The 212,132-nt window shown below is 32.5% G+C and overlaps 22 protein-coding genes and 1 pseudogene across 36 annotated transcripts in view; 9 read left to right on the plus strand and 14 right to left on the minus strand.

Annotated features, from left to right (window-relative positions):
• The window catches only part of LOC114190061, a 5,805-nt gene extending 2,192 nt beyond the window's left edge, over nt 1–3,613 (plus strand). Inside the window, exons 5-7 of the mRNA XM_028078826.1 lie at nt 2,421–2,508; nt 2,591–2,650; nt 2,850–3,613. Of these exons, the coding sequence (XP_027934627.1) occupies nt 2,421–2,508; nt 2,591–2,650; nt 2,850–3,425 (724 nt within the window). The 3' untranslated portion in view covers nt 3,426–3,613. The remainder of the gene's footprint in view (nt 1–2,420; nt 2,509–2,590; nt 2,651–2,849) is intronic.
• Nucleotides 3,614–21,757: 18,144 nt separating this feature from the next.
• Nucleotides 21,758–28,125, minus strand: LOC114190888 (methylenetetrahydrofolate reductase 2-like). Its single transcript, XM_028079959.1, has 12 exons — nt 27,947–28,125; nt 27,228–27,650; nt 26,537–26,597; nt 26,345–26,427; nt 25,858–26,031; nt 25,269–25,442; nt 25,079–25,179; nt 24,881–24,992; nt 24,133–24,213; nt 23,865–24,042; nt 22,243–22,577; nt 21,758–22,139 (listed from the first exon to the last, which is right to left on the minus strand). Exons 2-12 carry the CDS (start codon nt 27,630–27,632, stop codon nt 22,056–22,058), a joined length of 1,788 nt encoding a protein of 595 aa, XP_027935760.1. The 5' UTR covers nt 27,633–27,650; nt 27,947–28,125; the 3' UTR covers nt 21,758–22,055.
• Nucleotides 28,126–31,307: 3,182 nt separating this feature from the next.
• LOC114191947 (protein BOLA4, chloroplastic/mitochondrial) lies at nt 31,308–39,284 on the plus strand. The gene is made up of 4 exons (XM_028081421.1): nt 31,308–31,731; nt 32,154–32,544; nt 32,636–32,703; nt 38,852–39,284. The coding sequence occupies exons 2-4, from the start codon at nt 32,278–32,280 to the stop codon at nt 39,015–39,017; spliced, it is 501 nt and encodes a 166-aa protein (XP_027937222.1). The 5' UTR covers nt 31,308–31,731; nt 32,154–32,277; the 3' UTR covers nt 39,018–39,284.
• Nucleotides 39,285–40,318: 1,034 nt separating this feature from the next.
• Nucleotides 40,319–50,257, minus strand: LOC114191539 (DNA-binding protein SMUBP-2). The gene is made up of 7 exons (XM_028080763.1): nt 49,418–50,257; nt 48,441–48,749; nt 47,081–47,364; nt 44,058–45,089; nt 43,254–43,422; nt 42,263–42,420; nt 40,319–40,822 (listed from the first exon to the last, which is right to left on the minus strand). The coding sequence occupies exons 1-7, from the start codon at nt 50,061–50,063 to the stop codon at nt 40,580–40,582; spliced, it is 2,841 nt and encodes a 946-aa protein (XP_027936564.1). The 5' UTR covers nt 50,064–50,257; the 3' UTR covers nt 40,319–40,579.
• Nucleotides 50,258–53,258: 3,001 nt separating this feature from the next.
• On the minus strand, nt 53,259–55,171 carry LOC114191882 (benzyl alcohol O-benzoyltransferase). The gene is made up of 2 exons (XM_028081328.1): nt 54,623–55,171; nt 53,259–54,387 (listed from the first exon to the last, which is right to left on the minus strand). Exons 1-2 carry the CDS (start codon nt 55,058–55,060, stop codon nt 53,440–53,442), a joined length of 1,386 nt encoding a protein of 461 aa, XP_027937129.1. The 5' UTR covers nt 55,061–55,171; the 3' UTR covers nt 53,259–53,439.
• Nucleotides 55,172–64,693: 9,522 nt separating this feature from the next.
• LOC114190786 (transcription factor bHLH92) lies at nt 64,694–65,764 on the minus strand. The gene is made up of 2 exons (XM_028079819.1): nt 65,367–65,764; nt 64,694–65,134 (listed from the first exon to the last, which is right to left on the minus strand). The coding sequence occupies exons 1-2, from the start codon at nt 65,739–65,741 to the stop codon at nt 64,838–64,840; spliced, it is 672 nt and encodes a 223-aa protein (XP_027935620.1). The 5' UTR covers nt 65,742–65,764; the 3' UTR covers nt 64,694–64,837.
• Nucleotides 65,765–66,419: 655 nt separating this feature from the next.
• LOC114192479 (protein SIEVE ELEMENT OCCLUSION B-like) lies at nt 66,420–69,583 on the minus strand. The gene is made up of 7 exons (XM_028082214.1): nt 69,326–69,583; nt 69,100–69,189; nt 68,310–68,722; nt 68,140–68,228; nt 67,911–68,047; nt 67,321–67,800; nt 66,420–67,235 (listed from the first exon to the last, which is right to left on the minus strand). The coding sequence occupies exons 1-7, from the start codon at nt 69,512–69,514 to the stop codon at nt 66,633–66,635; spliced, it is 2,001 nt and encodes a 666-aa protein (XP_027938015.1). The 5' UTR covers nt 69,515–69,583; the 3' UTR covers nt 66,420–66,632.
• A 4,208-nt stretch (nt 69,584–73,791) lies between these two features.
• LOC114191916 (protein SIEVE ELEMENT OCCLUSION B-like) lies at nt 73,792–77,305 on the minus strand. Its single transcript, XM_028081371.1, has 7 exons — nt 77,032–77,305; nt 76,858–76,947; nt 76,253–76,686; nt 75,984–76,078; nt 75,409–75,542; nt 74,711–75,196; nt 73,792–74,619 (listed from the first exon to the last, which is right to left on the minus strand). Exons 1-7 carry the CDS (start codon nt 77,239–77,241, stop codon nt 73,981–73,983), a joined length of 2,088 nt encoding a protein of 695 aa, XP_027937172.1. The 5' UTR covers nt 77,242–77,305; the 3' UTR covers nt 73,792–73,980.
• A 5,212-nt stretch (nt 77,306–82,517) lies between these two features.
• Nucleotides 82,518–88,425, minus strand: LOC114191591 (pentatricopeptide repeat-containing protein At1g80270, mitochondrial-like). The gene is made up of 3 exons (XM_028080853.1): nt 88,231–88,425; nt 87,483–88,017; nt 82,518–83,958 (listed from the first exon to the last, which is right to left on the minus strand). Exons 1-3 carry the CDS (start codon nt 88,263–88,265, stop codon nt 82,714–82,716), a joined length of 1,815 nt encoding a protein of 604 aa, XP_027936654.1. The 5' UTR covers nt 88,266–88,425; the 3' UTR covers nt 82,518–82,713.
• Nucleotides 88,426–97,456: 9,031 nt separating this feature from the next.
• Nucleotides 97,457–99,168, plus strand: LOC114189923 (auxin-induced protein 22B). The gene is made up of 4 exons (XM_028078650.1): nt 97,457–97,795; nt 98,036–98,223; nt 98,330–98,429; nt 98,661–99,168. The coding sequence occupies exons 1-4, from the start codon at nt 97,572–97,574 to the stop codon at nt 98,734–98,736; spliced, it is 588 nt and encodes a 195-aa protein (XP_027934451.1). The 5' UTR covers nt 97,457–97,571; the 3' UTR covers nt 98,737–99,168.
• A 4,852-nt stretch (nt 99,169–104,020) lies between these two features.
• LOC114191666 (serine/threonine receptor-like kinase NFP) lies at nt 104,021–107,986 on the minus strand. Its single transcript, XM_028080998.1, has 2 exons — nt 106,646–107,986; nt 104,021–105,313 (listed from the first exon to the last, which is right to left on the minus strand). The coding sequence occupies exons 1-2, from the start codon at nt 107,798–107,800 to the stop codon at nt 104,576–104,578; spliced, it is 1,893 nt and encodes a 630-aa protein (XP_027936799.1). The 5' UTR covers nt 107,801–107,986; the 3' UTR covers nt 104,021–104,575.
• Nucleotides 107,987–109,358: 1,372 nt separating this feature from the next.
• LOC114190707 (photosynthetic NDH subunit of subcomplex B 5, chloroplastic) lies at nt 109,359–110,733 on the minus strand. The gene is made up of 5 exons (XM_028079688.1): nt 110,468–110,733; nt 110,312–110,375; nt 109,873–109,935; nt 109,734–109,792; nt 109,359–109,665 (listed from the first exon to the last, which is right to left on the minus strand). The coding sequence occupies exons 1-5, from the start codon at nt 110,672–110,674 to the stop codon at nt 109,435–109,437; spliced, it is 624 nt and encodes a 207-aa protein (XP_027935489.1). The 5' UTR covers nt 110,675–110,733; the 3' UTR covers nt 109,359–109,434.
• An 866-nt stretch (nt 110,734–111,599) lies between these two features.
• Nucleotides 111,600–118,682, plus strand: LOC114189573 (acylamino-acid-releasing enzyme-like). 2 transcript variants are annotated; one of them, XM_028078179.1, is made up of 18 exons: nt 111,600–111,784; nt 112,141–112,245; nt 112,560–112,875; nt 113,189–113,413; nt 113,497–113,721; nt 113,844–113,912; nt 114,460–114,598; nt 114,970–115,121; nt 115,211–115,293; nt 115,383–115,504; nt 115,599–115,677; nt 116,356–116,533; nt 117,035–117,095; nt 117,230–117,352; nt 117,439–117,636; nt 118,113–118,181; nt 118,276–118,352; nt 118,425–118,682. In XM_028078179.1, exons 2-18 carry the CDS (start codon nt 112,149–112,151, stop codon nt 118,531–118,533), a joined length of 2,322 nt encoding a protein of 773 aa, XP_027933980.1. In that variant the 5' UTR covers nt 111,600–111,784; nt 112,141–112,148; the 3' UTR covers nt 118,534–118,682. The 2 variants fall into 2 exon arrangements, with proteins under 2 accessions (XP_027933980.1, XP_027933979.1); XM_028078178.1 differs by lacking the exon at nt 111,600–111,784 and adding an exon at nt 111,958–112,028.
• A 425-nt stretch (nt 118,683–119,107) lies between these two features.
• LOC114189572 (acylamino-acid-releasing enzyme-like) lies at nt 119,108–129,787 on the plus strand. The gene is made up of 18 exons (XM_028078177.1): nt 119,108–119,302; nt 119,382–119,527; nt 119,616–119,925; nt 120,697–120,921; nt 121,013–121,231; nt 121,332–121,400; nt 122,667–122,805; nt 123,485–123,636; nt 123,730–123,812; nt 123,907–124,028; nt 124,119–124,197; nt 124,879–125,056; nt 126,868–126,928; nt 127,178–127,300; nt 128,040–128,237; nt 128,656–128,724; nt 128,833–128,909; nt 129,528–129,787. The coding sequence occupies exons 1-18, from the start codon at nt 119,145–119,147 to the stop codon at nt 129,589–129,591; spliced, it is 2,472 nt and encodes an 823-aa protein (XP_027933978.1). The 5' UTR covers nt 119,108–119,144; the 3' UTR covers nt 129,592–129,787.
• Nucleotides 129,788–130,610: 823 nt separating this feature from the next.
• LOC114191826 (pentatricopeptide repeat-containing protein At3g23020-like) lies at nt 130,611–134,762 on the plus strand. 5 transcript variants are annotated; one of them, XM_028081240.1, is made up of 5 exons: nt 130,611–133,178; nt 133,524–133,658; nt 133,933–134,065; nt 134,134–134,375; nt 134,464–134,758. In XM_028081240.1, exon 1 carries the CDS (start codon nt 130,685–130,687, stop codon nt 133,040–133,042), a length of 2,358 nt encoding a protein of 785 aa, XP_027937041.1. In that variant the 5' UTR covers nt 130,611–130,684; the 3' UTR covers nt 133,043–133,178; nt 133,524–133,658; nt 133,933–134,065; nt 134,134–134,375; nt 134,464–134,758. The 5 variants fall into 5 exon arrangements, with proteins under 5 accessions (XP_027937041.1, XP_027937042.1, XP_027937044.1 ...); XM_028081241.1 differs by having other exon boundaries at nt 133,524–133,573; XM_028081243.1 differs by having other exon boundaries at nt 133,524–134,065; nt 134,283–134,375; nt 134,464–134,762.
• A 1,707-nt stretch (nt 134,763–136,469) lies between these two features.
• Nucleotides 136,470–145,756, minus strand: LOC114191827 (annotated as a pseudogene).
• Nucleotides 145,757–145,940: 184 nt separating this feature from the next.
• On the plus strand, nt 145,941–150,059 carry LOC114190335 (uncharacterized CRM domain-containing protein At3g25440, chloroplastic). Of its 4 annotated transcripts, none has more exons than XM_028079174.1 (4): nt 145,941–146,566; nt 146,710–147,055; nt 148,712–149,119; nt 149,411–150,059. In XM_028079174.1, the coding sequence occupies exons 1-4, from the start codon at nt 146,478–146,480 to the stop codon at nt 149,933–149,935; spliced, it is 1,368 nt and encodes a 455-aa protein (XP_027934975.1). In that variant the 5' UTR covers nt 145,941–146,477; the 3' UTR covers nt 149,936–150,059. The 4 variants fall into 4 exon arrangements, with proteins under 4 accessions (XP_027934975.1, XP_027934976.1, XP_027934978.1 ...); XM_028079175.1 differs by having other exon boundaries at nt 145,942–146,566; nt 146,731–147,055; XM_028079177.1 differs by having other exon boundaries at nt 145,943–146,566; nt 146,753–147,055.
• Nucleotides 150,060–151,129: 1,070 nt separating this feature from the next.
• On the minus strand, nt 151,130–154,616 carry LOC114190455 (tRNA(His) guanylyltransferase 2-like). 3 transcript variants are annotated; one of them, XM_028079349.1, is made up of 4 exons: nt 153,991–154,517; nt 153,323–153,389; nt 152,868–152,983; nt 151,130–152,752 (listed from the first exon to the last, which is right to left on the minus strand). In XM_028079349.1, exon 4 carries the CDS (start codon nt 152,749–152,751, stop codon nt 151,216–151,218), a length of 1,536 nt encoding a protein of 511 aa, XP_027935150.1. In that variant the 5' UTR covers nt 152,752; nt 152,868–152,983; nt 153,323–153,389; nt 153,991–154,517; the 3' UTR covers nt 151,130–151,215. The 3 variants fall into 3 exon arrangements, with proteins under 3 accessions (XP_027935150.1, XP_027935149.1, XP_027935148.1); XM_028079348.1 differs by lacking the exon at nt 153,323–153,389; XM_028079347.1 differs by lacking the exons at nt 153,323–153,389; nt 153,991–154,517 and adding an exon at nt 154,528–154,616 and having other exon boundaries at nt 151,130–152,983.
• Nucleotides 154,528–163,489, plus strand: LOC114190454 (neurochondrin). 5 transcript variants are annotated; one of them, XM_028079345.1, is made up of 18 exons: nt 154,539–155,055; nt 155,147–155,324; nt 155,397–155,544; nt 155,628–155,764; nt 156,258–156,361; nt 156,492–156,587; nt 157,075–157,168; nt 157,992–158,112; nt 158,195–158,394; nt 159,496–159,587; nt 160,031–160,086; nt 160,437–160,526; nt 160,605–160,704; nt 161,963–162,064; nt 162,150–162,222; nt 162,729–162,892; nt 162,990–163,032; nt 163,115–163,489. In XM_028079345.1, the coding sequence occupies exons 1-18, from the start codon at nt 155,008–155,010 to the stop codon at nt 163,168–163,170; spliced, it is 1,902 nt and encodes a 633-aa protein (XP_027935146.1). In that variant the 5' UTR covers nt 154,539–155,007; the 3' UTR covers nt 163,171–163,489. The 5 variants fall into 5 exon arrangements, 2 of the variants coding, with proteins under 2 accessions (XP_027935146.1, XP_027935147.1); XM_028079346.1 differs by lacking the exon at nt 154,539–155,055 and having other exon boundaries at nt 155,200–155,287; nt 163,115–163,357; XR_003605808.1 differs by lacking the exons at nt 162,150–162,222; nt 162,729–162,892; nt 162,990–163,032; nt 163,115–163,489 and adding exons at nt 161,262–161,301; nt 161,431–161,617 and having other exon boundaries at nt 154,532–155,055.
• Nucleotides 163,490–164,125: 636 nt separating this feature from the next.
• LOC114192455 (CBL-interacting serine/threonine-protein kinase 7-like) lies at nt 164,126–165,655 on the minus strand. The gene has a single exon (XM_028082184.1). It carries the CDS (start codon nt 165,583–165,585, stop codon nt 164,317–164,319), a length of 1,269 nt encoding a protein of 422 aa, XP_027937985.1. The 5' UTR covers nt 165,586–165,655; the 3' UTR covers nt 164,126–164,316.
• A 19,728-nt stretch (nt 165,656–185,383) lies between these two features.
• Nucleotides 185,384–187,444, plus strand: LOC114192220 (3-ketoacyl-CoA synthase 11-like). The gene is made up of 2 exons (XM_028081862.1): nt 185,384–186,330; nt 186,415–187,444. Exons 1-2 carry the CDS (start codon nt 185,548–185,550, stop codon nt 187,195–187,197), a joined length of 1,566 nt encoding a protein of 521 aa, XP_027937663.1. The 5' UTR covers nt 185,384–185,547; the 3' UTR covers nt 187,198–187,444.
• Nucleotides 187,445–189,313: 1,869 nt separating this feature from the next.
• Nucleotides 189,314–192,584, minus strand: LOC114189558 (armadillo repeat-containing protein LFR). Its single transcript, XM_028078157.1, has 8 exons — nt 192,359–192,584; nt 191,806–191,975; nt 191,527–191,669; nt 191,137–191,393; nt 190,398–190,503; nt 190,181–190,319; nt 189,965–190,092; nt 189,314–189,883 (listed from the first exon to the last, which is right to left on the minus strand). The coding sequence occupies exons 1-8, from the start codon at nt 192,540–192,542 to the stop codon at nt 189,628–189,630; spliced, it is 1,383 nt and encodes a 460-aa protein (XP_027933958.1). The 5' UTR covers nt 192,543–192,584; the 3' UTR covers nt 189,314–189,627.
• Nucleotides 192,585–203,981: 11,397 nt separating this feature from the next.
• Nucleotides 203,982–205,943, minus strand: LOC114192248. The gene is made up of 3 exons (XM_028081906.1): nt 205,166–205,943; nt 204,879–205,074; nt 203,982–204,785 (listed from the first exon to the last, which is right to left on the minus strand). The coding sequence occupies exons 1-3, from the start codon at nt 205,517–205,519 to the stop codon at nt 204,217–204,219; spliced, it is 1,119 nt and encodes a 372-aa protein (XP_027937707.1). The 5' UTR covers nt 205,520–205,943; the 3' UTR covers nt 203,982–204,216.
• Between the last annotated feature and the right edge of the window lie 6,189 nt (nt 205,944–212,132).

The raw sequence follows: 212,132 nt of genomic DNA on the forward strand, positions 1-212,132 counted from the left end.
CATGGGTATTTGATATTGATGATTAGGTGTTAAGAGGAGTTCCTTGGGTAGTTAAATTTAGTTTTAGAAGTTGACCTTATGTTTTTCTTTTAATAGCCATAATAAGCAAGGAATTTGATATGGTTTTACACACATGATTCAAAGACTAAGCTACAGGACATGCTTGTTCTCCTCCTTCCCATTTATCTCAACACACTTCTCCTAACCCTAACTACTATAGAATTCTTACCAAAATGGGGCATGCTTGCCTTTGTTTGAGTTTGCCACCAAGACATGTCATCGGGTTCTAATATTAGGAATTTTCTACGAGGATATATTGAAGAGATTTAATACCAATGAGTTAGAGCAAATCCATATAAGAAAGCATGGCACCATTTTCAACCCAAAATCTTAAGGATTTGTGTTTGTGGGTCTTTTTACCTTATACATCACTCAACTTTTTCATTTTTACTCAATGAGGAACTTTCAACTCATACTTAAATTTCTAACTAGCCAAAATATAATAGAGACCAAACAAAGATGATTTTTCTCCCAATTAACATTTTCTAGTTTGTTATGTTTAGGAATCATGGTAGGAAAAATACCAATTGATGCAGATGATGCAGGGTTTGTCATAGATAGGAAATCCACCTTAGGATATTTGCATGTTCTTGGGTAGAAATTTGGTGAGGAAAAGTAAGAAACAAAATGTTGTTGCAAGGTCTAGTGTAGAGGCTAAATTCCAAGCTATGTGAATTGTTATGGATGAGAATTATTCTAAATGATCTTAAAGTGGCATGTTAAGAACCTATGATTCTTTATCTTTTGTGATAATAAGTCAGCTATTAGCATTGTTCACAATCCAGTTCAGTATGATAGACCAAACACATAGAGATAGATCGACACTTAATTAAATAGAAATTAGATAGTGGCCTTGTTACTACTTGTTATATCCCATCTGAACTTCAGTTAGCATATTTGTTTACAAAAGGTCTTCCTAGTAAGTGATTTCATGATTTCACATGCAAGTTAGGAATGATAGATATCCATTCCACTAGCTTGAGGGGGAGTGTTGTTAGGATATTAAATTACTAGAAGTTGTTAGTAGATTCTAAAGATCTCTTGTAATTATTACTTTAAGGTTTGAGTTCTCTATATATAGAAGTGGATGTACTGTTTTGAATCAATTGAATAAAAATCTTCTTTCGTTTACATTAATTCTTTCAAGTATGATAGTAGAGCGGGTGTATGTGGGGTGGTGGCAACAACAATAAGGGTAGTGAAAATGGTAACAGAGGCAATAATGGGAGGGATGGTGGCAAGAGCAGGGACAATTATGACAGGGGTGGTGACAATGATAATAATGGAGTTGGAGTGGTGTGAGAGTAGAAAGGTAGACTATTCTATCATGTTGCCTTCTAATCTAGCTCTTTTCATAGGATAAGAAATACATCCCACTAAGATAGATAGTAGAATTAGGGATGACAAATAAATCTACACTCGAGGAAATCTGTGGATAAAATTCGTAACAAATTCTAAAAGAATATTATTAATGGATAACCATGGATAATGGACAAGAGTATTTCAATTACTCGGTTCTTAATAAAACGGGTATGGATATCATGGTATCCAACCCACATATACTTGCTAATCATTATTAGTGAATTTTATTTGAATATTTGAAGAAACAAGTGGTAAAAAATTTAGTCACGAGTGAGAGAAGTATTATTCATTAAAGAATGTTTTAGAATTTGATTTTATATATTTATATTTGTTTTCTTTAGACCTATGAAATTTAAATTATTTCTAGAAAGATTAATTCTTTAAAACTTATTCTTTGGCAACTCAATTAAAGAAATCATATATGTTGCACCAAACAATTGATTAATAGAATCTTTTTTGCAAAGATGCTCTCGACTAGAAAGGTGAAACAGTTGGCAAAGACTTACATATGGAAATTTCTGTTGGAGGGAAATTTTCCAAATTGATTCTTGTAATGGAGGCATGATAAACAGATAATACATCTAGTATAGTATTTTTAACTTTTGCATTCAACATGGACATAAGTATGTGTTGTGTGTAAGACAAGTGTGGTAGTCAAACAATCACATGTGGTTCTATATAATTACATCGTCCTGCCTCCCTTCAACATATTGAATCAATAAGGTTGTGGCCTTTCACAATTTCGGTACCAGACTTGTTATTTTTGTCCAAATAAATGTTTTCCAGAATCCAGATAACCTTCTAAATGAAATTAGATTTGCTTTTGGTGTTATTTTTATAAATTGTCTGCTTTCTTATTAGATTTTTATTGTCTTTTCACTATTAAATTACTTTTCTTAAACTTCGAATTTCTCAACTTATTCTTTTATACTGAAAATACCTTAACTCTAACCCTGATTTTTTAATGATTGCTATTATTTCATTTCTTGAATGGTTAGATCTTTCTCTGTGACTTACACTGAGCAAGAAATCAAACAATGGCGTGAAGCACGGAAAAAGAATCATCCTTGTAACAACTTTCAGAAGGTTGTAAACAAACTGATGTATCTACTGCTTGTGTTTATCAGATGTTATTTTCTAAATATCAATTCCTGAATACTAATTGCAGAGGCACTGTGAATGGCCGATGGACTCCAAGGTCATTAAAAGGGAGGTCTTACAAAGAGAGGTATACTTAGAGGGATGTTATTAGCATGTAACACTTCCCAATATAATATTATCATGTAAAATTTAATAATGTTGTTCAATATATAAGTTAAGAAAATAGGCTTTTTTAGCAGGAAATATATGTGCTGACATAAATATTCCTTGAACTCAGCAAATGGTATTCCAATTCATTAGCAGTGTATATTATCTTGTCTTTGCAGCTTAAGGAGGTTTTAGCAAAGCAAGCTGAATTGGGAATCGAAGTTGCTGAAATACCATCACACTACCTTAAGAATTCTGATAATCAAGGTCTTCAGAATGAAGGGAAAAACAAATTTAGTGACAAAAGAAAGTTCCAAAACAAGTTCAACAAGAAATTAGACAGAAAAGGTCGGTTCGGCAAGAAGCAAAAGTTTGCTGACTTTTCAGAAAGCCCTTCATTAAAAATGAGGAAGCCAACTTTATTGCAGAAACTCTTGAGTGCAGATATAAGCAAGGATAAGAGCCACCTGTTTCAGGTTTTCAGGTTCATGGTAATAAATTCTTTCTTCAAACATTGTCCTGATAAGCCACTTAGATATCCATCAGTCATGGTTAAAGAGAACTGGTCTGAAGTTGACACTAAAAAAGATGTTCCTAAACGCGGGAACGAGGGAGCTGTCAAAAAAATTGCTAGCCTAAATAATGATGATCATAGTAGTGAAGACGAAGACAGTGATGTGGATGAGAATGACTCTATTGTACATAATAATCCACACAAAGAACTTTTTTCCTTGGTTAAAGAAGGATTTGAGTAATCTGATGAAGAGGGAGAAATTTTAGAATGAAATTCGAATATTGGTGCTCCACTTTTTGCAGCAAAGTTTTGAATACTGTAGTGGTAACATTTTTTGTTTAGTCATTTGTTTCCCTTATGGTTTTACCATCATGCGTAATGTTACAGTAAATATATTTTTGCAGCAAAGGTTTCTTAATACTAATATTACACACTATATTTGCGCAAATGTCTATCTGCTGCTTTTAGCAAAGGATTCAAAGATTAGGGAAAGTTTAAGTAGATATTTTTAATATATTTTGATTTGATTTCTTATTTACTATCCGAGCCTTTTTCCCATTTTTTCTTATTTTTCTTTTCTGCTAACATGTTTTTTTTACTATTACCATTTTTTTCTCTATTTGCACATTTCAGTAAAATTTTCCTCTCCATATTATGTGTATATATATATATATATATATATATATATATATATATATGAGAAAAAACGAAAGAGATAATGAGAAGCGTCAAAAGTAGATTAACCCTCAAACTTACATTTTCTTTTTCTAAGTTTCGTCCTAAACTTTTTATATAGTTATTACAAATATTCATTCAGATATCATTAATTTATTTATAGAAGGTTGCATATTGTATACTACATTTAAATAACTTATTAATTCAAGTAAGGGTGACTTTTCCTACACCACCATAAGATATGAAATTCCTATATTAAATCTCATTAAAATTATAATAAAAATTCCTACACCTTATTAATATTTTCGATTTTTGGTTGGGTATTCCAGAAGTAATTTCTGGATTTAGAATACAAATATTTTCGAATTTTGAAATAATTTCTGAAACACTTGTTTTGGATTTTTTTTTTTTATTCCGAAATGGTTGGTACGGAAGGTATTTTTAATATGGATGGCACAAGCGCAAGGGGAAGGGGAAATGGGAATGAAAAGTAATTTTGGATTTTTACTTTGAATTAGGGGTAAAAGGGGAAATTTAAAGTATACGGGGTGCTGGAAGAAAAAAAAGTGGTGCGGGAAGTAGCAGCCTTCAAGTAATATGATTGTTACTAAGATTAGTTTTTCAAGCTTAGACAAAATTAATTGGGCTGCAGCATTTTTCTTTATTAAATGCATTTAAGTGTTAGATTGTCAAGATTGTGTTTATAGTTCTTTATGAAGTATGTAATTGTATTAAAACACACGTACTCATATTTAGTGTTGTTTCAAGCATTTCAACAACTTGTATTTCTTTATTTGTAGAAGGTTAAGATCCATGAATACTTTCATGTATCTTTAATCATATTTCTTGTAAAAACTTTTCATTTTCATTCATTTTTTCATTTTAGATGAAGCAAGTAACACGTAAAAGGTATGCACAATTCGTATCGTTGTCATTCTTAATTTTAGGATGTTTGATTCTTCTTATGTGATTCCTAATGCCTCTTAAGGTTTAGATAAACATTTTACAGAAAATGTTAAATATATTTTTCTAAAATATTCTTATGTTAAAAAAACAAATACAAATATAACCCTTCAACTACCAAAAGATATGATATGTTACCTAATGTCACATTTTTTAGGACACATGTTTTCCCTTTTTAATCTTTGATCATATTATGATTCCAAATTCTTATTATTCTAACCCTAATGAAAACCAGTCTAACATTGACTCATCTTACATACCAACGAAGGACATAAGTAATTACTCTTGCTCTTGTGTATTCTTATATGGAAAGGTATTTAGTCTACTTGTAATTCATATTTTGTTTTTAATTATTTTGAGTTACCATAATATATCTTTATCATATTTAGCAATGGAGGGAGGTTTCCTTGCCACGAGGATTTTCCTTTTATGCTTAAGTTCAAATTTGGAGCTTAATGTTTCCTTGCAGTGAAGGTTTCTTAAAATGTTACTTAGCGTCAAATTTCATCACTTAGTTGTAGGCTTAAATTTTACTTTTTCTTAGTTCATCTTTCTGGCTTGAGCTGCAACTTTTGGGGCTTAGTAACAACTTCATATTTTCTTCATTTTACTTGCAAAAGAGCATAAAATGTATCAAATTTCACTTTTTATATTTTCTCATAACCACAATATGTGTAATTAAGGCCTTTATGATCATTCTTTCATAGAATTAATACAAGATAAGTGTCTAAATGACATGCAATTTAACTAATACTAGACACTTAACAACATGTCCCAACTTTAGCTCTTTACTTGTCCTAAAAAAAAGCTTGAAACAGTTCCACAAAATGGTTTCAAAAAGATTTGATCATGGTTGTTTAGAAATTCATAAATCACACTTTATCAAAAAGCTAAGAGAAATGCAATCAAGTACTTGAATTAGAACTAATGAAATCAGTTTGACACAAGTTATCATAGTTAAAGATTAAACACAAGGTCTCTCAAATGATTTTCTGCTTAAGTGCATAATTGCATCCTTTGAAGTTGTTAAAGTGTTTGTTGTCTTATCATCCTTTACAATTGTCCACTTAGCTTTGTATTTTCATTCTCCACAGCTATGTAGACATGATTGGCAAAGATCACAAAGGTCTTTTGGGCTTGTAACGTGGTTGGACTATCAAAAAACTTTGTTTTTCAAGACAAGCAAGACTTACTGCTAAAAAGGAAAACAACAATTTGCAAGTGCTATGACTCTAGCCTATTCCAACCATCTTTTTGTTTTGTTTTTCTCTTCTGCCAATTTCTTTTCAATTCATTCCTATTAGGTACTATTTGCTTTGATTTATCATTTTCAGATTTGAGGTGTCCAATTTCAATTTCCTTTTTGCTGCCATTTTCATTTTTCTTTGCATTCTTGGGTATGCTTTTAGCATACCCCAACTTTATTCCTTCGTCTATTTCACAAATCACCAATCCATTCATGGCACACACACACTCATTGTATCCTTCTCATCATTAAGAAGGGTTTGATTTCCTACATTCTATGCTCAGGTGCATGTTTAAGGCCAAGGTTCAAAAGGATATTTTTCATTCATAATGAAGTAGGGTGGTTGTTTGGCCTTGGTTTATACAAAATATTCATCTAGTGTTTAGTACTAAAATGTTGCCTAAATTATACAATTCATTAGACTTTGAGTTCTCTCTAGCGTAGCTCCCTCTTCCAGACTTCCTTCCTTAAGAGTTGACCTCACTTCTCCTTATAAAGCTTTCTTCCATCTTCATGTATATCTTAAAGGAGTTAGGAGAGAAGTCATCATGGACCCTCTTGAAAGCCCTTTATTGTTTATATTTATAACACCTTAATGCATATTTTAATAAATATTGCTCTAAGTAAAATTCTTACACTTAATTTGTTGATTGACGATTGGGGTTTGCTTAACCATATTTATACTCTTTTCTTTACTCTTTATGCACTAGTGCATTAGGAGAGTGACATTTATTTGGTAGCATCAACGATAACTTATCATTATCTAAGAGCAATTTACGTATTTATGAAATCAAAAGTTGTTTATATACTTATAAGAGTGGTTTGTGTACTCAACTTATAATCATTGATTTAATTTGTAGAATCTCTTAAGCATAACTCAAGAGTTTAAAGTAAATCCATATAAAATTTGTGTATTATTTTTTATCACTTACTAGAAAGTCTAGCAAGAAAAGAGTTTAAGACTCTATTGAATCCCTCATTCCATAACTATTTATTCCCTTTCTCTTTTATTTTTCTTTCTATCTTCTTTATATATTTTTTTCATAATTTGTTTTTCTTATTTTTATCACTTTAATCCACCACATATGGACCTTTAGATTTTTAATTAAGATGTGCTAAAAGGGAAAAGTTTTCTTAGTGCATACCAATAAAGTATAAACCAACGTCTTTATGTGATTTAGTGAACAACTTTTTATAATACCAAGGGTTTATGCCCCGTTATTTTTGTTACATCATCTCTATTATTTTGAAAGTCTCTTTCTCTAATTTTAAAGACCTAAAGTATGAAGTTAATTCACCGCCTGTTAAATGTGTTGGTTGATTAGAAACCTTCTAAATACAAAATATTTTTAAATAATGTTCGGAGATTTTATATCTTTGAAAATATAATTAATGTAAAATATATAAATAAATATAAATCTCGGAAGTTCACTCTATAAAATGGAATTGAATTTAAACTTATTTTCTAACTCTGCAAAATAAATAAAATGGATCATCAAACTTGAACATTTAAAATATATCCAGTGACACATGAATGTGAGATTAAAAATAAAGATAATTTAGTTGGCTGAGTTCAGGAAATTATTTCTATGAAACGATAATTCACTATTATGGAAAATTATTTGAAGGATGTTTCAAAGAGGTTTCATAGAATTTATTTAAAGTCATTATACAAATACTCGTGTTTAAGTTTATATTCAAATTGTGAGAATTTTTTAAAGAGATGACGAGTTTTTAGTTAAATTATATTGCGATGCGAGACATACATATTTAAATAGAAATTGAATACACACAAAAATTGATAAATTCTCATATTATTTCGCCTTTCATTTATAACTTTTTGAACTTTTATCATTTTCATTATCCAATGTTTCTCTCAATTGTCATTTCAAGATCTTACCTTAAAAGAAGATCAATTAATTAATATGATAGAAGATGATTTTGTAGTTATTTGTCGGTATAAAATGAAATTCTTTGCATAAGCAAACTCTTAATTTCATCTGGACAGTAATGTATGCGTGTTTTTCCAGTAATAATGTTAATAATATAAAGTAGGGTTAAATATGTTTTTGGTCCCTCAAGTTTCAGCGAAATTTGGAATTAGTCCCTCATCAAAACTTTTGACCAATTTAGTCCTTCATCTTTCAAAATACGTGAATTTAGTCCTTTTAACCAAATTTTGTTAAGTTTATCTGACGTTTCGAGTGCATTTCATGATAGTATTTAAGTTAACATTGAAGCAAAAATGTGTCAAACAGTATAAATAATTTAAATACTATCATGAAATGCGCTTGAAATGTCAGATAAACTTAACAAAATTTGGTTAAAAGGACTAAATTCACGCATTTTGGAAGATGAAGGACTAAATTGGTCAAAAGTTTTGATGAGAGACTAAACCCAAATTTCGCTCAAACTTGAGGGAACAAAAACATATTTAACCCTATAAAGTATATAGGCCTTGGCCCGGCCTCCATGCTTTTTCTCTATCTTCATCCCACACACTTTAATCTTTTTCGCTTTTGTCTTTCCTTGTCCTCTGATTGTTGCCATAAACTAGTTAATATTCCCCATCCCTCTCATCACATAGAGAAGCTAGAAGTCCATGGGGTTTCAGCTTGTGAAGAAGAAATGTGAGAAAGATCTTGGTTTAAACTAGTGCCCTCAACGCAAGCAACAACAAACAACCAACAGCCTCACCCTACAGTCCTAGTAGAGTGCAACAGAAACAGCCCAGCTACTACTATCTAATGGGGTCGGAGCAGAATCGATTTCCTCAGCACGAAAGAGTATCTTTCTCACTCATTCAATCTCACGTGTCCTTCTATTTACTCTTCACGAATTTCATTTCTAAACCACAACACTTATGCTTTATAGATTATTTGCCAGTGTTATAAGGGTTTTTCGGGTTAGATCTGAGGTCCCTAGTACATAACCTAACCCCAAACTTGTATATATATTTCTTCATAATTAGGAAGTATATGATGTAACTTGAAGCCAGAAGAATCTATACTTTTAAAATAATAATTAATTACTACTTGTATACAATTTTAACATAAGTTTCAGATTCTCATTCACAGAAGGAAAAATAGTATTAGAGTTAAATTGATGCTTTTGTGGAATGAGTCTTAAATGACTGTAAATTTTGTGTGCCACTGTAAATTATGGCTATTGAGATAATTACTTAAGAACGAATGGGGTGAGAAGATGAAGAGTCCTGTATTAGTTTATGATACAAATTTTGCTATCAGCAAGATAAAATTATTTTTAAATGCACAATTTATGTCAAATTTTCTGAGATTTGTCCTATAAAAGCTTTATAACGTCAAATAGTTCTGCAAATTGGTAAACAAAATCATGTTAAAACTTGTACTGTTTTTGTGGTTTTGTGACTTTTGATTTTCATGTAATTTCATAATTTGGTAAGTAAGGAAAGAGTGGAACTAGGGGAGTTATAAGATTAAGGAATAAGTCGTAACTTCCTGAAGGATTGCCCAGTTTTCCTTACATCCGCCAAAAGCCACTGTCATTTCAAATAAGTTATTTGCTATTTTTGGGGTTATATACAGGGTTCTGGCTCTCAGTTTCATACAGTTTCTTTTGATTAGCATTTATGGGATCATGCTTAATGTAGTGCATTTTATTTATTTGGCTTGAATAAACTGCTTTTATATTTCAAGAATTATTTTCAGGATAGAATTATTTTCAGGATCTTGATCAGATTTGAGAACTGACAACATTGTTTATTTTTACCCTTTATTGATTGGCCTATGGTCTCCATAAAGGAGCCTTCTTTAATAGATACATGCAGATTTTGTAATGCCTGATTCTTCTTATTTTTTCCTTGCACTTCTGTTTAGGAGTAGGGCTTATTCTCCACTATTCTGAAATCTTTCTTCTTTCTCATTAATAATACTGGATTCCAAAAAAAGAAATAAACCAAAGTAAGTATCCTCAGCTTGCCGCATCTTTGTATGTATCTCTTAAAAAGGGGTCAACCATTCTTTTACTCCTATGCTCTTTTTCTTTTCGTGTCTATCAACCTTTGGGATAAAAATAACTTGAAAAGTTTGGAGTTTTCTTTCAGTGCTCTAAACTTAGTATGCTATGAAGTCAATAATGTAACTATCACAATGAATGGGGGGCACACTTTTTCAAAATCTGAGCTTGGGTGACACAATAGGTCCTTGCATTTAGGAAAAACAGTTGTTATATGTGAAGGAAACATGGAAGTCTTGCATCTTTATGTCTGCAATTTGTGAAGCATGGCCAAAAGTCGAAAGCCAGACAGGTTCTTCAACCTGTGCCTGTTGTTGGACAGTGTGTGCTGCATGCCCCTTTGCAGTGAAGTTGTAATTGCACCTTTATTGTGTGTTTATTGGTTTAGGTCTTTCCTATATATATATATATATATATATATATATATATGTGATTATGTGAGTATTTAGGCTATAGAAAGAGGGTTATGGATACTGATGTGATGGATTTGTTTACAAATAAAACAGTCAAGAATTATAGAGTACATTGAAAAATTTTGGAGAAGGGTTTTGGGTGAAGATAAAGAGTGAAAGAGATCTAGAGATAGGGAGTGAAATGGGGTCCATTGTTTGTATAAGTGATTTGTTTGGTGGTTATTATGTGATTTGTGTAATGAGTAATTGTAGTATTGCAGACATTACTAGTAAAAAATGAAGACAACATTACACTAAAATAACTTCAACGAGAGCTTTGTTACCTTTTAATATTATTTCTTTTTTATGTTTATTGAGTTTTTAAATGATTGAAGTTGTAATATGCTAGAGTTGCTCATGCCTAATCAATTTGAAAGTCTTGGAGCCAAGCATCAGTAATTTGCATATAAATGTTGCCAAGAGAAAAGAATGTACTTTACTTTTGAGTGAAATGAAAAGAACAGTCTTATGATAACATGATAACATGATCTGTCTTAGTTGCCTACTTTGTGAAAGAGCTATGGTGTAAGCATTTTAATTATTGAGAAATTTTTTAGCACAATACGATGTGAGCCATATTATGAAACTCTAATTTCTGTGTGCAGATTTATGATTTACTAAAAGAGAATCACGTGGTTTGTCTTGTATGCAGCTTTAAGTATCCATGCTTATATGTCTTTTAGCTTTAAAGTTATTGTATTCTTTGTTATTTCTCTCTGATAATGCTTGAATGGTATGTTGCTAGCCTTTATGTCAACATACTCTGTTTTGTGGAAATAAAATTTGAAATGAAATGTTTCTCCTCCCTTTGTTTACCTTTATATCAAACAATAGCCCCATCTTACCTTGTGTCTAGGCCTAACCCCAAGTTTCAATCCGGGGATTATTCTGCAAGTGGTTCTTACTTCAATTAAGGATTGCGGCTTAAATTGATTGTTTTGGGTCTTCTCAGCCAAAACTGGAGGTAATTCATCCTTAGTCTTTCTTAAACTTATGGTTCTAAGCAAATATCAAAGAACACTTAGATTATACACTTAGATTACACATGTTTATTGCATTTATTATTGATTTAAAGATTAAAATTTGTTTTTACTACAATAGATATTATTTAATGTAGTTCTAATTTTATATTTTTTGTTTGTTATTCATATTTTTTAAGAGATAGTTTTGGTTACGTGGAAATATTAGCATTAAATGGGACATCTTATTTAAAATTTATGAGGGTTAAAATTAACAATTCTTTAAAGGAATTGAAAACCTAATGAAGTTAAATTTAGAACCATAGAAAGGTGTATTATTCGTAAAGAAATAGGAAAGGAAGTCACCCGTAACATTAATGTAATTGAATATATGATATTTTTCACTTTTCATAATATGAATATGTACCAACTTTTACTTTTAACATTTTGTGTCATTAGGTTTTTTATTTTATAATTGAGATTGAGAGAAATCACTTAGTTGTTAAAAACTTCTGTTTTGACCCTTTGTTCATACTTGATACATTAGATAGTATCTGGATTTTAATAATATACTATAGCTAGGGTCACTTGGTTAAGTTTATGATATGAAGTTTGTCTTAATCAGTTTGACTGATTGTTAATTGATTCTGAGTGATTAATCATGTTTTGGACATCTTTGTAATTAAAAAAGAATTAAGGTAATTGTATATGTAGTTTCATGGTAGACACATGTTGAACTTTGACTATTGGCTTATTCATAGATGCTACCATCATCCACTGTTCTGTCTCTCGCCGGTGCTGGCACCGTACTGACGGTGATTTTTTCCAGCGAATTGGGTCATCTCAAAGCCAAGTGTTCTCCCAGACCCAGAAAGGTTTTCAGCCGTTGGTGCATAAAGGAGCTTTATTTACAGCAACACTCCATCAATGGTTTCAAGTCCAAGAAGCAAAACTCACTTTCAAGCTTCGCATTCGGTAAAAAAGCCGAAGACAGCTTTTTCTCGGTAAAATATAATCTTGTTCCTTGCAATTTTCGGTTTTTTTTTTAAATTGTTGGTTAATTTAATATAGCTGCATAATATCATTTTAAAGTACAGTTACAGTTTGGATAACATTTAGCACTTCATAAATCTTCTGGGTTGAGTTTGAATTTTGGGTTCCAAGGGAGAAAAGACTTAGATACAATACAAGTATCCTTTTGTTTATATTTGGAGTTTTACCTTATTAACATATATTGATTACCAACCTTTATTATGACAATTATTGATTTTGAAACTCCAATTCTGGTTGGAAAACATTATAACTACCTAAGGAACAACAAAGTTTTGTCTTCCAGAAGGTGACGAATTGAAAATTTGAAAGCTTACTTTTATAAAATGTTGACTTAGGCATGTGTTCCGGTCTGGAATTAGGGACCGAACCAGAACTGGGAATCAACTCTGCCATCAAAGACCCCCCCTCTTTCACCCGTCCCTCATATATATATATAGGGTCTTTCAGTCTTCAAACGGCTATCTTACTGCCAGATCTTTAGCTAACCAACCTACCCACTTCTCCACTATTATCTCCTGAAATTTCGCATGGGGGGTGGTTATTCCTAAAATCCAGGGATATTTGTTTGTCACCTCGGCTACCTCGGCCCAAATGCTAGTCACCTCGGTGACCTCGGTCCAAATGTTAGTCACGTACGCGAAAGTTTTGTGCAGTAAATTCTTTTTGACAAAACTAAAGGAGACGTGGAGAGAGAAAGTAAGACAAAATGGAAAACTTGTAGAGTGTTCGTGAGACAGAGAGAGAGAGAGAAAGTTGGAGGAAGTGGAGACAACGTGAGAAAGTCGGAGGAGAGGCGGAAACAGCGTGAGGAAGTCAGAGGAGAGGTGGAAACAACGTGAGAAAGTCAGAGGAAAGGCGGCGACGGCGTGAGCAACTCGAAGGAAAGGCGGAGACAGCGTGATCAAGTGTGTGGAAAGGTGAAGACAGCGTGAGGAAGTCGGCGGAACGGCCGAGAGAGACTGAGATAGTCGGAGGAAGTCGAGATAGAGAAGTTGTGGTGTTATAGAAGCGAGGCGGAAGGCGGTCACCGTGAGAGGACACACCTACGACAGCGATGATAGTAGAGGGGATCGAATCCAGTGGAAGCGAGTCGACGGCAACGACAACCATTCCACCGGAAGCCGTTCCGCAACACCGTTTTAGTGTAAGGTTCGTGTTTTTTTGTTCACCATTCGAAAAGGTTTAATCTTTGGGGGGAAAACGTTTGACAGAGTCGTTGGTGTTGTTTGCATTGTGGTGTAGTTTTGTAGTCTTGATTTTGTAGTGGCGTGTTGTGGTGTTTGACAATGTTGTGCCAACTGAGGCGTCAAGAATAAGTTCATGTGAACTGGTCATGAATATTTTGGTTTTTGTCTCCCAGTGTTTGTGTTCTCAAGCAATGAACACTCTGAAACTAAGGAAATTTTATTTGCTGGTCAGAAAGATGATCTTTAAAGGGGTAGTAGAACCATCAATTACGTTACAAAGTGGGGAGTAAAAGTACCCCAAATGGGGAATGCTGTTATATATTCTGGTTCATAGTACCAGTTTTAATAACCATGTTAAATTTCAAAATTTTGTTAAGATATTAAATTTTATTTTTAATTACGGCCAATTCCAATTTAAAATAACAGTTTTAATAACATTTTATTTTTGGAAGGAAATAAAATGTTCTTTAAACTTTCAATTACGTTACAAAGTGGGGAGTAAAAGTACCCCAAATGGGGAGTGTTGTTATATATTCTGGTTCACAGTACCAGTTTTAATAACAATATTAAATTTCTAAATTTTGTTAAGCAATTAAACTTTACTTTTAATTAGGACCAATTCAAATTTAGAATAACAGTTTTAATATCATTTTATTTTTGGAAAGAAATAAAATGTTCTTTAAACTTTCAATTACGTTACAAAGTGGAGAGTAAAAGTACCCCAAATGGGGAGTGCTGTTATATATTCTGATTCTGAGTACCAGTTTTAATAACCACCTTAAATTTAAAAGTTTTCATAAGCATTTAATTTTTTTTTTTATTATGACCAATTCAAATTTAGAATAACAGTTTTGATAACATTTAATATTTGGAGGGAAATAAAATGTTCTTTAAACTTTCAATTACGTTACAAAGTGGGGAGTAAAAGTACCCCAAATGGGGAGTGTTGTTATATATTCTGGTTCACAGTACCAGTTTTAATAACCATCTTAAATTTCTAAATTTTGTTAAGCAATTAAAGTTTATTTTTAATTAGGAGCAATTCAAATTTAGAATAACAGTTTTAATATCATTTTATTTTTGGAAGGAAATAAAATGTTCTTTAAACTTTCAATTACGTTACAAAGTGGGGAGTAAAAGTACCTCAAATGGGGAGTGTTGTTATATATTCTGGTTCGCAGTACCAGTTTTAATAACCATCTTAAATTTCTAAATTTTGTTAAGCAATTAAAGTTTACTTTTATTTAGGACCAATTCAAATTTAGAATAACAGTTTTAATATCATTTTATTTTTGGAAGAAAATAAAATGTTCTTTAAACTTTCAATTACGTTACAAAGTGGGGAGTAAAAGTACTCCAAATGGAGTGTTGTTATATATTCTGGTTCACAGTACCAGGTTTAATAATCATCTTAATTTCTGAATTTTGTTAAGCAATTAAATTTTATTTTTAATTAGGATCAATTCAAATTTAAAATAACAGTTTTAATAACATTTTATTTTTGGAAGGAAATAAAATGTTCTTTAAACTTTCAATTACGTTACAAAGTGGGGTGTAAAAGTACTCCAAATGGGGAGTGTTGTTATATATCCTGGTTCACAATACCAGTTTTAATAACCACCTTAAATTTGAAAGTTTTCATAAGCAATTAAATTTTTTTTTATTATGACCAATTCAAATTTAGAATAACAGTTTTAATAACATTTAATTTTTGGAGGGAAATAAAATGTTCTTTAAACTTTCAATTACGTTACAAAGTGGGGAGTAAAAGTACCCCAATTGGGGAGTGCTATTATATATTATGGTTCGCAGTACCAGTTTTAATAACCATCTTAAATTTCTAAATTTTGTTAAGCAATTAAATTTTTTATTTTATTATGACCAATCAAAAATTCGAAAAACAGTTTTAATAACAACTTTTATTTTTTGTAGGAAATAAAATGTTCTTTAAAGTATCAATTACGTTATCAAGTGGGGAGTACAACTACCCCAATTGGGGAGTGTTGTTATATATTCTGGTTCACGGTACCAGTTTTTATAACCATCTTAAATTTCAACATTTTGGTCAACAGCCCCAATCTGCTTAAGCAATGACAAATACGTGTCAACCACAAACTGCTCAAACTCAACTTCATGCAATTGAAATTACAAAATTTCATAAATGGGTCAAAATCGGGGACTGCAAAACAATTTCCTGGGGACTTACGTTCAACATTGTGGTTCATAGCCCCATCCTGCGTAAGCAATGACAAATACATGCCAACCACAAACTGCTCAAAGTCAACTTCATATGGTTGATAATTCCTGGCCTCCAAAATATAATTCCCCAGTAGATTCAGTGAGGACTTCTATTACATATTTTTTATCTCACAGCAAAATGGGGAGTGAAGGGAAATTAAGTGGGGTGTTGTGTTAAATAATTTGGTTCTACCACCCACAACAAACAAAAAAATATTACTGCTGCACAAAATAAATGCAAAACATCTAAAAACCTGCAACATACATTTTCAAAACAAAAACACATAATAGAATCATGGACAAACTTTGTCCTGTAAAATTCATCCATAACAAACATTCATAAATAACTCAAAATAAAATAGCAATGGTGTTTTCAAATTAACAAAATCAACCAATTTGTAGTGATTTCAACTTCTTCTTTCCATAAACAGAATATGGTGTTTTTGTGGCAACACTCTTGAACTGCATCCGAGGTCGGACCTTCATACGGTCATACATATTGCTTTGTTGTGCACCATCATCTTTTTCATCACTCATTACATCAGCACGTGGATCATTGAAAACATCATCACCAACTTCATCTCGGACCTCATCCTTCGGCTGTTGACCCTTCCAATTTGCAACCAACTCATCCAATGCGGACATAGATTGTTCCAAATCAACTATCTCTGCTTCATGATCTTCTAGCAAACGCTCTACCTCTTCCTTGTCTTTCAAATCTTGGGTTTTGTATTCAGTGCCAAAATTAGGGGTGGCAAAACGGGCTGGGCCCAACGGGCCAGCCCGTCAGCCCGTGCTAAAAGGAACGGGTTGGGTTGAAGATTTCAACCCGTCAGCCGTTCTGGCCCGTCCCGTCCAGCCCGTCAACTTGACGGGCCAAAGTACGGGCTGGCCCGTCCTGGCCCGTTGGCCCGTTTTAAAAAAATAAAATAAAATAAAAATAATTAAAAAGATTAACTTTTTAGATTATATATTTTAAATGTAGAAATATATAATAGTATTGTAATTTAAATCATCAACACCTACAAATTAAGTTTGAATTATTAGTTATAATTGAATAATTTAATATGTAAATTTAATAATTATTTTAACTTATCTAATTAAAAACATTAACTAATCAATTAAAATTTAAAATAATATTTTATTTGATTAAATATGACTTTAATAATAATTTATATGTATATATAAACAAATTTAAAAAATAAAACAAATTAAAAAATTTGAAAACTAATTAAAAAAATAAAAAAAAAAAACTAGACGAGCCAGCCCGGCCCGGCCCGTTAGCCCGTCCTATACGGGACGGGTTGTGATTATTGGCCCGTTTCTATTTGACGGGCTGGCCCGGCCCGGCCCGTTTTTTGACGGGCCACATACGGGCCGGGCCAAAACGGGCCGGGCTGGCCCGTTTGCCACCCCTAGCCAAAATGTTCAAATACTTCTCTTACAATAGCATGATCAAGTTCTTCCTTTGACACCGCCACATCAACAATAGCCTATACAAGAAAACACATGTCTGACTTCAATAAAAACTTACAGATTTCAAACATAACTAATATAGTTAAACACGTCCACACCATGTCGTAATCAAACGCAGTCTTCATGACCTTGTCACCCACGCTCACATTCATCCAATACAACAATCGTGGGAACAAGTTCATCTTACACTTGAACGTTGACTGGCAAACAACCAAATGATCAAATGACCATAACTGAAAACATAAATCATTAATAAAATCAATTTATGGAAAATAAAAACCATATGTAAACAACATTAGAAAACATAAATCAATTTACCTCAAGCAAATAGGCACATCCAACCACATAAAACTCAAATCGACTTGGTTCGTTCTGCAATTCCAACGAAGCACTACACAAGCTAAACACCAAATACTCATACACTAATGTACCCCAATTATATTTTCCAATATTTTCTATGTCATCAAGAATTTTAAAAATAACGAGGAAAACACAACCCTTTTTACTTGCAAGCAAGAACTCTGATATTCCTAACACAACATATAGCTTGCAAAATAATTCAACATCACCAACATCATCATCAAATTTCATCAAAAAATCATATATCAACTTAACATCAACTCTTTGACGCCCAAAAGTATTCCACGTCTCACTCTCCACAACTTCCTCATTTAAATCAATTTTTTCTCCGACCACCCTCAATCCTAACCCTAAACAAACGTCTAATAAACTAAAGTCCACCACTTCACCACCAACATCAAAACCACCCCTTCTTTCAACCCATTTAATACATAATTGAGATAAAACATTTCTACTTATCTTCAATGATTGCTTTAACATGGGAAACCACCAGAACGGGGTGCTTGCAATATACTCCTTTTGTGCCACAGTTAACTTTTCGTTCAAAGCACCAATGCACTTCGCTTTACAGCAATGACGAAAATACATATCTGTAAAAAATCATAATGTTACGAATTTCACAAATATTATATACATTAAATGAACAATTATTTCACCACCTCAATCAATTATTTCAACACCCAAACTGCCATGTTTTGTACACTGATAAAAACAAAATCAACAATACACCCAAATGGAAATTTGACTTTACTGAACCAAAAGCTCAATACGTGATTCCATGATTGGGAAACCCTACAGATAAGTAAAACCGAATTCAAATCGCACAGTTTCTGCCATATAAGAGGTTATTAAAAAAATCAACGATTAACAAATACATTAAGGCCAGAAAAAGGTTTCTACCCACCGTGGTCGTTGTTGTGTGCCAGAAGTCTTGGATTTTTGGAAGCCCCAAGCACTAACTCTGAAAACTACGCCGTCGATGAGTTCTGGTCAGACACCTGTTCTCCGGCAACCACAAAAGTCTTCTTCTATGGCTTTTGATCTCTCTCTTTCCCTGTTTCTCCAACAACTGGGCTTTACCCACACGTTCCTATCTCTTTGTCTGCAACGCCTTCCTCTGCCTCTACTCTGACTTTCTATCTCATGCTAATTCCACCCTGCAAGGGCTTCCGATCGCCTTTCTCTCTCCCTCTCTCACCAACACTACCAAATTTTCCATTTTATCTTACTTTCTCTCTCCACGTCTGCTTTAGTTTTGCCAAAATGAATTTACAGCATAAATTTCCAAGCATGTGACCATAGGTTCAGTTTCATTTAAAAAAAGTAAAAATAAAAGAAAAAAAGGGTGTCACGCCACCCATGTCAAAAATGAGTTCGAATTTTATGTTCGAATATCATTTTCATTCTTTTTATTCTGCTCGTTGGCTCTGCTGTCACCTCCCATTTTCATATTTCATTTTCTTTTTCTTCGGATTCATACAAGCGTGGGTGAGCAGCATAAGGGTCTTCCCAATTATCTTAATTTTCGTTTATGTTCTTTCAACGGAACTTGCTTTTCTTCATCTTCTTCCGAATTTTCTGATTAATCTTTATGGCATTGCACGCACACATAGTATAGCAAAGTCAATGGACGCCTCAAAAGAAAACCGTCTGCCCTCTTCAGATCTTCAAGGTTGGTTCCTTCCTTATCCATTCTTTTCTTTTTAATAATAATAATACTTGGATACGAGGATGAGACTGAGTTTTCGTTGTTTTTAATGTTTCTCCTTTCCTTGAATCACAAAGGGCATCCAAGAATGGAGGAGAATCTGAAGCCCATCCATCACCGGTTGCCTCTCTGTAGTATCAATCAGAATTTTATGCCTAACAGAAGCCCTGTTCCTTCTCGTACACTTTGAAACCAATCTCTCTCTCTTTGTTTGTCTTTAAGTTTGACAACACTTCGATATACGTTCATCATCTTTTTTTGAATTTCTTTGATGATGCAGCAAGAGCAAAGGACACACAGTTCTGCATCACCAACCCCCTCATCCTCATGTACTCTTCCCTCTCCATAAACCACATGTGGATCATTTTATTTTTTATTTTATTTTTTAAAATTTGTTTACTCACTTGTCTTTCCTATCTATCCTCTTATGTAAGGTAACTAAGAAACAGAACATGTTGGTTCCCAACCCGAGTTACGACTTAGACTATGAAACCATAGCTATCGACGACGATGATGATGTCGGTGACAATGCAGTTCCAGAATTTGTCAAGCATATTGAAGCCATGCCCGACGAAATAGACAGGATTCTCAGTCTTTGAACGTTTTCTTGAAGTTGGGGCTTTGTTTTGTCGGTTGGAAGATGTTAGAAAAGGGCCCTGATTTCATTAATGAGAGGATGAGAGCCATTCTTGTTGACCGGCTTATTGAGGTACATTATTTACATTTCCATGTTGATGTCAAGGGTTGTTGAAGTTAGCTTCTCAAAACTTAATAAAGCTTTTAACGGGCTTCTAACAGGTTCACTACAAATTTGAGCTTTTGGAGGAGACATTGTTCCGTACTGTCAATCTCATGGACAGGTTCTTGGAGCGTGTCAAGCAATGATCAGAAAGAAACTTCAGTTAGTTGGCGTAATAGCTATGATAGCTTGTAAGTATGATGAGGTAAGGGCTTAGGGGTTTAGGTGTATGGGGGTGTTGGGTGTTGGGTCTAGGGACGGGTCGGGGGACCCGGGGTCAGGGAACCCCGGATCGGTCGACTCGGTACGGTCGGGGGACCTAGTTGGAATCGGGTCAGTCGGGGAACTTGGGGTTGATCGGGGGACTCGGTATGGTCGGAGGCGTTGGGACTAGGCGCTGGAGTTCGGGACCTAGGGACGCGTCGTGTCGTGCCAGCGCGACTGGAACCCGGGGGCGCGCCGTGCAGTGATGGGACAAGGGGGAGGTGCCGTGCCGGGACCCAGGGCATCATGTTGGGACACGGGAGTCGGGGGCGCGTCTTGCCGGAACCTGGGGGGTCCCCACCCGGGGTGGCGTTGCCCCACCCGGCCAGGACGCGGGGCGCGTCAGTGCCCGGAAACGCGCATCGTGTCGGAACTTGGGGACACGCCCGGCGAGGGCGCGTCGTACCGGGACCCGACGTGCCCAGAAACGCGTGTCGTGTCGGAACTTGGGGACACGCCCGGAAACCGAGGGCGAGGCGTGTCGTACCGGGACCCGAGGCGCGCAAGTACCGTGCCGTGCCAGGACCCGCGCCGGGACACGGGGGATTGGGACACGGTGGCGTGCCGGGACCTGTGGGCGTGCCGTAGGGGGACCTGGAATCCCCTGTTGCGCCAGAGGACGCCCCCGGGACGAAGATGAAGGTGTGTGGGGATCTAACAAAAAGTTAATAACATTTTTTTTATCCGATATAGCATTATTTATTAAAGAAAAAAGTTAACAACATTAACTTCACTTCATTATATCCACATTTTTAATTTAATACTTTAATAAATAATTGTCATTTCAAATTAATAATTAACTTGTCAATTTTATCAAATCACTATTGTTTAAATTTAATCACTGTTTTTTAAAACTTTAATTATTTGTTATCAAATTGAAATAACTTAATTTTTGTTATTATAGAAACAATAAACACACTATTCTATACTGGTTTTAGACTCTTTATGCTTGACGTTAAGTTAAATTAAAAAAAATCAATCTAATAAAAGTGAAAATAATACTGAATTAATACTGAAAAACTGATTAATACATTAATCATATTAATCTGCCTTGCCTTTTATGTAATTTTTTTCTTTTTTTGTTAATTTATTTTACTTAATTTTCACATTGGATTCTAAATTTTCCTAATAGACAGCCGATGCAGATGCTAAAGCGAGGATATCAACTAATTAGCAATTGGAATACATCTAGTGTCAACATAGGACAACGAGGTTGTCGAAAACAAAGAAATAGGGGAAAATATAAAAGGCACGACGAGACTCTAAACTTTTATTTTCGCAGTTCATTCATGTAAATATTTTAGGAAACAGGAATTCGGTCGTATACAACCATCAAATTCAGAGGACGGAGTAAGTTCTCCTCAAGTCTACGTACAGGTTACTCCTGCCACTATGAAAAATGACAAAAACAAAGACGCATGGGACACAAATATACCCCAAAAATAATTTGCCACTTCAACCATGTCTTATCATCATATTGAGAAGAAGAAAAAAAAGGAAAAGAACTTGACAACCAAGTAACATTAGTAAAGAACGAATAAATAAGAAGCTCGCGTCAGAAATCTGCAAAGGCCGCAAAAAGATCACCATTGATGTAATCGTTGTCCACCAAACTGACCAAAAAGTAGCTTCCACCCACCTGTGACACAAAGAATTATCAAAGCTGCATGTAGCTGAAAACAAAAACACGGCACTGCCATCAAATACACATGTTTTACAGGACCATAGCCTTATGAACTAACCTCTTCAACAAATTTCCTGGATGCATCACCCTCAGGGTACAAGCTGGCCCATCCTCTTGACCAAATTTCAAATGCCTCATCCTTCCATACATTGAAACTGACAGGATCTACAATGGTCGGTTGTTTTATCTCCTTAGCTGGGAAGACACCCCATGTCACAGCATTAACATCAGTTTGACCCACATTAGATTTCCAGCATCCTTCTTTATTCACGGCCATATAAGTCAAAAAGGTTCGATCCTTGCATTTATCAACAAGTGTATCCAGCTTTTCCTTGGAGCAGAAGAACTCTACATATGCCTTCTGATAAACATACCCACCAGGTCCACCCCAGCCTAAGCCATATATCAAAAACAAAGGATTCAGTGTATGTTTATCGTAAACCCACAAATACGGACAAGATATCAATACCCTCAGTCATAAAATGCACTGGATATTCTGCTCAGAAAATCTCAATATATGTTCTGCATCCCTATTTTGTTTTCAGTATTCTGTTCAATCTTCCTTTTTAATTTTACAAGTATAGATAACCCTTCCCGTCATCTGGCCGTAGTAAGTTCAGTACTATTTCCTAATCGGCTTAACGTTAGTTTAGGATTCTAGGCTATAAACAATTTAAAGTAATCAATAAAACACTAGACCACTGTATCTGTAATAATGTAAATTTTACGAACAAAAATCATAGTAAACACCAGATTCGACATAATGTAACTTTTACTAACAAAAAATAAGGAAAATAAATTAGAAATATAACATAACTACAGTTCCCCATGTGTAGTCACATTCCCAATTGTGGCACCATACTAGTTATCCATTAGCAACACCATCAGATTTAGCAAACCAACAAGAAACATGAAAAAGAAAATACTAGGAAATTAAAAGGAAAAACAGATCTGCAGAGACAAAAATAAGAAATTAAAAAGGCTGGATTCTATGCTTTGAATTTACATTTGCTTCTATAGAATTTCCCTATTTAATCCAATCACAAGCTTCAATATTCAGGTAATTAATAAAGACAGGACAGAAATCAGACAGCCAGTGCTAAAAGTTAACATTCCTACTTATCCTTGTTGAAAATTTGAACCAAAGATTACCTACTGGAAGACCGTGTTCAAAGGGTAATCAACCTAACTGTTAGTAGCCTCTTTGACAACTAGTAAACAAATGATAGAAATAGCAAAAGGTATCAAAGTATTGGGGAAGGAAATGAGCCTTACTCAACCCTAATGGAATAGGATGTGCAATTCTTGTAGGGAATATTTTGGCAATATAAGCTAGACATCTTGGCATACTCCCATATCCCAGAACTGGCCATGTGCAGGTAACCTAACACCAAGACTTTAGGCTCTGAACCCCCATAAACTAGCTAAAAGGTAGATGGTTGTCAAAATCTTGTTGTAGCGAGTACTCTAATCATATCTCTAACAAATGTGGGATATCTTTGTAATATATACAAGTTAGGACAGAAAGGGGAAAGGTTGGCATACATTTGACCATAACCATGTAGTCGTTTGAGCTTCCATCCTGAACCTCTAGAAATGTTCAACTATCTAACTTCAATCAGAAAGTTAGTCATCTTTCTATATCATGCATAAATAAAAATAAACTTCTTTTACACCTACCTACAGTGGGAGAATCCGACTTTTCCCCATTAACAGCTGGCTGGCTATTGATTGTGAGGAAGCCCTTTGCGTTAATCCTCTCCAGCTGCTCATTGATGATCTTTGTCTCTGGCTGAAGACCATCTAATTCTGACCAAGGGTTGGTTCTCAACTTTCCAATGCAGTACATTCTAAACCTCTGGTATATAACAAAGGGGGTAAATTTAGATGATGTTTAAGTGTTAGCAAGATTATTCTAGCAATGTTCGAAGTGAAAAAATAACTCCACCTCATATATATCTTCAACGCTTTTCAAGGGAACTACCCATTCTTCAATAAGCTTCTTGTCCCGTGCACGAGGTCGCATGAACTACAAGAAAATAACGATGAATTCTAGCCCTAGCAAATAACAAGACATGTAGTTTTCACACTTCTGCTTCTGCCTTGTAATATGACCTTTCTATTCATTTTTTTTTTCAAAACAAGGATTTTATACAGCATCATAATCACACACAACAACATATGCTACACAAACCCTTGATTTCCAATGTAGGGCAACTAATATAATTCACATGAAATCCAAGGTTTCAAATTGCAATTTACACTACAACCATAATTGTAGCCACAATATTGTGGTTTTGGAGGTTACCACAACGGCATCAGAATCATAGTTGTGATTGCATCAACTACATTTGTCAACAATTTTCCACATTTCAATATCAACACAATTGTGACCAGAATTCAAAACCTCGACCTTAACCTATTCATAATAGAGAAGTATGCAAAGAGCCAATGTTTCTTAAAGGACTATTCTTATTAGATCCATCACTGCAGTATGTTTCACATTTGGATTGATGCTTTGCACTTTTAGTTTCTCCACAAAGTAATAATAAAATTTAATTTTAGATAAATGGTCTACTGTTAAACAATCGATTTTGATCTACTGATAGTGTTGAGACCATTTTATCCTTTGGGAAAGAAAATAAAAGCGTTAAATAATATACATAAAAATAAAATCAATAAGTAACCGTGTGCACCTGATAATCAGTTAATGCACCATATGATGGGTTACAGGAATCACCCCAACGCCCATGTGGGTATTGATCCCATCCTATGGTTCGTGATATGTAGCTTTTTGGACGATTTGCCCTATAATAGTTGTACAAGGAAAGTAAGAAATCCTTCATACAGATTCACTCATATTATGGAACACGACAATTGCAAAGGTAACATACCAAAAGATTGGACGGACATCTTCTTTAACACGGAAAACATTGGTGGGACGTCTCCATGGTAAGGATCTAGAAATCTTGGACTCTTCAATTAAGCCAAGGTTCTGCCAGAAAAAACATTAATATCAACTTTCAATCAACTTAAGTCTTCCAAAAATAACAAATGTACACATCACAGGCCATACGAGCCAACCATTAGTATTGCTAATGCTGATTTCTCCATATTTAGTGTATAAAGATGCAACGTCTTAATTCCATGAGATAAAATCTTTTTGCACATTTCAGTTCCCAAGTGAACTCCATAAGACTTGACAGCTTCTTCATTGTCCTTGATAGGCTCTAAAGCAGACATAATGTCAGCTGGTATCTAGATTATGTCATTGAAAATAAAACAATGTATTAGAGTCCATGGCACCTAAGTAATATAACAAATTGGTAAAAAGTGACAAGTACACGAATACTAAGTAACAAAGACATATTATGTGAAAACATTTTATCTAACATTCATCCCTAGTATTAGTTAAATATGTTCACTCGTCCAACACAACAATCTAGTACGGGATCAATCATTACTGCCAATGTATATTCAGGTTTATTTTTTATTAATATTCTGAAAGCACGACTGATATTTTCTTCCAGTATACTATACATGTATAAAGAGAGATCAATATTTAACATTCAAGTGCCTTTTTATTCTTTCTTTAGACCCCATCCAGCAACGTTCTTGAGATTTTTAAACATTTCCCATACTTAATACTTGGTCTACACACAAAAAATCTTACCTTTGTTTTACAAAACCCAGTCATGCGGAGAAAGCCCTTGTAATTATTAATGGGCATAATGCCAGGTACGATAGGACAAGTTATTCCAATTTGGCGACAGTCATTCACAAATTTAAGGAATGTATCCGTATCATAAAATAACTGGGTGACAATGACATCTGCTCCTGCATCGACCTGTAAAAAAAACATGAACTCAGATTAGGAGGCCCAAAAAAGAGGCAGACAGATCAACAAAAAATACCTAGCAAAAGAATCCTTCACCACTGCCTATCCCTCACTTGCTACTTTTCATTTTCATTTAGAAGAAGAATAGCCAAGTTTATCCAAGAATGCAGCATTTCTCTTAGGTATTTTTTTTTTCTTTTTGCCCTTCTTGTTTAAGAAAGAGTCATAGATTAAAGAACTCCTTAAATTATGTTCTAGACTGATAAAAAAGAAAAAAAAAATTAACACATAAAATGGGTAGATTCTATTTCAACGACTAGACCTTGCTCTTCAGGTATTCAAGATCTTTTAGATAACCTTCTGCTGTAGCCAACCCATCACTTCCTATAACATCCGGATGTGCCTCTGAAGAGAAAGACTATAGATTTTAAGAGAAAATGATGGCAGGAAAAGGACCAGAAAAGCGCTTAACAGAATGAGATAATGAAGTTGAAAATAATGAAAAGTGTGTAACCTGGATAACCGGCGACAGTAATGCCAAAGTAGTCACCATATTTAGCTCTGATATGTTTCACCTACAAAAACATTAGCATCCACAAAATCAGCACTCAAGACCAGACAAACTGAACTAGCAGGATCAACAGCTAGTATCAAATTTAATGAAACTAAGCCCACAGCTTTATCATCACTAAGAATGCAGTATAATATTCCAGAACTCATTAACGATGGATTTAAAAAGTTTCATTCTTTGTATTTTCAGCCAGTGCAGAGTATCCAGGTGCTATGCCGATAACAAATTTCCATCAAGGAACATGACTGACCCACCTTTAGTGGGGTCTCCCCTCCCAAACACATGTTTTTCCATCCACAAGACTTTAATCCAAATCTAGTTCAAAAGAAGCAAGCCAATTCCACTCCAACAAACAACTTGTTGGTCCAGCAGATCTCATATAGAATAACAAATGAGACACTGACAGGTTATAAGAGAGGAGTCGGTCTGTGCAAAATCGAAATCTTTTTCTTAAAAAAAAGGGTTTCTACGAAAATAGCTATAAACCATCAAAGTCCTGCCAAATGGAGTCCAGAATTGGTAAAAGAGAGCCTGAGTGAGGGTGATATGGTTCTGTAACTATCCGAGCTGAGATTGGCAAAAATAGAATGAATTATATAAATATGAGGAAATTGGAGGCGAAAGAAATTGGTACCAGGTCGCGTGCACAGGCAAAGCCGCCTTCAACCTGCACAAATTTGTCCTGGCCATGTGGGGGGTCACCTCGAAGAGCAAGCACATTCTGGAGGCCATTGGACTTGATGGTCTGGAGAGCATGGTCTATCTTCTCAACAGGCATGTTAGTGCAGGTGAGGTGCATCATGGTCTCCACACAGACAATGTTCTGCATCCTGTTGGCAATTTCCAATGTTAGATCAGCAGTGGTTCCACCCGCACCCCAGGTGATATCACAAAACGAGGGATTGTGAGCCACCATGCGGTCCATCCTCTCAAACAAATTGTCCACACCATCCTCAGTCTTGGGCGGGAAGAACTCAAACGAGAACACCACCCTGTTTGGATCAGCTGCGGCCGCGCGTATTTTCTCTATGATCTTCATTTTCTACCTTTTTTATAGCTAAGACCAGGCCAAACAAAGCAGTAAGTAGATCAGATCAGCTAGATCCAACAACAGTCGATCGGAAAAAAAAAATAAGAGATTGATTATTCATACAACAACATTTTACAGCTCCATCTCTCGCCGTCACATCATTTCACATTTAGTTGTAAAATTCGGGTGTGTAATTGTAAAGAAATGAATAGATACGAGTCATGGAAAGCAAAATCCTGAGCCGAATTATGAACATTTTATAATAATAGCATCAAGAAGGAAAGGGAAGGAAAAGTTGAAAGGAACGAGAGCAATAGTCGTACCTTGTGGTGTGAGGTGAGGAAGGGAGAGATAGAGCAAGCGCGCAATGTGAGGAGTGGAAGTGTGGTTATAGTTATATATAGACGAACCGACACATAAACAAGGGTAGATCTGCTGCGAGAGACGTAGTTGGTGGCAACTGGCTACCGGGTACCGGGCCTTGTTCAAATTTTCTTCACATTTATGGGTGAGTGGGGACAACAAGTAATGCTATTATGTTTTTTTTCACATTTCTTCACAAAAACTTGGAGATATTCTTTTTCAACCTTTTATTCAAAATGGGTTCAGCTGCCACTGTCATTTCGAATAAATAAATAATATATATAATGTATTGCTGGGACAATTTTTCGATATATGATACATGTGAGCATTTATAAGATGTTGTCTCTTTTAAAAATAAACTATAATAAAATAAATTCAAAATTGAAAGTTCACTAAATAATTATTGTACTCATATTAAATAAATAAATATATATATATATATATATATATATATATGTCATAAAAAAGTTTTAACGACATTTCTAAACAAAATTTACCATTCACATATATACTAACAGTGTATAAAACAGATTACTAATTATATTAAAAGAAATCATTAAAGAAGGAAAGACGTGCAAAAGTAATAGATTTACAAGCAACAAAATAGTTATAATTTGATTTGTTTAAGAATAATAATTAAAATTTATTTTGAAGAGTAAAATAATAAATTAAAATATACTGTGAATTTTTTTTTCTTCCCTATGATTTGAAGGCGAGTCTTTTATTAAGTTATTTTGAAGAGTTTACAAAAATAATTTAAAGACATCTTCCAAATATTTTTTAGGATGGATTCTTTCAAATATTCTACAGATTACTTATAACATTAAATCAATTTAAATAATCTGTTATTAAAGTATTCTGAAAGGACCTTAATTTATCCCAGCATACTTGATAATAAAAACATAGCTCCTACCTTGTATTATTCTTAGTTATATCAAAGAAATCACATTCAATCCTCTTTTACCTATCCACAAAAGTTGTGCTACTTGGCTAATCTAGGCTAAAGTTTTAGAAAAACTAGTTAAAAGCTGAGAAATTAACGTTTATAAAAACCTATTAATAGATAACTATTAAATTACAAGTTCTTAAAAGAATATCTATTAAAATAATTGATAATATATAAAATGATAGAAACAAATATGTTGGTATAATATTTGAATATAAAATTTATTTGGAGTACATAATTGTTATCTTTAATTTTTTTTTATAATTTTTATTTATAGATCAATGCTTTAAATTGCATTTGTTTTCCTTAAATTATTATATTTTTAAATTGAATGTTCTACTATTCATCTTATAATATATATTAAAACATATCCAATGATAAAAAAATTATTTGAAACAAACAAGAAACTTTCAATTATGAAAAAAACTTGTTGAGTGGGCAGTTTCAATTTTACAAACATATAAACACTTGCAGTTCATAACGGATCGAAATAAGAAAATAAATGTTGGCAAAACTATAGGGTTTTATATATTAATTTAACCTATAAATTTTAACTCTAAAAATTTTAAACACAAGTTATACAAAGGATTAAATATATTTTTAATTAAAATTTATTTTTATTTGAAACTTAAGTATATTTTTTTTCAAACTTTAAAAATATATTGATATACTTATTTTAAACTAATTATATTGAATTTTTATTTTATCTGACAAACACATCTAATTGTGTGTTTTTTTAATGCCAACTAAAAACACATTTAATATATTAAAAAATTAATATAATTAAGTTAAAATAATTATGTCTTTCATTTTTTAAGTTTAAAAATTAAAATAAAAACAAAATTATAATCTCACGTGAAAATTCAACCTAAAAATATATTTACCTCTTACCTAAATTACTGTAGCAAACTTGCATTTACATTATTATTATTATTATTATTATTATTATTATTATTATTATTATTATTATTATTATTATTATATATTAGTTTGAGCTCAAGTGCTATTAATTCTCATATTCCTTTTTAATTTTATATAACTGCTGTGCTGCAGTTGGTGGCTTCGGTAGGTAAGGATTTGGTGGTGGACCAAATACTTGGGTGGTAGTTGGTGGAATTGGTATATTTGCGATGTCTTTTTAAAAATAGAGAAAAATAAAATATCCCTTATAGTTTTTACTCTTCTTCTTGAATATATTTTTGTTCACTTATAAACGTGTGACGAATCTTAATCGATATCTATTTAATTATTATTATTATTATTAATATTAATATACGGGTTTTTACTATCTCGTGTTTATTAAAAAATAATTAATATGTATTGATTAATTATTTTTATATTGAAAGTTAGAATAATTAAGTACATTAATTAAAATATAAATATTTATAATAAATTTATAAAGACAAAAATGTTTTTTTAAATTTTTAAATAATAACTTTTTTATACAAATAAATAACTTTGAAATTTATAAGGTCTTTACTAAAGTTAAAGAAGAAAAAGAAAGTAATTGATATGCTAAGAGTCTTTTTGGTGAAAATTTCAAATATGAAGGTTTAATATTTGAAAGTATGTTTTTAAGCTTTTGTGGAAAATAAAATAAATTCTTCAAAGTGATGAAATTATTACACTTTTTGTGGAAAAATTCTGCCTTTCTACTACTCTTTCCAATTAATTTTTTTTTTTTTTTAGAATATGCTTTATGAATGATAATTTGCTCATTGAATGGAGATAGTGGTAGAGATAAGAGCAACAATAAAAGAAATTTTGATTTGAATAATTACCTATAAGAGACAAGTTTTCTAGGAAATGATTGTTTAGGAATATTTGAGCATGATTTAAATTATGTTAATTTAAGCTTTTTTATGTTTAACTATATTTAATTTTAACAACATTAAAATATAATTATTTATTAATTATTTATGCTTTAACTTTTATTGATGAGTGTTAAATAAAATATTAACCACACATGTATAAAACTTATAGATATTTTTATTCTTTAAATAAAATAAAATTGTATTAATAATTATTAACTCAGATTTCATTTAATATCACATCTAGCTATGTATTTTTGTAAGACTAAATGTGTATTAATTATCTTAACCAATTTTTTTATGTGACACCGTCCAAATCACTAACGAAACACTGTACAAATAGTACTATTTGTATTACATTTAATTGTGGAATTGTGGTGTATTACATGTACAGTAGAGCTGGAGTAATTAGCTCATACCCATTATTACCATCTTCATCTTCATCGTCAAAATCCCAGCTCAAATCATCTTCCTCATTTCCGAAAATTGCACTCTTCACGAGCTTAGTTCTCGCATCCTCGACCTTCAGCTTATGAAGCTTATAAAAATATCTGGTCTAGAAACTCTCGTGACTAGTCCTACTAGGTACAACCTTCTCATAAATTTTCTCAACAACCTCATTCTCTTCAAACAAATCCCTAATATCCTCCTCCTTCTTGTCTAACTCAAACCCTGATTTTCGGTCACTAAAATTTTCTAAATCCTCAAGGTCCTCTAAATAGTATTCACATATACCATTTCAAATCCAAACCCCGATAACTACTACCACCACACAACAATTCTTGCCAGCATTGCTATTGTTACTGTCATAATTGATCGAATCGAATGAATCAAAATCAGAGGCTAAAAACGAGTCCTTACCGTGAGAGATAATCAGTGTCGTCGAATTCCAAACGGTGATGTCGATCGATGTCGTCAATGGCTTGGCCAACGAACTCGAGCGACTCCTGCACCAACGTCGAGTACGCCAGAAGGTCCTTAACGACATGTGAGGCAGCTTCGCGGATCACTGTTGTCTCCTTCCTTAGCCTGCATAATCCCTAATTGCAATGTTTGCTCCCAATTTTTTAATTTGAATCTAATTACTTAAAAGTCTATTATCGTTTAAGATTATATCATTCCAAAGCCCTTCACCCTTTCTCCATCTCCCCTTTATGTATTTGGTCTGCCTTTATACATTTTTAAAATAAAATTAAATAAAATATGTAAAATATAATATTAATTTAATTTAATTTAATAAAATATATATTAAATTTTATTTTAATCAAATTTAATCTAATAAAATATAAAATTTTAATTTTCTACGAATAATGTTTATCTACCTATATTTATTTATGACATGTATTAAATCATATTTCATTATTAACATTATTTACTAATAATACCCATTTAAAATATTGAACATGTAAGCATGGATATTTTTGCATCATCCTGGTAGAGAGGAAAGGAAGGGCACCGCCGCGTGGTTTATCTATCCCCATCCATTTCCAAGAAGAAGAAAACCAGCGCAGAGGAGATTGGAGATAGCATAAAGATGCGATCTCTGGTGTTCTCGCTCTCAGCCAACACCAACTTTCTGCGCCAAGCTCTTCCTCTTCTCGTTAAACCCTACAAAACCATTCTCTCTCCCACTGCTCTCACCTCCACATCTGGTTCACAATCCCTCCTTTGCAATACTCCACTTCTTGCACCCTTCAACCTATTCCCCACCAGTCCTCTTCGCAACTTCACTTCACGCGCCACCCATGTCAACGACGCTGGCTCCGTCGACTTGCCTCTTATTCAGTCCATGCAGAACAAGGTATTCTTTCCCACGCATAACAACCTATTCAGTCCATACAGAACAATATTTTCTTACACATCTTTTATTAAATGTCAATTTTCCCCAACAGATAAAGGAACAACTCAATGCAGAATCTGTCACCGTGAAGGATGCTTATGGCGATGGTCGGCATGTTAGGTGAGATTTCCTTTTAACCGATGAGTTGAAATTTTGTGTCTTAGAATTTAATTTAGTCTTTTAATTAAAGATTTTTTGGCAGGGATTAGATATCCTCTAAAACATAGAAACTGAAATGCAACGAAGTGCTTAAGAGCCTCAAAAGGCAATAAACTAGTAAACCTCCCTAATCCTTATCAGAAATGCAACTCTTAAAATAGACCATGAGCTGAACACCAGAGAAAGTCCACAGACTGGATAACACAACATATATTGTTGCAAACAAAAATCCCTTAAGAAGTATACACTTTGCTCCTCTCACTAACACCCCAGAATGGTCTTGACTATTGAGCTGTACTCCCAGGCCTATTGGCGGATGCCTTCATTTTCATGACTAAACTACACAAATATTTCTTGTTGAGTTGCATCACGAGTTGGGTAAGGTTCAAATTTAAATATAACTATACCAGCAACCTTGTATCGGTCAACATCAGAATACCTAACAATTTGAGTTTTTCTTTTTTCTTTGTAAATAAGGTTTTGTCAAAAGCATTCTTAATATATGTTTGGATCCACATATCTGCATTCCTATGGTCTTAACAGGGAAAGTTTAAAAGTTTATAAAGGCAGTGTGAAAATGAGTCACAAAGAGATAACATAGCTTACCAACTAACTTTAAGGATCTCCCAAGGTCTAAATACAACTCTCCTCGGTTAGGTACAAGTTTAATACTTGGATCCATTGGTGTCTATTAGCTTAGCTTCTAACATTCCCGTTGTTCTAAAATATCTCGAGCATATTTGCTCTGCGATATGACCAAAACACCTTGGACTGAACAACTTTAATACCAAGGAAGTATTGCAATTGACGAGGTTCTTTTATCTGGGAATGTTAAGCAAGACATTGTTTCAGATCTTTATCATTATTTGTGATAACACTTAAGATTAATAATAAAGAAAATATATTTTAGAGGGCTTGAATATGTTGGGTTTTTAATAAACTTAAATGTATTAACCATTATAAACTAACCGTTGTGAGTGGTTAATGCACTAGCCGTTGGAGTCTAGGTAGTTAATGAGTTAGCCGTTTATAGCCGTTTACAGTCGTTTATAGTCGTTGGGAGTACAATGGTAAGGAAATGTGGGTCTATAAATATATTATGTATTGTATGAATAAACAACAAGAGGTGAATAAAGTTTTTTCACAAGATTATAGAGTTGTTGTCTAACAAAGTGCTAACAAAGTGGTATCAGAGCCAGTTAGCTTGAGTGTTTGAGTGAAAAAAAGAGAGCTAGAGAGCTTGAGTGCTTGAAAAAAAGAGCTAAGTGTTTGAGAAAAAAGAGAGTGAGATGGCTAGTCTTACAAACAGTATTTCCCTGCCCAAGTTGACAAAGGCTGTCAACTATGACAATTGGAGTCTCAAAATGAAGGCCCTTCTTGGATCCCAAGAAAATTGGGAGGTGGTTGAAGATGATTTCGATGAACCAGCCAACACTACAGGTTGGTCAAATGCCCAGTTGAAAGTGCTGAAAGACGCACGTGTGAAGGACAAGGCAGCTTTGTACATCCTGTACCAAGCTGTGGACGAGTCTGGCTTTGAGAAGATTGCAAGTGCTAAATCTTCAAAAGAAGCGTGGGATATTTTGGAGAAGGCGTATAAGGGAGATGACCGAGTGAAGCAGGTGCGACTTCAAACACTTAGAGGCAAATTGGAGAGCATGAAGATGAAGGAGACAGAAGGAGTAGCCGAGTACATTACTCAGGTTGAAACTGTGGGAATCAACTTAGTAGAAATGGAGAGACGTTGCCCGCTAGCCGAGTTGTGGAAAAGATTTTGAGGTCTCTAACGGATGACTTTGAGAACGTGGTGTACGCGATTGAAGAGTCCAAGGACTTGTCAATGCTCACGGTTGAAGAGCTTGCCGGGTCCCTTGAGGCGCATGAGCAGAAGAAGAAGAAGAAGGTTGAGCCACTTGATCAATTACTCCAAACGAAGATGTCAATTAAAGATGAGAAAGCTTAGAACACTCAAGATAGAGGACGATATCGAGGAGGTATAAGAAGTGGTCTTGGTGGTAGAAGTCGAGGACAAGAAGAGAAAGAACAATCCGGTCAACAAAATTGGCACGGAAGAGGACGAGGTCCATGGAGAGGAGGTCAATCAAGCAACTCAAATGTTGAGTGCTTTAAGTGTGGCAATAATGGCCATTATGCAAAGGACTGTTACTCAGGCAAGTGTTTCAATTGTGGTAAGTCTGGACATTTTGCCAAAGATTGTAAATCTGAAAGTATAAAGGAAGAGACGATCAACCTCACAAAAGATGTTGAAGAAGAAGCAACATTGTTGATGATGGCGCGTAGCTCGGGAGCCGAGCATAAGCAAGTGGTGAACTCGACAAGAAGACCGAGTAGCATGGAGAATTCAACAAGAAGGCTGAGTATAGTTGATAACTCGACAAAACAGTCGAGTAGCATGGATAGGTCAGCAAGACAATCGAGTAGGTTGCATAGGCTGGTGAGACATGTAGATAACCCAAACAGGGTGGTGGAGCGTGTAGATACCCCAGACAACATGGTGGATCATGAGACCAACTCGGTTAACTTGATGGAACGCCTACATAGCTCGATAAGTTGGTGGAGCAAGTGGATTACTCAGATATCTCGGTGGAGCATGTGAAAAGCTTGAGTAGCTCAGAATTTGAAAAAGAAAAGCTTCTAACCCAAAGGTTAGAGATTGCAAAAGGAGACTTGCAACAGAGTATTGAAAAGGAGGTTAGAGACAATTTAATTCTACAAGAAAGCGTAGAGGGAAGGAAACAAGCTTTGCAAAAGCGGCACTTGGAATTTGAAGAAGATGTTTCAAGTTTGCAAGAACAATTACAAGTTGAGAAGGATCTGAGAGTTGCACTGGAGGTGCAAGATGAGAAGTGGCTACTTGAAAAGGATGAGGAGATTGAGCACAACAATACGTGGGTGTGGTATGATCTTTCAAAAGGAAATCGGCCTATTGATAAGAATTCAGTTAATGACAAGTCGGCCACAAAGACAAAGAACCCAATGAGTAACAAGTCGGTCAAAGAGAAGAACAAGTTTGCCAGTAAGGATGCAAAAACTGAGAGAGCAGAGAACAAGTTAGTCACAGGGAAAGCGAAGTACAAGTCGATCATAGATAAAGTGAAAGGGAAGTCAGTCATGAAGAAAGCAAAGAACTTAACTATTCATGAAAGGGACAAGCATAGTGTGAGAAGAGTTATTGCACGTTGGAAGCCGTGATGAAGAATAAAGGAACAAAGATGGAGAATAAAAGAAACATTTAAGTTTAAGGGGGAGTTTTGTTGGGTTTTTAATAAACTTAAATGTATTAACCACTATAAACTAGCTGTTGTGAGTGGTTAATGCACTAGCCGTTGGAGTCTAGGTAGTTAATGAGTTAGCCGTTTATAGCTGTTTATAGTCGTTGGGAGTACAATGGTAAGGAAATGTGGGTCTATAAATATATTATGTATTGTATGAATAAACAACAACAAGAGGTGAATAAAGTTTTTTCACAAGATTATAGAGTTGTTGTCTAACAAAGTGTTAACAAAATACACCTCTCTTATGATCTCATATTTATAATTATAGAATTTTGATACAATGAGAAGAGTACAAACCAAAGGTCCGAACTAGAAACTTAGGTACAAAACTGGGTACAACTCATAGGTACAAAAGGTAGTAGTTTCCAATACAACTACTTTCTACCCGAATTTAATATTTATTCTAACAATGTCAATGTCATTCACATGTGTGTGGAACCAAATACACATGGGGAAGATTGTATACAAGGGAACGAGGATGTAGTTTTTGCTATCAACGACTCCATTTTGAGGAGTATGAAGACATCAAGTTTGATGAAGCATATCATTGGATGCCATGGACGGTTGGAATTGGCGAGACAAGTAGTCACTATGAAAAACACATATGGATGTATCTAATTATGTTTTATTTCATTAGAAAATGTTTGCTAGATAGGAATCAACTCTAGTTGATTTTTAACTAACCAAATTGAACTGTATTTAGAATAATCATTAATAAAAGACACATAATATTACTTACATTAAATGGACATTATTACTTCATCAAATGTACATAACATTACTTACATTAAATAGACATTATTACTTTATCAAATGGTGGTTGATTAGCGCCTTTTTTTTTCTGCAATACAAACAATTTCTTGATTGAAAGGCAAGTAACTTAATAGAAAGATAAGAATGAATATATATATATATATATATATATATATATATATATGTATATATATATATATATGTATATGTGTACAATAATAATAATTATCCATTGTTAGCATTCATTTGTTGGTTGTTGCTACAAAGTCAATAGTGGTAGTAAGATGGGATTTATGGCCCAACCAGTGTTATCAAATTTCGGCCATAGCAGCGCCATGGTGGAAATCGGCGACGGCGGCTGCTTTGTGCATATCGGCTGACGAATGCGAAGCGGCGATGGCGGGAAAAAACGGAGTGGAGAAAGGAGAAGATGAAGAGAGACCACCGGGAGAAGAAACTCAGCAGCGGCAGCGCAACATTCTTGGAGAAGAGAAACCTAATCAGCTAGGATATATTTATTCTTTAAGGTTTAAAACACATGGATTGGGTCAGGTCCAATAACATCTAATTTAACCTAAGAGGCACACCTGGGCAGCAAACAGGTTTAACCACATGGTAAAAAAGATTTAAAACACATGGTAAAGAAGTAGATCAGGCCCAATAAAATTCAATTTAACCTCATATACACACAATAACCCTCTCTCTCATTCTTCTTCTGCCTCCTCTACCCTTGTTGTTATTGTCACACATTCAATGATCAGGACAACTTAAGAACATCCCACAAAATACACCTATTTTGCATTATAATTATATTTCCGCCATAACCCAATATTGATATCCGATATAACTTTATAAAGGAATTTTAGATATCTGATATTTTCCGTTATCTGATATTATCCATCGATAACACTGGCCTAACCTCTTGAACCATAACCTAATTCAAGTGAAATAAATAGATAACAAAATTTCTCATTCTATTTTGTTTTCTTATGAACCTTTTCATCCTTTACCTCTTAAAGTTTTTGGGTCTACATATTTTTGTTCATAATTTTAGTCCTGGTTTTAGTACATTATTTCCTAGGTCACACAAATGTGTCTTTTAGGATTCACTAGATCACAAAAAGATTATAAGTGCTTCTCTCTTTTTAACCGTTATTTTATCTCAGCAGATGCCACATTCAATAAATCTTCTCTTTACAAAGTCTCCTTCGTGTGTGTCTCTGTTTACCATGGTCAATATTCCTGTTAGTATAACTCATTACCCGTTCAAGCAATGGCTCAAGAAATATGTCAAACTTTTATGACTGAATATTATATTGGAAGACATGAAGATAGATTGGGATGAACCTATAAGGTTATATTATGATATTTAATTTGCGATTAGTATAATTCATTACCTTGTGCAACATGATAGAAGTAAATGTATTGAGGTAGTCAAACACTTTATCAAGGAAAAGCTAGACAGTGGCTTGATTAACACTCCATGTGTGTCCACTCAAAATAACCCTGTAGACATACTTACCAAAGGGCTGAACCGAAAGAATTATTGTGCTAAGTTAGGAATGAAGAACACTTACTCACCAACTTGGAGGAGTGGGGGAGTGTCAAAATTGTGGTGCTCATTGTGTATTTTGGGAAGTTTTTTATGGAGTATATAATTGGTTTAGTACTACAACTTACAAGTATTGACATCTTTCATTTTTAATACAATAAGAAAAAAAATTACATTCTTAGTACAATAACTTTAATTTTGTTAATTTTATTTGAACTTTGTTAATGGTTAAGATAACATGTTCGGCCTTTTATAATTGTCACTTGTGTTTGTTATAAGAATAATTAACGCTAATATGCAACTATGCTTGAAAGAACCACTAAAGATTTTAAATTTATAAAGCAGAAAACTAAACATAAAAGGTTCCTTTCAAGAATAATTGTATTTTAACATTAATTTTTCACTTAATAAAAACACATGACAATAATTTTTGTGCTATTAGCTGCTTTTGGGACTTTGATCACAGCTTGGGTGGGACATAACCCTAATATGTGGTGTGATGTTGCAGTATTGATGTGGTATCTACTGCCTTTGAGGGACAATCAGCCGTTAATAGGCAAAGGATGGTCTATAAAGCTATATGGGAGGAGCTTCAGAGTGTAGTCCATGCAGTTGATCAGATGACTACTAGCACTCCTGCTGAAGCAGCCGCACGAACTGACAGAGGATCATGAGAGCATACTTTGACTTCTTATTTACGCTCTTTATAGATTTTTGCATTGCTGTTTTCTAGGAATGAATTCCTAATTTTAAACTACCATTACAGTATTTCACATGCTACTGAACATCAGGTTTTCAATGCCACACATCCTTGGAGTTTCTACGTTAAATAATTTGGCAGTCAATTACTTGGCCAATCTTACTAGGTGAGGTCTTTTACATGGATTAAATTAAATAAAAATAATGCAATAAAACTCCATGGACAAACCTATTGACATCTAGATCCTTAAAAGTATTTGTCCATTCCTACTATCCTACATGATCTTATAATTAATTAGACGTGATTAAAATCTATGTACTTTCTTGCTATTATAAGTTCTTATTTTTTAAAAAGTTTCACTAAATATTGATATTATTCTCAATTATTGTATAGTTTTTCTCTATAATCATGATTATATATATTTCATCCATCTATATGAAAATATGATAGTTATTTAATAGACTTGGGTACACGTAATTAAGTTTGTGTAACAATTTTTTAATTTTATCGTAAAAAATTATTAAATCAATTTCTATATGTTAAATGTTATTGATTTAGTTCTGATTACCGTGTTACGGTCTCAGTTTAATTAGTATAAATGTTACCTATTTTAATTTGGTCACTAGGATCAAATTAAAAAGGCACCACCTATGTTGATACCACTGGGTCTTAACACTCCATTAAAACTTGGCAGTTTCATTCATAATAAGTATTTAAGTTATATTTGTTATTACTCTCAAGAATGGTTTACACAACATACATCTCACACAAACTCTATAAAAAGTGTTCGACCAGGAAATACTATTTTCACTTAAACATTCTCCCTATTTAAGTATTAGAGTCCCTATTTTTATTTAAGTATGAGTCTTTTGCTGTATCTTCCCTAGGACCTTACCCTTGACTTACAGGCGCAAAATCCAAACCTGATAAGAACATTTTACATTATGCTGAACAAAAAAAAACAAAAATTTACATATATAGAATTTAGTTAGCTTTTATATACAATGAACAATTAAATTTTGGAAAAACGTGAAGATAATCCTAGAATGTATGTTTAACCTAATTATTTTAGTTTGGGTTTGAAATAAAACAAACAAATAACTATATTAATTTACATTAACTTAATTAGTTACTTTATATTATTGATTTCATCATAATCATGTTTTTTGTGTTCGTTGGAGTCGATCCAATCCTGTAAACACGTCCAGAAGTAAAAGATCACAAAATATAAAACATTCAGTTTCTTAAATTACACATGATATGAAAAGTCAGGTCTGTAATGTGAAATCAACCATGCCATTCCAATTTTGAGGGTTTCAATGAGCTTTTGTTCCCGATTGTCATGCACGTGCGGTACTTTATATGCTACACAATATTGAATTTATGAATTGCTATACAACTATACAAGTTTTCACGACACGAAAGGAAAAAAGAAAAAAAAAAAAAACTATTCACCTGTACTTCCCGTCCCACATTAAATACCCATAGAACAATTGATAGGTAATTTTTAAATTTGTTTCATGCTACTATTGCACACTAATTAATGGAAGGTAATATTGGATTCATCCCAAGTCCGTATCCTCCAAAACTACCTGGCTCTGCATGCTTCACCCTACCAAAGTGTCTAATATGACGAAGAAGTCTTGCTAAGAAGGTATTGTGGCATATAGTCGAGCTGTCACAGACCAAAGCTACATGTTTGCGTGCTCTTGTGATGGCAACGTTGATTCTTCTGCTATCCCCGAGGAATCCAACAGCTCCCAATGTGTTTGATCGAACCTATTTTATTATTATTATTGTTAAAGGGGCAACACAAGTACTAATATGTCAGTTCATGTGGAAGACGATAATCAAATTGTTTTTCAAATTCAGAATCTCTTACATGGATTACGTATCTCAGGATTTGAAGGTTCAATAATCAAACTGGTAGTGGTAACTAATCGTATGTCTCACCAATCATTAAAGAATAACTTTACATAACATCCTATATGCAGAAGTTAATTATGAACAAGTAAAATGAGATAGTGAGTAGAAGAGGACATTATGGAAGCAATGCAGTGACAGTATCAATTTTTAAGGAGTGAGTTTACATACTTCAGAAGATGGTGGTTAATGACATAGAATCGAGGTGTCCTATTGACCAAGTGATTAAATGTTTCATCCTTGTTATCACTATGTTTTAATAAAAGTAAAAATAAAAATTCTATTGGGTCCATGTCCATATTTCAAACCCAAAAAGCTCTTGCATAAGGAAGCACAAGAGAAATAAAAACCATTCTTTTAAATGTGGTGACTAAAATAAACATAAGATGACTAAACTTCCGTTATTGAAAAGAGGGTATATGATGAAATCTTCAATAGTAATAGGATGTAAGGGACTTCATTTAACTGGCTTCATCTTACTCTAAATGTTGTACTGTGATCATACTTTAACTTTCACATGTTTATTGATACTTTCCAAACATTTATTTTTGGGAAAATTGCACTACCTCATCTTAAAGTCCTTTTAAATGATACTCACAACCCCTTTAATTCGTATAGGACAAAACTTACATTCACTACTATAGGTGCTCCTCAATTATATTTAAAGTTTCACCTTGGTAATATGCCTTTTTATCAAATGCATTACATATTACCAGAGTAAATCTCTGAAAATGATTGAAGAATAGCACCAACAGTACTGTAGGTACTGTATGTAAGTTTTTTCCCTTTAGATGGACCTTTACTCTGTAATGTCATTTTAATAATGTGACACAAATACTCCTTTATTACTCCATTTTTTTTCCAAGTGTCAGATTGTGTGTGTTTTGAGTTCAAGATTAATTAATTTTTCTAAATTATATCCTTACTTTCCATCTAACTTTTAATTAATTTACATACTTATCATAAGAGTGGAAATGAAAAACAACTCATGCATTTATTGTATAGTATAAATGAAAAGGCTAAATTAAGAACTTCATAACTATATTAGGGAAAAAACTGTTTTTCTTGGTACGTGCACAAAAAACTTATATGATACTTAAAAAGAAACAAGTGTGGTATTGTATAGGGAATGATTGTATTTTGAAAACTAGAAAGGATATAATTGTCATTTAAGAAGACCTTAAGAGAGGTAAGCGCAATTTTTCTTTTAATTTTTCATTAAGTAATAACTTTCTTTTATTTGCTAACCAGAACATTGTTGAAATAATGGATCTAAAAATTGGATTTGGATCATACCATCGATAAAATTACTGCATCAGCTTCCCGACCTTGAAAACTGTCAATGGTTGCAACCTCTGTGCCTGCGGCTTCGGGAAACTCATCAAGCCTGTCCCTCAAAAGTTGTACTTGAGCAACATAGGGGGATTGCACGGCAATAGCAGCTGGGCTAACACCTGCATTTCCAGTTCAAATTAACAAAGAACTTACATCAGCAAACACAAATGACAAATTGAATCAAAAGATTTCAAAAATGTGAAAGACAACTTACTTTGCTAAAATATGATAACAAAAAGTGATATGCAGTAATATCATTTTCTTTTTCCTTGGATTGAAAATACTATGCTCAAATATTAAGGGGGGGATTGCACCGCAATAGCATAGTGGTTAGGTGAACGCCGCATTTCAGATTCAATTTAAAAAGAAAATCTTACATCAGCAAAACAGAAAATAAGGTTTCAAAGCTTAAAAGCCTGAGTGCATTGTGAAGTATGATGACATAAAATAAAATGCAGTAATATCCTCTCTTTTCTTTTTCTTGGATTAAATATAATATGCTTTATATATTAATGAGGTTTTGAAGCAGTAGAGAGACGCTGACACTATTTTTTCTACTCTTTCTATACATTCTTAATTATTGTGTGAAAACCTAAACTTTGACATCCGTTACTAGTCAAGACGGTTAATTTTAGATATCGAGGAATGAATTAATTATCTATTTGTAACAGTAGATTTTGGCCTATAAAGAGAACAGACTCATGCGCCAAGGTATGGACGAAAACACCCTTTGGAACAGACCACATTGGTCTAATGTTAAAGGTCCATTCACTATAGTAGTTGGGCCGAGGGGTAGTGACCAATGTACCATTTATTGCCCGCCTGTCATCTTTCAATCTTAATCATTGAGTTTTGTTCTTGCAATTTCTTTGTTAATCGTAAAACATTCACAAGGGAAAATGTTATGTTATAAGCTATTGCCGAAATTGAAACCTTAGTCAAATGTCATTACCAGCATAAATTAAGGAAAAGACATGCTGCAAAACTATCTCAGCTTCTCCTTCATTATAAAGTGAGCCTGTTCCAGCTGGGTCTAGATGCTCTTCGCAACCAACTGACAGACTTCCATATGGCATTCTGGTATCTAACAATAGTAGTGGGCATTGTGTTATCCAGGTAGGCTGCAACAACAGAAAAGTCAAACTTTCCATCCCTTTAATAAGCAAAATATGGCAAAAGTAAAACAGTCCATATAATTGCAACAAACAAGAAGCTAATCTTTCATTTGCTACATTCATACAGTAATGCTTGATAAATCTCTTTCATGAAAAGTTGTCTTTTGAACATTTGTAGCATTATATTGTCTATCGAGTTCATCTTCAATACAAAGGTTAAATCATAAGGTCTTATTTTAATTTATGTGGGTTTCCACAATGACACATCACTCTTAAGATCTTACAAGTTTTGCTCTAATGATCAGGTCCGGTACACTTTTTTATTTACACTTTAATACAAGTAAAACCTATGAGAAGTGAAAAATAATGTTTTATTCTTATGATCCAAAGTCTTATCTAAGACCCTTTTAAGACCTTGTCAGGGTAACAATATCAAAGAAGCATGATACTGTCTAGAAAGATTTGTTTTGTAGAATGTTCATAAACTACTTGAAAGATTTTAAGTAGCATCTCTAGAAATTAAAGACCGGCAAAATAAAACAGCAACAGGAAAAAGGGTTTGAGACACATTAATTAGAACAAGATGTAAATAGAAATCCTCAATTCAATGAAAATGGAGATATCATTGATGGGCATACTACCTTAACGAAAGGAGAGTCTACAAGAAGATGAGAAGATACAGTCTCAGAGGACTTCAACAATCCTCCGTACATCTCCTTCGAAGCCCAACTAGAAATAGCATCATTCATTCGATATTGTGTAGTTAACCTAGTGGTGAGAATCCCTTCATGCAAAGTTGCAGCTCTTTCCAATAGAGATGTTCTTAGACCACCTTCCAAGGCCTTTCTGGATAGTATGACAGGAGCAAGTTGGCATTGATCACCAGCAAGAATACACCGCTTACCTTGCAATATAGGAATCCAACAAGAGGGTTCAATTGCCTGTCCAGCTTCATCTATGACGACCAAGTCAAAAGTATCTAGTCTTCGAATCAAAGGGTCAGCTGCTCCAGTATTTGTGGCAAGCACAACCTGAGCACTGGATAGAACTTCATTTACTATCTGTTTTTCCTTTTTCTTCAGTGACCTTCCCAGCTGCTTCAGAAGTTGACGTATGCCAGCAGCTAGTGAATCATCCCTTAAACAATGTCTTAGATCTTTTCTTAGATCTGACTTCTTCCTCTCATACTCTTCTCGAAAACTTGCAAGCTTAGCATTTACAATTTCTTCCAAAGACTTTGATCCCACTGTTTTTGATATCCGGGCTGGATTTCCAACCCGCACAACATTTAATCTGACATTTGAAAGTTTTTCAACCATGTTATCTACGGCTGCATTAGTAGGTGCTGTAACAAGAACCCGTTCACCTTGCTGAACAGCACATGCTATAAGATGCTTGAGCAAACCAGTCTTGCCTGTTCCGGGAGGGCCTTGGATAACCAACACAGGCCTCTTTTTATTCAAACCCAACGCAATTGCTCTCCGTTGAGAATCATCAAAGCTGTCACTTCCTAAAATTCTATCAGATTTTTCTTCTGCCCAGTCGGCGAAATTATTCTTCTCTAGCCATGCAACATCTTCCGCATCTCCAAACAGAGTAGCAACAACAGAAATCGAAGGATTCTTCTTACGCAAACCATTCTTCTGAAGCAGCATTAGAGCTTCACAGTTCCGCTGATAAAGTCATAAGCTTTATAAATTATGTGTATTTACACATAAATTAAGTGAACTAAGCAGTACAATTGTAATGAAATTAAAAAAATAGAACCATCACTGTGAATTATCTTAATTATATTAATCTGTACAAAGCTGAGATCACCAGAATGTAAAAATATTTTTTGGCAGAAAAAGTAGGTGCTGGGTAGTTAACACCTTTTAAAATATCACAATGCCTGACCTTTCCATAGCAAGTGGCAGAATGTTGTAACCACATGACATGTTTTACCCCACAACTCAAAATGGTAATTGAATTGATTACTACGTATTCACTTTATCAACATATAATAGTTAAGTTATTCACTTTCATAGACCACAAGAGCACTGAAGAAATAAGTTCACTAAGGACAATTAATACTATTTTTCAACCTCGAAGGCAAAGGAAATAAAGCAAAAGTTAAAAAAAAAATAAGGTGCTGATCCATGTTTTATTAACAGACTAGGTCATGCAAAACAAATAAAAAGAAATAAGACAGCAACTGCAGGCAACAAACTATCCACTATAAAATAAAGTTGTTGAAATTATAGAAAAGAAATAGAATATTCTGAAATCAATATTGATTTTATATGGCATAATGTCACACAACATTTAACATTGACCCTTATCTATATTAGTACAAGACTCATAATCTGGATTAAATGAGGAAATAATTGATGAAAATATAAGCAAATATGAAAACAAATCTCAAGAGATAATCTAAGATATTTCAAATTACTCCAAGACATCCAGATTTTTTCATGCACTCTTCTAACAGAAGTAACTGAAGGATAGTAACTAACAAAGAACATCATTTACAAATTATTTCAAGGCTAAAAGTACATATGTTTCCGGATCAAATGCAGTTGATGTGCAACTTAAAACTTTGAAGTAATGAATGACTATTCTTTAGAAAAAGAAACATACACTTTTTAATCATGGCTTAAGACTACATACAACGTCTTTTTGTATCTTATCACCAAATCATGCTTCCTAATTATTAACAGAAATATTGACAACACTAAGTCCACTGGAATTTTTCAGTTCAATTCTTATTGTTTCCATCACAGTTCAATAGATGCTCATGTATGATGAGCGATCAACATATAATAATTAGAACAGAATATATAAGTATTATTCATACATAACATCAGCAATCCCTTAACCCCTAGAGCCCCTTGGCAAGGCAGAGAAGACAGCTATAATAAATCTAAGATTTAACTTAAGTAGATCATAGAATTTATTAAATACATCGAGACATACATGTTTCTTTTTTCATAAGCTTGGGGAAGACCTACGTAATATAAATAAGAAATTTTGAATCAACTAACTTCCACAGCTAGCCAAGCAGACAAGAGAGCAAAGTCATTATGATAAAAGTGGTCAGAGGTGATAATCTTTCTATATTGTCAACTGTCAACATCGTAACATCAACTTTCTAGTAGTAAAGAAGTTGTGGACTAGTATTACGAAAAGGAAGATGCATATTGACAGTTTATATAGTAAATATGTTCATTAGTTGAATTAACTAATTAATAGTTGACCATTTTATTTTTGTCTTTAGATACTGATGATTTTATTTTATTGTACTTGACTAAATGCAAATAGTAGACACTCATTACACCTTGATTTGGATCTCTACTCAAAACTTCTTAGCCTCAGCTTTCATAGAACTCATTGCACCCTTTCGCAATTTTTTCACAAATGTTTCTTAGAGCCACAAAAAATTTTGGTAAACACATAATAAAAAATGCTAGCAACACGCTCTTTTGAAGACAAACTATTATTGGATAAAAATTATAGGAAAACAAATATTTCTGTGTTCCATTCCACTTCCTATTTAATGAGTCCCTCTCATCTTACGATTTTGTAATTTTCAGTAAATTTTAACTAACAGTAGAGAATGTGTTAGAAAGAGAGAGTGTGTTGTTAAGAACACTAATCCAAGAAATCTAAAAATAGATTGCAATACCTCATAGGTAAGTGTATCAGCCAGTCCTTGAATACGGTCAATGCGCACATTCTTCCCAAATAGTTTAGAGAATGTAGGGTCACCATGGCGTGACTCTAAAGCAATTGTAATACTACAGCCATCATCTCCAAAACTGTTTACAAATCCTTGTATGCAAGAAGTTGTAATTGCACCCCTGCTGTCATATGTTCTTACACAAACCATGTCTCCAGGTGAAAGAGCAGTAGGTGGTAACCGGTGGTTCCCTTCAACCTTGAATAACACCAAATGCATTCCCCCCAGTCCTGTTTACAAAATGAATTATGACCATAGCACGCAGACTGGATTTGAGTACAAGTTACAAAGACTAAATTCATATAACTAGCATCCTATGCATGCATCCCATCAGTTAAGACAAGATGCTTATGCATCATATAGACGTCTACATATAGCTTATTGATTTTCTTAGGGTTTTTAACTTAGACTATAGACATCCAAGTGATCGAAAAGACCACACGTAATTATGATTTACATTCTAAACCTAGATGAGTAAAGGTTCATCTAGGTCTAAATCTATGATTGGGATTGGGACTTCAGTATGGAGTACCTAAGTCCCAAATCGAGTGTGAGATGTTTGGCAGAGTACTTAAGTGTTTGGTTCTATCTCCTTATTAGCAAGGTTTTGAGGTTGTGTTTCCAAAGTGTTTGGGTGTTTACCATTCTACCTTCCACGTTTATCTACTTCCTAACCTCAGTAATATATACTTTCACCCAATATTAGATACAGTAAATCAAGCATGTTCAAGTGGTTTTAGTAAAGATATCAACATTCTGCATTGGGCAGCCCTGGTTTGCTGACAGGCATGATCACATAATGATTGGTGAAGAATGTCAAGATAATCTATAAATGTTTTAAAGAACTAAGACAAATGTTGACAAGCATGATCACTTTGCAAAGAACAAATTGGAAAACCGAATTGAGTCTTTATTTCATGACTGATTTTCCATTAAAAACAATTGGGTACAATAAGCATAAATATCAATAAAATCAACAAATATAAAATCTTGAGTAGATGCAGTACATTTATGAGGCTTCCTCAAAATGAACAAAAGAAAATGGAGATATATCTCAATAACTGAATTGATTGGAAAACAGACTGCGAGTATGTTTCACCAAGATGTTTTATATAGTCCATATCTAAAATATTAATGAACTTCCTGTAGTTTACTACATCAGATCATATAACTCATTAGCATGTGAACTGTTCAACTTCTTATATAGCACACCAACATAAAGGAAAGACTAAATTTTAGAAGGAAGGTCAATGCAAGGTCATAATTTGTCTGAATAAGTGAAAAGAAAAGAGAAAAAGGAGAAGACCTGTAGAGGTACTGATGGCATTTAAATTACAAATGGTGTCGCAGTGTTCTTGTTGAGGCTGGCTATGACTAACCAAGAAATCAAGAGGTTTTGAAGAATCAGAAACATCATCTGGTTTAGGAACGGCATCCAATTCCTCCTGAGTAAACTCCAATTCAGCATCCCTTTCGACACAGAGTAGTTCTGACATGCGATTGGTGAATTCATCAATCCTGTGCTGTATTGCTTTGACCTTTCCCAAGTCCATTCCTAAAACACCTTGGACACTCTTGGGTTGTGCTATCTTTCTCACAACTGCCCTATGCTGAGCTGTAAATGAACCATTAGACAGTAAGACCATTTATTTTGAGTTAACAGAAACTGATAGAAAAATCCACTCCCATTGAACACGGATCAAAGATATGAGATACACACAAAGACACCACAAATAGAAACAACACAGCTTCATCTTAACACATTTTTTTTGTAATCAAGTAATTGGTATGGAATATTCACCAACTTTACCGATGACTCATCTCTGTCCTAATCACTGTTTTTTTTCTATCAACGAGGCTCGATCCTGAAAATTTGTCCATGGGGACCGTATCTCGTATTTTTTATGTCATAAGATTACAAGTTTTCTCGACGAAAGAATCATCTCCATTACACGACGGCTCTCAGTCAGAGTGTAACTCATTCTTCAGGTTGAAGGTTTTTCTCACCCCAATAACCTCTGTTTACATAGTAGTGAATGACTTATACAGACTCTGAATAAGCAACAAGTAATTGTTTCTCAAAATTCCAAGAGTCACCCCCTTCATAAATTGTAGCAACAGTTGCAACCTTTCACTTGTCAACTTATTAGATCTTGAATTCACATTAGAAATTTGAATTGATTTTCTCAGCACAGTTGGCTCAGGCGGAGGGAGCACCGAATGCATAATATAGTAAATTAATTTTGATTAGTAAGTGTTATGTAAGGAGAAATAAAGAGAAACCTGAATTGGCGAGCTGCTTAAGCAGTTTCCAAGACTTGGTGTCCCGCCAGTCCTGAATGGAGTTGTCGTTCTGCAGGTCTTGGAGAACAGCGCGAAGCTCCCTCTGAAAATGGTCGAACAGAGTGGGGTAGTGCGTGCAGGCCTTCAAGCAAACACCTTCAAGGCCAATGGGCATAGGAACAGCATTGAGATAGGGCTGTGCCTGCATAATAAAAGTGAGACCCGGTCCCATGCGCTCCCACAACTCCATCTCTCCCTGCATCTCCGCCGCAGCTAAATCAGATGACATGGCCCTCATGCTGTCGCGAATCCATCTCGTAACACTCTTCCCGAGATCCTTCTTCCCAATTGGGTCTCCGTTGTGATGGACAGCAGCAGCGTCCTCCACCACCACCTGAGTCTCGCAACTTCTTCTTCTCCTTCTTCTGGTTTTAGAGTTGGTGGAAACCTTGGGTTGGCTGGTGTTAGTAGCGTTCGGAATTAGGCGATAGAGTCGAAACGAAGGGGGGAAGGAAGAACGCAGGTGGGTGGAGGCATTGTTACAAGGGAAGTGGTGAGTTGGAGTTGCAGTTGCAGTTGCAGCAGGCCCCAATTTGGGCGTGGGTGGGACTCTGCCACAGAAGAAGCAAGTGAGCGCAGTTTCCATTACTGCAACTCAAGAAAGAACCATGGTATTACTAACTTGACTCATTCAGGAATTACTAGTAGAGCATAGATTTTTGTTGGAGAAGCGGCAAGAATAAAAAGATGCCATGGCGGAGAATTTGAACCGCGAACTGCATTTGAGGCGTGGAAGGAAAGAGGCTTCGTTTTATTTCTTTTTCTTTTCTTTTTCTCTCTTCGTTTATTTATGTGACACGAGTGAAAAGGAAAAGTAAGAGAAGGGCAAACTCAAGATCCCAGCTCTTGCTCTAATTGGCTCCTGCGATTTTGTGGCCTCACGTGGCACCCTTTAACCCTTCTACTTCCTGCTCACGTGTTTCCATCCCAACCCAAAGCTTTTTTATTTTCAGAATAATAAATTATTGAGCTGTATTTTAATATTCGCAAACGGTCACTATTTCTTTGTTTTTTTTTTCTGAACTCACTATTGTTGCGCCTTGTGCGCAATTTCTTCCTTCACTCGTTTTTTTCTCTTACACCTCATTCTTGAAAATGTGTATTTGACCCCATTTTTTTCTTTATTATTCAAACAATACTCATTGCCGGCATTAGTTGGTGTTCTTACCTGTGAACTCTTGTTTTAGACAATACATTAATAAAAAGTATTGTTGAGGAAATGAAAGTTGTATAGGTGTTAAAGTTACTTAAGTTTTTCAGATATACGTTTTTTTAATTTTGAACGATTTTAACAATTATGAATTTCACATAGATTTTTTTTAGTTATTTATGGATTGTAATTTTGAATTAATTAATCCAAAATAATAATTTCATATCCCGTGAACTTAAGGATTACACTATTTGAAAGTCAATTATAATTTCAACTTTTAAATTGTGAAATTCCTAAATTATTTTCAAAACATCTGATTCAAAAATATAATTTAGTTTTGGACCATGTAAAGTGGAGATGCATTCTAAACTATGCAATATAAAGTAAATATATTATAAATTATATAATTTAAAAAAATATTTCAGATTATATAATTTAAGAATATATTATATTAACATTTTGAAATTTCTCATATATCTTCTAATTCCTTGCATCTTCAGTGCCTTTTGCGTATTTATTTCCACTTTCCTTTTCTTTATTACCTTTCTCTCTCCATTAAATATATCTTTGTTGACTTTTAATTCATTTATCATTTAATCTCTTCTTGTCTACAAAATTTATTTGGGAGAATTTATAGTTCAAAACTTTTTCCAACCTTTTCTCTCGTTATCATTTGTTTCATTTTCTATCTTAAATTTTTTACATTATTGATCATTTTAAACGCCCCCTTATTTTCTAGGTAATTGTTTTCTATTTCTAATGAAAATAATTTTTAAAAGGTTAAAATATTTTATTGGTCTTTGTTCAAAAATTTTAAGTAAGTCATCATATTTTGATTGTTCCAATTAATTTTCTATTTCTAAAAATATGATGAAATTTGGTAATTTTTGTTAGAACGGTATATATAATGACCTTAACTCATGTGTCAATTTTATGTGTTTTTCTGTTCAATGTCATGTGTGAAGTAAGTGTGTTGCTACGTAGAGACAATGTGATGTGGTAATGTTGTAGTACCAGTATAAAATCTTAATTTAGTCCTTATATTTATTTTTTTATTCAGTTCAATCCAATTTTTTAAAAATATTTGCATTGGTCAAGTGTCAATGTAGTACTAGTGGCATTTTTGAAAATACTTGTATAACTATAAGTTTCGTTTCTACGAATAATCTAAGTTTACCTAAGGTTAAATTTTTAGAAAAGTTACTTCTCTACCACAATATTTGTAGACTCATGTTCCTCAGAACCCTTTCTTCTCATGTTTTCTCTTCTCTCTTGCTTTCTCTTTTTTAACAAAAATAAATGGGAAAATCACCTTGTTTATTTATTTCAAACTGGTATATATACATATTGGGTGCATTATTTTCACTAATTCCTACTTACAAATTTGCTTAAGAATATTTAGTCCATAAATGGATTACTTGATTCTCACCCAATAACATAAATTCTCAATATATCATCAATCACATAATTTCCTAAGATATCAACAATTAACTATAACACCAATCAACATAATATATAAGCTTTCATCCTAACACTTTTAGTTTCTCTTCATTTGCTTCCTTCATTCGCAGGTTCTCATTGCATGTCTAAAGAGGTATTTGGTGTTTGGTATTCTAATGTTTTTGTTTGTTTTTTCATCATTTGCTCACCATTTAAAGAGCTCTCATGCTTGAGTATTTTTTTCATAGTGAATCATTTAAAATTATGTTTATAGGTTTGCATTTTCTTTTTTCTGAACCCTAAAAATGATATGATGATATATTTGATTTATATATATATATATATATATATATATATATATATATATATATATATTGTAAATTCATGAAAATATTTCAATATTGTTCTCAATTTTTACATATGTTGTATGTATTTTGTTCATCCGATGGTATTAAATTTTGGTTTAATTGTTTAAGTTCTTTAATATAACGTGAGAGTTATTCAATGATTTTTTTTTAAATCTACAATAGACTTCAATTTCCCAATGAATCAAAGCCTATAATCGAATAGGCTTTAGTTGTTTTTTCAAAACCGAAGCCTATTTTTTTTTTATTTATTTATCTTATAATTTTGTATTTTTTAGGTTTTGATTTTAGAGACAATCGAAGTCTAACATTAAAGGTTATGTTTCAGTTTAAAACCAAAACAGAAAGACTTTTTTTTTTTTTTATCTCATTGATATATTTTGATTCGGGAATCGAAGTACAATATAAAAAATAACCGGTGTCAAAAATCCGTCACTGCAATAGTGTAACTACGGTAATAAAATTAAACTTATGAGAATAAGTAAGAAAATAAAAATGTTCTATAAAACTTTATCAAAAATATGATAAAAATAAATAACAAATAAAAACATTAAAAAAAATAAAAAATGATTAATTGTGTGTTTTAAAAACAATTTGATAAACCATCGGACAAAACAAACAAATAAAATAAATGTATAATTAAGGGTATGATAAGATGAAAAATACTTAAAAGATTTAAGAAATGTTTTTAGATATCAAAGATAAGTTTTGTAAAGTAATAATGGGTTTGTGTAATTTAAACTTGAAATTGAGAATAACTATTTTCATATAAAAGAATATATTAAAAATGAGTGGTAATCATACGTAAGACATGAAAACTATTTAATTAACTATAATCCGCACAAAGTTGTGATTAACTATTTGATTAGGAGTTTTCTCAACTCTTACTTTACTTTCTATAGAGACAAGGATACAATGGATAAAAGATTGAAAATGGATAACATTTGGGGAGAGAGAGAGAGAGAGTGATAAGAAGGTGGAATTTATTCCTGGATTGGTAATTTAGACTACAAGGAAGAAAGAAGGAGGTGCCTGGAATTTGAAGAAGGAGTATTAATAGTTGGTGGAAGGCGATTGTTGAGCACAGAGTCCAACTCCTTCTCAAACCTCTGCATGGCTTCAGAGGGTAAGCAAACGGGCATCACCAAACCTTCTTCGCCCTTATCATTTCTGAAGGGTATGTAAAAGCTAGCCACACCAGGAATGGCTCCAACACCTCCTTTGGCGGGTCCTCCATACACAGCTTTACCCCACCCAAAGTCAACGTCTTCGAACCCCGCACGTCTCACATCCGACACCAGATACGACCTCACCACCGTGAAGTGAGGCCGTCCTCGAGTAACCATCAGATCTGCCAACGACTGCATGTACTCCTCGCTCACATCCGCCTTCGCCTTCCTCACCAACTCCAAAGCATACCCCAAAGGATTCTCGCATAACTTTCCCGCAGTCGTAACCGCCACGGAGAAAGCAAAAACGTTGCCGTAGTAACCTTCTGGTAGAGGAGGGTTGAATTTGGAGCGCGCGTTCACGATGCAGATAATGCGGACCTCCTCGTCACTGTCGGGTTGCAGGGCCAGGGTGCGGCACCGCCAGAGGCACGCGGTCAGGACATCGAAGCTGGAGCACTGGTTCTGGTGAGGGGGGAGGAGGCGCCGGATGGCCGAGAGTTCGCTGCGCCCGAAAAAGAAGGAGCGGTGGGCCATGTCGTCCACCGGGATGATCGTGCCTTTTGTGTCCGGAACGACGTCGTACTCGCGGTGGATGCACGTCACTCGCGGTGGGTCCCGCGCGTTCAGAAGTTCTCTGCGCCACACCGGTGGGACCGAGGGCTCCTGCCTCCCGCGCGCTATCTCTCCCACCGCGTTCATGAACTGGACCAGACCCGCTGCGTCACTCATGGTGTGGTTCAGACGGAGCGCGAATATGAACCCCCCGCACTTGAGGCGCGTTACCTGCACGCACTTTGTCAACTCACGTGTTTTCACCATGCAAAATCTTATCATATTTTTCAATTTTTTAACCTTTTGTCCATTGTTTCTTACTTCCTGCTCGACTATTATTGCTGTGCTCTGCTTTTTTCTTTATGCTATTGGCTATTGGCAGTAATACCAGTGATATACTCTAAAGTGACGTTTGTGCAACTCTTTCCTTTATGAAGATGGTTGAAGTGTGAAAGAATGAATATACCTGAATTAGGAGAAGGGGAGTGTGAAGAACTCCTTGGGAGGAAGGAACATCGTAAAGAAGATTCTCCCAGCAGGGGAAAGGAGGTTGAAGAGCGTGGCCAAATTGAGTGAGTGTGACATCTGCATCAGCTTCAATGAACAAAACACCCTCCCCTGTGCAGTCCACCATGAGTTTACGACCGGCTCCTTCCCTCAGCCTACCTGCAAAGGGATAGTAAAACACAAGCGTTTTGGCCAAGGCCTCTCTGATAACCGCAACAGGGTCTGTACCGGCCTGCGCTGGATCATATCTATAGAACTGTATCACTGGAATCTGAAACCTTAACCCATCTTGGTCATCTATGTCTGAGAGTAGCTTCACTTCGCGAGGAGTGGCCTTCGCCGGAGCTATCAGCTCTGGCTCCCGCCTCTGCACCGTAAACACCAGAGATGTGTCCATTATCCTAAACGGTCAACCAAGAAAAGGAAAAGAGAATGAACACTAATGTGGAGGAGATGCATCCCACAGCACTTGTTTATATAATGGAATGAATGCCCCCACATGCCACATTCCTGCTCTCTCTGTCTCCACTCTTTTACTGCTTTACTGTTTTAATAATTTCTTCCTTGTCGACACCTCTTTGTCAAATTATTGGTATCAAAAGCACATTTCAAACTTAACTCTTAATTTATTTTAATTTAATTTTAAACTCATGATCCTTTTCTTTATTGCATTATTTGATTTTATTATTTGAAATGAGAGTAGTAATTATTATATACTTTCTTTCTTTTCTATCTTAATTAGTCGACAAAAACATATGGCTGGCATAAAGAAAATATCTAATTGGAACCCAACCATCCCCTGATCTTTGATTGTACTCCTAGAAAGTAAACTTGATTTGAGCACTAATAATTCAGTGATCCTTCCACTCATTGCAAATAGAACCGAACTTCTTCATAAAAATCCAACCTTTCTTTTACCTTTGTTTGTTACCATTTCTAAAACCACTTCCCTTCATAATCTATCTATAACTAATTTGTGAAAATAGTTTACATCACAACTAATTTTAAACTTAGATCAGTTTAAGTTGGATTTGATCGGATGAAAACATTAAATTAATTTAATTATTTCAATTTTATTGGTTGAATCCGTTGATTGATTCAATAAAATGGACATCTAATTTTAAACTTGTTCAATGTATTACTTTTTATTTTAAATTTTGATCATAAATATCAGGAATATTTTGACAAAAATATAAGGTTATTATTTAAAAAATAAAATGGAAAGAGCTCCACAAAAATTATAATAATTAGTAATGGAAATATAAAGTAGACGTTGCATTTTTTAGTGTAAGAAAAATACAGTTATACTTTATAATTAGCTTTCTCGTATGAAATGTTTTAAATTTAATCTTATATAATTTAAAAACAAAAAGTGTTTTCTGGACCGGTATTGATGAGTTCTTTCTTTCGCATGAAGAAACTAAATTTTTGAAGGAAATCATTACAGAAGAGATTTTATGTGACATTCAATTTCTTCGATTTAAAAGAGTTTTCTCTTATATAGTAAAATCACAAATTTTCAAATAAATGTACTTAGTAAAATTTATTTGAAACCTAATTAAAATAAAACTTTTTTTTATATATTTCTTGATATTCTATATTACTACAATTGTAATAAGTCTTTTCGGTGACAGGAAAATATAGAAAAATAATGGATTTATATCGAAGAGTAAGAATAATCCATTCACTGACACATTACTGAAATGATCTTATCCTTTTTGTGCAAACATATCCTAATGTTTAACTTAGTTTTATATTATAGAAGTGAATATGCATAGTTTGAAAATGATATGACAAAACTACAAAATGTAAAATAATAAAATTATTATAAAAAAGATTTAAATATATACTTTTACATATGTCTTGTATCATATTATATCATAGTAAACATTGTTTTCTAGCCGAGAGTTGAATTATAATAATTCATCATGAGACAAAGGTAGGGATTCATAAGTTCTTGAGAAATATCTTTTATAGATGGGTCTTTGAATTATTAAAAAAAAAATTATTTAAGTTCTCTTATCCTGAGGCCGATAAAAGAAAAAAAAAGAGTTCTCTTATCTTAAGAATCTTAACAAAATTCATTTCAATAGTTAAGTGTTACTGACTGATGTAAAGATTTATTTATAAAATAATTTATTAAGGAAACTTATTCAATCAACGTGTTATATACTACTACAAATTTTCATATTTTCTGTTAATTTTATTTTGAAATTTCTTTAAGAAATATTTATAAATTTTGTTATAAAAAGAAATTGTAAAAAATTGCTGTCAAATTTTTTGTAAAATATTTTGTATAAAACATTTTTCATAATAAATTTTATAAGAAATACTTGCGAATTTTATAATTTTGTAAGAAATAATTATCCATAAAAAAATTACATAATAAAAGAATTACATGTTAATTAAAATTTTTAGGAAAAATAGTAGAAAAAAATCTTATAAATTTTTTCAATAAATTTGTAAAAAGTTTCATGTATTTTTAGTAATGATATTATGCGATGTAAAAAGTTGCACGAGAGATTAATTAACTTAAGCTGGGAAGTACTTGTTTTTTTTTTTTTTTCTCTGTGCTATATTTTTCTCTCACCAAATAAAGTGTAGAATTTAAAAGAAGTCTTGGTGCTTGAATTTAATAAAAGAAATGGTTTAGAAGATAAGATTTGCGCGGTCAGTTTTGACTGCAGATATCTTAATTCCTACTTTTGACCAATTTCTTCGTGTCAACTTTCCATATTTAAGGTAGAAAAACAAGTGGAATAAAATTGCTAAAGACTTAATCAACATTTTATTTTTCGTAATTTATTTTTATTTCCAATAAAAATAGTATTTTAGTTCTAATTTTGAAGAGAAATGGTGTATTCATACTTTATTTGATAACTCACTTTTTAGCTTAAAAAAATAATATTTCTTTTATTTGTAAAGAAGAAAAGATAACAAAATAAAATGTTAAATATAAAATTTGTTAGCTTTCAAAATATTATCATTTTATTTTAAGTTTTTAAATGTATTTTTATATATAAATTATACTCTTCATTACAATATTTTTATCTAAATCTTATTATTTACATAATTTTTTTCTCACTATTCTTGTAAAGTCATATTTTTTTCGTTTTCACCTCCATACAAACAGTGAGAATCTAAAAAATAAAAGTAGAATGGGAAGAGCAATAAAAACTGTGTAAATAATTATTTTCTTCTTTACATATGTAAACGGCTGTAATTTATTTTTATAATAAAAGGTTCGATTTAATCCATGTCTAAAAAGTAGGGTAATGACATTTGTTATAAAATTACAGTGTTTCAGGACCCATTTAATGTTTCCTTAAAAATATACCAATTCAATGTTAAATTATATTTTTTAGAGAAAATTCATAAAGTAATTTTGTAATAAGTACATATAATTTTGTTATCATAAATTTTACTTATTTAAAAGATAAATAAGAATTATTTTATTTCGGAATCTAAATTTGTTTTTACATATATTTAAGGAACAAAATAGTCCACGTCATGAGTTTCCACAGTCATTATTTGAGTCAGCTTGGGTAATTTGGTATGGATCAGACAAATTCTCGGTTGTTATAATCAAACAATTTATTCTTTGTTTGAAATAAATAATGCAACTTTAGTAGTGACTTTTGAAACGACTTGACTTGGTAGGTAGTGAGTCATGACAAAAATAATAAACACTACACTCCATGCATTAGCTTAATAATTTATCGTACTAAACAATAACCTATAAAGGGGAATCACACACAGCCAAGAATAGAAACCATAAAAAAAATATGAAGATATTTTGTCAGAAGTTTTTTATTAAATAAGTTGATATTATCATTGATCCCTTCAATCTCAACAAATTATTACCATCACAAGGTTTTTTTTTTTAGTTTCTGAAATTTAGAACAAATACTACAATATTAAAAAAATGGTTTAATTCCATCAACCAAAATTTCCATGTTGATTAATGTATCAACTCTTAAAACTGATGTAGACAAAATCATTAAATTTAATAAAACAAAAGAAAAAGCAGATTATTAACTTTGAACAAGGAATGGTATACTAGTCATTGTTCGCGTGGCAGAGAAAAAAAATGTAGAAGTCAATTACTGTGGAATATGAACATGGAATTCTTAAAAGAGAAAACGACAAATTGATATTTGTTACAAAAGCAGCTTTGTCACTTTTTCTTTAACTCTGTTTCCTCGAAAATTTCCAAATTCTACTAGAAAACGACTTAAAAGACCATGAAAATGTAGTGGGGTTGTTGAAGATGGACTAAAAAATAGTTGTTGAGGTGGGAATGCATTGGAGGAAAGAGATATAAATACCAGTTTTGATCGATCGTCAAAAGTTAAGTTTCCTCCAACCTTCACTTGATCCATCACTTTTGTTTTTTCATATTATTTTTCCTTCTCTAAACGATAATTGTAATTTTAATATTACTTATTAAAGAGACAATTTTATTTTCATCTAGTATAAACGTTTAGTTTCGAATTGTAAACTATATTGTTCTCTGTCTTTTTATTAGAGCTATACAAGCTTAAGTAGGTATGATAAAGAAAGCCCTCTAACTCGGATATCTATCTATTCAAATTTTCCTCCATTTTCACATTAAATAAGTATTACATATTTAATCTAAATATCTATGACTATACATAAAAAATATTTCTTTTTTGTATTCATTTTTTATTTTCCTCTTTATAATATAATTATTTATTAAAATTTTAAAAATTAATCATTACTTTTATATAATTTTTATAAAATCGCTTATATCTTTTTTTTAATGATTATTTTTTCATTCATTTCATTTCTAAAAAATATAATTTTAATTTGTATTAATTTGATAACATTTGTAAAATATAAGATTATATACATATAAAAGTGTAAAAAATGTTTATACACATGCGCAAGCATGTATTTACACTGGTGTAAAAAAAATTAATAAACACAATATAGAATTAGTTAACAGACTTTTTTAACTATGTACTATAGTTGATGTGCTATATCTTTTAGAAGTTTATATATATATATATATATATATATATATATATATATATATATATATATATATATATATATATATATATATATATATATATTTTGTAGATAAAAAGTTAATTGATGTATAACATAGTGAAATTTTTAATGAACCCATGATGAATTGATTTTTCTTTTCATTTATAATCAACGAGACAATATGCAATTATTTTTATAATATACGTTAGTGGAATAATTGTATGTTTTGGTTTTAAAAAGATAGTAGGTTATAGGGTTTTTTTATTTATTTGAGTGATGGTTTAAAGTAGAATTTGTAAATTAGAGTTGGTTTATTTTTATTTTTTTTTAAATAAGATGAAGTCGTCGGAAGTGATAACAATATCAAAGTTGAAGTGATTTTTTTTTTTTGCAAATGAGAAGTCATTATAATAGAGACCAATTTTAATGTATTAGAAAAATGAAAGTTGTAAAGACTCACGATGACTTCACTTCAAAATAAATAAATAAATATATATATATATAATATTTTAAGCATTCTTGTTATATTTATTTATTTTTTTTAATTTGAGTTGATTGGTACACTAAATAGTAAAAATACAAAAGTATTATGAAATAAAAGTCGACATTAATATATTTTAACATTGATTAAAAATTTAAAAAACAACAATAAAGTTTGTAGATATTAAAGACATCATAGAAACAACTGTTCCTATCGTAACCAGTTTGTTGTTTTATCCAATTTTCAAATATATTTCAATATGTAATTTTTTATTATCTAATGTAATTATCTTAACATTTCTAGTTTAATGAAAAATATTGTTAAGTTTAACCAACTTTATCTATAATTTACTACATTTTATCAATTAATTATGTTAATTTATTCTACCAATCAACTCAAATTAAAAAAAACAAAGAAAAAACTCTAGGGTTAAAAAAATAAATATAACAAGAACATTTAAAAAATATTTTTTTTAAAAATATCGAAGTAAAGTCGTTATGAATTCTGGTATGTATCATGACAACTTTCACTTAAAAAAAATAAAAAGAAAACTAGTTTATATTGTAACGACTTCAGCTTTAATACAGTTATCACTCCTTTCATCCCTATTTTATAAAGAAAAAATCAACTGACCCTCATTTACAATTTCCAACTCAAACCAAAATTATGAAATAAAAAAGAAAAACCCTATGACTCTTTAAAAGAATATATTTATTTGACAATTCAATGTCATATTATTTTAATAAAAATTATCAATATATATATATATATATATATATATATATATTATATTGTTAGAATAGATTGTTGAGTAAGTATATTTTGTTTTATGTGTTGTGAACATATAATTTCCTTTTCTTTTATTTCATCATTGCTGATTTTGTGGAGGGATGGAGTAAAATTTTATGATTCTAAACTAGGAAAAGGAAAGACTTGGACTTGGAAATAGGAACATGAATGCTCAGTATCCTCTCATTACTTATATATTGTTTATAACAAGAGAGTCCTTCAAATTGGCGAATGGAAGGAATAGTGCAATAATATAATAATATATAAATTAAAAAATAATATAATTAAAAATATTATTATTTTACCATGAATGTAATTTTGTCTTTTGTGCAGAACTGTATTGAGATGGGCACATGATACTTGGGCTGATTGTCCCAACTTCCCCGCCTGAAAATAACAATTGAAAAGAGAAATTTCGATCTTTAGGCATTTATCCACCTAGCCCTAATACAATATATAAACATTACATATTTTAATTTCAATTTTTACTATTGCATATGTAAGTACATGCATGTATTAAAGATTTTATTTGCATATTTTGCCATAACTTTTTTAATATAAATTGATTGAGTTAATAGTTAGATAAACTTGAAATTATAAATTAAATAACATATAATATAATTTTAAATTTTTTAATTTCTATGTCTCTGTTACTTTCATATATTGTTTGAATCGAAATATAATTAATAATTTATATAAAAATCTATAAGTAAATTAAAATTATAAAAAGTGACGTTCAGGAAAATTTTGAGGATACGTATAAGAATTTTAAATTATTTTTTGAAAATCCGAATCCAACTCATGCTGCACCTGCATTTTTATGACATGAGAACAAGGAGAGCTAAAATAATCTCTATATTATGCCTATCTATTAAAACTTCACATCTTTTAAAAAGCTTTATGGGTTATCTTTTCTTTTTTCTTTTTAATCTATTGTTATCTTTTAATTTCTATATCTAGCTAAGCCTTCCTTTATATGGGTTTAGGAGAATTTTTATATAACAACGATTCTTTATGTAAGAATTTAATGAATATTTATTTACTTATATTTGTCTTTGTATATTATTTTCTTAATACTTTTTAAAACTTGATTAGTGTGTCTTAACTAGTTTGAAATTAAATTACATAAGTTAAAATTAGTCTAAAAAAATTAGGGGTTGGAAAGAGGAAAAATACTGTTAATACTAGATATGCGTCTGCCCATTAAGAATATGAGAGAATTTCTTTTATTATTTCTATACCTTCTTGTTGTATAAATTGAAAAAAGTTTCAGTTATTTATGGGTAAGAAATATTTTGGACCGTAAATTTTTTTGAATTGTATAATCTAAATTTATGTTTTGAATTACATTTGGAAATAATATTTTTAATTGAACAATCTAAATATGCTTTTAGATAAAAAAAATGTAAAATAAATTATATAATATATAAATAAAATATATTTTAAATTAAGTAATCAAATTTTCCTTTAAGATTGTATAAGAGTGAAATACATTGAAAATTTAATGGTGGTGAACAATAATTTTCCCTTTTGTAGCTTAGTTGATAAAGTGGTTGTTATTTTCTGTTCATAGGTTGTACTATATGAAGCTAAATAGTTATGTATGACTAAAGTTGAATTTGGATAAATAACTTAGTTAAGCTAATTAGCCGTAGATTTCATTTATTTTTATAATTGAAGAAATCAATTTGAACTGTTTATTTGTATTGGTTATCCCACAAAGTTTGTTAAAATAAGTTGAAAACAACCATTTTCATAAGTTTCCAAACACTTGCAAAATGCAGGTAAGCTCAAATAAACCTTAAATAAGCTCTTCCTAATAGACCTAACTTCACCATAGCTTAGGAACGTGAATTCATGATTTCTGGATGTATTTATTAATTTAATTATTTTACTAGGGCTTTGGTGCCAAACCCAATGTTTCCTATCTATTGGTGGTTCTATAGTAATAATGGTTGCAAAATAAAATAGGTAAACCTTAATATAACATTATGGAGTTTGTTGAGATTTTTTAAGAATTGAACCATCACGACAAAGTAGTCGTGAATAATCTTGATAATAATGTGAAACCGTATCAGAAGTTAATTAAAATATTGAAGATGCATATATATTCTTTGTTGGATTGGAAGATGATTTGGAGGAAGTTCGTGAAGAAATCTTGTGTAAATGAATTAGAAAAATGTTATGCATTGATCTAGAGAAAGACAATTTGCAGAACATTGAAAATAGAAGATATGATTTCTTATTCTATGGCTATGATGACAAAGAAGCAGGCAAAACAATAAAAAAGTTTAAAAATGGATAATTACAAATGTACTCAATATAATAAGGATGTGAACCCAAAGGAACAATCTTATGAAATCATAGGATAATCCAAGTAGTAGGACCACAATTGGGTATTAAAGAAGAATTAAAAAAAAAAAAACCAATAATTATTGTGACAACCAATGAGAAAGGATGACAAAGGCCTAATGCTTGCTACAACTACAAGTAGCGATATTCCAATCACAATACTTTATTAAAAATATCTACTATTTTGAATAATAAATGAATAATTAACTTTGTGTGTTCTTATTATGTGACTTTTGATTTGATGCTAGACAAATTAAAAATCTTAAACATTTCTCATAACAAAGTATTTTCACAGCCAGTGGTTGTAAATCCACTATAATCGGAGAAGAAGATAATGTTTCTATTTCAAACAATCTAAACATATGTATTTAAAATTGTCAGTATCAAAATCTAGATCATCTTCTATTTTTTGAACTCCTAATGTTTTCTTTTGTTTGTTTTTTCTTATTACACCTTTTTCCACCTATCATCACCTTTCTCCACCTCCCTTCACTTCAATCTGTTGCAAACACATTTTTTTCCTCTCCCAAGAAGCTCCAATTACATGAGACTTTTGGGGTTGTCGAAATCTTTGAGAAGTTTAAGGACTTGAATTATGTTGAAGATTTGAATACGGACAATGCCAAGTGAATCATCCACTGTTATGAGAGAGGGTTTGAAATGTTCATTTCAATTCAAATACTAAAATAAATTTGTTGAGAGCTTAGAAGGTGGTGAGAGGTGGAGTGAAAAAAATACATTCTACTGTAGAACATAATCCAAATTTTGATATTATATGACATTTTTAAATAATAGGACCAAATTAATTTTATTTAACGAATATCAGGATTCAATTAAGAAAAAAAATAAATATAAAAAACAAAATGAATCATAAACTTAAATATATATATATATATATATATATAAATATAATTACTATTATATGTAATTTCATAGATAAATTTAGGGAATCTCTCTTCTATAACTTTTTAAAGATGTTTTTATTTATTTGCATATTCAATATTATTGCATAATGTAATAAGATGACAAAAGTAAACGAAAAATCCAAGAAATAATTACATAAAACATGAATCATAAGATGTTCAAGCCCCGTTCCAGTTTTGGAAAATTATTAATTCCTCTAAAATCATAAGGAAAAGACTAAAAGACCATTCTATTAAACATAGCTGTTTCTACACCACGCATGCCATTGCTCCTTAGGCCTCAGCTTGGTTCATTCATGGTTGCATTTATAATTTGTTACATTTTGGAAATCTTCATTTACAAAAAGAACACACTAATTCTAGACAGGGTATTTATGTAATAACTGAGTTAAAATTGAAATAGTGTTACACGTATACAAGCTTGACCACAAATAAAAAAAAGAGAGTGAATTGACCCACCCACCCACCCGTGTGTCTGTCTATCATCTACATTATTTACAAATTAAACTGCACTTATAATGAAATTCTAACTCTATATTTGCTTTTTCTTCCAAGTTTCCAATGAACCTTCCCATGAACTTCATTCCTTGTTTTCCAACAACATTATACCTCTTCACCACTCTATCTCTAACACTGCAAACAACTCCGTTGGGGAGAAACTTGATTTGATCCTCCTGCTCTCCACTCCTTCCTCTTTCAACCACTTCAGCCTCTCAACCATTGAATCAATTCCACACTCCGGATCTGCAACTCTCAAATATGCAATCTTGCTTCCTCCATCTTCGTTCCTCACACAAACACCTTCAGCATTTGCTTCAGCCTCGCAATTTTTCCTCTTCAGCTCTTCTCTGCATCCTTGTAGCCTTACAATTTCCTTTGCTGCTGTTTGAATCACAGAATTATTATCCGTCTGCCACAAAACATGAAATACAAACTGTTGGGGACATCCAAATTTCAAAATATATACATGCATTCTGTTTCCACCACTTTCCATCACTTTTACGTGAACAAGAAAAATTGGACTTTTAGAATTAAATTAATTTATGATTTTAAATTTTATCCTCAAAATGTTTATGGGAATATATATAAATAAATACACAGAAGATATTCGTAATAATATATATAAAGCAATATCTTTATACTTTGGTTCCATGTGGTAAAATTGAATGCAGGGCCAAGCAACATTGTCTCTGTCTCTGTCTTCTCATTCTCTCGTTGATCATGTGCCTGAAACTGCGATCTCTTTCATTCTCTTCTACGTTATTTCTCTCCACAGGGGAACTTTTTCTCAAGAAAGCAAGCATCCTCTTACTCATGCTCTCTGAATTTGACCCGTTTAGAGGGTTATTTCTTCTGGGTAGGTCTATATATTGAACAAAAGCACTTTGAGTTGCTGGAGGGAAAGCTTCAGCCTTGATCATATGGGAATTTTGAATTACATCGCTTTGATCAGTGGGCAAAAGGGGTTGATCCCAGAAAATCTCACCCAGAAGTTTCTCGGGAAAAAATGAATCCATGAAGTACTGTTGTGCTTAGTTAATTTAGTTAAGAGCGTAAACGAGAGAAAAGGGTATTTATACATTATATGCAGAGGAAATGGGGTGCGACTAGATAGCACATTGAAAACATGGTCAATTAAAACTGTGTTTGACCGTTGGTGGGTCAAAGTTTATACACATAATCAAGCTCCAACCAATTACTATTTTGGAGGGTAGCCCCCGATCAAGAACCAACCAAATGATGGACCCACTTCATCACCCACCTTTCGTGAAACTATAGTCAACTCTGTTTCCGTTGGATTGGGGATGTATATAAGCAAGAAAAAAACATAAAACAACTACAACTTGAGAGTGACCCAAATGAATGATGTCAACACTTGGCATTAATTTAGTTGAAGTTAGAGGTAAAAATAAAATCGTCAAACAAGGTTATTTCATGTAGTTTTTTAAATTAAACTTGATCAGGCAGTGTAGTCTTGGAACTTATATTAAAGAGAAAGAAGAAAAGTTTTAAAAGTTAGCTTACAGAAAACTTTTTTTTATGCAGCTACTTAGTGTAGTGTAGGTAAGATCGTGATCATATCTGTGTAAGCTTGATTGGTATTCAACGGCACCCTTATACACATTAATTCGATTATCTTTTTATTTTGACTAAAAAAAACTGAATATGATAGCAGTGGAAGTACTAAAAGGTTGTAAGGGTTGAAATGCGGTTGCAGAAGGAAATATTATTTATTGAATAATAATCTAACTCAGAAGATACAAAATATGGCATTATTTATGAAGAGGTCGCAAGGGACCGAGTCGTTGAGACTCACATGCATGCAAACATAGATATATAGTAAAAAACACACTTGGAATTCAGGTTGGCGTAGTTTCTCGAAAACAAACCGAGGTTGTAACTGAGGTTTAGGTTTGGGTTGTTGGAGATGTGAAGGCGTGGTCAGCAACATTGCCACCATGGCAGCACTTGTAGTTAACGGAGGTGACCTCCATGACGCGTCCACAAGAGGCATTAGGGCATGTTATGGTTGCGAGAACATCAAGAGTGTTGAATTCGCATGGTTGAGGAGCAGGAAGATGACGCTTGGTCTCATAGTACTCTTGGAAGGCAATGTCGAACCCTTCTTTCACCAGCACTCTGTCTTTCCACTTTTCGAAGTCAGCCACAGTCTGATACATGGGTTGGGCGTGCCCTAAAATCTTCACGTTGGACCCTTTGCTGAGAATGGCCCATCCCTGCGTGTCCTGCTTCAGGCAAAGCAAAGACTTCACAATCTCTTGGATCTCACAGTCCAACTTCTCCGAGTGCTTCTTCTGCCTCTTCCCTTCCACTCCGATCCAGAACCGAGGAACTATCTTCGGGTCATCCTTCCCCAAATGGTAATGCTCTATTATTGCATCTGCCCTCTTTATTGTTTCGTGCCTCTTTATTTTATCCACCGCCACACTGAACTCTCGGCTCCACTTCTCGCTGCCTCCATATATGAACACATACCTATCACCTTTCACCTATTCATTCACACACGCAACAATTTCTGGGTTAATCGGTGAATGTATATAAAGAAAACGCGGTAAGCTGGTTTTGGGGTTTTACCTGTATTCCGTGAAGATTTGTTTTCTTTACTTCATCCCAGAACCATTTCCATTTCTGCGCAAGTAGGTAGGCATCCGATTTTCTGAAAGGGAATGCGTCGATTCCCCATTCGAATATGATGTCCAAGGCATCATCGTTCAGCAGCACGCCCTGTGGCTTCACCACTGGAAGTATAGGTTTACCCTGGAACTTTAGTTCCTCCTCAATCAGCCTTGTTCCTGGCAAGGGTTCAAAGCACTCCACCACGTACCATTTTATGTAGCTCTTCAGAGTGTTGAACACCTCCCTGCGCGCATCACCCCATCCACTCTCCATCGGGATCCACAAGATCTTGAACTCCTCTTTCTTGAATCCGCTCCTGTCATTCGGATCCTCCACTAGTCCCTCGTAAATTGAATTCAGAAGCCGAATCTCGTCTTCTATTCTGTCCAACCCCGAAATGAATAGCAGCACGTACTTGTCTTTGAAAACCTCAACATTCTATTTACCAACAAAACAAACCATCGCTTTTTACTTATAATAACACGATTGAGAGCTTAAATAATTCTACACTGAATTAAAGCTTGACACAACTAATATATGATACGAACCACTGTCCTTCTGGCGTTGCCATCGTATATTTGAGCGTTCTGAGAGCCGTTTTTACTGATCAAAAGCTTCAAAAAGTCTACAATGTCTTTAGGCTTGTTAAAGTTCCTCTTACGCCTCCGGTAGTCTTCTACATGATCTGCATTTTTAAAACATTTCTTTTCATCTTCATCACTTAAGTAAAGTAAAAACTAGATGAAAAGGATGATATTGAAGGAAGCACACAAAAACCTTTTTGCTGCTCGCATATCACTAGTAGCCTGGCAAACTCATCCAGAGCGAGAGAAAGTTTGGCACGAAATTCCAGTAACGGATAGTTCCTGAAACATAAAAAGTTTAGGATTAATTACTCGACAACAAACATTTGACAAGAAGAACATGTTTGTTGAGATAAGACTTACGATACACCCTGGAGGTTGCTATTGCAAGCGACAAGGGAAGAGACAACCCAGTAAACAACAAGGGGGATCTGCTCCAATGCATCCGACAAAGCAGGAACATCCTCGGTGTCATAGCTTTCATCAGCGGACAAGGTTCCCCAACGACTGATCTTCTCAACAGCCTCCAGCACCAGCTTCACTGTTAAGTTCAGATCAACCACTGGAAGCTGTCTATGCTGAACCTGATTCAGCACTTTCAACGAGTTCCCTAGAGGGTCTGATGCCTGATAAAGGTTCCAGAAGTTTCCGTACTCCAAAGCGAAACCCGCTAGAGCCACCAACACTTTTGCATCCCACGAGAAGGTTCTCAGTTGTTGAAGAATCCTTAGGGTTGTTTGGTGTGCGTTCTCCAGCCCCCAAGGGGTTGTTATCATCTGTCACCATAATCAATTGCTAAAACCATGCAGCACCATAATTCATTGTTTTATGAACTAAAAAGTTTACTAAAAATTAAAACCATGCAGGTTTCATATTTCATTTAGAAATGATCTCATAATTTGTATTTTTTAATACAGTATATTATAGTTTTATCTTTAAATAATATACAAAAACATTAGTGAAATCATCCATCTAACGTTTTAATTCTGATAATGGTCTCAAGTTTTGCTTTAATAAAACGTGTGAAAGTATTAGAAAATATACTACTAACTATGTTCTAAGTATATTCAAATGGAGTGATTTCTTCGCAACAAAACGAAGACAAAAACATCGCGATATGATTTGTAATAAAATGGAGTAAGCGAGAAAATACATGGCAGGACATGAGCTTCAGTTTTGAGAATTCTGGTTTGAAAGTGCTTGTGGCAATAACATTTCCTGCAAAACCATTTTGCTCATCGATCTGCATGACACCCAAAATTGTAGTCAGGTATCTGAATACTTGAAGTTATACTTACTAATGACTTAAAAAAGGGAAGCTATAAAACACAAAAAAAAAGAGATTTTGTAAGTTATGAATTTGATTTTTGTTAATTTACCTTGAGAATAGCCCCAACAACTCTACTTGATAGCTTGATAACGCTGGACACAACGTTGAAAAGTGGCTCACTATCAAACACTTCGTCATCGTAAGTGTGGGATGCGTACACTTTCTCAATGATCTCAGTGTCACTCAACTGAAATGGGTTTGGCAGAAGAGGCTTTTGTTCAGGTTTAGAGATCGACATGTTGCTACTTCGTACGTTAATTAATTTGGATGGAAATGATCGATGTCTTGTGCTATCATTAAATTGCTCGACCTATTTATAAGTTAAGATTCTCGGAGACTTTACATTTGGAATAATTATTAACTTTAGGCTGGAGGAGACAAATTTTAGAGAAAAATAAAAAAAGCACATAAACAAACAGCTTCTTTATTTGCTGTATAGAAAACGTGAAATGTGCCCTCTCGTGCAAAGTTCAGGTTTGCCCTAATGGAGTCTTTGGTGAGTGGCGATATGATAAAGGATATAATTGCCATGTTTCTGTTGGTGTTGGAATTCGATGAAACTTTAGCTTTCTCAAAAGATGGTAGGTCACTTGTCTAAAGGTGCAAGGCAAGAAGATTACCGTGGACAATGTTACCATGCAAACCTTATATGACAGTGATTTGTTTCCTTTGGAATGGAATTTCCTTGAACTTTTGTTTTCTAGAAGGACGTACGATTGAAGATCACTTGTCCATGGTACAAGGCAGGAACATTTCGTAGGTCTTCATGGTGAATTTTGTTTTCATCATTACGTTATTTTTATTTATACTTCAAATGAAAGCACTTAGTTTAACGGGTTCTTTGAAAGCGATGCAACGTACATGTATTCTTTGTTGAAAATAATACAAATATGAGTCAAAATTTTACATCAAATAAAAATAACAAAGTTATAAATCATTTATTATCTTAAAATTTTAGATCAGCGTCGCATATGAAATAAGAGGTTATATATAAATATATAAACCCATCGTTCATACCCGTATATCCTTTCAAATGTAATATGTGATTAGGCTTGAAAGTCAGACAGACATTTCTAAATATTATATATTCGTAATTGAAGGTTCACTCACTCACAATTAATTGCTTGATCTTGAAGCATTAAACAACTAAAATTGCGGTGAAATGAGGCATACTCGTTTTTCTTGTCATCTTTAAAAACTTGTGTTCATTCACAAAGAATTAATACAGTTGTGGTCCCTATGGTCATTTTATAGTTGTTAGGTTTATCGTTTTTTCCATTTGAATGATTTAGATCTCACCGAAGTGCCTTAGTGCGAAAATATTTTCCTTGAGAAAGACCGACCAAAGGTTAAGGCAAGAACATTATGTTGGGAAAAGTTATTCGATGAATGAGAGTCGTTCTGAATCAAATCGATGCCGACAAAGACGATGGTGTGACAAAGAAGCAAATCCTGATACGCATGGTAAAATTATTATTTTTATAATAACTTCATTTAATGAGAAGCTATGCTTTTTCTTTCCACAATTGAAAAGTGTGAAGTTATAAATAGATTTTTTATATACTTTTTTTTAGAAAAAGAAAAAAAAATTATTTTATTTATAGGCTATACCATGACCACAAAACATATGATCCAAGATAAAAAATAATTAACTAATTAAGACATTAGCATTATGATTCCAGGCTTTTACGTGCACGGAGTGCACCGTAGGCATGGTGATCCCAGTGACACTACTTTATCAAACTTCATCACAACAAATTTGACAATGTTTTTATAATTTATTTTATTAAAAATTTAAACTATCGTATAATGAAAATATATTATTTAGATAGGAATTTAAAAATTAAAATTCTAAAACTTTATGAGGACAATTGAATTATATAAAATTAAAAAGGTTCAAATTGCATCTAAATAAAAGGTAAAAAAAATTAAATTCATATTTTGAATTTATGTTCATCATTTCCGTTTTTTTTTTCAAATACATTCTAATGGAGATGTCTATCAGTAGTTTGCGTGGAAATTTAGAGGGAAAACGTTTCCTCATTACAAATTGACATGGGACTAGTGATAAAAGAAAATGTTGATAACTATCTTACAGGAATTAATTTTATGTGTTTACATGGTTCCTCTCACTGTCTCCTTGTAGAAAAGAATTTTCTAGAAATAGATTTTTGGTTTGCTGGAATATAAATTTACTTATCTAATTTGGCTCAGTCCTCCCACATATATATATATATATATATATATATATATATATATATATATATATATATATATATATATAAATTTACTTATATGTTAGGATCGAGTATTTATCACTAGTTCAAAAGTTATAGTCATTAATCAGAGTATAACTTTTTTTACTAACGTGTATAGTGTATAATGTGTATGTTTACATTCACAACTACATTAAAAAATATAAGTATTTTTCTCTCTGGTTTACATAGGATCTCTTGGATAATAACATAGAGAACCACATCTCACATTTCTAGATGATGTGACACTAAATCAAGTACCATAATACAAATATTATCATATTATTATATAAATATTATTTTGAAATTAAAAAATGTAAAATTATATTTTACTTTTTTCAATAATAAATAGTTGTCTGTGAAATTCGTACCAATATATGATACGGATAAAGTTCGCTTAACAAGATGTTAAATGTTAATTTTTTTAAAAGGAAAATGAAGAACATAAAATTATTTTTAAATTTTTTAATAAATAAATTTTTTTATTAGTGTCGGATATCGACAGATGCAAATAAATTCATTTTAATATCAGATGTTAATAGAGTTGGCAGTCAATACTATGTATAACAAAACTAATTATTTTTTATTTTTCTAATAAGTAACTTTTAAAAAAGTTACAACTAAAATTTTACTTATAAGTTTTAATCTGACATATCACATTTTTTTAAATATTGTATTAAAAAAATTAAACATAAATAAATAAATTAATACGGAAAGGTATTATTAAAACAATTAAAGAGAGAAACCAATAGAGCTGAAACTAGTACTCTATAAAAATTTGAATAAAAATATAATATTATTAAAATATATATTTATGAGATTATATTTCACAAAGATGGAGGCAATAGAAACTTCAGCAAAGAAATTATACGCTGTTACAAATAAGTCGTGAGACAACAAACACTTCAAAAGAATAAAAATAATATGAAGCAATAGAGATTTGAGAACAAATAAAAAATCATTGAAGTCTTATGAAGAATAAGTAAAATAATATTGAAGTCTTCAAGACAAATAGACTCCTTCATATGTTGAAGTCGTCCATAACAAATACAACTTTAACTTTTTACAATAAAAAATTTTTGCCCATGTTAATCACAACAAAAGTGTCACAAACATCGATGACTTCATGTAGTTATTAAAATGGATAATGATATAGTGACATGTAGAATTTGACTATTTCAGTCACAACCATACATGGCACTGACTTATTAATTTTTTTTATAATTTTTAATGAAATTTCACATCGACAGTGTTTGAAAGGTAGAAAGGGTTTGAAAATTAGAAAGAGTTTCAAGATCCAGGAACAAAGTGTGAGGCTGAAACCTGTCTTCAACTGCGTTCGTTTTCTCAAACTGGTCTTCCTTCTTCAACCTCCCGTACACTTCTTGAATCGTTGTTGTTGGTGTGCAACATATTTTTGTTGTTAAAGTGTTCTTCTTTATCTTAACCGCTGATGTTCCTCTTCAATTGGTGATCTTGAACCTATGTTGTTCGTCTTCAAGCCCTGTTATTCTAAAAAACTCATAAATATGCTTATTTATACTTAATAACTACTAACATATGTTACATGATTTTCACATTAGATATCCATGTTAATTATAGTTGAGCAAAAATGATTTTGTTGCTGGCATGTGTAGTAAACTATAAATTCAATTATGTGCTTATTGATGACTTAATAACTCTTAACTCATGATTTATGATTTACACATTAAATATTCATGTTGATTATAATTGAGCAGGAATGATTTTCAGTTGTTGGTTTGTGCAATAAACTGTAAACCTAATTATGTGTTTACCGATGACTTGATAACTATTAACCCATAGTCTATGATTTTCACATTAGATATCGTTGTTGATTATAGTTGAACAGGGTTGGCTTGTGCAGTTGGTAAACTGTAAATTCAATTATATGTTTACTTATGAGTTGTGTCAACCCATAATTTATGATTTGCACATTAAATACTCATGTCGATTATAGTTAAAAAGGAATGATTTATAATGGATTGCTTATTCAATAAAGTGTAAATCCAAATAAGTGCTTAGTGATTACTTAATAATTTTGAACCATGGTATATCATTTGTACATTAGATATATATGTTAATTATAGTTGAACATGGATGATTTTCAATTGTTGATTTGTGCAGTAAAATATAAACCTAATTATGTGTTTATTGATGACTTAAAAACTGTTAATCCATAGTCTATCAACTACACGTTAACAAGCAAGTGCCAAAAGAAGAGAGGAGGAGAATGTAGTAGTTTGATTTTGTGCAAGCCCAAGGTATCTCTTTAATTGAATCAAAATGAATTCAGATAAACAAACAGAAGCTGTTTGAAGCCATTATTTTCAAGCCAAAGAAGGGCACAGAAGAGGCTTCATGGCAACAGCTGACACGCACACAAATGAATTCAACAAAACTCATGATGGACGATGAATGAATGAATGAATTAAGAAGCGTACTTCTTCTCAATCATGACATCGCCACTCTCAGGAACTTCAGCCTGGTTGTGAGTGTGACCATGGCAGCACTTGTAACTCACAGAAGCAATCTCCATGGATCTGCCACAACCAGCATCGGGGCAGTTAATGGGGTGGAGAATGTCAGCAGGGTAGTTAGCCAACTGCATGTGGGAACATTCCTGAGGATAACCGCGCCGCTTCTGCTCATAGTATTCCTTGAAAGCAACGTCAAACCCTGCTTTCTCAAGCACCTTCTCTTTCCATATCTCAAAATCTGCTGCAGTTGCCAGCATCGGTTCCCCTCTCCCCAGAAGCTTCACGTTCGACCCTTTGCTCAGCAGAACCCACCCCGGTTGCTGCTGTTTAAGACACAGCAAGCTCTTTATCTCGTCAATCGTCGGGTCCTTGTGTGTCTTCTGAATCATATTCGCGAACAAGCTCTCTATGCCAATCCAGAACCGAGGAACAATCCTCGGATCTTCCTTTCCGAACGGGTAGTGCTCTATCACTGCGTCCGCCCTCTTGATGATCTCGTGCCTTCTGATTTTCTCCACCGCCAGTGTGAACTCTTGCACCCACTTCCTGTCACTGCCTCCGTAGATGAAGATGAAACTGTCCGCTTTTATCTGATCATTCACAAGTTTATATATTTCCCTTGTCAACACTTAAACACAACCAACAATATTGCTAACAATTTTAACAAGTTTATGCACTTACAATGTCTTGGAGTCTGGGATTCACTTTCTTCATTTCGGCCCAGAACCAGTTCCATTTCTGGGTAAGGACATCATCGTCAGATGGTCTGAAGGGGAAGGCATCGATGCCCCACACGAAAATCATGTGCATGGCATTGTAGTTCACCACTCTTCCCTGGGGGTTCAGCACAGGGATGATAGGTTTGTTCTTGTAGTTCAAGTCCTCCCTTATGAGTCTGATTCCTGCCAAGGGAAAGAAGTATTCCACCACGTACCATGGCATTTCTAGCTTCAGATTATCGTACTCTGCCCTGTGCAGAAGATTCCACTCTTCCACCACCGGCAGCCACAAGATCCTGAAGTCCTCTTTCCTGTATCCTTTCACTTCCTTAGGATCTTCTTGCAATCCCTCGTAGATTGATTGCAGCAGCCGAATCTCATCTCTGATACTGTCCAACCCAGAAATGAACAGCAGCACGTGTTTCTTCCTAAACACTTCGATGCTCACCTGTTTCAAAGGGACATCATCGTACACCAATTCAAGTAATAAAAAACATACAGAAACTATTATATATATGATTCGGACCAATCTCACAATCTTTACATGACACTTCAGAGTTTTATGAAATCTTTTGCATTGCACATAAAACATCGATAGTCACTATAAAGAAGCGTCTCCTTTTACCATTAGTAATTTTTTTTTTTGAAATAATTACTTACCATTTGCCTGGTGAGACCATCGTACACATGTGGGTCGTGAACATCGTTGTGGTAGATAAGAACCTTGATAACCTCTACAATTTCTGTGGGAGTTTGGAGCAACTTCTTACGCCTCCAGTAGTCTTCTAGGTCACCTGAAATAATTATGCAGATGATCCTTATCAGTATTGAATTTCTATTTATATATATATTTCTTTCATGTCAAGGTTACGGTGACTAAAAGGTAAACATTTGAGATGACAACTAATTAATATCAAAAGTGGTTTATACATGAAATTGATTTTTATGTTAATTTCAGAAAAGCAAAAAAATAGGGTAACTGCATTTAATTTATATTAAATACTTCCACACTTTATAACAGATGGATCATGTTTTTCTGTTTACATATCTCTTAAAAACATTTTTTTTTTCTTTTATCATATGTTTTCACTCTATTTTTTTTATGTTTCTCTTTCTTTCTGTCACATTAGCGTATCTATTACTTTGTCATTTTAATGTTTTTTTTTTCTTTCTCATCTCTTTTAACCAACCTAACACTCACTAAATTGGGGTTGATCATAGTTTTTTTCCCTAACCTATTTTCTTCCTGCTCCTGGTCAGATTCGCCTTCAATTTGCTGATAACGGCGGAAAGCTTATCGTCGAAATTCGCTATTTCATATCTGTCATCCCTGCACGAAAGTGATTGCAACATATATATGAGCAATGTTATTTATATAATCAAGTTTATCACAATATATAAGAGAAATCGAAAAAATGAACTACATATAATATGATTGCAGGCTGAGATCATAGGCACATCTAACCCAATGAAGTATATCTAATTAGTGTGAGGATGAACTCACGATTCACCAAGGAAGAAGTCAAAATGATTAGCACAAACAATAGTGGTGATGATTGCCCAGTAAACAGCAACAGGGATCTCTTGCATGGCTTCAGCCAAAGCAGGGACATCCTTCAAGTCATAACCTTTGGTGGAGAGCCTCTCCAACTCAGTGATGCACTCAACTGCGATCAGCAAGTTCTTCACCAAACTGTTGTAGTCAGCAACGGCTTGCCTATTCCTCTCCACGATGTGAACTCGATTCATCTGTGCCAGTGATCTTCCAAGATGGTCTCCCGTTGGAACCTGAACAAGATGCCAAAAATTTCCATACTCCAAAGCCAAAGCAGCTAGAACTAGTATTGCTTTTCCATCCCACGAGTAGCTCCTCAGCTGGTCAAGTATCGACATTGCTGTCTGATGCGCGTGATGCTCGCCATGAGGTGTGTTCATCATCTACACTCTCAAAACTAGTTACTAATTAAGAATACATGCATATATGCATATTCATTCATAGAAAAGTTTGGAGAGCTCAACCATCAAAGTGAAGGTTTGTCATCTCAATTTCATATAAATTTGCATGCATAAGAAGGAGTGGTAATGAATACTATGGTGCAGAATATTGACCTGAGAAGCAATATGCTTGAGTTTAAGGAACGGTGGATCGAAAGTGGACAGAGCAACCTTGTCTTCGATAAGACCAACGGGTGTGCCAGTCTGCAAAAGAAACGGAAAAACGATTAAACACGCATGTTTGTAGAAGCGATGAATGCATAGATTCGTGAGTTGAATGTTAATTACCTTAACAGCAACACTGTCGGCAACTGCAGTAGCACGCTTGATGATGTTGGAAGTGACGTTGAAAAGTGATTCCACATCGTACCTTTCAGCGGTGTGGACGTGAGTGATGTAGACTTTCTCAAGGATCTGATCATCAGTCCAACCCAAAGGGTTCAAAGTGTTGGTTTGAACCAAAGGGGCTGCTGGGGAAAGTGAAGCTGCCAATGCCATTGTCGATGATCTCTTTGTATCTCACAGGTTTTGATGCAAGTGTTGTGGCTTCTGCTCTCACTACTTGGCCTATTTATAACAGTTAGAGTAAGAGTTTAGAGTTGCAGGAAGTGCTTTAGCAAAGAGAACCTAAGAGGCAACTCTTTTTGTGACATGGATGATGGATTTTACCGTTTAGCCTTTTGAGAAGGTGATTGATATGATGTGAGGAGGGGTAGTTTGGAGATTTGGTGATGATTTTTGGTGCAGCTTTTGCTTTAGAAAAGGATTGTTCTCAAAATGTTGAAGGAAGGAATAATTGTGTATTACTAAAGGTTAAAGGAAGCGAATTGATGAGAAGAGTGCGACAAGGTAGCAACGGATACCATCTTCTTTTGTCTCCGTGGGCTCATCCGATATGTAGTAATAACGTAACCTGCATGCATAGGATCACATCGCTTCGATAATGTTAATGAATGATCATGTGATGTGATGTCACCAGTCATCTTATATATCTTTAATACTTAAATTCAAAATTCGATAATTAACAAAACTAAATTATTCTCTGGAACTGTTAAACTATGTGGCACTATGAGAAGGAAAAATCTGACCGACTCTCAAAGTTATTATATATATGGAAATGATTAAAAAAGTGTAAATTATTAGATTTTGCCATTTTAGGTGCTTTATTTAAATCTTATCTTTTATTTCTTCCGGTTCTAGCTCCTGATATTATTACCAAAAGCGGAAAAGCATTTCAAATCTTACTTTATTCTTGTCTTTGAACGAAGTTTTGTACCCAATATAATCATTGGAAATCATAAACCTAAGTGTGTATATATATATATCGATAGAGAGAGAGAATTTGACTAATTTCATTCACAAACCTAGATTATGATATCATCTTTTAATCCTGTTTTTTTATAAATTAAAGACTGTATTTAAGATATTAGAACCAAATTCAGCCTTAGTTTTTTTTTTTTAATTTAGAAGGTAATAATTACTTATAAGCACAGGATAATAATATTTTTCCACTGAACCCAACTATATCAAGAATCAGCTAACTAAAATAAGTTTTTTTTATAACAACTAAAATAACAAATGATAATTTTAATTTATATATAGGTTATTTTAAATTATAAAAAAGTTATTTTTTATTATATTTTATTTTTCTATAATTCGAGAAACTCACGTCTCCTCACTTAAAGGAAGTGAAATATCTTACTGTTGCAGTGTCTTCTCTCTCGGGGTTCTTGAATTTAAATGTGTAGAATGAATCAAGAAATCATATATTAATTAAATTCTATCACTTACTTAAAAGATTTTATATAAGTGAGAATAATTATAAGAAAATTATTAAACGATAATTAATTGTGTGGGTTTGATCTCCTACTGTTGGGAATAGTCCAAGTGTGAGTCAAAAAGTCCCACATTGGATAGAAAAGACAAAGTTAAACACTATATAAGAATAAAGACCCATAACAACATTGCCTTAAGGTTTTGGTGTAAAAGTGGTGTCTAAGGTCTTATATGTGTAAGACTAATGTCATATAACCATATAGAACCACAATCTCTCAATGACCATAACTATGCCATGACAATGACTAATCATAACCATATATGAAAAAATATATATAACCTATCACCTACTAATAATTTGGAGAAATGAGATGGGTAGGTTGGTTTGATGAATTTAGAAGGAGAAGAAATTTTGGGTTTAATTCTTCCAACAACAAAAAACTAGCAAACTAACATTTCAATAAGAAAAAAAAAATCAATTTTAATGATAAAGAATTATTAGTCACTATAGTAACTAATTTATAAAATAAAAGTTAGTAATTACTAAAATAGTTATTATTATGAATAAAAAATTTAATTGGTCGCTAAATTAGTCTCTAATTAAATATATACTAAATTATAAATTAATTTCTCTCGTAATCAAAGTCTTTATCGTTAATGTTAGTAACTATTTTAGGGTTTAATTATAATTTTATTTATTTATAATAATAACTATTTTAATAATCAATAATTTTTTATTTTTTTAATTGGTATTTAAATTGATTAATATACTAATAATTAAAGGTAATACGATGAAGTGTTTAAAAGATTTTATAAAAATATTAGAAATATTATAATTGTATATAATATTTGTAAAAGTCCCATGATATATATTTGTGAGGTTATTATTTAATTTTTGACATCTTTAACGTATTTCTTCCTTATAATTATGCATAATATTTATCTTTATTTACTGATAGTGTTTTTAGGATATTTTCCACTTCACAAACTATCAGTTTCCAACATCCAATGTTCGATTCAATTCTGGAGGCCTCTTTTTCAGCTGAATGATTAACTTGTTCAAGAAGATCGACTCAATACAACAGTATTGAAAAAAACCCTTCAAAAATAAATTCCATGATCACTCCTCTAAACCTGATTTCGTTGTTTAAGAAAAAGCAGATAAAGTAAGAAGTTGCATATCCAAAGTTGAAGGAAAGACGTCTGAATTAAGAACATAGAAGACTTTATTAAGAACATAAAAGACTTTACAGAGGCTAATTGTTGTGTACGTCAAGAACTGAGAGTGTGAGAGCATGTTGCTTTTTAGAAATGTATAAAAGGTTGTTCAGAGGTTCTGAATAATGCTGGTCAATTGCTAAAATAGAAAGTAATTAAGATCTAAAACCCTTTATTATGGGATATAGGGAATTTTATATCCTAATGAGTCATTCGTTTATGCTTTTCAGGTGATACCATATCAATATTTGCCATGTACCTACCGGGCAAAGCTAATTTGGTTTTCATATATTTTGTTTGAATTTTAAATTGAAAAGAAAAAGCACTAAGAAGAAAGTTTTAAAATATCTGCTTTTAAAATTATGTTTTCTTAGTACAGTGTGATGTCTTTATTATTAGTGAGGCTACATAGTTATACTTAACAAAACATAATATTCTTTTATATTGATATAGTAGTTGTTTCTCAATAAACATCCTTCCAGACACAAGATACTCCAAACCTAGAGTTAAAAATATTCAAGTTGCATAATTCTCGAAACTGGTTACAAGTAAATGTTGAAAGAACTACAGTTCCAGCAACAAAAACATTACAGCATAAAGCATCATATTGGAAAACTGGAAACATAAAAAATGTTATTATACATTATCAATGTCAATCAGTAAACTACTCCACAGTCCTGTTCATAGTTATAAAATCCTGGAAAGTATGGAGCAGCAAACTACAAAAGTATTATATAAGCTCAATTTCAAAGGAACAATGGTGAAGAACAAGCTTTGAAGGTGTCTTTGAAGGAAGAAGGAGTCGTGACCAAGCCACTTAGAGAAAGAAAAAGAAGATGTTTGGTTTCTTGGGTTGTTCTAATCACATGCACAACCTATTTATATTTTATCAACACTTAATTTCGTCTAAATAAATAAAATATACGTGAGAAATTTTAGGTGATTATACCATTTTCAATAAAATTGAAAACTAAAATGTAAAAAAAAAGTAAGAAAAATAAAATAAATTATACGTGATTATTATTTAAATAAGATTTAATTATATTTTAAGTACTTGATAAATTTGAAATTTTCAATTAAGTTTTTGACAAATTTTGATGATCTAATTTTTTCGATTGAATCTCATTTTTAACTTTTTTTTTTTAAATTGAATGTGAGTATTGAATGATTGAGATAATTATTATTTTGCCATGTCATTTTGCTAATAGTCACCACATATCATTTTATTATTTATTATTTTAAAAATTTATAATTTATAATTTTAAAGTTTATAATCTTAAATTTTATAATTTTATAATTTTAATACTTTAATTCAAAATTGTATAATTATAAAATTATGATTTTAGGATTATAATTCAAAATTGAAAATGATATTAGGTTTTGATGGTGTTATGTTTTTTAGGATAAAAATATAAAATTATGATATATTTTTAATTTTGAATTCAAATCATAACATCATATTTTTATAAATACAATTTTGGATTAAAATAATAAAATAATAAAAATATAAAATTATACAATCATGAATTATGAACTTCACTAGTCTGATACAAGTGCACGTATCCAGATAATATTTAGTCTAGAAGAGTAATTGTGTGGTATATTCTAAATTAGAAACTTATATGCATATGGACTATTTTATAATGCATTTTGTATCATTTTATTCAACTTACCCTGTATATTTCTTTCTTTGTTTTATCTACTCTTTTCTTTTACCATGGCCACCAATATGGTGAGCACGGGATGATGCGGACCTTAATGCATTAGTGGATGTGGAGAAGTCTTAAGTTCGAGGCTTGAGTTAACTAAATAAAAAATGTATAAAGTTTTGATAGAAACCCTTAATAGTTAAATCCTTAAGTTTTTTCTTATGTTTATATAACTAAATCCTTCTTATGACTGTATAAATATATTATATAAGTGTATGAATTTATCTGTTTTATGTTATTAATTATGGACTTCTTTAGTAGTTTCACTCTTAAATAAAACGTTACAACAATTACATTAGACATCGTATTAACTTGAATTCAAAAGTATAATTGTTGTGGCCAGCAATTTTATGTATAAGTATCTCACAACCTAACCCAATTAATTAAGTATATAAGATGTTAAATATAAGGTGATTGATGCCTAGAATTTATTTGATTATAAGTGAAATGAGATTTTAATGAATAACCAAATTAATAGACCAAAACTAAATCAAATTACCAAATTGTCAAAGCTCAAAATATATTTAATTCGTTAATAGAGCTGATAGTAATGTTATGTTTTTCTATATTAACATAGCATGAATTAATATATTCACAAATTCATCAGAATCTCAGTTCTATTTGTTTGTTGTTTTTATCATAAGGGTTTAACCTAATAATAAACTTTGTTGAGATGAATAAGTATTCAAAAGTATAAATAGTCAAGGCAATAAATTTAATCCACAACTCATACAGGCAACATATGCCGTCAAACTCGGCTTGCCTAAACATCCCTGAAACTTACAAGTTTTTTTTTCCTTGAATTCGGGAAAATGAATCGTCGTATTTGATAGCAGAAAGCTTATAACAACTGAACTAAAATTTCTTGGCCGAAAAGAACCATCAAGTTTGAATATGCTAATATTAAACATTTTTTTCTTTTCCACTAGATACTATAAATACTACTACGAAAAGCGTTAATGTTATTTCATCCAAGCGGGATGGGAGTAACAACATTTATCTACTATCTTGTCCTACGGGTAAAAAGATTGTAGCGTCTAATTAAAAAGGAAGCTTCACAACCAATGGACATTATAGAATCATAAAACCAGGACCTAAGTATTAATATATGCTTAAATACAAAAGTGCATCTAACATGTAAATAGCAGTAAAAGATAAAACATTCAAACTTGGATTGTGCAATATGCAATTCAACTAACTAACAATATAGTAGTTGCATGGAAAGAGTAGAAACAACTGTCGCAGAATACCGAATGTACCAATTTTCTCAATCAAGTAAATCGGAAAGTGCATTTTTCTTAAATGCGTCAACTAGAACCAACTGGCTAGCCACTGATTTGTTGGGAAATAAGTTATCGGCTTTCATCCTCTCTCTAATACCATACGCTGGAACCTTAGCGTTTATATATGCCTGTATCAGAGCTTCGAACTGACTTATTCGAGATGTATAGCCAGACTTTCTCATTGCATGAAAAATCTTCTCCGAGTTATGGACGTCACCCCTCTTTGCGTACTGCCCTAAAATAGCCATATAGGTGCTAAACATTGGTTGCATCTTATACCGTTGGATTGCCTTCTGCAAAATAGAGTCTGCCTTTTCGACTTCACCTGCTTGGATATACAATCTTACAAGTGCATTCCAGGTCAATGGGCCTATTTCGAACCCATTATCTGTCATTCGCTTAACCAGATCCTTACCCTTCTTTAGCATTTTATTATTTGCATATATCATCAGAAGAACAGAGTAGTTGTTGGCATTAAGTTTCCATTTCTTTGACGCCCTCTCAAAAATTGCTTCAGCTTCTTCAATTTTCTTTAACTTTCCCCAAGCTTCAACTGCAGCAAGGCAGTCATCAACCCTAGGCTTTGATTCACAAACCTTCCAAATTCTCTCCACTTCATCGGCCTTTCCCAGATTTGCATAAAGACGAATTAAAGTTGCGCATACCCACCGATTTTCTTTCAAGTTTTCACCTTCTATCTCCTTCAGTACAGTTTCAGCTTTTTCATTAAGCCCAGCTGAGGTATAATGTCTAGCCAAGAGTGTCTGAATTTGGATGTCTGGCTCAATCCCTTCCGCCTTCATTGTCTCCAATACTTGCTCCATTCCAGCAATATCATTGGCGTGGCCCTTCGTGTCTAATAAGATTCTGTAAGTAAAGATACAAGGTTTGACATTCTCTTTTTCCATCAGTAGTAACACATCAGCTATTTTCTTCTTGTCCAACTTCTTGTACAAAAGCAGCAACTGGTTACAAGTAAATGTTGTGAGTGGTAAATCCAAGTCCTTCATTTTGTTGAATATTCTCTCTGTTTCCATCATATTGTTCTGAGCAACGCAGTTAGCCAGCAGCGTTCGGTATAATAGCTCACCTCTAAAAGATTCTGGAACACTCTCAATGTATTTTTCTGCCTTTTGGAGGCCACGTAACTTGGCAATCAAATCGAGTTTAGAAACATAATCTCTCTCAGTAAATTCAAGCTTTTTGTTCGACTCTAACCACTGAAAGAGCTACAGTTCCAAAAAAATAAACATTAGAGCATAAAGCATCATATTAGAAAACTGGAAATTTAAAAAAGGTTATTATACATTATCAATGTCAATCCGTAAATTAAACAGATACACTAGTTATTACCACAACATAGAACACATCAATGGAACAAAACACCGTGCAATTCAACTGAAGGAAAAAAGTGCCACTAAAAAGATTTGCAACTCATCAATATGGGCAAAACACAACTACTCCCCAGTCCTAATCGTAGTTATAAAGTCCTGGAAAGCATGGAGCAGCAAACTACAAAAGTTCTATATAAGTTCAAGAAATTCTACAAGTTTTTCTGTCATAGGTATGCTCAATTCTAAATAGCCAATGAATGCATGCCAATAATAATTTTCTCTGAATAGTTTCATTAATATCTAAACTATATAAGATGAAATGAGTTTTTCAAACTATTATCCACTAATCTGAGTTTTGAGAAAAAGAATCTTCCTGCTGATTGTATGGAAATATTTGGCCTTGTAGACTAGCATTCCATTTCTAACGTTATTCTGCTGCAAATGGTTTGTGTTTCAGATTTAATAATCCATACGTAGTAGTTTTTGAGGTCTGCATGTGTTTCGCAAAAGTTTGAATCCTACAGTTGAAAATAAGACTCTTTTCCAATTACCAATCTTGACTAAACCTATCTGTAAACACATTCCATGCTCGCAACCGGTTTTAACACTGTCCATTAATCCATTTTGGGTGTTCTGTACACACCTTTTGATAAATTGAATTCTGGTTTTGGATTACTTGCTGGAAATTTTGGCTTTTGTGTATGAGGAGTCTAATTAGTTGCTCCAAATTTGGGTGCTGAATCTATGAGATCTGTTTTAGAATACAAGGAGACTTTATTGCTTTAGTTTTTGCCTGATATTTATTTCGGCTGAGGGTAAATGCCCTTAATCTGATTTACAATTTTGAACAAGATTTCCTCAAATTATTGAAACTACTTGGAATTGTAACTTGGTTATGATTCACAAAGTATTGAGTATTACTTATGGAGTTGACTACTTGGAGACTTTTGCCCAGATTGCAAATATGAATACAATACGGTTAGAGTCATATTATCATTAGCAGCAAACAATGATCGGGACCTACACCAATTTGATGTGAATAATGCATTCCTAAATAGAGATCCTGAAGAGGAAATTTACATGGAGTTACCTCCAGGTTATGAGGAAATGGCTGCCTCAGGAACTGTGCAAACTGGAAAAAGCCTTATCTGGATTAAAACAATCTCCCAAAGCATGGTTTGGTAGAATCTCCAATGTGATGACGAGTTTGGGTTATAAACAAAATCAAGGACACCATACTCTTTCTTTCAAACATTCAGTTTTAGGGGAGGTAACGATTTTGCTGGTTTATATAGACGATATTATCGTAATCAGGGATGACAAGAGAGAGCCGTAGAAGCTAAGGGAATGTCTTGCAGCAGAATTTGAATTAAAGATACTAAGAAAACTTAAGTATTTTTTGGGAATTGACGTAGCCTATTCTAAAAAAGGAATCTTTATATCTCAACAAAAATGTCACTGATTTGTTCAAGTAAACAGGCAGAACAGCATGTAAACCAGCAAAAACTCCAATTGATCCAAATATAAAATTAGGAAGTACAAAGGAGGATGTGGTTGTGGATAAAGGAATGTAACAGAGACTTGTGGGCAAGCTTATCTACTTATCCCATACTAGGCCAGACATGCTTTTGCTGTTAGCCTAGTAAATCAATTTATGCACAAACCAAAGGAAGCACATCTACATATTGTCTTCAGAATTGTTCAGTACATAAAAGGTACTCCGACGAGAGGGATACTGTTCAAGAGAAACAAGAGCCTAAGTATCAAATCATATACGGATGCAGACTATGTTGGGTCAATTGTGGACAGGAGATCAACCACCGGATACTGCACATTTCTTGGTGGAAATTTGGTGACCAAGAAAAGCAAAAAACAGAATGTAGTGGCTAGATCAAGTGTCGAAGCAGAATTTAGAGCCATGGCTCAAGGAATATGTGAACTTCTTTGCTAAAGATTATATTAAATGATTTGAAGATGGGAAAAACCTATGAAACTATATTGCGACAATAAACCTGCCATTAGTATAGTTCATAATCCAATGCAACATGATAGGACTGAACAAGTTGAAGTGGATAGGCATTTCATTAAGGAGAAACTAGGCAGTGGGTTGATTTGTACTCCTTTTGTGTCTACACAAGATCAACTTGCAGATAGTCTTACTAAAAGTCTAAATAGTATCACATTTGAAGGAATTGTATCCAAGCTGGGAATGAAAAATATTTATTCACAAAACTTGAGGGGAGTGTCAAGAAGTATGCCGTGAATTTAAGCTTTATTGAGGGAAATTTATATTTACCTTTTATTCAGTTTGTTTGGTTAGATTTGATTCTGAATTTAATATTAGGAGATTGTAACAAGAATAAAATCCCACAACTATAGGGATTTATTCTCCCTAGAATTGTTTACTGTTTTATTTTTTAATTCAATTTTTATCTCAGAACACATGTATAAATATAGGTCAGCTAACGTAATAATTATATGTGAGAAATAAAGAAATTCTTCCCTTCTAAATTTGAGAAACAGCAACTGACAAAAAACTGCAGTAGCAGGATGGCACAGTGTGGGGATGATTTCCATAATGAGATTATAGATCTACAATATATATATATATATATATATATATATATATATATATATATATATATATACACACACACACACACATAACAGTAATTTATGTTATGGATAATACTGGTCAATGCCACAAGATTACTAATTAACGGGATATGTAATATTTAATATATATATATATATATATATATATATGTATATATATATATATATATATATATATGTATACACACACACACAAGGGTGTGCACATGGGAGCATAAAAAATAATATCCTTTTCCCATTATATGAGATTGGCTGCAAGATCAGATGATAGCACTGTGTTCAACTAAAATTAAATTCCCAGAAATACTTCCACTGCGAGACTCACGGACCTTTAGACATTCAAATCACCTCTATCATTTTTTCATTGATGAGTGTCACAGCAATATCTACTTGCATCCTAACAGTCCATATCCTATGCTTTCTTGTACGACTACACAATCATATTAATGTACTCACTTATACCACGCCAACTTTTCCTCCAGCATTCACTACCATAATACACTAAAACTTGATATTGAGCTTGGTAGCTACTTTGTGTTCACAATGTGTGTAGGTGCTTAAAAGAACTATTCAAAATTAAAAATATTTAAAACTTCCTGTTAGTAGCAGAATACAGAGTGATGTAAGAAAAAGATTTGCAAACTGTCACAACACAAGGGTGTAAACAGGGAATGATAAGCAGACTGGGTGAAAAATGTCAAGCAATAAACTTGAAACACCAACGGCAACCTAAATTTGTCCGAAAAATATTTGAAACGTTTAACTGGATAAATTGATGGCATATAAAAGTTTCACAAATTTACCTGGAAAGCCCTCCCATACATTTTACGCTTCCGAAGATTGCGCACAGCCAACAAGACCTCCTTCCGACCTAGTTCTTTCCCTTGTTCGACCCACTTATTGAGAGCAGAATCAACCGACAAACCCGGAGCTTTTACAATTTCCTTGAATAGTTCCGATTGAGTATATCTACCTGGTGATTGTTTCTTGGTTGGATCAGTCTCATCATCAGATAACTCCAGAGCATCATTTAGTTTTTCACCTTCCTCGTCCCCATCAGACAAGTCTGCGTCAGATTCATCATTACTCCCACCCTCCAGCTCACCATCATCCTCTTTCGTGCTGCTAGCATCGGCTTGCGAGGAAAGCCCGCGCCAGCCCACAGCAAAATTCAGGGAAGAAAGGTCCGTGGAGCAAAGCACATCGGCTGGCAGAAATCTACCGTAGGAGATGTTACGAGACTGGTGTATACCACCCTCACCCTCATTTTCAACACAAGTGGTAGGCACTAAATTGGCACAAGAAGCACGGATAGCTCCCGCATTAAGCCCTTGACTCCTACCACAATAAAAAACAAGCATAAACTAATCAGAAGCAGATGCATAAACAAAAATTAAACCAACAGTTTGGGAGAATCATTAGCCTAATCGCAGTGATAACCCTAGTTCACATAATTTGATACAATCAGGCAGTGTGCAGTAGGATTAAACATTAATCATATGATGGTGGAGAATCTGTGTCTGAATGAAAGAGAGTGAATTGGTTGGTTACCTGAGACGAAGTGAAGCTCGACGGAGTGTCCACATGATAAGAACAGAGTGAAAGAGGAAGCGTGAGAAATGGAATGAAGGCTTAAACCCTAGTTAGAAAACCCTCTCCTTTTATATCACCTGGGCAACCCTGCCTAAACCCTCCACACCCTTTTTTTTTTTTTCTTTTACACAAAAATCCTACGTTATAAGAATGAAACTCTTCAATAAATTATACCAGCGGATTTTTATTCTTACTTTTCTGTCTTTCCATTTTTAATCTCTTTATTTTAAAATGCATCATGTTTAATCCTATGAATCATCTAGTGCCGTATAAGAGGAATCAAAATATTTTGGACAGTGTTCTATAGATAGTGATTTGAAGAAAGATATAAAAAATATTATTCTATAAATGAAGCATATCTATTCCTTTCTTACCTTAAGGATTTTCTTAATTTCTTATTCATGAATTTAACACTAATGTTGTTTTGTATGCTATGATCATAGTGCATACATGAATTTGGGATATAATTAATGTTCTCGTCCGTTGATTTGTGAGTGAAAGAAAAAAAGCGGATAATCTTATAATTTTAATTTATTAAACTTTTTTTTATTTATACAAATTATTCAGAAATTTTAACAAATTTTAATAAAATTGTGTTCATCGTCATCTACGAATCCCTTCAAAAAATATATAAAAAAATCATTCACACAAATTTATTCATATCCATTTAAATTCATTCTCATCTACTTCCTCAAATTCATCAGAGAATATATTCAAAAAATTCGTTTTACCAATTTTATTTAGAAATTAAGAGTACATTTATCAACTTTTATCTTTTCCTATTTTTTAATATTGTAACGTCCCATTTAATTTATAAACGCAATTAAAGGAAACGTCACACATAAGATAGAATAACAACGTAGCTCTGGGATTCTCAACATCACCCCTACAAAACTAGGCACACCACAATGTCAACAAAAGCAGGATAACGGTCTAACTAAAAGTTTACAATGTAATAACCACGAATACAGGGGTCATAGCCCTAAAGAAAGCATGAAGGAAAGAAATATGGAATCCAGCCCAAATGGCTAAGCTGCAGAATCGTCGTTCCCTTGTTGACCACGAGAATCTCGCCCATCTGCTCTCATCAATCAAATTGATGATCATCGCAAGAAAGAACAGCCACATACAACACAACCATGCAACAAAACGGGTAAGCTAGAGCCAACACACATACATCATACAGTCAAATACATTATCATCATCTCATATCCATGTAACAGTCAAGCATGTTATGACTCTTCATTCAATACACTACGACTCGACTCGACTCATCCGGATATATATATAACTTGGTCGGATTCAGCGGATGCTTGCACTTGTGGTGGATGCCTCTGCTCGACCCTGAGCTGCTCGATCCTGAGCTATGTAATACAAGTGTTACGATGAATCAAATATTTCTCACCACAAGGTTAGCCCTTACTGGATTTCAGGCTTCCTGCTACTCTCACCACAGGAGTCAGTCCGCTCTAGGTGAGACTAACTGGCTCCTCAGAGTGTCAGGATGCAACCTTACCTTGAATACTTACCTAGTTATACAGATGGGGCACCACCATGGACACCCACTAACAGGAGCCATGGGATTACGTCCCGACCACTGAAGCGTAGCCCCGGAGGTCTCACCTAGAGACCCCAAGGAATTACACGCTGACACGGACCAACATGCATAAAACAACAGTAGGAGAACATCAAAATCATGTTTACAATTCCATACCAACCCTTGAGGTTAATTCCTCATACGCATCATATTTTGAATCCATACCTCTGATCATCACCACCCCATGAGTCTAGGGCCTCATCTCATATTAATACCATGTTCCTTTAGTTCCACACCACTCATTCATTTCACGTGCCAATTTCATATCCAACCCGTCATACACAATTCATAATTCATGCCAAGTACACATAATATTCCATTATATACAGGTTTCTCATCATACAATTCACACTGAAGCCAATATCAATCATCCAAGAATAAACAAGCACCCAAACAGCGTACTGCCTCGCCCAACCCCTCGCTCAGGCTGAAGGGTTTCGCTCAGGCGAGCCCCCCCTTCGCCTAGGCGAGGGTTCGATGGAGCACTCAGGGAACATCACGGGATCTCGCTTAGGCGAGACCCCTCTCGCCTGGGCGAGATGTTCACTCGCTCAAAAGTTCGAGCAGGTCGCCTGGGCGACCTTTCGCGCAAAGGGGTTTAGGCGAGCCTTCGTCAGGCTCGCTTAGGCGAATCCGACTCGCCTGGGCGAGATTATCAGTTCTCGCCCTAGATTCACCTGCAACAGATTCATCATCTCGCCCAACCAAACACACAAAACAGCCCACACATCCAGAACAACGATTTAATCCATGCAAACAGTTCGCAAACTCAAGGAATGACAGGAAACAAACAACCTAGCTCAAACCCTAACTTCCCGTACCTGGAAAAAGGCTAACATTTGGGTTTTTGGGCACGAACAAAGACCACAGCAGCTCCTAGAGTAGTTTAACGAGCTAGAAACAAAAGAATATTATGAAACGAAGCTACCTAGTGCGGTCCCAATAGGAAATCCGAAATAACAGTGCTAACAAAGAGGTATGGGGCGGAAACAACTTACGCGGGGCGAAACTGGTTTAAACAAGCGCGGTGGAGACCAAAGATTGAACCCTAGCTGAGGTGATTGCGGCTGCTCAAAGGTTTGGGAGATCTGTTTCAGCAAAGTGAGAGTGAGTGTGGAATTAGGGCAGACCTAAGGACTTTATACGTTGAGTCGGCCTTAGGCCCACTTACAAGGGCAGTCCACTAACTGTAGGGCAGAAATAAAATGGGGGCCTTACAAATATCTAATAAAATTAATGAATTAATGAATATATAAAAGATGGAGGTAAGAGAAAAAAAATGTCCTTATTAATTTGAATAATACTATTGATGATGTTCTCCAAATTGCGCATAAATCTTGAATTCAATTATCATGAAGGTTTAGAGGTGATTATTAATGTAGGTTTAGAGGTGATTATTAATGTTGTAGACCAAAATATAAATAATATCAAATATGTAATAAGTTTAGAGACTACAATTTACAATGGTGGAATTCAACATATTTCTTGAAAAGTTTAGTGATATTAATACATAAAATGGATTATTTTTTGATGCCCCTACAAAATGATACAAAACTCACTGTACATTAAACTTGGCTTAAATATTAAAGACTGTTTTTAGAAGCTTGAACTTGATGGATGAATCTTATTAATATTGTCTTTCAAAGAAAGAATGGGGAGGATTGGAAAAATTTATACCTTTTATGATATCACTAACTTTATTTCCACCACAAGTTATCCTACTCCCAAGTGTATTTTTTACTAATTTGAAAATTTTAATGTTTTTGTTAAATATGATAAATATTGAATGAATATACTGTCATACTTACATATGGTGCAATTTTTTATCCAAGTACGAAGTCAGAAGCATTGCGTCATTATTATTTAAAAAAAAAAAACACTTGCTTGGGAGCTTAAATTGGAAAATTCAAGAAAAAAACTATATCAAATTTTTGTCCAATATTTCAGAAAGTTTTTATTACATCATCTAATATTCAAAAGTGTAAACATCAACAATTTTCGTAAGGAAACAATTATTTATACTTTTAATTAGAATTTGATTTTTTAAGGGTTGTTCAATTAATGTAATTAAGATTTTTTTTCTTCGATTTTATTCTTTGTAATTGTTTAATTGTATATAGATGATAGTGATGAAGATTATAATTATGGAAAATTAGAAGGGGTGAATTCTCCCACAGTTGTATTCATTTTTGACTCCGACTTTTACCTTACGCATGATAGAGAGGGAGAACAATCAAACATACATGGAGGTTTGGATACGTTGAACTTATTAGTTATGCTTTGATAATGGCCGGGAAGATAGACCGTTCAAAGCCTAAAAGCTTATTGAAGGCTATAAAAGGTGCAAAATGTTAGTATTGGCTTCCATTGAAGAGGAATAACCAATTGTAGTGAGATAGAGGTTCAAGGTTGGATTGGTGCCAAAAGTTTTACATAAGTAGAGGAGGTATTCTATAAGGAGATATTTTCAATTATGGTAAAATAATATTCAAAAAGGATATTGATGTTTATTATTAACTAGTACAATTTGGTGTTGAAACAAAAAGACACGTAAAGATAATTTTTCTACATGAAATCTTAAAGTAAATCGTCTACATGCAACTATATGAAGAATTTATTGAGAAGGAAGGGAATGTGTGTCTCTTGAAGAAATAATTATATGGCTTGAAATAGAGTCCAATGTAGTATATAAAAGATTTGATGACTTCCTAAGGTAGATATGGTTCTGAATGAGTGGTTATGATAGCCTACATCCTTAAAAGAGAAGAAAAGTATGTGGTGTTCTTGCTTTTATATGTAAATAATATTCTTACAAAAAGTCATAAAATGAGTTGGAGGAACTTGAAGAAAAATTGACCTTGAAGTTTGAAATGAAGGATCTTAGTCTCACGAGGCGTATATTGGGGCTGAAGATATAAAAGGGATCAAACAGTTGAGATATTGTGTATGTCTCAGTAGGAAAACTTACAAAAGGTGATTGAAAGGCTTAGGAGATATAAATTTAAAATTGTATAAACAACTTTGGGACACTACACAAAGTTCTCAATTGTCCAAGCTCCTAGTACAAAGAAGGAAAGGAGGGAGGTGAAGGTTGCTTAATATGCTAATGAAGTAGGAAGCATCATGTATGGATGGTCTGTAGGAGATCAAATATGGCTCATGTTATTAGTGTGGTTAGTATGTACATGAAAGATCATGGACATGCTCATTAGGAGGCTTAGAAGTGGGTATTGATGTATCTAAATTGGATAATATCCTTTAGTATATTATATTAACAATCTACCCATGATAAAGCTAATGTTAAGGGGTTTGTAGATGTTAATTATATAGAGAATTTTTATACCAAAAGGTCCCTTTCTATGAATTTTTTTACATGGTTTGGAATTGTAGCTTGTTATAAATCCAATTTGCAATCAGTGTTGGCTTTATCTATTATCCAAGCAGAGTATATCATGCTCACAAAGGGGGTAAATGAAGCCTTATGGTTGAACGGGATGACTGGAGAGTAGAAATTGTGTAGGATCGTGTGACTATTTATCATGATAATCAAGTGTCATTCATACAGTTGATCATCAAATTTACTAAGAGAGGACAAAGCACATGAATGTTAAATTGCACTTCGTACGAGGCATTATTAAAACTAAGGAGAAAGAAACTAGAAAATTGTCTCGAGAGAGAATTATGCACATGTATTGATGAAATTCATGCAAGGATCGATGTTCAGATGGTGCTTAAGGAAAATTAATTTTTCATTTGAGACAAAGGAAGATAATTCTAAGAACTCTTCGATTATTTGGAATTTAGGTGGAGAATTGTGAGGAATGACTCTAAATCATGTGCAACAAATTATGTACTAAAAAACTAAGTTAGAGAGTGAATTTGTCTTATGGAAAGGAATAAAAGGTGATCTAGTGGAAGGGAGCTAAAGATCGTCTTATAGTGATGCGAGCATTTAGTGCAAACATTTATTAAGCTTGTTTGTTTTAACAATTTTTTTTGTTATTTCCTTAGTTTAGATTCTATATATAGAGTTTGTTATGGGCTTAGATGTGTCTTAAGATATGATAATTTCTCATTTAGTCTTGAAAATAAGGATGTCAAATAAACTTACTTCGTGAGTATTATCCAAACTTGTCTTTATTTTTATGGAAAATCCTCGTATTGACTCAATATATGTAATATCCATTTTTTTCAATTGAGTATGGAGCAGACATGGAGATGTACATACCCATCCCGTCCTTGTCCCTTACCCATTCTAATATTCATTCCGTCTCATTTAAATTACTAAACCACTCATGACTTATGACATAACTCAAATAACTTTATATATATATATATATATATATATATATATATTCGCTAAACTTTATGTTTTTTGTACGATGTTAAACACACTAAAATTATCTTATATAAAAATTTGGATCTCATCAGTTTTACATTAAGATTTTTGTTTTCTCATCTCATTTATATCTTATTAACTTTAGTACCAAAGAATTTCTGTAAATAAATCTCATTGAATCATAAAAGAAGAAGAGAAAAAATAGAAAAAAGTATAACGAAAAATAAAAAATAATATTTCTAAGTAATTAAATTTTATAAAGAAAAATATTTATGGGTTAGTTAAAAATTATTAATTAAGGATATATATATATATATTTATTGATTTTTTTTTTATCTTAGTATAATTAAATCATGAAACGCCAACAAAATATGTTTGTTTGAGAAATTGAAAAAGAAAAAATGTTATCCGATAGGAGTTTGGGAAATGACGATACTTAATTAATAACCAACCAAATACATCACGGCATGTGGTTCCAACATCATGACAGCGACTATCATCATCCCATCAGATGCCAACTATGATTCCCTATGCTACTTTCTTCTCTATACAATCGCAATTCAACTTCAAAATTCAAAATATGAGAGACTGCGTAACCAAATGAAAACCACAATTTAGAGTAATTAACTTTTGCTTAATCTACTTAAACCACAGAACAATTAAGTTTATTGAAATCATTATACAATTTAATTCAAATAGTTTAATTCAATTAATATATTCTATGCCCTAGCTTTTCCATTCACATGGTATGCTTCCTTAGAATTAATGCTCTTAATCTGCCTTCTACTTGTGAGATCTCCCTTATATAACATATACCTTTATTCGTAATATTAAAAAATTACAATAAATACTTTAAATTAAATAATATTTACATTTAACGAATAATATGACCAGAAAAATAATAAAAATATATTTTATTACATATTTTTATTTAAATATAAACATGGATTGTTTTAAAAGTGAAGTGAATAATATTGTCAATTACATCACGCAATAAAAATATATGATTACTTATCTCTATTTAGAATTAGTAATCACTCCATTAGAAAAAAAAATCTCTTCTTTTTATCTCATTTAGAATTATATAATTTTATTTAAATCGACACGTTACAAAATCTTAAACATTATAAATAATTATTAATAAATCCATTTATAAAAGATAAAAATAAATATAAGCAATGAAAACAACAAGCATTACAGTATACTATATAACAATTTTCAAATCATCATCACTTAACCAACTAAATTTATTAAATTCAATAAGTATTATTTTAATACGCTCTATTTTTTAAAAGGAATTTAACAAAATTATTAATTACATCACACAATCAAAATATATAGTTACTGACCTCTAATTAGAATTAGTATTTCACTTTATAAAAAAATTATTTTTTTCTCTTCTTATATTTCATTTAAAATGAAATAATTTTATGTTATAAAACCTAAAATATCATAAGGAATTAGTAATAATTATGCTTATTAAAAAACTAAAGAAATAAATATAACCAACACATGCAAAAACTCCAAGTGTTATAGGCTTGTAATTTGGTCCTTTATTACACATTCAATTCGTTTTGGTTTCAATAGTTTTTTCGCTCAATTGAATTTCTTCAAGAATTTTGTTATATTATCGTATTATTATAATATAATGTCAAATAGTTATTTTGGTTATAAAAATATTAATTTTCTAAATGTTAAGTACTCACTCCCGTTATGTTCCCATTGCCAGGGGTGATAACTTATTTTGGATTCATACAGACTTAAATAATTTAGAAGTTAATATTTTTAAAATGGTTAAAAGTAAGCAATTTTAATTTTGATTTAAAAAAAATTAAATTTTTTTAATGTCAAAATCGTTGATTTATCTCTAATATTATATAACAATACGACGTGATATTTGTCAAAAAAAATTAAATAATTGGTCAAGAAACCATTTTATTGACTAGTGTATATGTGACATGTATAGTTTTTTTTTTTTTAAGATACACATATTGAATTATACATATATATATATATATATATATATATATATATATATATATTAAATAATGATAGAGATAAAAAACTAGTTTTAAAATTTATTAAAAAATGTTCTATCAAAATTATCCATTTCAGTAAGAGAAAGCATAATCATTTCTAACTTTTTAAGGTATAAAAGAAAATTATAAATCAAAACTTGGATCACCTAATTAATAACAGTTTCATTTTAGTAACTATTAATCTCAAAAAGTAACATTGGGTTGTAGCATCTGCTAGCTTTTAAAATATTTTGTTAGCTTATTCCAAACTTTGCCTTATACATTTGGAGGCTCAAGTTGGAAAAGGGTCATGAACCTATGATGCATGAATATATATATATATATATATATATATATATATATATATATATATATATATATATATATATAAACTATGATTTCACATTTTTTTCCTAAGCAAAGTGTTTAGATTTCTCATAAAAACTTAATATTTGTAGCTACAAATTTTAACCCTCCAGACTGTAGTAATAGGCCTTAATTTTGTCATCTACTATTATATTATCTTAAATTTTGTGAAAATATTTTATAATTATATTTATTATTTTGATATTATGTTATAAACCCAAAAGCTAAAAATCCTAGCATCTATATACACACATTTGAAACTAAGTCGATTTTTTAATTTTAAAATTAAAATAGGGATTTATGTTTTATATATATTATTTTAGGGATATAGCAGACTATTAGCAGCCCCACATGAGTGGTTCTTACCGCACGATGACCAACCCTCACAAAGGTCCCTCCATTCACATGCGCTGCTTCCTTCAAATCAACGCTCCTTATTCCGATTTGTCCCCCGAACACATCGCAACCGTCCATCCACTCCCAACCCGACCAAAGGGTGGGTGAGTGTGTCCCACGTTTGTCCTCCAACTAGGGGGACATGTTCCTTTAAAGCCTCTGTGACTGCTACCGACACGTTATGTTGAAAAAGAAAAAGAAAAACACATTTTCTAAGTTGTATAACGTTTTTTTACATCTCATTGAGTCTAATCTTAATTTTTCTTTTTATTTCTTAACAACAAATTTGATTTTCTTTTGATAATCGTGAAAGAAAAAACCTATTAATTTTTTTTTCTCGTTTAAAAATTAGATTAGTTAAATAAGATATATAAAAATTCGGTACTAGTCTTTTTCTTTAGAAAAAAACAATGCACCCCCACGACCACACATCCTTTATTCCAACTTTGCTATAAAATAGGCTTCCAATTTCAACTTTCTTACATTTACATACTGGCACTGCAACTCTGAAGGCTGCAACTTGCAAAGAGTATTAAGATTTGGAATATATTTTGGTGGTGGGAAATTGTGATCACAGAGAAAGATGGAAAGCAGAGTGGTATTTGAGAGTGATCTGAACCTCAAGGCAACGGAACTTAGATTAGGGTTGCCAGGGACAGAGGAAAAGGAAGACAAGAACCTGCATACACATGTTGTTATCAGAAACAACAAAAGGCAAGTGCGTGAAACTTCTCAAGACTCTGTTTCCATTTCCAAGGCCTCACATCACCAACAACACGTGGAGACTGTTTCAGCCCCTCCACCCAAGTATGTTAACCAAATTACCTTTCAAGAATCATGCTCATGCTCCTTTTTTTTCATAACTCTGAATCTGCCGTTTCTGCTAATCTTTCTGTGATAAGTATGAAATTGTTATAGTTCTTTTGTATTTAAAACATGAAGAAATAGAAGAATAGGTTGGAATTGGTTTGTTAAGAACTTTTGTTGTGTTGTTTGGATCTGAGTTTTGAGTTAATGGATTGAATGTGCTTATTATTGGGATTGCAGGGCAAAGATAGTAGGGTGGCCACCAATCAGATCCTACAGGAAGAACAGTGTGGAGGGTGAGGGGGATGGGATCTTTGTGAAAGTGAGCATGGATGGAGCACCTTACCTCAGAAAGATTGACTTGAAAGTCTACAGGGGATATCCTGAACTACTCAAAGCTTTAGAAACCATGTTCAAGTTGGCCATAGGTGAGACACCAATTTTCATTGTTGTCTTCTTTTGTTGTTGTGTTGTGGTGTGGTGAATGAGACAAGCTTGAATGAAAATAACCTGAACTGGGTTTTGTTGGATCAGGTGAGTACTCTGAAAGAGAGGGTTATAAGGGGTCTGAATATGCTCCTACATATGAAGACAAGGATGGTGACTGGATGCTAGTTGGAGATGTTCCATGGGAGTAAGTTCCCCCACTCTCTTTTGTTCATGTGTCTGGTGTGTTGTCTCTATGCTGTTTGTGTAAATGTTTCAGACGAAGAAAATAAGAATATATTTTTCCAGAAATGAAACTTTCTCATTTAAACTTTTGAGAAAATCATATTTCTACTTATTTGTAAGTAAGTTTCATCTTAGGGCAACACGATTTGTTTTTTTTTTTTTTTTCTGATAAACTTATTTTATTTTTCTGCAGCATGTTTATGACTTCTTGCAAAAGGCTACGAATCATGAAAGGCTCGGAAGCAAGAGGGCTGGGTTGTGGTGTATGAGAATGAAACAACTAAATTACTATGGCCGTGATGAGGAAAATCATTCTTTCAGCTTGGATTTTGGAACTAAGAGATGTTGAATCAATGCATGCCAATCTGAGTTGAAATCTAAAGTAGGGAGATGGAAAACTCTGTCTATCTACAAGTTTTGTTGATATATATTTCTGGTTATTTTAGAACGATCTGTGATGAGGTGCTACATGTTGTTGCTTCCATTGAACCCTTTCAATGAGCAACCTCATACAAATTTGCCTTAAACCAAGTTGGTTGGTGAACAAGAGAGATAAAAGGGATTGATCTGTTCATCAAAGTTTTTCTTTTTTTTTCTTCTTTTTTTATCACACACACAAACACAGGGTAATACATCAAATATTCATGCAATGTTTTGTTATTCAATGGACACAAAATTAACTAAGGATGTGCTTCTTTAAATTTGGTGGATGATCAAAAAGTTGTTAATGTGGTTTTAGCTAGGTTAGTGTTATGTTTAATTGGCTTTTGAGAAGATGATTTTACATTCCTGAAAACACGTAGTAAACTGATTTTGCGTTAGAAAATCATCAGAATCAAACACACTCTTTCTTTCTCCTACGTTGTAAACAACATTTTAATGTTCACAAATTATTATTCAAAAATTGATACTGAATTTTATTGTTATTTGTTTTTATTTAAAAACAAATTAAATATGAGCCGCTTAATTTCAAAATTAATTTCAACTGAAACTAAATTTACAAAGTTGATTATATTTATTAAAACAGAATGCGTCAAGATTGAATCCTACACAGATGGTATGAACTGAAAATCGGGAGTTGTCACAGAAAGCATGTTATATATATTGTTATAAAAATTTGAAACCTTTGTTCATAATCTTCCAATAATAATCAAAGAGAAAATCGTGGTAATAATATTAATTGGTCTTATCATCACCAATAATCCCACATACGCATCGTGGAATGAGTTGTAAGTCAAATCAAACCAAATTTGTTATGAAAAAGGAATTGGGTTAGTCTATGGATATAAATTAGGTAAGCATGTAGAGAGGTTAGCTGGTTGTCGGCAAAATAATTAATCTTCACACCATTTTATCAACAAAAATATAATGACCATACAAGCTAAGAAATCCATAATATACAAAATATCATGCTTAATCTTATAAATTTATATACCCTAAACCTAAAATTTATTTACCTTGGAAATTTTATAATTTATAAGACATTTGAATGCATTAAATTTGAATCCTTCTAATTTTAAGTTATTTTATTTTTAAATATTTTATTTAAATAAGACAATTTAAATTTATGGAATTTTAATTTGTTTGTTTGTATAAAATATTTTAATTACTATCAAATTCAAAAAACTTTTTAAGTGTCAAATAATTATTAAGAACTACAAAAATATTAATTTTGATAATATTTTGTAGTCGAACTTGATTGATGTTAGAGTTTTCAAGAAAGTTTTATTTTATTTTTGTAAAACTTTTTTTGAATTTATGTTAAATATTATTTTCATATCATAAAAGCTTAAACCGGGTCAGGTCCAAGTAAGACAACACTAAGTTAGGCTTATCCAAAGTCAGGTCTGGTCCTTTTAAGTAAAAGTCAAGCCAAGTTTGGATCAGGTCGAGTCAAGTCAATCTGAATCTAACTTGAGCCGAGTAGCCTGGGTCCTAGTTAAGTTGAGTTGACTAGACACATATCAAGAAAAATTGGATCGATGCTAGGTCAAGTCAAGTTTGCCTTGGCATAGGCTAAGTTGAGTCAACTCAAATCCAAGTCAAGTTGAGTTAGTTCAGGCACATGTCAAGTAAAGTTAGTTTAAACCCAGGTTAAGCCAATTTTAGCAAATCCAACATTTAATCAAGTTGGGACAGGTCCATGTTCATTCAAGTATGAGTCAACCCATGTTCAATGTAGTTGGGCTAGGCCCAGGTTGGTCCTAGTTTGATTAAAACCAAATCTGACCTAGTTCGTTCGAGACCAAGTTGTTCCATATCGAGCCGAGTTTTCCCAAGCTCGAATCATTTTGAATTAGCCATACCTAGTCAAGTCAATTGAAACCTGGTCAAGTTGAGTTGAGTTGGTCATACAAGGTGAATTTAGCTGAGTCAACTTGGGCCAAAGTCAAGATGAGTTGAGGCAAACCCATATTTAGTGAAGTCAGAATGGGTCCACGTTCATTTAAGTGGAAGTCAACCCACACTCAATTGAGTTGGGCTAGGCACAAGTTATTCTTCATAGGCCGTTCAAGACTAAGTCAAGCTAGTTCAAGCCAAGTTTGCCTCGACCTGGTTAAGTTAAGGGAGTCTGAGTTAGTTGAGTCGAGACAAGTTGGATAACCATTATCGAGTTTTATTTGGCAAAGTGCAAATCCATTTGGTGTCATGAATAACTTTGGACATGAAGAAGGTGGCATTTCAATTAATTTGAGGGTTAAATATGTTTTTTGTTCCTTAACTTAGTCAATTGAAATTAGTTCCAATTCAAAACTTTGGTCAAATTTAGTTTCCAAAAATTAGAAGTGCATAAATTTAATCATTTTAACCAAATTTTGTCGAGTTTATTTGATGTTTTAAATGTATTTCATGATAATATTTGAATTGTTTACACTGTTTGACACCATGTTAGCTAAGAAAATATAATGAAACAAGTTTGAAACGTTAAATAAACTTAACAAAAATTGGTTAAAAGAACTAAATTCACACATTTCTAAAATTATGAGACTACATCGGATCAAAGATAAAAAATTAATTTCAATTTTCACTGAAAATTAAAAAATTAAATATATATATATATATATATATATATATATATATATATATATATATATATATATAACCGTTAATTTTAATTTTCAGTGAGCATACAATGTTTTTGACATCAAGCAGTCTCAAGGTCAAAAACAACTTAATGTCAAAAAAGAAAGAAAGAAAACAAATATGATTTAGTAAATAAAAACAAATGTATTAGTTAAATTTGATCCATGACTTTTGGGATAAATATAAAGAACTAATTTTGGCCAATGAATCTCTCCTATACGCAGCAACATTCAATAGATAAAGAGACACTGTAAATAGGGATGAGCGGCAAACTGAGTTTTACTCCTAAAGGAAGTGTTGAAAGTGTAAGAAAGAGAAGAAGAACAAAAATAAAAAGAGGAAAACCCAAAGAAAAAAAGCGTAACATGTAAATAAATTATTATTTTAAATTACCTTATTGAGACACACTAATTTTTGCTGTTATAATTTATGTCGTACTTTTCTTTTGAAAAATCTACCAAAGATAAATACAGCTTACTTGTCTAATAATCCTAAATGAATTTCATTTAGTAAAGAAAAGAAAAAGACATAATTACATGTTATACTGTTCTCACATTATTTTTTGTTTAAATTTAAAAGAGGCGTGAAACATGAAAGCGACAAGATTTACTGAAGATACTGTTTGTCTGGAAATAATGAATGAAAAGCTGAACCAATCATTTCATCACTATAATCTTCACATTTCTAAAACCTAAAATTAGTGCAAGAATGAATAAGTTTATCATCCAGAAAAATTTATTATTGTTATAATCTATTCGAAAAAAAAATGTGGCTGACATGTTTTACTTGGAACCTGTTTGATACGTAAAGAGACATTATTAATTTTGTATTAACCATTTTGTCTCTTTTGATAATGAATTGTGGTGTGAATGAATTAAAAGTGTGTTCTTGCACATGGAAGAGGTTTGTTGAAGAAAGATCCGTTACACGACGTTGTTTGATTGGTTAATAAAAAGTTAGATAAGTTTTCCTTATACAATGAATTCATATTTAAATTTTGTTTAAAATATATGATTATTTTTGTAATTTTATCACCTAAGTTTTAAACATATTATCATCATATATTTTTAATTTTTTTTCGTATTTTATTAATCTACAAAATACATAACAGCTTGTTGTTGAGAAAAGAAAAGTTAAACGTAAATTGTTATCACTTTTAATAAAGTAGTATCATTTTGTTTTTGTAAAATAATTTAGATATGAACGTGTTGTTGACTTTTATTAGTCACTGACTTTACTTTTTTTTAATGGAATTATCTTTAAAATGTTTTCATTTAATTAAAAATTACTTTTAATGAGACTCTGATTTCTTTATATCAAGTTGCAAGACAGGGTTAAATACGATATAAATATTACTAACTTCTTTTTATGAATGTAATTCTTTTGGGGTTATTGAATTTACTTGTATGTAAGATTTGAAGAAATATAAAACAAGGTATTGCTTAAAATACTGGTTAAGAAGTTAATTCTTTTTTATTAAAAATCATATTGTAATAAAAAATTTAATACCAATAGGATTACTTAATGTTCTCGTAAAGAAAAGTGCCAAATAATTTTTAACTTAAAAACAAAAAGAAAGAAATATTTTTAATTCTAGTTTAAGACTTGCTTAGGTCAAAAACAATCTTTCCTGAGAGTAATATTCTTATTTATAGTAGATGAATCAGTTATAAATATTACATATATACATAATAATGTTAAAGATAATCATCAATATCTTCCTAAATCTCAACCAACCTAAATAATAACTGATGTAACTATAATAATAACATAATATTCGTTAGTATTATTTCCTTAATCTTAGCTTACCAGGAGGTTAGTTTGTTATCTGACATCGACTCTATAGAGATACAACTCTACACCTATACTTATCCTTGCTCAACCATCGACTTTATGACGATGCCACCTCATATCTCTATTCTTGGTTGATCATCACCTTATCATCGGTAATATATTGACTTTATTATCGGCAAAATATCGTAATAAATAATCTAATACCAATAGGATTACCTAATAGTCAAGACAATCTACGGTTAAAGGCTTAAGGCTTATTATATGCATGTGTGATTATTTTAAAATATATTATTTTGACATTCAATAATTTTTTACACATATTTTATATCTATCATTTTATTCTTTAAAAATACAAAAAACAACTTTTTTAATAACCAAAATATCTCTAAAATGAGTTGTTAACGGGTGCAACCGGTGAAAAAAAAAACATTTTTCTCTATTTTTAATTAAAGGTACAATTTTTTATGTTTGTTATTTAATCCTTTAAAAGATAAAAGTACAGTTAGTTTTTATGCTCGATAACCTTCTTTTATCATGAATTAACTTACTGTTTCAGAACATATTTCCCGACCGATCTGAGATGCAAGATGAGATTCAACTATGATGTTTAACCGATTTCTATTCCAAGCACTGTGCTAACGAACATGTCTACATACTGAAAAAAAAAAATAAACATTGTAGAACACTACGTATGTTGCATTTTTCACTGTATCACAAAATTACACTAATTCACCAGTTTAATATGTATACATATAACTACACGACCTTGTTACAGTATAAAAACAAGTAGTTGGTTCTACAGCATGTGTCCAAACCTACCTAACCATGTGATATACAGTCCATTATTTCTCTCTTCCTCGTAAAATTTTTGTTCAGAAAGGCCTATTTGTATGGGATGGGATGTAGGAAGAAATGCCTAATGCTTATTGAGGGTCTCTTAAATCCTTTTCTGTGGTCAGCATATCCATGGCAAAAAGAAGACCTAAAAGTTTACAAAAGCCAGAGATCACCAAAAAACCCAAATGGTTTTCTTGGGATAAAATTATCCACATGGTTCTCTTACAAATTTGGATTCTCTACTGAATTTTTCTACGTTGTTTGTTCCTCTACTTCAAAATACACTAATCTTAATGCTCAGCAAAGGACAGCACAAAAAATTTCCAGTAGTGAATCTAGACGTCTCTCTAACCAAAAACCAAAGAGATGAGATGAGTGAGCACCAGAAACCATCTACCTAGCCACCACCCGTGGTGAGCCAAGGCCATCATCTGAGATGTCAAAGCCCAAATCTTCACTTTTACAGAGTGCATAGACAATGTCCATTATGCTTGGCCTCTTTGACTGGTCTTTGTGCAAGCAAGCAATTGCAACAGTGAGAACACCCATCAAACTTTCCATTGAGCATGTCTCCCTTAAAATGTCCTTATCCATCCATTCCCTCAGTCTCCTAGCCTTCTCTTGCTCACTCTCCACTTCAAAGGTTCTCATAGCACTTGCCCACAACAGATTTCCCTCCTTATCAATGGCTTCCTTCCCAGAAATTAGTTCAAGTAACACAACACCAAAAGAGAACACATCCATCTTTGTGGACACCACTCCATCAGCCAGATATTCAGGGGCAATGTAGCCCTGTGTTCCCACAATGTGCATGGTGATGGCATTCATTCCAGACTTTGCAAGCCCAAAATTTGCAATTTTCGCTCTCTTGTTGTAGTCCAACAGAATGTTGCTGCTCTTTATGTCTTTGTGCACAACTCGTGGCCTTGTGTGCTCGTGGATGTATTGGAGGCCATTGGCAATGTCAATGCCTATTCTTAGCCTTGTTTTCCAGTTCAACTTTTCCTTTCTCTCCTCATGCAACCACGAGTATAGAGATCCATTCTCCACATATTCATACACTAGATAGCAGTTTGCTTCTTCTTGGTCTATGCAGAATCCCTCCAACTTCACCAGATTCCCATGGTTTACCTTCAACACAGAAAATCACACATTGTTAATCAACCACTCAAGCATCAATCATGCTTCACATATATAATCAACCCAGTGCTAAAACTCTTACATGGATACTTAGTAGCCTATTATACTATTATTTTGATACTTGTTCATTAGAAATGTAACCACCTAAATTCAACCACTACCTAAGGGCTCAAATGGGAATACGTATTAACCAATTTGTCATGAAATGGATAGAGACAAAAAGGTAAGCGGCGACTTTGTCTTTCGTTGTGCTTTTAACTGCACCTGACGTGCTGCTTTTTAGTTAAATCATTGACACCATACTCTATAATAGTATTAATTAACCCTGACCTGAAAAATATGACAAAGTTGGAAACATCTTTTATTAAATACCTAGAAGCAACTATGCCGTCAACCACTATTGTTTTATTCCTCTAGATTGATGCGTTTCTGACATACAAACATGAAAATAATGAACATGGACAATCACCAACATAAATCAAGTCTGACAAAGTTTTACAAATCCATTCAGACAAGTTGCTTTACAAATGAAGGTTTGTTCGCACAGCAACAACAGAATCATTAATTCTCAAGCCAGATTCCGATCAATTTTTGTTCCGAGTATTAAAATAATTCTGTATCTCCAGGGTATCTAGAGGTTTATTCCCTTGGTTTGATTATGCTAAATTATAAAAATTAGTGGCAGGTTGACTACTCATCAGACAAGTCACTTCACTTAATATCATCTGATTAAATCATCAACATAAGATATTCATTAACTCCCACCCTATTTTATTCAAAGTAAAGTTCTTTTGACTCTAACCTTATCATCGACTGTTTCAAATTTCAATCTGTTCTTACATATTTGCTTCTGCCGTATCCAGAATAACACCAGGAACTAGCACAAGTTATTGATCTTTTCATTACTTTTCTTAAGAGACACATCAATAAAAAGTTTGACTGATTATGTTGCATGGAAGTTAAATTCTAAAAGAAAATAATTCATACCCATAACGTTTTTTCTATTCTCATCCAACAACAAATACCATAATATTAAGTTTTTTAAAATTCATAACAGTTTTCTAAAACAAAGAGACAATAACTTCCTCAAAACTTAAGCTTACCATAATTTTCAGGTGATTAGCAATGCAAATTTTGTCAGAGAAATTAAATTCAAACATGTACAGAATTCAGTTTCACACCTTAATCCAAATTCCAATCACAAATGATCCTAAAACTCTGTAAAGTGATGGCAGATGAAAATGAAGAACAAACAACGAGTGATGTTCTGCAAGAATGTGAGAAAAGGACTAAGGAAGAGATATTGGTGTTGTGAGTGGTTACCTTCTGCAAGATCTTGAGTTCCTCATAGGCATTCCACTTCATCTTCTTGATGGCAAAGAGCTCCCCATCAATCTCCCCTTTGTAAACGGATCCTTCAATCAAGGACCTTTCATCAAACCCATCCGTGGCCTCCACCAGTTCCTCAATATCAAAAACCCTATACTTGTCCAAACAATCCGATACATTCGCCATCAGTTTCAAATCCAAACCACCTTTCTGACCCTCTTTCCCTCCCGAATACACCTTCTTCTTCCCTCCCTCCACATCCTCATCCTCATCTCCCAGCCTCTTCTTCATCACAAACTCTCTCCACAGCCACACCCCACTCACCAACACCAGCAACAACCCCACGACCCCCAACCCAATCCCCAACCCTCTAACAGTTCCCGTCCTATCCCTGCCACTCCCACTCCCACTCTCAGTCCCATTCCCACCAGGCGGCGCAGCCGGAGCCACCGCAGGCTGCGACAGAGACGGAAGCTGCTCCACAGGGATGAAAATGGTGTCGTAGTCATATAGCGTGTCGTTGTTGACGTCAATTATAGCTTGTTCCTGAACCCCAAAAGCTGAGGCAATGGAGGAGATGTTGTCCTCGGGTTGCACAACGTAGGAGATCATGTAATTGGTGTTGTTGGTGTCGGGGCATTTGCAGAAGACAGGGAAGATGGTGACCTGGCCGATGGAGAGGTTGGTGGCGACCAAGGTAGGGTTGACGGTTTCGACGGAAGGGTAGGTGGTGAGGTTGTTGAACTTGTAGGTGGAGACGACGAAGAAGGTGTCGTTGGGTTGGATGGTGTAGGAGATGTTGGCGTAGGAGAGGGAACCAAAGGTGGCATTCACAGGATTGCAGGAGCAGCTCAGGGGGACGAAGAGGGGCTGGTCTTCGACCAGGGCGGAGGACACGGAGGAGATGTTGCTCGGCGTGGCGATCATTTGGCGGCTCACCTCGAAGAGGTCGCCCACGGCGGCCAGGTCCAGGAAGTTGGGGGCGGAGGCGCGGTAGAAGGCGTAGGCGGCGCAGGTGCGGGTGCCCGTGCACGTGAAGCCCGTGTTGTTCATCTGACGTGGCGTTTGGGCGTGGGAAGATGGGAGCAAAAAGAAGAAGAAGAAGATGAACATGAGAAGGAGGAAGTGATGAATTTTGAGGGGTGTCATTGTGTTTGTGTAGGTGGTTGGTTTTGTTTTGGGGTTCTGGGTTTATATTCGAGTCATCGTCTTCTTCTTCTTAATGTTTATGTTGTGTTGTGTGACAAGTTTGTCTAAATTCTGGTCAAGATGTTTGAACAATGAATTTTCAGATTCCTTTTGATGAAGGGTGTTCCATTTTCTACAGCTGCCTTCTGGCACACGATTCTAATCATTAAAGTTTTGGCTTTTAATAATTTAATACAATTTATACAGTAAACTGAAACTGAGAGAACTGATGATCAAGCTTCAAAATCTTGTAATCTTGTCTCTCTCTCTCTCTCTCTCTCTCTCTTTGAGACAATTACATTACATTATAATAATGTTTTCCAATTTTATTACCTTCATTTCATACTTATCTTTGGTTTGGGGATATAAAGACTGAGAGGGAAGAAATTTCAGACGTGTAAAACCAGGTAGAGAACTAGAAGTGGAGTCTGCACTATGCAGAAAATTGACCGAGAGTAGTTATTATTCCAGGTGTTTAATAATTAATGAATTAGTGCATGTGAAATAATGTCAAACTTGGTGTCATTTCTTAAACTAAACTTGATCCCAGAAGTCTTAGAAGTTGACCTTAACGATCTAGACTTCCATTATTGATGAGATGGCACCTGGAATTTTAATGGTTTGACTGGCTCATAGCACAACTTTCGAGCAGTTTATGGCAGAAAAATCAATTTTGGTTCGATGTATTTAACTAAGGACCGCTATGTGGCCTCATTTACATTCCAAAGTGACCTTCACAAGTTGACAATAAGAGATAAGGATTGGAAATGGAATGCAGTGTATTTCAGCAGTAAAAGAAATAATGCATAAAAATGGTGATTAGAAAAATCAATACTTAACACAGTAGAACAATCTTTACTATAGAATATGTTATACCAAACTTTACTGATGGCATCCACTGAACTTTTATTCTTCCACTGAACATGGTATTATTTTTCTATTCAAACTTAGAGTTTTATCTTAATAATTTAAGTTATTTATATAATATGGAAAAGCACATTATTGGTTGGAATTATAAAAGCTGGCCAAAGAATCAATGAAGGTTCGAGTCAAATGAACTGCATTATCTACAGCACATCAAGGTTTTAGAAATTATTTTTCATCTTCTAGGTTAATCTCTATTTATAATGTCTCAAAACACTTGCTCAGGTTAATCTCTGCAAAAAGCGTTGTGCTCTCTGACTGCAGATTTTTCGTTTCTAATGTAACAGATGTTCTAGATTATAGCATAAATATCTGATAAGCTTCCATTTTCTTTAAAGATTACAAAGCTAACCGATAGATATTAGACTTTGTTGGCAAATATTAGAAGTCAAGCCATCACCAGAAGATGCCATGACACCATAGCATACCAGAAGTCATCATAAAACTTTTGACTTGCGTGTTGTTACCTTGGAACATTTATAATGGTCTATGTATGAGTAAAATAGAACTTAAGTTTCTGTTTACAAATAAGAAGGTAAAAAGAAAAAAAAAAAAGGACATACACCTCTTGAAACAGAAAAATGGGAAAAGTAAAAAGTGAAAATAGAATATGAAATTGAAATGGCTATATTTGGAATCAATCGTCATTATAAGTGATGAAATATATACAATTATCTCTTGGTTATGTCGTCCTTCTGAATAGTAGTATCCCACAGGTCACCATATTTTTCATTGAACTCCCATATGTTCATGGTATTATAGTCATTTATCAACTTGTCTCGAGCTCCTCTTTCCATATTGTATATGTGAGGTTCAAAGTGGTGGGGTTTATCAGGTTTATCCATCTCAATAATGCAAAATACGATTACAAATACGCCTGCTGCAATGTACAAGTACTCCCCCTGAAAAATTGAAACTTGTTAATCACAAAGTTATACAAAACTAACAATGCAAATGCACATTCTGTTACCGGAACATTGAAGTACACTCCAAGAGCAATGGCTGGTGGAAAGAGCCATGACATAAGCCCTGCATAAAATGAATGATAATAAGATAAAAAAGACCATTATATATATTGAAAATGTTGTGAATGATAATCAAAAACACACCCTGGAATCCTGTGGGGGGTTCTGCTGCTGCTATCTCTTCCATAATTGAACCCCAAAATGTTCCTGAAATGAATATTCACCATCAACTTTGTCATCAGAAAAGTATGCACTTAGACAAACCTGACATCAAACTTTACAGATATAGAATAAAGTACCAACCTACATGTTAAAATCATGTCTGAATTATACATTTAGGCACTTAACCATTTTTATTCGGTGAATTTTATTATCTGGTTTTCTATTCCATATCGGTATTTTATGGATTCATCAAGTATATGATGATGCTCTGATGTCAAGGGAATGAACCCCATAATTCTCTTACAAATTTCTACATCATTCATTTTAATCTTTTTGTTCATGGTACAGAGCAAGATAAAAAAGAATGACAGTGATGAAAAAGAGTGAAAAGAAAGTTGAAGTAAGAAAGAAAAACACAGACGTTTCTGTTCTTCTCCTTCATAGTAAGTGTGGTGACCATCATAAATTCCATACTCAAAATCATCCTGAAATTGGCATGAAAGAAGTGAAAGTGATGATGGAAGCAAAAGGGTAGAAGAAAAGAGAAGAAAGCAGAAGAATGGTTGAGAAGATATACAGCATCAATTCCATTTGTGGCATATACGTCTCTAGGATCTTCATTGAGGTCAGGCTCTATCTCATTGAAACCAGCTTTCAACAAGAACAACCTTGTTGGGGTGTTACCGTTGGTGAAGATCTTGGTGAGTGGTGTTTGAGAATACGAGAATGTTTTGGGTTGAGAAGGGATGGGAGGAAGAAGTGAGAGTGAGGAACACACTGCCATCTCTGCTTTTTCTTTCTTCTGTGTCTATCTATCTATCTCATCCTATATAACATGCTCCACACAACAACACTACAGATTTTATATTCAATTATCTTATCAACTTTGTTATACTATAACTGTTTTGGGACAAGAAAGAGATAATTATTTAATATAACTTCAAAATAGTTATTAACAGTACTTTTTTTATGTTATTCTTCTTTTGATAGAAAGACCTTAAATACTAGCCTAATGTACATGATGATTTATGTTTGTGTATTCTAATATTTATTTCTTTTAATTAGTAATAAAATTAGTATTAATTTTCCATTTTCTTTCCCTTGTATACATAATTTTTCTCTTGTTATTTTATTTTGCATATTTTAAATTATTATTTTCATATCTAACTGTGTAGTTAAATTGGCACTGAGTCTATATGTATAATTATTTTCCAAATCAATATTATTTAGGAAAAAAAATCTAATCTTATAGAAAAAATGAAATAAGTTTATTTTAATTAATAATACTAAAGTTTATTTCATTAGGTTATAGCATTTTCATTATAATTTAATAATTTATAAATATATTTCAAATTAATTATACAGGGATTGACATGGGAAATTGTTAAGCAAGCACTTCAGAATTGGTGTATGAGTGAGAAACGGTTTTCTTTCATGAATTGGAAACAAGTTTACTTTGGAAAAGAAATTCTAAAGGGCTCTCCAACATTTTTTTTTTAAATATTCCTGTACTGTATGCAAAGTTAAAGAAAAATAAATTATTAAAATCAACTTGAGCACTGATGTTAATAACACTTTAAGAAAAGTATCTGTACAAGACAATGACAAGGCTGTACCAAGAAAAAGATATTTAGTAAATTACAAATATCAAAGTATAATAAATAAGTTTTTTTGGATGAATAAAAAAACTCTCCACCTTCAGAAAAAACATATTTTCACTATTCTTAATTTCACCACCCTCTCTCTCTGTCTCTCTCTCTCTCTCTGTGTTCAGAGTCAAACAAGACACTACAAAAACCTGTGTTTCTCTCTTTCCATCAAACTTAAACACAGTTCCGTTTTCCTTGATTGCATTTAGTACTCCACTCATTCACACAGTTCACACCAATCAAAGGTACCATTACATACTCTCTCCTCACTAACTTCTTCAATACTGAATCCTGCAGTATTCATTAACTTCCTTTTAGCATCAGCTCATCTTCCAATGTATTTTTTTCATTCTCTGTATAAAAAAGGAAACTTTTCCCCTTCCCTGTATCTCTTACCAATTGCCACCCTTTTATTCTTCACTAACTAATGCCACTGCACTGTTCATTCATGTTCTTCACTATATTATTTCTCATCTTTTATGCACCAAGGTGTTGATTCCCCTGTAGGCTAATCTGCATCATTAAAGAAACAAAACTGTATTTATCCTTTATAAAGCAACTAGCAAGCTAATTGCAATGATCTTTGGTGCTTTTGTTTCAGGCTTGGAAATGCATAAGGAAGCTGAGGATGACTATGCTCACTTTTCCAACTTACTTCAAGAGTTCACCAGTATTCCCAACATTGACAAGGCATGGTTTTTTAGCTGTAAGTCTCATTTGTTGCCTTCTTTGAAAAACAATGAACTTTTCAATTAGACTAAAAGGAGAAAACTAGAAATAACTCACATAAGTTAAAATTAGATGAAGAAACTTAATGAGAGAGCTTTTTGTGAAGCAATTCATGCATTAGCTAATTTAAGCTCTCAGGAGAAGAATTTATTTCATTTTGCATTCTTATTGTTTTCTTCTCCATTAATTATTGTTGAGAAGTTTATCGAAACATAGTTCATTTATTTCATTGATCTGTGATAGTTCCATTGCATTGCTAGCAAAATTGATATTTTACCCTTTTGTCTATAGCTCCAGGGTTGCACTTGCAAGGAATGTTTGCAGTTTCCCAACCAGATCTTTTAACAAACACGAGGAGGACATCCATCATGTCCTGTAACATTCTAAAAGAAATGGACAGTTCTGTGAAGTTTCTGTGGGCTCCGTTTCCAATAGAGATTTCTGGCGTGTCTATGATTGTTCCATCACCGTCTGGCTCAAAGCTCTTAGTGATTCGAAATTCAGAGAATGAAGCTCCTTGTTGCTTTCAGATTTGGAGCGCTTCTCGAATGGAGAAGGAGTTTCACATTCCTCAATCACTGCATGGCTCAGTATACAATGATGGATGGTAAGTGATGTGTTATTCATGTCTTTTTGTGCCTTTGATGCTTGGTTACTTCAAAATTAGTTGTGTAACCATATGCACCGGATATCAATACATGTATTATGTGACTCTCTTTATATTGAATCTTTACAGTCTAATTCCTATATGTGTGTATATAATATTGTATTCAATACTTGTACCTGTATCTGCACAGCATAGTTTGGCATTATTCAATGTTAAAATGTTATTATTTTTAGCTCATTAAACTATTACTACAGTAATGTAGATCCTTCATGCCATGCAATGACATTGGTTTTTCCTATTTTATATGGTTTAGGTTTGAGGGTGTCTCGTGGAACATAAATGAAACATGTATAGCATATGTAGCAGAAGGGCCCTCTCCTGCAAAGCCCACATTTAATGGTTTGGGGGGTTACAAGATAGGTGGTTGTGCAGATAAGGATTCAGGTTATTGGAAATGTCAAGGGGACTGGGAGGAGGACTGGGGAGAAACATATGCTGGAAAGAGACAGCCTGCACTATTTGTTATCGACATCAACAGGTTTTTCATAATTCATTTCAATGAGGGATTATATTTTGATATGCTTCTTATATAGGAATGTTAGTTTGGTTTGTATTTTACAGTGGAGAGGTCCAAGAAGTCAAAGGAATTGACAAATCTTTGAGTATTGGCCAAGTTGTGTGGGCTCCATTTAGTGAAGGCTCAGAACAATACCTTGTTTTTGTTGGGTGGTCATCCAAGCCAAGAAAGCTTGGCATGAAGTATTGCTCCAACAGACCTTGTGCATTATATGCTGTTAGACTAAGAGCACTGCATCATGAGTCAAAATCTAATGAAACAGTGCTCCAGTAAGTCGCATTAGTAAGACCTTATCAACTCTTATTGTTTTGGGACTCTATTTGAATATAATTACTTATTGCAAAGTTGGTTATTTCTGAATTGAATTATGAAAACAATGTTTTACATGTAGGTCAACTGAAGAATTTCATGCGCTGAACCTTACTCAAACTATAAGCAGTGCATTCTTTCCACGGTTCAGGTAGGCTGGTCACTGGTTGAATCACATGTTTTAAGACTTTTTATCCAATAGTTATTAGGTTTTGGTTGTGCACGTATTAATTAATCTCCATTTGTTTCAAAATATTGAGGGTGGAAAACATTTTTCCGTGAAGTTTTTGGTGTATATAACTGTGATTTTGTTCACAAGAAAATGGAAACATTTCAAAAGATGAAGATGACTAGAAGAAGGATCAAGTTATTGCTATCTCAAATCATGTCAAGTCAACAGATTGTGGCAGTAAGGCTTGAAATTCTTGTATCTGGTGGATGGTGGTTGTAGCCAAAGGATAGGTTTCTTGGATCTGCATTAAATTTATGTTTTTCTATTCCTTTCTTATAACACTGTCTCTTCTTACTTTCCCGTGGTCATTATTTTCTAATATTTTATATGAACAAAGTGACTTGTCTCGAGTTAATCAAATATTAGCTCATGAAACTATATTACTTGTTGAGAAATATTAGTACAAATATTAGTACATGAGTTGTGTCCTTAAAATTCTGACCGTTATTCATGAATTTTTCACCAGTCCAGATGGAAAATTTCTTGTGTTTTTATCTGCAAGAAGTGCTGTGGACTCTCGTGTGCATAATGCTACAAATTCACTTCACAGAATCGATTGGCCAACTAATGGAAAACCTTTCCAATCTTCCAAAATTTATGACATCGTAAGCTGTTCCTATATGGCCAGTTTGATTTTAATGTATTTGGTTTAACTGCATTCTTTAATAACTTAGAGTGAACCTGTTTTTTCTTTCTCATCTAGTTCATTTATTAAATACACTGGATTCAAGTCCAAGTTGTTAGATACACATAGGCCATGTAGTTTTTCATTTGTGATTTTCAGATTGCTTATGCTAGTATTGAGGATCCTTGCTATTTTACAAAACAAATCATGATATGATACTTGATTGATACTATAAATAAGATTCTTTTTTCTTCTTCATCCTACCCCTTCTCTTAGTGAGATCTAAACATAGGTCAATTAGTGCATATTGTTTTCAGTTAATAACTCAGGTCTTTTTAATCGATTTTGGAGATTCCTGTTGTGATGTGCGCTGAAGACGGTTGCTTTCCTGGGCTTTATTGTACCACTATTCATAGTAATCCTTGGTTATCTGACAACTGCACAGTGATTATTTCATCCATCTGGCACAGCAGTGAAGTTCTGCTCTCAGTGAATGTGCTGAGGTAAGTAAATAACAACAGGAATGTTTTTTGTTCCATTTATCAAAGGTTGTCTATTCTTTGTTATCAACTCTTTTTTCATCACATTATAGTGGGGAGATAGTACATATCAGCCCAGCAGATCCAAATTTCTCGTGGAATCTTCTTACATTGGATGGGAACAATATTGTTGCCAGTAAAAACAACTGCTCAATTTGTCAATTCCTGGGACTTTTGAAGTGGAGGAATATGTTTTATCCTTTTTCTTTGTCGATCCTTTTTCAGTTTCCAGCAGTCCGGTTGATGTTGCTCAAATAAAGTATGGAAAGGCCATTGAGAAGGAGACAAACAATACTACATGGAGTTGGTCAAATATATCTTGTCCCATATTCAGATGCTCTGACAAGGTTTGTTCTATTTTCTTGTCAGATATTATCATAAGTCATTGTTCCAAACATATTTCATTCTATTTAGAAGTGAATCATAGGATTTTGGCTGCAGGTTAGATCTATGCTGTCCTCTCTCCAGTCTAGTATACTGAGGATCTCAGTCAAGGACGCTCATGATGGTCAAACAAAAGGTTTTCTAGTTATTCTGGTTTCTTAGGCGTAGATATTCAGTGCTAAGTTGAATGACTTAATGAAATTTCAGATATGCTTTCATTTGCATCTGTATTTTCTCAGAATCCAATTGATAAGGTATCCTATTGAATCATATGAAATTCAATCATACTTCTCGTCAATAATGAGGAGAATTAACCTGATTCATGTGATGAAAATTTATACATATAGGACTAAATTCACTATTGAAAATCATACTCTGATTGTTCCCCCCACTCTCCCCAACATGCACTGTCCCCACCATGTCCTCTCCCAAAAAAGAAAATGAACAAAAGCTAGCTTTTGATTGGTGCATTGAAGATAATACTATGTCTTATATCTTGCATAAAATCTTGATTTTATTGACAAAGAAACAAGAAGAAACAGGAAATTAGAAATGAAGATAGTTTATATGTTCACTATAAGGGAGCTATGATAACCATTTAACAGAAAGCATAAAAGAACTTTGTGTTATGTGACTATTGAAAGTATTTGATTTGATAAATTGATCAAGATTGTCTTATACAATACAACCACTTATTTGGTGATATAGTACTTCAGAAACACACTTATTAATTACGCCCTATTAATAAATCTTCTTCAAATTTATTAACCAGTCAATTGACTCTAATATCTATCTATTTTAATTTTAATTTCAGGTGCTACAAAACCTTTTGAAGCTATATTTGTGTCTTCTAAAACCAATAGCAAGATTGAAGTTGATCCGTTAATTGTGATCCTTCATGGAGGGCCCCAAGACGTCTCTTTGTCATACTTTTCTAAGTATTTGGCTTTTCTATCTACAGTTGGATACAGCTTGCTGATTGTAAATTACAGGTAGCCAACATATTCTTGAACTTCCAAGCATTAGTTTGATTCAGTATTGTTATGCCAAGAGAGATGAATGGCCTGACCTCAAACAGATACAAGTCTTTGGGCCAAAAACTATTGTTATGCCAATTTTTGACTCTTTCAATTGATTCCTGAAATATTTTTAGATTTCTTTTTTGGTTGTAGAACCTATCATTTGAATCCTTAGAAAAGGAAGCAAGTTTACAGTAGGAAAAAACTAGAATACCAGAGAAAATAAAGAACACGACTCTTTGCTGAATAAGTTTATAGAGTTTAAATGAGAATGTTAGCATATATGAAATTTAAATAGCTTTCCGTAAAGTAAAATATACTCAATATGATACTGGAATGGGAAATAAATGTGGATACCCATAAGAAACTCATTATGAACTAGTAGAGCTTAAAGAACCTTTAAATGTCAAAGCATGGATAAAGACTGTTTTTAATCGTCCATTTTGAGGTTTCATATATGTTATTATTTCTCAGAGGTTCATTAGGATTCGGTGAGGAAGCATTGCAATCTCTTCCAGGGAATGTTGGGTCTCAGGTATTTATTATTTTCTATATACTTTGATTAGATTATGCCATAGAAGCAAAGCTTTAATTTATAAGCTAGTCTAGCTATATATATATACACTAGATTTTCTGGGTCGGAACTTAATTTTAGTTTTTCATATATAGGATGTCAATGATGTTCTCTCTGCCATAGATCATGTCATCAACTTGGGTCTTGCTGGTCCATCTAAGATTACAGTAATGGGCATTTCACATGGTGGTTTTCTGACAACCCAGTTGATTGGCCAGGTGCAATAACTCACTTCATAGATGTTTTTATCTCACATGTTGCATCATCAATTTGCTGTAACATACAAACTCTGCATTTGCTGCAGGCACCAGACAAGTTTGTAGCAGCGGCTGCAATCAATCCTGTTTGTAACCTTGCAATGATGATTGGAACAACAGATATCCCTGATTGGTGCTATGTAGAAGCTTGTGGAACCACTGCCAGAAATTGCTTTACTGAACCACCTTCTGCAGATGATTTGACTCTCCTTTATAACAAGTCTCCCCTTTCACACGTTTCCAAGGTATGTAAATTGAGCTGAATAAACTCTTGTAGATTGAATTTTGCTGGTATGTATAAGAGCTCTTAACAAAATCATATTGAAAAATGAAATCTACCTTGATCATTAAAAAGAAAACCATAAAAAACCCTTTGCTCATTGCAGTATAAGAATGTAGAGGCATAGACATCTCATTACTTCTGTTACCGATGATAATCCTTGCAACCGTTGTTAATCTTTTGAGCAAATTGAGTGGACCATATTGTTTTTCACTTGCAAATGAAGCTTAACTTCCATCTCCTTTTTTCCTTTGTGTCCTTTCTATTGATTCTATATATGAAGTAGTTTATATAGTATTTACATGGACAGATTGACCTCTTAAAGGTAGTTTTTTTTTTTTTTTTCATCTTAAGATACATGCTGAGATTGTCACCTTAAAACTCCTACTGGATACAGTTGAATTCTGGAATTATATGTTTGTATTTTGATGAGTTCTGCAGGTAAAAGCACCAACACTATTCCTATTAGGTGCCCACGATGTTCGTGTTCCAATTTATGATGGGTTGCAAGTAAGTACTTAGGAGCTTTTAGATAGTTACAGTCAGGAATTGCCATCTTTATTGGTGCTATTGACAGTAAAACTTCAACTGTTTAAATGTGCAGTATGCTCGGGCTTTGAAGGAGAAAGGAGTAGATGTCAAAATCATTATGTTTCAAAATGATGTTCATGCACTCAAAAGGTAGAGAAAGGCTACCACTAGAATGAGAGAATCACTCTTGATTTTAACTTATTTTATGTTATATTTTTGCAGGCCACAATCTGACTTGGAATCTTTTCTTAACATTGGGGTGTGGTTCAACAAGTACTGTAAACACGGGGCAAGTGAATCACAAGTAATGGATAGAGCCATGAAGGATTAAAAATGTCGCCAACTATTTGTTATAATAAAAATGAGGACCAGACTATTTATTACCCTCTGCTAGAAACGTGTTGGAAACAATGGTGTCAACATATTTTATTTATTTTGCCTATTCCCCTTAATTTTCACCAACTATTTATTACTATTTCATTATCAAATATTTAAATTTAAAAATTTTAAATGTATTTTTACTTTTTATCTTTAAATATTTCTCTTTTATACAGTAATAATATAGGTTATAATAAATCACTTGAAGAATATGATATATATGAAGATGTTTAACGTGGGTACCACTAGATACCACTTACCACTACTTCCATCAAAGTTGTTATTTATTTTCGGTGAACTATCATCAACAAAAAAACAACATACTTTCATGAGTATTTGGTCATAGGCACATGTGTTAAAATTGTGTAAATTCAACTTTTAGAAACATATTCAGAAATATATTTTATAATGAGCAGTTAGTGAACAAATAAAATATGATTAATGATTAATGTTGATATTAGTATTATATTCTTGTAACATGTGGAATTATGGCCATGAATGTTTAAGCCATAGAGAGAGATACAGTGATAAATACATAAATAAATCGGTAGTGTCCAATGCAGCATGTTTGGTAGCACAACCAGCGTCGGTAATTGGTGTACAAGAGTAGCACCATCTTTGTTTTCCCCATTCTATCTTCCTAATCTTAATCCTAATCCACTTTGTTTATTGTCCACGCTCATCACTCCAAATCCAACAACGCTCTCGCTTCCGCTCACTGCGTAATATTTTCTTCCCTAATCATCCATTTCGTTATTCATTCATTCGCTCGTTCATTCTATTTGCTTCAATCTGCTGCAGAAGACGGTTTTCGTTTTCACCAGTTTCACCAATGGACGACGAACACCAAGCCACGGAGCAAGAATACGCCTTTCACTCCGACCTGCTCCACCAATTCACCGCCATCCCCTCCGTCGACAAGGCATGGCTTTTCAACTCCCACACCGGTCAGTTTCATCCACTCCAATCCCCTTCATCTTTCACTTCACTTCCCGGTGCTCGTGCTCACTATTTGTGTTTCGTTTTGCATGGCAGGCTTGGCTTCGCAGGCAATGTTCTGCGTTAGTCAACCCAACCTTTTGACCAACAAGAGGAAGAAGTCCATCGTCTCCGCTTCCCTGCTCAGACAAAGCGACGCCACCGTTGCGTTCCACTGGGCTCCCTTTCCGATCGAATTGACCGGAGTCTCCGCCATGGTTCCGTCGCCTTCTGCCTCCAAGCTGCTTATTGTTCGGAATCCCGAGAGTGAAGGTCCTTGCCGCTTTGAAATTTGGAGCTCCTCTCAACTGGAAAAGGAGTTCCATGTCCCTCAATCAAAGCATGGTTCTGTGTACATTGATGGATGGTAAACTTATTATTGCTCTTTTGTTTGTTTGAATAAACTTTTCTTCGGACATTACAAAAAGTGAGAAGATAAAATCAAATAAATTATCGGATAACTTAAAAAATCATCTTTTTCTTATAGAGTTTCTACGATTTAACTTACAATCTAATTTTAATTTGTGTAGAAACTAATTTTAACTTAAATAAGCTAATTTTAACTTTCGAGAAAGTTTCTTAATTTATTTGTTATTATTTTCTTTTCGTATGCCTGTAAGTGCTTCTGGAGTAGTTTATTCAAATAGGTTCTTATACTGCTTTAGCTATGTTTGGGATATACATTTTTCATAGATGACACTTATGGGAGATTAGAAGATACGGAAGTAAAAAGAATTGAGCTTCTAAATTTAACTCATTATGCACTTCAACTGTTTAAAAGTTAACTGATAGAGCTCCTATAAGGGTCTGTTTTGTAGGGAGGAGAGAACCATAGTGGATGAAATAAAAGTGGAAAACAAAAGTGTTTTTATGAAGAGAAAGGGAGAAAAAACAGGGACAGAAATAGAGATATGAATGGAAATAGGTCAGAGGTAGAGTGAAAAAGTACTGGTAGACAGTAATATTAAACTGACGTACATGTTTGGAAGTGTTTATTTCTCGAGAAATAATTGCTTAGTTTTTAAAAGGTGAAAAATGAGTAATAATTTATTCAATAATGTGCCAAATCAAACTTGTGCACAAAACTCTGTTACCAGCTAAAATTTATGAGCTGGAGTACTGTTTTGTGTTATTGTAGGTTTGAGGGGATCTCTTGGAATTTGAATGAAACTTGTATAGCGTATGTAGCTGAAGAGCCAGCTCCTGCAAAGCCCACATTCAATGATTTGGGTGGCTACCAGAAAGGTAGTTCTTCAGACAAGGATGGTGGTACCTGGAAAGCTCAAGGAGAATGGGAGGAAGAGTGGGGAGAGACGTATGCAGGGAAGAGGCAGCCTGCCCTTTTTGTCATCGACATCACTAGGTTTTGTATAATATATGGTTTTATGTTAAGTTGATAATGAGTGATGTAACTTTTTAGATAGAAAATGCTAACTACAACACTAATTTTGCAGTGGAGAGGTACAGGCCGTCAAAGGAATTGACAAGTCTTTGAGTGTTGGACAAGTTGTGTGGGCTCCAGCAGTTGAAGGCTCTGTGCAATATTTGGTCTTTGTTGGATGGTCATTTGAGACAAGAAAACTTGGTATTAAGTACTGCTATAACAGGCCATGTGCATTATATGCTGTTAAAGCACCATACCATGAGTCAAAAGCAAATGAAACTGAGACTGAGTAAGTGACTTTTGTATTACCTTTCATTTTGAAAGTGAATATCTTTTTATTAAGTTTGGTTGTGCTGAACTAAAGTTTGAAGGTGTATTGATTGATGTAGCTCAACAGAAGATGTTCAGGCTGTTAACCTAACTCAAACCATAAGTAGTGCTTTCTTTCCACGGTTCAGGTAATAGCCAGGATCATTTTGCTTTCATTCTATTTATTTCACATGCTGAAACGAAGTCCCACACCCTAGGCCCCACAAAAAGGTAGAATTTTTAGTTTTCCAGTTTTTGGTGTGCAAATAACATATTGGTCTGAGTATTTTACACATGTGCTCTTGCATTTATCTCAGATTTTGCCCCATACCCCACTGATTTGGGGTCCTACAGGACACCTCTTGATTACACTTATACATTACACTAGTCCCCCTTAATTTTTAAAAAATATTACATGATGGTTGTTGTACATATTCAACAAATAGGGGTATGATGTGAAAAATGAAAAACTCTTAGCAGGATGTCAGCATAACTTACATCATAGGTTATTGACAAGATGATAAAAAAGTTAGCTAATGGTGAAAGTAAGTGGTTACTGCTTCAGCTGATTATTTCATGGCTATCAATCTCCAGTTCTGAGAGCGATACTTGCCACTGTGGATGGTGGCTAAAGCATAATAAATACCTTTTTCCACAAAATGATTTCATTTTAACAAAGTTATATTTTTTATTTTTATACTTTTGAAAAGGCTGTAGAATTCTCGGTCAACTGCCTATATCTGTAGAATGTGAAATTACTCTCTGTGGCCTATATTCCTTGAGGCTTACATTACATTCTCCATTATCTTTTTTTCCTAGTAAGATGTGTGAGAAACTATAACTCAAACATTCTCCTGAAAATTAATTATATCCTAAAATGGAACATGTTATCACTTATCTGTTTTAGTCGTATGGAAGTAGTTCATCTTTTCTTCTATTTTGAAATTTAAGCAATGAGTTATTAGTAATAAACATGTGGATTTAATGTCTGTCAACTGCCCGTTTTTTGAGAATATGAAAGTAATCTTGAAGCATATATTCCTTGAAACATACATTAGATTCTCTATTATTATATTTTTTTCCCTTGTAAGATTACTTCTATAAGAGTAATCTTTTGCATCTTATTTTCCCTAGACCTGTATACCAACTGCCAATTTTTGGAGAAATTGAAAGTAATCTTTGAGGCATATATTCCTTGAAACTTACATTACATTCTCTATTATGAGTGTCTTCTTGTAAGACGTGTGAGAAATAATGTTTAGTTACCTTCTAAAATTGTACACGTCATCACTTGTTGGTTTTAGTCACATGCATCTCTTTTTTTTTTCCCATGAAATTTAAGCAAAACGTATCAGTAATAAGAGTGTGAATTTGATTTCTATGATCTTGATTCCTATGCATTAATTTTCTACCAGCCCAGATGGAAAGTTTCTTGTATTTGTATCTGCAAGAAGCTCAGTTGATTCTGGCGCCCATTCTGCTACAGATTCACTTCATAGAATTGATTGGCCTAAGGATATGAAGCTTTATCAATCTTCTAAAATTCATGAAGTGGTAGTTTTTTTTTTCTTGTTGTCTAATTTAACTTTAATCTGAACAGATGCCACTGAGATCTATTTCTGTTGTTTCTCTTTTATTTATTCATTTTATCAGAGAGTATGAACTTCTCAACTATCCTATGCTTAAGAACTTGCTTAGAAAATATAAAATTTTAACTATCAGTCTCTGTATGTTTATGGTTTTACATGAAATAATTTGTTAAAGCTTTTCTCTGTAATGGTTGAGTGGGGACAATATTCTTGTTGAATGAAAATCTATACAATCTTTTTCAGTATCTTTACTTACTAGACAGGAATTTTCCAATTGGTTTTCTGTGGTTAGCATGTTCAGCACAGTAAATTGTTATCGTTTCTGAATCCTGGCTTCAATTTCCGTAGAAGATAATGAATGGATGGGTATCTTTCACAGACTCATGTCTAGCATCAATTTCATGAATCATGTGGCTGTTTGTACTGAGGAATTCTTGCTGTTAGCAATGTTTTAAAAACCTAATACTAGTTGCCTGAAGCAACACCCAGATGTAACCTATGAACTCATTTTTATATTTTCTAAAACATTTTCAAAATAAATGTGGAAATATTCATTTTGTTTTTTATTGCTTCATTGTAATATCTTATTTTGGTCTCCCAAAAACTCATACTAATTTTTTTTGCCTTTATTTCAAATTTTTAAGATTCCAGTTGTGTTGTTTGCGGAGGATGGAAGCTTCCCAGGGCTTTACTGTTCAAATATCCTCAGCGATCCATGGCTTTCCGATGGCCACACTTTAGTTATAGCTTCTGTATGGCACAGCAATCAAGTTTTACTTTCCATCAATGTACTGAGGTAGCTATGACAATGGTAATACATTTTGTTATGTTTGTGTAAAACTTTATACAAATCATGGCGATCAACATTCTACCTTTTCATCAAATGTAGTGGAGAAATATTGCGAATCACCCCTGCTAACTCAAATTTCTCTTGGAGTCTTCTTACATTGGATGGGAACAATATTCTTGCTGGTACTAACCATTAGCTGCTCAATTTGTCTTTTACCATTTAATATTGGACTTATGGCACAGGTTAGTTTATTTTAACTTGTTCAACTTTATATAGTTTCTAGCAGTCCAGTAGACGTTCCTCAAATAAAGTACGGAGCTATTGTTAAAAATACAACTAATGATAAAGAATGGAGTTGGTCAGATGTCTCAAATCCCATATTGAAGTGCTCGGACAAGGTTTTGTTCATTTTCCTTTTCGAATATTTGTAGAAATTCATTAAAAGAAAGTGTTACATGCTCAGTTGTATCATTGGAGATTGGCTACAGGTTAGGTCCTCTATCTCGTCTCTGACATCCAGTATAATGAAGATCTCAGTCAAGGATGCTTCTGAAAGCTTAACAAAAGGTATCTTTCTTTCTGGAGTCTTCTTTAGGCTAATTAAATGCACAGATTTGCCTAGCTCTTAAGCTTACCACCAATGGCTAAAGTAAACTCTCGTGGCGATCAACATTCTACAATAGTTCTGCAACATAACCAATTCAACACTCAAAGAAGAAGAAACCCAGCCAAATAATTTTGTTGGACATCTAATGTTGAGTAGTATAGTATATGAGAAATGTTATTCATTCTCCTCAACATTCTTACTTCATAAAAAGTAAAGAAAAAAATTTTATGATTGGTTCATGAAGATGATGTTAAGCTCTAAATAGAACATGTATAAAGGTGCTGAAATTGAAATTTTGAAAAGCTAAATTATGCTAGGGAACAATAGAGAATGAAGACGGAGCAACTTGAGTTGAACTGTCTTGTCCTTTATGGATAGTACTAGTAGGGTTAGGTGTGGCTGAACTTTTCAGGATAAACAGTAGCAAAATATAATTGATAGTTCTTGAAGTGATTTGATGGTTTAGAGGATCTTGATCATCCCTAAAGCTATAAAACTGATAGCAGAGTTGAGTTAAAAATAAGTAAGTCTAAAAGTCAAAGGCATTTTATTTGCTTGATCTTTGGTTACACAGACAAGGTTACTCAAATTTCTTGTGGAATTTATTTTTTTCTTTTTTGTTATGTGAACTTCAATTTCAGGTGCTAGTCAACCTTATGAAGCTATATTTGTGTCATCACAAACTAAGAAAAGTGATGCATGTGATCCACTAATTGTGGTCCTTCATGGGGGACCCCATTCTGTCTTATTGTCAAGATTTTCAAGGCCATTGGCTTATCTTTCTTCGGTTGGATATAGCTTGTTAATTGTTAATTACAGGTAAACAATATCCTCTTTTGTTCCCAAGCATTTGGTCAAGGCCATACAATTTACATTCATGAGTTTGACGTGTTCAATCAAGTTCCTGTTAATTCTTTATGTAGTGTTTGACCAGGAGATGGATTCTTATTCTCACAGTGATGGTCTTTCTAATCAGTGCTGGGAGACTTGGTATTTTTGACCTTGAACCACACATAAAAGAAATAGCACTACTAGGTCTATGAATCTGCATTATGTCATTAGTTATAAGTATTAATTCTATTATGAACTCCATTTCACATCCTGAATTTAGAGGGAGCTTTGGACTTGTAAAGTTGTTTGTCAAGATAAAAGGTAGTCCTATTCAGTAAGTTTGAAATTTGAAAAAAATATTTGAATGATATGCCACAAAAGGGTTAAGAAATCAAAATCCTTTTGGTTGGGCCAAGGGCAGAAGAATAGAGTCATGGAGACCAAAAGTGGAACTAATTTCCTATCATTTGAGTTAATATGATTCCAAAGGAAATATCTATTTCCATTTGTCTTCCGGTCCAGAGCAATGTTCTTAGACACCATCCAATTAGCAATAGCGAAACCTCCATCTTTCTTAGGCTTTGGAATAATTTGAAACATAGTCGTCTGGAATAACAGGAATACATAGAATCAGAGAAAATAAATAAAGAATGAAATTGACAAAAAGCGAGGAGAGAGCTAGGATCCTCGACAAAATACTTCGGCTAAGGAGACTTGCACTTTTCATACGACTGAAAAATCCTATCCTATTTTATCTGATTCTCTCCTTTTTTCCTTATAAAAAAAAATAAATCTAACCATAATATTGAACAAGCATAGAAATTCATATCTGTATGATTCTTATAGGACTTTAGAGATCCAATGCTGTCAAGTTTCAGGTTTGGGTTGGGTGGTTTGCCTGCCCCCAAGATTATAAATAAAATTACTCCAACATCCTCCTTATTATTGTTTCAAGTGAAATGTTAGTTTATAATATAAACTTCTAATTCTATTAAAAATCTCATTTCAAGGCACGAAGTTCCCTGGTATGTGTTACTGACTTACAGAATGCACAGGAGAATTCAGGCCTTTATTACATTCATGGTTGATTCTAAAAAAGTCACCTTCGGGGAAATCTTTTCACTCATGTAACTTCGATGGTATGCTAACTTAGGAGTATTTTGTGATCGTTGAAGATGAGTTAAACTGATATGTTCTGTCAATAATGAATTCTTCGTTAGGTGTTTTTGTATCAAAAGCCATTTCTAAATGGCGTTCAATTATTCCCCAAGTTTGTAATATATTCAACATTTTATTTTATTTGCAATAGATAAGTTATAATAACATAAACAAGTTTAGCATCATATCCTCCTCAATAATATGTCTATAGTGTTATATTATTGGTTTAGTAGATAAAATGGATAATGGATGGAAATGATAACTAATAGGATTAGGTTAATGATATTATTTAATATCATATCCCATGTCTCCTATTTATGCTAATTTTGTGGTTTGGTAAGTTTGAGATGGATATAGATAGAAATGATAAATAATAAGATTAGATTAATGATATTATTTAGTATCCTATCCTATTTCTCCTATTTATAGTTATTTTATGGTTTGGTACTAGTGTAAGCCCAAAGTTCCTTAGAATGAGACTAGCATTAACATTAACCCCAATACGTTAACAATAAGTTTGTTGTATCATATATGCTAAGTGTTTTAATGTAAATGGAATAAGGCCTCTTTAGATATCCAATTATAGATGAAGACATGTCTAAATACAGTCTGCTCTAAGCTTACTTGATAATATTTCTCAGAGGCTCAATAGGATTTGGCGAGGAAGCCTTGCAATCTCTTCCAGGAAAAGTTGGCTCTCAGGTATGTGGTAATGTTTTCTTTTATTTTCTAAATTCTTCACTTGTTAGTGCTGTTATGTTATCTATCCAACATCTCACCTTTAAAAGCAAGTTCCAACTCCCAAAACCATTATCATATTCTGGTCATACACACACACACACATATGTATATATATATATATATATATATATATATATATATATATATATATATATATATTTTTTTTTTTTTTTCATGAGGTTGGATCTGATCATGATTTTGTACGTGCAGGATGTCAACGATGTGCTCACTGCTATTGATCATGTCATTGACTTGGGACTCGCCAGTCCTTCAAAGATTGCAGTTCTTGGTGGCTCACATGGTGGCTTTCTGACAACCCACTTGATTGGCCAGGTGCAACTAGTTCTGTTACTTTTAAATTCTGATTGTAACAGTATTGTGATAATTGGACGATGGATTTATATTAACCTTAAAAAGGTCTATAGCACATAATTATTTGTGCTCAAGAATAGTCACTGAAATAGTTTATGGTACTGAGGGCTGCTTATCCATTATTAGTATTGATTGACATTATGACAACAACTTCAACATAATAGTTGTCGTTAAAAGTATTGGTGAACAAAATGGGTCACAAAAGATGGTGCCGTACTGGTACCACATTAAGAAGAGAGAAACTGAGAAAGGATATGATGAATTTCGTGTTATCTGTACAGACATGAGTATTCTTATTTATAATGAAGAAGAAATACAATAATAAAGAACAAAATCAATACCTAATAGAGAAATATTTGGTAAGATGTTTCCTTGTAAAATCATATCATATCTCCCATTTATTGTTATCAAACCATATTTTTAACACTTCTCTCGAGCTGGAGCATGTATATCATGAGACGAATTTGTTACAAATGTCATTAACACAAGAGTCCTTAAGAGAATCAAGTTAACTAGTTGGTTGACAAATGATATATTTAACATGTCCCTCAAATGTGAGAAAGCTGTATATAGGTGGATACTTAACTAAGTTTGCAAAATTAATATCCACTTTAATAGTGGTGTGGCTTTGTCTTTTAAAAGTTTGGGCTTTTACAATTCCGTTGTGGTTTTGTTTTTCATGTATTTCTGATTGCTGTAGGCACCTGAGAAATTTGTTGCAGCCGCTGCTAGGAATCCTGTGTGTAACCTTGCACTGATGGTTGGTACAACTGATATCCCTGATTGGTGCTATGTGGAGACTTATGGAACCAAGGGTAGAGACAAGTTTACTGAAGCACCTTCAGCAGCGGATCTAACTCTATTTTATAGCAAATCTCCTATTTCACACCTCTCAAAGGTCTGCACCCAGATATGGTTTTGAATATTAAACTGTAGTTATATTATTAATCAGTATTGTAAGCATGCTTCAAACTAAAGGATTAGAAAATAACAATTGCAAGAGCACTTGTATCAATAACAAGCCTGCAGTTTTGGCATCAAGGAGTAGTTGAGAATTAATATTTTGAACAAAATGCATTAACTAATATAATTTTTCATGATTAATGCAACTTTTGTTGCCTAGAATTTTGATTTTATTTCATTTTTTCCTGTTATTCCGTTGAATTACATGATGAAGTTGTATTGTAGTATCCAGTAAACGGATCTCAATGTTACTGCTCCACCACACAACTTAAAATGAAGCCTGTTTATGACATTTCGTGGTGCTTGCTGTTAAAATCTTGTATTGACGATTTATATTTTGATGATATGTTCAGGCAAAAACACCAACGCTTTTTCTACTTGGTGCTCAAGATCTCCGTGTTCCAATTTCGACTGGACTACAAGTAAGTATTATTGAGCTTTAACATATAGCTGCAAACTCTGGGGTGATTTTGCCTTGTAAACTAGAACAGTGTGACAGATAAATAAAACCATATTGTTTAAATTTGTAGTATGCTCGGGCTTTAAGGGAGAAAGGAGTACCAACAAAAGTCATCGTGTTTCCAAATGATGTTCATGGAATTGAAAGGTAAACAAATCTTAACACAAACATCTCTCTTTCGTCTATAATGAGGGCCTATTCTGGTAAATTTGCTCACCAGAGAAAAAAAAAATATTAAAAAATAGTGAAATAAATTTCTCCATAAATTAATACTAATTTTGGAGAAGTTAATAGGAGAGATGTTTTGCAAATTACTGAATTTAGTTTAGTACAAATTCACGTTTGGTCCCTGTAAAACTTTAATTTAATTGGTGATTGGTTTGGTCCATTGCTATAATATTATTGAGTTGTTAACAGAGAATTTCAAATATACCTGTCAGAGAATAACATATATTAAGGTTAATCGTCAAAGTTACTATTAATATCATACATACATAAATGAGTAATTGACACTATTATCACATGCATATGAATAACATTTCTTGTATGTAAATAATTAGATTATATGTTAACATTGGAGCAAAGTTACTTAATTTTGAAAAATCGAATGATTAAAATTTTACAGGGACCAAAGTTGCATATTTGTGAATCTACAAGAACTAAAATTTTTAAGGCTTTTACTGTACACAAAGGTTGTCATATTCTTGTTTACTTCTCTTAGAATAATTGCAATTGATAATATTGTTTGGTTCAACTTTTGTCCAGACCACAATCTGACTTTGAAAGCTACCTTAACATTGCGATCTGGTTCAACAAGTATTGCAAATGAGATGCATTTTCAGACAAGTGACTTGGGGCACAATATTTTATTTCTGAAATGGAGTGTGGAGCATACCGTATTTGTAATTGGAATTTCTATCTTTTTTTAATAAAAAGAATAATTCACTCAAGGTAATGTTGCTTCGTGTTTATTAAAAGCACTAGACACTCAATATTTAATATCACCGAATTTCCCATTGTTTATTTGTTTGCGGATAATTGTTTTTATGTATCAATTTTTTTAGCACTCTTATATTTTTTTTATGTTCTTAAAGTTCGAAATATTAATCTATTGTACAATTTGAAATTAAAAAAATGTTTTGAATTATACAATCTAAAAATAATTTTAGAAATCTAAAAATAATTTTAGATGACACATTACAAATTAGAATATATTTCTAAATTTATAAATCTGAAAATATATTTTCATATTGTATAATTTAGGGTAGTATTTTTTATTGTAGAATATAAAATATAATTATAATATATTTTTAAATAGAGTATTTTTGGATTATATAATTTAAAATATAATTTCATGTAATTTGAAAATATACTTTTTATTACATAATCTACAAATCTAAATATGTTTATTTTGCTTTAGAAAGAATACCTATTGAAATTATACAATTTTTGGATCCACAACATATTTCTAAAGCATAAACAATTTAGATTGATGTATTTTCTTTCACTCGTTATTAAGTTGTTTGGTGATTGATGTAATATCCACTGTGAAGGAAAAGAAGTTTCTATTTTATATGAAATATAATTTTGGATTACATTGTAATGTTTAAATTATGTAATTTGAAATATAATTTTGAATTATGAAACATAAAATATAGTTCTAGATTGGAATATTCCAAAAAGTTCTGAATTGCAAAATTTAGAAGTGTCTTGAATTATTACTATTATTATTCTGAAATATATTTAGAACAAATTATGAGATGTGAAATATGAGGTGGGAAAAGAAAATATGGGGGTACAAATACCCAAAGAACATTGCCCGTATCAGAAAATACGAAAGAATAAGATAAAGGAATTCGAAAGCGCAGAGGCAACTCTCTCGTCGTGCTTTGTTTGCATCACTGAGGTTTGACACCAATGCAATGCTGGCCAAGTTTCGTCTCTTAGATACCAATCTTTTGGGTTTCACCAACACACTTCCTTCTCCATCCGATTCCGCTGCTTTCATTCCCACTAAAACCACTCTCTCTTCCAGTAAATATTTTTTCAACAAACTGAGTTTAGATAAAAATGCTGATTCCACCACCCCAAAGAAGAGGGTCGATAAGAAGCTGCACTCCACGTGTTCGACGAGATGGGTCTCTCACGGTGGACGCGTTCCATCCATTCTCCACGCTCTCGACACCATTCACGACTTGGATAACGCTCTAAGGCAGTGGGAGGAGACTCTCTCCAGCAGGGAAATCAGTGCAATTCTGAAGACCCAGGTCTCTTGCCAGAGGGCTCTGCAAATATTCGAGTGGTTCAAGAAAAAGGGTTGCTATGACTTGAACGTCATTCACTACAACATAATGCTCTGGACCCTTGGCAGAGCGCGCAAGTGGGAGCTCGTGGAGAATTTGTGGGGCGAAATGAATGCTAAAGGGGTTGCACCTCTGAATTCCACGTATGGGACCTTGATCGATGTTTATAGCAAAGGTGGACTCAAAGAAGAAGCTCTTGCTTGGCTTCAGAGGATGCAGAGTCAAGGAATGGAGCCTGATGAGGTCACCATGGGGATTGTTGTTTTGTTGTACAAGAGGGCGGGAGAGTTCCCAAAAGCTCAAGACTTCTTCCGAAGATGGATTAGAGGTGCCAATGTTTGTTTAAGCTCGAATACGTATACTACCTTGATTGACACGTATGGGAAGGGTGGTCAATTTCGCGCAGCATGTGAAACTTTTGCTAGGATGATCAGACAGGGCATGACCTTGAATACAGTCACACTCAATTTAATGATTCACTTGTATGGAAACTGTGGAAGGCTACGACAAGCTTGTTTGTTATTCCAGAAAATGGGAGAATTTCGGTGCATTCCCGACACTTGGACGTATAACATCCTCATTTCGGCTCATATTAAGAATAATAATGTCAACATGGCAGCTAAATGTCTTGCAAGGATGAAACAGTCCTGCCTTAAGCCAGATGTTGTGAGTTACCGTATCCTCTTGTATGCATACTCGACAAGGAAAATGGTCCAAGAAGCGGAAGAGCTTGTCCGGGAGATGGACGAAAGGAATCTTGCAATTGATGAGTTCACCCAATCTGCTTTGACTAGAATGTATGTAGAATCAGGTATGCTTGAGCGATCATGGTTGTGGTTCAGGAGGTTTCACCTAGCCGGGAATATTAGTTCTGGCTGTTATGCTGCGAATATTGATGCTTATGGGGAACGAGGGTACACTTTGGAAGCAGAGAAAGTATTTATGTGCTGCAAAGAAAAGAAGAAGCTCACTGTCCTCGAGTTTAATGTGATGATTAAAGCTTATGGGATAGGTAAATGCTATGATAAAGCATGCCAATTGTTTGATTGTATGAAGAAATTTGGTGTTGTTGCAGACGAATGCAGCTTCAGTTCTCTCATACATATTCTGGCCAGTGCTGACAAGCCGCACGATGCAAAATCTTATCTTGAAAGAATGCAGAATGCAGGACTTGTGAGTGACTGTGTTCTATACTGTGTTGTGATAAAAAGCTTGGCGAAGTTAGGTCAATTGAAAATGGCTGAAGAATTATACCAAAAGATGCTTGGATATGCCGTGCAGCCTGATGTCATTATTTATGGTGTTTTTATCAATGCTTTTGCTGATACGGGAAGTGTTAAAGAAGCCATCAAATATGTTAACGAAATGCGAAAGGCAGGATTGTCAGGGAATCCAACTATATATAACTCTTTAATTAAGTTGTATACTAAAGTAGGCTACCTGGACGAAGCACAAGAAACGTACAAATTGCTTCAATCGTCAGATGAAGGTCCTTCTATATTTTCCTCTAATTGTATGATTGATCTTTATACTGAACGACTTATGGTTGAACAAGCAAAAGAGATATTTGAGAGCTTGAAGAAGAATGAAGTTGCAAATGAGTTTTCATATGCAATGATGCTATGTATGTATAAGAAAATTGGAAGATTGGATGAAGCCATACAAATTGCAACACAGATGAGAAGACTGGGTCTTTTGACTGATGTATTGAGTTATAATAATGTGCTTGGTTTGTATTCTGTGGATAGGAGGCTAAGGGAAGCTACAGAAACTTTCAAGGAAATGATAAAATCTGGGATTCAACCAGATGATTTCACATTTAGAGCTCTTGCTAACATTTTACTGAATTGTGGAGTTTCAAAGCGGGCTGTTGGAAGGCTAGAAGTCATGGTGAAAAAGGATTCTTCTCATGGTTTGCAAGGATGGATGCTGGCACTCTCATGTGCATCTGAAGGAGATAATTCTCCAAAGGAATAGATGTGCTTAATTATGGAAAAACATGATTGGAATTTACATGGTCTGGCTTTCCTCTGGTGCTGGGTTTCCTTTAATTTGGTTACTTGCTGAGGCTATGATTGGAGCATTTCAAGCACGGCATTTAGAATTACTAGTGGTAATTTCTATGATAATCTGTTATAATATGGCTTGGTAGTTTGAATAGAGGTCCATAAAATTAGTCAAAGTATATGGGAATATATGATGAAGATAGGGTAAATTGCTATCGGTTATATTTTGTTCCAGAGTTGCTGCACGTTGAATAGAGGTCCATAAAATTAGTCAAAGTATATGGGAATATATGATGAAGATAGGGTAAATTGCTATCGGTTATATTTTGTTCCAGAGTTGCTGCACGTTGCTATTCATTTCTTAAGCACCATTTTCTCCGCCTGAACAATTCCAAGATTTGAAAGAGCATACCTTTACCTAATCATAACTATAATTCTCTCCTGTTTTGCAGGATTCTTGGATGGGAAAAAGTTTGGAATCCTTCTACGCGTATTCTTGAAGGTCAGTGATGGGAACTGGAGTGTTGAGACCTCTTGTGATTGGAACTAAATGAACTGCTTTTCCCCTTTTTCCTCATTTCAAGGACGTAAGTCATTTAGTATACACGAGGAATAGGAATAGAATGAGTAAGAAAATAGAGGAAATCTAGAAATATCATACCAATATTTTAAATGTTTAATATGGAAATTAATCAAAAAGAGATTTTCAAACTAAATTCATCTCATAGATTACTACCAGGCCAATGAATTAATTCTGTATCTAATTATCGGTGGTTAGTGTTTGGAATGCATTTCCCCCCTATTGTTTTAGTTTAATATGTGCAATTAGCCCTTGATGATATTTGTTATGTAAATGTTCAGATAAAATGTGCGCAGTTTTGGGAAGTTGTTCTTTTTTTTTTTGAAGACATCAGTCCTACTTGCTAGCTTTGTGGTTTGGAGAAGATATGGTTTGTCAGTAGAGGTTTTTAATCCTGCACACCTCATTGTTCAGGTATACTTTAACCTTATTACCTGAAGCCAGCATGATTCTAAAAAAGTTGAACTAACTTTATACTGTAGCTGCATGGTAGGGCCATTTACAACTAAATGAAACTCTATCCTGGAAAGTGTGTTATTCCATATGCAAGTCTTTACTCGACATACTGGTGGTCAGTTCTCAATTATTATTTGTCAGAGTTACATACTTAAATAGCATGCAATTCAAACAGATGTGAGGACTCAAACGGTCATGTACTCTATGGAATGCCTGAATCTGAGTTGTTTTGGCCAAGTCTAAGCTTACATTTTCATTCCAATAGAAAGTAAGCAATTTTGCATGCTATCTTTTGGGGGAGACATTTTCATTATTTATGTCTAGTATATTTATCACTTTTTTCGGACTTTTTTCAGCTTCAAGAAAAAGTAATTTTGTTGCCGGCAGATCTAATGGAATGGAAAGCTATAGAAATCTACCAGAGAAGTATGGTTGCATCCCCATAGGATTTTCCCCTATTATACAATTTTAGTCATTCATTTTGAATAAAATTGCAAACGCCAAATTTCAATAAAATTTGAATAATTTCTCCTTTGTTTTTAAATTTTCCATTTTCTATTCACAAGTATAGCATAATTGCACAAACCCTCTCATCCTTCTTTTCAAAATTACCATAACTCCCTTCTTTAAATATCATTAGACCATAAAGTTCCATTTTATTTTTTTTCTCGAACAAATGTTATAATGTCAATTATGCTGTAATATTTGTGTGGTGTTTTTTATGTATGGTTTTTCTTTTATCCAGATTAGTTAAAATATTTACTCAATATATATGCACTTCAGTATCTCAATATACCATGTAATAGTTGAGATGAGACTCTATCTATTCTGAAACAAGTGTTGCAAACATGGAACTCTTTTGTTCGAACGTGCCTTTTACAGCTGGGATTTTAAAATCAGTATTGGATAATTAAAACCTACGATAATCATGTTAAAACAAAAAGTCCCACCAAAGCTTAAAATATCCTTTCGTAATTGATTTTATAGTAACCACAGATGCTGCAACATTGATCGTTATTGATCTCTATTCCCTTTGCCAGCTTAAATTTAAAGACATTAATGTAATTAATTGTTTTTTAGGGTTAAAAGTTTATTACTTTTAAGAAATACCAACTCACTAATTTCCCAATCCTCTTGCCAATGGAATACGCATTATTCTCCAGCCCCAAGCTGACGTTACAGAATTATACTCTATTTGAATACTGTTTTTAAGAACATTTCAATTGAAGTTAAATCGTAATTTTGATTTCTTTTCGACTTCTATTTCACGATATTGTTGTTTTTATTTTATTTGCTTTTAGTTCAATTCACCTTAAGATATGATACATTCATTCAATATTTCACCAAAATAATATTGTAGAAAAGTTAAACCAACTGGTGCTCTAAAATGGAGGAACTACTCTTAGATTATGAGTTTTTCTTCCAAAGAGAAAAGGATGAGTATGTTATATCTCATTGAAGAAGCTATAGTCTAGAATAACTTTCATCCCACTATATTATTCTACTTTTCTCCCTTTAGTTAGCAAAATTTTAATCAAATGATTATTTTTCTAAAATTACCTACTATTAATCAAGCTTGTCTATGTATACCACGAAACAATACCGACTTTTTAAAAACATTATGCTTGTGTATAGTAGTGGATATCAAAAAATAAAATTAGTAATAGATAAAAAATGAATGCTTTTAATAAATACTCGTAAATAGTAGATACATGCGTTTTAATTATCCACTTGTCATATATAAATATTATGATATTCCTATTCTTTGATATTTGGTATTTGCTGTCAGTAATTTTTTTTTAATTAAGTAATAAACATTAATAATTGAAAAACTATTTAATGTTCATTTTTATATATTTCTTATTTCTTATTTACACTTATGGAATCATAATTATTTAAAAATGATTAACTTTATTTAAGTTTATATTTTGCAGCGTAACTTGTTTAAGTTTATCTTTTTCACAGGCTGATTTTATTTGTAATAAAATTTATAGTACAACTTTATTTAAACTATACTTTTAAGATAAAAGATTTATGTGGAAATTTACAAAAGATAAAAAGAGTACTCATGCTATTCATTGATATTCACAAATATAAAATAATTCGCATCCTCTTTCAAGTTATTACATCATGAGTAACAGGATCGGTAACAAATGAGATATTTCTAGATAAAACCGATTTTGTTTAGATCGTTTTAGGGTTAAGTTTGTCGTCAATTGGTTTACAACTTACATAAAATATTGATATACAAAATATATAAATTACACAATTCTTTTCTTTAATTTAATTAAAAGTTACATAAATATCTTATAATATATGAATAATTGACATGAAATTATAATTTTGTAAAATTAAATATCTTATTAGAAACTTAAAACATAAAAAAATTGATTAAAACTAAGAATCTTAAGAATTGTTTCTATAAAAAATAAAAAACATAAAATAAATCTACTATAGGTATGCAATGAATGAGTAGCATGCATGGCATGAAGACAAGTCCACAGAAATGAGTGTGGCAAGGAATCTGTGACAATGGAAGATGTGATGAGGTGTCATCAATTTGTAGGTCATCATTTGGAACATCCTCAGAGCCTGTCTGTCTAGGTTATTGTCTTCAACCAACCATTATTGAGTATGTTAACACCTTCATTCACAGAGTGAATGCTATCTTCCAAAAACAAATCGTTTTGCTTCCTTTTATGATGGTCCCAGAAATGCCACGTTGCCAAAATGTAGGTAACCTATGCTTCTGTGTGTTGAGTTTAATAATACTACGAATTAAGAGCAACATAATACATTATGAAGCTTCAACCCTTACACAGTATGCCACCATGCACACATGTGACGCCTTCATTTTTCTTTTGATGTCATGTATGAACTAAATCCATTCCACTAACTGCACAATAAGTAACATCTCAGCATTCATCAAGGATCAACCTGGTGAATGCACATAATCCGTTGCTTTTTGTACTTGTCACACAAATGATTCCATCATGACTATCTATCATTTATTTCTTCAATAATTAAACTAGAAAGAGATAGATCAAGAATTTTACCTGATTTCATGTTCTATCTATAGCCAATTTGTACCATCAAATGACGATAATATCGTCCACGTATTATTCTATGCCACACGAAATGCATCAAATTGTGGGAATTCAACTGCATCCGCTGCTGTACAAGCCTGCAATCAAACATCATTTAAATAAGTATTTCAATCCATTCCACTCTATTACATTGAAACTTGAAAAAGAAAATCACTTACCATCTAACTAGACACCTCTGAATTCCCTTAGATATGGGACGAATGAATGGTGGATCCCGTTGAGCATAAAGCAGTCCCACCTTCAAAAATATACAAAGAAGGGACGTTTCTTGAAGATGAAGACATTAAATTTACAAATATATGTCATAATTACAAATACTAAAACCATGTCTTTATAATAAAAAATATCAAGAACATATTTGGATTATTCTAGGCTCATTTCTTAACTATTAGAGCATATCAAATATCATGCATTGATTTTATTGATCTCTTTCTCTCTATAAATAAATCACATACACTATCACAAAGGTGTGATTTCAGTTCAATGTTTTTCTTCTCTAATAATTTAGCATGGTATCTAAAGCCTCTTGAAATTGTGTCGGCCTAGTGGATCCATGGTTGTCAAACTCAGCTTAACTCGTTTGAGTTTGCATTTTTACATAGAGCTTTCGACTTAATTAGGAAGTAAACTCGCTTTTGACCTAAGCTTGGTAGAATCGGTGGTGAATTCAATGAACTCACAAGTTTGTCATCGAGTTGGCGAGTTCGAATGAAAAATTTTTCAAACCCCTAAATGATAACCACCATAGTCATTCTCAATGTATTGTGTCTAATACAGACCACACAATATGTATTTATACATTTAAATATAATCAATTACATTAAAGAGACATAATAATTAGAAATCAATCATCTTAATTTTCACGATTATGTAACGATTGATTTCCTATAGATCTATATCAGCGGATTATATTCTAACAATTCTATATTATTCTATTATCATATCTTAATTAGTAGATGATATCAAATATCTTTTATTTATTGTATTGATCTCTTTTCCCAATTATAAATAAAACACCCATATTGTCACAGAAACACAACTTCAATTCAATGTTTATCTGTTTCCTATAGTTTGACAATATATTTTAAGGAATTTAGGTCAGGTTGTCATTGTAGATAATTAGTAGTAAAAAGCTCAATAATTCACCTACGCTTGTATTTGATGGTTTTTGAATTTTCAACTTAAATTTTTACCATAGTAAACAAACCTTTCACAAAAACAGGAAATACAATTATCAGAGCGAGCCCTTTCAAAAATAACTACTAATGATCATCTACATCTCAAAACTTCATATTGAATGAGCTAGTAAAATAAAAATTGACAAGGAAGATCCTAAAGGCCAATGGCTTTTATTAAATTAACATACCTGTGACAAAACAACAATAGATGGATCATCAAAGATTTCTTCACTATAATCACTTCGGTAATTGACCTGCTCGAAGACAAGGATCAACATTACTCAACAGATTCCAACCACATATTTGCACAGTTGATAACTAAACAAAACAGTAATACCTTCTTGTAATATAAATATCTAAGCATAATACCAATGTTATCAAAAGTGAGTCCTTCATTGACCCGGTGATAAACCATGATACTTACAACAAAACCTAATCCAAATGCCTAATATATAGCATCAAACTTTGGGTTATTGCTTTATTTAATCTTTCTCTTATAATTAATATCAACCGTAGATAATGACATGGAGCAATTGACCATAGCTGAGATAACAAATATAGTCGATAGTGGTCGATAGTGGAATAATAAGAATCTGCCTGAATATTAGAAAAGATTCTTTCCCGTAAAGCTTATTCTAAGAAACAGAAAGAAAGAAGTCCTGATTAAAACAAATCCCAATATTAAATGGACAAAATCAAATTGTATATGTATGCTTCCAAGATCATTTCATTCCCATTGTAAATAGAATTCTTTTTTCCAAGAGTTCCTTTCAAGTATCGTAGAATGCAATAAACTGCTTTGAGATGAATCTCCTTAGAATCATGCATGAACAGACTTCCAACCTCTACAACATAGGCAATGTTGAACCTAGAGGGACAAGTAGATCAATTTCCCGACAAGCCTTTGATAAGATTGCCTACCCATAGCTACATCTTCAATTGATTCACACCAAGTTTGTGATTCTGTTCAACAGGTATCACCACTGGTTTGTATCCTAATTTCCCAATTTCATGAAGTCAAACCTACGAAAGGGGTTATTGCTTATGAAAAAAGACACTACGATCCTGAAAATAGATATTAATGCAAACAATGCAGGTTTTGTCAATGACAGAAATATCTACCTCCGGATATTGTATATTTCTTGGAAGAAAGCAAAACAAAGGACAAAGTATCTCGTTCTAAAAAATAAGCTAAATTATGAGTCCTTGCTCAAGGTGTGTGAAAAACTCTAGGTGAAACTTATACTAGATGGCCTCAAAATAAAAAAGAACATTCATATGCCATTATATTGTGATAACAAGTCAGCCATGAAAATAATCCATAATCTACTACAACATGATAAGACAAAACATTAAAATTGACAAGTACTTCACTGAAGATAATCTTGATAAAGGTCTTACTCTTAAAACTGTGAAATTTAAATTCAACCTCAAGCGAATTAAACGGTGAGGTTTGTACTCACTTATATATTATAATTTGGTCATACTTTTATCTTTAGCATACTCCCTCCCACCAAGGATTGAACATCTGAAGTGTACAACATTGGTACAAAAAGTAATTTGACAAAAACATATTCTAAAAATATACCTCTTCTCATCACCTCCTTGCTTATAAGAGATGACAATAATTATAATAATTTGTAGGTATGTAAGAACACACTTTTCACATTTATTACATGTAGCAAGTAGGATAGTATAGCCTAAAAATCACCTTCAACAAACAAAAGCTCAAAAATTAGGGACATTATCCCATAATTTTGAACTCTCTGTTAGACAGTACTATTTACCTTGGCATCTTAGCTTTGCTGACACCACAAAGGATATCTATCATTTATCATCACATGAAAATTTATTAAACATAAGAAAAACGAAGAAACAAAAAGCATGGGGTCATTCCATGCATTGTGTTTCCTTATGCATGTTCATATGTTTTATATAACTTTTCTCCGGTGTCATTCATTTTTCAAAAAAACTATAGTCGCATAAGAGCCAAAATATAATCTGGTGAAAGATAAGAAAGTTTACCGCAAATCCTGTATTAGCAAAAGACTGAACAAAATCCATTAATTGAAGCTTTGCCCATTCCTTGTGCAACTTAGGGTCATCAATTTGTGGGGGGTGCCTCCAAGCTGCACCAAAACGTAATCTGTCTTCTGAAATTTTTCCACTGTGTACATCAATTGCAAATTTTTGCAATAACTCCAAAGCTCTATCCATAGCAGGATTCACAACAGTAATCTGAATGAAGTTGAATAATACATGTCATTAATCATGAATACAGAAGACAGAAGACCAACAAAATTAATTGAAGTCAACTAGAAACAAAAATAAAATAAAATGACACATTATATTTTAAAAAAATGCAGTCCACAAATTGAACCTCCAGAAAAACAGGAAAAACTTACAATGATTCCCTATTCTTTATTTTAATTCATCATATTTTTCCTAATTCAACTTTTTTTATTATTTGTAAATAAATTAGAGTAAGTTTTACAAGATAATGTGAAATTTTATGAAACTGTAGAACTGAATTGATTACACACAGAGGAGGATCCATTGAGATATTTTAGAAAGTTTTAGATTTTATTCTGTCAAGATATTTTTGGAAGTTTCAGATTTTATTCTTACTGGTTTTAATTTTGTATATTGGTCGTGTGTTGGCTTTATTACTAGCAAATCAATCCCACAATCTCTGGGATTTGTATTCCAAAATAGGCTTTGCTTGTTTCCTAAATTATTCAATCAATGTATGTATATATATCATATGTATGTAATGAGACCGAAAAAGAGAAAACATTTTCTTCTAATTTTGAGATGGAAATAAGCCATGGATTTGGGAATGGAGGCAATAGAAAAGAACAATACTTGGAAAACCTGTTGGCCATTATTATCAAACCTATCAACTCGCACAAGTCTGCGAGTTAGGTTACTGTTCACAAGTTGACTTGTTCACAAAGTTGTTTTCCAGTAGTCTTAGAGAATTGGAACAGAGAGAAGAGAGAAAATAATGATGAACAAATATGTATTATTCACATTCTTACTCAATCACTTATTTATATGTGGTAATTACTGACAGCTGTCTAATGTTGACAGTTGTACAAGAAAAGGGAAAACAATATTATAATTTGTACAAATACAAAGGAAACCCCATAATATACTAACATTAACCCACCCCCCAAACTCAAGGAGAAAAATTTTCTCACAAAAAATTCTTCACGTTGAGTTTGGCGAGAAGAAGAGCAAAATGAGTTGAAGTAAGAGTCCTTGTTAAAATATTTGCCCATTGATCAAGAGCTTGAATGTGAGCAATGCACAAATGCTGAGCTCAAGACCAACAAAATAATCTAAGTGACCCAATTGTTTCAAAGAAAAAGTGGCATGAAGTTGTGCAGTAATATGCTTTATGAGACTAAGAACTCCGAGTGATAAGAGTATCATCAACATAAACCATAAAGTAAATCCTCTCAGAGCCCTTTTTATAGATGAACAATGAAGTGTCACATGTACACGAAATAAACCCAAGTTGATGAAGAGCAGTTTGAAGGTGAGTGAACCACCTTGTTTAACTTGTAGACTAATGATTTATCAGATGCTTCAAATCCAGGAGGCTGTTGCATAAAAATTGTCTCATCCAAAGATCCATTTTAAAACGCATTGTCCACATCCCGTTGGAAAACTTGCCAGCCAAAAGAAAGAACAATAGTGAGAACAATTTGGATTGTTACTGGTTTAATGACTTGAGAAAAAGTTTCACGGAAGTCAAAAACATGAACTTGGTGAAACCCCTTAGCTACAAGTCGTGCTTTATACTTGTTTATAGAACCATTATCATTTTTCTTAACTCTAAACACTCATTTACAACCAAATGCTTTTCTAGCAGGTGGTAAGGGAACAAGACCCCAAGTTCTTTGACTGATCAAAGCATCATATTCTTGTTGCATTGCAGCCTGCCAGTTTTTATCCTTCAGTGCTTGTTTCACATTAGTTGGTTCAGAATGAGACAGCAGTAGAGATGGATGAATCTGATGTTGAAAAATATAAAATTTGGACCTAGTTTGCATTGGATGAGTATTTAGTACAGGTGCATGTGTAGGATCTGACAGAGGGTGTGGAATCATTTAAAAAAAACAAAAGTTAGTCACTTAAAACAAATGACTAACTTGCCTTTTAAGAGGTTTCCTTGAATACTCCCAAAAATATATCATATAAAGACATCACTTTGAAAGATATATTTCATGCCCAATTTTGAACTTACTTGCAAATAGGCTATATATGCATCTACAATGTCCTCGAAAGTACTAGCCTTGTCTTCTGTTTGTCTACAATTAAGCAAAAGCATGAACTAGTAAGACATTCAGTTCCATTGATGTGTAACAATGGCACAAACTTATGATAATATAAAACACTTGCAGATAATGGTCAAAAGAGTAATATAATAGTTTTTATAACTGTATACAATTCAAAAAAGAAATGCTTACTTCAGATGATGATTGCTTTGTTTAAGTGCATCAAGTTCAAATAGATGTCGAGGATTTGGCCCAAGCACCTCAGCGATCACTTTCCACTGAATTTAAGAAATATTAATTAAAACTTGCAATGATTACTAGGAACTAAAATAAGAATTTAAACAATAATAAAAAATCATCTAATGGTTGAAATATTCATACTTCTGAAAGACTAAAGTAGTCAGTGACAACGTGCATTTTGGCTTCTTGTGGAGTCCATCCAAAGGTCTGCCAAGCAAAAGTTGTTCAAACAAAAATATGTACTAAAAAATATGAAAAAGAACTTATACACATAACTATAAGGATAGCATATCTAAAAACCACCTCGACTTCATCATAACCAGATCGTAAGAGGAAGCAATCTAATAATTACAACAACAAAATCTTTTCTCAACTTTCCTTCCTAGGAAACTTAACCTCAAAAGGTAGCATAGTGTATCTTACATTGTTATCAGTCACATCTTTCTATAGAAAGGAAGGTAGACATCTATAAAATACAATTGTAGACTAATCCTATATTCCATATTTCATGCTTAATTCGGAGGAATCAGCATGTTCGTCCATGTATCTTATCCTAAATATATACACAAACTCTCATAATGATTTGTTTGTATTGGTTTGTGTAGAAAGAAAGAGCGGAGGAGGAAAACATTGGCTATTCAAGTACCTCACGTGAGATAAATATCTCCATATATCCAAACTCCAAGAAAGCTTCATATGAGTAGTAACTGGGGCAAATAACAAGGTATTGGAAATAGTATTAGAAAGAATACAAAAGGTAAAATAAATGTAGAAATGGCAGCACCAAATATTAAATTAGCCTAAGTCTTTCATAAGAATGAAAGAATTCAGAATACATGAATATGTATAACAAGAAAGTCAACCTAGACCCAAGACCAATGAAAAAGCATTTAGTCATTGTTATAGGAATTTTATGCAGCAACAGCAGTTATTTTTGGAGGTTGTGTTGCTGAAATTGTGCAGCATAAGTACATATAGATACAAGCACTCTTTCTGACTATGAGGTTGTTATTAACTGTATATTTGCATGTTTATATTTCTTGTATTTAATGTATGTGTTACATTTTTAATGTTCATGAATCTAATGATTCACTATACAATTCAAAAAAATATAAGTTCTCCATACAGAACATGTATCTCGATTCAACTACTATGTTTTGTCACTGGTCCTCTCAACATACACAGATAGTTTCCCTGCAGTCAAAAGTTGATACATCTATCAAGAAGGTTCCAGTGCCTTCAATTCAAAAAGTAATTATTAGAAAATTTAACAACCACAAGATTCCAAAGTAAAAAAGTATAAGTCGTATTAGCTGGAAAAAATAGAACCAAAATCCAATCACTATGTAAGAACTTTGTATTGGTAAACTGCGAAAAAAATGAGAAGGAAACAAAGTTTAAGATAAGAATATCACCTATCAGATGTCACCAGGATAACAGGCAGACAGCGCTCGTTTGCACCCAAAGCAATTATTCTCCATGATAGACTATCATGATATAGGGGTCCACCGACTGATAACTTGTTATTTACCGTGGCGTGCTTTAGAACTTCAATATTGTTAATAACCAGCTTTGGCTGCAATTACTTGAATATATCATCAGTTTGAACACCTCATGTCACTAACTATACAATAAGAAAGAAAAAAGTAATCCAACATGACTTCGTGATGGGTTTATATATATTTTTCACATAGGTTGGTTATAGTCATGGTCATTGAAAGATTGTGGTTTTATATGGTTATATGACATTAGTCTTACACATATAAGACTTTTGACACCATTTTTACACCAAAACCTTAAAGCAACGGTGTTATGGGCCTTTATCTTTATTTTTATATAGTGTTTAAGTTTGTCTTTTCTGTCTAATGTGGGACTTTGACTCTTTTTAACTCACACTTCGTAGCATTGATAACTAAGCATACAATCTTACAAAAAAATCATTTCTGGATATATATTAGCACGAAATGCATCTTTATCATGTTCAACAATTTAATTCAAGGTTCATAATTATGGTCCAAAACCACAACTGCAGCTGCAACATCATGGTTTTGGAGGTCCCCAACTGCAACTGAGAATACACCAAACAGGCTTGCCCGAAATGAAGAGAATGGCATTCATGAGTGCAATTTAAAACCCTGATTAAATTGAGTATTTTGCAAAACAAACCAATAATGTACCTGAAAATGATCAATTTCAGCAGCTTGTGACAACAACTCCAACAACAAGCATGGCCCTCCACCCTTGCTGAAGCTCGATCACCTTCTTGGCCAGCTTTAATGCCACAACCGATTCCTTCATGTAAGAAGCCTCCTCAAAGGACAAGCCATTCTTCTTCTCCCCAAATCCCAATATCCGACCAGGAAGCCCACGGGCTGTGTGATGGGCCAGGGTCAACTTTCATTTGCTCCGCGAAGTCGACGTATCCGGTGAGATGAGGACCTTTATTCCAGTTGGGTAGTAAACCTGAGAAAAAGAAGGGAGAAACGTGAAATGCGTCTCAGAAGAAAGAATTTAGAGAGGGGGAGGGAGAGAGAGAAAGGCACGTTGAAGAATGAGGGTGGTTTTGCCGACGCCTCTGGGGCCGTGAAGGAGGAGGGGTTGGGGGACACGGTGGTGCTGCGCGTGGTTGTTGAGAATGGTTTCTAAGAGGGGTCTCGGAAAGACTCTCCATGCTTTCTTTGCTGCCATTTTGCGCGTGGTTTCTTTGCTCTGTTTTCACTCGGTCACGATGCTGCTTACGCACGCCACCACTTCGCGGCAACGCACTCCGACTACTGCCACTGCCTCCGCCTCACTGGCTCTGCACTCTACACTTTCGCCGCCTCCAACTACTTTTAATTTTATGATATATAAATTAAATAATAATTCTAATTTAATAAAACAATTACATAAAGATCTTATAATATATGAATAATTAACCTTAAAATTATAATTTTATAAAATTAAAAATGTTGTTAGAAAATAAAACCATAAAAATTGATTAAACTGAGAACCTAAGAATTGCTTCTATAAAAATTAAAAACATAAAAATAAATCTACTATAGAAGACTTGAAATATGTTTTAGTCTTGAAAAATAGCAAGGTAAAAGCGACGACACTGTTCAGGGAAGGAACAAAAAGGCATTCTGGAGCTTCAAAATCAAATGGGGCGTTCTCCCAAACCTTCCATTTCTCGGTAAAGTACCGGTCTTTAGCTTCGTCTCACTGTGCACTTGTTGCTGTGGTCAGGTTCAGAGATCTTGAGATTATTTTCTCCCTCTTCACATTCCAAAACTGAGTGCGCTTGAAATTTTGAAGTGTATAAATTTCGTATCTTTTTTTGTTCCTCCTCCAAAACTCAACCCCCTTGTGCTCCTAATGCTAACCACCAAAATTTCCTGCAAAACAATGATGTGGGTTTTCTACCCCAAAATTTGGTGACCCCTTTTATGCAGTCATTACACATGAATGCAGAACCTTTCACTTTGTTGTCACTTCTGTGCATAAGGGCAAAATCAGCAAGCATGTGGTAGTTTCTTCTGCACTCAATTTCATTTTCGTCTTTTAGAAGTTGGGAAATATGGCGTGGAGGCTTTTAGCATTACGCCCTCTCACTAAAATTCACTTCCACAACATTCTCTCCTCCAATTCCTCATTTCCAAAAACAAGGTACTAATTTCAAACCTTGTTTTACATTTCTAGGACTAGTCTTGTATTACACTACTTATCATTTTTGAGTTTTTTAATCTTTGCTTTAGTTTATAATATTGTGAGAATAAAAGAAACATAATTGAAACAGAAGTTTGCTTCAGTATTGATTTACACTGCTGTAGCTTGGACTATGCTGTGTGCAAGGTTCGTGGTCAGGAACCTATTCTTTATCAGCTCCATTATATGAAAGCATGCTCTATCCTGGGAAACATAGGCTTTCATTCATGTCCATTTCTGAAGTATAGCAATAAGGTTGTAGAGAAACAGTATCAGGATTCTGAGAAGGCCCCAAGTGGTAATGAGGGTGATGGCAATGCCAAAGTAAATAGGAAAAAATTGAAGGGGAAAAGAGCAGTTGTAAGATGGCTCAAGTTCTTTCGATTTAAGAAGAAGAAAGAGTATGAAAGGATGACAGCAGAGGAAAGAATTTTATACAAATTGTTGAAAGTAAGTTCAATTTTTTATTTTTTTACTTGTATATCGACCCTTTCTATTGTTTTCAAATAGTATGTATGGTTTTTAACCTTTGCCTCCCTGTGCTTGCTATATCTATACATACGTTTGTATGTCTTATTAGTATTTTTCATACCACTCTTGATAAAAATATATCTGTTGCTGTTGGAAAATTTGTCATGGAATAGTGTTTTGTTCTAATGTATGCTAAAACATGTTGCTTAAGAAATCATCTGGAACACTAGAAGCCTCTCAAGCAATATTTTGTGCAAAGAATGTAGAGATAAATTTATTGTTCTCTGTATTTAATATTGGAATCCTGCACTATAACTATTCAAATCTTTAAATACATAATTTCAGTAACATAAACATGAATTAAGCCTTTCAATGTTTAATGATGATTTACAGAACTATTTTAGTGCATTCATTTTTATAATAAGTTAACAACTTGCCATCTAATTCAAGTATTTTTTTTTCTCTTATAATTTGCATAGAATTTGTCAAAATATGTTTGGTAAATTGTCTTTGAAGATATCTAGATTTTTGAGAGAGACATTGTTTGGTACTGAACCCGAAATCAGGGTAAAAATGTAATCTTTATATCTTAAAAGTCAATCTCTGCCCTAGCATAGTATCTATGTGATACATACAGATATGTTGTACATAAAATTCTTTCCTTTACCAAGATATTTGAGAAACCTGTATTCTTCCTCCCAATTCCTCTCAGTTTTCAATTGATTCTAGCTAACCACCCTTTATCACCTTTCTTGACTGGAGGGAAAAAGCTGTTCTGTTATGAATAAAACTAATTTCTGATACTGCATAAAAGTAGTACTACCACTCTTATTATTCCAAACCTGGGCACTGAGAGACATTTCATTGCTTGAATAGGAGATATCCATTCATAGTTTCTCTCTTACCCTTATTAGCTTTAACTTCACATTTTCAATTCAACATTTTAGTTGCTTACCCTTTGTTAATGGCCCTTGAGAAAAAATGTCACCCCCACTTATCTTTCACAAACAAGGGTGAGGAAGAGGTTCTGTGTAATAAGCTTATTATATATGAGTGGTAGAATTGGATCAAGAGTAGAATGAAAATGAGGAAAAGAAATGTAGTATTATTCATTGGACATCCATTTGCTTGAAGTGATCCAGACATAGGCGAAGATACCTGAGGTAAATCCCTCCTCCAGGTATTCATGAGATCCTGGTCCTCTCCCAGTCTGCTGAGGAGACCCCAAACATCCTGGATCTGGAGGAGGAGTGGATCTTACCATAGATTGTCTTAAAATGGGTAGGCTTGACATAACCATTATAATTGGCATTGAACCAAAACTCTGACCAAGAAGCTATCTTGTCCATTTCTGTGATCCAGAGATAAAAATATACACAAAACAGCTTCATGGTTTTGAATACTCTCCCAATCTGCCCACTCCAATAATTTTTCTTGTCCTGGTACAACATCATGTGTTTATCAGAGCAAGACATTTTTTTTGTCCTCTAACGAAGGTTGATCTTAGTGTATCTGTGTACAAACTATTTGTTCTGTAATTGAATACGTCATTAGAGTTAAAAGTGTTATGAAAGCACTCAATTTGATTTTGTTGTGTCAGTTATTGAACAAACAATGCTTTCTCTGTCATTCTAGGCTCGAAAGAAAGAAGAGAGACTTTGTGAAGCCCTAAAAAAGATTGAGCCTTCTGAATCTTCAGAAACAACCCACGATCCTGAGATATTAACACCAGAAGAACACTTTTTCTTCTTAAAGATGGGCCTTAAATGCAAAAATTATGTGCCAGTTGGAAGGCGAGGAATTTACCAAGGTGTAATTTTGAACATGCATCTGCATTGGAAAAAACATCAGACTTTGAAAGTAGTGGTGAAGACATTTTCAGCAGAGGAGGTTAAGGAAATTGCTGTTGAGCTGGCAAGATTGACTGGAGGTATAGTGCTTGACATTCATGAAGATAACACAATAATAATGTACAGAGGGAAAAACTACTCCCAACCACCAACAGAGATTATGTCTCCACGAGTGTCTCTTTCGAGAAAGAAGGTACGGTGTTTGTGTACTCAATTTTTAGTCACTTTTTAATACAGAATAGAAATTGAGTTTACTGGGTGTGGGGTTTCAAAATCCTCCAACAGTTCTTGGTCTTTCATTGTCCAGAACTTTATGTTGAAATTTCTACAACATAACGCTTCAGTTGCACAACCAGACTATGTTTGAAATTTTGCATTTGCGGACCTTGGATGCGTACATACAATCACTCCTGTTCAAGCTACTTGTCTGTTTATTTTAAAAATTCTTCAGTGCCTTGATGATGTTTATTCTCATCTTTTGCAGGCATTGGATAAATCTAAATACAGGGATGCTCTCCGTGCTGTGAGGAGACATATTCCAAGACTAGAACAAGAACTTGAAATTCTGCAAGCGCAATTTAAAAGTGCAGCAGAGAGTAATACATATGCTTCTGACACAATCCAGAACATTGACAGAGAGAGAATTTCAAATTTTCAGTCAGAGAATTCAGATAAACACCAAGAGTTGATGGATGATAACACTGGATGTACAGAAGATGAGACAGATATGGACTCTGAATTGGATTCTGTTTCTGATAACTTATCAGATATATTTGAGACGGATTCGGATGTAGAGAATTTCACCAAAGAGGAAAAACCTCTTTATTTGGACGAGTTTGATAAGTTTCCAGAGCAAAGCGATGGAGAAACAAATAATTTTGAGGACCATCTACGACAAATGTCTCTAAACTCAAAAAACATGCAAAAAGACCAAGACTTACCAAAGCTGGATGAAGTTGATAAGATTTTTCTGCATGCCACATCCTTTCTAAAGAAAAAAACAAAATGAGAAATTTGCAAAACGCAACATACTTATAGAAAGTATTTACAAAAATTACAAAACGCAAGTAGCCTTAGAGAAATTACGATGTACAACAATGAATGGCTTTGCTATTGATTCATTCTTTAAATTACAAAAATTTTGGATTTAGCACTTTATTTGATACGCTTAGTATTTACTAGTCATTAGATCAAACCTTATCCATGTTGAGTCATGTCATTTAGGATTAGGGGTAAAGTTCTCCCAACACCATTTTTTACAAGCATTAATGTTGAAATTGTCCGTAGGGAAGTGGAGTTTTTTGCTACTTATATCATAAACTGGTGCACTGCTCCTATTTTAGTCTACATCGTGGAAGTTATAATTTAGGAAAATGTTAAAAATTGTGAGCTCTGTTTGCTGCATCTACTTTATGTAACGTGTAGGGAGCGAAAATAGTTGGCTTTAAGTGTTGAACTGTAAAAACAAGAAACAGCATGCAAAATCTTGTTAAGGGAAATGTTAATAGTATACCAATAGTAACTTACTATCAAAACGTCATGAACTGAGTAAATTCTCATTAGCCTTTTGTCACCGTTTTTTCTAGTTTTTGTCAAACTAAACCTGATTAAGATTGATGATTTGTTTGGTAAGAAATACCCATGATTACATGCTTTACTTAGTTAAATTTTACATTCCATTAGTTAATTAAGATGATAATAAACTTGTTTGCATGTACATTTTACATTCAACTCAATTATGCATAGAAAATCAGATCAGTATTTGTTGTCACGCTGATAGACTGGTTTTACTGCAAAATTTGGTTTTCAACTGTGATTTTGTAAATTTTACATTGTTTTCCAAACATTTTCATTGCATAAAACATTGTTTTAGTTCACTTATGTATTTTGTCAAACATCTTGTGCATTTTCAGTTTTCCGTTTGGCATTTCATCAATCACAGTACTGCATTGTTTTAGGTGGTTTTAAACATATATACAAATTATTGCACCTATCTATTTTAATTTATATAAATCCGGTTATTGTTCTTTTGAGTTTGGTAGTCATGGTCATATGCAGCAATGATGTAACTAAACTCGATTGTTGGAAAGGGAGGAGTAAAGGGATCTACGACTGGCATGCGTATTTGTACTATAAGCAATAAAATATATGTAGCACTTTCTGATTTCAAGCAAATTAAATAAGAAAATATAAATATAAAACCTAGAACGTGAAACCAAACCAGTAAAAATTTCCAGCTACAATAAAAAGTAAAAATTTAAGTTGGAGACTCAATGACAACATATACAGCTATTCATCAAGGACGTTTAAGTGTTCCAACCAAAAGGTTGGTCCAATAATGTCAACATGTTCTACAATGACCTTTCCTTTACTTTCAAAAGAGTTACCATTCTCCTCGTGAGTTAGAACAGTGTCTACTTTGTCCCTATAAACTGAGGATCCTTGTCGGAACATGACTGGTAATTTATTGTAGTCAATAGCCAATTCTTCAATTTTCTTTTGCAACTGACCACCCTTTAAACTATTCTGGGCTTCCCTTTTGCTTTTTCCAGATGCAACCAGCTTCCAGAAACAAGAGTTATATTGATTGTTGATGTGGCAATCCACCTGTCTCCATGAAAGGTAGTCCCTCAGAATCTCAGTAGATGGATAGCACACTGCTCTCCCATCAAAGGAAGGAGGGTATTTTAACTCTCTCTGTGGGAAGAACTCATTCCATCTCATCACATAAGTGGATGTGAAGAAAGACACAATTGCTGAAACCATTTTATTAGCTCTCCTTTGGTAAAGATTACTGGTTTTCTTAATAATAAAACTGTACTCATCACTAACCCCATAGGCAAAGACTATATCCTCCCAAAACTTTTCTAAGACAGCAACTGCACACAAATTCATCAGGTTAAGGGCTCTATCATCATTTGGCTTCACAAATTCATGTACCTCAGAAAATCTGTGGAAGTGGCATCCATCTATTCGAACTACAATCCATGTAGACGGCATCAATTTGCTATCAAACTCAAAGGATCTCACATACTCTGGAGTCACATTGTTAATCTCTTCGATAAAACCACCAAGTTCCTTCAAAAGAACGGTATGCTCATTCCAAAATCTCTTACCCGCTATTTTCTTGGAATGCACAGTGATTATCTTCCGTCTGTGCCTTTTAATTGGAGCACCGTTATCTGTGTATTTCACAACATCCTCTACCACTGTCTTTAGAACACAAGAACCTTGTCGGAATATTGGCTCCAGTGTATTGTAATTGACATTGAACTCATCGAATAAAAGATTGTTTAGCTCACTTTTGTCAAAACCCTTGATAAAATCCCATGCTTCCTTCTCATTCATTCCACGTTCAACAAGACGCCAAAGGCATTGCTCATGTTGATTACTCAAATGACAAATATTCTGCCGCCACAAAAGATACGCTTGAAGGGCTTCTATGGACGCACAAGGTATGACTCGCCCGTGGAAGGAAGGAGGACTTTGCAGTTCCTTGTGCGGAAAGAATTCACCCCATTTTCTCAGAAAGACAGAGGAGAAAAAAGAAGTAATGATGGATAACACTTTGCTAGCACGCCTTTCGTAAAACTTGGAGGTCTTCTTCAATACAAAGGTATACTCATTGCTAAATCCATATGCAAGGACTACATCTGCATACTCTTCAAGAATTTCAACGGCACAAGAGTTCATCAGCTTCAATGCGTTTAGATCATAAGGTTTGTGAAGGCTACAGGCATTTATCCAAACAAGGATGATATTGGGAAACATGACCTCGTCTTCAACTTCAAAACACTTGACATACTCATATTTGCTGTTTGCCATGCTGCATGCAAAAGTTTACAAATGTTATGCTCTTTCTTCTCACATAAAACAACAACTACCACATGCTTGCTGGCTTTGCCCTTGTGCACAGAAGTGACAACCAACAGCCTACTCACTATTATTCACAAAATCAATGTCAATTATCTCAAAGCAAAACTTCGATCTTCCCCCACCAATCACTTCAAATAGGACTTGCAAGCACGCCAACAGGTGCAGAGAGTGGCAGTAAAAGCTGTAATTTAAAAAGAATTAGTATTGCTTGTGAGTAGCAAGAGATTCTAACATTATAAAAAGTGTATTACTTATTAGTTGCACAGAAGTTAACAACAACAAAAGCCTTATCCCACTAGAAGCACACACAAGTTAACAAAGTAAAACTATTATAATAATAATAAACAAAAATAAAAATGAGTGTATAACATGATGTGATCGTAAACACAAGAAATCTATACGCTTCAAATTCAATTAAACTCAGTTTTGGAATGTGAAGAGTGAGGAAAGGATTTCAAGAACTCTGAACCCGGCCAGAGCAACAAGTGCACAATGAGAGGGAGCGAAAGAAAGACTTTACCGAGAATGAGGAATGTTTGGGAGAACACCCAATTCGATTTTGAATCTCGCATTCCAAAAAGTGAAGACTGAGGAAAGGGAATCAAGAACTCAGAACATTATGGTTTAACATAAAATCCAAAGCCTACATATGTTGCCAATTCTCAATTTAGTTGCTTTACATAAAAACTTGCGGAATCGTTCTCTGCAAACATTATCAGTATTTGAAATTTCTTCCTACCTATAAGGAACTAAATTAAGAATCTATAGGGACCAAATTAAGAATACATAAAGAAAATTAACTTTAACAAGGACCAAATCGGTGACCTTTACACTATTGCGTCTAATTTAATAAGGTTTTTAAAAGTATCAAAGAGAAAATTTGTGCCTGGAGTAGGGGCTGAATTATATTTTTAACCTAAAAAGATTGTTAAAAACATTAGAATAATCAAGTAAAGGGATTATGAAGTCCTCAATAAACTGACCTAGCTCACTCTACAGAGACACAAAATTGCAAACATTGACAGAAAAAGAGGAAGGCAAGGGATTAACAGTACCATGGCCACCCAATCCTCATGAAATTTAAAAATCAAGAATTTAAAAAGAACATATTTTGGTGAGCATGGTTTAAAGTAAATAAACCCTGAGATGATTAGATACGAGGAACAAGACGAGGGTTTAGGAGAATACATTTCGCATGAACTTGCTTTGCTGAGGTTGCGCGGATTGTCGGCGAAAGTGTACCTAAGAATGATTGGCAGTCACATACACACCCAACTTGCCAATTTCTACAATCCCTTTGGAAGTGCCCAGAGACCACATCGTACCTTTCCCATCACCAACAAATACAACCACTCAACTACAACAGATTCAACAGATTCAAGTACTATGTTTGCACTTCCCACACAATTTTGTGTTTTCCTTAAAATACCCTCTCTCTTTTTTCATAAAGCACTTCCTTTGAGAAGTGTTTAAAAAACAGAAACTGCTTATAAAAATTGAGTATCTTTTATGCAGTAAAACCGCTACTTTAGTACGGGAGAATTAAATTCTCAAGTTGTTAAAAGAATGATTTTGTGAAAACTTTGGTTAAGGATCGTTTTTTAGAAACATTAATTCTTTCAAATATGATTTTTGAAAATAAAAACAAACATGAGAGTGTCGAAAATTAAAAGATTAAAACCCAAAACGACAGCGGTTTAGTGTGCGTGAGTGAAGAAAACTCACTAATTAGGGTTTCACCCTTATTTTTCTGCTGCTCTGCACTGCTCCCCTGCACCGAACAAATTATATTATAAATCTTTCTTCTATTCCTAGTTATATATTTTTTAAAATTTTGAGCTTTAGATTTGTTTGTGGTTTTTAAGTCAGAATTACGTTGAATATAATAACTTTGTTTTCATATTCTCAAAATATATATAGATAGATATACATAGATATAGATATATAGATATTGATATATATTTTGATATACTGAATAATATTTTCTACTTAATTTCAATTTCGTTTAACTCTCACTCTCTAGTCCTTTCTTCTTTTCTCTCTATTCATCTCTGCTGCGTTTTCCGGCAATACACCGTCGCTTCCCTGTTCCCGATAGGTTGCTTTGTAGGTGGACTTCAATTTGTGACTTGCTCTGTGATAACAGTTATTACAGTTTAATTTAGGTGAAAATCGTTTGAATCCCCAATAACAATTACTGAACCAATGTCTGAGGAGAAGATGAGTGAGGAGCCTTCCACTGAACCTGAACAGGTACTTCCTACACCACTTTCATTGATGCATTTTCCGTTGTTTCTCTCTGTTCTCTGAATGTATAAATTGTAAATGGTGTTCATGAATGAAGGGAACTCAGAGTCCCAATCTGGAGGACTGCTTGAAACTGCTGAAAGGAGAGCGAGACGAACAGCGTCTTGCTGGGCTACTTCTGGTCACCAAGTTCTGCAAAGCTGAGGATCACTACTCTCTTCGGAGGGTGTATGATGCGGTTGGCCCTCGCTTTCTGTATCGCCTTCTTAGAACTGGTACTTAACTTTTTTCCTGCTCCTTCTCTATTCATTTCTAATGTGTTTTTCACACTATCTTTTTTGAATTAGGTATGGGAAGTGGCGTCAATGAGAATCGCGATGCATATTTAAGCCTATCCATCACTGTGCTTGCTGCATTTTGTCGCGTTCCAGATATAGCTTCTTCGGAGGACATGGTTTTGAATATTCCACTTGTGTTAGAAGTTATATCCACCCAGTAATGATCTACACTTGCTTTCATACACCTTATTTTGCCTTCAGCTAGTCCTTTTTTTGTTTATTTTTTAATCTCTTGTTAAGGTCTGGCTCGTCTGTTCTTCAAGAATGCTATGAGTTTTTGTACTTGGTGTCAGCTGCTTCTGGAAATGGAATCACGAGATTTTGTGAATCTGGAGGCATCAAGGTACTAGCTTCTCAAATGAGTGCTTTGCAAGACGGTAAGAATCCATTGCCTGCTGGTAATGCTTGCTTTTACCGTACTGAAAAGTAAGGGACTGAGTGAAACCATTGGCAGTTAGTGTATTTTAATTTTTTATATTGGGGTAATACACTAACACAGTATGTACAACAGTTAGGAATGGAATGTATTGGTAAACAAGGCTGTACTATCTGTGTTTTGAGCTCTGGAACGGATATCAACAAGATATTGGTCCAGAATGCTGCATATCCTCAACGTGAATATTCTTTATCATTTTGTGTGTGTTAACTTTCAAGGCTTGATCCCCTGCTCATCACCAAAAATGTTTACGGTTATAACTTTGGTGTCCCCGAGAATTTTTCTCTCTCGAGATTTCGTCTTATGTCATTCAGTAATTCTTATTTGTAATTACCACATTTTAGTGCGTACATAAACACATCTACTAACATGTGAATTATAAACATGTGCTCCTGATTGTTGTTTACTTATCAGTATTCTCAACCACTGTGCAGGTTCACATGTGATGGAATTATCTTTCAAACTTCTGCAATTGATTGTGGGTAGGATGTCCTTTGAAATAATCCAGAATAATGACTTATCTGATATCTCAGTTATTGTAAGTGTGCTTCTGTAATATTTCTATTCTATACTTAATTTGTTTTCATTTTTATTAACTAATCTTGCATCATGAAATAAACATATATAATGTCTTTGGTGAAGCAATATTTTGACACGTCCCTCTACAGGTGGCAGCATTAGCAAGGCAGTTTGCTGTCTTGCACAATTCCTTAAAATTTGAAGCACTCCACTTGCTGAATGCCATTCTTACCTCAAAAGATTCGGTATGTGATCTTGTCTTACTCTGTTTTCCTTCAGGCATGGTTTTATGGTGTAGTGATATTCTAGTATACTTGAAGATAAAAAATCTACTTAAATTGATATGGCACTGGAATTTGGTTTATTTAGAGTTGTTTCTTTCCTGATATTTTATCAAATTACTTCTAGATAAGAAATTAGATGCTGTTCTCCATATTCTAGTCATCTCTCTGCAGTGTAAATCAAGTGCATTTGCTTGTTGGAGTATTTGGTTCATAATATAGAACCTTTTCATATAAAGGGTCTATTTTGAATTGATGGTTTATGCTCCTTAGGAGACCAATATGTCCAATCTGCCTTGTGGATGACCAAAAATTTATAAATTGAATTCATGACCTTCTTGGGTTCAAATCTATATACTTTGAGCATAATAAGATATCTATTTTTGTAATTTATGTATGTGCAACTTCATTCATTTACCTTGCAATTGACTACAAGTACTTCACATTTCAGACACAACTTCGTGATGCCCTACGATTACTTCCTCAAGATAGCTGGTCAACCAATATCCGCACTGGTATAATGGCTGTTCTGCAGAACCGTGTTGGTATGTTGAGACAATTTGCTTAATTATGTGCACAGTTCATTTTACCTGTTGTTTCAGTTTCTCTTTATGCATTCCTTCATTAGGTTCTTAAAAGTTGTAATTTTAGCCATTTCCCCTCAGCTGATAAACATGATGAGATGGAACGTATGTAGGGAGAATAAACTCTGAGAGTATAGAAAACCCAATGGACTAGGGAATTGAAATTTTAGGAACGATTCCCTGTGTTCAAGGATAAGAGTAACAGAGATGTGACACTGAGAAAAAATATTTTGATGGTAATCTGTCTATTGCAAAACGTAACCAGCACATATATGCATTGGGTGGTTACACTCGCACAGAGGAAATGAAAAGCTGTAACCAACCTCTCCAGTTCCCTATTTTAATAATTGTTCATTGCCACATCAGCAGATCACGTTAAAAGGAAAAAAAAACAAATAAAAGTGCTAACATATGAAGCTATAAAGTATGAATGAAAAAATAAAATACAAGTTACAGTATTTATAAATGACACCATATAAATGCTGTAACAAGTTACATACTTGTTTGATCTTGCATACTGAAAGGTTTTAAGACAGCAGGCTTTGTTGTTGCAAGAAACTGAACACCTTATGGACTAACTGCTGTTGTCTAGTCTGGAGAGTTGGTTTTAATAAGGTGGTTGGTTTGAGGGAAAGGTTGTGGATGCACTTCCTCTTTGCCCTTTTATATGGTTATTCTGAAGCTTTATATCACATGTTTTAATCTTACTGTACTGCATTATGGTTTTTTTAAGACAATAAAACACTAAGCTGTATGAATTGCTTGATTTATTATTCATGTACAGCTCCTGCTGAAAGGTTGCAGGCTCTCATTTTAGCCGAGTCTATGGTTTCCATGCATGGAGAAGATTGGTTGGTTAGCCAACTAAACACAAATGAAGCACGGGATCCAGCTTCAGCTGACATGTAAGCTGTGCTTGCTAATAATTTTCTTAATCATCTGCGTTGTGAGCGTCTTGGTTTATTTTCTCACCCCTTCCCATTTTAGGTGTCTGTTGCTTGTCTTGGAGCAGTCAAGGGTCGAAATTGCTGTTCTACTGAATGAGTTGGCATATTTGAAATATGAAGCGTCTCAGGATACTTCAGCTACTGCTGAAGCAATTTTTTCAAAGCGACATAATGTGGCTGTTGCTTACTCTTTGGTTGAGAAGATAATAAAATTGATATCAAATGTTGAGGAAAATGATGGTATATTCAAAGAAACTCAATCCACTCAGCCTTTAAATTCTGTTTTTTATTTTTATTTTAATGAAAAATGTAACAAAGCTGAAAATGGTTCCTCTGCAATAATTCAGTCCACTTGATCTATAATTGTGACCACACTGTTAAAATTATAGGGACATAGGCAAAGGATTAAATAAAAGAGATCATATTGATGTGATATGATATTATGAAATAGTTATGGATATTTTGGCACATATGATGAATATCGATTCACATTTTGGGTTACAAACTGATAACCAATACTGACAATAACAACTCAAACCTGGAGTAAGAAAATTGCTGGAGGTATTATTTAGACGAAAAAGGCTATTCAAAGGAATTAGAGTTTTGTTGCCCAGACCCAAAGCTCCTACAGAGAAAAAAATCCTTTGCCCGATAACTGACCAATGATCAAAAGACATCCCTCACTCCTCTCGATGCCCTTTATGACCAAATTCACACATCATAAATCCTGCATTTCTCTTTCTTCTACCTCATCATTCATTCCCTGCCCCTTACTTCAACTGGAAACTCTCCAAATTGTGGGGTTGGTCAGCTGTTGCATTGCTGGACTTTTAGTGCCTAAGTTAGCATTTAAGGCTTCATCACAAACGTTAATTTGAATACACACACAGACATGTACGTATGTATGTATAGAAGATAAATTTGGGCTGGATGGGTTCTTCTCAATTCTATTATCTGTTAAATGTGATGATTATTAGGCTGTCTAGAGTTTTCAGCAGCATTTTTAGAACGTATAGGGGTGAGAATATGAATACATGGCTTTTAATTACATTTCAAATGATACTAAAAGATTTCAACATAATGTAATTTTTAATTATGCTGGTTTAGTTGTTTATACTCCCATATAGTGAATATAGTGAGCTAGTTTTGTCAATTGTAAACCATATGGATACCATTTGGAAATTCGGATTTTATTTCTATTGGGATTTTAATTACTTGGTAATGTGATACTTGTCTCACATTTTGAAACCAGTGCTGCTGACACTTTTGGAAACATGTCTCTGTGGTTAAGTTCTTGTTAATTGAGTATAATGCATCTTCATCGTACTCTTTCTTTTACAGGAAACCTCCTAGATGAAGGCACACTAACAAAGCTGATTCTCCAGCTTAACGAGACAATTGCTGTTGTACTAGAGTATTTGGAAGATGCAAAGGTAAGGCTGATGTTTAATTGCTTAATGTAATTTTAATTATTAGTGTTAAGAGTCATTGTTGGTGTCAATTGTGACTCATGTAATTTGTTAGTGCATAACTCCTTTGTACTAAATAATTCCCTAGTAGTAGAATATCTTTCGATGGCTGTAACTGCCTTGGTTAGACAGTTACAACTAACTCTCTTTTAATATGTTGTAACAGCCTTGGTTAAACAGTTATAACTAACTCCTCTCGAGTCTGCTGTAGTATAAATACTTGGGTAAACAGAGACTCGTTATCTTTTGTACAATTCAATTTCATTATACAAGTTGTTTTTCTCTTTACCATACTTTGTACTGCAGTCTTAAATATATAAAGTTCATCCGATTATAGTATTATTCTCTCCTACTCTCTTTATCCTGCTTACAAACATATATCAAATTATAATGGTGAAATCATACAGGAACATGGGCAAAAGAAAGGGGATGATTTACTTGCTTCAGTGCGAATTATTGGGAGGTATGTTTTACCGTTTCTTTCTTTTAAATTATGTTTACTTTGACACTTGATGGATTAACAAGATTTATTTCAAATCATATCTGGAAGACATCTTTCATATATTGGTGTGACATTTGTTATGTAAAAGTTTCAACAATGATAGACCTTCTTAACCTGTATATTATTCATGCTTTCACTGTCATACCATCGCAGTGTATGTGTAGTATCAGGAAAGAAACATGCAGATTTAATTTATTTTCTAGAAGCCAATTGCAATTGTATAGATCATCTTAAGCTAATTTAGATAGTTGTTTCATCAATTTTCACCCTGTTCCTTCATCTTATGCTAATGTGGATAGTTTTTGTTTCAGCTATCTTGCAGAAGCGCCTCTAGCATGCAAGGAGAAGGTTCAAGATCTTTTAGGGTATATGCTTTCCATTGAAGGTGAAGATGAACAAAGGTATCTTCAAAGATAATTATGGGCAAAAGAAAATTCATTTATAGTGGAGCATTTGCATAATTTAACTCTATGTCCCAGGCCCTTCTACTCTGTTTGCTTTCTTCTACCTATGCTGTCTCAAATTACTATGAACATTGAAGGATGCAAAGCTTTGGCTTCTTGCAAAGGACTTGAGGCTGTGAGTTATTTTTTGGTTCCAATACTTGTATTTTTAAATTAAAAATTTCCATTTATCCTTCTCTTTTTTTATGTTGGTTATTCTAACGATTGCTTGAATGATGTGTAGTTCATCTTGATATTCTCACTTGGCTTTCACATTTATTGCTGTTAAAGATAGAGTTTGATTACATCAAACAGGGAAATATCTCAGAAAATATTTCTCATTATTAGTTATTGATTTTGTTCCTTATTATTGTATTTCTTCTTTATTATAAAGAAGAGTACTCAAGTGCGCATAAGATGCACAGTTACGAATAATGTTTTTAATGATATCAGAGTGGTATCATCCTCGCAACATCCTTTGTCACTATTCTACTGCTAAGTTCCCTTAAACAAAAATTTGAAACTCTAATTAGTCACCTTTTCTGTTGTATTTAATTATGTTTGTACTCTGATTTGTAGTTGTCATTCACTGACTGTGTCACTTTGATTTGTAGTTGTCGTCCATTGACTGTCATTCTGATATCTTGGCTAAACAATAACCATGGCAACATTTTTTCTCTCTGACAATCGCAGCTTTCTTTGACCATTTTTGCTCTAATAACCGCCATGCCTTGTGAGCTTTTCTTCTCTTTGGCAGTTTCTACTCTCAAGCATATTTTCCATTTGGCAGCTGTCATGTCTTCTGATCATTTTTTTCTCCTCCTTATCTTTCCTACTCTACGATCATTTTTGCTCTTGGCAGCTGCTACACCATCCAAGCATTTTTGGTTCACCGGCAGCGGTTGCATCCTTGGACCTCCAGTGTGACTCTGCAATCAGAGCCATCGCCCTTCTCGAGGGACCACTACGTTGCCTGACTAAAGGGCAACCACTGCTATGGGCCTCAAGCTCCTAAACACGTGATCTTTACACACTTGCACCCAATCAATGTGTGAAGCTTTGTCATTATAGACTTTGTTAGCTCTAGCAACCGACATGTTCGCTAAATCTATCAAGAAGTTTTGTGTTGATGACATTTTTAAGGAACTTGACTAATGATACATGTGCTCTAGCTTGATGGAAAGCCTTAAAGATATGATTTAATTATATTAAATAGGGAAATATGATATAGTTTGATTACGTCAAATAAAGAAATATCTTTGCTCGTTATTAGTTATTGATTTTGTTCCTTCTTACTGTAATCCTTTCAATAATTGCAATGACATCATTCAATTACAGTAGTAACAGAACAATTTTTATTGTCTGGCTGCTAAATATGTTGTGTTTATTTGTAGGTTTTAGATTGCTTCAATAAATTAGTTGGGTCAAATGCTTTTCTTGAGGATAATGGTTGCATTTTTTTGGCGTGTGATACAATAGTGAACCTACTATTGAAGGTGATTTTCTTGTCATAGTGACCAGTCTTATAATAATATATTGATTGTGCAAAATTTGACACGAGTATCACCTTTTTTACTGTAGAAAGACAAAGTTCATATGATGTTGGATGAGTCAGCTATTGTTCGTCTTCTTAAAGCATTAGCTCATTGGTCAGGTATCATACTTGTCAGCAACCATTAAAATTAGTGTTTTCTCATGTGAGAGAAGGTAATTTTTGATAATTAGATCTCACAATGGAGAAAAAAACATAAAATTCTTGAAAAGTGTAAACATACCAAGGGAATTGTTCAATCATTCCGAGATACTATAATCAAATCTCCAAAGGAAAGGGAAGTAATCTTGAACAAGATCTTGAAGATTGGAATTCGGAGAAACTTTGGTGTCTTCTTGATATTTCATATTGCCATGTAATGTTTATTATGTCAAGTGTGATCAAGCCCCATGAGAGAATTATGACTTTCAAAATTAGAAAATCCTAGTAAATTAGATGGAATGCTTAGAAACATTTCTCCATGGAAATTTTATGTGTTACTGACTGATCCTTTTACTGTTAACTGTATCTCTGACAAGTACCATTATTTGTTTATTGCTTCATTTGTTGAATTGACAGTATGAAGTAAAGCATGTATCTTAACTTAGTTGCTGAAACATGGTTTGTAGATAGCACTGATGAAATGTCTAGTATGATGATGGCTTCAAGCATCTGTGCACTGGTATTTGAATATACATCAGAAGAGGCTCTTTTGAATCGACCTGATTTCAACTATAGCACTCTTCGCACTCTTTATCTGCTCATTGCAAGATGTCTGACTTCATCAGAACAGGTGCATTGTGAATTCCCTTACATTACTAATTGTCAAGCCTACGAGTTTTGGGTGGGTTCTGTGCTAACACCTGATTGTTTGTTATAATCTGTTGCAGGATACTAAAGAGGATATGGATCTTTCGGAAATTATCTCATCTGGTGATTATGTTTACTTTAATGCTAGTTATTAGAGCACCAAAGGGTTTTGAGGTAGTTGCATTTTCTAACTCTTATTCTGCAGGCTTCTCTCGATGGGCTCATCGGTACCCCCGTATCAGAGAGGCTATCAAGACATGATTTTGATCCTCTTAATCTGGAAGGTAGCATTACTAAATTCAATGTGTCAAAGGCTTGGGTTTGGCTAAACACATGACCAAACCCAACATAAAGTTAGTCTGTGACTGTACCCGTGAACACTGTTAAAATTTTTGTTTAGTATAGTTTATTGAGTTCAATTTTAATTCATAGAAATCTTTTACATTACATTCTGACTGCTTGTTACAACATTAAATTACCAGGTATTCATTGTTAAAGTGAAGTGATGTTATACATCCAGATGATAACCCTAGTGCTATAAATGAAAATCTAAGCTCTACTTTTACAAGTTTTTTTCTTATAGCGGTATCTCTTTTGCTTGTGTTACACACCATAATCATGGGGTGAGTCTGTTTGAGTTTTGTTTTTACTCTGATAGAAATATATATACTTATTAATTTTTTTAAAATAAAACAGAAATAGAAAAGTAAACAGAACCGAACATTGTTTTCAAAACAGGGACAGTGAGGGGTGCATGATTGATTATACCCGTAAAAATTTATATTTATCTCTGTACTTAATTTTTATTTTAGTTTAATTGTAACTATTAATTAAATGTTTTTTTATAAATAATCATAACAAATAAAATACTGTATTATGAGATTAAATGTTAAAAGGGAAATATGCTTTCAATATCTAATATAGAAATAATATAGCTGTTAAATAGTTATGCATAATTAAAATTCCATAATATTTACAATACCATGAAACCTGGTTTCATTTCATGTTAAACACAAAAAATAAAACTCTTTGATAATTGATATTCTACATTAAAATGGGTTAGTACAAGAACAGTGGGCGATAGAATTTTAATCATAAAAACACTGTTTATAATTATATAGTTAAAGAGAAAGTAATTCTTACTTCTACCTTAATGAAAACTAGTATCATTCAATCCATGGAGCTGATTTCTAGCCCAACAAAAAATGCTATGTGCTTAACAAAATTATGATTTTATTGAGAGTGATTTATTTATAAAATAACTTAACAAAAGTTAATCATATGCACATACTGAGAAAAGGATGAGATGAAACTGTGCTACTGATTCTGCTTATGTACACAAGACTTCATCATTCTAAACTCTATAACAGTGATGATACAGAGTACTCTGGTGATGGAAGCATTACATTACTCATTGTGATGCCATGAGAGAACAACATCTTCAAGGCCAAGTCTCCAATCATCCCAATGAAGCTGGTCAAACTCCATGGCACCATCCACCACTTTAATAGCCACAAGGAGTAACTCGGACACAATCTCAAACACCTCAACGACCAAACCCACCTTCCCCTTTCCCAACCCAATTGCACCGTTCTTTCCAACCTCAACCCTAAACCCTAACCTCTCCGCAACCTCCTTCACCTTCGCCTCCACCGTTCCCACGCTCTTCTCCGAACTGAACCTTTTCTCCCTCCGCCTCCCCTTCTCCGACGTCGTTTCGAACAGCCCCCGCAAGTCCAACCCCGACGACATTGATATTATGTCAAAAGCGTTCATCCCCAATTTGTAACCGTCGCAGCACTTGTTGTATAAATCAGACTCCACCACACTCTCCTCCAACACGTTACACCAAACATGCTTCTTATCCTTCAACCATCTGTTATCGAAAACTCTTTCAAGCGAAATTCGCGATTTAGGGTTGGGGTCCAGCAACTGGTGGATGAGGCTGCGCGCGGATTTTGAGATCCACGCCGGGAACTGGTAGTCGCGGCGGGAGATTCTGCGGCACATGGCCGGAATGTTCGAGTCGTCAAAGGGGAGGTGGCCGGCGAGAAGGTTGTAGAGAATGACACCGCAGGACCAAGCGTCGGCCTTCGAGCCATCGTAGCCGACGCGGCGTAGGATCTCCGGCGCGGTGAAGGCCGGCGTGCCGCATGCGGTGTGGAGGAGGTTATCACGTAGGTGCTCCGGGAGCGCGGAGAGGCCGAAGTCGGAGACCTTGAGGTCGCCGGCGGCGTCGAGGAGGAGGTTCTGCGGCTTGAGGTCGCGGTGCGCGATGCCGTGGCGGTGGCAGAAGAGGAGCGCAGAGACGAGTTGGGAGAAGTATCGCCGCGCCAGGGGCTCCGGGATGCGGCCGCGCCGGGAGAGCTTGGAGAAGAGCTCGCCGCCGCCGGCGTAGTCGACAACGAGGTAAATTTTGGTCTTCGTGGCGAGAACCTCGTGGATTTTGAGGATGTTTGGATGGTTCTGCAGGCGGCGCATGGCGTCGATCTCGCGCACGATGCGGGGCTCCATGGCGGCGTCGACCGTCTTGGACTTGTCGATGACCTTCACGGCGACCGTGGCGCCGTCCACGAGTGAGCGCGCCTGGTACACCTTGGCGAAGTTGCCGCGGCCAAGGAATCGCGTGAGCTGGTACCTACCGAGGATGGTGTTTGGTGGCGGCGACGCTTCCATCGCTATGGAAATGAATTACCACGCCAACCAACGGTCTCAGAGTGTGCTTCCCTATATATACAATTTTTCTTTTTCCTCATTCCCATTCTGCCCTTGCCTTTTGAACAAAGAAGGAAACAAAATTCAAGTTCGATTAACGTTTACCTTAATTCTCTCAAACTTTGAAGATATAAATAAAAGAACGTAAATTCTTATGTATCTTTTTTTCTTGTCATTTAAGATTTATATTTAAAATCAATAAATATCATAAATTTACTTCTTCCAATTGTTTCTCATATTAAACGCGTAAATATATCAAATAAAAGGTAAAAAAAAAAAGTAATTAATGTTACCTTAAATTTTAAAACGATATAATTGAAACAAATTTTTTAGAGTATATTGAATCGTGTCACTTTTGCTCCTGAACAAATCGTAAATATCCCTTCCAGAATCGTGTGTTAGGAGTTTTTTTTTTTTTTTAACAAGAGAATTTTGATATTATTTTTTTAGGTTTTAAATTTTTTAATTATTCGCATAAAATTTAATAACCTATTTATTTTTAATTATAAATATACTGTTTTGGAAAGGTGATGGTAAATCGATATTAATTACTCTCTTCTAAATATTGTTCATATTACTAATTATTAAAGCATTTATGCAATATATAAAAGAAGGGTTTTACTTAGTTTTCAAATGAACAAATTCGTCTTCAATAATACATATTGTTCTCTTTTTATTTCTGAAAGGGAACGTTATTTTTATGGTAATAGTACTGTATTATTATTTGTTTACTTTTTTTCATAAACGTATTTTGACTTAAATAAAAGGTGAGCTTTTTTTTTGTTTTTGGTAGTATGCTAATTATGTTTAATAATTGAAATCAATAATTCGTTCATATCATAGGATATGACTGGAAAATCGTTTTAAGGAAAAAAAAATACAGTATTTGTTGGGACACAATAAAGAGGATCTTTAGAATAATTTATTTATGGGAATAGTGTAATTTGAGAATGAAGTATATAGTAGTAAATCATTATAAAATATAGTTCAAATATTAAGGTTGGAGAGAAAAAGAGAGAAAATATTAGAGGGATTTTTTTATGAAGTTTTCAATTTAAATATAAATATTTCCAAAAAATTTACCAAAACAAGGGATTCTTTGCGAATGACAGTATTAACAAAAGTAACCTAGGGGAGCTTTTCAAGTTATATATAATTTAAAATAGTAATATTTATTATATGGAGCCAAAAATTCTTTAAAATTTTAATATTGTATTTAATTTTACGCATAATTATTAATTTTAAACCAAACTATCATCATTTCATTCTATACTTTTTTTTCATATATTTTATGGTTATAATCTTTTAGAGTAGATATCATTTTGAAAATCCCTCCATCTTCTTTTAGATCCTTTTAATGAGTATTTTAAGATATTTTTATTTTCTTAATATTGTTATTATTTGGTGAATAAATAAAATTTTTATCGTTTTTATCAAGTCAAATAAACCTTATAAAATTATTGTCTTTCTTCTTATCCATCGTCAGTCTTCTTTTGTCAATCTTAGTTATCATATTTTGTTATGAATTCATCTTTGGAAAAATGAGTTTAATTCAAATAAATCTAATCTTGTATTTTTGGGTGATCACTTATCTATTATATTTCTTAATGGCCTATTATTATTCATGTGATTAAAGGATATACAAGTGTGGCTTAATCTAGATTTAAAATGTGCTTAATTCTTATTTTATAATGTTATAAGATGGGATTTTCTCGATAAAGTAGGAACCCAAAGCTTGAATTAATTGTTGGTTGCCCAAGTAAGAAAGAGAACACATAAATTCTCTTACCTCTTCAACTATATCAACTCAAGTGATTAGAGGAAGTTATGTAATATCACTCAAATTACATGAGTCCTTGTTCAAGTGACATACTCAATTTAATTATTATTTTCATTGATTATACTTCCTTATGTGAAATTATTTTAAATTTTGTTAATTTGTAATAAAAATAGTGTAATAGTTTATTATATTTCCTTATTGACGTAAATAGATTCTTTCTCTCTTTATATATATAATAATGAATAGATACTATGAATTTGAATGATGGGAGGATATAGAAAAGTATGTATTGTTTTGATTTTAGTTTTAGTTTGAGTATCTATTTTGAATACATTTTGGGTTGAGGTACATCACATGTGCAACAACCCAAAGAAAAAGAAAATTTGTGTGCAAAGTACCATTCTCTTATAAAGTCAAGACCCATTATAATTGCAAAACTTATTAATAAAAAGGTATAGTTAATGAGTGATGAATAATGAAAAAATCAAAGTCACTTATTCAAGAAGGTTGCATTTCACAATCATTGTTCATTAAAAAAAGAAAAACAAATATCCCATGGTCACTAATTTTTCTGACTAAAACAAAAAGCTTAACTAATAAGACCCACCATTTTCATTTCCTTTTATTCATAGAGCCGTGTTGCCTATCACTATTGCTTGTTCCAATTCATTGGGAAATACAACTTCATTCACCATCCATAAATTAATAATAATAATAAAAAAAAAACCTTGTCCAACCATAGTCCTAAACAAATTTACTAAAGTAAACACCGTCTTTACTTTACATATTTTAAGTGAACTTTATCTTTAGTGATGCACGTTGCCAATTTTGATATTTCATCACTCTATTATTATAATTTTATCTTGAAAAGGTTCGCAGAATTTAAAAAAATAAATATATATTCACAAATCACTCTTGGAGAAGTTGATGACGAATGAGTGCTATTTTAGGTGAATATAGGAAAAAAAAATTGAAGTGGGTTGATAAAAAAAAACGTAGTCAAATGATACGAGGTAGCCACCGCACGCAGGTTATGTTTGGTTTCATCTAATTTTCACCAATATTCGGAGATTCATGCTAACGATGGCTTCACTTTGAAGTCTTTACTTTCTCTTTCTCTTCCTAATTTCAATATTGGTTCGCTAGTCAAACTCAACAATATTATATGTTCTATCGTTTTGAATAAAAAAACAGAGGAGAAATAATGCTTGTGTATTTTTGTTCTCAAGTGTAACTATTATATATAAAACTCCAACTCCCTTTTATTTTAAAGCAGAGAGATTCATTTCCTACACATTCAATTCTTTTTATAATCTAATACCTAGTGTGTCGATTAAAATTTAAAACACCATTATGAAGATTAAAAAGTAAAGTTCTAAAATATATATTAAAAATGATGAATTTAATTCTTATGTATTAATAATATTAAAAAATATTTTTGTAAAGTGTCATATAAGAATTAATGTACATTCTTTTTATGAAAAGTTTGTTTCAATATAAAGTATCATAAATAATACATAAATATCATAATAAAAATAATAAAAAGTATACCATTGCTCTACATTTTTCTTTTTGTATGGCATCCCTTTGTATTATTTGTCTACTCTTTAAACCTTTTTGCATCTTTTAATCTTTGTATTTTTACAAAGTTTACTCTTTATTACATTATTTGCATGGTATATTTTTTATAGTGTTAGATCGTCTACTACACTTTTCTGCATCAACTTTCATTTTCTCATAGAGTTTACTTTTTACATATTTTGCATAATCTAACCTTTGTGATTTTAGATTATCTATTATTTATAATCTTCAACATCATCTAATATTTTTATTTTTACAAAATTTATTCTCTATATTGTTTTGCATGTATATCATTTATTCTTTATTTTTTTTACATCATTTAACCTTTGTATTTTTTATAAAGTCTACTTTTTATTTTAGTGCATCGTTTACTTTTTATACATAAAAAGAGTCAACTCTTTACATTTTTTTCTTATTGTCTAACCTTATTTTCAAATTGTCCACTGTTTAAGTTTTTTAAATCATCTAACATTTGTCTTCTTAGACAATCCACTCCTTACATTGTTCAACATCATCTAATCTTTCTACACTTTAAACTATTTATTATTCCTTTTCTTAATTCCTAAATCTCTTTTAATATAATATATATTTACTAATAAAAAAAAAACACGCAAACGAGGTCCACTACCTACGCATGGTCGCAAGCTAATATGAATAAAAAAATGTACATTTTTCTATGAAAAAATTGTTTTGAAATATCAATATCATGAATAATATATATAAATTTAGCAACATTCGTTTATATTTTGATATATATAAAAATAAAAGAAAAAGCTTGAGTGTTATTTAGTAAAAACATAAAATTGCACGTGAAGTTTAACAAAAAATGAAACACGTTAAAAAATAAAAAATGGAGTATGTAGGGCAAGAGTAGGGTCATGCAAGGGTAGTTTGAGAATCACAATAACCCTGACAAGTGTTATGCATGGGACCAAATAAATGAGTAGCATACATGGCACGAAGAAGACAAGTCCAGAAACATGAGTGTGGCAAGGAATCTGTGTCACAACGGAAAACATGATGAGGTGTCACCAATTTGTAGGTCATCGTTTCCAACATCCTCAGACCCTTTGTCTGTCTAGGTTATTGTCTTAACCAACCATTATTGAGTACGTACGTTAACGCCTTCATTCACAGAACCAATCAATTTGGTTTTTCTGCATTTTATGGTCCCAGAAATGCCACGTTACGCAAATGTAGCTCACCAACTTCTGTGTGTGTTTGAGTTTAATAATACTGTAATTAAGAACAACGCAGTATACTCCGAAGCTTCAACCCTTACACAGCATGCCACCATGCACACATGACGCCATGGTTTAAACCTTCACTTCTCTTTTCTCATCATTTTTATTCCCATTCCTCATGTCTCTCATTTTAATAATCACCCTTTAGGTTCTATCATCACTATGTTATAACAAAATCACATCACCAAATCATTGTACATCTTTCACTAAACATCTTATTTGACTTTTGATATTTTAATCGTTATAAATTTCATTATATATGTGTGTCTCTTCAGTTGTGTATTTGTTTGTCTTCTTCTCACTCTATAATTGATTAATATGTCTTGTTATTGTGTCAATCATTTTCAAAATTTTGATATACATACGCCTCCTTCATTGAGGTTTGTGATACATATGTTTGCTCAAAGAGGAAGAACATGCTAAAATAGCATGGTTGGTGTTTGAAACGAGTAAAATCGTAGAGAAAGAGGCACAAATTCCAATGATTGATATAATTTCTAAAGTCATTGATATTTTGATATCACTTTTTTTTTTACTACGGTCTAATATTACCTCCCATTACTATTTTTTTTTCTTCTAAAAATATAAAAATTAACTTTTATTAATACTATTTTATCATTAAACAAATTGTCAATGATCCTCAAATGATATCAAACAATATTCTTGCAATTTCTAATGTGTTATAAATATTCAAATCAATATCAGTCTCTTTACATGATTCAATTATTGAGGAGAGAAGTAATTGTAAACTTCATAATTGATTAAAAACTAAAATTTATAAGAATATCTAAGTTCTACTTTTTTTAACAAAAACAAATACAGAGAAGGAAATAAAAAAAAAAATCACGCAACGATTAGATTCCATACCTAGAGAAAAATAAAACAAGTCATCTTTACAAATTTTTCCTATTATCTTGGTAGATTTTTACTATAGTAATTTTAAAATGATCTTAAACAACACGAGCATCTTTTTATAGATAGTATTCTACTCTAAATCTATTGTAACAGAAAATGCGGGCACCATATCTTATGTTCTATCTCTTGTTCTATTTACGATTGAATAACGTTAAAGAAAACGTAGTAGGAGTGTATATAATTTTTTGATAACTAAAGCATTTAATTTACAAAAAAAAAAGTGTTTTTTTTTTTAATTTTAACTTGTAATTTACCTAATATTTAATTAAGTTTAATTTAATATGTCATTTTTAAATAAAAAGTGGTAATGATTTATTAAAAATATAAAAAAAATTATTATTTTATCAAAAAAAAAATATAAAGAGAAATTTCATTTTATTGCTAATATAAAGGGTGTAAGTGTTTTCGAAAATGGGTTATTACAACTTATACGTGAGATAATGAATGTTTATTTTAAAATTAAAGAGTATATGAGTATTATCTAATGTGTCATGAAGATAAATAAGTATAACTCTTCTATAATTAAATAAGAAATATCAGTTTAATGTTGTTATCTTATATTTTTCTATAATGAAAATCATTTGTAACACTCTTAATTATTAGAACTAATTGATCATTACATATATTTCATATATATGCGCAAACGCACACCTTAGAAAAAAAAAATGTCTTACTTTAAAAACAGAAGAAATACAGAATGGTTAAAAGTTATAAAAGTGATAAAAGAGAAATAAAAAAACCACAAACATATATAGAAAACTAATCTTTGATAAACCTTAGGTTATATAAAACATTATAGTTCTTGTGGAGGCATGAAAATACAAAGAAAAACGATTAATATTAATAGAAAGAAGAGAAACTTCCAACAATATGTCATAAGAGAAGTCCAAAAAAGCTCGTATTTATTTATTTGTTTACTTCTCCTTTTTGTTTATGTATTATTATTAAATACAATTTAATCCATATATATAAATTAAATAATATTTTAATTATAACGTACAAAATATACTTAAAGCAAAAGAGAACGCGAAAAATACAAATTATTTTTAAAAAAATTATTTCAGTTTTATATTATTATTTACAAAAGTTATTAATTATATACTTTGATGCCATCTGGCAAGGACATTGTCCGTTAAAATAATTAATTCCTAACATATTAATTTAAGGAAAGTGACAAACAACGTTAACTCAATTATTTATTTTAGATTCTTAATCATTATTTTATGCAATGATTTATTTGGCTCCATGCTTTTTTTTCTCCTTTGGGAATTTGCCTTAATTAATTATCATTCCACTTGTCTGGTGCTACATGTCACAATACCATGACGGAGATTTTCAGCGGTAGACTTTGAAAATAGTTTTTCAAATTAAAATTATTAAATTATGCAAGTTGTGATAATATTTATATAAATTTTATGATAAATGACTTTAAAATAGTTATTACCTTTATTTAAATGCAAGCTTTTAATACAAGAAAAAGAGTATATATATGTAAAAAGGAAAGTATTGAAAAATAATATAGTAAGTTACAGCTTTCATATTCATAAAATCAGTTTATTTTTTCATAATTTATTTTGCAAATATAATTTATGGTTTCAAACATACACTTGAAATTATAAACAGTATTAATACTTAGAAAACAATTAAATTTTAAAAATTATTTTTCAAAACGTACTCTTGGAATAAAATTGAAATTTTAATAACTAAAAACCAATATTCTTAATTATTTTGGTTTTGTAATATTCAAGTAAAACCATGATAATTTGTTGATTAATGTAACCAAAGTATATGATTTGTGCAAAGACCAAAAACCTCAGGTAAACTTGATTAAATTGATTAAGGTGATGTAACAAGAAGATATTTTACTAATTTAAACTAAAATATGTTTATTAATTTGTATTGGAAGGTTGGATTAGTGGTTCCTGTAAGAGAATGTATAATAATAAACCAATTATCAACGGAGTAATCATGATATATATTTTATTAATTTCTTCAATGAAATAAAGTGACACTTGCTCTATTTTTCATACAGAAACGATTCAATAATTCAGCCAACCTGTCGAGTTTTATGAGTTAAATTATCTTTTCCAACTTTAATTAAACTTATATTTAACAAACAATTACTTTATATTAAAAATTCATTAAGTAAGAAGTAAATGTTCAAGTCAATTCTTCTTTTTGTCCTTTAGGTATAATATTAAATTCTATAACACATAAATAAAATCATACGTATATTTTTCAGAATACATTTAGAAAACATCCTTATTATAAAACTTAAAATTTTATACTAGCCATATAAACATCTAAATTTAGAAAATAAAATGTGATTTTGTAACCATTGACAAAATTACACATTGTTGTTTTATTCTTCCTATTTTTTGTCTTTAATGATCACCATATTTGTCGTATTAAAGTTTTGACATAAAAATACATTTTCCATTAAAGTTTATGAGCCGACAGGTGGTATAGTTGGTGTGGTCCGTTGAGAAGTGAGGATGAGATAATAATAATAATAATAATAATAATAATAATAATAATAATAATAATAACTTTAAAATACATCTTTAATGTTTACTCATTTATTATTTATCAGTCATCTTTCCTTCTTTTTTTTTAATTATAAAATCAAGCAAAGATTTCTTTAAAATGGATGATTGTGACTTCTAAGAACTGTACCAAGCAGATAACCACCAATTTTTCATCACTTTAACCTTCTGTTAGGTTGATTTCACATAGGAAATGATATTGTAATACTTTTGACAAGTATCATATTATGAGAATACAACTTTCATATTTTATGAAATGAAACAACAATTATTTCATAAAAAAAAAAATGAACCAATTATATACTTGAGTGTTAAGCATTTTGTGACAGTAATGTTCTATGGATGAGACTCATTTTGGATTCTTTTTCTCTTTTCTCTTTGTCAAAAATTGTATTCTTGGTGCTTCTCTTGTTTATAAGTATGTTTTTCTTTTGTACTTTTTTTTTCTTAAATTGTCTATTTTTAATCTTTTCCATCTTGAAATATACTATATTTTGTTCTCTAAATTATATAAACAATAGAGGTTAGAAATTTTATATTAATTACAAATAAAACTAATTTATATTATTGGTGTGAGAAACTCATTTTACAAACTAATTTTAAGATTGAGTTAGACTTAAAGTTTATTTCTTAGTATGATATTAGAGTTATGATTTTAAGCATATCCTAACAAGATTTGCTGATTGTTTAGTCTATTATTCCACTATGTCTCCGTGGAGGGGTGACTACAAAAGATGTTCATTTACACTATATAAGTGAGTCTAAACATTATTTTACAAACTAATTTTGTAGGGTTAAATTAAACTTAAAATCTATTTTTTAACAATAAAAAAAAATAAGTAACTTAAAATACACTTCTTAACGATAAGAAAAAAAAAAGGCTTAAATTGTAACTTTTTCACACAAAAAAAATTAAATATTTGGATTATTTTTAACACCGAAAGACTAAAAGTCATATATTTCAAAACTAAGAAAGATTAAAAAAAATAAAGAGAGATTAAAAGTATATATAAAAATATTTAGAAGAACAAAAACATGTTTAGTATTTCTAGTTTCAAAATATCTGTTATTCAATAATTTTCATATAGATTAGGAATAATAATAAGTAGTATGGTTGTATGAAGGTGCAATGTCGTTTGCTAATGGAAGTTGCAATTATCTGAACCTACATCTCAACATCAAAGTAAAAATATCTGCAATAAAAAAAGAATTAAAATGCAGCAATAGTTATTGAAAGGTATATTTAAAAAAGAAGGTGGAAGCAAATGGGGTTTTGTTAGTGCCATATGAATAAGAAGATATTATTATATAGTTTGAATTGAACCACTGAGAAGAGATTATTAGATATTATGTCTATATCATGTCACATTACTTTATTCTCTAAGCTTTCTCATCAACAATAAAAGAAGAAAAGTTATTTGATGTAGACAAACAAAAAAAAATTGCTTAATTCCCAAAATATGAGACAAGCCTTGGGTGCCCTTTTGCTTGACCTAGAGTCACATAACAATTAGGGTTGTTTAGGAAAATAATAATTTTTTTATCATTTTTTTCCTTTCTAATTTTGGATAAACATGTTTTGTTAAGATGATCATGTTGAAATAGGATAAGACTATCATCAATAATATACCTCTTTTTTTTAATCTTTTTGTTTAAGATGTAATAATAATTTCACATGCCAATTGTTTTACGCATTCATAATAAAAGATTTTATATAATATATGTGATCTAGTTGGGAAAACATGAGTTTGGAAATGAAAAAAGTAAGTGTGTAATTAAATATTTTTGTTTTATTTGTCACTAACATTATGAATAAAACAAAGACCTATGTATTGGATAAAATTCTCACTTTCTTCTTAGTACAAAATTGAATTCAACTCCCTTTTTTAAACAGTTAAATGATGTCGTTCTTATAATATTAATTTGGGCTTTTAAGCCTTTGAAGGTCCATTATTAACTGGAATGTACAAAAGCAGGCCCAGGCTAACTGAAGATTCGGGGAATATCTTCCTGCACCCATACTTTAATACTTTTTAAACATCCAATTATAACCCTACTCAAATTATTAGAAAAAGATAATATTTCAAATTATATAATTTATAATATAAATTTATATTTCAGATTAATTATAATGTTTTATTATGAATGGTATAATTCGTAATGTAAATTTAAAAGAGAAATTACAATGTAAATTACATTTTGAATTATATAATCTATGATATAAATTTATATTTTGAATTATACCATTCATAATATAAATTTGAAAAAAAAAATATAAAATATAAATATATTCTGAATTTTACGATTTATAGTGTAATTTTGAAAATGAGCATATATATGTGTAAATTTTTTAATAAAAGGTAAATAGGTCATTTCACTAAGACTATAGATGTGCGGGAAGAAAACACGTGGGTGCAGGAAGAAAATCTTCAAGTATTCATATTCATGACTCTTTCAAAACCACGTACGCATGGCCTTATTTCTTTTCTTCATTCCAGTGCCATTTTTCTTTCAGCGCCTTTAATAATTTTTTTTTTTGGTTTATTTTAAAGTTAAGAGTGTTTATTTTTCATATTTATTTATTATTTAAAAAGACACCTTTTAATCCTGTGACTTTATTGTTCGTATTGGTATTATTGAACCAAACCAATATCTAGACTCATTTTTTCTTTCAATCTATAATAGCTACGCATTTGCATGTATAGAGAGAGAAATTAATAATAAAGATAAAGAAATGTAAGTTTCTCATATTAATATTTAGGGGTAGATATGTTTTTGTCCCTTAATTTTAAGTGAATTTTAGAATTAGTTAAATTTTTGACTAATTTAGTCTTTCATCTATTAAAATGTGTGGATTTAGTCATTTTAATCAGATTTTGTTAGGTTTATTTGATGTTTCGTACACATTTCAGAACTGTATTTGAGTTGTTTATACTGTTTGACACATCTTTACTTTAATGTTAAGTCAAATACTATTATGAAACACGTTTAAAATGTCAAATAAACTTAACAAAATTTGATTAAAATAACTAAATTCATGTATTTCGAAAAATTAAAGATTAAATTAGTCTAAAATTTCGAAATGAACTAATTTCAAAATTCACTGAAAATTAAGAGATCAAAAATATATTTATAACTCTGATTGATATATATATATATATATATATATATATATATATATATATATATATATTTATATATATATTATAGATGAATAATTGTTGTAAGAAAAAATTGAATTAAATTGTACTGCGATGGTTGTAAAAACACAGCTAGGATGTTGTAGACATGGCACTGCGTACATGTCTCCAAAGTCAAACACAGATAAAAGAGTATTCAGCAATTCATTTGGAGTGGGGTTTCTTGTGTTATCCATGTCCATTTTATTTATACTTTTCCTACACTATTTTAAATTTTCCAATAATACATATTAATTATTGCTGCGACAACACATGTTCTCTTGTTCTCTCACTCCCAAATATTTAATGCTTTGTAGAAGGTCAGAAATTAAATCTTTATATTTTTCAGTAAATTCTATAAACAATATTTTTAATCATTTTAATCAGCTCAGCATATTCTTAATTAGTGTTCAAAATTTTACAGCTCTGATGGCCAAAAAAATCGTCTCTTTGTTTAAATCAACAATTCACTTATTTAAAATGTTAAAACCATTCATTTAAACATTGTGGCTGTTATATATTTTAAATGATTTCATATATTCCTTGATAATTTTTAATTAGGTTTTTAATAGTATTGTCACCATTAAATAACTAAAAACCCACCTTATCTTTGAGCTCTTGTTTACACTGGCGTCCATTTAAAAGTACTTGTACCATCTTTTATATTACTCACAAATAAATATATATAATCTTTTATTAATCTATTTCAAAAGTTCTCAGCCTTGCGATTTAATTTTAAAGTGCACAGAATCTAGTGATATGCAAAGGTCCAACATTAAATGCCTTTTATGTAGTTTAATTCTTAGCTTTTTGGCACCTCAGCCTATATTCAAAATACTATCTCCGATATGTTTATGATGGTTCTTCTAGTTATTTTTGTTACTCTTATCTTTTTTATGAAGATATTTATATTTGTGTCTACATGTAATACTTTTCATTATAATAACGTTAATTTAAGAATAATAACATTAGTTTTCGGATTAAATTATCATAAACCTAAGAAAAAGATATTAATTTTATGTAGATAATAATTGAATTTGCAGTTGAAATTCAAATTAATTTCAATAGAAAATCCTTATATTTTTTTCAAATTAATTTCTTTTATCAACAAAGTTAGTTGTTGGTTTTTATTGTTAAAAGATACATCTAATATATGTCGATCAAGAGGAGAGTGGATTGGTTCTGTAAATATTTTTCTAATTTAAAAGAATCTTGATTTTATTTTCAATCCTTGTAGACTCATTAATCAATTTTCTAGGTTTTGTGTTAATGGATGAGTTCAACCAATTGGTAATAACGTAGGAGATGAAAGAAATAAGAGAATACAATGATTTTATACCGGTTCGATTCTACACGAATCTACATCTAGTTATCTTCTAGCAACCCGAGCTAGAAGATTTCTACTGTATCAAAGAGTTTACAAGAAATACAAATGCTCCTTATAATAATTCTAAGCCACGTGACATCAAGAACTTGATAACCCTATCAAGAATTACTCTCTAATGCAATGCTACACACAATTGCATGAAAAACACTCACCTACACAGTGAATAATAATGAAAAGAAATGTAATTCAAAAAGAATAAGGAACGAATACACCTAATTGTTGTGTAGATATTACAGTTCATCTTAATACCAAGCATGAGATAGACTTCATCATCAATCTCCTTGAATACCCAACAGGATCATCTCTCAAGAATGCAATAATTCAATGTTTCTCAATCTCTCAAAAATTGCTTCCCGATTCAATATTGCATGTTTCTCAAACTAAGTTGAGATTTATTTTAAAAGCATAATTTTGCTGGTTAGATTAATGGATTAGGTGTTTTGCCTAATGGATTATCGTGACTGAATTTTGATTGTAGTGATTGTAGTACATTTAGATAATTCATTAGTTAAATAACTAATCCATTAATATGTTATGTGTTGCACATATTCAAGAATTTTATAGTTGATCTATGCAGTTCAAACAACTTGGTTTACATTTAATCCTAAGCATATACTATTTATTCAAGTGAAAAATCTAACTTATAACTAGAGGCAATGTTTCAGCACCTTGCTTGACTTTGGACATCATCAAAACTTTAATTGAGTAATCTCCCACTTTTAATATTTATTAGTGGGAGGAGTTGAACCCAAAATCTCTCTTACCTTTTTTTTTTCTAAAATCACCAAATTAACTTTATATTTTCACATATTCTTGTAACTTTAAGTTTGATTACCTTTACATGAAGTCCTTATATTAATTAGATATAAGTACGAGTAGGACCCAATTTTTTTATGAAATATGTTCTATCATATCTCATCCAATTTTTGTCTCATTGTTTATCTCCAACTTCATACTTATTTTTTATTTTAAATTATTAAAATATATTTAATTTATTAGGTAGCATAAAAAATATATATTAACTTTTTATTTAGTTCTTATTTTCTTAACTTATATATAACACATATTTAATTATTTTTTTATAATTATTTGAGTTTTATTCCATTATTATTTGATATTCATAATATAAATTCTATTTTGATATTTAATATTACAAAAAACGTGTATACTTTGTTTAATACTTGATAATGTGATTTTTTTTTCATTACCTTTTTTAAAAACATATTTAATAAATATTTGAAATAAACAAGTACAAGTGCAAATATACTTATTTTTTCGATGAAGATGAAAATTATACCAAAAATGTTAATTTATGAAAATGAATTTTTACTTCATCCTTACTTATAATTTGATCAAAATTTTATTTAAGTATTTTCATTCTTATACTTTTTTTTTCTCATTTTTATCTCAACCTTTTTAATTCTTATAAATCTTTCCATTTTTAATTTTGTAAATCATGCTTTAATTCTTAAAAAGTGAGATCTATTGTCATTCTAAAAGGTTAACTTAACCTCTCACTTTGATTACCTTAACATCGAATAGATTTTTACGTTGAATATTTAAATTTATACCATATATTTATAAAATTGACGAAATAAATAAATTATAAAAATATCACGTGAAAAGCATTAATATAATATATATGAAGAAATTAAAAATGTTGACTTCCTGACAACAATATAGTACTGTACGACGTGATGGGTTACTTGCAAATATTTTTGTGATATTTTCTCTGTCAAATCATAAAAAATGAACAACCATGAGTAATTTCATTTATTATACGAAAATAAAATAGTTAGTAATAGTATTTGCTATATACAATCCGAAAGTTATGCTATAATAAAAAGTTTAATCATGTACTTGGTTATGTTGTTAAAAATTTAGATTAATGTATAAAAAAAAAATACAACATAATTGATTATGCTGTTCAAAATTTTAGATTAATTTTTTGTTTTTTTTACACTAGTAATGTGATACCGTAATCAATTATAATTTTTCAGTGTATTTATCACACTATTTAACAATGATATCATTACAAAGTACATACTAATTAATAATATCGAATAAATTTAGTAATACTAAATAAAATTATTTATCTCTTTTCTAAATATACATAACATAAAAACATTCAATACATAGCCAAATTTTTAGTTTTTTCAATAAGTTAAAAATAATAGTGTTTTTATATATTTGTAGTTTACTTTTTTGAAAAATAATTATGTAAAATATATTTTTTTAATTTTTTTATCAAAATTTTAATAAAACGTATAAATTTTACTTCTCAAGTTAAAAAATATTTATGTGATCAAATAGAAAGTTAAAGATGAAGTTTAATTAATATATATATTATCCATATAACTTCCTTATGTTATCATATTAATGATACAACACTTCAATTTAGTGAAAGAGTGTGAAGGTTTAATTACCATTATTTTTTCTTTGAGGTAGTTTTACTTATCTATCACCATTCGGCTTGTACCTTAATCTATCTTATAAAATATTTTCTCTGTAACTCAACTTTTCATGAAAGCAATTATTGTTAAAAATTAGCATAAAAGAAATTTTTAACCTAAAATAATAGTTCATTAAGTAAAAATTGATACCTCAATACTTAAGTAACGCCTAAGTGGTTTATCTTTCCATCTACAATTCCTAACTTAATGTAAAACTTGATAATTACTATATATATATATATATATATATATATATATATATATATATATATATATATATATGTGTAACATTTATGTATTTATTATTCAAAAAAATGGCATTTGGATCAAATGAAACTCGACTCGTAATGTTTCGGATTTCAAATTTGTGAATGAAATAAAAAAAGTTATTTTAATTAAAATTATCAGTCAAGTTTTTTTGATGAAATTGATAAAACTCAGCACTATAATAAAATTTACATAATTAATTTAAACTTATTTTAAGAAATAATTATATATCCTAAATTTTTTAAATATTTTATCTCTTTAGTAAAACTTTTATCTAATAAAGCAAAATTTTTATCACTTATAATACATGCGTCTGCATATATACTACTCTAAGATATATATTAATTTAAAACTATTATTTATATATATTGAATTGACGTAAAACATGTTTTTGAGATGTATATAAAAATACAAAAACCTTTTGACTACACTTATGGATATAAAATTATGTTTAGATATACTCATACAAAATACATTAAAATAATTCAAACTTCTTAAAAACTTGAAATCCATTGTTACATCTCGATTTTCTAAAGTTAGATGATAAAGTTTTTTTTTTTTTTTAAGTATATAAGTTGTAATTGAATAAAGTTAGATGACACCCAGTTGTTTATAGTTTTGATATTTTTTAAGATAAAATGTTGTAAGCAAAGACTAAGTCGTGAGTAATGAATGATTGGTTTTGTAGGTTTTTGGTGGCTTTGGAGAGGGTGAAGGCTTGTTGTTCTAAGACAATGACTCATAATGATGTCTTAATGAAGAGTGGTGACTTTTCAAATTTCATGCAAAGTAATTAACATCAATCAAAGTCAGAATTAGGTTACATATATTAATTTTCAATCTCCTTCAAACGATAGAAACAAGTTAGTGTCAATTTTCTCAATAACAATGGTGACTTCATCAACATAACAATAGCAATGAGTATTGATGTGTTGAGAAGAATGCAAAAAGAAGAAAGGTTGTTTTCACTCATTTTCTTAGGAAGCAAATAAAAAATAGAAGTGGTGTATGGTAGGTGGTTTCGTGTGAAATAATAGAATGTTATGCCCTAAAACGTGTCTTTTCTTTGTTAATTTTTTGAAAATTGGAAGAAATTGAGGTTGCAACCAATAGGTAGGTGTTTGGTGGGAAGGTTTAGCATTTAAGAGACAAATAGTTAAGAGTTTGTTGTTGGATGGATGATGAATGAATTGAATATGATATCAACACTCATTCTTCTACGCACAATTACCTCACACATGTCTTATGTTTATTCTCGCCTTCTAATTATTACATGTTTTTAAGGTTTGTAAGACTTTTTTGTCATAAAATTACAATGATTAATTTATGAATCAATATATCAGCGTATTCACAGTACTTAATTATGATTAAATATGTTTTTGTCATTTAATTTTTCCGTGAATTTTTTAACAAATTTAGTCTTTCATATCTCGAAATATGTAATATTTTGACGTAATCCTTTAAATCAAATTTTGTTACATTGATTTGATATTTCGTACACATTTAATGATTGTATTTTATTTGAGTTGTTTATATTGTTTGACACATTTTTCACTTTAATGTTAAATCAAATGCTATTATGAAACGCGTTTGAAATGTCAAATAAACTTAATAAAATTTGATTAAAAGGACTAATCCTCGTATTTCAAAAGATGAACACTAAATTGGTCCAAACTTTCAAAATTAACTAATTCCAAAATTTACTGAAAATTAAGAGATAAAAACATGTTTAACCCTACTTAAATACTTATTAATAACCTTTTCCATAGGTAAGTAAGATAGTAACAAAGCTTATTTATTTCATAAACCTACCTAGACGTGTATCACAAATCTGAATAGCCCATTTAAATTTTTATGGTTTAAACAGTTTCAAACTTATCTATTGCTTTCAACCATCTAAGTTATGTTTATGTTTCATAATGTTATATTGGATTTTATCATTATCTTATTTTTGAAATAAAAAAATAACTGATATTACAAAATCCTTTGTAAGTAAAATCAAATTGATGACGGAACTTTGTATTCACTTAATTATATGTTTCATCACTAAATCTTTTGTAAATTTTATCAACCTATATTTTTTATGTATCTTATCACTGTGTTTTATAATTTTTACGCATTTTATTAATATTAAGCCTTATGCACTGATATTTTACGGAAAGCAGTTGAAAAAAAAAAACTCGAAACGACGTCATAATTAATTTTAAAATTAATGATCTTTCTTCTAACTCGTTTATATATTATTACGTGTTTACGGACGAATGAAATATGTCAAATTAAAATAATATGATAATAATTTGTAACACTCTAATTTTACAGTTTTAATATATAACCCAAATAAAAATAAAACTAAATATCATAAGAAACTACATGTTTTTTTTTAGTTTTATTATAATAAATTTATTTTTACGTTAAAACATTATCAAAATCATAAAACAAATATATAAAGTATAAAAGTGAACTAATTATTTAACTCTATATAATAATCAAATTATATATATATATATATATATATATATATATATATATAATATGAAATATTTAACCCGTCTAATTGTTATACATATATAATAGTTGGTTATTTCTAAAAGATTAGTATTAAGTTCAAAGTAAAAAAAGAAATTAACATTTATTACAATATCTAATTTATATGAAAATTTATCATCTAGCGTATAAATCTCATCTATAAACTTTTATCCTTTTAAATTAACCTCTTCTAAATAATGATGTTATGATATCATTTTACTTCTTTTCTTTCTTTTCTTTAACTCGTTTATATATTATTATTGATAGGAAAGTAAATTGTATCCCATTATTTTTGCTGTAAATATATAAAATTTCTTATATTATAATAGCTTAATTATAAGAGTAAGTAGCTAACTTATAAGAGAAGAATAATCAAATTAAAAATACTTATTTGTGGATATATTTTCCATATGTTTATGAATAAATTAGAATCCTATTATTCCATTTATTTTTACAATTATGCATTTATAGATGAACAAAATAGTGAAAATAAAATAATATGACTCAACAATTTATGCAAAGCAGATTATACATTAATGGATGGTCAATTAGCTCTCTGACAGCGGGTAAAATAATACATTCAACAAACAATAAACTTAGTTAGGATAGATTATAACTTATGACTATGATATCATGTTAAATAGCATACTTTTAGCGTATCTAAACCTTATAATATTTTCATCCACTTATAAACTGAAAGGTGAGATAATACATTTCTCACATTGAGACATATATATCTTAATCTTTGAACTAAATATTAATGATTGGTCCAATAATGACCTAATTAACAACAACTAACTCAACTTTATAAAACTGACTTGTAAAATGAAATAAACAAACTTTGAAATAAATATTTTTATTAGTTCCTTACTATAATATATATATATATATATATATTGGAAATTTTGGTTGATCATTATTTATTTTTTATATGTCCATTAATAAAAAATTATTGAGTCTAATCGAATCGAAACACTATAATATATTAGCTAAATTTTATTAAAAATTAGAATTAATAATAAATGGAAAATGAGAGTAAAAAAGTTAAAACTAATAATAAATTTCAATGAATAATAAAAGATGATAGACAAAGTTTTATGGCTACGTTTTCTAAAATTATTTTCATGCAGGGATGGGAAAAGTTAAGCCGATTCTAGAACTTATTTATGGAATAAAGAGCATGTGCATTTGAAGTAAAGTCATGCATCAATTTATTAGTTAAGCACTGATTATAAGGCTTACAAGAGGATGACTAAAAACTGTGTATTAAGGGTTTCTTGGTTTTTTCTAAAAAACACAGAACAGCTTTCAGTGGTGAAACATTTATAGTAATATAAAACAAACACACTCCATGAGTATAATATAATATTTTTTACTACATTTTCCACAATCATTTTCTAAAGCAAGATCGTTAATACATGAATAAATTAAAGGAAAATACTTTCTTTGACATATTTTACACCTTCATAACCTACTACTTATAGAAGTATTTCGATCATTAAAAAAAAGTTAATTTTCATATTTCAAAGGTAAAAGAGAGATAGTTTAAGTTTTATAGAAAATTGTAAGGGATGAGAAGACAAGAAGATATATAAAAGGAAAGACAGAAAGCAATAGCTTGTCATATACATTATGTTTATAGTTCACCAATTACCAACGTACGCTTTTGACCCAACCAACCCTCCTCTCACGTCCATGCATTTTCTTCCATACACAAACATTATTTTTTATTTATTTTTTCTTCTTTATTATATATAATATGATTTTTGAAGATAGAAGAAAATATGCAGTATTTTCCCAGTTGGCAAATTGAATGCCTCTGCATGTTCTCAATTAAAAGTTCGTTGGGGTAGTTGTATCCACTACCCATCTCTTCTTTCCCACTTACAATCTTTAAAACCTTCTCATCCCCCACATTTTTTTGCACCACCCTCCACTTTTCTTCTACATTTTCCTCACAATAATCAATTCCATACAACAAATTCTTTTAGTCACGAACTTTCCATAAACCATTCTGTCACAAGTTTTAATTTTTTCTTCCCTTGATGGCAGATCAGAAGAATCAGAACCCGAATTCGGGAACTGTTAATGTTGTTGAATCAGCAGCAAAAGGAAGGAATAAACTCCCAAACTTTCTGCTATCTGTGAGGCTCAAGTACGTGAAGCTAGGGTACCACTATGTAATCTCCAACGCCATGTACCTTATGCTCATACCCCTTCTTGGGGTAGCCTCAGCTCATCTATCCACCCTTTCCATCAAGGACTTTCTCCAACTCTGGGAGAATCTCAAGTTCAACCTTCTCTCAGTCACTGTGTGTTCGAGCCTCATGGTGTTCCTTGCTACCCTTTACTTCATGACCCGACCAAGGGGTGTGTATCTGGTGGACTTTGCATGCTACAAGCCTCACGTGGACTGCACGTGTACGAGGGAGACTTTCGTGGAGAAGTCTGGTCTCACGGGGACATTCTCCGAGGAGAACCTGTCCTTTCAGAAGAAGATTCTAGAGAGGTCTGGTTTGGGACAGAACACATATCTGCCCCCTGCAATCTTGAGTTTGCCACCGAAACCTTGCATGGCGGAGGCTAGGAAAGAGGCTGAGGAAGTGATGTTTGGAGCCATTGACCAGCTTCTGGAAAAAACCGGGGTGAAGGCTAAGGATATTGGGATTCTGGTGGTGAATTGCAGCTTGTTCAATCCCACGCCATCGCTCTCTGCCATGATTGTGAATCACTACAACCTCAGAGGGAATATTCTAAGTTATAATCTCGGTGGCATGGGTTGCAGTGCTGGCCTTATCTCTATTGACCTTGCCAAACAGCTCCTCCAGGTTTATATACATCTCTTTCATATAATGTTTAGCAGAGACAGTTTTGTTTTGTTTTATCTGACACAATCACATGATAAATTTTAGGTTCATCCGAACTCTTATGCCTTGGTGGTGAGCATGGAGAACATAACTCTGAACTGGTATTTCGGCAACAACCGATCAATGCTGGTGTCGAACTGTCTCTTCAGAATGGGAGGGGCGGCGATCCTCCTCTCGAACCGCTCCGGCGACCGGCGGCGGGCGAAGTACCAACTGGTCCACACAGTGCGGACTCACAAGGGAGCAGATGATAAGTCCTATGGGTGTGTGTTCCAAGAAGAGGATGAAACAAAGAGAATCGGTGTGGCACTCTCAAAGGACTTGATGGCAGTGGCTGGAGAGGCTCTGAAAACCAACATCACAACACTGGGACCACTGGTTCTTCCCATGTCGGAACAGCTCCTTTTCTTTGCCACCTTGGTGGCTAGGAAGGTTTTGAAGATGAAGATAAAACCCTACATCCCTGATTTCAAGTTGGCATTTGAGCACTTTTGCATCCATGCTGGAGGTAGGGCAGTGTTGGATGAGCTGGAGAAGAACCTTGACCTAAGTGAGTGGCACATGGAACCTTCTAGAATGACCCTATACAGGTTTGGAAACACTTCTAGCAGTTCCTTGTGGTATGAGTTGGCCTACACTGAAAGCAAAGGGAGGATCAAGAAGGGTGACAGAACATGGCAGATTGCATTTGGGTCAGGGTTTAAGTGCAACAGTGCTGTTTGGAGGGCTTTGAGAACCATCAATCCAGCAAAGGAGAAGAATCCTTGGATGGATGAGATTCATGAGTTTCCTGTTCATGTGCCTAAGGTGGCACCGATTGCTTCCTGAATCAGAAAAGAAACAACCTTTTTCTTTTTCTAAATCAAACAAAATTGTTCAGTGTGAATGTTATAGGTGATGATGATCTTAATTAGGTTATGTGCAAAAACAACAGAGAAGATTATTTTACCAATGTCTTTGCTCATGTAACAGTGTGTTCAAGTTAAAGAGTTTGCATGCAGCTATTCTCTGATTGAACATATATTTTCATTGTTTTCTGATAAGGATTTCTCTAACTGAATGACCTGCATGATTATTAGCATTTGTGTTCGATATTACGTTTGTAATGTCATTTTCAAAGTTAATACTTAAAATTAGGTTCTAGTAGAAACGATAAAGTTCGACTTCATCATATGTTATAAAAAAAAAAAACGATTATTCTAAGTGAATAACAGTTTCAAGGAAATATAGCATCTTGGATGTTTTAGCTGGAAATAAAGTGACGAGATTTTTTTTTCCTTTTTTGGGTGAAGCTACTCAAAGTTTCTCTTACATCATGGAGGAATCATTGTTTTAATGTAAATGTAATTCAATCAGTCAATTTAATTCTCCTAAATGCAAATAGAGACATTTAATTATTATGACATTTTTTTCATTTATGGTGGGTTTTCATTTTCAAATATGGTGTGCTTAGACTTTTCGTTGTTCATACATGTATAAAAAAGATCTTGTTATAAACGAAAATATTATATTTTTAAGAAAATTATTAATTATCTAAACAGAATTTCTGAGATCACGATGATCTCAACTAAATTTTATAAGTGTACATCCAACCACACTAATAAAGTGGGGTTTTAATTTGTAGCCATGTAGTAGAATACAGCCATATATAAACCCAGTGAACTTGTGCCATAAAATAGAGAACAAAACACTTATTTGGTGGACAAAATAACCTCAAATAAATACGTTCTTAAAACATTGCTTAAATAACATTTAATATATGTAGATAAAATCATTTGAATTGTTTAAAAAGAAACAGACGCCAAATAAATAACTGTTATGTCTTTTATTATCATCAATACTTTCTTTTTTTAATAAATATTTATATTTTTGTTAATAACTATCTGTATCATTGTATATGTAGAAATCGGAAAAATCGTGTTTTGTATTTGCAAAGAGAAGCATCCTATAGAAATATTGGATCGTCTTCTCTCATTCCAAAATGAGTATTCAAGTACGTAAACTTTTCATTTCAGAAACGAAGGGGATAAGTAAAGAATTTTATAAAAAAAAAATTCTTTTTTTCTATTTTGTCTCGATATATAGTCAGAACTCTTCATTCTATTTTTTCGTTTGCCATGATTTTTCATTTCCTTTACATGAATCGCAAATCACATGATTTGGATTCGTTTCATCATTCAAGAGCTACAATTTTAACTATAAAACTATTTATATAATGATAAGTGCCATGAGAGAAGATTTTTGAAACAAATTACAATTCAAATCATACAATTCTTACCGTTCTAACTACTCTGGTTGAATACAATTGGAAAGATTTGCATAGAAATCGTCATCCATGATTGTTGGTACATAAGAAAAGCAAAAGCTTATGAATTGGGCAAAGAAATGACAAAGTGATGGGTGTGGGAACTAGTTTTAGATCTATCAGTCCCTAACCTTGTTTGTCAATAAAAGGGAAGAAAGCTAAGTAGAACTAGAGATATAAATATGGATCAAAGCTTGTCACTTGGTTGATGTTTAATATTGATGGCTGGTCGGAATTTTAACTGTGTTGATGCTAAATACACTGGTGCATGTGTTGGGGACATGTGATCATGAAAGGTTTCAGTGAGACAACATTGGTTGTACACTTGTTTGTTTGCCAAATTAGCATGACAGAAAATATGAATGACATGTTGATGAGTCTGAACATCCCGAACCTTTGTTCATTTCATAACCACTTTGACTTTAATTAACAACAAATAAAATAGGTGAATGCGACACCTAATAGGAACTTGGCAACGATGTTAGGGAGAGTAGAACCCTGGCTATTTTTCTTTTTTTTCTTGTAATTGAATATTGTACTGCATGTATGATATGTGGTTAATCCCGTAGACAATAACTTAACAATTTATTAGGATGCGTGTTGATTTTTGACCTAATAAACTGATCAGATATGAACATAGATTGAAATAATTCCTAGAGACCATTTCTCATTCTACGAATTGGGCATTTTCCAGCCAATACATCTAAAATGAAATTTCTAATCTTCACAAGGGTCTTGAACTGAAGATAAATAGAAACTAAAAGGATTTCTCATCATACAACTGGAGTACATTACAACTTGAATACACACGAGGTATTGTACAATCCTAGAGAGAAGACATGTACATATAATTTGAATCTTCAAACGAACCAGTCATCCACAAAGCTGTAGAAGTAGCAAAACTATATGTAGAACTCATCACTAATGAATACCGTATCAAGGTTTGGCGTCGTTTACATACCCCATATGCCACGAGCCGTTGCCACTTTGTTATTTGGTCTAGATGTTAGTTCGTACAATATCCTTGCAAATGTATCAGAATATCTTCCATCAGTGAAAAGTATCTCAGCAAAGGCATTCTCATAGGCTAGCAGCAAACTTCTGTTCTGCGGTTCAGAAACTAGGCTTTCCAATATCATGGCAGCTTTCCGGCAAACTTCTGGAACCGGATGTGGTGTCTTTATCACTTTAAGCAATCGATCAATAGCCCTGTGTTTGAGGGATTTTCATGAGTGTTCACATAATCAAAATATGTTATAGTGTTCTAAAAAAATGGAATAAGGGGTTCACCATCGCTCGTTAGCAATCTTCAACCTGCAGTCCATATTAACTTCTGCAAGGTTATAGAGTGCACCTATAGCAGCTGCCTGTGCATCTAATGCCGGCATGCTGATGAGATCAATTAATCGCTTGTGTATCTGCAGAAATAAACCAATGTTGATTATATTTTTTCAAAACATGCAACAAACTAATAAGCAACATCACACGCATAATATAAAGTTTCACCTGCGGAAAAAATGGAAGCAAGAAAGGTTCATTGTCAGGATTAATGATCAAACGCCCAAGTAATTCAGCGGCAGCACAATGCCAGGCTTTGACTGCAGATTCCAACATCCCCATAATAGCCTGAACTGCCCGTTTCTCTCTGTAAGTAATACAACAATTTATCAATCAACAAAAGAGAATTACAATAGTACGCAATTATTCTAGATCAATCACTTACGTTATTTTAATAAATGATGGTTTGGATGAGCTAAATATTCGAAGATCCAGCAGTGGAGCTAAGTTAACAATTGTCTCCAAAGCATTTGTGACAAGTTCGTCATCCTCTATCAACATTATGAACATTAAGATTATAATAAAATAGTGAAATAAAACTTCACGTGATAGGGCAACACATAATGGTAATTAAAAGGGGGAAAAAAAATTCATCACAGATTTCCAGAGTTTCTAGAAACCTACAAAAATCAGATTCTTCTTTTTGTTTTACATAGGTCTCCTTAGAATGAAGTTCTGATAGAAGCACAGTTGGAATCTAGATGTGGACACCTCTCTTTACAGGGACAAAAAATCAACATAAGACATAAGGTGTTTGGAATACACTTAAACTTTAACGGGTAAGTTATATCGAATAGAACTTGGCATGAAACTGATTTATAAAAGTCTAATTCAAAGGTTGGTATTGTTATGAGGATAGGGAATGATAGGATTTGCTACACAATGGTGCCTTAAACTCCACACGAAACCGGTCAATGTCTTTGCTCATTGTTTAGGCAAATGGATTAGGGAAATCAAAAAGCAACATTACTGAAAAAGAATACAAGAACCAATACATAATGATAGGGACCTAAAACCAAATAAGAAAATTATCACGAACAGAAACCAAAAAAGTGGAAACTAGAGGGATAAAATATACTTTAAACCTAAAAGGATAATAGGTTGTAACAAGCAGGTATCCTCACCAACAAGATGATCTTCTATGCATTGGAAGGCCGTTTCCAAACAATGACGATGTTGGGCCATTATAACTTCATTATCTGGCATGAAAGAGAAGTTCCTAATGATATTGGAAGCAGCAACAGCACATTGCTGTTTTTCTGCTCGCCCTTCATCATCTAAATTAAACAGACCATCTTCATCAAGCCATAACTCTGTAAAACGAGATCTTGTCACACCGCTGTGCTGTGTTGATTCTGTACCAGCTGAGCCAGATCCTACACTGCACAAAGAGAATCATCTTACAATGAAATTTATTTTCTCTTACTACCCTCATCTCCAAAAGGAAAACATACAATCAATTGAAAAATTGAAAACTGAAAATCAAAGATGATATTCAAGAAGAACAAATTTACCCAGGGCGGTGGTGAGCACCAGTCGAGCCCAACGCCTCATATTCATTCCCAAATCCAGTCACAACAGAATTAGCACCTAATGTTCTGACTCTTGTTGACTTGGCTAATTCTTTTGGGAGTGCTATATCCCGCCAATCGTCTATCTGTTTTATGTTACAACAGGACCGTATAAAATATTAAAAAAGGTAATAGTTTCAACAACAACATACAGGGAGTTAAAAAAAAAAAATCTTCTATGAACGTTTTCATAAAATTCAAAACAAGATTGGTGGCACATACAACTTGAAGGAGCGCATCAAGCAAGCCAGGAATTTTCGCAAGAGGAGTTGCATCCTTTCGCATGTCATCCTTTTCTTTAAATGAGAGCAGCGTAAGAGTATTCAGAGCCCAGGTCAGCTCACTCTTCAGACCACTTTGAATAGCCAGAACGATTCTTTTATTGTTCTGATCTGTAAGAGAAATATAAACAAAAAAGGGTTCAAAAAAGAAAAAAAAATTAAAACATTGCAATTTGCAAAAAACATTGCTCCCAGATACTTAAGAAATCAATGTTATCCTTACACGGCATACCCTAGCCACAAAGTGGACTTGCAGTGTTCTACGCCTAATATGCGAATAATTTTCTCGAATTGAAACATCAAATTAAGTGGTTATTCATGTCATTAACGATAAATAATTTGTTTATTAAAATTCACAATATGATTATTAGTGCAAAAGTGCGTGTGTTGTGTAAGTTCAGGCACATTCAAACAAAATATAATTTTTAAAGAGAAAATGTAGACCCAATTATGAGTATAAAGAGTCATGGTGTGGGAAGAAGCTGTGAACTAACCGGCAAAGGAGTTGTGAACGTGAAGGGAAGGACCAAGAAGGGTTGACGGAGCCGCCGAATCGGCAGCGGAAGCCGAGGCGGAGGCACTGCTGCTTCCGCTTCCGAATGGACGGCCCCTCTTGGCCGGTGGCGCCGCCCCGCCTCCGGCGGATCCACCGGACTTGCCCTGTTCCCTCTTCTGCATCTCTGTCACTCTAGGGATTTGCGGGTTTGCGGTGCGATTTCGAACTGCTTTGCTTGGTATCATAGTTGGGCTTCTTCTTGGATCCATGGTACAGAAAGGCCCAAGATATTTCTAAGCAATTATAATGTACACCTCCCATATTTCTAAATATAACCCCATCTATACTTTTATTCCTAAAATACCCATACTAACGGAAAGGCTCAGATTACATTTCCGTGGAGTTTTTCTTCTTTTTCGTCAGGAATTGTTCATATATTTGGATGAGAATTTCATATCGAATAACTTTAAATATTAATTAAATAACTCTTTCATAAAACATAAAAATATAGCAAAAATTTTGATATTATTAAATATTTAATTTAAAAAATATATAATTATCTAAATATCAATCAACATTGTTAAATAACAATTTTATAAGAATCAAATAGTTACATAAAAAAAATAAAGAATGATTAAATATATATTGTTGAAAAAAATTATGAAACTATGAAAAAAAATTAATATAAAAAATAATTAAATTACCTATAAAATTAAATGTAATTTAATAATTAGAAATGAAAATACAGATGATAATGAACCAGGTATCACAATCGAAATAGGACGAAGATTGATATTGGTACTTAAATTTTTTTTTTAATATATTTTAAAATATCGAAATTAATGTCCATTGATGTATCTTATAAACACAGTAGATCAATACATAAAAAATACAATAAAGAATCCAAATTTCTATAGGTACCAAAAAAGTTTAAACTATTCAGAAGTTGGGAACGTTTAGAAATTAATGTAAATTCAGAATTTGTATTATATAATTCAAAATAAAATTCCAAATTCCATGTTTTACACTTTTATACTACCCAATATAAAAATACATTATAAATTTCCTAATCCAAAAATGTAAAAACATTGTTTTGAATTCCATAATCTAAAATTCTAAAACTTGCATAATAATTTAGACATTCCAACAACCCCATGGATGATGTATATGAAGAAACCACGGGGTGGAAGAAGAAATAACCTTACCCAAATAGGTTCCTGGGCTTCTAAGTAAATATGTCAGGCTTGGAACATTGTACAACCCTTTTGGGCTTTCTTTACCAACAGGACCATAAATAATATATAAATCTTAAAATAAATAAAGTTCCAAAAATTAAAATCTCCACTAAATTCAACATCTTCATGAGTTAATAGGACCTACCTGTAGGACATTAATCCCACCAAACTAATAATGGATAGTTCAATAATTTTTCTATTGTACATACAATAATAGTTGTATGTGTAAAATACTTTTTTTATGAAGTTTCGAGGGAGTCTTACAATAAAAAGAGGACAAAACATTTTATCATGATTTTTTATTTTTGTCTTTTTTATCATCAATAATTATCTGGTACACTTTACTACTCCACTTCTAAAATAACAGCATTTAAAATAACTTCGATTAAATTATACAATATACATTTTTACACATTATTTTAGTCTTAATCGAAAGCATGGACACAATGTTATGAAGAAAGTGAATGATGAAGAGGAATGTAAAAATTAATAAGCAAATAATAGAATTAAATATTCTACTAAGGGGTTTGGTTTGAGTTAGATATGAGTATGGGGAAATGACTCTTGTGAATTCAAAGGTTTCAAGGACTATGAAAGTGGTTCAACCAATCAAGGACTCCACATCAAGATATTTTAAGGTTTTTCTATGGTGTTTCATCATACAGGACCTACTTGGTTTGTTTTTTGCTTCATTTTAGGTACTTAAAGTTTCAACCAATTGTTGTTTTGGTTGGAAGTTGTGAATTACAAAACATTGAGCAAAACCAATAATCTTAGGTAGAAGGTTTTGGCAGGTTCTTTGGTATGAACATGTGATGCTTGAGTTTGTTATATAAGAGAATAAAATTCTTAGGTATATTTTTATGTTTTGGTGATCTTTGTTTAATGTTGTTCTCCCCAAGAGTTGGTGGTAATTTGATTTCAGTTGGTTTTGGTGAGGATCATGCATCTGCAATATCCGTTGATATGATTAAGGAGGGTTGTGCACACCATGTATTTGATTGTTTGCACAGAAACGTCAAAATGTATACACAGTCTTAATGTCTGCTAGGTTACAAGGTCAGGTGTGAGCTATAGTTGTATGAATCCAACAGAACAAAAACAGTGAATTAACATCAAATCTCTGGCTCCATGTGTAGGCCTTCTATTATGGCTATACAGTTATAGAATCCATATAATTATTCATCCAAATCATAGACCTTGTCAGTGTTTGTTCCAGTGTTACCATGATTTGTTGGTAACTCTAGGAGTAGATTAAAGATGAGGGATGAGCTTTTTTTAGGAATAATGAGGACCACTTATGTGTGCTTCTGATCACAAAATAGCTAAATACTATGTAATTGATGCATTATGGCTATGTTGTTGTTAATCATGAAACTGCCAAAATTATGCAGAACATAGTTATCTCTGCCAGCTAGTGGATGGGCCAGTTGATATACATGTATAACTTATGCTTTTCGTAGCATCTAATGTTGATTACTATTTTTCCAAAAGCTACTTTCCTTGACCCTCCATGTCTTGTAGCATTAGTTGTTCTAATAATAATGTTACTTCATACATATCCCTATACTTTTCCTATTAACAGATTTCAATTAATATTATAAGGTAGTTGACATATGTGTGGTTCTCATCTATATCTGCTTTAGGCTTTTTAGTTTGATTTGAGGGGTATCAATGTCAACAATAATTTCATGGTAATTTTTTTACTCATCTACATTTGGTTGTGTATTTCATTGTTGCACTCTAAATTTTTAAACAATTGGTGAATGGATTTTCTCTTTTTCTAAAACTAAAGAAAAAAGAATAAAAAAAAGCTGAAAGAAAACACCTTAAAGCTCAACAACGTAGAGAACATGGTATCTAAGGTTGATTCCACGTTTGTTACATCGCTTTCGGTCACAGAAACAATAATAAATGTTGATTTTAAAGTTTGAAATTTAATCTCTCTCAACTACTGGTCTTTCCAAGGAAATTCAACCCATCTAGAACTTTCTTCAATGCCAGTTTAATGTTGAATAATTGGCTCGACCAACCCACACACACAACATAGCATTATCTGATAGAGAAAAGTGAACCAATACCATTTCTGCATAGTCAAATTAAACATTTCATGCAAACAAATGCTTTTATTTCTTTATAATTTCAAGGGGGGCATAATGTTAGAACAAAAATAAAGAACCCCACCATAAGATGATGTCCAACTATGGTGACAAATAAGAACATAGGTAGCCAATTTTGTGGATTAGTTTCGATTAATAGTGTGTGAGGTGGGGCACTCAACCTTTGTAATCTTATAAAAAATCTCAGCAACACTGAACAGTGTCAGTGTCCGAAAAGGTAACCATAAAACCTAACATAATAGGAGCTGCAGAGTAATTCTACTCCATCTCTATGTCATACAACTTCTGCTTTTGCATTTTGCAGTAGCAGAAATTAGATTTCCCATCAACCAAATCAAACCAGTAAAAGGGTGATGAATAGGAATAAGACTACACCATCAAAGTGATAACAAGATAATCTCCACTTAGAACATGAGTCATGATGTATTTTGTAAAATGAGAATTATCTTTCTTAGTTGATGTGAGAATATTTTAACTTAACTAACTGCTACTAGTGTTTGATTTGAGATACTGCAAGAGAAAATTGTATCCTCTGTAACAGTATTTTCTGATTCAAACAAGATTATTTGATGTAACCAGTAAGAGATATATTGTACAATCTGAGGAGAAAAGAAAGATAATGGTGATTTCATGATGGCAAACATGGTAAAGGGTAAAGGCAGTGCAAAGAGACAAGCAAAAACAGATGCACTAGCACTATGTCACACAAACACACCACACTGGTTCTTGTACAAATATGTATAAAGTAATAACTCAAAAGCAGTGAAAGGCTTTTCATTTTCTAAGATCCTTTATTTGTTTTTTTCTCTCTGCTCATCTCAAAATGTCATTTACTGTATTGGGATTATGCCACAGGCTTCTAGGATTCCTCCACTGGAGGAGCAGACCATGAAATGGAAAAGCATTATATGCAGAATCTCAAGATCCAAATGATCCTAATTCCTGAGGCAAATTTCCTTTTTTTTTTGTTCTGTACTTCAATTTTATTTTTTTCCCTGGATGTTTCTGATTCCTGTGATGCATAATATATATACTTTTCCTAAAGCAGTGATGCAAGCTGTTCTGTGGTGAATAAGTTAATGAATCTTATGCTATTTTCCTCATGATGTTGATTGTACTGCTTCACCACACTAACTACACACATAAGAATATCCAATGAACCAATGGTAGCAGAGAGATAGCCATACCTCATATGGTAACAATTAAGTAAAATTTAGAGGACCCCATTTCGGCTAATTCATAATTAAATTGAAAGCAACACCTTACTTTTATTTTTCACCCTTCTATTTTTTTTCTTGTTCACTGCATGAATCTTGAAAGCAACATCTGAATCACCAGATGCTGCTTATTGGCTTAGAGTTTATATGTCAGTGGTGGTTTTCCTCATAAAACTGCTCCTTCTCTTGCCCTTTGGAATTGTGATTTAGCTTCAAAATCAATGGAAGAACAAAAACCTATCACAAACAACCTATCAATAAAAATGGTCTAACTCAACATTAAAAGATTTTGGCTTTTGGAAAAAAATTTACTCATTTTACTCTTTACTTGATTAAGTTACATGCCAAACATTTCTTGGATTAGATAAAAGTTTGAAACTATTGATTAAACAATAAAATTTAGCCATGAATATGAAGGTTGTATTTAAGTGAATAAACAATTGATGAATAGTTTTTATTAATAAATTATTTAAAGAGTGTAATTTGGTGTGGTTGGAGGTTGATAATTGATATTGAAATGGAGGAAGGTGTCTCTTTCTCCCATATGGCATCATTTTTGTCGTATATGAGTGGGTCGTGGCTCCCCAGTAACATTTATTGGTAAAATGAGTTGCAACTTGTGCTCTAAAATACCACAAGAGATGACCAATCATTAAATTATTCAATATTCAACCCCACAAAAAATAATATTTTATAATCATAACATCATCCACAATTGCTTCAGTTAATCATGTTGGTTATAATCATAAATTAATTATATTTGAAGAGAATTATAGTTTTTTATTGGGGTTAATAATAAATACGTCCATGTGTGAATTCAAAATTTCTAACATTATTAAAAATTTGATGATAAGTATTCGATCAACTCCTATTATACACAGATCTACAAGTCAATGATCAAAACTAATTTAATTTTATCATAATAGTTTTCTACAAACTAAATATTTCACGGCATAATCTAACTTTGACTAATATTGATTAATTTATTTTACTCTAGATATTGGAAGAAAATATGTATAGTAAATAAAATAAAAAAATTAAATAGATTGTGTTTTTTAATAATATGAAACTAATGTGTCATTTAATACATTAAACATTGGTTAGAAGGTTTTGTGCGTGTGGGGTCATGAAATGTTGATTTTTTGAAGTTGATTGAGAGAGTCGTATTTCTACTTTTTGTTTGGATAATGAAAAAAGTTGGGTCCGATGTGCGTGTCTGAGTTATTTTTGTGGACACTTCTGTTCCTAAGATTATGAATGTTTCGTAGACATTACCATGACATCCAAAACAAGATAATATGATGTGTTGGACAGTGTTAATTTTGTTTCCCTAATATGGGCTATTTATAGGACAAGCCTCCTAAAATTCCATTCACAAAATGTTCAATTTATTAAACTTCTGCAACAAAAGTTATAAATCAAATTATTGAAAATTTAAAGTGAAGTTTGTATTGAAAAAAACAAATGAAGTTTACTGAGACACTTTTATGTAAATGGAAGTTAAAAGGAATATCGACTTCAAGTATATAAAATTTAAAATTACTATATGCGAGCCTTACCTTTATTTTTAATCAATTTAGTGTAACATCTAAAAATATTTTATTAATATATTTAAAAATAAATAAGAAATGGAATATGTATATAGAAATTAAAAATTTATTTATTGATATCATTGCAATTATAGGAAGTATAAAAATAAATTGTTTGTATAAGGATAAAATATCTGGTATATGATAAAAATCCTTTAAAAATGTTAAAATAAAATACATGAAAATATAATTAAATATAAATTCGTTAATATATATATATATATATATATATATATATATATATATATATATATTTATTGAGATATGTATAATAATAATAATAAGAAGAGTTATATATGATTATACATTGCGTTGGTATTAGTTATTTTTTTCATACTTGTATGTTATTATCATTATCATAATAAAATCATATTTTATTACAAACTTGGTGGAAGAGTGTAGATTTCATATTAATTATTATAATTTTATTATATTACAAATATTGTAATATATATATATATATATATATATATATATATATATATAGAGAGAGAGAGAGAGAGAGAGAGGGGATTTTTAAGCTCCGATGATTTATTCATACATAAAAAGTACATTTATTGTATAGTTTACATTTATATAATTTTATACTTCATCTGTGCTATTGAAGAAAATAAAATACAACTAAATGACTTAGAATGGAAGGTGTACAACATAAGTGGAAGAGAATAAAATTTTAAAACAAATTTGGAAGAGAAAGGAAATAATATAAATAAATTTCTTTTGAGTAGTTTAAAGATTAAACTTTTTACACATAATTATTTTATGAATAAATATAACAAGGCATAAAAAGTAAATGATTCATAATATTTTATGATTAAAGCAAAAACTAAAATCCTTAAACTCATTACAAGTTAATGATATTATTAACTTAGTCAACTAACCCTTTCATCCCTCCAATAATTTAGATATGCTTTTGATTTTATTGCTGCACACTTTATTCCATCATATACTTATGTCAATCAAGTCATGGAGAAAATATTTCAGGTTGAATATAGTAAAATCAATATAATAATTTTAAATATATTATTATTATACAATTTTTATTATTTTTAAACTACACTACAGATTATTAAATAAATTCAATATCTCATATATTAGTAAATTGAAAAATTCATTTTATTTAAATCTTATTTAGTTTTATAATTAAATTAAACAATGAATAACATAGTCTGAAAGAAAAGTTTGTACCACTAAAAATAGATTTCAACGCATATAAACGCGTATTTAGATTTGTTCCATTATTCTAATGTTTGAATCATTTTTTTTCTCTCTAATGAAAGTTATTGGTAACTTAATTTAAGTGCAATATATATTTGGTAGCTATAATATTTTGGGATTTAATTCAATGTTAACTGTTATTTTAACTTGTAATTTCATCATTGATAATGACATGTTTAGAATTGAGTTTTGTTGAACGTAAACAACTTTTTTAAAAATTAACGAACTTGATATTTTACTATCGATACTTCAGAACGTGTTATTTTTACATTCAACATTGGTTTAATGAAAAATTCAAAAATATATAATAAGTCATGAAGTTCTTATTTGTAAGATGTACTTTTTATTTATATTATAGTCTTAAAAATAAAGAATACATATTATTTTAAAAGAAAAAGATTTAATTACAATGTAACTTCTTCTTAATTGATTATCTTATCATGAATTAATTACAATCTCTTACTAAATATTTAAAATGAAAATTTATCTTTATAGCTTAGATGTCTTTTATTGCATATATGGATTATGATGGTGTATTTGTCTTTTTAAAATGACATGTATTTAATATGTAGTAAATGATTCAAATTATATATCTTTTTTGATAAATAGTCGTTTAACATCTTAAATATTATCCTATTACATTTTTAAATATGATAAAAAAACAACAAATTTTAATTTCATTAATTTTATATAAATTTGATTAATAGTTATATTAATTAAACATGAACTTCATTAATTGTACGTGTCTTTTAGCAGAATATTTCAATATGCTAATTCTTTATAATAAAGGACAAATTTATTATATAACATAGATCATAAAAGAATATAATAGCGATATTAAGAGTAATTAAGAATAATATATCTATAAATAATTACGTAACCACCAATTAAGCTATACAGTCTTTGATGTAAGCAACAATTATTGACAAATTAATTATCTCAATTTGTGTACGGATTTTGATGCAAGTAACGTATTTTTGATAGATTAGTTATCTGAATTCATATAATAATGTGTTTGCTTCACGCAATAAATTAATGTAGAAGAATTCCCTTATTGCAAGCAATTTTTTGGAACATGTCTTCTCGTTTATATTTGTACAAAGCCTTGATTGCAAGTTTTGTTTATGCTAAGGTTAAAGTGTGAAAAGGTTTAATACCAAATTAGGTTACTACTTTTAGATCCAAAGTTTAGTTTTGCAATTATGGATTTTTCTAATTTTAATACAAGCTTGCATTTTATTATTAAGTATGCGTTTGATTCTCAGATTGAAAGTTTAAATTCAAATTTATTTTGTATTAAAAATCATAAATAATATTTTGTGAGTTTTTGTTCTGTTTTATTGAGTTCTAAATAAGAATTTATTTTAGAACAAAATCATAATTAATAATAAAAATTAAGTTTAATTAGTCTGATGATACTCACTTTCATTCAGATGTGTCAGTTTGGTACTCGTTTTTAAAAATGTGTCAATCTAGTCCCAATTTTTAAAAAAATGTTTTGATTAGGTTTCTTTCGGACAAAAATTACTAAAGTCGTTAACTTAATTCATGACTTTTTCCACTCAATTTTAATATAAATATCAATACTTAATTTTGTAAGTCATTTTAAATATCAAAATCGTTAACAGTATCAATAATTTTTGTTGAAAATAACCTGATTGAGACATGTTTTCAAACTTATATATCTAAATAAAATGTGAATATCATATGACTAATTAAACCTAAAAATTATAAAATAATAATAATAAATAATAAAAGCAAAATGTAAATATAAAATTTGTTTAAAAATTTATTTAATTTTTAATCGATTTATGGTACATAGTACATAGTGATAATTATCCATACATATGATATGAGAAGATACATGATGATGGATGTGAGAGTGGATCCATATCCATATCTTATGATATAATGATATGATATGATATGATGGTGTGAATGGCAATAAAGAAAGAAAAGAGCTTTACTCATTCACTCACTCACTCAGTTGTGAGAAGAAAAGAGACATGTCAAATCAACATTGGATAAAGGCTCTTCACTTTGTTTTCTTTTTCCTCAAACCCCCACTCTTTCTCTCTCCCAAACTCTTCTCCAGGTTAGGTACCATAAATAAATCCTTATCATTTTTTTAGTATTATAAATTAATAAAAGAAGATATTTTAATGTATTATAAATTTGCATAATTAAGAGAAAGTGTGATGAAAAAATATGCATATGAAAATATAAATTGGTAAAGAAGAAAGGGTTGCACATGGTGATGTGGATTTCGTGTGGGTTGGGCAAAGGGTTGTAAAAAATCAAATTTCCACTTCCTAAGTAACCTTTCTCTATCCAATGGGCTACAACCAAACAAACCAACATTAAACTAAAAATTAAAACCCATTCTTATGTTAGAGGTTAGGTGTGGGGTTGCTTTCATCACCCTATTTATCAGTTTATGTCTATTTATTATTGCAAACTTTAAAAAAATACACTTTTTATTTTATTTTTCAATGGTCATGTTTATTATTTTTTAAAGTTTCTGAAGCAGAAGGAAAAGGACCCCTATTTTTTCTCTGACAGGAGAGCTTTGTGATGGGCCCACTTGCTTTATAAATGAGTTTTGCAATATTAGTAAATATCATAAATAAATAAATGCCTATTTTTTCTTCAAATATTATATACTGCAGTTGGGCATCGCAATGGATTACTGGGGGCCCACTGCAATCATTGTGAATTATTTATGTTTAGTTCACAAGAGTGTCGTAAATTCCTAATCCTATCATCAAAAGAATTTCATATTACATTCTCACACAAAACCTCATCTTCTTAACAATTCTAAATAATTGCACAGAATTATCCTTGTTAATGTAATACCAGTGATTCTAACTAGTTATGTTTTCTCTTGGAATTTATAGAAAGATATAACTTTTGATAAATTCTCCATCTTATATGAGTTATCTTATATTTTGTATTTTCTTTCTTTATAACTTGTATAATCTTTTTTACTATATAGAAATATGTGATATAAGTGTACAAATAAATTTATCTTTTACATGAATGGAAAAATTATAAAGGAAAAGCATGTTGAGATGGTAGAAGGAGGCATGGAAGTGACAAAAATATAATATAATGGCACAACCATTTCTGATTATTTTGTGCCCTTCATGGCACCTCCTCCCCACTGTCAAGTCCCAGAGACCACAATCAAATTTTTCATTAGTCAAAGTAACTGTTCACCTAATCCCAGTTTCCTTTTCTTTTCGTTTTTTACACAAACTGTGGATTCCATTCTCTTTTACTTTATCATTCATACTAAAATATCTTTTTCCTATTTCTTAATTATTGAAAATTTTGATTTTTTTTTTATATTATAAGGTATTAATTGAACATAGTATTTGGTGTTTTTTTTTTTCTTCAGCAGTGGCTTGTAGTATGACTAACAGTATCGCAAATAATTAGGCATATTCTGTCAGGTTTCATTTAAAGGGCCTTGCTTGGTGAGAGAAAGGAGCAGAGATTTTCACTTTTTCACTTTTCCTCTTTTGCTTTGATGTACTCCAAAAGATTTTAAGATTAAAATAAATAAGAAGAAAGAAAATTATTTTTAATATTCCAAATACAATAATAATTTACCCTGTCTGTCTCTTCTCCTTCAAGTGATTTCTTCACAGGTTCCCCAATCCTCACGAAATTCGAGATGCCACGACCCTTCTTCCTTCTTCTGCAGCTCCATCCTGCATTTTCATCAGTCCACAGTCACCATTAATTTTTGTATAATCTAACGCATATAATATTGTTTACACATATTCAATGCTTCTCCATCTTTATCCATTCCAGAGTTCAATGGATATTAGGGAAAATTATAGAAGAAGAAAAAGGAGGATCGAGTATTCATGAAAAGATGAGAAAATTTAAGATAGCAAAGTTTCATACTTCCTTGTCTCCTTTCAAGGGACCAGAACGTTGTGAGTAGTAGCACGATGCCAAAAAAAAATTTGAAAGTTGCTGGGTCGTGTAACTTGTAACTTCTCTCTGCACTTTCTCAATCATGATGAACCAAACCAACACTCACAGAAGAAAATAAAAAAAAGAAAGAAAAAGTGGTTCCTATTCAAAACAATTAAAAAAGAAAGAAAATTCTGATCATGGCAGAAGCATAGTACTGACATTTGGGAAATCGAAGCAAAAGAATCTCTCGGCGCCATGCATGCATCCTCAGGTGGTTTTCTTTTTCTTTTTCAGTTTTTTGAACTTTAGAAATTTTTTAATTTCAGCTTTTCATTTTATTACAGATCATATTGCTGTAGCAGCAGCTTCTTACACTTACACGGTGCGAACCAAAAAAAAAAATTACAAAAAGTTACTTCTTACAAATTTCCCTTGCTAACAAAAGAAGGGAAAACAAAATTAAAAAAAAAGGGAGCCTCATCCGATATTTTCTCTTATATTTTAATTTTTTAAGTTCAGAACTAAAAAAAAATAACAAAATTTTTTTCTATGGTCTGTCCTTGAGAAGAGAGGCCAATCCGGTAACCACCTTGGTCCCTCTCTCGACGCTCTTCGGCTTCACCGCTGGCGGTTGCCACACCGTGGTAGGTGATGGCGACTCTGCCTTCTCCTTGCCGGAATCAGCCACGGACTCGGTCTCGTTCTTCGGCGGTGACTCGCCGAAGATCAGCTCCAACTCACCGCAATCGCTCTCCCTCGACGCTGCATCGCCGGAGTACATTGTTTCCGGCGGAGCTACGGCGACTTGCACGGAGGAGGACGGGGGTTGCTTCTCCCTAACGCTAGACGGAGAGAGCCACTTTGCGAGCATGTAATCGCGCTTCCTCCAGGGCGGAACGTGCATTCCTTTCTTCTTCAAACTCTGCTTTGCCGCTTCGGAGACAATCGCCACGATCTGCTTCAGTCTCTCAGATTTTCCAACGAAGATGAACGGCAGCGATTGAAGAATTGCCTTGTAAGTTCCCGTGGATCTCGCCACCTCAAACTCGGATCGAAAATCCACATCCACGATCAACCTCTCACCTTCCACAATCGCATCTATGAATTCGTATTCACCTGAACCAAAAACGAAAACACTCTCAGTCAGCCAAATTCAAATTCAACTCCAAATCTAAACTCAAATTGAAATTCACAGTTGATTAACAGTACCAGCAGGACACGACGAAGTTTTCTCCCATTTCGATTTGCAGATGGAAGAATCGTAACCGAGAGCAGAGGAAAGTGCTTCCGCGACTACCTTTATCAGATCGTCTTTCCTCTTAAACAACTTGCCATTTTTCTCCACGATTCTAGCCACGTCAGCTAACAGGTTCCTCTCGCCTACACTCGCGCAGGGGATCAAAGTCTGCTCATCACAAAATCAAAATTGTCATAAATCAAAGAAACTGTAGTAAAATTAAAATAAAATTGGACTGTAATTGAGATTGATTATCCACCTTGAGCGATTCAGCGGCGTCTGTGGTGGATGATTCTGGTGGCGGTGGAGCACCAAAGAGATCGAAATCCTCTTCGTCGGAACTATTTACGTTGAAGCAGTTGCAGCGGTTGCGACCACATTTCGGTGCCGGAGGTTGTTCCTCCATGAAATTCTGCACCATTTTCGCCAAGCACACCGAGCTCGGTTCAAACTCTGTTGCCACATCTTTGTTGTTCTTCGGTAACTGACGGTCAAAGACGAACAACCGTTTCAGCCGCGACTTCAACACCGACTCGTTTCGAACAACCACCGCGTCCTTCACCTTCTCGGAATCGATGTCGATTGCAATCGGTTGAACCTTCATCGGAGCCATGCCTTTCTTCTGTTGCTACTCCTTTTTCTAATTTTTTTTTCTCCAAAAAAAAAAACCAAACCCTATTCAACACACATTCACCCTTCTAACTTCCTACACCAGTCAATAATAAGTCACGGATTGGGCGTGTTCTTCATGAGAGAGGAAAGGTTAAAAGAAAAAAAAAAATAGAAAAAAGAAATTTTAATTGGTAATTTTGTATGTACGGTTTTCTTTTCTTCTAGGCTAAGAGAGTGAAGGTTTCAAGGTGAGGGTTTTTCATGGAAAACATGACGACGGTGGTCGGAGAGACGAGCATTGGTCATCGAAGGGGAGTTTTGCGTCGCCGGAGTGTTCATTCTCCGGCGGTGAAGAAGAAGAAAGGTTTTAATAATTTGTTTTAGTTTTTTCTTTTTGTGTGTTTGAAATTGTTCTGGATTAGGTGACTTGGTGGGATTGGATTTTATAACGAGTCAAGGTTGCTGACATGGACATTCTCACGCCACGTGTTCCCGACGTGGCACCAGTCGTTTGGGCGATGAAGTTTGATAACCGCACCCAGTGTGCACGGAAAGGTTTCTCGACTGAACGACGCGTGGTGCGAATGATTGCCTCAACTCTGAGCCAGTGAAGTTACCGTTCAGCCCTTGGCTGTAATAAAAAACACCCACCTTAATTTCATTCATTAACTGATTGATTGATCATACTGCTTTTTCCTTTTTTTTTTCAAAAGAAAATAAAATTATATAATTTTTAAAGAAAAAAAAAACTAATGATGCGTGAGAGTGGAGAGATGGAGATCTTTATGGCGTGTATGTGAAGTCCATGCTGTCATAGATGTTTGCGCCTAAAGTTTTCGACACGTGTCCACGAAAAATAGTTTTATACTATATTTTATTTTCTATAATCCATATAAAATGAAATACTTGTAATTTGAATGATTGGAAGGCATCAATTTATTCATGTCACCAGCACAAACTATATAATATCCATAATACTTAATAGTATACAAAAAATTACTAGAATGTGTCCATAGTATTTTTTTTATATCCTTCTTGGCATCATATTAGGAATATAAGTAACTTAAGGTCTTAAAATATATTTAAAATATCCTGTCCTTTGTGTCAATACAATTCATGAAGTTCATAACATGAATGTGAGGAAACAGAGTTTGAATTGTAAAGATGAGACCAAAAATTTGTTATAATGTGGAATTGAAGTATTCCCTTTGTTTGAAGATGATTAAAAGAGTTTCCTTTACCCATGATGAATTTTTGTTGCAGGAATGATGATAAACCCTAGATCATCGATGCCCTAATGGACTTCATTCATGCTGCAATGATAGTGTAGGTAGCTTATGCGTCATTTTAGCAGTGTGGACATTTTCAAATTTTCATGAGCATGGAAAGTTTAGGTTGAAAAAATGATGGAAGGAATTGTCGTTTATGAGAGTTAAAATGGTGAAAACAAGAGTTATTACAGACTAGGATTGAAGAGTACTCTACCATTCTACAATGTCGGGTCAATTTCTCATCATATTTTTTCACAGACACATCATTTTGTGCAAATACTATATCATTCTTATGAGTAACATAACTCACTTAATGTGAATTGGGGAACAACAATTGAATGGAATCTTTTAGGGGAAAAAGAAAAAAAAAGAGAAAAGTGAGAAAAAAGATGAAAGAGATATTTCATTTACCTTGCATTTCTTTTGGCAAAAAGAATAACAAAAATGAGGAGATAAGGTAAAGGATGATGAAGCTGAGCTTCATGAGTTTCATCATTTGAATCACTCACCTTCTCTTTTTATTTTGGAAAAGAGAAAAAAGAAATTGTAAAAAGTGTTAAGAAGTAAATTTTAAGTCTAACTCAGTTTTACTAAAACCGTCCTTTAAAGTGAGGTTCAATCAGATTTAAAGTTCAATTCTTAACATGATATTAGAGTCATAAATTAAAGTTTATCTTAACAAAATTTATTATTTGTTCTATCTGCTATCAAATCATATCTTACACTCGATATGTATATGATTTGACATGAAACGGTGTGTTAGAAGTACTACATTGACTAGAAATAAAATCAATTTACAATAAATTAATATATACATGTCTTATCTTATAAATTAGTTTATAGTTTATAAGATTGAATTACTTTATGGAGTAAAGTTATGTGTTGAATGAAAGAAGCATTTAGCAAAAACTTGAAAATGTAATGAATGATATGCTCCATTGCAATTGAACACCAAAACTTATGTGGCCCAGCATTCATTGGTAACATCAAAGGAACAATATTGTTTTTCTTTTTGGGATTTTTTGTGTACCACTATGGTCTGTAGATGAAATCACAATGTCCCTTTTCTGAACCTTAACATTTCACCATCTTCATCTTTAGCTCATTGTCTGTGCTACTTCATTCTTGAACTTGAGTTTTGGTGCTAACCATTGTGTTCCTTTCGCACATTCAAATTAATATTTACATCAAACAAACCCTATGATAGTACAAAATGCATGCAGAGTGGACCAACCTCGATCGATGTTCAAAAAGCACCTCACTTTATAACAAAATATTTTAACTTTTTTAACATAAAAGTAAATATCAAATGGTATTTATTCATGAATTTTTTTTTTCCTTTTCATAATTTTGGTGCATTAAAATATTGGAATGATAAATTTTAATTGTGAAGTGGCTTAGGTTGAGGCTACGGTAATTAAAGAATTGCATGACACAATGAGGCCTAAAGTAATTAAAGCTTTAATTAATAGTTTTGCACAGACACGTGTGCACGGCACATGAATATGGTTAATTAATATCCCAAAACATTATTATTTGTTTTTAATTAAAAAAAATTAACTCACAAAGCTTGTGAGAGGTAATTTCATGATCCTTTCACTATTATGGTGTTGAAAAGGGAAACGGTTGGCAATTAGTGATGCATAATGATGTTGAATGGATTAAGCTATTGTGACTAAGCCCATTGGATTTATTTTTTCATGATGGAAGACATTTGATGCCTCTTTAGTGAACATCATTTGATGATGTCTGCTGAAATTATTGATTTTTCTTTTTCAAAAATCCCATCTTTTGCTCTAAATCTTTTCGGAACATGGGGTGGTTATTACCTCCAAAGATAAAAAAAATAAAAATACTTTTTTGTGAATTGAACAGAAGTTTCACTAATTGGTTTGGTGCATTAAGGAGAGGTCCTACATTTCCTTAAAATTTACAAATTTCATCGGTTAGAAGTTCTATGTCGACTACAAATAAGGTCAATTCATAATATATAAGTGGGTGTAATCCTTACCTTATAAGCCGGTTTTGTGGAGTTGAGTTAGACTTAAAACTCACTTCTAACATGGTATCAGAGCTTGGTTAGAGCATATTCTAGCAAACTTTCTGGAACGTTATATTCCACCTAATATCGGGTCGCTAATGAACCACCCACTAATTCCTTGTCCCACGCACAAGATGAATATACCTCAGCGTGAGGGGGTGTGTTGGAAGTCTCAGATCAACTAAAGATAAAGTCAATTCATAATACATAAATTGGTGCAATCCTCGCCTTACAAGCCGGGTTGTAGGGTTGAGTTAGGGTTAAAGTCCACTTCTAAAATGATTTTTTTTATATGAATTGAACCATATTTAAGGTAATGTTATGTATTTAACCTTGCTTTCTTGTGAACACCATAAAGAATTGTCTTTGGAGATATAAACTATAGAGAAGAATTACTTGGTGGTTCCTAAAGCTTTGGTGCATGAACTTCTTACTCACATGATGCCATTTGGCCCAGTTTTATGGGTTGTTTTATTTTATGTAATAAAATCTCAATTATTAATTATTATTATTATTATTATGTTTCATGGGATTGATTGTACACCACATTCATATGTGTGGACTAGACCCATGACGAATGGCACAATTGTGAGTTGATTGCATTATTAAAAAAAAAATTTGTGTTTGTTTTTATCAATTGGTACAAAAGTTGGTGTGTAAAATAAAAATACCTCATTTTGCTATGTTGATGTATAAAATAAAGAACGGATAATGAGTCATGAGGACATAAAGGTTAATGAAAATGAAGGGCGTGTGAAACATCATACCTAGTCCTCACCAAAACCATTTCTTACTTTTTTTTTTTGTTTTGTTTTCTCGTGTCAATGGCTTAAACCAAAACCATTTAGGTTTTTTTTTAGGGTCCAAGGGTCACTGTTGATAATGAATCAGTGGGCCATTCAATTGGGTTTATGGATTGGGCTCATTTGATTTCATGCAATGGAAATGTAAAAAAAGAGTGTAATTAATTTCAAACGATGTGGGGACCTAATAATAATTGGTACTCTTGTGCTCATTGCAATTCCAATATGTGGCAATCTCTCGGCCAGAGCTTTTTCTTCTATCATTATCCACAAGGTTTAATTAGTTGAATGATACATATTTTCTTTCACATATGTTAGTTTGGTACTCGCTTTTAGAAAGGTGTCAATCAAATTTCAATTTTTTAATAAGTATTTTAATTAGGTCCATTTCAGAAGAAAAATTATTAATGTTGTTAACATTATTTATAACTTTTACCACTAAACTTTAATATAGATATCAATACTTAATTTTGTAAGTCATTTTAAATATTAATATCGTTAACGGTGTTCATAATTTATTTTATGTAAGAAACTTAATTGAGGTATGTTTTTAAAAATTGGGACTCAATTGACACCTTCTTAACAATAAATACAAGCCGACACAAAGTGGTACGATCAAGCTAATTAAACCTTATCCATTAACATTCGATTTCCTGAATTATTTTTGTAACATGTCCTTTTTCTTTCTTTCTGATGGGCATATTCGGTGAATTTCATAATAAATGTTTGGTTTGGATATTCTTTTATGGCTCTCATTCTAAAATAAATTCCAATAAGAGAAATATTCTTAAAAAAATAATTCAAAATATGATGGTTATCGTTTCAGTGAGAAAAAGTGTTTAAAAATCCTCGTACTTTTGAAGGCTTCATCTCAGTTTGAGGGAAATCAAATTTGAGGCATTGTAAAAGACCCCTTATTTCCCTCTAGTTTCAGTCTTTTCTTTAAATTTTACAAAATTCAAAATTTGTTATTCTAAACTCATTTTTATTTGAAACGTGTTTTTTTATTAGTTTGAAAAACAAAACAATTGTAGAGCTAAATGTAATGCAATGTTTTGTTCGAAATAGTTTTGAAGTTAGAAGATATAGGTAACACGGTCCTGAAAATGGGCCATGAACGCCGCACTAATATAATGGGCCCGAGAATGGCATAGTGGTATGATGGGCCTCAGTGAACAATGGAGTATGTGCTATTAATGTTGAATTGGATTTCAGACTTTTTTTTTTTAATCTTTGAGGGTTTTTTGAGTATAAAGTTTACGGAACAACTTATAATCACAAATCTGACTTCCATCTTTACCTCCAAAATCATATTTAAAATTATATATATATATATATATATATATATATATATATATATATATATATATATATATATATATATATATATAAAAGACTTACAGTAGAGAATGATCAAACTTATTTTGAAAATGAACGGACATAATCTTTTCAATCTAATAACATTCATGTTTTTAAATTTGTCAAATGATCTTTCATACTGATATTTGTGTTTAAAATATGAGTTTAAATACGAGTAAAACGATTCAAACGTAAACAAAATTTAATACAATTAACTTAATTGAGGAAGACTATAATCATTAACTTTTAAAGTTTAAAAACTAAAATATATTTAAACTTAAAACAAATACAAATTTTAATTTATATTTGAGTACTAAAAATATATTTAATTCATTTTTTTATGTTGTTTCCAAATTCTTACATGAAAAAAAACGTATGCCCATTTTTATTTCTTTAATATTTTAAATATTAATTGAATATTTGTTTTACAAAAAGATAAATATAATGGTAAAAAAACCACATTACGAAGAATTAAATATGAAAATGATACACATTAAAAAGTATTAAATATGAAAATAATACACAAACTTAAACTTAAATAACAAATCAGTAAGTTTAACTATCCTTTCCTTATATAAGGTAAAAAAAAATCTATATGTGATGATACTAAATAGATGTAAACCCTTAAATAATACACAAACTTAAATAATAAATTAGATGTAAGTTTAACTATCCATCCTTAAATCTGGGCATTGGGCATGTGAATATCTATAGATAGAATTTGTAATAAATACTAAATAAAATTTGTGAAGAATATTAAATAAGTATCAACAAATTCACATATACGTGTTTCTCACTAATAATTACTAGTAAATCTTATTTAAGTATTTTTGTTTTAAATTTAAGAGACTAAAATAAAATTATTGGTAGAAAAAGTATAAATTAGAAAATACTATTTAAAAATAAATTTTATATTTCTTGTTTATCTAGACTATAAAAAAAATTATTTTTATATAATATTTTTTGGAATTTATATTTGAACAAAATTTATTTAATTTGTTTTTGTAAAAGGTTAAATTAATTTACATTACTATTTTGTCATATATATATATATAGAGAGAGAGAACACCCACCATCACCCATCCTCCTCATCTACGCATCTTCTTACTCATTTAAATATTATTAAATATTTAAAAAATT

The sequence above is a fragment of the Vigna unguiculata genome, chromosome 7, assembly GCF_004118075.2.
Source record: "Vigna unguiculata cultivar IT97K-499-35 chromosome 7, ASM411807v1, whole genome shotgun sequence".
Classification (NCBI taxonomy): Eukaryota; Viridiplantae; Streptophyta; class Magnoliopsida; order Fabales; family Fabaceae; genus Vigna; species Vigna unguiculata.

What these genes read in the sequence shown, in the direction of transcription:
- LOC114190888 (XM_028079959.1), bottom strand. Translation starts at nt 27,632, where the DNA reads ATGAAGATCATAGAGAAAATACGCGCGGCCGCAGCTGATCCAAACAGG. An exon ending in CAGCATTAGCAATACTAATG is followed by an intron (nt 25,180 to 25,268) that starts GTTGGCTCGTAT and finishes TTTTTCTGGCAG; the next exon opens with AACCTTGGCTTAATTGAAGA. An exon ending in GTCGGATTCTCCCACTGTAG is followed by an intron (nt 22,578 to 23,864) that starts GTAGGTGTAAAA and finishes TATATGGCTTAG; the next exon opens with GCTGGGGTGGACCTGGTGGG.
- LOC114191947 (XM_028081421.1), top strand. Translation starts at nt 32,278, where the DNA reads ATGCGATCTCTGGTGTTCTCGCTCTCAGCCAACACCAACTTTCTGCGC. An exon ending in TTCAGTCCATGCAGAACAAG is followed by an intron (nt 32,545 to 32,635) that starts GTATTCTTTCCC and finishes TTTCCCCAACAG; the next exon opens with ATAAAGGAACAACTCAATGC. An exon ending in GGCGATGGTCGGCATGTTAG is followed by an intron (nt 32,704 to 38,851) that starts GTGAGATTTCCT and finishes GTGATGTTGCAG; the next exon opens with TATTGATGTGGTATCTACTG.
- LOC114191539 (XM_028080763.1), bottom strand. Translation starts at nt 50,063, where the DNA reads ATGGAAACTGCGCTCACTTGCTTCTTCTGTGGCAGAGTCCCACCCACG. An exon ending in TAGACTCTCCTTTCGTTAAG is followed by an intron (nt 43,423 to 44,057) that starts GTAGTATGCCCA and finishes CTGTTGTTGCAG; the next exon opens with CCTACCTGGATAACACAATG. An exon ending in ATGCAGTAATTTTATCGATG is followed by an intron (nt 40,823 to 42,262) that starts GTATGATCCAAA and finishes ATAATAAAATAG; the next exon opens with GTTCGATCAAACACATTGGG.
- LOC114191882 (XM_028081328.1), bottom strand. Translation starts at nt 55,060, where the DNA reads ATGGACACATCTCTGGTGTTTACGGTGCAGAGGCGGGAGCCAGAGCTG. An exon ending in CTCCCCTTCTCCTAATTCAG is followed by an intron (nt 54,388 to 54,622) that starts GTATATTCATTC and finishes AAGTGCGTGCAG; the next exon opens with GTAACGCGCCTCAAGTGCGG.
- LOC114190786 (XM_028079819.1), bottom strand. Translation starts at nt 65,741, where the DNA reads ATGGATTCATTTTTTCCCGAGAAACTTCTGGGTGAGATTTTCTGGGAT. An exon ending in TTTTACCACATGGAACCAAA is followed by an intron (nt 65,135 to 65,366) that starts GTATAAAGATAT and finishes GTTTTGTGGCAG; the next exon opens with ACGGATAATAATTCTGTGAT.
- LOC114192479 (XM_028082214.1), bottom strand. Translation starts at nt 69,514, where the DNA reads ATGTCGATCTCTAAACCTGAACAAAAGCCTCTTCTGCCAAACCCATTT. An exon ending in TTGTTGGGGCTATTCTCAAG is followed by an intron (nt 69,190 to 69,325) that starts GTAAATTAACAA and finishes GGTGTCATGCAG; the next exon opens with ATCGATGAGCAAAATGGTTT. An exon ending in CAAATCTTCACGGAATACAG is followed by an intron (nt 67,236 to 67,320) that starts GTAAAACCCCAA and finishes GTGAATGAATAG; the next exon opens with GTGAAAGGTGATAGGTATGT.
- LOC114191916 (XM_028081371.1), bottom strand. Translation starts at nt 77,241, where the DNA reads ATGGCATTGGCAGCTTCACTTTCCCCAGCAGCCCCTTTGGTTCAAACC. An exon ending in CCGACAGTGTTGCTGTTAAG is followed by an intron (nt 76,948 to 77,031) that starts GTAATTAACATT and finishes TTTCTTTTGCAG; the next exon opens with ACTGGCACACCCGTTGGTCT. An exon ending in GACTTCTTCCTTGGTGAATC is followed by an intron (nt 76,079 to 76,252) that starts GTGAGTTCATCC and finishes ACTTTCGTGCAG; the next exon opens with GGATGACAGATATGAAATAG.
- LOC114191591 (XM_028080853.1), bottom strand. Translation starts at nt 88,265, where the DNA reads ATGTGGACACTCCGTCGAGCTTCACTTCGTCTCAG. An exon ending in CGAGCTTCACTTCGTCTCAG is followed by an intron (nt 88,018 to 88,230) that starts GTAACCAACCAA and finishes TTATTGTGGTAG; the next exon opens with GAGTCAAGGGCTTAATGCGG. An exon ending in TGTATGGGAGGGCTTTCCAG is followed by an intron (nt 83,959 to 87,482) that starts GTAAATTTGTGA and finishes TTGGAACTGTAG; the next exon opens with CTCTTTCAGTGGTTAGAGTC.
- LOC114189923 (XM_028078650.1), top strand. Translation starts at nt 97,572, where the DNA reads ATGGAAAGCAGAGTGGTATTTGAGAGTGATCTGAACCTCAAGGCAACG. An exon ending in GTTTCAGCCCCTCCACCCAA is followed by an intron (nt 97,796 to 98,035) that starts GTATGTTAACCA and finishes TTGGGATTGCAG; the next exon opens with GGCAAAGATAGTAGGGTGGC. An exon ending in GTTGGAGATGTTCCATGGGA is followed by an intron (nt 98,430 to 98,660) that starts GTAAGTTCCCCC and finishes ATTTTTCTGCAG; the next exon opens with CATGTTTATGACTTCTTGCA.
- LOC114191666 (XM_028080998.1), bottom strand. Translation starts at nt 107,800, where the DNA reads ATGACACCCCTCAAAATTCATCACTTCCTCCTTCTCATGTTCATCTTC. An exon ending in AACTCAAGATCTTGCAGAAG is followed by an intron (nt 105,314 to 106,645) that starts GTAACCACTCAC and finishes TCTGTGTTGAAG; the next exon opens with GTAAACCATGGGAATCTGGT.
- LOC114190707 (XM_028079688.1), bottom strand. Translation starts at nt 110,674, where the DNA reads ATGGCAGTGTGTTCCTCACTCTCACTTCTTCCTCCCATCCCTTCTCAA. An exon ending in TGAAGGAGAAGAACAGAAAC is followed by an intron (nt 109,936 to 110,311) that starts GTCTGTGTTTTT and finishes TATTCATTTCAG; the next exon opens with GAACATTTTGGGGTTCAATT. An exon ending in GAGTGTACTTCAATGTTCCG is followed by an intron (nt 109,666 to 109,733) that starts GTAACAGAATGT and finishes TCAATTTTTCAG; the next exon opens with GGGGAGTACTTGTACATTGC.
- LOC114189573 (XM_028078178.1), top strand. An exon ending in CCCTTTCACACGTTTCCAAG is followed by an intron (nt 117,637 to 118,112) that starts GTATGTAAATTG and finishes TGAGTTCTGCAG; the next exon opens with GTAAAAGCACCAACACTATT. An exon ending in GATGTTCATGCACTCAAAAG is followed by an intron (nt 118,353 to 118,424) that starts GTAGAGAAAGGC and finishes ATATTTTTGCAG; the next exon opens with GCCACAATCTGACTTGGAAT.
- LOC114189572 (XM_028078177.1), top strand. Translation starts at nt 119,145, where the DNA reads ATGTTTGGTAGCACAACCAGCGTCGGTAATTGGTGTACAAGAGTAGCA. An exon ending in TGGGAACAATATTCTTGCTG is followed by an intron (nt 123,813 to 123,906) that starts GTACTAACCATT and finishes AACTTTATATAG; the next exon opens with TTTCTAGCAGTCCAGTAGAC. An exon ending in GATGTTCATGGAATTGAAAG is followed by an intron (nt 128,910 to 129,527) that starts GTAAACAAATCT and finishes ACTTTTGTCCAG; the next exon opens with ACCACAATCTGACTTTGAAA.
- LOC114191826 (XM_028081243.1), top strand. Translation starts at nt 130,685, where the DNA reads ATGCTGGCCAAGTTTCGTCTCTTAGATACCAATCTTTTGGGTTTCACC.
- LOC114190335 (XM_028079174.1), top strand. Translation starts at nt 146,478, where the DNA reads ATGGCGTGGAGGCTTTTAGCATTACGCCCTCTCACTAAAATTCACTTC. An exon ending in TCCTCATTTCCAAAAACAAG is followed by an intron (nt 146,567 to 146,709) that starts GTACTAATTTCA and finishes AGTTTGCTTCAG; the next exon opens with TATTGATTTACACTGCTGTA. An exon ending in TGTCTCTTTCGAGAAAGAAG is followed by an intron (nt 149,120 to 149,410) that starts GTACGGTGTTTG and finishes CATCTTTTGCAG; the next exon opens with GCATTGGATAAATCTAAATA.
- LOC114190455 (XM_028079347.1), bottom strand. Translation starts at nt 152,751, where the DNA reads ATGGCAAACAGCAAATATGAGTATGTCAAGTGTTTTGAAGTTGAAGAC.
- LOC114190454 (XM_028079345.1), top strand. Translation starts at nt 155,008, where the DNA reads ATGTCTGAGGAGAAGATGAGTGAGGAGCCTTCCACTGAACCTGAACAG. An exon ending in CTTCCACTGAACCTGAACAG is followed by an intron (nt 155,056 to 155,146) that starts GTACTTCCTACA and finishes TCATGAATGAAG; the next exon opens with GGAACTCAGAGTCCCAATCT. An exon ending in TCAGTGCGAATTATTGGGAG is followed by an intron (nt 160,087 to 160,436) that starts GTATGTTTTACC and finishes TTTTTGTTTCAG; the next exon opens with CTATCTTGCAGAAGCGCCTC.
- LOC114192455 (XM_028082184.1), bottom strand. Translation starts at nt 165,585, where the DNA reads ATGGAAGCGTCGCCGCCACCAAACACCATCCTCGGTAGGTACCAGCTC.
- LOC114192220 (XM_028081862.1), top strand. Translation starts at nt 185,548, where the DNA reads ATGGCAGATCAGAAGAATCAGAACCCGAATTCGGGAACTGTTAATGTT. An exon ending in TTGCCAAACAGCTCCTCCAG is followed by an intron (nt 186,331 to 186,414) that starts GTTTATATACAT and finishes GATAAATTTTAG; the next exon opens with GTTCATCCGAACTCTTATGC.
- LOC114189558 (XM_028078157.1), bottom strand. Translation starts at nt 192,542, where the DNA reads ATGCAGAAGAGGGAACAGGGCAAGTCCGGTGGATCCGCCGGAGGCGGG. An exon ending in TTGATGCGCTCCTTCAAGTT is followed by an intron (nt 191,670 to 191,805) that starts GTATGTGCCACC and finishes AACATAAAACAG; the next exon opens with ATAGACGATTGGCGGGATAT. An exon ending in AAGATTGCTAACGAGCGATG is followed by an intron (nt 189,884 to 189,964) that starts GTGAACCCCTTA and finishes CCTCAAACACAG; the next exon opens with GGCTATTGATCGATTGCTTA.
- LOC114192248 (XM_028081906.1), bottom strand. Translation starts at nt 205,519, where the DNA reads ATGGCTCCGATGAAGGTTCAACCGATTGCAATCGACATCGATTCCGAG. An exon ending in ACGCCGCTGAATCGCTCAAG is followed by an intron (nt 205,075 to 205,165) that starts GTGGATAATCAA and finishes TGTGATGAGCAG; the next exon opens with ACTTTGATCCCCTGCGCGAG. An exon ending in AACTTCGTCGTGTCCTGCTG is followed by an intron (nt 204,786 to 204,878) that starts GTACTGTTAATC and finishes TTTTTGGTTCAG; the next exon opens with GTGAATACGAATTCATAGAT.